Consider the following 228,102-nt stretch of genomic DNA (forward strand, 5'->3'; position numbering starts at 1 on the left):
TAGAGCAGCAGCAGGCTAGGAAGGGGCCAGTGAATAGGTGCAGGACTTGGGCACAGCAGATCTGCGCTAATTAGTCCCTGGTTGGCTAGGCATTCCAGTTCACGGCCTTGTCCAGGTACAGGAGAGGCTTGGGTCAGCCCAACACTTCTCAATGCTTGTGTCCTGGGGTTTGGGAGGTGGCTACTTCCTGGTATCATTCTTGGTTGGGTGGAGGGGGTGGAGCAACAGGTTTCAAAGATACTATAGTATGCCAGCTCCCTCTTGGGTTAACAAAGGGAAGCTGGGGGTTTTTGTGTGGCATCCAAGGATTCACACTGGATCACTGGGTAAGACTGAGCAGAGGCAAGCCTTAATGGATTGGTGAGCCCCGGGAGTACGTATCTGGAAGAAAGGAACACTTCCTCAGACTTGGCAGGGTCCCACTACCTCCACTGATTCCCATCTTCCCTGGAGCACCCGCAGAGCTGGGAGTGTTGGTCTGATCCCAGCGTATTTCTTACCTGTTTATTTAGAAACTGCATGTTTTATTTTGGTCAGCCTAATAACCCTGGCGAAACCAAAGTTTAAAGAGGTAATGAGACTATTTAAATCACAACAGGCAGTTTTCTCCCCCACTGCCTACCTTTAGTCAGAACAGGCCTTAGAGGATCTACGCCAGCTAAGAGGCAGGCTCCTCGGAGAGGTCATTTCGCTAGGTCACACTGCTCTCCTTTAAGGTAGGATCTTTAGGTTGGCAACCAAGGACAGCAACCTGACGGTTCCTCTTCTCATACGAGAAATTACGTTTTAAATTGTCTCCCAGGCGAGTGCCTGGGCTCAGTTAATGGGATGAGGGAGTAGAGTGGGAGAGAGCTGGGAGCTCCAGGGCTGCAAAGAGTAAACGGGATAGGACGGGGGCGGAGGAGTAGTCCTGTCCTTGGGCAAACATTTTTTGCGAGACTGAAACTCGTAATACCGAAGCGCAGCCTGGGAACTCGGTCCACTCTTGCCCCGCAGGATTGGGCAGTGTCGCCCTAGCCCCTGGAGGTCCAAAACCTTGGGACTCGGGGAGCTAAGTGGCAGCGTTCCCTGGCGTGGAACGACAGTGGCCACCGGCATATTGCGCCCGGGAGGCCCCTATGTCCCCCGCACGAGTGAAGAAACGGGCTCTGGAGAGGCTGGGTCATCCCGGCGGACAGCAAGCCCTGTTGGCATCCCGAACGCGTGCCACCTGGAAAGTGAAGCCAGGCCAGGAGGAATCCTTAGGACGTTGTATATACCTCTGTGAACCGAGGGCTTCTGCACTGACAGGCTGACCAGGACCGCACGACCCATCCGCAGCTCCACAATTCCTGCAGGAAATTCGGGGTTCCTTGCCATTGGGCCACTCGGCCTGTGCCCGCCCACTGCCTGTAGCACAGTTCTGCATTGGTCAGCCTAGCGACCCGCTCGGCTTCCGTGTGCCGATTGGCCGCGGATGCCCGACCCCCGGAGAGGGCTCTGAGTCGAAGAGCAGGATTGGTGGTCCCGCGGTCCCGGGTCGCGGCCGTGCGCTGCGTCCCCACTATGGCGGCGCCCGTGCCGCCCACCGCGTCCTGGGCGCCCGCGGGGATTCCCCGCGGCTGCCGCCGCGGCCGCCTACGCCGTCGCCTCAGTCTTCCCGCCCGCACCGGGCCGGGCGCTGCCTCTCCCCTGCTTTCCTCTCAGCTGCGGTAAGGGCCTGTCCTGCGCGTGTCGGGGCGCGGCAGACAGCGCGGCTAACGGTCACCGGCCGCCCCTCCCCTCCCCCGCCTCCTGTAGTCTCCGGGTCTGGGCCCGGCGCAGAGCCCGCGCGCGCTAGTGCTGGGGAAGGAAGGTCGGGGCATTGCCCGACCTTCTCGGAATAATGAAGTCTGGCTGGGACTGGGAGCTCGGCTGGGAGCCCGGCCCCTGGACGACCTCGCCTGGGTAGGGGCTGCCAGGCCTGAGGGGAGAAGACAGCTGGGTCCTGGCGGAACGGCCTGAGGTCATCTGCAGGCGAGACCCCGCTGCGCTGCGCACCTTGGCGCAGAGGAAGGACACAGGCGGCCTCAGCTATGGGGAGAGGAAGGAAGAGTCTAGGCACAGCGTGAGCGGGAACCAGCAGCGGACGAGAAGCGGTTGTCAGTGCCTACTGCTCTACTCGCAGCTAGATGTTTGGGAGACTAGGGTCAGCTTGATTGGCAAAACACGCCTCTCTTGCTTCCTTTCGTTCTGGCACTTCTTCCTATTGTTTACGCGGTGATCTGCTTACAAGAGGAAATAAATATATTAGTGATGAGAGCGGGTTTGGTTAGGATAGTGTCCCACCAATACTTTGTATTCCTTTTTACAACAATGCCATTTTTATAATTCCTTAATAAACCTCTTTTAAATTTTTTTTACTTGATTTTGCAGAGAGAGAGGAAGTGAGAAGGAAACATCGATTTGGTGTTTCACTTATTTATGTATTCACTGGTTGATTTTTTTTAAATTTATTGATTTTACAGAGAGGGGAGAGGAAGGAGAAGTTATCAACTCATAGTTACTTCACTTTAGTTCATTGTTGCTTGTCCTAATGTGCCTTGACTCTGCAAGCCCAGGGTTTGCAACTCCTGACCTCAGTGTTCTAGGTTGAAGCTCTCTCCACTGCGCCACCACAGGCCAGGCTTCACTGGTGGATTCTTGGCATGTGCCCTGTTGGGGGATTGAACCACAACCTTTGGGTATTGGGGCTACTGCTCTAACAAACCAGTTACCTGGCCTATCCCTCACTTCATTTCTATTTGTGTTTCCCTGACATGAGGAAGGAGTGAAAGTGAAGAATCATTGTAGTTAATTGAGAGGAGGACCAATAAGGGCAGCTGTTACTTTGTAAAAAAACAACAAAAACTTTTCTGTGGTTATACTTTGAATTGTCTATACCAACTACTTTCATCTGTATGCCACAAGAATTTTTAAAACATGTAATACCTGATTATTTAGTCAGGGGCACTGACCTCTTTTCCCTTAGGTTGTCAAATGAAAAAATGAAGACAGACCCTGGCCTGGTTTCTTAGTTGGTTAGACCAGTCTTCCCGACATGTGGAGGTTTCAGGTTCGATTCCTGGTCAGGGCACATACAAGAATTAGCCAATGATAGCATGAATAAGAAAAACAACAAATTGATGTTTTTCTCTCCCTTCCTCTCTCTCTAAAAATCAATTTTAACAAATGACAACAGCCAACATAACAATAGCCATCCCATGTGAATTGTACCTATTTTTTTTAGATTGGCAAAAATATAAGTTTTTTGGTGTGCTGCAGAATTTTAGTAATTAGTTTATGTGTGCCATGAGATGAAAAAGATTGAAAACCCTAGAGTTATGATCACAGAACTGGTACACCTTCAATGAAACGGATTAAAAGGAAGCTGGCACAAAAATTTATGACCAAATGGTATTTTCAAATAATCTCTTAAGGCAGTAGCAGCTCCTAAGATTAAAGATTCTTTTTTTTTTTTTTTTTCAGAGACAGAGTCAGAGAGAGGGATAGATAGGGACAGACAGACAGGAACGGAGAGAGATGAGAAGCATCAATCATTAGTTTTTCATTGGGACACCTTAGTTCATTGATTGCTTTCTCATATGTGCTTTGACCGTGGGCCTTCAATAGACCGAGAAACCCCTTGCTGGAGCCAGCGACCTTGGGTCCATGCTGGTGAGCTTTGCTCAAACCAGATGAGCCCACGCTCAAGCTGGCGACCTTGGGGTCTCGGACCTGGGTCCTCCGCATTCCAGTCCGACGCTCTATCCATTGTGCCACCACCTGGTCAGGCAAGATTAAAGATTCTTAACTCAAGAACATTTTGAAGTATTAAATGATGACTCTTCATTTCACATGTCACATGGGGAAGTAAGATGTGCAGAGTCTTAGAAACTAATTGACTTTGGATCATTCAAAATGTCTTACATATATTGTGTGCAAGGCAAGTACATCTGTGGGAAACTCAAGCCCTGTGAAGTATAAGACTTTTTCTAATGGGCCTATAAGTTAGTGGTGGAAATAAAGGGCACACTGGGAATTGGTAACTAATGATATGGTCTTTAGAATTCTGAGACAGTAGGTATTGTGAGACTGTAGGAAAAGGGGTTAAGTTGAACCCTGGCCTTGGTGGATGATGAGGAAGAAGTAAGGCAATGAGTGAGGATGGTACAAGTGGTAAGGGGGAACCCGAAATGTTCGTAGTGGTTCCAGAGAATTTTCTGTTGGAAAAAGAGGGGGATAAAGTTGTATAAAAAAGGTGGCATCCAATCAAGAAGTAACTTTATCCCTTGTGGAGTAAAGGATAAGCAAGTAGTAGTATTTACTTCAGATGAAGCTGGAGGCAGCCATTGGGAAAGATGTTCAGCAACACTTTATTTGCTTTATTACTTTTCTGATTAACCTCAGCAATGTGGAATTCAGCCACGCAGGATTCATACTTCAAGATTCATTCTTGCCTTTCTTTTTTCTCCCCTGGGTTTAGTTGGTTGCTAGGTGTTTTGATACTTCCTTTGTGATATTTCTGACATCCTCTTCTTTCCATTTCTACTGTCATCACACTGATTTAGACCCTTTGATATACCATTCCCTTGAATTATTTCAAAATATCCCTAACATTTCTTCTTTCCTTCTATCTATCTTGTATACTGCCATCACTTTCAGGTATCTCAGTTCTCTAGCCAAGACTTAATGGTTCCCTACTTTCTGTTGGATGAAGCACAGAGCAGCCTGGCATGGGCACTAGGGGTAAACTTTTTCCCCATATCCTTAGATTTTATTATATATATTTTCTAGATCAGTGGAACTGTTCTCTCTTTATGCTCTATATCTTTGCTCATGGTGCTTTTTCTATCTTAAATGACCCCTTTCAATCCAATCTCTAATTGTTGATTCTCACCCATGTTTCAGGGTCATTTGATATGGAATTTCCTTTGTGAAACTTTTCTGTACTTTTCCCCCATCTAGATGGGACTTGTCTCCAGCTTAAACCATTATAACACCAGAGTCTGCCTTTTTACCATAGTGTCCAGCTTAAGACTGACACTCTTTCAAGACATGGATTGTCTTCTTCATCATCTAGCACAGTGCTTTTTACATAGTAAGTGCTTGGCGAATGTATTTTATATTGAATATAGCTTTGAACCAGGATGAATTCTTTGTGCAAACAAAATATTGATCATAAAATCTGTAAAAAGGTTACTTATGTGAGAGAATTATTTACTGAGAGATCTAGTGTATTGGTTTGGATAGCCTGGGTTAGGCTGCATTAACAAAAACCCTTAAGACTTCAGAGGCTTAACAACAGAAGTTGACTTCTCATTCATTCTACATGTCCAGCGGGAATACACAGGGAACTCTGCTCTTCCCGGTCACTCTGGGCCCCAGACTGGTGGAAACTCCCATCTTAACATGCTGTCTCCATGACCATTTTGATTCAGTGAAAGATGATAGTGATGGAACACTGGCTTTTAAAGTTTCTGGCTCAAGTGTCGCTTTCATTCACATTTCATTGGCTAAGGTTAGTGACATAGCCATTCCTAAGTTTTAAAAAGCTCAGGGAGTGGCAGTCTGAGCCTAGAAAGCAAAGAGCCAGAAATAATTTGTGAGCAGCACAAATGACTTATTACATCTCTACGAGTATCACAACCCATAGAAGATTAGAGGTAGCAAAATCAGATAGGCTGCTAGAGACAAACATTTACAGTAGCAAGAAGTAGCTCTAGGCATGGGAATGGGAGTGAATTGGGAAGTCAGAACTCTGTTATAAGCACTGAAAATGCTCACTGGCCAAGGCTGTTGATATAAGGGAAATGTATTATACCCCAGCACATTTGTTCTTAACAGCACTCTTTTTACCGCACCCTCAGTAATGAAAACAGGAATGGTCCTGAGGCATCCAGAAAAGTTAAGTTACATTTAAGATATTCCATTTAAGAAGCTAGGGAGTGTGTAATAACTTGAGGTGGATTTTCACTTGAATGGTTAACATAAAAAGGAATCTTAGTTCAACCTTGCTGGCTTAATGGGATTAATTGAGGCTATTAAACTTTGGTAGTTGGGGAGAAGATTTTACTTTTGATAAAGAATAGAAGCATAGAGTGCTTTTTGGAGCTTTAGTTCAAAAGATAAGATCTGGGTTGAAATCTTGGCTCTGACACTAATTGTCTGATATTGAGCAAGTGTTTTATTCTCCAGCCTGAGTTTTCTTATCAGTGAAATGCATAGGGTGGTTATGAGGATTAAATAAGTTTGTTTATGTAAAGTGCTTCCTTCACACAGTACCTGATCCAGAGTTCATGATCATACTAGTCGTCATCATTATCATCAGCAGCAGCAGTAGCAGCAGCAGCATTTGAAGAAAGGGAGAAATCAAGTAAGGAAACCCGAGGGATGTAGGCAGAACAGTTTCCCCAGGGTTTCTTACCTTGTTTCCCTTTCTTGGATAGCGTTCTTGCCACACTTTTATTATTTTGACATCTATCATACTTTACTTAGTTGTACACATGTTTGTGTGTTCCATTAGACTGGTGCTCTTGTCATCCCACAAATATTTATTGAACATGAGCTCTGTGCCAGGCTGTGTGCTAGGTCTTGGCATTACGCATGATAAATATGAAAGGTATGTCCCTGGCCTCAAAGAGCCAGAAGCCAGTAAACCAGCATTAGACTACAATGTAACAAGGGCTGTGTTTGTGGGTCCTGTAGGATCTCCTATATTCACACTGGGAATATAAATAATGGTTTTTCAGAGAAGTTCATACCTAACCTAAGTCTTGAAGAGTCACTACTTACTTATTAGCTGGGTGGATGTGGGTTTAAAAGGCTTTTCACTCAGGAAACAATGTGCGCAATGACCTAGAAACACAAAAGAGTGTCTACATCCTGAAGATGCTTGAATGGCAGGAGAACAGGGTATGTTTGGGGAGTGTGTGGAGGCTGCAAAAGTCAGATTGTGAAGGCTTTGCGAATTCAGGAGTTACAGCTTTGTCTTGCTGGTGATTAGGAGCCACTTGAAGGATTCAAAGGTAGGAAATAACTTCATCAGCTTTACCTTTTAGGATGATCATTGCGTGTGGAGGAAGCAGAGTACTGAATATCCTATTTCCCTGACATGGGAAGTTCTGAAGTTTGCAACCATAGTTCAGTGCCTACTATATAAGAGTTATAAAATATTTATACATGAGGAGAGATTAGGATGAGGTGAGGCTGGCGGGAAGCATACCAGTAGGCTGTTGCAGTAACATGAGAACTGTCCTTGCCCTTTCTAAGGGTAAAAGAGAATACCATGTATGAGTCAAGAGACAGGATTTCAGTCATGGCTTCAACAGTTTCTATGGTATGACCTTGTGCAGGCTTCAGAACCTATTGTGTCTTCTTGGTTTTCAATTCAAAATTTTATTTATTTGCTTCCTTATTTATTTATTTATTTTTAGAGAGAAAGAAAGAAAGAAACACTGATTTGTTGTTCCAACTATTTATACATTCATTTGTTGATTCCTGTATGTGTCTTGACTGGGGATTGAACCTGCAACCTTGGTGTATCAAGATGGTGCTCTAACCAACTGAACTTACCTGGCCAGGGCTCAGATTCTTTAAATGGGAGTTAAAATTATTATCTTTCAAGGTTGTTTAAGGATTAAGCTATTAGATACATAAGGGACCTCTTATAATAAAAGTATTAGTTTTAAGATTTCTAATGTCTAGTATATTGTCTGTTTCATGGTAGGTGATCATTATCCTTAAATCCTACCACCTAGAGATAATCTCTACCAACATGGTTGTTTTATTTATACATTTTAAATGATTGATGATGCTGGTTTGGAATTGTTAGGCATGGGGGAATTATTGTGAGATTGAGAAGGAGGAAGAATTGATATGAATATCATACCAACTTAAACATTCTTTAAATGCCAGTAGAGTATATATGGCTATTCAGCTGTTCCCAGCCCTCAGAAGTCATCACTCTTGACACTGATATTATAATGTGCTCACTGCATGGGTTACTAAAGTATATGCACTTTTCCTTCAGCTTATCATTGTCGTTGTCATTGTTGTTTGCCTCCCCCTGAAATTTTGCTCCTCCTCAGTCTTCTGAATATGTTTTTAAAGATGATAATGAGGTTTTAATTTAGATTTGTTCTCCTCCCTGGTCATCCTGGCTGACAGGAGTTCTTCTTCTCTGAACTCCTGTACAAGTTAATTTATGTTTTTCCAATTGAATGCTGCCTTATTATTTGTCTATATGTTAGTAAATTTCCCTTTTCTTTGATGTCTGTTTTCCTTACAAAATAATGGAAATATGGCATATTAATGCATTTTCAACATAACTTGAAAACCCACTGGAACCTTGTATTTGGAATTGGTTAGAAAATTCAATTACTAAGTTTTTTAAGTGAGTATTAGTGATTCTCAGACTTCTTGGTCTCAGGACCCCTTTATGAACTTAAACTATTGAAGTATATATAAGTAAAAATTATTGAAGACCTTTCATTTTCATGGGTCTGTCTATTGATATTTTGTGTACTAAAAATTATGGAGAAAATTTTAAATTGCGAGAATATACAACCACACATCCCATTAGCCTCTGGAAAACTCTGCTGGACTCTTGGGATAGTAAACAAGGCAAATAATATCTGAGAATGATTATGAAAATGGTTTTAAATCTGTGAATTCACTGAAAGCATCTTGGGGACCCTCAAGGGTCCTTGGATCCCAGTTTGAAAACTCCTGGCGGCCCTGGCCGGTTGGCTCAGCGGTAGAGCGTCGGCCTGGCGTGCGGGGAACCCGGGTTCGATTCCCAGCCAGGGCACATAGGAGAAGCGCCCATTTGCTTCTCCACCCCCCACCCCCTCCTTCCTCTCTGTCTCTCTCTTCCCCTCTGCAGCCAAGGCTCCATTGGAGCAAAGATGGCCCGGGCGCTGGGGATGGCTCCTTGGCCTCTGCCCCAGGCGCTAGAGTGGCTCTGGTCGTGGCAGAGCGACGCCCCGGAGGGGCAGAGCATCGCCCCCTGGTGGGCAGAGCTTCGCCCCTGGTTGGCGTGCCGGGTGGATCCCGGTCGGGCGCATGCGGGAGTCTGTCTGACTGTCTCTCCCCGTTTCCAGCTTCAGAAAAAAAAAAAAAGAAAGAAAACTCCTGGCTTACAGATGTGAGAGTTTTTATAAATAACACTTTTACATCTTTCTGGCAACAAAAATATAAGGATAGAAAAACTGCCATACATGTTTTCAAAATGCACTTAGCATAATTTTTTAAAAAACAAACAATTTTCTAGCTTTTGTTAAGCCATCTCCTTTATCTTGCTTGGCCTGTGGTGGCACAGTGTATAGAGCGTTGACCTGGAATGCTGAGGTCACCAGTTCAAAATGTGGGCTGGCCTGGTCAAGGCACATACAACAAGCAACCAATGAAAACTAAAGTGAAGTTAACTATGAGTTGCTACTTCTCACTCTTCTCACCCTCTCCTCTCTCTGTAAAATCAGTAAATAAAATCTTAAAAAAAAAAAAAAGACATCTCCTATATCTTGAAAGGACAGATGGGTGTATTTTTGGAATATCTGTTAGGTACGTCCTTCTACTAGACATTTGCCATCCCAGATAATGTCAGCAAACTTGGATCATCAGCAATTTTTTTTTAAGATTTTATTTATTGATTTTAGAGAGAGGAGAGAAAGGCAAGGGGAGAGGAGTAGGAAGCATCAACTCATTGTTGCTTCTCATAGGTGCCTTGATCGGGCAAGCCCAAGTCCCGGAACTGGCAACCTCAGCATTCCAGGTCAACGCTTCATCTACTGCACTACCACAGGTCAGGCAGATCATCAGTGTTTTTGTAAGAGATAAATATACAACTGCTCTTTAAGTCCCAGAAATCTTTTTAATTTTTTGTGTGTGACAGAGACAGAGAGGGACAGATAGAGACAGACAGACAGGAAGGGAGAGAGATGAGAAGCATCAATTCTTTATGGCTCCTTAGTTGTTCAATTGCTTTCTCATATGTGCCTTGACCAGGGGGTTACAGCAGAGTGAGCAACCCCTTGTTCAAGCCAGCAACCTTGGGCTTCAAGCCAGTGAACTTTGGGCTCAAGCCAGCGACCCCACACTCAAGTTGATGAGCCGCTGCTCAAGCCGGATGAGCCTGCGCTCAAGCCAGCGACGTTGGGGCTTCAAACCTGGGTCCTCTGTGTCCCAGTCCATAGATGTATCCACTGTACCACCGCCTAGTCAGGCAAGTTCCAGAAATCTTATATGCACTTGGCCAGATAATAACCAGAGAACTTCTTTGAGGTACAAGAGTTTCATGATTATTCACCATCTCATTGTCATTTAATTATGATCATATTTAAAGATCCATTTTTTTCTGAAATTGACCACATCAATGTCATTTTGTAGCACATATCCTGTAGTGTATCACAAAATGAATAAATGATGACGCCAGTGCCCCCCAAGCTGTGGACCTTTCCCACTTCCTGAGGATGCTTCCTGAACCTCATGTGTTGCAAGACGTGATATAAAGATTCTGTGAGGAGGCCAGTGTTAGTGAAGTTTATAAACAAGAGTTCAGGCATTTTTTTTTTGATACCTTGGTGGATCATTTTGAGTACCCTTTGAGATATCAGTTGGCTTTCCCTGTCTGTGGGTTCCACATCTCTGGATTCAATCAACTGTGGGTCAGAAATATTTGGGGTGTGAGAAGTGTGATGTTGTTGTTCACATGTACTATGTAGTGATTCCTAGATGGTTAAGTTTGTACTGAACATGTACATTTTTTCTTTTTAATTTTTATTTATTGATTTTAGTGAGAGAAGAAAGGAGAGAGAGAGAGAGAGAGAGAGAGAGAGGGAGGAAGAGAGGAACATCGATCTATTCCTGTATGTGCTCTGACTGGGGATCAAACTGTCAACCGTGCTTCAGGATGATGCTCTAATCAACCGAGCTATTTGGCCAGCGCTACAGACATTTTTTAATTGTCATTATTCCCTAAACAATACAGTATAACAACTATTTATCTATATAATGTTTATAGTGTATTAGGAATTATAAGTAATTTGGGATGATTTAAAGTATATGGGGAGGAATGTGCATAGATTATATGCAAATACTACAAATACTAAGCCATTTTATATAAAGCAAATATAGTGCCGTTTTATATATATAAGGGACTTGAGCATCTATGGATTTTAGTATCTGCGGGGTCCTAAAACCAATCTCCCTTAGATAATGATGGAGAACTGGACATTCTCTCAGAACATGAGTGGCCTGAGTTAGTACAGTAGCATCTTCTTGCTTGAAGTTCATGTACCGAGCTCTGTTTAGCACCTGAGGCTGATGTGCTAGGACCAATGAACTATCCTCAGCGCTGGGGCCAGCGCTAGAACCAATTGAACCACTGGCTGTGGAAGGGGAAGAGGGAGAGAAGGAGGAGAGAGTAGGGGAGAAAAACAGATGGTCGCTTCTCCTGTGTGCCCTGACTGGGAATTGAACCTGGGACATCCATATGCCAGGTGACAATCTATCCACTGAGCTACTGGCCAGGGCTCCATTGTAATTATTCTACAATATTTTCTTTCCTTGATTTCCTTTTCTTTTTTTTTCTTTTATTTATTAATTTTAGAAAGGAGAAAGAGAGAGAGAGAGAGAGAGAGAGGAGAGAGAGAGAAGGGGGGGAGGAACAGGAAGCATCAACTCCATACGTGCCTTGACCAGGCAAGCCCAGGGTTTCGAACTGGCAACCTCAGCATTTCCAGGTCGACGCTTTATCCACTGCGCCACCACAGGTCAGGCTCCTTGATTTTCTTAAGATATGGGCAGATAAACAATATGGAACTAGAACATAAGCCTAAGACCTCTAAAGTCTCAGAGAATAATACCAATAAAAGGTAACATTTACCTCAAATTTTCTTATATTTTACACATACACAAACAGAACAATAGCTCTGGCCAGAGGCTCATTAGCATCGGCCCCAGACAAAGGTTGCAGGGTGGCTTTGGGTCTGGGCGCATGCAGAAGTCTGTCTCTCTATCTCCCCCTCCTCTCACTTAGAAAAGAGAAAAAAAACAAAAAGAGCAGAACAGTATAGCGATACCGATCATTAAATCTTAATATGCTTGCTGTTTCAGGTTTTTTTTAAAAATAGAATATTACGTTTCCAGTAAATACCTCCTATGTATTTTCCTCAGTTCCTCCTTCTTTCACCAGAGAATATTGAATTTAAGTTTTTAAATTCTCATACATTACTTATGTGTTTGCTACACGTTGTGGGTCCATGTACAGCACATAGCTGAGGTTGGACAGCAGGCCTGCAGATTCATGAACACCTGCGTGCCCATGTGTGTCAGTACTGTTATTGGCTGCTCTCGGGCTACAATTTTCTGCTTCCAGTTTCTGGACAGATTGCTATTTCCCAGCCACCTTCAACACAAGCCACCACTCTTTTATCTCCGTTGGCTTGGGCAAAGGAAAGTTACATTGCAGTTTAATTTTCTCAAGAACAAGTACATTCAGCATTTTAATCTTTCACATAGAAGTCACCTTTTTCCAATTAAATAAATAGTATGTCTAGAACCCTTATCCTCTGAACACCATTAAAAATATAAGCAAAAAACCAATAAAACCAAACCTTAACAGCTCCTATTTAGAAAGATTTCTTGTTTTTGATAAAATAATAATAATAATAATAATAATGATAATAAATGTTCCCTTGGATTTTTACCCCCCTCCCCTAGGCTTTTTCTTAGTTACTTCTAAAGGGAGTATCTGACCAGGGACAAAATATTTTTCAGCTTTTCTCTTTTGTCTTCTATTTTTAAAATCTTGGCAGGTAGCTGATTTCAGGAAAAGATACCTAATTTTTACAAAATCACTAACTCTCCATGTTACAGGAGTCTAGGTCCAATCAGGAGAAAGAAACCACATGCTACTCTGAGCAGGTAAAATTTAATTTAAGAATTATTAACTAGAACAGAATTGGAGTAACATGAGGTAAAGTAAGAAGTAAAGAATTAAGCACATGGAAAGATGCCCAACGTCATTAGCCATCAGGGGGATGGAGAGCAAAACCACAAAACCATAGTTATCCATTTTTGCATATCCTTTTGTTCCGGTTGCTTGGTTCTCTTTTTTCAGATACCAGTTTTTCTTATGCTGGATCTCCTATGACTACCATTGCTACATGTTCTCGTTTTGTTTTTTGGGTTTGTTTTGGTAATACTTTTAAACTATTTTATTTTTCATTTTATCTTGCTCACTTTTTATCTATCATGGCCTTCATGACTCTTACTGTACTTTCAGTATTGTCCACCTTGTTCTCTTCCATGAAAGCTTTTTTTGTGATGGCTTCATTTTTCTTTGTTCACTTATACTGAATGCTAATTTAATTATATATATAAGTGTACAGTGTGTCCGTAAAGTCATGGTGCACTTTTGACCGGTCACAGGAAAGCAACAAAAGACAATAGAAATGTGAAATCTGCACCAAATAAAAGGAAAATTCTCCCAGTTTCTGTAGGATGATGTGGCAGCATGTGCGCATGCGCAGATGATGACGTAACACCGTGTATACAGCAGAGCAGCCCACAGCCATGCCAGTCGAGATGTGGATGGTACAGAGGAAAGTTCAGTGTGTTCTGTGGCTCGCTAAATTCAAATCCGTGACCAAAGTGCAACGTGAATATCGGCGCGTTTATAACAAAGTGCCACCACATAGGAATAACATTACTTGGTGGGATAAGCAGTTGAAGGAAACCAGCAGTTTGGTGGAGAAACCCCGTTCTGGTAGGTCATCAGTCAGTGACGAGTCTGTAGAGGCTATATGGGATAGCTACCTAAGGAGCCCTAAAAAATCTGTGCATGAGCCCACATTGAACTGCACTGAATAGGTATAAAACTAGGAGAGTTTTTCTTTTATTTGGTGGAGATTTCGCATTTCTATCGTCTTTTGTTGCTTTCTTGTGACCGGTCAAAAGTGCACCATGACTTTACGGACACACTGTATATTTTAATTTAATTAAATACATACATATATATATATATATATATATATATATATATATATATATATATATATGTATGTTTTTGACAGAGACAGAAAGAGTCAGAGAAAGGGACAGATAGGGACAGCCAGACAGGAAGGGATAGAGATGAGAAGCATCAATTCTTCGTTGAAGCTCCTTAGTTCAGTGATTGCTTTCTCATATGTGCCTTGACCTGGGGGCTACAGTAGAACCAGTGACTCCTTGCTCAAGCCACTGACCTTGGGTTTCAAGCCAGCAACCTTTGGGTTCAATCCAGTGACCAGGGGTCATATCTATGATCCCACACTCAAGCCAGCAACCCCGCACCCAAGCTGGTGAGCCCATGCTCAAACCGGAGGAGCCGGTGGTCAAGCCAGCGACCTTAGGGTTTTGAACCTGGGTCCTCTGCATCCCAGTCCAATGCTCTATCCACTGCGCCACCACCTGGTCAGACAATTTAATTATATATATATATATATATATATATATATATATATATATATATTTTTTTTTTTTTTTTTTTTTTTTTTTTTTTTTTTTTTTTTTTTTGTATTTTTCTGAAGCTGGAAACGGGGAGAGACAGTCAGACAGACTCCCGCATGCGCCCGACTGGGATCTACCCGGCACGCCCACCAGGGGGCGACGCTCTGCCCATCCGGGGCGTCGCTCTGCCCCTCCGGGGCGTCGCTCTGCTGTGACCAGAGCCACTCTAGCGCCTGAGGCAGAGGCCAAGGAGCCATCCCCAGCGCCCGGGCCATCCTTGCTCCAATGGAGCCTCGCTGCGGGAGGGGAAGAAAGAGACAGAGAGGAAGGAGAGGGGGAGGGGTGGAGAAGCAGATGGGCGCCTCCCCTGTGTGCCCTGGCCGGGAATCGAACCCGGGACCCCTGCACGCCAGGCCGACGCTCTAGCACGGAGCCAACCGGCCAGGGCTAATTATATTTTTGAAGTGTTGTTTTACTGTGTTTTCCCTAAGCTCTCTCTTTACTTTCTGCTCTTAGTTTGCTCTCGTTTTATAGAGCCATTTGGGAATGGGCAGGCTGGGAGAATCTTTGTTAATGATCTTTATCTGTTCTGTGACAAAATTTTTTGTTGAATGGTCTTCATCTACCATGTTTCTTCTTCACTTTCCCCATTCCTTTTCCCCACTTTTAGATCCTGTACTGATTCCTTTTGATCATTATTCTGATATACTCTTGTTTCTTCAAATGAAAAATGTTATATAACTGAAGCCAAATTGTTTGGGTTTGAATCCTGGCTTTGCCACATATTAGCATGATGACCTTAGACAAAACAATTTGACCTTTCTGTGCCTCAGTTTTTCTCTATATAATGGGAATGATGACCTCATAGGATTGTTGAGAAGATTCATTTAGTTAAGCCATACAAAATATTAGAACTGCGGTTGATTCACAGTAAATGCTATATGAATATTAGCAATATTAATTCTGTTGTTCCTCACATTGACTTGCAATTAGAAAATGCACAATTTGGCCCTGGCCGGTTGGCTCAGTGGTAGAGCGTCGGCCTGGCGTGCGTAAGTCCTGGGTTCGATTCCCGGCCAGGGCACACAGGAGAAGCGCCCATCTGCTTTTCCACCCCGCCCCCTCTCCTTCCTCTTTGTCTCTCTCTTCCCCTCCCGCAGCTGAGGCTCCATTGGAGCAAAGATGGCCCGGGCGCTTGGGATGGCTCTTTGGCCTCTGCCCCAGGCGCTAGAGTGGTTCTGGTGGCGACAGAGCAACGCCCCAGAGAGGCAGAGCATCGCCCCCTGGTGGGCAGAGCGTTGCCCCCTGGTGGGCGTGCCGGGTGGATCTCGGTTGGGCGCATGTGGGAGTCTGTCTGACTGTCTCTCCCCGTTTCCAGCTTCAGAAAAATACAAAAAAAAAAAAAGAAAATGCACAATTCTTCTTCATAGAATAGTTTAATATATTGCATATTAATGAACTACTTAAATATGCTTAGTCATGTATAAAGTCTGAATAGGAGGTGTGCATTCAGCCAAAATGTTGCAAAAAATTGATGAGCTTTTCAGTAACATGTTTGGGAAGCTGGATAATAAATAGTATGTAAAAACCTCTAATTAGCTTGCCTCAAAAATATTCACAGGAGACATGCTTGGAAATACTTTGTGGTTTTTGCTCTGTGTAATTTTGTTATAATTGAGTTCATATCTATTATGGCTGATGTTTGAAGGTTGGCAAAATTCTGACACTTCAGACAAAAAATTATTGCCTAGTATGATTCTGGAAAAAGAACATATTGTGGGATGTTTTAGGACTGACAGGAGAGTTTGGTGCAGTTTGTTTCAGTAAGTTCAAATTCTATTCAATAAACTTTTTAAAAATTTTATTTGTTTGTTTATTTATGACACAGAGAGAGAGAGAGAGAGAGACAGAAAGAGACAAATAGACCAGAAGGGAGAGAGATGAGAAGCATCAATTCTTCATTGCGGCACCTTAATTGTTCACTGATTGCTTTCTCATATGTGCCTTGACCCCGGGGGCTCCAGCAGACCGAATGACCTCTTTGCTCAAACCAGATGAGCCCGCGCTCAAGCTGGCAACCTTAAGGTTTTGAACCTGGGTTGTTCACGTCCCAGTCCAGTGCTCTATCCACTGTGTCACTGCCTGGTCAGTCAGACTACTCATTTTAGAGAAGAGAGACAGAGAGAGACATAGAGAGAAGGGGGGAGGAGCAGAAAGCATCAACTCCCATATGTGCCTTGACCAGGCAAGCCCAGGGTTTCAAACCAGCAATCTCAGTGTTCCAGGTTGATGCTTTATCCACTACGCCACCACAGGTCATATTGATTGATTTGAGAGAGAGAGAGGAAGGGAGAGAGAAACATCAGTTTTTTGTTCCCCCTACTTATGCATTCATTGGTTGCCGTTTGTATTACCCTGACTGGGGATGGAACCTGCAACCTTGGCATATTGAGATGGTGCTGAGCTGTCTGGCTAGAGCCTAATTTCTTTTTATGGATAATTAAAATAACCTAGCTTTATGTACCTTATGTGCCCTTGAACCCTTTTTTTAATTTAAAGAATTAAAAATATTAATTTGAGAGAGAGAAACATTGAGCTATTATTCCACTTAGTTGTACATTCATTAGTTGCTTCTTGTATGGGCCCCAACTGGGCAACCCAAGTGCATCTGGGTGATGCTCCAGCCAACTGAGCTACCTGGCCAGGGCTGTACCATTTTTGGTGTATACTATTACTGACTGAATATTGGGTCACTAAACAGATAATTTTGAGTACCTACCAGGGATACAGTCATGAACAAAATATACGTGTTTTCTGCCTGGATTAGCCAGAATATAAATGTTTAACAAACACTCATAAGATTATAAGGCATTATGTAATAGGATGGGGATATACAGGTGCTATGAGACTTTATAATAGGGAAATCTAACCTATAGTGTGGGGACAAGTAAGGCTTCTCTGGGGAATTGACCTTTAAGCTGAGACTTAAAGAATGAGTGGGCGTTGGTTAGATGAAGTGCTGGCTGGGGTCAAGAAAGCTTTATTTAGCCTGATGGTGGGAGAGAGCATGGTGAGTTCAAAACTCTGGAAGACATTTAATGTTGCAGACTCATAGAAGTGAAGTAGTAAGAAATAGTAAGAGATGTGGAAGGAGAGATGGGCAGGGACCAGACCATGCAGAGCAGGGGTCCCCAAACTTTTTACACAGGGGGCCAGTTCACTGTCCCTCAGACCGTTGGAGGGCCGGACTATAAAAAAAACTATGAACAAATCCCTATGCACACTGCACATATCTTAAAGTAAAAAAACAAAACGGGAACAAATACGATATTTAAAATAAAGAACAAGTAAATTTAAATCAACAAAATGACCAGTGTTTCAATGGGAACTATGCTCCTGTCACTGACCACCAATGAAAGAGGTGCCCCTTCTGGAAGTGCGGCACGGGCTGGATAAATGGCCTCAGGGGGCCGCAGTTTGGGGACCCCTGATGCAGAGTCTTATAGGGATTTGGGTCTTTATTATACCATAAGGATAATGAGAAATTTACAAAGTGAAATAAATTCACGTTGGCTGGTATGTGGAGAATGAATTGGAGAGAATCAAGAATGGATAGGAGAGGCTTATTAGGAGGCTATAGTAGTAGTCAAAGCAAAAGGTTATATATATAGGGACTGGAAATAGGAATGTGGCAGGATGGATTCAAGAAGTATTCCAAGAGGTAGAAGTCATAGGACTTGATGATTGATTGTATTTGGAGGGTGAAAGGAGAGTGAGGAGGTTAGTGTCAAGGATAATTTCTATGACTGACAGAAATGTCTGTGAACGTGTTGCCTTTTATTGAGATAGTGAATGAACACTGGAGTAAGAGGAGATATTTTATAAGGAAGTCTGAGGTGTCTGTGAAACATCTAGATCAGCGGTTCTCAACCTGTGGGTCGCGACCCACAGGTTGAGAACCGCTGATCTAGATGGTCATTTAGAGTAGGAAATTAAATGGGCATGGAACTTAGGAGAGATATCTATATGGAATATATAAAGTTTGGGATAATGATCGTAAATGAAGTCACAGAATTGGAATGAGTTTGCCTTGAGGTTATCTGTAGAATGAGAATTATAAAAAGCCTCAGAAAGTATTTCAAACTTCTCTCTGCATTTAAAATTGCTATATGTGTATACACATATACAAGTGATACCTTTAGTATCTACTATTTTTTGGAATGTGTACAAACTAAATTATGTCTACAGGTGGGGCATATAAATAAAAATATATTTATTTAATTTTAAACAAACACTTTTTGAGTGTTGCTATGTATTAGATGTTATGCTATTACTATGCTTTTATTTTTATTTTTTAATTACAGTTGATATACAATATTATTAGTTTCAGGTGTACAATCCAGTGATTAGATATTATATAACTTACTAAGTGATCATCAGTGATCATCCTGGTAAGTCTCCCACCCATCTGGCACTATACATATTTATTAGAATATTATTGACTATATTCCATATACTGTATTTTACATCCCCATAATTATTCTGTAACAATCACTTTGTACTTCTTAATCCCTTCACCTTTTTCACCCATTCTCAAACCCCCTCCCATCTAGCAACTGTCAAATTGTTCTCTGTATCTATGAGTCCGTTTCTGTTCTGCTTGTTCACTTATTTTGTTTTTCACAAGTTTTTTTTTTATTATTATTATTTATTTATTTTATTTATTTTTTGTATTTTTCTGAAGCTGGAAACGGGAGGCAGTCAGACAGACTCCCGTATGCGCCCGACCGGGATCCACCTGGCACGCCCACCAGGGGGCGATGCTCTGCCCATCCGGGGCGTCGCTCTGTTGCGACCAGAGCCACTCTAGTGCCTGGGGCAGAGGCCACAGAACCATCCCCAGTGCCCGGGCCGTCTTTGCTCCAATGGAGCCTTGGCTGCAGGAGGGGAAGAGAGAGACAGAGAGGAAGGAGAGGGGGAGGGTGGAGAAGCAGATGGGCGCTTCTCCTGTGTGCCCTGGCGGGGAATCGAACCCGGGACTTCCACATGCCAAGCCGACGCTCTACCACTGAGCCAACTGGCCAGGGCTGTTTTTCACAAGTTTTTTTTTTGTTTGTTTGTTTTTTTGTATTTTTCTGAAGCTGGAAACGGGGAGGCAGTCAGACAGACTCCCGCATGCGCCCAACCGGGATCCACCCGGCAGTACCACCAGGGGCGATGCTCTGCCCATCCGGGGCGTCGCTCTGTTGCAACCAGAGCCACTCAGCGCCTGGGACAGAGGCCAAGGAGCCATCCCCAGCGCTCGGGCCATCTTTTGCTCCAGTGGAGCCTCACTGTGGGAGGGGAAGAGAGAGACAGAGAGGAAGGAGAGGGGGAGGGGTGGAGAAGCAGATGGGCGCCTCTCCTGTGTGCCCTGGCCGGGAATCGAACCTGGGACTTCCGCACGCCAGGTTGACGCTCTACCGCTGAGCCAACCGGCCAGGGCTTTCACAAGTTTTTTTGTTGTTGTTGTTTTAAATTTTTATTTATTGATTTTTGCAAGAAAGGAGGGTAAGAGCCTGACCTGCAGTGGCGCAGTGGATAAAGCGTGGACCTGGAATGCTGAGGTTGCTGGTTCGAGGCCCTGGGCTTGCCTGGTCAAGGCACAAACAGGAGTTGGTGCTTCCTGCTCTTCCCCCTCTTCTCTCTCTCTCTCTAAAAAAAATGAATAAATAAAATAAAATAAATTTTAAAAAAAGAAAAAAAAGAAAGGAAAGTAAGAAAGAGAGAGTGGAAAATCGATCTGTTCCTGTTTGTGCCCTGACCAGGGATTGAACCAGCAACCTCTGTGCTTCAGGACAAGGCTCTAACCAATCGAGCTATTGGGCCAGGCCTTATTTTGTTTTTTAGAGACAATTGTTGATAGATACGTATTTATTGCCATTTTATTGTTCATATTTTTAATTTTTTTTCTTCTTTGTCAAGAAGACCCTTCAACATTTCATGTAATACTGGTTTGATGGTAATGAACTCCTTTAGCTTTTTCTTGTCTGGAAAGCTCTTTATATGACCTTTGATTCTAAATAATGGCTTTGCTGGGTAGAGTAATCTTGGTTGGAGCTCCTTGCTTTTCATCACTTTGAATACTTCTTGCCAATCCCTTCTGGCCTGCAAAGTTTCTGTTGAGGAATCAGTTGACAGTCTTATGGGAGCTACCTTGTGGGTAACTCACTGCTTTTCTCTTGTTGCTTTTAAGATTCTCTTTGTCTTTAACTTTTTGCATTTTAATTATGATGTGTCTTAGTGTGGGCCTCTTCGGGTTTATCTTGTTTGGGACTCTCTGCTTCCTGGACTTGTAGGTCTATTTTCCTTACCAGGTTAGAGCAGTTTTCTGTCATTATCTTTACACATAGGTGTTCAATTTCTTGCTCTCTGTCTTCCCTTCCATCACCCCCATGATGAGAATGTTGGTATTCTTGAAGTTGTCCCAGAGGCTCCTTACACTATCTGCATTTCTTTGGAATTTTTTTCTTTTTGTTATTCAGATTGGGTGGGTTTTTTTGTTTTGTTTTGTTTTTAGAGAGAGATAGGCAGACAAACAGAAAGGGAGAGAGATGAGAAGCATCAACTCACAGTTGCACCACTTTAGCTGTTCACTGATTGCTTTCTCATACGTGCCTTGACCAGGGGTTTCTAGCTCAAGCCAGTGACCATGGGGTCATGTGTATGATCCCACGCTCAAGTTGGTGAGCCACGCTCAAGCCAGATGAGCCTAATGCTCAAGCTGGCAACCTCGGTGTTTTGAACCTGGGTCTTCAGCATCCTAGGTTGACACTCTATCCACTATACCACCACCTGGTCAGGCCTGATTGGGTGTTTTTTGCTTCCCTATATTCCAAATTGCTGATGTGATTCTTGGCTTTATCTATTCTGCTGTTGATTCCTGTTAAATTTTTTTTTTGAGAGAGAGAGGAAGGGAGAGAAAATGGGAGGAGAGAGATGAGAAACATCAGCTCCTAGTTGCTTCACTTTAGTTGTTTGTTGATTCCTTTTCCTATATGCCTTGACTGAGTGGCTCAAGATGAGCCAGTAACACCTTTCTCAAGTCATCAACCTTGGGCTCAAGCTAGTGACCTTTGGGTTCTAGCCAGCGACCTTGGGATCATATCAGTGATCCCATGCTCAAGCTGGCAGCCCCACACTCTAGCTGGTGACCTTGGGGTTTCGAACTGCAGCACTCAGTGTCCCTGGTCGACACTCAGTCCACTGTGCCACCACTGGTCAGGCTGCTACAAATTATTCTTCATTTCAGTTAGTGTATATTCATTTGTTGTTGTTTTTTTGTCTTTTTTTTTTTTTTTATGGTGTCTATGCCTTCATTAAGTTCCTTGAGCATCCTTATAACCATTGTTTTGACTTCTGTATTTGTTAGTTTGCCTGCGTTTCATTTAGTTCTTTTTCTGGAGATTTCTTCTGTTTTTTCATTTAGGACATGTTTCTTTGTCTCCACCTTTTGGCTACTTCCCTATGTTTGTGTCTATGTATAAGATAGAGCTGCTACATCTCCCAGACTTGGTAGAGTGGCCTTGTATAGTAGGCCTCCCCAGTGACCCGAGCTGGGTGCTTCAGGTGCGCCCCTGTGTGGGCTGTGTGCACTGTACTGTTGTTGTTGAGTCTTTATTGCTGTTGGTGTCACTAAGAGGTATTGACTCCCAGGCTGACTGGCTACAAGGACCAGCTGTGACTACAGTGGAGAAGCTGCTGTGCAGGAGTTGGCCCTATGAAGCAGGACTTGCTCCAGTGGGGCTTTGGTGCTCACCGATCCAACCCTTGAGTGTGTTCCTTGTGGAAGTAGTAGGGTTGTAAGCTGGTGTCGTCTGAAGCTAACTACTGGGTGTACTGGCTCTGGGGTTTCCTGGGAGGTACAAGGTTAACCACTGCCTGGGACTACCCAGCATGAGCTAGAGAGTGATGTGTGGATGGCTGCTACTTGTACTGGGCTTGGAGGTACTCAGGAGAAGCTAAACTGTGAACCAAGGCTGGTGGCTGCTAGTACTAGGCTTGGAGCCACTTAGCAAGAGGTACAGGGTATTCAGAGGCCAGATGCAGCTTGGGTGGGGCCCTCAAGTTGGGTGGGGTGGATGTCAGGGAATCACCTGGGTGGGATGAACAGTGTGAACTAGGCTGATGGAAATTCATATATGGTGCCTGCCTGCCAGCTCTGTGGGGGTGGGATCTCAGAAAAAGAACAGTGTCCTCTGCCAGCACTTATCTGGCAGAAAGCTGTCCCCTCCCACCCCACTGAGCCTTGTTGCTGGACAGTCCAGTTTCTTCCCATATGTCTCTGATTCCTTTCAAGCTGCTGCCCCAGTGTTGGAGCTCGGAGGGCATGAGTCTGAATAAGGCCATGTCTGAATCCAAGTAAGTCTATGCAGGGGCCCTTTAAAAGGAGCTGCGTGGGGCTCCCCACAGCTCTCCGTCTCACTCAGCCACAATCCCTGCTGCTTTTTACAGCCAGAAGTATGGGGACTTGTTTTCCTGACACTGGAACTATGGGCTGGATGCCTGGTGTGGGGCTGAGACCCCTCATTCTTCAGGGGAGACCTCTGCAGATACCCCTCCCGATTTTAAACTGCCACACATGGGTGTGGAACCAGCCTGTTCCATGTCTCCACCCCTCCTACCAGTCTCGATGTGGCTTCTTTAAATCCCTAGTTGTCGGACTTCCATTCAACTAGATTGCTGGTAGTTCTGAAAGGTGGTTGTTCTGTAGTTTAGATGTAATTTTGACGTTAAATGCCATCCTATTAAATGCAGATGATTCACAGACTTACGTTATGGATTCTGCTTTCAAATTATATGTTAATTCTTTGCAGAGACAGAAAAATAAGCAAGTTGTTTTATAAATGCTATGATAGAGGTAAGCATAGGGTGTTGTGGGAGCACAGCCATAGAGTAGGGCTATGATTAAGGAAAGCTTTTAAAGCAGGTAAGACTTGAACAGTCCTAAGAAATGAGTTGGCATTGCTAGGCAAAAAAGGCACAGAAAGGGCTCTTACCACCATGCTGTTTCTCCTCACAGTTTCAGATGTCAGTGGAAGCCAGATCAGATCCTGATGGGTGAAGAATTAACAGGAAGTGAGAAGTCAGACAACTTTAGGGCAATGTCTGAGTTTGATTTGTCTTAGTGTCCTCTGTGTCTTGCATAATCCCTGGCAGTTAGTGTTTGTTGCATTAGCTTTGGACAGAAGAGAAACCCCTCCTTCTCTGAGATAAGGGGCTGAGTCCAGATTGCTGTTCCCCCTACATGCTGAGGAGAGCTTACCGTGAGCAGCTGAAGCTCTTTACCTCTATGCCTTTTTTATGGCTGTTCAAGGAGGCCAGGTGCATCCCCACAGCCAGAAAATTCTCAGCATTGATCTGTTAGCTTTTATGTTTTATCCTAGTCTTTTTTTTTAGTTGAGTGTATGGTATTTGTATCTCAACTTTATGTGTGTGTGTGTGTGTATTTTTTTGTGTGTGACAGAGAGGGATAGATAGGGACAGACAGAAAGGGAGAGAGATGAGAAGCATCAATTCTTTGTTGCAGCACCTTAGTTTTTCATTGATTGCTTTCTCATATGTGCCTTGACTGGGAGGGGTGGGGGGTGCTACCGCAGACCGAGTGACCCTTTGCTCAAGCTAATGACCTTGGGCTCAAGCTGGTGACCCCTGCTCAGACCAGATGAGCCCGTGCTCAAGCTGGCGTTCTGGGGGTTTTGAACCTGGGTCCCAGTCTGATGCTCTACCCACTGCACCACCACCTAGTCAGGCTCAATATATATATTTAAAGATTTTATATATTGATTTTAGAGAGAGAGAGAAGGGGGGAGGAGCAGGAAGCATCAACTCCCATATGTGCCTTGACCTGGCAAGCCCAGGGTTTCCAACCAGCGATCTCAGTGTTCCAGGTCAATGCTTTATCCACTGTGCCACCACAGGTCAGGCAACATTTTTTTTTTCAATATTATATCATGTGTTTTCATATGAAATTATTAAAATATTTTTTTCATAAAGCACATCATAAGGAGCCACGTAATCTCTTATTTGGATGTCTATTTGAACAGCTTTTTGAGCATTTAATTTAAAATTCTTTTTCTTCTTTAACTTTTAGTTTTGAAATAATTTCAGACTTAAATGTTGCAAAGAAATTACAAAGAACTTCCATATATCCTTCAGCTAGTTATGGTAGTGTTTATCAGAGGTCTCCATTATAATGTTATTCTATCCCTCTCAGTAATTAATAAGTGTCTTGTGGGCAGATACTTTGAGACTATATACTATCCAGTTTCTCAAAACTTACCCATTAATTTTAGCATCCTTTTACTTTTTTAGCTGAATTATTGCTAAAATGGTTGCTAAATGGCAGTTTTTCTAATTACATTATTCCTTCAGCATTCATTAGTTGACATTCCACTCTAAAGGATAGTTCTCTCCTCATTTATTATATTCTTATTTAATGGGTGATAATGCTCCAGCTTTGGCAGTTAGAAGCCCCTTGAACTGGCTTCTTTTTCCTTTTGACATATTCTTTCTCTTGGAGCATTTTCCTACTTTCAGTCACAACAAACTGTTTTGATATCTGATGAAGCACATCTTCTTCTCATTTTTCACTTAAAAAATTCTTAGCCCTGGCCGGTTGGGTCAGTGATAGAGCATCGGCCTGGCATGTGGATGTCCTGGGTTCGATTCATAGTTAGGGCACACAGGAGAAGCACCCATCTGCTTCTTTACCCTTTCCCCTCTCCTTTCTCTCTCTCTCTCTTCCCCTCCTGCAGCCAAGTCTCCATTGGAGCAAAGTTGGCCTGGGCGCTGAGGATGGCTCCATGGCCTCTGCCTCAGGTGCTAGAATGGCTCCGGTTACAATGGAGCAACGGCCCCAGATGGGCAGAGCATTGCCCCCTAGTGGGCTTGCTCGGTGGATCCTGGTCAGGCACATGTGGGAGTCTGTCTCTCTGCCTCCCTGCTTCCAACTTCAGAAAAATACAAAAAAAAAAAATCTTGGCTCCTCTTGGGCATAAAATCTTTCGATTAACTTTTTTTTTAAAAAAAGATTCTATTTATTCATTTTAAAGGGTGGGAGGGAGAGAGAGGAACAGGAAGCATCAACTCTCATATGTGCCTTGACCAGGCAAGCCCAGGGTTTTGAACTGGTGACCTCAGCGTTCCATGTCAATGCTTTATCCACTGCGCTACCACAGGTCAGGCCAGACTAACTTTAGAATTTAAAAAATCATGATTAGATTTTTAAAAATCATGGATTTTGACTGGAGTTAGACTAAATTTATAGAAAACTGACATTTCAGGAGAAATGAGATATTTTCATTTATTGAATCTTTTCACTTAGGAACCTGTTATATCACTGTATATATTTGGATCTTTTATGTCTTTTGGTGAAAATTTTGCCCATTTCTTCCTAAATTTATTTTTAGGTAATCTCTAGGCTTTGTTGTCATCATGAATGGAATTTTTCCCCTTTCATTTTCTAATTGGTCATTGCTGGTATAGTTTTTAAGAAGCTTTTGATTTAATCTTATAATCACCTACTTTATTGAACTTTCTATCAGTTCTCATGTTTTTACAGTTGATTCTCTTGGATTTTCTAGGTGGACACATATATAAATTACAGATGATAACTTCATTTATAATATTTATACTTAATTTCTTTCTCCTGTGTTATCTGGTGGCTAAGACACCTGAATGGAGGTGGGGCGAGGTTATCCTGGATGTCTTCTTGGCCAATGTATCAAAGAATGTGCAACAGGTGAAATAGGGTGGAGAGTGCGTTCCAGACAAGCCTTGGGGAGAGAAACAGTAAGGCAGTGCTCAGTGAATAGAAATAATGGCTAGAGCATAGGACACAAACGGGGTTGGGAGAAGAAAGAGATGGGTTGGAGAGTGAATAGAAAGGCCCAGTCAGAAGTTGCTGGACTTTTTTTTTCTGAAGCTGGAAATGGGGAGGCAGTCAGACAGACTCCCGCATGCGCCCGACCAGGATCCACCCGGCACGCCCACCAGGGGGCGATGCTCTGCCCATCCAGGGCGTCGCTCTGTTGCGACCAGAGCCACTCTAGCACCTGAGGCAGAGGCCATGGAGCCATCCTCAGCACCCGGGCCAACTTTGCTCCAATGGAGCCTTGGCTGCAGGAGGGGAAGAGAGAGACAGAGAGGAAGGAGAGGGGGAGGGGTGGAGAAGCAGATGGGCACTTCTCCTGTGTGCCCTAGCCGGAATCGAACCCGGGACTTCCACACGCCAGGCTGACGCTCTACCACTGAGCCAACTGGCCAGGGCTGGACTTTTTTTTTTATTATTTAAATTTATTTTATTAAGTGAGAGGCGGAAGGCAGAGAGACAGACTCCCACATGCACCTCAACTGGCATCCAGCCAGCAAGCACCCTATTGGGCTATGCTCTGCCCATCTCGGGCTGTTGCCTCATTGCTTGGCAACTGAGCTGTTTTAGCGCCTGAGGCAAGGCCATGGAGCCATCCTCAGCACTGCAGCTAACTTACTCAAACCAATGGAGCCATGCTGCGGGAGGAGAAAAGAGAGAGAGAGGAGAGGGAGAGAAAAGGGAGGGTGGAAGAGAAGCAGATGATCACTTTTCCTGTGTGCCCTGATAGGGAATCAAACCTGGGACTTCCACATGCTGGGCTGATGCTCTACCACTGATCTAGGGCAGAAGCTGTTAGACCAGGGGTCAGGAACCTATGGCTCGCAAGACAGATGTGGCTCTTTTGATGGCTGCATCTGGCTCATAGACAAATCTTTAATAAAAAAAATAATAATGTTAAAAATAAAAATATTCTCATGTATTACAATCCACTCATTTCCTACCACTCATGTTCATGGTTGCGGGTGGCTGGAGCCAATCACAGCTGTCCTCCAGGACAACACCAAATTTTTATTGGGTAATGTGTAACATACATGGGTCGTTGTATGGCTCTCATGGAATTACATTTTAAAATATGTGGCGTTCATGGCTCTCTCAGCCAAAAAGGTTCCCGACCCCTGTGTTAGACTCGTAAGAGCAATTACTTTATTTTAAAGGAATTGAGAATTTAGTGAAAGATTTGTTAAGTAGAATGACCCCCCAAAGATGTTCATAGCTAATCCCTGGAATTTGTAAATATTATGTTACTTTACATGGAAAAGGGACTTTGCAGATGAAATTATGACTATAGAATTTAAAATCGGGAGAGATTATCCTGGATTAGTCAGGTAGGCCCAATATAATCACAGGAGTCTGAAAAGCAAAGAAGTTTCTCTGGTTGGAAGCCGAAGCAGGGTGTGGTAGGGGGAAGTTGGAGAGATTCACAGTGAGAGGGATTTAATGCACCATGGCTAAAGGGAACCACATGGCAAGCATGGGAAGGAATACAGGAACAAAGACAGCTGTCAAGGAAACTGGGAACCTCGGCTGCAAGGAACTGAATTTGACCAACAGCCTGATGAACCTGGAAGTAGAGTCATCTCCAATGTCTCCAGAAAGCCCTACTGACCACTTGGTTTTGCTGTGAGACTATGCAGAGTACCCTGCTGATCCATACTGTGTCTAGACTTTTGGCTTAAAAAACTCTGAGAAGATAAATTTGTGTCATTTTAAGCTGCTGTATTTGTGGTACTTTTTTTTTTTCTTTTTTTTGAGACAGAAAGAGAGATTGACAAAGAGGGACAGACAGGAAGGGAGAGAGATAAGAAGCATCAAGTCTTCGATGTGGCACCTTAGTTCATTGATTGCTTTCTCTTATGTGCCTTGATGGGGGGGGTGGCTACACCGGAGTGAATGACCCCTTGTTCAAGCTAGTAACCTTGGGCTTTAAGCCAGTGACCCCACACTTAAGCTGGTGAGCTTGCGTTCAAGCCGGTGACCTTGGGGCTTCAAACCTGGGTCCTCTGCATCCCAGTCCGATGCTCCATCCACTGCCCCACCGCCTGGTCAGGCTGTGGTACTTTTTTATCGCAGCAGTAGAATACCAGTACTGAGGGGTTTAGGCAGAGAAGTAATGTGAGAATTAGTGTTTTTTTTTTTTTTTTTAATTTATTTTTCTGAAGCTGGAAACCGGGAGAGACAGTCAGACAGACTCCCGCATGTGCCTGACCGGATCCACCCAGCACGCCCACCAGGGGGCGACGCTCTGCCTCTCCGGGGCGTCGCTCTGTTGCGACCAGAGCCACTCTAGTGCCTGGGGCAGAGGCCAAGGAGCCATCCCCAGCGCCCGGGCCATCTTTGCTCCAATGGAGCCTCGCTGCGGGAGGGGAAGAGAGAGACAGAGAGAGAGGAAGGAGAGGGGGAGGGGTGGAGAAGCAGATGGGCGCTTCTCTTGTGTTCCTTGGCCGGGAATCGAACCCGGGACTTCTGCACGCCAGGCCGACGCTCTACCACTGAGCCAACTGGCCAGGGCAGAATTTGTGTTTTTAACAGACTACTCCTGTGCTAGATGGAAAATGGGTTTGGGAGAATGCAAACTGGGAGGCAGGGAAACTTGTCTTTGGGAATCCTGTGGTGGTGTAGATGGAGGGTAGTGATGGTGGGGAGAGAACATGATTTGATACTTATTTGGGAGGTTGGAATTACGAGAATTTGGTCATTGATTGGGATATCAGGAATGAAGGGCAGGACACAGGATTACTGCTGAGCTCTGGCTTGGATGCTGAGTGGCTGGTGAAGCTGTTTCTTGACGCAGGGATGAGCAGATTGAAAGATGCCATGTTGTGAATTTAAAGATAATTCTAGGTTCTTCATTTGGAAATTCTCCTATAAATACTTATTTTAAGGTAGAGTATATTAAGAAGACTATTGCTTTATCTTTCAAGACCTAAATTGGTTTTATTTTGTGGCTTTGTTTTGTTTTTTTAGGTCATGTGGGAAATCGTAAATCATGTGAAGATGGGACTCTTAGTATTTGTGCGCAATCTGCTGCTAGCCCTCTGCCTTTTTCTGGTACTGGGATTTTTGTATTATTCTGCATGGAAGCTACATTTACTCCAGTGGGAGGACTCCAGTAAGTATGGTCACTCTTGCTTACCCCCAGGGAAAGCCTGCTGCAGATCAGTGATTGGCTTTTCGTGTGACTAATGCTCTCATATTCTTCAGAGGTGGGCAGTGAGAGTAAACTGACCATTTCTGGGATTTCTGCTTAGAAATTGACTACTTTTGTTGCTGTTGGTTAAGAACTTAACAAAACAAAACAAACAAAAAACAAAACTGCATGCCATGGCAAATCCTTTTATGAACCCAGTGAAAATGTGCTATTATTCTTCAATAAAAACTCAGACTGTATCAATACTTCTAGTCCTTGAATGTTGTTCTTTTTAATTACTATAGTGTATTGCCGTTCTCATTTACCATTTATTGCCTTAGTGCTTGGTAGTGAAGTTGGTTTTCTTTTGCCTTTAAAACATCATCTTTACATTTTTCTTGAATTTTCAACTTAATATTGTCTTTATTTTCCCTAAAGAAATTTTGTCGACTTAATATTTTTAGCTTTTGCTGGTACTGAATTTATACCTGAATAGATTAATGACCCCCTAATCAATAACTCCTATTCCCTTTCTTCCATTTGTGCCTCAGATCTCATGTGTTACCCCCATGTTCTACATAGCTGCTTGAACCCCTTGGACTTGGTTTCCGTTAGTTTTGCCTGTGTTGTGGTTTTAGTCTTGAAGTTGAAGGGCTTGTACTGAGCAACACCAGCTTTGCACATTCTTCTTTTGGCAGTAGCCTGAAGTATCACGTAATAACTACAAGTGGTTTTCCTTTTGGTTCTTCAGTCTGAAGGCTGTCTGAGCTTGTTGAAGGAAGTACCAGGTAGTCTGTTCTGATTCCTAGTGATTATATGTTCTCTAAAGTAGTTTTATTTTCACAAACATCTATCTGATACCAGTGTGGAATTCTCTTGAGAGTAGAGTTAGTCTTGATATAGGGTTAAAATGAGTTAGAATGAGTTGGAAGATGCAACTGGCAATCAGTCTCGTATTGAGACCTTATCATGGGAACTATTCCTATGAAGTAGCTCATTTATTTCTCATGTGGCCCAAACTACTGAAGCATTTTCAAGCTAACTTGAAATATGTAGTATTATATCTTTAATTTATTGTTGTATATGGAATATCTCTTAACTGCTTAGCTTAGAATTATCACTAATTACTTTGTGTTTCCAGTTTATTTAAATTTCAGTGTTCCAACTTATTTTTAAAATCAAGGAGACTACCCAAAATAAGGAGTGTTTATATCAGTGCAGTGCAGAATTCTGTAGTTAGTGGCATTCTATGTATCCATAATTGATAAATTAATGTTTCCATAAAATAAATAGAAATATGTGCAAGGGATGGGGTTCCCCTTTTCGCTAAAAGCTACTCACCTATAGAGACATAATCAAGGATTAAACAACATTTTTTTAGAGAAGTCAAGAAATAGATTAACTTTGTGGAAGACTCATTGTGTGTGAGGTTTTAGGCTAGACAATACATTTTTAATTTAATTTACTTCTTACCATAACCATATGAAGATGCTATTACTTACCATGTCAGAGAAGGGCCCTTTACTCAATAAAGTCCAGCTGAAGGGGCTTCCCAAAGCAGATGACTGCTGTGTAATGAAATGTAGTCTTTGCTTTAATAACTTTGATGATGATAACCAATAATAATGAAATTAAAATAACATTTTACTGAGTGTCTGCTATGTCTGTACTATGATAGAAATTTTATACTCATAATCTCATTTGATCTTCATAATTTCTATTGATTGTTATTATCCTCTTTTACAGATGTAGAGACAGGCTTCAAAGAGGCATAGTAATCAAGTTTGTATGTCTTTTGTCAGAGGAGCTTAGAGGGCACTTCCAAGTTTGAAAAGGAAATGTTTGTAGCATTATTTTTCCTTAGTTTTTATACTGTGTGTACAAGATAACCTGTTGGAATTCCTTCATGGTGGGTGGCAGAGAGGAATCTAGAGGGTTTTTTTATTATTAAATTATTCATTCAGTAAGCAGTACATTTGTTCCTATTATGGTTCATGTACTGCTCTGTGTAAGCTGGATATAAGATGAACATTCACCTTTACACTGTCAGCTGTAACATGAGAAATAAAACAACTATCATTTTATTCTTTCGTTAATCCCAAGGCATGTTGTCAAAGGATACACACTGCTTTGTTTTCAGCATCTGAGAGCTACATGTGTTCAAGGCTTAGTTAAATTGCCAGGATCTGGGTCAAATGCTTCACCTGAAAGGCTTCAAGAAGAAGACTAGTTTAGTTAACCAACATGTTTTTGAAAGTTCTGTGTAACTTATGATTTTTCAATTCTACATGTTAAGGAGCTTGGAAGTTGCTACTCTGTCCTAACAACAAGTAAAAAGCTGAACAGACTGAAAATATCAGTAATCTTCTTGGATCCATAAGAAAGGGGAAGACACAGGACAAAATGCTGTCCCCAAGGTTGGAGAAACAGGTGAATACAGAGTCTCATGTGGAAACTGTCACAGGAATGAGTGTCAGAGTAGGAAAACCTGAAATAGATACATAAAATGAATGACAGCAGTGATACAGGGATAAGAAGTAGCAATTAGGATTATTTTGTTATTACAAGGTACTCACCCTACCTGTGTAGTGGTATAGTGTTTGAAAGAGGACTTGAATTAGTTGTAAATATGTATTGCAAACTGTAGGGCAACTACTAAAAAAAGTATAAACAAATATAATCAATATGCTAAGAAAAGGGAGAAAGTGGAATCATAATATGATCAATTAAAAACACAAAAGGTGCCTGACCTGTGGTGGCACAGTGGGATAAAGCGTCGACCTGGAACACTGAGGTTGCTGGTTCACAACCTTGGGTTTGCCTGGTCAAGGCACATATGAGAGTTGATGCTTCCTGCTCCTCCCCCTTCTCTCTCTCTCTCTCTCTCTCTAAAAATCAATCAATAAAAAAAAACAAAAAACAGCCCTGGCCTGTTGGCTCAGTGGTAGAGCGTCGGCCTGGCGTGCAGAAGTCCCGGGTTCGATTCCCAGCCAGGGCACACAGGAGAAGTGCCCATCTGCTTCTCCACCCCTCCCCCTCTCCTTCCTTTCTGTCTCTCTCTTCCCCTTCCGCAGCCAAGGCTCCACTGGAGCAAAGTTAGCCCGGGCGCTGGGGATGGCTCCTCGGCCTCTGCCCCAGGCACTAGAGTGGCTGTGGTCGCAACAGAGCGACGCCCTGGAGGGGCAGAGCATCGCCCCCTGGTGGGCAGAGCGTCGCCCCCTGGTGGGCGTGCCAGGTGGATCCCGGTCGGGCACATGCGGGAGTCTGTCTGACTGTCTCTCCCCGTTTCCGGCTTCAGAAAAATACAGGAAAAAACCCCCAAAAAACCACAAAAGGTGTAAAACATGGAAGACAAAAATAGGAACAAAGAACAAGGGCAAGCCTGACCAGGCGGTGGCACAGTGGATAGAGCATTGGACTGGGATGTGGAGGACCCAGGTTCGAGACCCTGAGGTTGCCAGCTTGAGTGCGGGCTCATCTGGCTTGAGCAAAAAAAGCTCACCATTTGGACCCAAAGTCGCTGGCTTGAGCAAGGGGTTGCTCGGTCTGCTGAAGGCCCATGGTCAAGGCACATATGAGAAAGCAATCAATGAACAACTAAGGTGTCGCAATGAAAAAGTGATGATTGATGCTTCTCATCTCTCTCCGTTCCTGTCTGTCTGTCCCTATCTATCCCTCTCTCTGACTCTCTATCCCTGTAAAAAAATTAAAAAAAAAACAAAAAAGAACAAGGGCAACAAATGGAAAACAGTAGTGAATAGCGTATTACTCCAGCTGTATCAGTAATCACTCTGAACATCAGTAGTCTAAAAGCACCCAATAAAAGGCACAGATTGTCAGAGTGGATCAAAAAAATAAGACCCAGCTATCTGTAGTCTATTAGAAAGCCACTTTAAATATAAAGACATATATGTAGATTAAAAGTAAAGAAAGAAAAATATACTTTGCTAATACTAATTAAAAGAAGGCAGAAGGTAGCTTCCAGTTAAGTGGTGGTGTAGGTAAATGCAGCACTTTCATTGTCCCACAACCACATCAGAATTACAACTAAACTACACCACAACCATCATTCAGAATTTCCTGAAAACTAGCTGAACAGAAGTCTTACAACTAAGAATATAAAGAAGCCACATCAAGACTAGTAAGAGGGAGGAGATGAAAGGAAACTGAGCTCTTCAGGAAAATTCGCATCCAGATGAAAGCCCAGGACATGCTCCAGATGGCCTCCTCCCCCATCACCCTGTCCAGTCGCAGGGCTGACCCACGGCTTCGCACTGCCACCCGAACCCAGGAGGAAAAGCTTGCGTTTCTGCAGACTGACTTTGGATTCCAGCCTCAGGTGAACCCCACCGTCCGGGACTATGAGGGCCTTTACAAGGCCTTCCAGAGAAGAGCTGCCAAGAGAAAGGACACCCGAGAGGTAACTCGCAACAAGCCCTTCTTACTGAGAACCGCCAGCCTGTGTTGCACTCAGCGACCCTGTGATGCTGTCGCCACCACCGAAGGGAGGAAGGACTCCGCAGCTACCCACCACACCCCGGTCAAGGAGCCGTTCTCTGAGTGGCCTGGCTTCCCTCTCTGCCAACACCCTCCCTGTGCACATCACAGATGCCACCAGGAAGAGGGAGTCTGCAGTCAGGAATTCACTTGAAAAAAAGGACAAAGCAGATGAGAGTGCCAGTGGTTGGAGATGCATAAAAGGAAGTGTCAAGCAATGTCTAAATCTGTGACCTTGCGAGCAAAAGCCATGGATCCCCATAAAAGCCTGGAGGAGGTATTCAAAGCAAAGCTGAAATAAAACAGGAACAATGACCATAAAAGAGCAAAACAGTGTAAGAAGGAATTGGAGGAAATGAAAAAGAATACAAACAAGGCCCTACCTCTTCGAACAAGTTACCAAGGACTTTGCCAGGAAAGAAGCAGCACAACGGTATCAAGACACCCTGAAGCAGGCTGGACTGGATGAAGACTTTGTGAGGAACAAGGGTCAGGGCACCAGGGCTATGCAGCGGAAAGAGCAGTCAGAAGTCCATGATTACCCCAGCACCCATGATACAGCAAAACTCGGCATCAGAGAGCCATAGCAGGATTTAGAAGGATCTCCAGGACAGCCTACAAGCCCCATGAAAGAACAGGAGGAGCTGTTTTTTGGATTGCTAGATAATCTTCAATCACTTGCTTAATCAGTACACTTAAAATGACTGCTTTTCAATAAATATTAAGCAGCTAACATTGGGTTAAATCAAAGCAGGCAGAAACATGGTTTTAAATCATGGCTGTTCTTGGAGAATGGGGAAAAGTCGCAGATAACAGGGAATGGTTCAAGTAAAAGAAGTGGAGAAGCTCCGAGACGGGAACCTGAGCCAAGTGAGGGGCTCTTCGTGCCTCACACTTAAACATTAGGTACAGAAAAAAGGGCACAAACCCACTGCCTGCCGGGACTAGTCAGAAAACAAATGGGTCAAATGGGCGGGCTATAAGACAGCAGGAGAGACTGGAGTCTCTGTTAGAAGACAGCCCCAGATTGCCAGATCAGCTGCATTTTCACCAGACGCCAGAAACCTGCGTGGTGGCAACTGTTTAAAAAGTGCTTGCAAATATTGTATGGAAAAAATAAAACACCCGGGGGAGGGAGGTCAAGTTTGCAGCTTCTAGTACAAGGTTTCAACCTCAGCCCTATGGACATTTTGGGCCAGATGAGTCTTTGCTGGGTGTGGGGAGAGGGAGCTGTCCTTACACTGTAGGATGTGTAGCAGTATTCCTGGCCTCTACTCACCAGATGCCATGACCAACTCCCCAGTTGTGACAACCAAACATGTTTCTAGACATTGCCAAATGTCCCCAGAGGAGTGGGGTACAAAATGTCCCCAATGGAGAAGCACTGCTCTAGTATAAAAGTCAGCCTACAGGAAAATAAAAACTGACATTTCAAAAAAAAAAAAAAAAGACTAGTAAGAGGGTCAGAAATACAGAATGGGCTGGTCCCACATCCATGTGTGACAGATAAAAATTGGGAGAGGATATCTTGGCTGCAGAGGTGCCTGTTAGGAGTGAGGGGTTCCAGACCCACACCAGGACCCTCAAGCCCAGGGTTCTAGTGCTGGGAGTCATCATAACTTCTGGCTATAAAAACCAGCCAGAACTGTGGCCAAGTGAGATGGAGGGCTGCTAGAGCCCCAGGAAGTTCCTCTTAAGGGGCCTGTATACAGACTTACTCATACTCCCTCTGAGATCCAGTGCTGGGACAGTAGCATCAAAGGCACCAGAGACATGGGGAGGAACTGAATTGTCTGGCATCAGGATGTAAGTTAGAGAGACAGCTTCTCCCAGACAGAAGTGCTGGCAGCGGCCATTGTTCCTTTTCTGAGCTCCCCACACAGAGCCAGCAGGTGGGCACTGTATCTGAGTCTCCATCAATCTGGCCATCACTGTTTTCCCTTCTCTAGTGATTCCCTGAGTACCCTACCCCACCCACCTAACTGTTCCCAGTGACCCTGCCATACAGATGGTCTTGGCTCATGCTTCTGAGCCAAGACAATTATAATCTTTCAAACAAGCAGCATCTGGCCTGTTTGTCCTATACTTCTCACTAAGTGGCCCCATGATCTACACTAGTGGCAGCTGGCCTTGGTTTACAGCTTGGTGTGTCCTGGGCACTTCCAAGACCAGCACAAGTAGCAGCCATTTGCAGATTGGTTTGTAGCTCACGCCAGGAGAGGATGGGAGAGAGTGAGTGAGAGACAGAAACATTGATCTCTTTCTGTATGTTCCCTGACTGGGGATTGAACTGGCAATTTCTGTGCTTCAGGATGATGCTCTAACCAACCAAGTGGCCAGGGCAAAGAGAGAATCTTAAAAGCAGCAAGAGAAAAGCAGTGAGTTACCTACAAGGGAGCTCCCATAAGACTGTCAGCTGGTTTCTCAACAGAAACTTTGCGGGCCAGAAGGGATTGGCAAGAAGTATTCAAAGTGATGAAAAGTGAGGACGTACAACGAAGATTACTCTACCCAGCAGAGCCATTGTTTAGAATTAAAGGACATATAAAGAGTTTCCCAGCCTGGCCAGTTGGTGGCACAGTGATTAGAGCGTCGGACTGGAACGTGGAGGACCCAGGTTCAAAACCCTGAAGTCACTGGCTTGAGCATGGGCTCATCTGGTTTGAGCAAGGCTTACCAGCTTGAGCCCAAGATTGCTGGCTTGAGCAAAGGGTCACTAGATCTGTACCCCCCCCCAATCAAGGCACATATGAGAAAGCAATTAGTGAACAACTAAAGTGCTGCAATGAAAAATTGATGCTTCTCTCTCTCTCCCTTCCTGTCCCATTCTGTCCCTCTCTCTGTCACAGAAAAATAAAATAAAATAAAAATAAAGAACTTCCTAGACAAAAAGAGGTAAAGGTGCCGCGGACCAGCGCAGCTAGTAATTGTCCAGGTCCTGAGTGAGAATGGTGCAGAATGAAGAAATAAACTTGGAGAGGAAAAGGATGTGATCGGGAGGTCTCTTCACAGCTGATAGCTTGCAAGAGCAAGTTTCCACCCCCAAATCACTTTATTTATAGGGCAGAGCAAAGTCATTAGCAAATCAAAGAGATCTCTGATACAAAGTCACATTTCCAAGGCAACCCAAGAATTCTCCCAAGTGCAGAAAACCCTCCACTCTGCATAATATCTTAACTTCACAAAACAAAGGTTAAACATAGCTAACAGGTGTGGAGAAAGGCATGTAAATTGCCTCTAGCAACTTAAGCAAGCAAGTGAGGTGGGGGGATGGGACAAGTACAAATACTCAGCTTCATAGCCAATATGGAGGTGTGGGGAAGAGCTTAGCCTTTAGCTTAAGCCTTAAACTGCTAGGGCTTTGCCAGCTTGCAGTCTCCCACATAAAGGAATTAATCACCACCAAACAGTGTTACACAAAATGTTAAAGGATCATCTTTAAAAGAAGAAAAAAAAAAGATAAAAATGTGAACTATAAAATGACAATAAATACATATCTATCAATAATTGAATCTAAAAACCAAATGAACAAGCAGAACAGAAACAGACTCATAGATACAGAGAACATTTTGACAGTTCCCAGATGGGTTTGGAGGATGGGTAAAGAAGGTGATGGGATTAAGAAGTACAAATTGATTGTTATAGAATAGTCATGGGGATGTAAAGTACAGCATTGGGAATATAGTCAGTGATATTCTAATAACTATGTATGGTGTCAGATGGTACAAGATTTATCAGGATGATCACGTGGTAAGATGTATATTGTCTAATCACTGGGTTGTTCGCTTGAAACTAATATAATACTGTATATCAACTGTCATTGAAAAATGAAAAATAAACAAGAAAGTAATCAGTAATAAAGATGTTATTACATAATAAGATTCTTAAAAAAGGCAGAAAAATTCTTAATGTGAATACACCTAACAACAGATCCTCAGTCTATATGAAACAAAAACTAATAGAATTGCAAAAAGAAAAAGATTAAGCCACTATCATAGTTGGAGATCTCAGTACCACTCTATCAGAAATGGACAGATCCAAGCAGGCAGAAAATTATTAAGGATATAGTTTAATTCAACAATACCATTAATCAACTGTATATAATTGACATTTACAGACTACTTCATCTAACAATAGCAGAATACACATTATTATCAAACTCACATGGACATTCAACTGCATTCTGGGTCATAAAACACCCCTAACAAATTTAAAAGGATAGAAATCATACAATGTCTACTCTTGGACAACAGGAGACTTAAATTAGAAATCAGTAACAGAAAGATGACTGGAAAAATTCATAAATATATGTATTTAAACAGTACACTTCTGAATGACACTTTGATCAAAGAAGATATATCAAAAGAATTTTCTTTTTTAGCAAGAGAGACTGAGAGACAGAGAGAGGGACAGACAGGGACAGAAAGGCAGGAAGGGAGAGAGATGAGACGCATCATTTATTTCCTCATTGCAGCACCTTAGTTGTTTGGTTTCTCATATGTGCCTTAATCGGGGGGCTCCAGCAGAGTGAGTGACCCTTGCTCAAGCCAGCGACCTTGGGCTTCAAGCCAGTGACCATGGAGTCATGTCTATGATCCCATGCTCAAGCCAGCAACCCCACCCTCAAGCTGGTGAGCCCACGCTCAAGCCGGATGAGCCCGTGCTCAAGCTGGTGACCTCGGAGTTTCGAACCTGGGTTCTCTGTGTCCCAGGCCCACACTCTATCCATCGTGCCACTGCCTGGTCAGGCTCAAAATATTTTTGAAATATTTTTATCTCAATGAAGATTAAAACAACTTACCAAGCTTTGTGAGATACAGCAAAAGCAGAAATTTACAGCATTGGATACATATATTAAAAAGAAGAAAGATTTAAAATCAATCATCTAAGTTTCTACTTTAGGAAACTAGAAAAAGAGCAAATTAAACCCAAAGAATGCAGAAGAAAATAAATAATAAAAATCAGAGCTGAAATTAATTAAAATGAAACCAGGAATGCAAAAGAGAAAAATCAGTGAATTTAAAATTAGTTTTTGGTTTTTTTAAAAACATTGATAAAATCAATAAGCCACCAGCCAGGCTAACTAAATAAAAAAGGGAGAAGACACAAATTACAAATATCAGAAGTGAAAGAGGGATCATCACTACTGATCTCATGGATATTACAAGGATTATAAAGAAATACTATGAACAACTCTTTGTCCTAGATAATAACCTAAGTGAGATGGACCAATTTCTTAAAGGGTACAATTTGCCAAAACTCACACAAAAAGAAATTGACAATCTGAATAGGTCTGTATCTATTAAAGAAATTGAATCAATAATCAGTATCTTCCAGAACAGAAAGCACTGGGCACAGCTGGTTTCACTGATGAATCTACTAAACTTGAAAGAAATTAAGCCAACTTGCTACCATTTCTTTCAGAGGATAGAAGCAGAGAGAATACTTTCTAACTCATTCTGATAGGCCAGCATTAATCTAATATCAAAACTAAACAAAAACATTACAAGAAAAGAAAAATACAGACTACTATCTGTCATAAACATAGATGGAAACATTCTCATATATATATCATAAATTTGATAATTAGCAAATAAAATCTAACACTTTATATAAATATTTCATGCATGCTGTAGTCATGGGAATTAACACAAGTATGCAAAGCTGGTTCAACATTCATAAATCAGTGAAAATCAATGAAAGTAATCCATCACATCAGGCTGAAGGAGAAAGGTTACATTTTTTTTTTTTTTAATTTTTCTGAAGTGAGAAGTGGGGAGGCAGAGAGATAGACTCTCGCATGTGCACAGCCGGGATCCACTGGGCATGCCCACCAGGGGGCGATGCTCTGCCCATTTGGGCTGTTGCTCTGTTGCAGCTAGAGCCATTCTAGTGCCTGAGGCCATGGAGCCATCCTCAGCGCCAGGGCCAACTTTACTCCAAATGGAGCCTTGGCTGCAGGAGGGGAAGAGAGAGACAGAGAGGAGAGGAGGAAGGGTGGAGAAGCATATGGGCGCTTCTCCTGTGTGCCCTGGCTGAGAATCAAACCCAGGACTTCCACATGCTGGGCCAATACTCTACTGCTGAGCCAACTGGCCAGGGCCGAAAAATTACATTTTTATATCAGTGGATACAGAAAGGTATTTGACAAAAATCCAACACCTAGTCATGATAAGAAAACAAACAAAATGAGTAAATTAGGAGTAGAAGAAAATTTTATCAAGTTGATAAAGTATATCTATAAAAACCCTTCAGCTAATGTCATACTTGATGAGAAACTAGCAGCTTTCCCACTAAGATCAGGAAGAAGGTAAAGGTGTCCCCTTTTGGCCCTGGCCTGTTGGCTCAGCTGTAGTGTCGGCCCAATGTTTGGAAGTCCTGGGTTTGATTCCTGATCAGGACACACAAGAGAAATGACCATCTGCTTCCCTTCCATCTCTTTCTCTCTTTTTCTCTCTGTCTTTCTCTGCCCCTCCCACAGCCATAGCTCAAATGGTTCGAGCAGAGTTGGCCCAGGCACTGAGGATGGCTCCATGGCCTCAGCCTCAGGTGCTAAAATAACGGTTACTGATTAATGGGGCTGCAGCCCAGCCCGGCAGTGTATCCCCCAGTAAGGGATTGCCAGGTGGATCCCAGTCGGGGCACATGTGGGAGTCTTATCTCTTCCTTCTTGCCTCTCACTTAATAAAAAAAAAAAAGAAAGAAAGATGTTCCCTCTCACCTTTTCAACATTGTACTGGAAGTCCTAGTTAATGCAATAGAACAACAACAAAAAAGGAAAGAAAAGGTATGCAGATTGTGGAGAAATAAAACTGTTTTTGTTTACAGTTGACATGATTGTCTACGAGAAGAACCCAAAAGAGTTGGCAAAAAATTGGAACTAGTAAGTTAATTATAACAAGGTTACAGAATACAAGTGACAAAAGTCAGTCACTTTTCTACAAATCAGCAATAAACATGTGCAGTTTGAACTTAGAAATACAATACCACTTACAGTGAGTGGTACCCTTAAAAATTAAAGCCTTAGGTATAAATGTAACAAAATATGTACAAGATCTATATAAGAAAAACTACCAAACTGATGAACAAAATCAAAAGAACTAAAGAGATACAGAGATATTCCATGTTCATGGAGGGGGGACTCAATATTGTAAAGAGGTCAGTTCTTCCCAACTGGGTCTATAAATTCAAGGCAATCTCAATCAAAATTCCAGCAAGTTATTTTGTGGATACCAACAAACTTCTTTTAAAGGTTTATGGGGAGAGGCAAAAGACCCACAGTATCCAACACAGTGTTGTAGAAGAACAAAGTTAGAAGTCTGGCAGTACCTGACTTCAAGACTTACTATAGCCTGATCAGTGGTGGTGCAGTGAATAGAGCATGACCGGGAACGCTGAGGTTGCCGGTTCAAAACCCAAGGTCACTGGCTTGAGTGTGGGGTCACCAGCTTGAGCGTGTAGTCATCAGCTTGAAAATGGGGTTGCTGGCTTGAGTGTGAGGTCTCCAGCTTAAGCATGAGGTCACTGGTTTGAGCACAGGGTCATGGACATGATCACAAGGTTGCCAGCTTGAGCCAGAGGTCATTGGCATAAGCCAAGGGATTGCTGGCTTAACTTGAGCCCAAGGTTGCAGGTTCCATCCCTAGTCACAACAGGTACAAGAAACAATCAATGCCCAACTAAGTAGAGCAATGAATTGATACTTCTCTCTCTAAAAAAAAAAAAAAAAAAAAAAAGACTTACTATAAAGCTACAGTAATCAAGATAGTGTGGTATTGGTGAAAGAATAGACAACTAGATGAGAATCCAGAAAAAGACCCACAAAAATACAGTCATCTGATATTTGTCAAAGTATCAAAGGCAATGCAATAGAGGAAATGGTAGTCTTTTTAGCAAGTGATGCTGGGAAAACAGAACACCCCTGTCCAAATGATTGTAGACACAGACTTTACACTTTCCTTTTTTTTTTTTTTTTTTGTATTTTTCCGAAGCTGGAAACGGGGAGAGACAGTCAGACAGACTCCCGCATGTGCCCGACGGGGATCCACCCGGCATGCCCACCAGGGGCGACGCTCTGCCCCTCCAGGGCTTCGCTCTGTCGCGCAACCAGAGCCACTCTAGCGCCTGGGGCAGAGGCCAAGGAGCCATCCCCAGCACCCGGGCCATCTTTGCTCCAATGGAGCCTCCGCTGCGGGAGGGGAAGAGAGAGACAGGGAGGAAGGAGAGGGAGAGGGGTGGAGAAGCAGATGGGCGCTTCTCCTGTGTGCCCTGGCCGGGAATCGTACCCGGGACCCCTGCACGCCAGGCCGACGCTCTTACCACTGAGCCAACCGGCCAGGGCGACTTTACACTTTTCAAAAAAATTAAAATGGATCATAGACCTAAGTGGAAAACACAAAACTAATATTTTTCAGAGACAGAGGAGAAAATTTAGATGACCTTGTGTTTGGTGATGACTTTTTAGATGCAACACTAAAGGCACAATTATGGAAGAAAGAACTGATAAACTGCACTTTATTAAAATTAATAACTTTTGCTCTGTAAAGAGAATGAAAAGACAAGTCACGCATTGGGAGAAAACATTTGTAAAAGACATATCTGATAGAAGTTTATTATTCAAAATATGTAAAGAACTTTTAAAACTCAACAATACAAACAAAGACAACCCAATTAAAAAATGGGCCAAAGACCTCACCAAAGTAGGTGTACATATGGAAAGTAAACATGAAAAGATGCCCGACATCATATGTCATCAGAGAAATGTAAATTAAAACAACAGCGAGATACCATTACATACCTGTAAGAATGGCCAAAATATGGAACCCTGATAACACCAAGTGCTGATGAAGATATGGAGCATCAGGAATTCTCATTCATTGCTGGTGGGAGTGCAAAATGGTAAGGCTACTTTGGAAGGCAGTTTCTTATAAAGCTAAATATACTCTTAGTCTACAGAATCATATTTCTTGGTATTTACCCAGTGGAGTTGAAAACTTATGTCCACACAAAAACCTACACATGGATGTTTGTAGTAAGTAGCTTTATCCATAATTGCCAAGTATTGGAAGCAACCAAGATGTCCTTCAGTAGTTGAATAAGTGAATAAACTGGTACATCTAGACAATGGAATATTATTCTGTGCTAAAAAGAAATGAGCTATCAAGTCATGAAAAGACATGGAAGAAACTTAAATGCATATTGCTAAGTAAAAGAAGTAAATTTGAAAATGCTATGTGCTGTATGATTCCATATGACATTCTGGAAAAGGTAGAACTATGGAGACAGTAAAAAGATTAGTAGTTGCCAAGGGTAGTTGGGGTGGAGGTAGGGGAGTATAGGCAGGGCACGGAGAATTTAGGGCAAGCATATAAATACTGGATATACAAATTTAAGGTGATCAGGCAGTAAGTGAACTGCCTGTTAAAACACAAATGAACACTCTTCAGAGGAAGTTAACAGTATGGATAGTTTCTATATGTAATATCCACAGTGTCCAGTGTTTAATAAGTTACTAGACATAGAAAGAAACAGGAAAATGTGATTCATATTTAAGGGAAAACAAGACATGGTTTCTTCAGATGAGATGGCCCAGATATTGGACTTAATAAAGTAGCTGTTATGAAGAGTATAAAGAATTAGAGGAAGATATAGTGAACAATAAGTAGTCTTAGCAGAGAAATAGAAATTATAAAAAGGAACCAAAAGCAAATTCTAGAACTGAAAAATATAAGAATAGAAATAAAGATTTCACCTAACAATATATTAGATATCAACAAGTCAGTGAACTTGAAGAGAGAGCATTAGAAATTATCCATTGTGAACCACAGAAAGAAAATATATTTAAAAATAAGCAGCCTTGTGGACAATATAAAATTGTCTAATTATATGAGAATTAGGCAGAAAAAAAATTGAAGTGATGGCTGAAAACTTTCTAAATTTGGTGGAAAACAGTGACTTACAGATCTAAGAAGCTAGGCAAACTCAAAAAAGGATAATATTGAGGGAGAAATGTAGGACTCATGTTAAAACTTCTGAAATCTGAAAAAAAGGGGAGGGTAAAATCTTGAAAGCAAACAGAAAGGAGTAAGAAATTTTACTCACCTTTCACCATAAGCAATAGAAGTCAGAACACAATGAAAGATCTTTTAAAGTGTTGAAAGGAGAATACCATCCCAGAATTCTTTAATGAAACTATCCTTCAAAACAGCAATGAAACAAAGACATTTCCAATAAGCAAAAGTTGAGATTTTGTTACTGACAGAACTGCATTACATAAAGATGCTAACGGATTTCCTTCAGGCCAGTGGAAAGTAACACCAGATGGAAACTTGAATCTATAGGAAAAAATGGAAATCACTGGAAGTGGTAAATAATGGGCAAATATCAATATAATACACTTCCCCTCCCTTACTCATAATTTGTTTAAAAGACAATTGCTTACAGAAAAAACAGTAACCTTGTAAAGTATGGTTTAGAATATCTATAATAAGGATAATACAAGATGACTAAGGACTTCAAAGTTGTTCACCATTTAAATTCAATCAGTGTAATCATTAACAGGATAAAGAAGAAAAACCATATATATATGATATTTAAAGGGAATGATTAGTTTTTGGATCAACTGAAATGTCAACTCATATCACACAATATTGACAGTTTCACTGATTTAGAGCTGTCGTGTTAATTTTATCAACCTATTAAACTGGCATTTCAAGAGTAACTAAATTCTATGAAAAACCATATCTTAATAGTTTCAGGGGGAAAAAAAGCCATTTGACCAGGTATCAATCTCTATTGTAAAACTACAGTAGTTAAAGCTGTCACCAGTACAGGGAGACATTCGTGGATGAGTGAGTAAGACAATGCACACCTTAGTTAGTACAAATCAGTAGTGGCACCAAACTGTACTAGCAGAGTCATCTTTACTTTTCCTGATGAGACAAATTTAATTAAATCTTGACTTTTGAGTATGTATCATTTTACTAAAAGCAAATTTGAAAACGAAATGAGAAGTATGAATAAAGCACTACTACTGCAGACTGAAATTTGATTGTCTCAAGGAAAATTGCCGTGTAATCACTGTATAATGGATCTGCAAGCTTAACTATCTGCTCCTTTGGTGGAATACCATTTTTACTTGAAAAAATGACAGGCAAACTGTGGTTATTCAAATTCGGGTATTTGTCAGACCTTTTTCTCAAAAATGAATTAGGTAAGCCTGTCACTTCAAGGGAAACAACTATTTTTTTGCAATGATAAAACATGAGCTTTCAATTGAAAATTAGAATTTTGAAAAACTTATCTGTACCTTCTAAATATTTAAACACTATTCTGATGAGATTGATATTTATATTATCAAGTGTGATTTTTAAATATTTTATCATGAATGTGAAAACTAGGAGGTCTGCATAACCTAGTGAACCAGTAATGTTCAAATGACCCTTGTTCTGATGTTACACCAAATCATGCATGGTTAAAAGATTCATTCAAAGCATGAGATAAAACAGTGGATTTTAATGTAATTATAAAAATGTTTGTTGATATGGTTTCAGATTCAAATAGCCACTAACCTTTAAGAAACTACCGCTTTTTGAGTTTTGGTATAGTAAGTATCGAAGGAGAATATCCATGATTATCTGAAAGGTTATAATTCTCCTCCCTCTTTAAACTATATATCTGTGAAAGGCCAATTTTTGAAATCCTTTTCATTCATAACATTAAAAATACAGTTCAATTACAGCTGACATACTATTAATTTCAAAAGTACAACATAATGGTTAAAACATTTATATACCTTACGAAGTGTTGTTAACCCAAAGTAATACCCATCTCAGACCATACAGTTATTACAATATTATTGACTATGTATTTCCTGTGTTGTACTTTACATCCCTGTGACCATTTTTTTTTCCCTGTGACCATTTTTGTAACTAGCACTTTGTACTTCTTAATCTCTTTCATCTTTTTCACCCAGTCTTCCAGTCCTCCTCTTACCTGGTAATCATCAGTTTGTTTTCTGTATCTATGAGTCTGTTTCTGTTTTGTTAGTTTACTTTTTTTAGATTCCACATGTAAGTGAAATTATATGGTATTTGTCTTTCTCTGTCTGATTTATTTCACTGAGCATAAGACCCTCTAGGTCCATCCATGTTGTCACAGATGGCAACTTTTTTATGGTTAAATAATAGTTCATTGTATTTTTGTACCACTTCTTTATCCATTTATTTATCGAGGGACACCTAGGTTGCTTCCACATCTTGACTATTGTAAATAATGCTGCAGTGAACATAGGGGTACATATATCTTTTTGAATTAGTGCTTTTGAGTTTTTCAGATAAGTATCTAAACCTGGAATTGCTGGGTCATATGGTAGTTCTATTTTAAACTTTTTGAAGAACTTCCGTACTGATTACCATAGCGGCTGCACCAATTTACTATCCCACCAACAATGCACAAGGGTTTCCCCTGCTGATTAGTGATGTCAATTGAGCATCTTTTCATATGCCTGTAGGCCATCTGTTTGTCCTCTTTGGAGAAATGTCTATTCAGTTCCTCTGCCCATTTTAAAATAAGATTGTTTGGGGGGGTTAAGTTGTATGAGTTCCTTATATATTTTGGATATTAAACCCTTATTGGATGTATTATTGGTAAATATCTTCTCTCATTGAGTAGGTTGTCTTTTTATTTTATTTTTTTAATTTTATTTATTCATTTTTAGAGAGGAGAGAGAGAGACAGAGAGGGAGAGAGAAGACAGAGAGTCAGAGAGAGAGAAGGGGGGAGGAGCTGGAAGCATCAACTCCCATATGTGCCTTGACCAGGCAAGCCCAGGGTTTCAAACCGGCGACCTCTGCATTTCCAGGTCGACGCTTTATCCACTGCGCCACCACAGGTCAGGCCATGTCTTTTATTTTTGTTGATGGTTTCCTTTGCTGTGCAAAACCTTTTTATTTTTTATTTTTATTTTTATTTTTTGCATTTCTCCGAAGCCGGAAACGGGGAGAGACAGTCAGACAGACTCCCGCATGCGCCCGACCGGGATCCACCCGGCACGCCCACCAGGGGCGATGCTCTGTCCACCAGGCGGCGATGCGTCGCTCTGCCGTGACCAGAGCCACCCCAGCGCCCGGGGCAGAGGCCAAGGAACCATCCCCAGCGCCCCGGCCATCCCTGCTCCAATGGAGCCCTGGCTGCGGGAGGGGAAGAGAGAGACAGAGAGGAAGGAGGTGGGGGGTGGAGAAGCAAATGGGCGCCTCTCCTATGTGCCCTGGCCGGGAACCGAACCCGGGTCCCCCGCACGCCAGGCCGACGCTCCACCGCTGAGCCAACCGGCCAGGGCCCAAAACCTTTTTAATGTACTTTTGATGTACTTTTAACCTTTTGATGTACTTCCATTTATTTATTTTTATTTTGTTTCCTTTGCCTAAGTAGACATATATACATATATATACACATTGCTAAGAACAATGTCAAAGAACTTACTCCTTGTGTTTTCCTCTAGGAGTTTTATGGTTTCAGGCATTACATTTAAGTCAGATTCATTTTGAGTTTATTCTTGTATATGGTGTAAGTAAGTGGTCTAATTTCATTTTTTTTCATGTATCTTTCCAGTGTTTTCAATATTATTTTTTGAATAGACTGTCTCTACCCCATTGTATATTCTTGTCTCCTTTGTCATAGATTAATTGAGCATATAGGTGTGGGTTTATTTCTTTGCTCTCTTTTCTGTCCTATTGACCTATGTACCTTGTTTTTATGTCAGTAAAACATTCTGTTTTGATTATGATAGCTGTCTAGGATAGTTTGATATCAGATAGCATGACTCATTCAGCTTTGTTTATTTTTCTTGGTACTGCTTTTGGCTATTTGGGGATCTTTTGTGGTTTTATATACATTTTAAGATTATTCTAGTTCTGTGAAAATTGCCATTGGTATTTTGATAAGGATTGCATTGAAATGAATCTCTAGATTGCTTTGGGTAGTATGGACATTAAATGATTTTAATTCTTTCTCTCCATGAACACGGTGTTTTTTTCCATTTATTTGTTTCTTCTTCAGTGTCTTGTAGTTTTCCAAGTACAGATTTTTTACCTCCTGGGTTAAATTTATTCCTAGGTATTTTATTATTTTATTTGATGCAATTGTAAATGGGATTGTTTTCTTAATTTATTATTCTGATAGTTTGTTATTGATGTATACCAATGCAAGTGATTTCTGAATATTAATTTTGCATCCTGCTACTTGACTGAATTCATTTATCAGTTCTAATAATTTTTTGATAGAATCTTTAGAGTCCTCTATATAGATTATTATGCCATCTGTATAACATCTCCATGATAGTTTTTCTTCTTTCTTTCCAATTTGGATACCTTTTTTTTTTTCTCTCCTTGTATGATTGCTCTGGCTAGGACTTCCAATATTATATTGAATGCAAATGGTGAAAATGGACATCCTTGTCTTGTTTCTGATCTTAAAGAAAAACCCTTCAGCTTTTCACCATTAAGTATGATGTTGCCTGTGGTTTTCTCCAATATGGCTTTTATTATGTTGAGGTATATATTCTCTATCCCCACTTTGCTGAGAGCTTTTATCATAAATGGATGTTGGAATTTGTCAAGTGCTTTTTCTGCATCTATTGATATGACCATATGTTTTCATTCTTCAATTTGTTTATATTGTATATCACATTCATTGATTTGTGGATATTGAACCAATCTTGGATCCCAGGAATAAATCTCAATTGATTGTGGGATGTACTCTTTTTAATGTATTGCTGAACTCAGTTTCCTTATATTTTGTTGAGAGTTTTTCCATCTTATGTTTATCAGGAATATCATTTTCTTGTAGTGTGTCTTTGGTTTTATTATCAAGGTAATGCTGGCCTCATAAAATGACTTTGGTAGCATTTCCTCTTTAATTTTTTGAAATAGTTTGAGAAAGATAGGTATTAATTCTTTGAACATTTGGTAAAATTCACTTGTGAGATTATCTAGTCCAGGACTTTTGTTTGTTGGGAGTTTTGATTATAAATCAATATCAGATTTTGTAGTAGTTATCGGCCTGTTCAGATTTTCTATTTCTTCCGGATTCAGACTTGGAAGATTATATGGTCTAGAAATTTATCCATTTCTTCCACATTGTCCGATTTATTAGCATATAATACTTCATTGTATTTTTTTTTATAATCCTTTGTGTTTCTGTGCTGTTGATGGTCATTTCTCTTCTCTTCTATTTCCAATTTTACTTATTTGGGCCCTCTCTTTTTATCTTGAGTCTGGTGAAAGGTTTATATTCTCAGAAAACCAGTTCTTGGTTTCATTGATCTCTTCTATTGTTTTTTGGTGTGTTTTTTTTGTATTTTTCTGAAGCTAGAAATGGGGAGAGACAGTCAGACAGACTCCCGCATGCGCCCGACCGGGATCCACCCGGCACGCCCACCAGGGGGCGATGCTCTGCCCCTCCGGGGCGTCGCTCTGCCGCGACCAGAGCCACTCTAGCGCCTGGGGCAGAGGCCAAGGAGCCAACCCCAGCGCCCGGGCCATCTTTGCTCCAATGGAGCCTTGGCTGCAGGAGGGGAAGAGAGAGACAGAGAGGAAGGAGGGGGTGGGGGTGGAGAAGCAAATGGGCGCTTCTCCTATTTGCCCTGGCTGGGAATCAAACCCGGGTCCCCCGCACGCCAGACCGACTCTCTACCGCTGAGCCAACCGGCCAGGGCCTCTTCTATTGTTTTTTAAGTCTCTATATTTTTACTTCCACTATGATTTTTATTATTTCCTTATTTCTACTTGCTTTGGGTTTTGTTTGTTCTTTTCCTACTTTCTGTGTAAGTTAGATTTTTAAAAAAAGATTTTTCTTGTTTCTTGAGGTGATAGGCCTGTACTGCTATGAATTTCACTCTTAGGACTGCTTTGACAGTGTTTCATGGATTTTTGGGGTCATGTTTTCAGTTTCATTTGTCTCAAGCTATGTTTTGATTTCCTCCTTGATCTTATGGTTAACCCATTCATGTTTAGTAGCTTGTTATTTAGCCTCCATGTGTTTGTGTGTTTTTCACCTTTTTTCTTATAATTGATTTCTAGTTTCATATCATTGTGATCAGAGAAGATACTTGATTTTATTTCAGTCTTCTTAAATTTATTGAGACTTTTTTGTGGTCTAACATAAAGTCTGTTCTGGAAAATGTTTCTTGTGCACTTGAAAAAGAAGGTATATTCTACTGCTTTTGGGTGAAATGTTCTAAAAGTATATATTAAGCCCATTTGTTCAAATGTGTCATTTAAGGCCACTCTTTCCTTGATTTTCTCTCTAGATGACCTATCCATTATGTCACTGGTGTGTTAAATCCCCTAATATTAATGTATTACTGTCAATCTTTCCCTTTATGTCTGTCAATGTTTGCTTTATACATTTAACTGTTCCTACATTAGGTGAATCATCAAAATACGTTTCACAACCAATTGAATTAAAAACTGGTGAAAATCCAGAATTTTTTAATTTTTTAATTTTTTTACAGAGACAGAGAGAGAGTCAGAGAGAAGGATAGATAAGGACAGACAGACAGGAACGGAGAGATGAGAAGCATCAATCATTAGTTTTTCGTTGCGCATTGCAACACCTTAGTTGTTCATTGATTGCTTTCTCATATGTGCTTTGACCATGGGCCTCCAGCAGACCATATGTGTTGCTCAAGCCAGCGACCTTGGGTCCAAGCTGGTGAGCTTTTGCTCAAATCAGATGAGCCCGTGCTCAAGCTGGCGACCTCCGGGTCTTGAACCTGGGTCTCTGCATCCTAGTCCGATGCTCTATCCACTGCGCCACCGCCTGGTCAGGCGAAAAATCCAGAATTTTTAAATGAAGTTGTAGATGAAAGAGATTTGCAGAAATGTAAAACAACTCTTTTCCTACTAACCTTTCTGTTTCAGAAAATAGTTTTCTTAAAATTATATTGTTTATGGTACTATTTAGTGGATTTATTATTGTTAATTTTAAATGAACTTATACTTTTAAAATTCTTCGTTTTAATTTTCTTTTTTTCTTTTTTTAGCAAGAGGGACAGATAGGGATAGACAGGAAGGGAGAGAGATAAGAAGCACTAATTTTTTCATTGCAGTACTTTAGTTGTTCTTTGAGTGCTTTCTCATATGTGCTTTGACTGAGGGGCTACAACTGAGCTAGTGACCCCTTGCTCAAGCCAGTGACCCTTGGGCTCAAGCCAGTGACCTTGGGGTTTCAAACCTGGGTCCTGTGCATTCTAGGCTGATGCTCTATCCACTGTGCTACCACCTGGTCAGGCAGTTTTAAATTAATTATTAATAATATATATAAATATTAAAGTAATTATTAACCCACATACACAACACTCTTTGGAGTCTTCAGCAAACTTTAAGAAATAAAAGGGTCTGATACCAAAAGTTTAAGAACCATTATTTATTCTATAGTCTTCAAAAGAGTGAAGTCAGGGATTGATAGACATTTAGAAGAGTGTTTAGGGATTGGTTGACTTTTAACTGTGGATTCCCAATTACATGAATAAGGCTGTTGTTGAATTGGATGACTTTCAGAAGCAGGTCATTGAAGTGACACTGTTGGTGACTGTCTGGCTTTCAGAAGTTTGTATAATGGTGTGAAGCTGTCATTGATTGATTTGGATGGGTTTAAAACTAGTTATGGTGGTTACTTGCTGCTATAGAAAAAGAACAATCAGTACTCTATTAGATAGTTAGGAACCTTTTCTTAATGAAAAAGATGAGAAAGAATATAAGGTTAAAAGACCAAACCAGTTTTTAAAATGAGCAAAGGACCTGGATAGCCATTTTTTTCAGCCAGGATATACAAACAGTCAATAAGCGCATGAAAAGATGTCCAAAAGCATTAGTCACTAGGGAAATGCAAATCAAAATTACAATAAGATACCACTTAACACCCACTAGGATGGTTACAATCAAAATGAGAGATAATAACAAGTGTTGGTGAAGATGTAGAGGAATTGGAGCCCTCATACACTGATCATAGGAATGTAAAATGGTGTGGCCACTTTGGAAAACAGTCTGGCAGTTTCTTAAAAAATTAAACATAGTTACCCTTTGACCCAGCAGTTCTACTCCTAGGTACATGTATGAAAATATATGTCCATGTTAAAACTTGCACATGAGGCCCTGGCCAGTTGGCTCAGCGGTAGAGCGTCGGCCTGGCGTGCGGGGGACCCGGGTTCGATTTCCGGCCAGGGCACATGGGAGAAGCTCCCATTTGCTTCTCCAACCCCCCTCCCCCTCCTTCCTCGCTGTCTCTCTCTTCCCCTCCTGTAGCCAAGGCTCCATTGGAGCAAAGATGGCCCGGGCGCTGGGGGTGGCTCCTTGACCTCTGCCCCAGGCGCTGGAGTGGCTCTGGTCGCGGCAGAGCGACGCCCCGGAGGGGCACAGTATCGCCTCCTGGTGGGCAGAGCGGGTGCCCCTGGTGGGCGTGCCGGGTGGATCCCGGTCGGGCGCATGCGGGAGTCTGTCTGACTGTCTCTCCCCGTTTCCAGCTTCAGAAAAATAAAAAACAAAACAAAACAAAAAAAACTTTCATAGCAGCATTATTCATAATAGCCTAAAAGTCGAAACAACCCAAATGTCCATCAACTGATGACTGGATAAATAGAAGTGGTATGCTGATACAATGGGATATTATTCAGCAATAAAAAAGAATGAGATATTTATATGTCTGACAACATGAATGAACCTTGAAAACATTATGCTAAAAGAAAGAAGAAAATTACAAAGGACCATATATAGTATGAAATGTTCAAAATAAGCAAATCTGTAAGACAAAGTAGATTAGTGGTTGTTTAAGACTGATGGGATAGGAGGAAGACAGGCAAGGGTAAAGAATGGTTCTTCCTTAACTACTGTACGCCAACACCATGTCAGGGTGGTCTGTGGGAGGGATGCTCTTCCTGGGGCCTGTACAGCTTTAGCAGTTTATTTCTTGTTGGTGGGCTTTTTTTTTTGTATTTTTCTGAAGCTGGAAACGGGGAGAGACAGTCAGACAGACTCCCGCATGCGCCCGACCGGGATCCACCCGGCACGCCCACCAGGGGCGACGTTCTGCCCACCAGGGGGCGATGCTCTGCCCCTCCGGGGCGTCGCCCTGCCGCAACCAGAGCCACTCTAGCGCCTGGGGCAGAGGCCAAGGAGCCATCCCCAGCACCCGGGCCATCTTTGCTCCAATGGAGCCTTGGCTGCGGGAAGGGAAGAGAGAGACAGAGAGGAAGGAGGGGGTGGGGGGTGGAGAAGCAAATGGGCGCTTCTCCTATGTGCCCTGGCCGGGAATCGAACCCGGGTCCCCTGCACGCCAGGCTGACGCTCTACCGCTGAGCCAACCGGCCAGGGCTGTTGGTGGGCTTTTGAGACTGTGAATTCTTTTAAGATGTAATAGTCACCGGCTATTGCAGGCTGGGCTTAAAATCTGTTTGGTTATATAATCCCATTAAAACTGAAGAGGCTCACTGTGAAAAGATTTTTTTTGAGATAATTGTAAAATATCATATGAATGTAAACTGCGCATTTAATATTAAGAAATTACTAATTTCATTAGATGTGACAGTGATAGTGTGATTGTATGGCCAGTGGTTGTGGCCCTCGTGGCCATTCATGTGCAAGTTCTCACTGAATTCGGGCAGATAGTAAAGAAACAGTGGAGCCAAAAAATGGTGGGCCATTCCTTTATTAAAGTCTCGCACCAGCCAACGAGCAACACACAGGGAAAACACTTCCCTTTCACTCAGGGCTCCCAAAGCCACTGACACATTCTCTAGTTCTACAACCAGGAGAATCTTCTCCGGTTTCTCCTGGAATCAAAGGTCCCACCAGTCTGAGCAGAGCTCACAAAGCCCCTCAGCTCTGGTTCCCCGTCTGCATACCTTCTCCTCTGCACAAACTGGCTTCTTCTTCAGCACTCTGCATTCTCTCCTCTCTCACTCTGCAAACATGGCTTCTTCCTGCCTCTTCTCCTTCTGCTCTCTCTTTTCAAAACTTTCTGGCGTGAAAACCTCTCCTCCAGCAAACATTAGCAAAACAGTGGCCCTTCCCAAGCAGGAAGGTAATTTGCAATTTCACAGATCACATATACCTGGCACCGCCCAGCCCCCAATGCAAACTATAAGCGAGCAAACATGAAAATCATATTTTACAAACTTATATGACCAACAGTGGTCATGTAAGGAAATGTCTTTGTGTTTGATAATTATGGACAGAGAAACTATTTAGGCATGAAGCAGCATGATGTCAGGATCTTGTTTTAAAATTATGCGGCAAAAAAAGAGGAGAAAGAAAGAGGGGCAGGGGAAGGAAGGGGAGAGAGTCAAGGAACAAAACCAGGAAGCCAGTAGCAAAATGTTTAATTATTTAATCTGTGGGATGGGATTCATCATACCTTCTCTTTACTTTTGTGTAGTTAGAAAACTTTTATTTTAGAAAAATCAAACAAATTATCCTAGGTGACTGACCACAGCTGCAAGAGATCTTAGACTCTGATCTCTTATTTATTGATCTCTGTATCTTTCCCTCAGGCTCTTGAATTAATTTGTGGCTACTTTTTTTTTTTTTAATTTGAGAGAGAGAGATGGAGAGACAGAGAGGGAGGAGATTGAGAAGCATCAACTCATAGTTGCTTTACTTTTGTTGTTCATTGATTGCTTCTTGTGTGTGCCGTGACGGGCCGGGTGCTGGGGGTGGCCTCAAGCCAAGCCAGTGACCCCTTGCCAGCAACCTTAGGGTTTCTTACTGAGGACCTCAGCATTCCGGGTTGACATTCTATCCACTGTGCTACCACTGGTAAGGCAATTTGTGACTACTTTTTGAAACAGTAGGCCAGGTTAAGAGACAGTATTTTTAATGAGCTTCTATGGGTTCACTCCGATTGTCAGGCATGTAACTATCAGTTGAAAATGTTTTGGGCCACAATTCTATCTCCTGTGAAGGTTGCTGCTTGGAGGTATCCCCTTAAAAATGCTTCAATTTGGGGTGAAATCAAATCCTCGGGGAACTGCCAACTAAGGGGTGGTCACTTCTTACAAAGTTACCCTGAATAAACAGTGCTTCTTAAACTTTTAAGAATGCATAGGAAGAAGCCTGAGCAGCCAGAGAGATAAGATAGAATGGAAAGGCTTGTGAGTGCCCTTTGACCCAGTATTTCCACTTCTAAGAATTCATCCACAGGTACTTTTGCACACTTACAAAATGATCTGTGTACAAGATTACCCACTGCAGTATTTATTTATTTATTTATTTGCATCATTTTTTAAAATTGATGAGACAAGAAGGGGAGAGGAGAGAGAGAGAGAGAAACATCAATTTGTTGTCCCACTTACGTAGTTATGTATTCATTGGTTGATTCTTGTTTTTGCTCTGACCAGGGATCAAATGAGCTATCCGGTGAGGGTTTACAAGGTTGTTTTTAATAACAAAAGCTTGGAAGCAATTTAAGTGTTCACCAGTAGGGGCCAAGTGCAGCTATCAATGGGGTGCTCTGCACCTGAAGAATGAGGGCAGGCTCTGTAGAATCAGGAGTTTTGTTTGGGGCTTAGAATATTTTATTTTATTTTATTATTTTTTATTTTTTTACAGACACAGAGTCAGAGAGAGGGATAGATAGGGACAGACAGACAGGAACAGAGAGAGATGAGAAGCATCAATCATCAGTTTTTCGTTGTGGCACCTTAGTTGTTCATTGATTGCTTTCTCATATGTGCCTTGACCGTGGGCCTTCAGAAGACTGAGTAACCCCTTGCTCAAGCCAGCGACCTTGGGTCCAAGCTGGTGAGCTTTTGCTCAAGCCAGATGAGCCCACACTCAAGCTGGCGACCTCGGGGTCTCGAACTGGGTCTTCTGCATCCCAGTCTGACGCTCTATCCACTGCACCACCACCTGGTCAAGCACAGAATATTTAAAACTTTTATCATTGTTGTGGATGCATATAGCTGGTTATCATACTCCTTATCATTGCAAAATACTGATTTTTTTTTCTCTGAGCTCTAGTAATCTGTTATTCTTATTAGGAACTTTCTTATTACAAGAAATACTTAGCATGGAAGAGTGGGAAATTCAAATTTTTAGGTTATTGAATCTGCTCTATTTTGAACCAATCACAGTTACCTCTTGTTTGTTTTGTGTCTGACTGCCAAGTGCCTTTATATGGTAATTTAGTTCTTTAATAGAGCTTTGATATGTAGCAGTCTTCTTGAGCCACAAGGGGGCAGAAAAACCTTTTGATTGTCACAGGACAGGCCTGTGCTGGGTATCTTCTGGCAAAATCATATATGGGATTGTTCTTTATTCATTCATTAGACTGTGTGCACCTAGAAGGTGGAAGCAATACAGAGGTGACTGGAGAGAACATAGATTTTAGAATCACATATACTGCTTTTTACTCTCCCCCCTTGCAAATTACTTAGTGATCTAGTGATAGTACTTAAACTTTCTCAGAGCTTGAATATGCAAAACATATATGCAATTTGCAAGAATATACAAGATGTACTAGAGAGTCGAGGCTTTAGAATAAACCCTACCTGGCTTTGAGTTCTAGCTCTGTGACTTTGGGTAATTTATTTACTCTCCTGAGTTTTATCACCTACAGAACAGCTTAAGGATTTAATGAGGTAATACATGTAAAGCTGTTAGCACTGTGTTGTGGTGAGCATTGAATAAGTAACTGCTCTAATTATAATAAAACCTGATACTAGTACAGATGAATGATATAGATCCTCAATAATTTTTGTTACACGGCTCTTTGTTATGTACTTAATAATTTCTTTATTTGATTACAGCAAGGTGGTAATATTTTCTTTGGGACAATCTCAAAACTCCTTTTCTTAGAGGGGCTTTCAAAATGTTGTGGTCTTATTTATTTTCTTGCAAAGAATTAGTCTTTTTTCTTCTTCTTGAGAAGCAGGGAGGCAGAGAGACAGACCCCTGCATGCGCCCTGACGGAGATCCAGCTGGCATGCCCTCTATGGGGGATGTATGCTCTACCCATCTGGGGCCATTGCTCTGTTGCTCAGCAAGTGAACTATTTTAGCGTTTGAGGTGAGGCCATGGAGCCATCCTCAGCACATGGGGCCAACTTGCTCCAACCGAGCCATGGCTGTGGGAGGAGAAGAGAGAGAGAAGGATAGAGGATGGGGAGGAGTGGAGAAGAAAATGGTCACTTCTCCTGTGTGCCCTGACTGGGAATTGAACCCTTCACGTCTACACGCCAGTCTGACACTACCACTGAGCCAACTGGCCAGGGCCCAAATGACCATTTTAAGTGTAAAATAAACTGTATACTGAAAGGTAGTTTATTATTTCATGCATTTAATACTTAAATGAGAATAAAAGAGGTATACAAAACTAGATTATAAGAAAGTTTTAAAATATTAATGAAAAAATATTAAATAATACCTGACAAAAAACAATAAAACTGTTATTTAAGATATTTCCACATTGTTTCTTTTTTTCCCCTGAAGTTAGAAGCGAGGTGGCAGTCAGACCAACTCCTGCATGTACCCAACTGCGATCCACTCAGCATGCCCACCAGGGGGCGATGCTCTGCTCATCTGGGTGTTGCTCTGTTGCAACCAGAGCCATTCTAGCACCTGAGGCGGAGGCCATAGCGCCATCCTCAGCGCCCGGGCCAACTTTGCTCCAGTGGAGCCTTGGCTGCAGGAGGGGAAGAGATAGATAGAAAGGAAGGAGAGGGAGAAGGGTGGAGAAGCAGATAGGCGCTTCTCCTGTGTGCCCTGATCAGGAATCGATCCTGGGACTTCCACACACCTGGCCAACGCTCTACCACTGAGCCAACTGGCCAGGGTCTCCACATTGCTTCTTGATTGGTGTCCTCACTTGCAATTTTTTTCCCCTATGGACAGAATGAACATTACTATGGGCGCTTAGAATATGCTGTTGTGCAGATGAATGTTAAAAAAGAATAAGGAATGTAAATTTGTGATTTCCACATTGATTGGCTGCCCAGGTGCCCACCTTCGAAAGAACCCTGATTACAAGTGCCATTTTAACAGCCGGTTTGCTGAACTCAACAAAAAATTAGGTAGCGGTTCTGCCAAACCCATTTGGCTGAATCCCACCACTACATAAAACTCTCACTGCTACAGCATTATATTGCTCATACCCTGTGGTGGCTGGATTTCATCATTATTGGTGAATTTAAAGACACTTCAAAACTGTCTGCCTTCCAGAATTACATATTTATTTATTTGTTTGTTTGTTTTTCATTTTTATTTACTAATGTAAGAGGAAGGAAGAGAGAGAGAGAGAGAGAGACAGGAACATTGATCTGTTCCCATATGTGCCCCGACTGGGGATCAAACTGGCAACCTCTGTGCTTCAGGATGACTGTCTGACCGAGCTTTCTTGCCAGGGCTCCCAGAGTTACATATTTAAATTGCCACTGTGATAATATTATGGTTTTCTTCACCTGGGGGTATTTCATTTTATTTTGAGAGTGACAGAGTGAGAGAGAGACAGGAAGGGAGAGGGTGAGAGACGTCAGCTCATACTTGCTTTCACTTTAGTTGTACATTGACTGCTTCTCGTATGTGCCTTGACCTGGGCCGAGCTGGTGTCCCCTTGCTCAAGCCAGCAAACTTGGGTTTTTTACACCAGCAACTTTTGGGCTCAAGCTGACGAACTTTGGGATTGTGTGGATGATTCCCAACTCAAACCAGCAAGCCCACGCTGACTAGCCTGTGCTCAGAGCCAGAGACCGCAGGGCTTCAAACTCCAGTGTTCCGTGTCCACACCATCCACTGCACCACCACTGGTCAGGCTTCCTGGGGTTATTTTAAAAGGCTGAGGAAAGCAAAATTTTACCAGAGAGAGAGTGCAGAACAGAGTAATAAAGAACTGAAAATTTGCCTGACCTGTGGTGGCGCAGTGGATAAAGCGTCGACCTGGAAATGCTGAGGTCGCCGGTTCGAAACCCTGGGCTTGCCTGGTTAAGGCACATATGGGAGTTGATGCTTCCAGCTCCTTCCCCCTTCTCTCTCTCTGTCTCTCCTCTCTCTCTCTCTCTATCTCTCCCTCTCCTCTCTAAAATGAATAAATAAGTAAAATAGTAAAAAAAAAAAAAAGTTTTAAAAAAAAAACTAAAAATTTAAGGATTCTTTGCTTAGGAAAGGCAGAAAGAGGCAAAATAACTTCAGGTGTGTGGGGGGGGTTGTATTTATTTTTAGTGATACAGAAAAACATTGCAAAGCCTCTGATCCTGCCCTATAGCTATGAAAACTAGTTCTCTCTCTGCTACAGCAGGAATGTCTTCCTCATGGTAACCTACAGGTAGTTATAGATATAGGGTTACAGAAAAATATTCGTGTAAATAACACTGATAGCTTCTTGCGGGGATTCATGTGAATACCACCCAAGCAGCCCTTGAGTTGGAGGGAACGAAGTCAAGATAGAGATATCAATGACTTTTTCTATCTGTCAACAAGTATTACTGCTGAGTGACAGTTGGCTACATATTCAGCCTTGTTCTAAGCAGTGTGGGGCACATAGGAAGGGAGGTCGGGACCTGAGAAGTTTGTGTGCTGAACGCTGATACAGAAAGGAACCAAGATAAGATAGGGCTGGGTGAAGACAGATCAGAATGAAGTGAAATCCAGGAAGGCTTTGAGAAAGAGATGGGTTCTGAAGCAGGGACCCTGGCAGGTGCGGCAGGACATTTGAGGACCTGGGGAAAGTACTCTAGAGAAGCAGAACATTAGCAGTATTTCTGAAGCAAGTGTGATTGCAGAGAGTGACATGTGAAGAATGGGGGGTGTGGTGAGGGGTAGTGTGACAGAAGATTAGAGAGGCAGGGTAAAGTTAGGTACCAAAGGCCTTAATGTCAGGTATGCAGGTTTAGATCTGATGCAGCAGGGCCATAACCCTTTGAGTAGTGAGTTTTTTTCATGTTCCCTAATCCTTGGGAGCGACTTTCTTTTCAAAAAATGAAATTAGTTCCAGTTACAGTTTTATTAACTTAAAATCATGTTTGTTTGATACCCAATTTATGGAAACAAGAAGAACATACATTTGCCTTTCTTTGATGATGCCTTACATATCTTTAAAATAAAATTTTTTGTTATCTGCATGTCAAGAGGCACGAGGACGGATGTACATGAACGTTTGTACTACTCAAAGGATTAAAGTTCCTTACACCTAATAGAAATGCCTGGTGGAAGCCTGGTGTTTTGGACTTCTGTGGGAAGGAGGATTAACAGAACACAGAAGTTTCTTCTGGAATTTCTGGTTGAGAAATTTCTACCTAGAATTTAAAATTGTCTTCTATCTCCTCAGTGAAGTTCATTTCACAGCCATTCAGTTGTACTTATTAAGATAGTTACTGGTCTCGGCCCTGGCCGGTTGCTCAGCGGTAGAGCGTCGGCCTGGCGTGCGGGGGACCCGGGTTCCATTCCCAGCCAGGGCACATAGGAGAAGCGCCCATTTGCTTCTCCACCCCCCTTCCTCTCTGTCTCTCTCTTCCCCTCCCGCAGCCAAGGCTCCATTGGAGCAAAGATGGCCCGGGCGCTGGGGATGGCTCCTTGGCCTCTGCCCCAGGCGCTAAAGTGGCTCTGGTCGTGGCAGAGCGACACCCCGGAGGGGCAGAGCATCACCCCCTGGTGGGCGTGCCGGGTGGATCCCGGTCGGGCACATGCGGGAGTCTAACTGTCTCTCCCCGTTTCCAGCTTCAGGGAAAAAAAAAAAAAAAGATAGTTACTGGTCTCTAAAGATCAAAATTAGCCCTGGCTGTTTGGCTCAGTGGTAGATTGTCGGCCCTGCATGTGGATGTCCTGGGTTCAATTCCCGGTCAGAACACACAGGAGAAGCGCCCATCTGCTTTTCCACCCCTCCCTCTCTCACTTCTCTCTCTCTCTCACTTCTCTCTCTCTCTCTCTCTTCCTCTCCTGCTGCCATGAATCAAATGAAGCGAGTCAGCCCCAGGCGCTGAGGATGACTCCATGGCTTCTGCCTCAGGTGCTAAGAAGAGCTTGGTTGTTGAGCAACAAAGCAGTGCCCTAGATGGGCACAGCATCACCCCCTAATGGGTTTGCCAGGTGGATCCCTATTGGGTTGCAAGCAGGAGTCTGTCTCTGACTCCCCTCCTCTCACTGAATAATAATAATAAAAAAGATCAAATTAGCCTTGGCCCCTACTTTTGAGGAAATTATAGTCTGATTAGGTAGCATGTGTTTAAAAAACAAGTGCACTTGCTCTGGCTGGATGGCTTGGTTGGTTGGAGCATCAACCTGATACGCAAAGGCTTCTGGTTCGATCCCTAATCAGGGCACATACAGAAATAGATTAATGTTTCTTTCTCTCTCTTCCCCCTTTCCTCTGTCTCTAAAATCAATAAATAAAAATATTTTTAAAAATAAGTGTACGAGGTATTACATATACTAAGATAAAGGGATGTTTAGCTGTGCATGCGGTACTTTCCAGCCTTTTAAAAAGCCCACATTCCCCTGTGAAAACATTGAAATCTTACAGTCTTCCTTAATTGATATTTAAAAATAAGTAAATACCATAATTAAAAATTGAGGAAGCCCTGGCCTGGTAGCTCTGTGGGTTAGAGCATCAACCCAATACAACAAAGGTTGCAGGTTTGATCCCCAGTCAAGGCACATTCAAGAATCAACCAATGAGTGCATGAATAAGTAGAACAACAAATCAATTGTCTGTCTTGTCTATCTGTCTGTCTGTTTCTCTTTCTCTTTTTCTTTTGCTCTCTCTAAAGTCAATAAATAAATTTTTTAAATTAAGGGAATTCCCCCCCCCACTCCCCTTGATTGCCATTTTACAAGGAGGGGAAGGGAAGGAGAGAGGAAGGAGACCTTCTCCACCCTACTGTCCGGCCTGCAGTCCTCAGCTGTACATAAAGATTAACAACAGATTTTAAAAGTATTGACACAAGGGGGGAGGTGCAACTTCATGACTCGCTGAGGTAGAACTTGTGATAAAACCATAATGGAAGGGAATGTCCTGTTTAAAGACCACATATATTGGGGAAAAGAAGCTGCCTTGGAAGTGACAACAGGGGTGAAAGTTACTTGGGAAATTACCTTCTGGCTGTTAATACTAAAAACAAAGCATCTACAAAATCTTTTCTTGCTTCTCATGGCTTAGAAGAAAGAAGAAATTATTAAATTTAGCAAACATACCTAAATGCTAGATACTTTGCCCAGTGCTTGGGATATAAAGCAAATGAAGTTCAGTCTCGGAGCTGAAAGGATGCTCTAAGTTCTTGCTAGCAGGAAGTGTCCGAAACTTCCTTTCATGGTATACAAACCCTTCATGTTCTGACCTCCGACTGTCTTTGCAGCCCCATCTGTTGCATTGACAATGCTATCATAGCATTTCAGTGCTGTATTGCACCCTCGTCGGCCTTAATCAGATCTTCACTCTCCCAGGTATTTCCAGTTGTCAAGTCCAGTGGGATTCTGTTGCCCCTCATCAGTGGTCTCCCTCAGTTATCCCCCTCTCTCTGACATTTCTGTCCTCCACTTCTTCCTCTGGGCAGTAAACATATGCACTTACTTATATATACATAAAAATTGTGGATATATTTTATATACAAAATGAGTGCTTGAATATGTCTGCAATAGATAGACTGGTTTAAAACACATAAATTAGAGACCTCTTTTCCATGTATTATAAAATAAATTCTTGGAGATCATTTATATTTAAATAAGTGAAACTATTGGGTAGTGTCTTTTTGAAAACCACTTTGGACTCAATGACCTAAAAATAGACCAGAACTCAGAAATTATGGTTTTTAATAAAACTTTTTGTGTCTGAACAATTATAAAACAAGGCTCATTTTCGAATAAACACCTACAATTCAGAGGCAATCTGAGGTAATTTTCATTTTATTTACTCCTGAATTTCTTCCTATGTAGTGTTTTTCCTTGTATATAATTAATCACATTGGTATATAGGTATCATATTTTTAAAAGTTTTTAGTTGTGTAACTTAATGTTACAGTATTAGTAGTCTGAAATTTTAAGACACAAAGCCTTATGTAATTAAATTAGATGTGTTAAACATGAATCATGCTGATTTAAATAACTTCAATAAACAAGTACACAGAATAAAAAATAAAAGTTATACATCTCATTCTTACAAGTTTGGTATGTCTTTTTCTAGGCTACATTTTATGGCTGTGTATATTGTGTATATGTGTGTAGTATTCACCAGCCAGACTGTGGTGGGTATAATTATGATGATTATGCTTTTAATTTCAGGAAAATAAGTTTCTTAGACAAATGGACACTTTTTCTTTTTTATTAATTTTAACAGGGTGACATTGATAAATCAGGGTACATATGTTCAGAGAAAACATCTCCAGGTTATTTTGACATTTGATTATGTTGCATATCCATCACTTCTTGTTTTACAGATGATTGTCTTTTCAAAGATGTGCTCCTGGATTTGGGACATCATTTTTTTCTCCCCCAGGAACATGCAAGCTAAAAGAAAACACAAGAAAAGAGGGAGAACTAGAAGTCTGCTTCCTTGAAACAACGTATCCAGGAGAGGCAGCCCCGTTTTTTAATCCTCTGTGTGTATATGCTTTTTCTAATGATATACAGATTTCCTGAAATCCAGAGCACTTGTGACAGAACCAGCCTTCCTTTCTGAACTGACTGCTTAAAGTCTTATTCTTCTCTCTACATTCTCTGCGCCCTTTTCTATTCTACATGTTTGTGTGTGTGTGTGTGTGTGTGGGTTGACAGAGATGGAGAGAGAGTCAAAGAGAGGGACAGATAGAGACAGACAGGAAGGGAGAAAGATGAGAAGCATCAATTCTTCATTGCAGCACCTTAGTTCATTGATTGCTCTCTCATATGTGCCTTGACCAGGAGGGCTGCAGCAGAGCGAGTGACCCCTTGCTCAAGCCAGTGACCTTGGGCTTCAAGCCAGCAACCTTTTGGGCTCAAGCCAGCAACCCTGCACTCAAGCTGGTGAGCTCGTGCTCAAGCCAGATGAGCCCGCGCTTGAGCTGGAGACCTTGGGGTTTTGAATCTGGGTCCTTTGCGTCCCAATTCTATGCTCTATCCACTGCGCCACCGCCTGGTCAAGCTCTACATGTTTTGTTTGCTTTCATTTTTATTTTCATTTAGTATGGTTAGTCAAATTGAAAAAATGGAGAAATACCTTTTCTCTTTTGGCTATTATTGCCATTGTTTTTGAGACTTTTTTGAAAAATCACCATATTAATGTATTTCTTGTGTTTTTTTTTTACTTTGTTTTGTTTTTTATTAAGTCAGAGGTGGGGAGATAGAGACAGACTCCTGCTAGTGCCGGGATCAGGATCCACTTGCCATGCCCTCTATGGGGCAGTGTTCTGCCCATCTGGGGCTTGCTCCGTTGCTCAGCAACTGAGTTGCTTTAGCACTTGAGGTGAGGACATGGAGCCATCCTCAGTGCCTGGGGCCAACTTGCTTGAGCCATTTGAGCCATGGTTGCAGGAGAGGAAGAGGTGGGGGAGAAGTGGAGAAGCAGATGGTTGCTTCTCCTGTGTGCCCTGACTGGGAATTGAACCTGGGACTTCCACATGCCAGGCCAACACTCTACTGCTAAGCCAACCAGCCAGGGCCTTAATGTACAGTATTTGTGAATTAGGTTCTGAATGCTCTCGTAAGTAGGGAAATGGAAGTGAGAAAGGAAGAATGAAGGGGTTTGATCTAACTATAGGCCAATGCTTTCTCAGTTAGCTCAGTTTATAGATTCACATCTAATCTAACTCTGGTGGCTATATTTTTGGCTGCTGGTTGACATCCTACTTATGGTTATTTTACATTCTTTTCTCCAAAGAGTGGAGAGATTTGGGCTCAGCCTTGGCATCTCAGGGTTGTCTTACTAAGGTTACTACACTTTGTGATCTTAGGGCTTCAGTTGTGACCCATTGTTAATCCTTTTTATGTATTTGTTTCACCTCAAATTTTTACTTTGGAAAAATTCCAAACCAGTGGAAAAGTTGAAAGAACAGTACAGTAAAGTGAATGTCAGGGTCATTTCAATTAGATTCTCCAGTTAACATTTTAAGGTTTTACCACATTTGTTCTTTTTTTCTATGTATTTATCTATCTATCTATCTGTCATCTGGTCAGACAGGTAGACACACATTTTTTGTACTATATGAAAGTAAGTTGCAGAGTTTTTATTTTTGAAACTTTTTTAGAGCTTTTAGGTTAACAGCAAAATTGAAAGGAAAGTACAGAGATGTTCCATAAACCTTCTCCCCCACTATCAACATCCCGCCAGAGTGGTATGTTACATTTGATGAACCTACATCAGCCCATCATTTTCACCCAAAGTCTATAGTTTTATTAGAATTTACCCTTAGTTTTATACATGCTATGGCTTTGGATAAATGTATCTACCATTATAGGATCATACTACGGAATAATTTCACTGCCCTAAAAATCCTCTGTTCTCCATCTGTTCATCAATTCCTTCCCTCTAACCCCTGGAACCACTGATCTTTCTACTGTCTCTATAGTTTTACCTTTTCCAGAATGTCAGATATTGGAATCATTTATTATGTAGCATTTTCAGATTGTCTTCTTTCACTTAGCAATATACACTTAAGGTTCCTCTGTATCTTTTCATGACTTGATGGCTCATTTATTTTTAGTACTGAATAATATTCTTTTGTTTGGAGGTACCACAATCTATTTATTCATTCATATACTAAAGAATATCTTAGTTGCATTCAAATCTTAGCAATTATGAATAAAGCTGCTATAAACATCTGTGTTTGGGGTTTTGTGTAGATATCAGTTTTCAACTCTCTGGGATAAATACCAAGGAATGTGATTGCTGGATCATATGGTAAGAATATATTTAGTTTTGTAAGAAACTGCAAACCTCTTCCAAAGTGGCATTCCTACCAACAGTGAGTGAGAGTTCCTGTTGCTCCACATCCTCGGCATTTGGTGGTGTCAGTGCTTCAGATTTTGGCCATTTTAATAAGTGTATGGTACTATCTTGTTTTAATTTGCTCTTCCCTTTTGACGTGTGATATGGAGCATATTTTAATACACTTATTTGCTATCTGTATATCTTGGTTCATAAAGTTAAGTCTAGTGAGTCGCTTAACGTCTTTGGCCCATTATAAAATTTGGCCGTCTTTTTTTTTTTTTTTTTTAGCAACAGAGAGAGGAAGGGAGAGAGATGAGAAGCATCAACTCATAGTTGCAGCATTTTAGTTGTTCATTGACTGATTGATTGCTTCTCATACGTGCATTGATTAGGGAGCTCAAGCCTAGCCAGTGGCCTTGGGCTCAAGCCAGCGACTTTGGGCTTCAAGCCAGTGACCTTTGGGCTCAAGCCAGTGACCTTGGGGTTATGTAGATGATCCTGCACTCAAGCCGGTGACCCCATGGCCTCGAACTTGGGACCTACGTGTCCCAGGTCAATGCTCTATCCACTGTGCCAGCACTGGTCAGTTTTTTTCTTTCATTAAAAAAAAAACAGGCCCTGGCCGGTTGGCTCAGTGGTAGAGCGTCGGCCTGGTGTGCGGGGGACCCGGGTTCGATTCCCGGCCAGGGCACATAGGAGAAGCGCCCATTTGCTTCTCCACCCCCCCCCCCTTCCTCTCTGTCTCTCTCTTCCCCTCCCGCAGCCAAGGCTCCATTGGAGCAAAGATGGCCTGGGCACTGGGGATGGCTCCTTGGCCTCTGCCCCAGGCGCTAGAGTGGCTCTGGTCGCGGCAGAGCGACGCCCCGGAGGGGCAGAGCATCGCCCCCTGGTGGGCGTGCCAGGTGGATCCCGGTCGGGCGCATGCGGGAGTCTGTCTGACTGTCTCTCCCCGTTTCCAGCTTCAGAAAAAAAAACCAGTAAAGGTCCCTCTGCTTTCCATGGGGAAAAAAGAGATGTATCCATGGTCAGCCTGTATGATCATAGGGGGCCTTGTTTCTCTAGAGGTGTGAGGTGACCAGCCTTCTACTCTTTTTTTTAAGGTAACTATTTTTTTTTCCTATTTTTCTTTGTTTATTCCATTATTGTTGAGATAAAATTGACATATAACATTAATTTCAGTTATGCAATGTAATGACTTGCTATTTTTATATATTGCAAAATGATCACCACAATAAGTCTAGTTAACATTTGACACCACACATAATTATATAATTTTTTCTTGTGATGAGAATTTTTAGGACTTATTCTCTTAGCAGCTTTCAAATATGTAGTACAGTATTATTAACTAGTTGCTGTGCTGCATAATACATCCCCATGACTTATTTTATAACTGGAAGTTTGTACCTTTTGACTCCCTTCACTCACTCTGCACCCCCCTTCAGTCCCCACCTCTGGCAGCACCACCAGTCTGTTCTCTTTGTGTCTATGAGCTATTTTTTTAGTTTTAAAACAGATTTCACATATAAATGAGATCATACGGTATTTGTCTTTCTCATTTTATATAGCATAATGTCTTCAAGATGCATCCATGTTGTTGCAGTGGCAGGATTTAATTATTTTTATGGCCAAATAATATCTCATTATATATATGTAGGGGTAGGAAAAAGTAGGTTGTTGATTAAATTACCAGCCATTATTACCTAAAAGGTAAATCATAAGTAAGTATATGAAATAATAATAAGAAATAATACAAATAACTAATACAATAACTAATAGATAAATAATAATAGAAGAATAAACTGTTTTTGTGTACTAACAGCTATAACCCTATTTTTACCACCCCTGTGTGTACACCGCATTTGCTTAATCCGTTCACTCATCAGTGGGCCCTTAGTTTGTTTCCATATCTTGACTATTGGAAACAACAACAGTGAACATGGGGCACATATGTTTTCAAGTTAGTGTTTTCATTTTCTTCAGAAAAATACCTAGTGGAATTGCTGGGTAATGTGGTGGTTCCATTTTTATAATTGAATTTTATTGGGTGACATTGGTTGATAGTTTTAGTTTTAATTTTTTGAAGAACTTTCATACTGTTTTCTATAGTGGCTGCACCAATTTATATTCCCACTAACAGTGCATAAGGGTTTCCTTTTCTCCACTCATTATTCTTGTCTTTTCGTTAATAGCCATCCTAATGGGTGTAAGTTGCTATCTTATTGTGGTTTTGATTTGCATTTCACTAATGATTAGTGATGTTCAGCACCTATATATGTACCTGTTGACCATCTATATGTCTTTGTTAGAAAAATGTCTATTCAGATTCTCTGCCCATTTTCAAATTGATTGTTTGGCAGGGGGCAAGGAGTAGCTATTAAGGTTGTATGAGTTCTTTATATTTTTTGGATATTAACCCTGTATCAGCTATATGATTTGCAAGTATTTTGTCTCATTCAGTATATTGCCTTTTCATTTATGCTGTGCAGTTTTTAGTTTCGATGTAGTCCCACATTATTACTTTTGTTGCCTTTGTTTTTGGTGTCAAATTTAAAAAGTCATCACCAGGACTGATGTCAAGGAGCATACTGCCTATATTTTCTTCTGGAAGTTGTATGGTTTCAGGTCTTACATTTACATCTTTAATTCATTTTGAGTTAATTTTTGTGTATGGTGTGAGATAGGGCCATTTTTAGTCTTTTTTAGTTATGCTTTATTTTCCACCAACCACCCCTATGTTGCAATTACTAATCTTATTTCCTTTCACTATGGATTTGCCTACACTGGACATTTCATATAAATGGAATTATACATGTGGTCTTTTGTGACTAGTTTCTTTTATTTCACATAATGATTCAAGATTCATCCATGTTGAAATGTATCAATACTTTATTCCTTTTAATGGTGAAATAATATATATGTATGGATATATCACATGTTATTTATCCCTCATCAGTTGATGGACATTTAGGTTGCTTCCACTTTGTGAATATTATAAATAAACTGATACAAACATTTAAAGTACAAGTTTTTGTTTGGACATAAAATTTTTATTTCTCTTGGGTATGTACACTTAGCAGTAGACTTGCTGAGTCATTTGGCAACTTTATACTGTATTTAACTGACGAGGAACTCCCAGACTATTTTCCAAAGCTGCTTCACTATTTTACATTTCCACCAGGGATGTGTTCCATTCTCTCCATGCCTTCCATTCCTAATAAAGATGAATGGCAGTGATGACAACCAATTATAACTTGGCATTTCTCAGTATAGGTACTGAGAAAGTGTACATCCTTTAAAAATAGAAATATTACAAAGTAATAAGTATACAAAATTTCTTATGACAAAATATAAAAACTTTGTTGAGCAACTTTTTACTTTGTTCCATTAAGTTATCTTCTGAGAATGGAATGGTACTGTGTTCTTTTAATTATAGCCTATCAAGTACATCTTTTTCCCAGATGAAGGAAAGAATGTCATATGGCAAATGACTTAAGAGTCTCATCCTGCCCAAGGGTCTCTGGCACATGTGAATAATCCAGGCACTGCTCTCACAGAGATTCATATCTTTTTTTTATTGTTTGAATTTTTAAAATTAAATTATATTTTAAAGTAAATCCCAGACATGTCATTTTATAAAACTATAAATACTTCAGTATGCCTCTTTAACAGATAAGAACTTTTTTAAAATGTGACCATCATGTGATTATTTCACATTATAGTTCCTTAATGTATTCTTTTAGTACTTTTTTGACATTGTAATTTATTTTTTTAGATTGACTTAAGAAAATATAAATTTTATTCATCACAGCTATATTTATATGAGCACAAATTTGAAATTAAGTCTCAATTATGGGCAGTTAAATGATGGAGATATGTATAATTCTTTTAGAGGGTTAGTGTAGAGGCATTAACAATTATGATACAAAATTTTTTTTTTTTTTAGGTGAGAGGAGGAGAGAGAGTGAGGCAGACTCCTGCATGCACCCCAATCGGGATTCACCCGCAACCCCATCTGGGGCCCATGTTTGAGTACTAAGCTATTTTTAGTGCCTGTGGCGGATGCGTTCCAACGGAGCTATCCTCAGCACTTGGGGCCATGCTGGAACCAATGGAGGCACTGTCTGTGGGAGGGGAAGAGGGAGGAAAGGGGGAGAAGAGAGGGAGAAGCAGATGGTCGCTTCTCCTGTGTGCCCTGACCAGAAATTGAACCTAGGACGTCCATATGCTGGGCCGATGCTCTACCCATTGAACCACCAGCCAGGGCTGATATGAAATATATATATTTTAATGACCAAAGGAAAAGCTAATTCTAAAATGTTAAATGAAAAACACAGTACTCAAATATATATAAAGTATTAGTATAATAGATATTTCATGTATACACATGCATGTATTAAATAGATGTATATATGCATACATACATATATTAATATAACTGAAATGAAGACATCTGTGCTAAAATTTTGATAGCACCTAATTCTGCTGATTATTATTTCTTTAAATTAACTAAAATTCATACTTTTTTCAGATTTTAATAGTTTTTCCCTGATGTCCTTTTTCTGTTCCAGGATCCTATCCAGGATACTGTGTTAATATTTCCCTGCCATGTCTTCTTGGGCTCTTAGCTATGACAGTTTCTTAGACTTCCTTTGTTTTTGATGACCTTGACAGTTTTTTTAAAATTTGTCAATTACAGTTGACATTCAATATTATTTTATGTTAGTTTCAGGTGTACAGCATAGTAGTTAGACATTTATATAATTTATAAAGTGATCTGGTAAGTCTAGTACCCATCTGGTCCATACATAGTTATTACAATTAACTATTTTCTATGTCAGTGTTTTTCAACAGCTGGTCCACAAGAGAGTTAACCACCTTGATGTTATATAAAGATTATAGACCCAGTGATCTTGGTTGAATTTGCTTATGCTCAGGTTGACTTCTGCCTTAGTGGTCCCCAAAATAATAATTCTATTTTCACCAGTCCCCAAGTACAAAGAGTTTGAAAATCAGTGTGTTATACTTTCCTTCCTGGGACTGTTTTACAACTACCAACTTGTACTTTTTAATACCTTCATTTTTGTTTACCCAGCCCCCCAATCTCCCTCCCATCTGCCAACCATCAATTTGTTCTGTGTCTGTGAGTCTGTTCATTTATTTTGTTCTTTTGAGTCCACATGTAAGTGAAATCATATCTGTCTTTCTCTAACTTATTTCACTTAGCATAATACCCTCTAGGTCCACACATGTTGCAAATGATAAGATTTTATTTTTTTAATAATTTTTTTTTTTGCAAGAGAGAGCCATCAACTCATTGTTCTACTTGGCTGTGCCATCGATTGCTTCTCATATATGCCCTGACCAGGGCTTGAATTGGCAACACCCCCCCCCCATGGTTGAGCCGGTGCCCTCGGGATCCAGCCAGTGACCTCAGGCTTGAGCTGGTGACCTTGGGATCGAACCAGTGACTTTGGCTCTCTAGGACTATGCCCTATCCACTGTGCGAACAGCCGGGGCAAGATTTTGTGTTTTTATGGCCAAGTAATATTCCATTGTATATATGTGCCACATCATCTTTATCCAGTCATCTATTGATGGGCATTTAGATTACTTCCATATCTTGGCTATTGTAAATAATGCTGCAGTGAACATAGGGGTGCATATATCTTCAAATTAGTGTTTTGGATTCATCAAATAAATACCCAGAAGTGGAATTGCTGGGTCATAAGGTAGTTCTGTTTTTAACTTTTTGAGGCACCCTGGCCTGGCGGTTAGAACATTGTCTGGAAGATCAGAGGTTGCCGGTTGGATCCCCAGTGAGGACACATACACAAACAGATGGATGTTCCTCTCTCTCTCTCTCTCTCTCTCTTCCTTACTCTCTCTCTACAATCAATAAAATAAACATTAAAAAAATGTTTTAGAAAAAGAAGCATAATATTTTGAGGCACCTCCATACTGTTTTCCATAGTGGCTGCCCCAATTTGCAACCCCTCCAACAGTGCACAAAGGTTTCCTTCTCTCGTATCCTTGCCAACACTTCTTTGTTGATTCATTGATGATAGATATTGTGACAGGTGTGATTTTAATTTGCATTACTTTGACAGTGACACTGAGTATCTTTCGTGTCTATTGGAGAAATGTCTATTCAGCTTCCTTGTCCATTTTTTTTTTTTTTGTATTTTTCTGAAGCTAGAAACGGGGAGAGACAGTCAGACAGACTCCCGCATGCGCCCGACTGGGATTCACCCGGCACGCCCACCAGGGGTGACGCTCTGCCCACCAGGGGGCGATGCTCTGCCCCTCCGGGCTGTCGCTCCCCCGCGACCAGAGCCACTCTAGCGCCTGGGGCAGAGGCCAAGGAGCCATCCCCAGCGCCCGGGCCATCCCTGCTCCAATGGAGCCTTGGCTGCGGGAGGGGAAGAGAGAGACAAAGAGGAAGGAGAGGGGGAGGGGTGGAGAAGCAGATGGGCGCTTCTCCTGTGTGCCCTGGCCGGGAATCGAACCCGGGACCTCCGCACGCCAGGCCAACGCTCTACCGCTGAGCCAACCGGCCAGGGCCTCCTTGTCCATTTTTTAACTGGTTAGTTTTTAGTTTTTGGTGTTAATTAGTATGCGTTCTTTTTTTTTTCTCATTGATTTGAGGGGGGAGAGAGAGAAGAATCAATTTATTGTTCCACTTAGTTGTCTCATTTAGTTGTGCACTCATTGGTTGCTTCTTGTGTGTGCCCTAAGTGGGGATTAAACCAGCAACCTCAGTGTATCAAAACAATGCTCTATCCACTAAGACACCTGGCCAGGGCCAGTACATGTTCTTTATAAATTTTCTATATTAATCCCTTATCGATATATCATTGGCAAATGTCTTCTTCCAGTGGGTAGGCTATCTTTGTTGATGATTTCCTTTGTTGTGCAAAAACTTTTTAGTTTGATGTAGTCCCATTAGTTTATTTATTATTATTATTATTATTTTTGCTTTTCTTGTTTGAGGAGATATATCAGAAAAAAATATTAAGAACAATGCCCGAGAGTTTACTGCCTAAGTTTTCTTCTAGGAGTTTATGGTTTCAGGTCTTACATTTAAGTTTTTAATCTATTTTGAATCTATTCTTGTATATGGTATAAGAGGTGGTTAGTTTAATTTTTTTTGCATGTTATCTGTCCAGTTTTCCAAACATTATTTGTTGAATAAACTGTCTTTATTGTGTATCCTTGCCTCCTTTGTTGTATACTAATTGACTGGATAGGCATGGATTTATTTCTTGGCTCTCCATTCTGTTCCGTTGATCTAAGTGTGTTTTTAATGCCAGTACCATGCTGTTTTGGTTATTATAGCCTTGTATAGTTTGTTATCAGGTAGTGTGGTATCTCCAACTTGTTCTTCTTTCTCAACATTGCTGTGGCTATTCAGAGTCTTTTGTAGTTCCATATAAAATTTAGAATTATTCTATTTCTGTGTAAATGCCATTGGTATTTTGATAGGGATTGCATTAAATCTATAGATTACTTTGGGTAGTGTGGATATTTTAATTATGTTAATTCTTCCTTTCTGTGAATGCTGTATGTGCTTCCATTTATTTGTATCTTCTTCAGTTTCTTTCTTAAACATCTTAAAATTCTTTAAGTATGGGTCTGTTACCTCCTTGGTTAAGTTTACTACTCTGTATTTTTTTATACAGTTGTAATGGGGTTGTTTTCTTAATTTATCTGATAGTTATCAGTATATAAAAATGCAACTGGTTTCTGAATATTAATTTTGTATCCTGCTACTTTACTGAGTTTATCAGTTCTGATAGTTTTTTGGTGGAATCTTTAGGGTTCTCTAGATATAGTATCATGTCATCTGCAAATAATGACGTTTTTACTTCTTCCTTCTCAAGTCAGATGCCTTTAATTTCTTTTTCTTGTCTGATTATTGTGGCTAGGACTTCCCCTTAATATCTTCTAATATCTATTCCATATTCAAATGTCCCTAATTATCTTAAATAAGCCTTTTCACAGACCCAAACAAGTTGTATACATTTGGTTGTTTTGTATTTTAATTATCTTTTATTGTAGACTAATTATTTTTATAAATCTAGATCAACTAGATTTGAAGCCTCAGCCATACTACCACTGAAAGCTGTATAATCTTGTGTAAGTTAATTTAGTGTTTGTTCTTCTTAAAGTTATACATGTGCATAGTTTAAAGACCCAATTCTAAAAGGCTTTGTTAACCAATAGCACTCCCCCATTACCACCACTACTTGATTTTCTACTTCCAATAGTTGCCGTTTTCACCTCTTTTAACTTAATTTTTTTGGTATTTACCTCCAAGTCTCCGACATACATATGTTGCCAGTTCTTGATACTTTTGAGTATTATCTATTGAATTTATATAGTGGAAGATGAAGTTTAGTACTCTTAACAAACTCACTACTTTTCTACCATAGATGTGAAGTCATTTTTGTTTTTTATTTTTTTATTTTTCTAAAGTTAGAAGCGAGGAGGCAGTCAGACAGACTCCTGCATGTGCCCGACTGGGATCCACCTGGCATGCCTACCAGGGGGCAATGCTCGGCCCATCTGGGGCATTGCTCTGTTACAACTGGAGCATTCTAGCACCTGAGGTGGAGGCCATGGAGTCATCCTCAATGCCCGGCCAACTTTGCTTCAATGGAGCCTTGGCTGCGGGAGGGGAAGAGAGAGATAGAGAGGAAGGAAAGGAGAAAGGGGTGGAGAAGCAAATGAGCACTTCTCCTGTGTGCCCTGACTGGGAATCAAACCTAGGAATTTCACACACTGGGCCGATGCTCTACCACTGAGCCAACCAGCCAGGGCCCAGATGTGAAGTCTTTTAATTAGTACAGCATTCAGTCTGTTTACTATGGCCATGAAAATTCTATTTATAGATTCTATGACTCCAGATTTTTCACTGTACATTTTGTTTTTTCTGAAGTCAATAATGATTTTGTTTAGTTTTCTATGTATTTATCACTATGCTGCCCTAAACACTTCCCCAGTTATATAAATCTTTTCTCCATATGTTTAAACACATTAGTTTGTCAGATTCATTTTCTTGAAGAAGTCACTCTAGGAACCTTCTGACATGCAGTATGCTTGACTGTTTTCTATCCCTTCTACTCAGCTGTAGACTTTAAGTCTCCCTTTACCATCATCCTCGTTTCCTGGTTCTCATTGTGTTTTCATTTTCTTCATTTTGTGGAACACATTCTCTACTAATTTCCTGAAAAAGGATGAATGAGAAGTAAAATTTTGAGGCCTTGCCTGTATGAAAATATCTTTATTCTAATTGCATACTTAATTGACAGTCTGGCTGGGTATAAAATTTCTGGTTGGAAATTACTTTCCCTCAGTATTTTGAAGATATTGGCCCATGTATTCTAGCCTTTCAGTGTTCCTGTTGAGGGGTCTTATGCCATTCTGATATTTCATTATTTGTATAAAACCTGTTTGTTATTTTTCTCTCTGGAAATTCAAATGTTTTGAAATTTCATGATGATGTACCTTGGTGGCAGGCTATTTTTATATTGAGTCATACAGTCAAAGGGTCTTTTCAGTTTAAAAATCTCAAGTCCTTTAATTATGGAAAAATTTTATTGAATATTTTTTTCTTTTTTTGTACTGACCTGGTAAGATGTTTAGCATTTATTCCTTTTTTTAAAAAAATTATGATTTTAATTTGTGTTTACATAGATTCAAGTGTCCCACCAAATATATCTCCCCCCACCCCCTTATTCACCTCGGCCCCCCCCACCCCTCCCCCCTGAATTATTTCATTGAATATTTTCCCCATTCAATTTTTAACTTTCTCTTCCTGGAAGTCCCATATATAGATGTCATTTCTCCTAGACTGGTCCTCTAAGTTTTACAAAAAAGTTTCTCTTTTTACCTGACCTTAGTGGCACAGTAGATCGAGCTTTAACCCGGAATGCCGAGGTCGCTGGTTTGAAACCTGGGGTTTGCCCAGTCAAGGCACATAGGAGGAGCAACTAAAGTGAACAACTAAAGTGAAGCAACTATGAGTTGATGCTTATCTCTCCCTGCCTCCCTCCTTCCCTCTCTCTCTAAAATCAATAAATAAAATCTTAAATTTTTTCCTCTTTGCTCTACATTCTGAGAGATATCCCCTACTTATTTTTTAATCCTTTTCATTTCTGCTATGTTTTTAATTTCCAAGGTATTTTTTCTTTTTCATCATTAAATATACTGTTTTTAGAAAATGACATCTTTTACCTATTTCATGAATAAAATATCTTCTCTGATGATGTAAATAATTTTTTTCTAAGTTTTCACCTGTCTTTACATTAACTATTTTTCTCTAATGCCTTCTGATCTTGGCTGTCAGCCCATACTTAAGAGTGTGGTGTCTCGGTTTTAGCATCTTCTTCTCTCCCACCTCCTGGGGCACCTGTTGCAGCCAGTGATTGAGTCCTTTACAAAGTTCTGTAGTGTATTTTAAGTTGCTCTTCCCGCTACTAGTATAGGATTCAGCTTTGTTGGGTTTTGAATCAGTTCTACTTGTTTGCTTTCTAGCTTCCAGACTATTGTTGCTGTTGTCTCTTCTCCTGTCTTTGTTGTTGTGTACCTCGGCGCCACACAAACAATCTTACCTGTTTGAGAGGTTTGGAAGGGATCAGAGGTACGTGGGTAATCAAAATCAGGGTTCAGCAAACTGTGGTTCCTGTGCAAAATTCATCTCTTTTCTATCTCTAGGACACTGGTACTAAAACTTTTCCATGCCCCTGAAGTTCCTAGCCTCGTCCCATCATCTCACTCTCAGTTGCAGCACGTGCCTACTTCCATTTTTATTCCAGCTGTTTCTGTTGCACACACAAGTGTTTGTAAGCAGTGCCACCTTCCTGTGTTCCCCCACCTCCTAGAGGCAGTAGCTAGTAGAATTCCAGCTACTCTCAGACTTCCTGGTCTCCATGTGGGTGCTGATAACCCAAATGGTGGCCTGCCCCTGATCCTCAGCCAAGTGCCTTTTGTCTTGTGGATGACATAGCAGTTTCTTTCTCAATTTCATGGTGACTCACTTTTTAAAAATAGTCTTTGATCTGTCAAAGCCTTTTTTGAAAGTCTAAACAGATTGTATTGACTAGTTCCCTTTTAGTCACATGCATTTTTACCTTCTGAAAGAGGTGATGTATTAATTACGCATGATTTTGCCTTCCTGAAACCATTTTCATGCTTCAGTGGTTCTCCTTAGCTGTTCCCACCCTACCAGCACAGCCTGTCCTATAAGGTCATCTCATACCAGCTCACATACTATCCCTTGTATTCCCAGGTTTGCCCAGTGAAAATTCTCCCTCTTGCATCTGAAATCCTATAACAACTTCTCTAGAGGGTTATAATGTAGTTACTTGTATCTCTGTATTATCCTCCTACTAGTTCATCAACTCTTTCATGTCAGGGGCCATGCCTAATCTTGAGCTCAGTAAGAACTGTATATATATGTTTGGTAAGTTAAAATAATGAGATAAAGCTAAGGAAAAATTTCTTGAAGTAAGTCTACTATATCAACAGCCTCACAGCTGAGCCCACACAGTCTGATCATTGTACAGAAGTTGTTGCCACTAAAGTTACAAATGTCCTTCTAATGAATGACTCTGCAGTGTCTTTTCATCCATCGGCTTCTTTCACCTGTTTACCACACTTGGATATTCCTTTATAACCAGTTCTCACCTCTGGCTTCCTCTGTCCTGCTACTCCTATGTCTGATTATTTCACTGATTTTCTTCTTTATACCACATTCCCATAACTAATGCTTTTATTTTATTTTCTGTCCTTTTCTTTCTCTGAGTATCTTCAGGAATATCATTACTCAGGTTTTGTTTGTTTGGCATTAGGGTTAGAGAAGAAATTGAGAAACTAAAACAAGGGGTTATCTCCCCCCAGGATCTAAGCAGTGGAGATAGTAGAACAAGACCACAGGTACCCATATGACTACAAATAAACCCCTGAAATTGAGAGTTCTTTCATAAAGCTAGTTTGGAGAACACAGCCTAGACTCATGGTCCAACTAGGGCCTCCTAGTTCTCCCAAGATTCAGGCCCTGTGGGGTTAGTTGTGCTTGGAGCAGGTCCAGCTTGTTGTCATGTCTGCCTCTTCCACCCGGTTGTTAGGAAGGCAGAGAGCACTCCAGGGTATTAAAAAATGAGGACTGAAAAGTAGAGGAGGCGAGTGCACTCAGACAGTATAGACAGTTTCAAGATAACAGGAGACATGAAAAGGAGAATGTCAATTACAGGTCAAGCTAGCTGCACAGACACTGGCACTGGAAGAACACTCTGGATTTAATGTAGCTCTCTGTACAGTGTCTTGTCCTCAACTCCAGGGCTGCTGCTCTTCACTCTGATGCTCTGCCGTTGAGGTGGGTCCCACGACCCAGCATGAAGTTCAGCCTGTAGCCTCCGGGTCTCTACTCTTTGTCTGCTGTCTCCTGTCAATGGCCCCAACTCTCCGTATTTCCTAATTCAAGTCTCTAAAAGGTGGAATTTATCTGCCTCATAGATGGGTCATCAGTCTATGGGTTGCCTCCCCTTGGGTCAGGTACCCACCTGTGATCTGTCAGTGGCCAGAGGCAGGGTCATGTAGTTTAGATGAAAGCCACTCTCAATTAAGCAACAGTCAACACCTATGTATTTGCCCAAACCCAAGATGTAGAGATAATCCTCCTTGATTATCTCTCACTCGTGACTCTCAGGCACTAGTCCTGTAGATTTTCCCTTTTAAACATTTTTTGCATTCACTTGTTTTTCTCTATTCCTGTTACAACCGCCTTGGTTCAGGCTACCATCACTTCCCATCTGGTATATTGCGTTCCCTTCCTTGTCAATCTCCCTGCCTTTGGTCTCTCTCCCCTAATCTATCTGTTACTCTGTTGCCAGAATAGTCCATTTAGTTCCCACGCCGCAATTTAAATTTATATTTAAAAATATAAATCAGATAATTTTACTCCCCTGGGTTTAAGCAGAAGCTTTACACTGCTGTTGCAATACAATGCAGACATCTTTCTCTGGTCTCCTGGGTCTGGTTTCTGCTGTCCTCTCTGACCTGATTTCCATGCTCTGTGTTCTCACAACACTGGTCTTCTCTCTGTTCCAAACCGTGCTTTTCCTTCTGCATGGGACTCCTTTACCCTTGTTCTTTTCTTGTCTGGCTTCAGGTCTCAGCCAATATGTCACCTCTTCGGAGAATCCTTCCTGAAGCACCCTATCCAGTATTGCCTGTACTTCCATCCTTGGCCACTGTCACGTTGTTGAATATTCTTCATACCTCTTGTTACTATCAGAAATTAAGAAATTATTTTGTTCATTTGTTACTTTTTTATCTCCCTGACCAAAATATAAATTCCTTGAGAGTAGGAACAATCTTGTTTTTGCTTACCAGTGTATCCCTAAGTCTAGTGTGAAGTCATTCCTTAGTAAATATATTAAATCAGGGATCCCCAAACTACGGCCCCGCGGGCCCCCTGTGGCCCCCTGAGGGCATTTATCCGGCCCCGCCGCACTTCTGGAAGGGGCATCTCTTTCATTGGTGGTCAGTGAGAGGAGCACATTAACCATCTCATTAGCCAAAAGCAGGCCCATAGTTCCCATTGAAATACTGGTCAGTTTATTGATTTAAATTTACTTGTTCTTTATTTTAAATATTGTATTTGTTCCCGTTTTGTTTTTTTACTTTAAAATAAGATATGTGCAGTGTGCATAGGGATTTGTTCATAGTTTTTTTTTTTATAGTCTGGCCCTCCAATGGTCTGAGGGACAGTGAACTGGCCCCCTGTGTAAAAAGTTTGGGGACCCCTGTATTAAATTAATGAACAGTGAAATACCCTTTCATTACTGTCATCTCTATATATTCATTACTGTCATCCCTATATATTATACTTAGCTCCCACCCAGCTTTATTGTGATATAATTGACAAATAACATTGTGTAGGTTTAAGGTGTACAACATAATTTGCTATATTGTGAAATGATTCCCACAATGAGGTTAGCACATCCATCACCTTACATAGTACCTTTTCGTGTGGTGAGAACATTTGAGAGCTACTCTCTTAGCAAATTTTAAGTATGCAATACCGTATTGTTAACTACAGAATGCTTAGCTCTATGTGTGTTTTTATTTTACCTGCTAGCTAGGTCACTTGAGGGAACTTTTTAAACATTCTTGCATCTCTACGACTTACACATGATGGCGAGAGAATATATATGTTGAATGTATACCATGCCAGGTAGGATCTGAAAATGTAGCTTGTTCACTGCTTAATGTGAGCTTTGGAAGTCTCTCCAATGGCTGGAAAGACTGAGCCCCATTCTTTATACTTTCTTTATATTCCTTTTATCCGCTTCAGAAACCAGACACAGGAAACATCTGACTATAATAAAAGATTTCCGGAGAATTCTAGGTTTCCTTGTTGAACAAAGTCATGTGCAGCAATGCTCTGTTGTACTTTGGTCTGGAATTCTGTTCAGTCACTTGTATAGCACACCACATGGCTGCCTCTGGCCTGGGAGCCAGGAACTGCTGGAGCCTGGGCTGCTTGAAATAAAGATGACATATCTGTTAGCCTGAGAGGGAGAAGTCTGGCTATTTTTGCTCTGTTTCTTACAAAACAAACTTCTCAATTTGGTGAATACTGAATTTTCCCTTTTGCTGTCAAAGTAGTTTATAACTAAAATGATCTTACATTTTTTAGAATAATCACAAATAATGATTGGCCAAACTGATTCTCAAGTCTATGGCTTTAATGCTTAAAGAGACATCCATCAAAACTTTCACAAAACATGAATTTGTCATTAACTTCCTCCAGAAATTTCTACTCTCTGATTTTCATCTTCTGTAGTATAAGTACACATGCTCTTGGGAGCATCCCACTACCACTGGAAATAATATTTATAAAAACTCTGACTTTTCTTTTCTGGGAAGCTGTCATCTATTTGGTGCTTACCCCAGGCATACACTTATCACACTTTAAGTGATTATTAATTTGTCTGTCTTCCTCAGCTGGAAGGCAAAGTCCATCTCTTATTTGGCTCCATATCTCTAGTACAGGTCTTCCCTTGGAGATATTGCAGGTTTGATTCTAGACCACGGTAATAAAGCAAGTTGTCATCTTTTTGCTGGTGGAGGGTCTTGCCTTCCGTTTGTAAAAAAAATAAAATGCATCATCTGTGAAGCACAATAAAACAAGGTGTGCCTGTATCTGGTACGTAATAGGTACTTGACAGTATTTGTGGGAAGGAGGGAAGCATTTCTGAAAAGCGCGGTCTGTTTAGGAATTGATGTCGCTAAGGGATATTTAAGTAGTAATGCAACAAGGATGTCTCAGTAATTCAGGAGAAGAGCTGTAACAGTGAAGTCGGTTAAGAACCTTCCATTGAGTCAGAGGTTAAAACCCTAGAGCTGGATTAGAGAGTTCTTTTTTTTTAACTCTTTTTTCCTAATGATATAAGTAATACATGTTTACTGTTGAAATTTTTAAAAGATATAGAGAATAAACATCACCTATAAATCTTTCTCACAGAGATGACATCTGTTCAAACTTAGTCTTTTTTCTTTTAGTTTTAGTTAAGTTCTAGTCTTTTAGTTAACTTTTACCCTTTTTTATTTTTTTATTTTTTGTTTTGTTTTGTTTTTTTTGTATTTTTCTGAAGCTGGAAACGGGGAGAGACAGTCACACAGACTCCGCATGCGCCCGACCGGGATCCACCCGGCACGCCCACCAGGGGGCGATGCTCTGCCCCTACGGGGCATTGCTCTGTTGCGACCAGAGCCACGCTAGCGCCTGGGGCAGAGGCCAAGGAGCCATCCCTAGCGTCCGGGCCATCTTTGCTCCAGTGGAGCCTCGGCTGCCGGAGGGAAGAGAGAGACAGAGAGGAAGGAGAGGGGGAGGGGTGGAGAAGCAGATGGGCGCTTCTCCTGTGTGCCTGGCCGGGAATCAAACCCGGGACTTCTGCACTCCAGGCCGACGCTCTACCACTGAGCCAACCGGCCAGGGCCTACCCTTTTTTTATTTTATTTTGATTGCCAAGTTTAAGAAATTATGTTAGGACTGCTTGTGAGTACAAAGAAGATAAATTGCAATTGGAAAAATACTTGTCAACTGCAATAAAAATTTGAAATACTCTATTGTTGTTAACCTGGGCAGTGAGCTCCTCAGAAAGCCTTTCCCAGTCTTCTTCAGGGGAATGTGATCTGTCACCTAGAAAGCTCCTTGGGCACTTTCCTTAGTCACCCTGCACTGATAGGTGGGAATGTTTTTATCTTCCTAGGATGAGGCCAGGCTTGAACCTCTGAAGCTTCACAGTACAAGGACAGTTCAAAGTTGAATTGAATGAGACTCTATGTGCATAATGGAATTACCCCCAACATGTGAAATATCAGTTAACATCATCTTTGAATGAAAGCAAGGACATTTCCTAGTTTATTCCTTTGTTTAATAAGTATATTGACTACTTTCTGTGTATTAGTCACTGAGCTAGGCATCAAAGCCTCAAAATGGATTGACAAGCTCTGTCCTCAGGGAACTTGCAGTTTAATGAGAGAAAAAAGAGAAGTAAACAGGGATTATAAAGCAGTATAATAGTGCCGAATAACAGCACATTGATAGCCAAAAGAGGAGAATGGGCAGAATTGATCAGAGACGGCTTCAAGAAGAGGAATGGTTGAGTTAGATCTTAATGGAAAAGGGAGTTTTTTTCATGCAAACAGGCAGAGAAAACAGCATGTCTGATGTCTAAAAATATGAGGCACATATCTCTTTCAGGAAATGAAAGGAGTTTGGCATATCTGGAACATCAGCTATATTAGAGGCAAATGAGGCAAGATGGTGAAGACCTTGAATGTCAGGGCTTGGACTTTATTTTATAGGCTATGGGAAGCCAGTGAAGCCTTTCAATCAAGAGCAACGACACAGTCAGGTATACTTTTAAAAAAATAATGCAGCAGTATAAAGGGTGATGGAAGTGGGCTAAATTGAAGATACGTATGTAGTTAGGGAGCTATCAGAACAGTCTCAGCCAAAAAGAATAGGCAGATGTCCAGAAATGGCAAATCTATAGGGCAGAAAGGAAATTAGTGGTTGCCTGCAGTTAAAAATGAGTGAATTTTATACTATGTAAATTATACTCAATAAAACTGAGAGAATGGTGATGGAAGGAGACTTGATTTGGGGTGGTAAACATACAATACAATATACAGATAATGTATTATAGAACTGTACACCTAAAACATATAATTTTATTAACCAATGTCACCCCACTAAATTCGATTTAGGAAAACAGAAAGAGATAGAGAGGAACAGGGGTTTCTTTTTTGAAAGGGCAGTAAGCATTAGAGGTGACAGATGTGAGGAATGGTGATAAAAGTAGAGTTATTGTATCTCACACGATGTACAGCTAACTGTTCAGCTGTGTCCTAATTGTGCTTGTATATTTTTAAAAAGATTTTATTTATTGATTTTATGGGGGTTGGGGCAAGAAGTAGTTGCTTCACTTTAGTTGTTTTTTTTTATTATTTTTTTTTATTTTTCTGAAGTTGGAAACGGGGAGGCAGTCAGACAGACTCCCACATGCGCCCAGCCAGGATCCACTTGGCACGCCCACCAGGGGGCAATGCTCTGCCCATCTGAGGTGTCGCTCTGTTGCAACCAGAGCCACTCTAGCGCCTGAGGCAGAGGCCGCAGAGCCATCCTCAGCACCTGGGCCAACTTTGCTCCAATGCAGCCTTGGCTGCGGGAGGGGAAGAGAGAGACAGAGAGGAAGGAGGGGGTGAGGGGTGGAGAAGCAGATGGGTGCTTCTCCTTGTGCCCTGGCCGAGAATCGAACCCAGGATTCCTGCATGCCAGGCCGATGCTCTACCACTGAGCCAACCCGCCAGGGCCACTTTAGTTGTTTATTGGTTGCTTGTCGTTGATGCCTTGTCTGGGCAAGCCCAGGGTTTTGAACTGGCAACCTCAGCATTCTGGGTCGGCACTCTATCCACTGTACCACCACAGGCCAGGCTATGTTTGTACATTTTTGTAAAAAGATGTCAACCTTACCTTTTACTTGGTAGATTTCAAAACATATGGATATACCCTTAATTAGCTATACAGAATATCTGCCTTTGGATTCTTATATAAAAAAACAACAACACTGTATCCTCTAGTTTTCTGCCACCTAGTTCTTTGCAAACACTTGTTTATGAGAAAAAAATAGGTGTGAACAATTGCCTGAAGGATCTGTGGTCCATTCATTTCCCTAGGATTGTTATTCAGCAAGTAGTTATTGAATGTCAGATCTTATGCTGGTAATGTAGCAGTGAATAGAGAGCAGATACAGTATCTGCCTTTATGAGGCCTATAGTCAAGCAGTGGGGACAGATGTAACTTACACTTATGGTAACTATTGTGTCTGATTTCTACTTGTACTAAGAGAAAATGACCTACAAATTGAGATCTAAAGAATAACTCTGGGGTGTGGGTGTGGCTGTAAACACTGATTTTTTTTTTTTTTTTACATTCTTTTGTAGTGAGTAAGACTTTTGAATATGATCCCTTTTGAGTCTAGGATCTCTGTGGTTATCCTGGGCCTTAAATTATCTTGGTGTCCCTTATAACTGCTTTTATTGAACTGTACTCTGGCTTTATGCCATCATTTGTATTGATTCATGTGTAAGGAGCAGCCATACAAGATTCGCAATTACTTGTTATTATAGAAATGTTGTAGAAGATAGTCTTGAACATTGTGCTTCATCTCCATTTATTAAAACTGAGAAGAGAAATTTCTTCACTCACTGTAGAGTATTTGCTTTTATGTTGGGCGTTTTAGTTGCTCTGAAGCACCCCCATCACATCTTGCTCCAGTTCTCCACAAGAAATGTTCTCTTGGCCCAGAGTGCCCCATTCCACTCCTGTTAGGTTTAACCCTTACTTCTTCAGCTATTAGTGTGTTACTTCTAGGTAGAGAGAAGCCTTTCCTAACCAACACCCACTCCCCTTCTAAACTAGGCCTGGTTCTTAATAGAAACTTTCACAGTACTCATTTATTTTTTACTTACTTGTTTTTAGTTGAATAATTTGGTTTTTTGGTAACTTTTTTTCTCTCCTAAACTGATGGCAGGCAGATCCATGAGGGCAGAGACCATGCTTTTCTGTTTGCTGCTGTATCTCAAAGTATGGTATATTACACATAGTATATGCCCAGTAAATATTTACTGAACAGTTGAATGAATGAGTGAATGAGTGAATGCATGAATGAATGAATGAATGAATGAAGGCACTGAATCTTATAATTATTCTTTGGCTGTTTGGGAGCTCAGGCTCCTTGATTCTAGCTATAGCATTTGTATAAGTCCTCATGGCATGCTTTTTGTGTACTAGCATTTCCCGACCACATACATCTTCCATTTTTTATTCCAATGTGTACTATAAATTTCTATAGGCCATTTCAGCCTTTTGGAGGGAAGATAATAAACAATTGGCTATATGGGTAAGAAAAAAAAGGGAAATGTTAGTGTCTTTAACTAAATGCTGAAGGGAAGTTTTCTTTTGCCTTTTTTTAAAAAAAATTTATTGATTTTAAAGAGAGAGGAAAGGGAAGAGAGAAAGACAGACACTTCAATCTGTTTCTGTATGTGCCCTGATTGGGGGTTGAACCAGCAACCTCTGCATATCTGAATAATGCTCTAACTAACTGACCTATCCGGCCAGGGCTCTTTTGCTTTTTAAATTTTTGTTTTCACTATGAGAAGGAAAAAGAAGTAAGTTTGTCCCCTAATCTAGTAGGAAATGCCTCTGAGGAGCTCAAGTCCTGTGTCTGCCCTGAGTTGTTCCTCCTTGTGGCAGGCGGCTCAGGGCCGGGCTCGGCAGGGCCTCCTGGCCCAGTGGATGGGTGGGCATAGACCTGTGGAGGCTATCTGTGCAGCTGAATTCCATTTAGTTGACTTTCCTTTGGGGAGGGTTTGGGCAGAGCAAGTGGGAGCTTGTTTTTTGTTTGTTTGTTTTTTTACTATAAGAAGGAGAAAGAAATGAACTTGTCCTCTTGTGTTGCAGATTCAGTGGTTCTATCCTTTGACTCCGCTGGACAAACTCTAGGCTCAGGTACCAGTCCCTCCCCCTCTATCATTCTTTCGGCACTCAACACTGGCCACATTTGAAATGGAGCCTAATGAGGTGGGGGTGTCTGGGATGGGCAATGGAATATCTCAGGATTGTGGGAAAGTCTCAAGATGTCTTTCTAGGGACTCATGGTCTAGAAAGTAGCAGTGGGATACAACACCCAGAAGACTTAGCCAGTTGCTTTAAAAGTATGCACTCAAGAGTTTACAGGAAACGTTCCTTCCTCTTCAGAGTGGTCCAGGTTTATATAATAGGTATGTTTTATGTCACAAAAAGTAGGGCAGAGGGCAGTGAGAGACACCACGCTCTGGATTCGCTGGAATAGATAACCATTAGATCCTCCTGCAGAATGCCAGGCTGGTGAGAGCATCATGGCTTCCCGAGGGCATAGATCTCATCACAGACTTATACACATACCCCATACACTCAAATACACGCCTCCTCCAGGAGGTGTGCACCTTATCGTGCACTTTACTGTGCCCTTGTGCAGAACTCTTGCAGGCCGGCACGCTCCCACTCTTTGCTGTATCTACAGTGCAGGACACACAGGTGGACACACCTGCCCCTTTTACGAAAATCACCCAGGCTCGTTTGGGCTTGGCTTCCTCATGCCTGAGGCAGTCCACCTACTGCATACATTGTGCTGTTGGCAGTGAGCAGAAAGAGAGGTTACTTTGATTCACCTTGCTGCCATTGTATCTTTGTGGGAGCCCTGGAATGACATTACTTTGTAAGAAGAGCATCTCTGTGCATTAAACCTGTGTTTTTAGTTGAAGATGGTGACGGGCGCTGCTTGTGAATAACAGGGATTTTGCTGGCCTACTGAGGACAGTTAATCCTTGAATGTAAGAGAGAGATATTTCACAAAACAGCCATGAGGGTCAGGCAGTTGTGGCAGTGTGGACAAGAGAATGATGTTTAGAGAATATGGTCACCACTACCATTGTTTACTGAAGACCTACTATGTGCCAACACTTTGCTATGTGCTTTACACCAGTAGTCCCCAACCCTTTTTGGGCCACAGACCGGTTTAATGTCAGAAAATATTTTCACAGACCGGCCTTTAGGGTGGGACGGATAAATATATCACGTGACCGAGACAAGCGTCAAGAGTGAGTCTTAGAGGAATGTAACAGAGGGAATCTGGTTATTTTTTTAAAATAAAACATCGTTCAGACTTAAGTATAAATAAAACGGAAATAATCTAAGTTATTTATTCTTTCTCTGTGCACTGGTACCAAATGGCCTATAGACCGGTACTGGTCCATGGCCCGGGGGTTGGGGACCACTGCTCTACACAACCTCTCAAGGTAGACAATATATCTTATTTATAGTTAAAGAAACTAAGTAACACTCAAAAAGGTGAAGTAAGCTGTCCAGGGCCACTGATCTCTGTCCAGCCCTGAAGCCTATTCTCTCTCCTTTGTCATCTTCATGTCTCATACCTGCTATGCTTGAGGTGCCCCCACCAAAATGCTGAGACAGGAGAGGTCACTTTAAGACAGAGTGGACAGATGGAAAGAATTTTTAGGAAAAGGTTGATCAATTTTATTACTCTAAAGTTAAGAACTTCTGTTAATCGAAAAACATCATTAAGAGGGAAAAGGCAATCTACAATGAAAAGGGATATTTACAACACCAATAACCAAAAGAGAGCTTGTTTCCAGATCAAAGAACTGCAAAAACCAATAGGAATAAAGAAACAATCCAATATAGAAACAAGCAAAAGACCAAATAGGCACTTCACAAAAGAGGAAACCCAAATGGCCAATAAACCTATGAAAAGGTGTTTTATTGCATCAATATGTAGCAGAATGCCAATTAGAATTGCAGTGAAATATCACAGCACATCTACCAAAATAGCAGAACTTAATGATGTTCCAGTGTTGGTGAGGATGCAGTAGTGGAAACTCTGAGTTTCTACTGGTTAGAGGATTAATTATTACAGCCACTTTGGGAAAGACTGGCAAAATTTGACTATACTGCTTGACCTGGCATTTCCTCCCCTCAGTATGTTCCCTGCATAAATGGATGCTTATCTACATTCTAGGGTCTATGGACAGGGTACATCTTTAAGAATCCATCTCTGTCACTGACTGCAGCTGTTTGAGGACTCTGAAATAGAAATAGTAGCAGATAGACTGGGGGGAAAGACTGAAATTAAAAGCACTACCACAGTGGCAGTGAATTTTTCATTTTTCTTCTGTTATCCTATGTCATGGACTTGAGACAGCCCAAAACCTGGCAGTGGACACCAGGGCACAAAAAGAATTCCAGGAGACCTCTAGTTATGGCTCTGGGGCAGGAAGGGGCTCCAAGGCTCTAACAGAGGGGGAAGTCCCAAGGATTGTTCATCTCTCTGTCCTCTCCTACCCCAGTTCCCAGGCAGTCCTACGGTAGTGGGGGTGGTCGTTCAGGAAATGCGTGGCAGAATGTGGTAACTAAAACCCCAGCTTTCTGGCCAGAGGACCAAGAAGGGGAAGCCCAATGAACTGGAAAGTACAAGAGAACACAGAGGGGGAAGAGCCCAGGAAAGTGACTCCCTGAAGTTGCTTATGAACTTCTAGGTGAACCCCTGAGGTGTGCATAGTATCTGATTCTAACCGACATAACAAAGACTCTGAGAACTGAACTAAGGAATAGTCCATGGCCTGAGTCCTAGATTGGACATTGGGTGGCACACACAGAAGACACCCCAGTTTAGGTTTTGAAAATGGAACTGGCATTGAAACTACAACCTACAGATGCCTGGTCAGAATTTGCCACCTAACTTCAACCTCGCTGACTATCTGGTAAAACAAAAATATCAACGTTCTCCACTGGATTTAAAGAAGACCTAAGGTTTCATAATATAATGCTCAAAATATCCCAAATTAATCATTATGTAAAGAACCAGGAAAATCTCAACTTGCATGGGAAAGAAGTCAGTGCTGAAATGACACAGATGATGGAATAACCTGGCAAAGACTTTAAAGTAGTTAGTATAAAAATGCTCCCAAAAGTAAGGGCAGACACTGCTGAGATGAATGAAAAGATAGAAAGTGTTAGCTAAAAGAAAAAAAGATATAAAGAAGAACCGAACGGAGATATAAGAGAAAATACAATAACAGAAAATTTAAAAACTCAATTGAATGGGCTCAATAACAAAAAGGAAGTGACACAGGAAAGCATCAGCGAACTTGAAAATAAAACAATAGAAACTAACCAATCTGAACAACAACAAAAAAATAGATTTAAAAAGTGACTTGTGGGATAATACCAGGTTTACCATCTCTACCATTGGACTCCCAGAAGAAAAAGAGTGCAGTATAGAAGAAATATTTGATGAAATAATGGCTAATAACTTCCCAAATTTGCTGCCCAAGTGGGGTTTACAGGGAATGGAAGGTTCAACATTTAAAAAGCCAAATGTAATCTACTATATTAACTGTCCAAAGAAAAACTAATTGTCACATCAATTTATGAAGAAAAAGCATCTGACAAAATTCAACATTTGATATTTCATGATAAAAATAAAAAGTTCAGCAAACTTAGGAGGGAGCTTCTTCAATCTGATATAGGATATCTACAAAAAGCCTACAGCAAACATCATATCAATACTTTATAGTAAAAGACTGCCCCCCACCATAAGATCAGGAGCCACTGCTGAAAGACCTAAACCAGTGCAATAAGGCAAGAAAAAGAAATAAAAGTAGAGCATCAGCCTGGCGTGCAGAGGTCCTGGGTTCGATTCCCCCTCTCCTTCCTCTCTGTCTCTCTCTTCCCCTCCCGCAGCGAGGCTCCATTGGAACAGGGATGGCCCGGGCACTGGGGATGGCTCCTTGGCCTCTAGAGTGGCTCTGGTCACGGCAGAGCGACGCCCCCTGGTGGGCAGAGCGTCGCCCCCTGGTGGGCGTGCCGGGTGGATCCCGGTCGGGCGCATGCGGGAGTCTGTCTGACTGTCTCTCCCCGTTTCCAGCTTCAGAAAAATACAAAAAAAAAAAAAAAAAAAAAAAGATAAAAAAATACAGATGGAAGGGAAGAAATAAAACTAACTCTCCTCATAGATGACACAATTGCCAACATAGAAAATCCCAAGGAATCCACTAAAAACTCCTAGAACTAAGAAATGCATTTACCAAGATGACAGGATATAAGACTAAAACACACAAAAATTGTTTTTCCATATATTAGCAATGAACTGAAAAAAAAAATTACAGTATCCCTACAAACCAAAATACTTATATATGAATCTCATTAAATGTATAGGATCTGTATGTTGATACTTGTTCCTTTTCTATTTTTTTCTTCCCTATTACCCAACTGTTCAAGCCACAATGTAGGAATCCCCTTGATTGTTCCTCTTTCTCACCATTTCCCACTTTTTAAAAATCTTCACAGTGTGTCCTTGTCCAGCCACTTCTTTCTAGTACCACTAAGTTACCATCATCTCTTCCTTAGACAAGTAAACTTCTAGCTGGTCTCTCTGTGCTCATTTGTTGCCTCCCAGCAGTCCCTTCTCCACAAGGTAGTCAGAATGACCTTTTAAAAATATGAATCATATCAAATCTTGATCGCACTGAAGTTTCTCCTAACTCTGTGACATACAGGCCCTACCTGCTCCAATTTCTCTCTACTTAACACTTTAGTCCGCTGCCCCTCACTGACCTCAACCCACATTGGCATTCCTGTTATTCCATGAATATACCGGGTCTCTTCCTGCCTCAGGGCTTTGTACTCACTGTTTCTTTACCTACAATGCTCATACCTCCTGCTTTTCCTGTCTCAGGTTTCTGTTCAAATGTCACCTTTGCAGGAAGGCCTTCCCAGACCACTTTATCTAAAATCATCTACTCTCTTGACATCCTGTCCTTCTCAGAAGTTATGTCTTTATTCCTTCTTAGCATCGTTCTTCCTTCAAATTATCTGCTTACTCACTTGTATACTGTCAGTCTCCCTCCTGGGAATGTAGACTTCATGTGGCCAGGGACCTTGCCTATCTTGTTTATATACTAGCAATGAACAATTGAAGAACACAGTGTGTCCCTCGTACTTAGAACATTACTTGGCATGTAGTAGGTACTTAGTAAATATTTGTTGAATGGAGAGTAGAAAAACAGAAAAAATAATGTCCATTTAATGGATACTTAAGGATTACATAAATAATAACATATCCATCCAGTAGAACACTGTGAGGCCATTAAAAATGGTGATGTAATTTTTTTTAATGACACAGAGGATGTTAAGGATATTGTTTGCATGAACAAAACAAATAGCATGTATATTGAGGCCACATGTAAGTAAAATTATATATGCATATTCACACATGTATTTATGGAAAGAAATTTCTGGGAAGATATTCACCAAAATGTTGACAGCAATTAACTTTCAAATGCTTCTTACTTCATTCTGTATAAGTTTCTTACATTTCAATTTTTATAGTAGGCATGTCTAATTTCTACAACTGGGAAAAATAAAATTAATTTTGTTTGGGGAGGGGGGGAGAGAGAGAGAGACTGTCTTATGTAATAATTACTTGGTGGTTATTTATACTTATCTACTTACTAGTGGTAACCTCCATGAGTTTACAAACTACAGAGCCATTTTTTTCTATTTCCTGTCACAACTGCTCTTTTGACATGCTCTTCCTCATAATCCTCCTGCAGGATGCCCTGGCAAGGTGTGGACACACTTGATTTCACGAATAGAATTGAATTCACTGCATGCTCAGCTCTAGACATCTGCTGTTTTCCCAGGAAAGAGGGGAATTTGGTGTATGACTGCTTTGCCTTCACTGGGATGGGGCTTCTACCTACCACTGGAGGTTCCCCTCTCCACCAGCCCCCAGCAGTGTCACAGGGCGGAAGAGCCGTGCTGTGCTGTGCTGTGCTTGGGCAGAGACCTGTCTTGTCAGGAACTTCTCGCTAGGCCCCACCACTCCTCCATGCCAACATACATCCATTTGAGGCTGGATTTCAGTTTGTGAACCTCCAAGTTATTTTACTGGGTCAGTTAATTTAGTCTAGGTCAGTGAATTTTTCTGTGTTTATTTTATAAGACTGCTTTTCCTATTTTAGTTTGTCTTTGATTAATTGATCTCATGTTATGATTTATTTTCCTGTCTTGAGACGATGTGAGAGCTGTTTGCACTTTGGCCAGCCCCTCCCAGCCTCTGTGGACTCCCACAATTCATGAGTGGGCATGGCCAGGGTCTCTGACAGCCCCCGGGGTGGGAGATGGGAGAGATGTAGTAGGCAGTTGCTCTCCTGGCAGCTGCTCTTTTAATGTGAGGCCTCCTTTTTTTTCTCCCTCTGAGAGTCAGTGTGGCATTACATAAAGAAGCTTCAAGAGTCAGACCTAGGTTGGATCAACAGCATTCCGTTTTGTCCAGTTACTGGTTGGGAATATCGAACATGTTATTTTCCTTTCTCTAAGCCTCTGTTTCTTCATCTGTAAAATGGAGATAACACCTACCTCCTAGGGTTGTAAGGATTAAACCGAGAGTGTAGGTGAAAGTACTGAGAACAGCATGAATACACAGCAGATGCTCAGTAAATAGTGGATACGCTCAGTTTTCCCTTCGTCTGGTATCTCTGACAGTTCATTTGTAACTGTCACCAAACTTCTTCCACTACCCAAACCATGACCCATGTTTAATATAGCCTGTGCCTTTTATTGGAGACTGTGAAGTACCATTTCTTCAGAAATGTGGGACCTATTTTGGTTAAGATAGGTCCTCATTTAATTCACCCTTATGCCCTTTGCAGTTAGTAATTCATCATGGCCTGGAGATTGGAGCCAGAGACCCCTTTCAAGAAGGTCTGCCAGCAGAACTTCTCTTATGTGGTTGGAGTTTTCTTGCCTAAGGGCCCATCCTGCCTTTCGGGCTTTGTGTATTCTAACGTGAAGCACTGCAGTTTTTTTTTATTATTTTATTTATTTATTTATTTATTTTCTGAAGCTGGAAACGGGGAGAGACAGTCAGACAGACTCCCGCATGCGCCCGACCAGGATCCACCCGGCACGCCCACCAGGGGCAACGCTCTGCCCACCAGGGGGCGATGCTCTGCCCCTCTGGGGCGTCGCTCTGCCGCGAGCGACCAGAACCACTCTAGCGCCTGGGGCAGAGGCCAAGGAGCCATCCCCAGCGCCTGGGCCATCTTTGCTCCAGTGGAGCCTTGGCTGCGGGAGGGGAAGAGAGAGACAGAGAGGAAGGAGGGGGAGGGTGGAGAAGCAAATGGGCACTTCTCCTATGTGCCCTGGCCGGGAATCGAACCCGGGTCCCCCGCACGCCAGGCCAACGCTCTACCGCTGAGCCAACCGGCCAGGGCCCACTGCAGTTTTTTGATAGAATGAAGTCCATATTTTTATCCTATAAACTAAACTTCATATATCTCAGTAATGTTTCTCAAACTGGACTTCATAGAAAATATTCATTGTTGTCAACAGCACAGTAGTCATCTGCTTTGTGCAAAAGCACTGTGACTGCTGATGGAAATATGTGGTGATTCTTTAGATGAAAGAAGGAAGTGGATCTCTGGAGACCAAAAATGCCAGGAGCACAGTTGGCTCACGAGGTACACTGGTAGTCCCTGAAATTTAATTCTGGGGCTCAGTGGCATGAAGGTGAGCCTAGAGTAGGACAGTGGGCTCAAAGAACTTAGAAAGGTCTCCTTTCGTCCTAAATAGGATTTCTTTGTAGTATGGGTGCTCCCAGCTGTTTAGACAGAGGTAGAAAGTGATAACATTTGTACACCATGCTAAAATAAGGAGGGATCTCAGGGTTATCTAAATAGGGCATTATGGAAACATAATTTTCTTTACATTATAAAATTATCATGAGAAAAATGAAATACAGAGTTTTATGGAATATATTAAATGTTGAATAAAAATGAACTTATTTCACAAAAAAGGACAAAAAAATTATAGACATGGACAACAGGGTGGTGATTGCTGGGAGTGGAGGCGGTGGAGGAGGGTATAGGGGATAAATGGTGATGGACAAGGACTTGGCTTGGGGGGTGAACACAGAATATGGTGCACAGAGATGTGCTGTGGAATTGGGCACCTGAAACCTGTATAATTATGTTAACCAGTGTCACCCTAATTTACAAAAGAGCTTATTTCAATGTTTATAAATTTTTATATCACGTTTTATGCCTCAAAGGTGGTTGGTTTTTATAAATGTTTCATATATGCTTAAAAGAATGTACATTCTTTACTTGTTGGATATAAGGTACTCTGTATATTAGTTCAAATTTATTAATTTTTTTCTCAAACCGTCTGAATTCTTACTGATTTTGTGAACCTTATTTTTCAGTAGTGTATGTGTTTCCATTGTGATGACTGGAGACCCATTGTACATTTCTTCTTGTAATTCTGTTCATTTTGCCTTATATACAGAGAAGTTTTATAAGGTGTATACACACTTAGGTACATGGCCTGCTTTTGTTTATGTCCAGTTTCTGAACCTTCTAAGAGTTTATGAGTTAGAAGACCAGTTTATCCCTTTGAAGGGCAAAGGAAGAGTTAATGATTAATTTTAAAACTTCAGGTGTATGAAGAAGTGCTTTATGCATTCACAGGTCTGATTGGTGCAGGTGCAGCAGGAGAAGAGCAGAGATTTTCATCATTGATGCCACTTCCTACCTGGAGCCAGGCAAAGGGCACACATGGGCTTCTTGGTCAGGGGTTTTTAATGCTGGGCTTTCCAGCCTGACTGAGGCAGGAAGCCTAAACTACCAGACTAAACATCTCTCCTTCTCTGTGCAGCTGCAGGCTTGCTGCTTTGACACCTGGAGAGTACCCTGAGGAGAGTACCCTCAGGTGCTGGGAGAGCAGTATGTGCATGTCCGTGTGCATTGTGCCTGGCTGACTTGGGAGTCCCAGAGTCATCTCTTATTACATGTTTGGGATCAGTGGACTGCCACGGAGACCTGGGTTTGACTGCCAGCTTTGCCAGAGGTGAAGCGTACCTGAAAGTTGGTATAGTCAAAATAGCATTTCCACTATATAAGCTGAATTCACATACACCTTTAAGAAAACACTGTGTACGGTGAGAGGCTGTGGGAGCTTCAGCCTTGCCCAAACCCAGCAGTAAGAAGCACTACACATGGACTCGCAGAGCATTCTATCCATGACATCCTGACCACTTCCTATTCTAGTTTGCATTTCCTGAAGATTACACTTAAACTTTCTTGCTAGTTGGGGACTCTGAGAGGAACTGCACAGATTAAACAATCAGTAATGGCTTATGCCCATATGGCATTTTCAGTAACAGCTCATGGATACGAGAGTAGGGTACTTATGAGGTAAAGTCCCAGACTAGGGTGAAGATGGGGCAGTCTCTGGTTACTCAGGAAGTCTTAGTGGAGAAAGTTAAATTTTACGCTTTTATAAATGACAGGAGGAAATTACATTGGAAAATTTGGAGTCATCAGAAGTGAGCCCCAAAATAAAAGCCAGAAACTGAAATGGGGGAAGAATGCCTAAGAAGAGCCAGGTCAGGCTCTCCGTAGGCAGGTGACTGTGATGTAATCAGCTGGACAGGCTGGAAGGCAAGAACAGGCAGAGCAAGGGAAGCACAGGCATACAAGGTGGCCGGCTAGTGACTGGGCTGGGGAGACCGCTACTGCTGCCGCCGTTGGTGTCACTGCTAACGTTACCCCCGCTCCCACAGAAGGGATGGCAGAAGACTAAATCCAGGACTTAAGGCTACTTATTATTCTCCCTTGGTCATTTGTTTACTCTGTTTATTCTTTTATTTATTCAGCACATTTATGGAACACCAACTCTATGCCAAACCCTAATTAGGTGCTAGAGAAACAGCATGCATAGTTAGGATTGTTTAATTGTAAGCAACAGAAACTGACCCTGGCTAACTCAAAAGAAAAAGGCATTTACTGGAAGGACATGGGTACCCACAGAATCACATTAAAAGCCTATCAGCTGACCTTCAGAAAGGACCTGAAGGATAGTGCCAGGAATCTAGATGACATGACAGCAAATGGGCCATCTCTTCAGCACACTGTTTTTCTCCCTGGTGTCACTCAGCTTAAGAAAAAAAGAGTCCATGTTTTGGACAACAGGCAAAACCCTGGACAATCTCACCACTTACCAGCAATTATAGAAGGGTAGTTCTCTAAAAGAAATTTAAGGGGCTTATTTCTATAAAGAGGACAAAAGCAATAGATGTACACTACAGACTCATGAGCCACTAATGGCAGAAATGCATTAAGTTCTGTAGGTTTGGTGATGAGCACAGATGAGGGGCACTTAGGCTAACAGTTCAGGTCAGAGAAAGTGTTCATTCACCATTCTTTAACGTGGCAAGCACGGTGTTTCTGATGATGCCTTGGTAGAACTTCTCATCCTATGGAGGAGAAATGTTAGTCAAATAGTCTTATAAATGTATAATTCCAAACTGGAATTTAAAGGCTATGAGTACAAGAAAATACACTGTGTTAAAAGAACATGTAAGAGAGGGCACAATCTAGACAGGAGGGTCAAAGAATGCTCTTCAAATGCATTATGTTTTTAACTAGGGTCTAAAGGGTGAGCAGGAGTCAACTAAATAAAGAGATGAGGACACATTTCAGTCAGAAAAAACATTTATTTCTAAGAAAAAGTCCTATGTTGAGAGAGCTCATGGCTTATTCAAGGAACTGAAAGAAAGCCAGAATGGCCCATACAGAGAGCACAGGAGAGGCAGTAATGTCAAATAGAGATCGAAAGGTAGGCAAAGTCCAAATCATGAAGGTCCTTGTGGCACTACAAAACTACCTATTAGATTGAGCTTTGGTGACAGCTATATCTTGAGGATGAGTGGGTGTTTACCAAGTCAGCAAAGTGAGGGCTTTAAAGATGGCAGAACTGCTGTCTGCAATAGCTGTCAGGCATAATGACCGCCTAGAGATAAGTGGCAGAAGGTGAGGCTGGTACAGGTAGAGTAAGAGGTTGCATTATCTGAGTGACAGTGAAGACTCCAGCAGAAGCAGTGACTATGCTATAGGTAGGAGGATCTGTATTTAGAAATGAGAGAGATAGGGTACATCAAAAACTTCTTTCTTGGGGAGCTGAATGGTAATACTATTACCAAGCAAACAAAATAAAACAAAAAACAAGACTGGGGGCAGCAGGAGGATAAGTCTTATTTGCAGCATTTTGAGTGTTAAAGTAACTGTAGGTCGTTTAGGAGCAATGTATAGGAATTAACCAATGTGAAAAGGGGTTGGGAATAATGTTTTAAGTGAAGGGAAAATCATGTACAAAGGCCTGGAGGTGGTGAAGATACTTTGGAGGAGAAGAAAATAGTTCAGTCTGCGTGGAGCATAGAGTATGGCAGGGGCAGGGTGCAATGCAGGAGCTCAAAAAGTAAACTTGGAATGGTTGCTGTAGGCCATATCATGAAGGACCTTGTAAACCAAAAGACTGGGATTTATTCTGAGAATAACAGGCCATTCAAAGGCTTTAAGCAGAGTTATGACATAACCATCTTTATCCTGTAGAAAAATAGCTCTGATTACATCATGAAGAATCTCTTATGGAGACAAGACAGGAGGCAGGAAGATATGGTAGGAGGCTATTCCAGTGATCCAGGTGGGAGGTGAAGGCTAGGAGAAATGGAAGAAGGTAATAAGTGGACTTGAGATCCATTGAGAAGATGAAATTAAAAAGACATGGTAATTAAGAAAGACGCAGGAATCTAGGAATTTCCTCAGGTTTCAAGCTTGGACAGCTGCGTGCATAGCGGTACCATTTATAAGGTAGGGAATACTGGAGGAGAACCAGGTTCCCCATGTATGAAGGTGGTGAAAATGAATTCTGTGTGGGACAGCCTGAGTTTTAGATGTCTATAACATGGCAGTGTCCAGGAGACAGCTGGATATACAAGTCTGGAGCTCAGGAGACAGTTGGGCAGGAATGAGACGTGTGTTTGGGTGCAGTGGAAAGATAATTGCATCAAGCTAAACTGAATATTTGAGTAAGGTAAAGTCTAGATTAGATAAGGAAAAAAGTGAAGAAAGAAGGAGAAACAACTAAAAACAGACAAAATATAAGAAAAAAAGTTTTTTTCAGACATTGAACAACAGGTGGCACAGGACACTGATCTCTGAAAGAAAGGAAACAAATGAGGTCAGCCCTGTAATTACCCAAACTAACGTCCTGGACGGTTTCTAGACTACGTCACAGGGAAGGAGAGCCGAGACAGAACCCAAGAGTCTTAAAAGGAGACAAAAGTTGAAAACTTAAGGAGATAAAAGCAGCTGGAATTCACAAGCAGAGTGCCAGAGAGGAGAGAGCTGCACACAGAGAGAGCTCTGGAGATAGGTTGAAGGTCCCTTTGTACTCAACTGATCGGTGTATCTGTGTGAGGAAACTACTAGAAGCCAGAGAAAGAGCAGAATAATCCTCACAAGAGTTCACACAGGGCTGGGAGTAGTGGGAAAACGTCATAATGCATGGGACATCACATAGCATACTCAGAAGGGTATTGCCTTAGTAGTGGGCAAAATTAGTAATGGTGAAAAATTAGCACTAGACTGCAGTCCGCTTTTGCCTCTAACCCCAACCGCACAAAACTTAAAGTAAGCCTTGAACGGATAAAACTGTTTCCAAGTAATTTAATTGCACCTCATAAATACTTAAGGAATGCATAAATATCCTGCATGCAACAAGGTGAAATTCAGTGGCTAGCATCTAATCAAGGAAAACCAGGTAGCCTGACCAGTGTTGGTGCAGTGGATAGAGTGTCTACCTGGAATGCTGAGGTTGCCAGTTCAAAACCTGAGATTGCTGGCTTGAGCCCTGGGGTTGCTAGCTAAATCCAAGGTTGCCCGCTTGACCCCAAGTTCACCAGCCTGAGCCTGGGATTGCTGGCTTGATCCCAAGGTTACTGGTTTGAGCCCGGAGTTGCCAGCTCAATCATAAGGTCACCAGCTTGAGCCCAGGGTTGCTGGTTTGACCCTGAGGTTGCCAGTTTGATACCTGGTCAAGGCAAGTATGAGAAGCAATTAATGCACAGCTAAGTGGAGCAAGAAGTTGATGCTTCTCTTTCTCCCTTTCTCCCTTCTCTTTCTCTCTCAAAATAAATAAATAAATAAATAAATAACCAGGCAATTCAGAAAATCATGAAAATACAACTCATAATGAGAAAAGCCAGTCAGTAGAAACAAGTCTAGAGATAGATGATAAGATTAGTAGACAAAGACATTAAATCATATTTCATATCTTTAAGAAGATAGAAGAAAGTATGAGACTGTTAAGGAAAGATGTTAGATATAAAAAAGAATCCTAGAGATGAAAATATATGTGAGATAAAAAAATATACTGAATGGATAAACAGCAAATTACAATAGACACTGCAGAAGAAAAGAGTGGTGAACTGGATGATATATCAATAGAAAGTATCCAAAATGAAATTAGGTTGGACAGGTACCTGAAAAAAATGATCAGAGCATTGGTGAGTGTAATACACATGTAATAGGAGCCCCCAAAAGAAAGGTCAAGGCAGAAAGATTTTTGAAGAAATAATGGCCCCCAAAATTCAAATTTAGTTAAAACTGTAAACCCACAGATCCAAAAAACTCAGTGAACCCCAAACACAAGAAAAATAATGAAAACAGCACCACTGTACATCATAAGCACTCCCTGCTCACTACCCACAGGTACTTGGCAGTTGAAAGAAAAAGTAGCCTTCCCTGGAGAGCTGCAGGAAAAGCGAGAGCTTGCAGGGCAGAGCCAGGCTTCAGGTCTGCCAGGAGATGGAGGTAAGCCAGGTGTTGGAACAGGGGATCAGAAGGCATTATGAGAAAGATTTGAAACGGAGATTGGTCAGGGAAGAAACCTCCACAGTGGAATGAGGATGAGAGAAAAAACGAGGTCTGTGGACCAATTTAACAGTGGTTATTTATATCTATTATTCCTGGGCGGTTTAGCAAGCTCAAAGTTTTCAAGACTTCCTACTGTTCCTGAGAGGCCTTTCGCTCAGGGCAGCACAGTCCATCTTCTGGTAAATGCTCCAGATCATGTGTGTCATGTAGGAGTCATAATTTTTTTATAAACTCCATTTCCTTGATCACTGTGATGCTCAGGTGTGAGGAGCTAATGTAAGATAGATCACTCCTACCCCTTCCAGGGGAGTTTTGCCATTAGGAACTGGGAGATCGAAGTCTCATTTCCTTCTCAGGCAAAGTTGAAGACGTACACCTGAAAGTTGCTGGCTCCATGTTTCCTGACTTAGGAATGAAGCTAGTTGGGGGAGAGTAAAGCTGATGGAGAGAGGCCTGATGGCATCCCTTCTTGCAGTCATCCTGACGCCCTTTGTACCCCGGCCCTTCCTATACTTTGATTATGTGAACCATTAAATTGACTTATTTGCCTAAGTTAGTGCAACCACTATATTGAACATGGAAACATTGGGAAATAGGCACAGACATTTTGTCTCCCTCTGTCCCCTTAAAATGTTTTATTGTGGAAAGTCCAAAGAATTTTTGATGCCTTTGAGCATCAAAAAAATTTTTTAAATCCCATGGTCACATTGAGTCACCAATTCCAAAATTAGAGTATATCCAGCCTTATGTAATAGTCATACTTTTCAATTCATTCAAAGGTACAGTGACTTCACCTCCTCTAAGCAGTAGGCTTGGTACCGGTGAGTGCCTGATCCAGGGAAGGGGATATACCCTGCTTGTCTTCCTCCTTCCACTCCTGCCCCAGTTACTGGCTGCTGTTTCTGACCTCTTTGGAATTGGGGGGGAAGGAAGAGAGACTGAGCAGAAAAGACATAAGGTAGAGTTGGCACTCTCTGAACTGGCACTCTTGTGGGGTGCTCTTGTAGGCATTTTGGAGACTCCCTCCAACTCGGACCTCTCTGTGGTTCCCCTGGTAGGTAATGCACTCACCAAAGCCTTGTCACTCACTCCTGCAGCTCCTGGGACACCCAGAGTCTACCCCTGCTACTATCATGAAAACCTGTCAACCCGCTGGGCAAATCTTTTGCAAAGGACCTAAAACAACCCCAAGCTAGCTCATTCATGCATCTTTTTCTGCAACAAATTCTGGGAGTGCTGGGCAGTTTAAATATAGCTCACTCCTCTGCAACCAGCTTGTTTCATATCCTTTACACTTGTCAGGTAGAATTCAGGCACCTGGCAGTCCACTGTGTCTCCATTCTTTACTGGTTATGTTGTTTCCCTCACCAGGCTTGAATAAGAGATGAGTGTGTAACTACACATTCCCCCCCTTAAGGTAGATGGAATTCATAATACTGCTCTCTCCAAAGAAATTCTTCAAATCCTCTCTCTCAATCTTTCACCTCCAGCCACTTTAATATTGTAGCGAGTGCCTTTAGAATTATATAACAAGTGTCCAGCTATTTCCTTTGAAAATCTGCATCTTGGTATATCAACTCACTTTAGTGTGTGGAACTTATCCAACAGGCTTGGTTGAAACTTTCTTTTTAGCATTTGGATAGACTGATTTGATTTGGTTTTCTGAACATTGTAACCAGATCATCCTGATAACAACCAACAAGTATTTATTGACCATCTACTGTGTGCAGTCACAAAAGAGAAACACTTCCAGCCCTCATGAGCTGCTGGCCTAGGACAGAGTCTTCTAATTGTTAGCCCACCAGCTGCCCACAGATATATTATGTTTGAGCCTCATGCTCTTTAAATTTTCCTTGCATCAATTGCCAATATTTACAAACTGAGAGATTTTTACCTTAAAAGATCCTGATTCTTGGCTTTGAAAAAATCAGATGTGGCCATGCTGGCCCGCATCGCTTCCTGGCAGTGCTCGCTGTTAGCTGGAGCTGGTGGAGGCTGCCCCTTCCACAGGGCGTGCAGTCTCCAGATGGATATGTTCCCTCTTGGCTCCATGCCCTGGAGCCGTGTCAGTCGACATTTATCATCACTGAGCCAGACAGTTACCTTATCTTAAAACAAAGAATAAAGTGAAATATTTCTGGTACTCACATCTCTTAACAAAAGAGAACACAGTTCAAGAGAGCCATGGAAGGGACATCATTTCTTTAGAAATGCAAAGTGTCCTTACATATTTAATATGCAAGTAATGTGTGTGTATAGAACAGAAGATGCCTTTGGAAAATAAACCACCAATATAATTATGATTACAGGAAATGTGTAGTTAAAAAAAGATATTTCAATAATTTTTTTTTAATGCAACCAAAATAAATCATGTGAGCTGCTGTGGTAGGGTATTACATTCTCCCTCTTCCCTGATTTATCTTATGTTCTTCTTTGACCCCGGACATTTGAGTTTACAACTGGGCAAAAACATTCTCCGGCATTTCTAGAAGGAATCAGCCAAAGTGGGAATTCATCCTAACTCCAAGGGCTTGTAGCTTCGGTCTGAGGAGCAATAGCAGGATAGTTGCCCCACAGTTATTACTGCCTGGGGGAAAGGTGACAGCTGTTTGGCAAGTTAATGAAATTTTCTTTTTCATGAAATGATACAATAGGATTGTTGAAAGAGTGTTAAACTTTGAAACCTAACTTCTTGCCTAGCTTTCTGAAATACAGTTCTGTTCTATATCACTTTAATAGCCTCTTAGAAGTGCTTAGAAAACCTGGAGTCCAAAGATTCATTCTGCCACATTGATATTTTAGTAAATTAGGAACATTGACCTAGCTACAGTGCCTCTTAACAGGTTGCATATGGTAGCATTCCTGATTTGATTAAAGTTGCTACCATGTGCATTGACACCACATAATATTAGCTGGTTTGGGTGCGTGCATGTTTTTTACCCTGGAATAAGGTTTATGAACTCTCCTCATAGCTTTGCATTGCATCCAAAGGGGTGCTTTTGGGTTGGCTCACACCTGCAATACAGAGGGAAAACCATTTGGTTAAGCAGATGCTTCAGAAAGGATGGGAGAAATATGGCAGAGACCTCCTAGGGCCCTCCCATGCTGAATGTAATTCTTACATTTATCCCACAGCAATCTTGGGCTTTTCCATACATTGGCTTTGTTTGACCCTCTTATTTCCCGTGAAGGTTTGTAAATTCAACCATATTCTGTCAGTTCCAGTTCTGGTGAAATCTTGTATTCCTGGTTTATTATAACAAGAAATCATTCTCTCAAAAAAAAAAATTAAAACCTTTTTTTGTTTGTTTTTCTTATTGGTTTTAATAAGTTCCTGATGTTATTAAGCAAAACCTCTCATTCATTTATCTGAGTTAGGACAAAATCAGAATTATTTTGAGGAAAGGCTGTCACTTGCCCAAGCGTGTTCTCTTGAGAGGCAAGCCTTCTGTTGAATTTTTGGGTCCTAGTTTGTATCTCCGATTTTAAGAAGAGGAATTATTTTCTCACTGCAGCTTAGCTGCTTAGGAAAGCACACAGTCTGGCCTTAATTGGGCTTGCAGAATGACTCCTGTGAGGTACTTGTCAGTATGTGTAACTTCCCTCTCTTGGTCATTCATTGCTTCCTGAAGGCTGGGTTCCTCAAAAGCCTTGCTGCCTAGCCTTTTCCATTTAGTTGTTTGGTCTTAGTGTTCTGTTTTATCCTCAGATTAAGCCAGGCCAGTTTAGAACTATATTCGTAGACTACCTTATCGTGGTGAAGGCATTCTACACACACACACACACACACACACACACACGCATTCTACACACACACACACACACACAACACACACACGGCAATTTTTGAATAAAGTTATAAGAAACAATCCTGTGACACTTCCTGTCACTTTCCTTCTACAAGTATTTTTGAGGACAGAGGAAACTTTCCTCAAGTCGTAGTATCAGAAATAGCTGTGATTCTCCTGGTTTATTTATGGACATTGTAAGCCATTTATATCAGTGCTTTGCATTAGTTTTAGCTGTGAGAAATCTTGGAAATAGATCTTTAATCCTCTGCCAGCAAACACAGAGGTCCTGAGGACATCCACTTGAGAAATTCTTATCCTGTCTGCATTTTATTATTTTTCCTACACTTATTTACTTTTGGCCCAGATTTCTTCTTTTTAAAATCTTGTACTTGTTTTTTAACTGCTTCAACTTCATTTTAGAACAAACAAGATATAAAGAACTTAAAATATTAATGATTTACATTTGTTGCAAATACATTATCAATTCATTTTTAGATTTCATTTTAAATTTCCCCTTCCTTATGTAATCAGATCTATCCACTCTTTGTGACTGTCATGACCAGGATGCTTGCCATGGGTCTGAGCCCCGTGGCTGCCGCAGCTTCACCCCATAGTTAGTGTGGCTGATGGAGCAAACACTGTGCTTCGAGCTTCCAGGAATCAGAGCTTACTTTTGACCCTCTTAGTTTTCCAGGCGTCCAGTTTTGGGTTTATTAAGTTTTAATTTCAAGCACCATATTTAAACAGGAAGGCAATCGTAAACCAGCACAGGACTGAGTGGCCTAGACGGCCTGGGAAATAGGTGCCTGAACCTGGTCCTCCACAAAGCAGGTGTTCAGTAAGAGTTGTGTGACTTAAATTTAGTTGTAGCTTATTGACAGGAGTGCCTTGAGATACGAACAGACCAATATACAAATTTTTAAGATACAAGCTGCAACTCGGTCCGTATTTTTGTTTGAGATTCGAGCGAAATTCCGAGATACAAGTCATGATTTGGGAAGCTGCCGCTAGTTGGCTTGTTGGCACACGGGTCCAGTATCGGCAGTTTGATATAAGAGTTGACTGACTTAGGAGCTTGGTTACAGAATGAATTAAGTTTGTATCTCAAGGTACCACTGTATTTGGATCTGCTTTTTGAAACAATTGCCTTTCCCCATGGTCTAGGTCTGGGGAATGCAATCTGGTGGTGTCAGCAGGAACTTGCCTTCAGTGACCTTTTCTGCTTTCTGTTCTTTTTCAGAGTATGATCAGTTGGGCTTCGTCCTGAAGCTGGACTCTAAACTGTGAGTAGAATGAGAAATGCCTTGACTCTGTCTGTGGTGGGGAGGTCTGTGAGAGCTGGCTTCTAACTCTGAAGGGTCACCTCTTATCAGTCCTGTGCTTGCTGGCGGACTCCCTGGGGCCTCTGTCTTCAGTCCGTCAACAGAATCTTGGAGTGTGTTACCATCCACAGGGGCCTGGAGAGGATGGGGTTGCAGGTGCACACGTAGGGCCTTAGATTTGGCTGGCAGCACAGGCAGCTCATTAGAGAGGGAGCCTGCTAGGAATTTGTGGTACAAGGAGGCCCCTGGAAAGGCTTCTGCTCCAGAGTGGAGGATGGTTGAGTTCCAGCAGGAGGCAGCGGCCTCTCAGAGATGCTCTGCAGCCTGGCATGCAAGCCTTCTGTGATCAGGCCTGTCTTCCTCCTGTCATTCATTTGCCCACAGGTAAACCCTCCTTTTTCAATACCTTTGCATATGTTTGTTATGGGTGCCTGAAATTTTCTTTCCTTGCCTGTCTGCCAGGAAAACTCAAAGACCACGTCCTTTTCACATAAAATTATTTCTTCTTTGATGCTTCCTGTGAATTTTCTACCTCTGTCACCAGTTATCTCAATATACTGCATGGAGAGGCAAAGTAAGTTTACAGTTGTTCCTATGCAAAATAAATACAATAATAATAATACAAGAGTAAATTGTTTCACACACTCACAACTGTAAACCTACTTTTGCCACCTCCTGTATAATTAACTGTGTCATGATTATTAATTTATTATGAGCACAGGCTCAGAGCCAGGCAAAGCTTCATCCAAATCCTAGATTGCCATTTATATACTTGTGATTTTTGGACAAGCTACTAACTACTTTGAGTTTGTTTCCTATGTAAGAAGAGGATAGTAATATACCTACCTCACAGTGTTGTTATAAGGATTTAATTGAAACGATTAATTCATAGTAGCTTTCAAGTAAATGGTATCTAATCCTTCCAGAATCCTTGCCTGTTCTTGCCTTGTTGGTCTCCCTAGCACCTAGACTGTACTGGCATATGTTTGCTACGTGCTCCGTAAACACTGAACACTTTGCGGCAAGGATGGATGGATGGGTGATATAGCTGGGTGACTAGATCAGGAAACCTTGCGGTCAGGCTCTCTCCACTCTGCACAGGACCTCTCACATGGTTGATATGTGGTAAATGGTTGCAGAACTGGCTGTGGCTTTTTTCTATTGTTAGTCAGCTGTGTATGCCTACGCCCCTGTGCTATACGAGAGATATGAAAGACCAGATTGTGTCTCCTTTTCCTCTCCTGCGTGAGGCCTTGACCACAGCTGCTTCTGATAGTGATGGCTGCATTATATATATACATGACATCAAATCTGGGACTCTGGCTTTCCCACTGAGCTGTCTGGCATCTAGATCCTTTTCCTGGCATCAGCTTCTTGGCTCTGGTGCCTTGTACTGTGAGTTTAGGAGTTGTTCCTGCTTTTGTATATCGTGGAGATAGCCATGAGGGAAGAATGGTCTGCTCTTCATATCAAGCTAGTAGATATGAGCTACATGTTAACATCCTTGGGTGAGGGAGCTTGATTATGCTAGAAGACTATAGGCTTTACTTTTAGCAAATTCTTAATTTAGTGCTCTGGGCAAAAAACAAATCAAGGATAAGCTATGAGGAAGTTAAATGCCACCAGAATGGAAGATGTAGTAATTACCAAGCCAAATCACGTTGATGAACAAAAGACATGTTATGTAGGATATGTTAACTACAGTATTTAAACTGTCTTCAAGAGTATAAGGAGGGGAATTAGGAGGACATTCCTGCCCTGTTCTCTTGACAGTTGGATGGTGCAAAGTAGGCTGTTATGTACCTTTCTGTTATGTGTCAGGCTGGTCTTTGAGTTACCTTGGTCTTTAGCCCAGGAACTGGCTTGGCCTCGTTTGCTTTAATGCATAATTTAATGTACAAGATAGAACTTTACTTTCTTATTACAAAGGCTTTTCTAATCTAGTGCTGTCTGTAGAAGAAAGCACAGATATGTGGGAAAGGTTTTTATGTGCGTCCAGGGAGAAGTTTTCAGTTAAGGATTCTGTTTTTGAGGGGTAGTTCCTTAGCAACGTTCAGAGCTCCCCTTATAAAGTCTTTCTCTGCTGTGTTGTGCTCTATTTCTAAGTATAGGAAAGGAGCTGGACTTGGATAAGAAGAACTGGATTGAGTTCTTCCCCTGATGTGTAAAGTGAAAGGACCTTAAGTAATTCATTTTAGATTTCTGAATCCCATTTTTTCCTTATGAAAAATATTGATAACAATACCTACTTCTAAGGTTTTATGAAGAATAAAAGAAAGTGTTCTATAAGGTATGAGTAAGTATATAAATGTAAGAATTTGTTTTCATTTATTTTTTTTAATGTTTTTTTAACAATGTTTATTTTTATTGATTTTAGAGAGAGAAAGGGAGAGAATAGGAGAGAGACAGGAACATTTGTTCCTGTATGTGCGTTGACCAGGGATTGAACCAGCAACCTCTGCACTTAGGGACGAAGCTCTAACCAACTGAGCTATCTGGCAAGGGCTGTTTTCATTTATTTTTATTGAATTCATTTAGCTTCTTAAGTATAAGAATTCATATGTTCTGAAAATTTTTCAGCCTTTTCTCTTTAAATATTGCCCTTACCCCACTCTCTACTCTTCTTTAGAAACTCTGATGAAATGTTAGAACTTCTCATTCTAGCCTCAAGGTCTATTATATTTCAGATTTCCATCCTTTCAACATTAAATTGGAAGTCTAAGGGACTCAACATAAAAATAAACTAGAACTAAGCCTGCACACCCAAACCAATACTGCAGGAAAGATTGCCAGAGCTCTGAGTGGATCCAGGCAATAAGTTAATAGAACAGAAACACTTTTGACATTCACAGCCAGGGTTTTCATCACTCAGGGGATCAATCAACTCCACTTAAGTTACTCCAGACTGGCAGTGCCTCCAGATCCTGGCAAAAGCAAATGTAAACCCTTTCTGGAGCAAGACACAAATTCCTCACAAATAACTTTTCAAGAAAATGAGCAGCTCACAGTAAAAAAAAAAAAAAACTAGGCACACAAGGAAACAAGGCTCCATTAGTGAGAACCATGAAAGACAGCAGACCACAGAGGTGGACTCACACAGACTTTGGAAATTGGAATTACCAGACACAGTTTATAAAGCAATTATATATACTGTAGTTAAGGAAATAAAGACAAGATCAAACTATATACATGGAATAGGGAACTATAAAAAGTAAAATTTGGATTTGAAAAACAAAGACCTTCTAAGTTCAAAAAACTTCTAAAATTAAAAAGAAACATATACAGTGACCAGAATCAAACACTCAGTAGAATTTAGTAGCAGATTGGATACAACTGAAGACAGAATTACTGAACTGGAAGATAAGTCAGAAGAAATTATCTGTATCAGGGGTTGGCCATTTTTTTACTGTAAAAGGCCAAATGGTTAATATTTTAGGGTTTTAGGAGCCTTATTATCTCTGTTCCAACTTCTTAGCTCTGCTGCTGTAACATGAAAGCATCCATAGACAACATATAAACAAATGAGTATAGCTGTATTCAAATAAAACTTTATTTATGGACACTGAAATTTTAATTTCATATAATCTTAATATGTCATGAAATATTACTCTTCTGATTTTTCCCCCCAACCATTAAAGTGTCAGACTGTGACACATAGGACCCAGGTTCAAAACCCCGAGGTTGCTGGCTTGAGCACGGGCTCATCTGGCTTACCAGTTTGAGTGCAGGGTCACTGGCTTGAGCCCAAAGGTTTCTGGCTTGAAGCCCAAGGTTCCTGGCTTGAGCCCAAGGTCTCTGGCTTGAGCCCAAGATCTCTGGCTTGAGCAAGGAGTCACTTGCTCTGCTGTAGCCCCGGGTCAAGGCACATATGAGAAAGCAGTCAATGAACAACTAAGGTGCTGCAGTGAAGAATTGATGCTTCTCATCTCTCTCCCTTTCTGTATATCTGTCCCTATTTGTCCCTCTCTCTGTCTCTCTGTCACACACACAAAAACCCCATATATTTGAATATGCCTGTCCTGTAATTTTTTTCTTGTCTTTATTATCTCTAAGACTCTAAACACTATTTTTAAAAATCCATTTTATATTTTGTGGCCACCATCCCTTTCTTTACTTTTTTCTTCATGGTCTTTCAAAATCTGAATCAATTGAAGAATTTCCATTCTATTGGCTTATTTAAGTATCTCTCCTTATCTACAATTAAAATACATATTTGTGTAGAGACTTAATACCTGTCTTTCCTATGCTGTCAAAGTTCCTAGAGGTTTGAAGGTGAAACAGTAAAGTCTGGAGGAATGGGCAGACCGAATCATGCAGGGCTGCAGAGCAAATAGTAAGAAATGTAGGCTTCATCTTGAGGGCAGAAGATATGCCACTGAAGTGTTCTAAGCAGGTAAAAAACAACCTGTTTGGAGCTACATGAAAATGATATTAGCTGTAAATGGTAGGTAGAGTGGAGAACAGCAGAAGTAGAAAGGGAAGTAGTACTTGGGAGACCATCATAGAGGGAAAGAGCAGAAATCAGTAGAGAAAATCAACAAAAGCTGATATTTTGAAAATAATAATAAAATTGAAAAATGTCTAGCTGGGCTAACCTAGAAAAAAAGGAGAAGATACAAATTACTAATATGAGAAATGAAAAAGGGATCATCTCTACTGGTCCCCTGGATGTTAAAAGGATAGTGAAGGAATATTATGAATAATTTTATGCCTACAAATTTTATAATTTAGATGCATGGCCTGACCAGGCAGTGGTGCAGTGGATAGAGCATCAGACTGAGACGCAGAGGACCCAGGTTCAAAACCCCAAGGTTGCTAGCTTGAGCAAGGGGTCATTTGGTCTGCTGTAGCCCCCTAGTCAAGGCACATATGAGAAAGCAATCAATGAACAACTAACATGCCACAACAAAGAATTGATGCTTCTCATCTGTCTCCCTTCCTGTCTGTCTGTCCCTATCTGTCTCTCTTTGTCTCTGTCACAAAAATAAAAAATAATAGATGCATGGACCAATCCCTTGGAAAACACAAATTACTAAAACTCACACAGGAAGAAATAGATAATCTGAATAGGCATATGTAATGCCAGTGGCCAAGGCCAGGCAAGTCCACATTGGATTCAGGCAGACTGTAGAGAAACTGCAAAGCCGGAAAGCATTAGGCCATCACTGTTTAATGGATTCTCACAATGGCAGATTAGCAAACAGTCAGGGGAAAACCTCTTCTCAGGCAAAGAAACAGCATAAAAAGGCCCCTCACAGTGGCAGGCAGGCAATCCACAATTTGCCATCCATAATCCCCCTGAGTGCAAACACCCATAGCCTTAAATAGGTCATGGACACATAACTCTGCTGCGTGCTCATGCACTAATCAGGCAAAGTGCTTGCAGCCGGTACACCAGCAAGCAAGCCTAACACAGCCATTTTCCCAACATTTCACCCCTTTATCATTGCTCCCTTCACAATCTACATGACAGGAAACAAACAGAGACAACAGCAACAGCAAAAGTTAAACAGTAATTACAATAATTACAAAGGTGCCCTTTACAATATCTCCCTGAGCACTTTGCCCAGAGTGTCAACTGTAGGCCCACCTCTAACTCCCTACCCCATGGTAGATTGGAGGGCCTGTATTATCCAGGGCTAAGTCCATTGAAGAAAATGCTCTTGGTGCATCTCTGCAACTGGATGGGAGTAGCTTCCCAGTGCAGGAGGGCCTCCACAAGTGCCACACCTCTCCCAATCAAGGTCTCTCATAGTACTGTCCACAAGCAGCATGTCCAAGAGTCCATTACAGTGTGCAATGATCAGTCCACAATAGACAGCCCAGCTGTCTGTGCACATCACCAAGGTAAAGGTCCATTACAGGCAACTAGCCATATAGTCCGGCTCTTTATTAATGGATCTCGGCACCTTTCCATACATGCACTGTCCATTGCTGCAAGCCCCATCCAAACCCAAAACCCAAACACATTCAAGACCAGTGCCGTCTTGACAGTTCTCTTAGCTGTTGCTGCTGCTGCTGCAAAAAAGCACCTTTTACCTTCAAATGCCACCACCTGCTGTACATTAGAAGTGGACCAGAGGATTGTGAATTTCACACAGGCTCTCCAGCCCCTCACCCGTCCTTGTTGGATGGGTTCCTCGGCCTTCCCACTATTCAAACTGGGATAATGGGTCTTGGGGATCCTCCTCTTCTACAGCTGCCTCCAACAAGTAATCTTGCAACCGTGCAACCTGAATACCAGCTATTTTCCTGGCAGATGCCGGAGCCACCCACTTCCCCACTTTATCAGTGGCTGGAACCTCTGTTCTGACTCAAGCTGCCTCCAAAGCTCCAACAAGACTTTATTATTTATTAGGCTTGCCATCTAATTTCTCCCTACCTGCCCTGGCCGCAATCAAATCCTACCCACCTCTCTGTTTGGGTAACCTTTACAGGCCCATTTCTCTTGTTAGTCAGGGGGGCAGGACGGGCAGCAGTCCTCACAGCCTTACGGTCCATCTCTGTTCCAGAGAGCATGATGCCATCCACCCTCTATGCCCCACAACTGCAGCAACCAGGCTACCAGGGGCTCAGTGGGTTTCTGCCTGAATTGCACCCCCAACTCCATCAGCTCTGCCTGGGTGTAGGACCAGGTCACAGAGTGCTCCACTACCTGCAACAGGGGCTGTGCCTGCTCCTGGAGCTCTCTTGGCTGCTGGGTTTTTACCTTCTGGGCAACCACCAGTCTGCAGATGACAGTTTCAGCCTGAGCTTCCCACTCAGAAGAGGAGGATTTGGAAACACCTGCTCCCACCAACTCAGAGCTACTCTGCTGGCACAGATGCTGCTTCGGAGACTGTTTCAGCTCCTGTAGCTGCCAGCTCTTGGCCTGAAGCTGAAGCTCGAGCTCTTGTACCCACAGTTGTTTCTCCAACAGCTGCTGGTGCCAGCGTTTCACTTCCAGGGCAAATGAGCTCATAAACTCCTTCTCCAGAGATTGTTCCAGTTCCAGGCTCTGTTGGTGCTCAGCCTGTATCTCACACTGCAGCTCTTGAACCCAGTTGGCCTCCTTCTCCAGTGCTCGCTGTAGTTCACGCCATCATTGCTGCTCAGTCTCCAGCCCACCCTGGAGCTCTCAACCTTGTGCAGCCTCACACACAGAGCTCTTAGTTTCTTCTCACAGGATTGTAAAAAATGCTCAGCCCAAGGTTCCCAATAGGAGTGCCACCAGAAACAACCACTCCTCTATTCCACCCTTCAAGGGTGTCAGCAGCTCCATTCCTACCTGCTGTGAATCCTGCCCTCTACACCAGATGTAATGCCAGTGGCTGAGGCCAGGCCGGTTCAGTTCACATTGGATTTGGGCAGACGGTAGAGAAACTGAGGAGCTGGAAAGCGTTGGGCCATTACTGTTTAATATTCTTGCAACAGTGGACAAGCAAACGAGCAGGGGAAAACCTCTTCTCAGGCAAAGAAATAGCAAAAAATGGGCCCTCACAGTGGCGGGAAGGCAATCCATAATCCGCCATCCACAGTCCCCCTGAGTGCAAGCACCCATAGTCTTACATGGGCTATGCACATGTGCCTCTGCCATGTGCTCATAACACTCATCAAGCAAAGTGCTTGCAGCCGGTATACCAGCAAGCAAGCCTAACACAGCCGTTTTCCCAACAACATATATCTATTAAAGAAATTGAATCTGCCTGACTGGTGGTGGCACAGTGGATAGAACATTAACCTGGGACACTGAGGTCCCAGGTTTGAAACCATGAAGTCGCCAGCTTGAGCATGGGCTTACCAGCTTGAGCACTGGGTCCCCAGTTTGAGTGTGGGGTCATCGACATGATCTCAAGATCTCTAATTTGAACCCCTTTCTGTCTTTCTGTCTCTGTCTCTCCATCCATCTCTCTCTCTCGCTAAAAAAAAAAAAAGGACACCTACAAAAAATCTGCTGCTAACGTCACGCTTACTGATTAGAAACTAGATTCTTTTCCCCTAAGACTGGGAAAGTCAAGAATGTTCCCTTTCACCACTTTTATTCAACATTATATTTAAAGCTCTAACTAATTCAATAAGAAAAGGAAAGAAAAGGCAGAGATTGGGAAGGAAGAAATAAAAACTGTCTTTGTTCACCGATGATATACTTGTCTATGTAGGAAATCTTATAGAATTGGCAAAAACTCCTGGAACTAATTAGCAATTATAGCAAAGTTGCAGGATACAAGGTTAATATACAAATGTCAGTTGCTTTCCTATACACCAGCAAATGAACAATTAGAATTTGAAATAAAAACAATACTATAGAATTTATACTTGAAACCTATATAATTTTGTTAATCAGTCACCCCAATAAATTCAATAAAAAAAGAAAAACCCACAATATTATTTACATTAACACAAAAAAAATACTTAGGTGTAAATCTAACAAAACACACACACATATATGGAAAACTGCAAAACTGATGAAAGAAATCAAAGAAAGCTAGATAATGTATAAAAATAAAAAAGAAAACACTCTGGTATTGCTAAATAGTGATGTTTACATTCTTCCACTTACTATTACATTATTTTGCTTCCCAAAGCTCTTAAAGTTTCCTTCCTCTCCATATCCACTGTCACCCCTCAATCCAAGCCTCTCATTTTTCTCTAGGACTAGTGCATATCATTTGCTCTGCATAAAAACCCTTCAGTGACTCCTCATTGCCTACAACCGAAAGTCCAGACTTCTTGTCCTGGTAGCAAGACCATGATCTGGTGTCACATACTTTGTTCTGTCAGTGCTAAAGTATTTGCAGTTCCCCAATAGGCCTGGCCCTTGTTGGGCCTTTGCATGTCTCTTATCCTCTACTGAGAATGTCCTTCCACCCTCTTTTCTTGACATCACCTCATCAAGATGCCTGTCTAATCTCCCAGGCCACTTTAACTGCCTCATCTCTGTACTCTGATGCCCTGTGCTTAACTCTGGTTGTGCCTATACTATTTTTAAAATTAATTTTTGAGAAAAAGAAGATGGGGAGGTGCGAGAGAGATTTATGCGTTCACTGGTGGTTCTTTATTTTTATTTATTAATTTTAGAGCAAGGAAAGGAGAGAGAGAAACATGGATTTGTTGTTTCACTTATTTAGCATTCATTGATTGATTCTTGCATGTGCCTTGACCAGGGACCAAACCCACAACCTTGATGTATCAGGATGATGCTCTAACTAACTGAATTACCAGGCAGGGCTACTTATACTTTTATTTTCTTACCTATCTTGTTTACTAGAATACAAGCTCCTTGAGGGGAAGATCCCCTTCTGAAACTTACCCCTAGAGAAGAAGGAGTATACACTGCACACCAACCCACTACAGCATATATCTTTGTGTGTGTGTGTGACAGAGACAGAGAGAGGGACAGATAGGGACAGACAGACAAGAAGGGAGAGAGATGAGAAGCATCAGTTCTTCGTTGTGGCTCTGTAGTCTCCTTAGTTGTTAATTGATTACTTGGGATTTTGAACCTGGGTCCTCTGTGTCCCAGTCCAACGCTCTATCCACTGCGCTACCGCCGGATCAGGCAGCATATACCTTTAAAATTTTTTTAATTTTAGAAAGTGTTTTACATTCTGTTCCATAATACATGTGTGTTATTTTAATATTTATACATTCTTCCCCATCTCTTCAAGTAAATTTGATACTCCAGGAAGATGCTCTGTGTGCTGTATCTTTGAGTACTCTGCCTTTTTTATAACCCTGGACTGTGAGTCTATTTGAGAAGCTTGGACTTAGTGGAATTATGGAGAATGTTATCTGGAAATCATGGAAATGACGTGACCTTGCTCTCAGGGCCAGTAGATTTATTCACTGGGCTTAGATAGGTACTGGCATGCCAGTTGAAGATACGTCCCTGTTTATGTGATGTTGGCCTCATTTCACAGGCCCCTCTTTCTGTTCCTAGCTGTCAGGCAGAAGTTTGGAGGCAGCCAAGTGAATTGGGAGAATAATCCAAGTAAGAAAAATAAAAGGGAGTTTTTTTCCTCATTAAATTTGTGAAACGATGATAATTCAGATGATCTAGAGGCTATAAAAGCTGAAGTCAAATATTAAAAAACAGTAGGAACAGTAACTGACATTTGTACAACCTTTCAAAGAATGCTCTGACCTGTATTGTTGCAGGAAATCATTTGATCTTCCATTAGTCCTATAAAATGTGTATTATAATAGCTATTTAAAGAGTTAAAGAGGGCCCTGGCCAGCTGGCTCAGTGGTAGAGCGTCAGCCTGACATGTGGAAGTCCCGGATTTGATTCTCGGTCAGGGCACACAGGAGAAGCAACCATCTGCTTCTCCACCCCTGCCCCCATAGTCATGGCTCGAATGGTTCGAGCAAAGTTGGCCCCAGGCACTGAGGATGGCTCCCTGGCCTCACCTCAGGTGCAAAAATAGCTTGGTTGCCGAGCAATGGAGCAGCAGCCCTAGATGGGCAGAGCATCGCCCTAGTAGAGGTCTTACCAGGTGGATCCCCGTCAGGGCACATGTGGGAGTCTGTCTCTCTGCCTCCCCACCTCTCACTTAATTTAAAAAAATAAAGAATTAAGGAAACCAATTATCTTTTACTTGAGATTACACAATTAGTAAGAGGAAGAGTTAGTTACTTAAACTCCAGTCTTTTTACCTTTAAGCCCATTGCTCTTAATAACAAAAAAGCAAGGGCTTGTTTTAGAATCAATTTCTCTTGTCAAAAATGAGAATAAGCCTGTCCAGGTGGTGGCATAGTGGATAGAGCATTGACCTGGGATGCTGAGGACCCAGGTTCGAAACCTCCAGGTCATTGGTTTGAGTGCAGGCTCATCCAACTTGAGTGTGGGCTCACCAGCTTGAGTGCAGTGTCCCCCACTGAACATAGGATTACAGAAGTGACCCCATGGTGGCTGGCTTGAAGCCCAAGGTCACTGGCTTAAGCAAAGGGTCACTGGCTCAACTGGAACCCCCAGTCAAGGCTCGTATGAGAAAGCAATCAATGAACAACTAAAGTGCCACAACGTACTGGCTAAATACTTTTTGTAAGGCATAAAGTATAAAGAAGTTGATGGATCCATGTAAGATGTAATGATTTATTGATTAGGATTTATAACAATGAGGAAAGAAGAGATACTTATTTATTAGTTTATTATCCAATCAATGTACATGAAGGTTCTTCATAGTAATCTAGACACCATCTTTTTTGTTCACATTCAGGAACCATCTCTTTGTGGTTTTTATTTTCAAGTGCATCATTCCTGGCTAATTTCAGATCTTCTACCACAAAAAGACTTATTACTCACAGTCCCATGGTTCTCTGGGACCTGTTTTATAGAACCAATATAGATTGTACTGTCTCTTCAGTTCTTCAGTACCATTTATTTCATGCTGGTTATGTCATTACTCACAACACCACATTAGCCTTATCTTTCATGCTGCCCCTAAATACTGGCTCCCAGTAACATGCAGAGGTTGTGACTGTGTTTTATTTATGATGGCCACAAATGCAAGTCTTACCCAGAGTATGCAGAAAACATATAAATTTAATTAGTAATCAAAGACCTCCCAAAAAATAAAAGTCCAGGACCAGATGGCTTCACTGGTGAATTCTACCAAACATTTAAAGAAAAATTAATACTATACTTCTCAAACTTTTCCACAAAATAGAATAAGAGGGAACACTTTCAAACTCATTTTACAAGGCCAGCATTACCCTGACACCAAAACCAAAGACACTGCAAGAAAAGAAAATTACAGGCCAATATCCTTGATGAACACATGCAAGATTTTAGCAAACTGAATTCAACATTTTTAAAAGGATCATACACCATAATCAAGTGGGATTTATTCTAGGGATACAAGAGTTATTCAGTATTTGCAAATCAATCAGGGTGATACAGCACATTAACTAAATGAAGGATAAAAATTATATGATTATTTCAACAGATGGAGAAAAGTATTTGACAAAATTTAATTTCTAGTCATCGTAAAAATTCTTAACAAAGTCAGTATAGAGGAACCATACTTCGACATAAAAAAGCCCATATATGACAAGCCCATGGCTGACATCATACTCAGTGGTAAAAGCTGGAAGTTTTTCTTCTAAGATTAGGAATAAGACAAGGATGCCCACTCTAGGCACTTTTATCCATTGTAGTACTAGATGTCCTAGCCAAAACAATTGGGCAAGAAAAAGAAATAAAGGGCACACCAGTCCAAAAGAAAGGAAGTAAAACTATCTGTATTTGCAGATGACAGGATATAAAAAACCCTAAAGACTCCACCATAAAACTGTTAGAACTATGAAATTTAGTAAGGTTGCAGGATACAATATCAGTGCACAAAAATTAGTTGCATTTCTATACACTATCAGAATGAACTATCGGAAAGAGAAATTAAGAAAATAATTCCATTTACAGTTGCATCAAAGAGAATAAAATAACCTAGGAATAAATTTAAGGAGGCAAAAGAGCCATACACTGTAAGACCTTGCCCTGGCCAGAGAGCTGGATTGGTTAGAGCGTTGTCCTGATACACAAAGGTTGTGGGTTGATCCCCAGTCAGGGCACATGCAGGAACAGATCGATATTCCTGTCTCTCTCCCTCTCCCTTACTCCCTCTCTAAAATTAATAAATAAAAAATTTAAAAACTATAAGATAGTGAAGAAGACACAAATGCAAAGATATTTCATGCTCATGGATTAGAAGAATCAATACTGTTAAAATGTTCATACTAAAAAAGTTTTTTTCATACTAGTCAAAGCAGTCTACAGATTCAATGCAATCCCTATCAGAATTTATCACTTGAAATTTTATAGTTTAAACATAGAACAGCACATCTTCCAACTATGTCTTCTGGGTCTCTTTCAACCCTGTATGCCTGGGTCTAAGGGCTATCCTGTCATAAGGGATAATTGTAAAGCTAAATTAGGTTTTTAGGTCAACCCTCTGGCACATGGTTTATACTCAGTAAATCTTAGTTTCCTTGTTCTTTTCACTACCACCTAGAAAGAGGTTTTTTGTTGTAGTTTTAAGAAACAAAATTGAATTGGAGCAGTCACAACAGATCCCTGGTGGAGTCTGTGAGAACTGCCTATACAGCTCAGGCTCAAGTGTTTGCAAGAGCTTACTGAGAGCATCCTCCCAGTCAAAATAAAGTTAATCACAAGACTCTGGAGACAGTTAAACTGCAGTAATGTCAGCTCTGGAATCACTGATCAAACAGTAGAGTAGCCTTGTGTGTTGAAAACATATTGCTGTGCCCAGCACCAAGAGCTGAAAGGCAAGGCTTTCGGAGCCGAGAAATACCACAAATTCCAGATTGTTCACATCAAGCAGTTCCTTTTCTCTTAAAGTGATGAAAGGACATGAGAGGGTGCTGCCAAGTTTATCATAAATCACTGTAAGTGGGGCAAAAACTGTATAGAAGCCCAAGTCTGCTTTGGAGTTCACAAAGAGCAAAGGGTCAGTGATACTCAGGGTAGGATGGATCAACAACACCCCAAATGTGAGTGGAGAGACTCTTAATATTACAGGAAGAGCCTGCAGATCTGTAATAATGGGGTAATGGGGTTGGAGGAGAGAGGCAGAGAAGATAAAATTGTTCTCAAGAAGAAAAGTTTCCAGGCCCTGGTTGGTTTGCTCAGTGGTAGAGCGTCGCCCGGCCTGTGGAAGTCTTGGGTTTGATTCTTGGTCAGGGCACACAGGAGAAGCGCCCATCTGCTTCTCCACCCTACCCCCTCTCCTTTCTCTCTGTCTCTCTGTCTCTCTTTTCCCCTCCCGCAGCCAAGGCTCCACTGGAGCAAAGTTGGCCCCGAGCGCTGAGGATGGCTCCATGGCCTCCACCTCGGGCGCTAGAATGGCTCCAATTGCAGCAGAGCAACGCCCCAGATGGTCAGAGCATCGCCTCCTAGTGGGCATGCCTGGTGGATCCCAGTCGGGCGCATGCAGGAGTCTGACCTTCTGCCTCCCCCCTGCTTCTCACTTCGGAAAAATACAAAAAAAAAGGAAAGTTTCCATCTTGGAGCTTAAAAGAATCTGTGGCAATATTAAGTAATTTTTCTTACATAAAGGCTATTTCAGGTAAAAACTTAAAATAAAAATGCTTCATGACAGAATAGGATTATTGAACGTAACCTAAGCTGCAGCTTTCATTTCCCAAGGCATGTCATTGTTCCGGAAACAAACGTCTAGCAATTGGAGAAAAGCATGTTCGTTAGGAGGATGAGAGCGGATAGAACTGAAGAAGCAGTGGGGGGCGAGGGGGGGCTCTGTGCTCAGGCTTCTTATCTGTGTTCACGCAGGTCCTCACAGCACAGTAATATTGGCCACCTCTAAGTTGCTATATTTGCTTAAAAAGGAACTAATGTTTATTAACTATTATTTGCCCGGTATTGTGCTAGATATCTTACTTGGTCTTATTTCATTTTCACAATCAGTTCCTTGACCTCTACATAGTAAACTAGCACATGGAATGAGGGAGGGGGCATAGTAGGGGGCTGACCTGGGTCAGTCCAGTCCTCTTTGAGAGAGTCCTAGAAACTAGACAGTTGGTCACAAGATGCCCATCACTGATCTATAGAGTCCTCAGGAATAACTGTTAAAGTTCCCTGTCCTCACCCCCACCCCCAAAAAAAGTCCCTTCTCTATTTTCCCCAGCCATCACCACCTCTTCCTCATACTTCCTGTTAATTAACTTTCCAAGTCAAGGTAACCAATTGGATTCAGTCCGACAGACATTTTTTATACTTTGCTATGCATGGGTGCTTCATGCTATGCACTATGCTCAATTTTTATGGTTTAGAAAAAAAAAGGTATTTAAATGAACAGTTACTCTTCAGTGTAACAAATGGTAGGCCACAACTATGTCCTTAGTCATCACTGTATCCCTAATCCCAGGCCAACGTCTGGCACATAACAATGAGACTGTCACAGTAAACATGTTTTGGAAAAGAAACTATATATGAGGCATTGTACTAAGCACTTTATTATCAGCATAATCTTCACAACAATTTTATAAAGTAAGTACTAGTATAATCCCAGTTTTAATGATGTGGAAATTAAGGCCCAGAGCAATTAAATAAAATGCCCAAAGTCGCACAGCTGGTAAGAGATAGAGTCAGGATACAGATCCAAGCAGAGTACTCTGTTGTCTCTAAATATTTGTTGAGTGAATGGATGAATGAATGAATGAATGAAAGAATGAATGAGAGGAAGGAGAGGAAGGAGATGGAACAGAGACAGTGCAGGAACACATGAGCAAGCTACAGGTGAAAGTCAGCTCTAGGTGAAATGGGGTCCACAGGCAAATAGGTTGGTTCTACTCGGGAAGGGAAATAATCATGAAAAGCTTCATAAAGGAAGTGGTGCTTAAACTGAACGTTGCAAGATGAAGAGGTAGTCATGGCAGGGTAGGGTAAGCAGAGCCAAAGCCAACTCTCTTTGGTATTAGATCCTTTCCCCTCATCTACTCAGACATTTCTCCTACAGCTCTCCCAGCTCCACTGCATCGTGAGTTTTTCTCTTATTCTAAGCAGCTTATAAACATGCTAAAGTATTTTCTATTCTCAAACAACATATTTTCCTTGATTCTTTCTTCTAGCTATTGCCCCATTTCTCTGTCTCCCTTTATAGCAAAACTCCTAAAAATAATTTATATTCCATGACTCCAATTCTTTTTGTTTCCTCTTAACCCCAATGAAATCAGCATTTTGCACCACCTTCCAGTGAAACAGCTCTTCGCAAGGTTAGGAGTAACTCATGTTGCCAAATCCAGCTGTCAATCCTATGGCCACACCGGACCTACTGAAATGTTTTACACAATTAGTCTCTCTGTCCTTTGTGTGTGTGTGTGTGAGAGAGAGGGGGGGACAGACAGGAAAAGAGAGAGATGAGAAGCATCAACTCATAGTTGCGGCACTTTAGTTGTTCATTGATGGCTTTCTCATATGTGCCTTGTCTGGGAGGCTCCAGCTGAGCTGTGACCTTATGCTCAAGCCAGCGACCTTTGGGCTCAAGCCAATGACCGTGGGGTCGTGTCTATGATCCCACACTCAAGCCAGCGATCTGCACTCAAGCTGGTGAGTCTACACTCAAACCAGCAACCTTGGGGGTTCGAACCTGGGTCTTCAGCATCCACATTGACACTATCCACCATGCACCCACTTGGTCAGGCCCCTCTGTCCTTCTTGAGAGATTTCCTTCCCTTGGCAACTGAGGCATCACACTCTCTCTTGATTATTTTTTCTGCCACGTGGACTATCCCTTTCAGCCTCTTGCAGTACTACTCCTCACCTCCCAAATGTTGATTCTTAAAATGCATACGTTGATCAGTGCACTATGCCAGTGTGCACAATCATTCAGTGACTCTTTTCTGTGGCAGAATCTAAACATAAACCAAGTGTTCAAAGCTTCCATGGCTGCCTGCCTCTGCCACTCACTTTTCATGTTACATTTGTGGTGCTCTTGAGCAGTGGTTTTCAACTGCCTGTCTGTGGACCAGTGCCAGTCTGCCAAAAATTTTGTGCCGGTCCACAAAAGAGTTAACCACCCTGGTGTGGTATGAAGATTATAGACCCAGTGATCTTATTCAAATTAGTTTATGCTCAGGGTGATTTCTGCCTTAGTGGTCCCCGAAATAATTTTATTTTCACCTGTCTCCAGATGTAAAAAGGTTGAAAACTACTGCTCTAGAAGACAACCAGCCCCTGCAAATGGGCTTTCTCATCACATCCCCCCAGGATCCCTGGGAATTGAGTGGTCCCCATTTGTAGATGAGGAAGCTGAGGATCAGACTTTCCATCACTTGTCCACGGTCACACAGCTTTCCAGTGTCCTCTGAGAATGTTTCTGATTCCAGATCCTACACTCTTCCCATTTACAACCCATTGCTTGGCCTGATCCTTTAAACTCAGTGCTTCTAGTGAGGTAGAGGAATGGAAGTCTGGATCCTTCTTTTGGATTCCAGTGCGTCCATCTGGATTTCCTCTTGAGAGTGCAGTGGTTTACACTCTTCACCCCAGGGGCTTGGTAGTCACGTTTATAGGACAATGGATGCTCTTACTGGTTGAAATGCTAACTCTCCCAAAATGAAAGGCCAGCTGCAGAGTTTGAGAAGAACAAGGGCTGAATGATTTGATCAGACATCTGTGGGGGCCTCCTGGCATTTGGAGTGTGAGCGCCTTAGAGAAACTAACTATTCTGGCCGGAGGGTGTTGGCGACTGTTAATCTTAGTGGTTTTGACCGCTAACTGCCCCAGAGGTCCCAGCCTGCCGTATGACTCAGAGTCCTCAACACTCCCCCTATTCTTCTCCCACTGGGATAATCAGGAGGCCGTGTATAAGGCATTTTAATTTGGTAATAACTTGACTGGACCACTGTACCCAGGACTGTGTGTTTTTGAAGTTACTGTTGCTTTCTGAATGGGGGGGGGGGATGATTTAGAGCGGCTTATCCTTGATATGTGACTACCTTGCCATGCCATGGAAGAACCGTTCCTGCTGGGTGCTGGCTCCCCATGCTCCAGCGTGCCAGTGCTCCTTCTCCAGTATAGGTTACCTGAGTCGTTGGACCCTGACTGTCTCATAGCCCTTATTCTTGAAGCACCTTGCCAAACGTTGATGGTGTAAACTAGACAGGAAAGAGTGGGGCCAAAGGTTTGTCTCTTATTGTACGTGTATTTCTGCAATGCCCTGTATTAAAGAAGCAACTGCCTTCACCTTTCATCTTCTTTGTGAAACTTCCTGGATTCAGAGACTGTAGGAACGCACTGTATAAGGCAGGCAAGCAGGTGGGGGCGGGGGGATTGGGAAACAGGATAGAGGGACTCATGGAGCTTCACACTGCTCATATATATATTCTTAACCAGTGGTGGATTCAGCCAGTTCGCATGGGTTCAGCAGAACTGATACATAGTTTTTTGTTGAGTTTGGCGAACCAGTTGTTAAAATGGCACTTGTAATCAGGGTTCTCTCTAAGGTGGGCACCTGGACAGCGGAAATCACAAATTTACATTCCTTACTCCTTTTTAACGTTCATCTGCGCAACAGCATATTCTAAGCACTTGTAGTAATGTTCATTCCATCCATAGGTGAAAAAATTACAAGTGAGGATGCTAATCAAGAAGCAATGTGGAAATATCTTAAATGACAGTTTTATTGCTTTTTTTCAGGTATTAATATTTTTTCATTAATATTTTTAAACTCTTATAGCAATCTAGTTTTGTATACCTCTTTTATTATTCTTATTTAAATATCAAATGCATGAAATAATAAGCTACCTTTAAGTGTCTCATTTTTTTATATTTAAAAGGGTCATTAGTGCAGAAAACCAGGTTTTAAATTATTTGAATCCCACGCCTGTTCTTGACCCTCTGCTCTGCCCCATCCCCGGCTGCACTGAGCCCTGCTGGGCTCCCCGGCTCTGCTTCCCTCGCAGAGGGCAGTTACTGTGATCCGCGGTGGTGGCAGTGCCGTGCATTGGTGTTAGAAACAGGTTCAAATCCAGTATCTACCGCTTATGAGCTTTATGATCTTGGATAAGTCTCTTCACCTTTCTGAGCTTGTGTGGAAATTAATAATTAGTAGCTCCTACTCACTTGGCTATTGAGAGGAGTAACTGAAAAAAATCTGTTTTAATCACTGTGCCTAGTCCAAAAGCTTCTAGTAAGTTTGGTAATTGAACTAAAGTCGATATTTTGTTTCTGAAATAGTTGTTTACATAAGAAAATATTGTTGTGTAAATGTTCTTGTTAAGCCTTTGACTTTCTTTTGCCTACCAAATAAAGTCCCAGTTCTGGCTTGTCACTCGGCATTTGCTTTTGCATTTCAGGCTTTACATTTAATTGGTAGGGAAGGCTGAAAAAAATGTAGATTTCTAGAAGAAATTGCACATGGTTACAGATGAGTTTGTCTAAATTCACAGAGCAGTTAGTTTCTCTGTGTGAAGCCCTGGGCTAGGCCCTCAGAGGTACATGAGTGAATCACACGTGATACATGGTAGGCAGTGGCATCATGGTTTCCAGCCATCGGGTACAGGTGCCGGCCCCACCGACCCCCACACCACCTTATATGACCCTACCCAGTCCCTGGAGAAGGCAGCGCTGAGGGAAAACTTGCCAAAGGGCCCCAGCACAGTAGAGCAGCTGGACATCAGAGTGATCAGAGTTTCAGCAGCAGGACCAAGAGTAGAGGCAGGGAGGTCAGAACCTGGAACTGGCAACCAGCTAGGACTTCCTCAGGTGCTCCTGCGTGCAGGGCCTCCAGCCCCAGCAGTCACTGAATGTATCCTAGTCTTTTTTTTTTTTTTTTACAGAGATAGAGAGTCAGAAAGAGGGATATAGATAGGGACAGACAGACAAGAACGGAGAGAGATGAGAAGCATCAATCATTAGTTTTTCGTTGTGACACCTTAGTTGTTCAGTGATTGCTCTCTCATATGTACCTTGACTGTGGGGCTACAGCAGACCGAGTAACCCCTTGCTCAAGCTGGCGACCTCAGGGTCCAAGCTGGTGAGCATTGCTCAAACCAGATGAGCTCGCGCTCAAGCTGGCAACCTCGGGGTCTTGAACCTGGGTCCTCCGCATCCCAGTCCAACGCTCCATCCACTGTGCCACCGCCTGGTCAGGCAAATGTGTCCTATTCTTTCGTTATGGATTCTCTAGACTTCTCCAGCCACAAATTGAACACATAAGGTCATGAAGCCCAAAGATGTGAGGTGACTTGACTACAGTCACACAGCAGTAGAGCCAGGGCCGGAACACACAAGTCTTCTGGAAGATATTCAGCCATCTCTGACCTGTGGGTTCCCAAGATTGTCTTGGTTCCAGTCCAAGTACAGTGAGATTGTCAGGGTCACTTTGCTCCTTCATAAAAATTATAGGGTCTTCTGTTTGGCCCATCTCTGTGTGCAGTACTGGGGGTACAGGGTTAAATCAGACTCTGAGCTCAGGAAATTACAGAATAAAGAGGGAGACATACTGCCAACAATTGCAGCACAGTATAGCAAGTATGGATGGGGGCAGGCATGTAATGTGGGTGGCAGTGGGGCGGACTATAGGAGCATAGAGAAGGCACTTAGCCCAGTCTGGAGGTCAGGGAATTGACATCTGAGCTTAGTTTTGAAAAACCAGTAGGCATAGCCAAGTGAAGAAGGACAAGGAAGAACATTCTAGGCAGAAATAATAGAAGAGTATGAGAGCATTCTCAGCTAAACATCTAATAGTTATAGTAATAGCCCCAACATATATATATGTAGGATCTATATTCAGGGCACCGTGAGTGGTTCCCACTGGCTGGAGAGAATCCAGGCAGATGTGGCTGGATGTGTAGGAATATAGAAGGGCTGTTGAGAGGACGGTGCTGCTGACTTTCTCAAAGCCTGAGCTGCTCTCTCTTCAGATCTCCAGGCTCCACTCTCCCCGTGTGAGCCTGGATGGAGTTCCTGGTTTCCTTGGTATCAGCGGCACTGCAAAGAATTTAAAGCCAGTGAGTTCCTTTTACCAAATTCCACAGACAGGCCTTGCTTATTTTTCTACCTGTTCCTTTAGGGTTTTTTAATTTGGAGGGGTTTTGCCCCCCTGATGCTTTGGTGTGGAAGAGGAACTTAAGTGTTAATTGTAGGGAATGAAGCTTCATTCAGGGTTTAAACACCTACAGCCCTTCATAAACTAATAGCCCACTGACCGCTGAGTGCCTGGCAAGCTGTGACTTTCCTTCTCTTCCCATAGGCCTGCGGAGTTAGCCACAAAGTACGCAAACTTTTCAGAAGGAGCTTGCAAGCCTGGCTATGCTTCAGCCTTGATGACGGCCATCTTCCCCCGGTAAGTGCTTCTCTGTCTTCCCACCCCTAGATGCCTGCCGGATCCGGGGCGCCCAAGTCAGAAACACGTGATGTGCTCCAGAGAAAACAAGATTCTGTTATAACTTCCCCTCTGTGTCCTCGACCCTGTGGGCACCCGGAAAGGGCTTTGCTTTTAGTTAGTTCCCACCTCAGTCCTTGCTAAACCTTACCCCTTGCTCACCTACCAGCATAGCTTGTTTCTGTGGAGGAGGAGCAGGCCGGTAGAACCCATGTGGAAGCCAGGTGTCCAGAGGCAGCCCGACAAGGCTGTCCAGCACAGGAGCCCCAGACAGTATCGGTCGCCAAGCTTTCTGGAAGCTGGGAGAGGCGTATCCACATAAAGCAGGACCAAAGAGGAGTTGCTGAGGCTGGCCATGCTGTGCCTTCTCTCTCTGTCGTTTTGCATTCTGGACTCCTGGTTTTCCTTGCTGATAAAAGCTGGGCCAGACCCTGGTAGTTCCTTTACCAAATTCTGCTGAACTGCTTCGGTTACTATCTGCCTTCTACTTTTGGTTTTTTTTCCCTGAAGCTTTAGTGTGGAGAAAGGCCTGACATGCTGAGATCGGCTTGTCTGCAGCCTGGAGTGCAGTGAGACTGTCAGGGTCATTTTGTTCCTTCAGAAAGTTGTGGGAGTGTCTGACCTGGAGGAAGTCGAGAAAAGGCTGTGAGGATCCTCTGGGAGTCAGGATATAGCACTGGGACCACCGGAGGAGCCCTCAGGGTGGGCTCTGCTCATTGGGGAAAGGGTTTGCTCCCCGTCCCTGAGAAGGCTGAGGTGAGGGCACACGATGTACTCACACAGGAATGCTGAGATACCACTTGCCCAGACATAAATCCAGAATATTTGGGTTTTATGCTCCTTTCCTTTTTCTAACGGAGTGAGGCAAGATCAGCTCCTTATGGAAACAGGGGCTCTGCTGGCTGCATATCTGGTGTTCAGATAGAGTTCTCTTTGTCCAGGGTTTGCCTCTGAATTGATTCCAAGTATTTTGATTCCCCCATCTATTTACTGAGCACCTTTTAAGTATCTGGCACTATGTTCCATATTCTTACATGTGTTTTCTCAGGCCTCCGTGACTCAGTCCCCTGGGCCAAACACCTGTGAGTTTCCCTGACCTGTATGTAATCTCTTACTTTTTCTAACTGAAAGTAATATAAGCATGTGATTTAAAAAAATAAATAACTCAAACAGCACAGAGGCTGTGTATCTAGACCCCTTCCCCAGAGATAGTCTATATTATCATAAATGGGAACATACTGTATTTATTGTTCTGGTATCTTGCTTTTTACTCCTAACAGTATATGTTAGAGATTATCTATTAGTGATACATATGGGTCCATCTTATTTTTTGAATTATTTCATAATATATAATTATATGGATGTATCATACTTCTATTAAAAGTAAGATTTGCTGAACTTTCATTTACATGCAGTAAAATTTACTTTTTAGAGTAGTTGTATGAATTTTGATTAATGCATAACTTTATATAACCACAACAATCAATAGAACATTTCTGTCATCACCCTCAAAAGTTTCCTTTGCTCCTTTGCACTTAACCCTTCCCCCAAACCCCTCAGTGACAATCACTGATTAGTTTTCTGTCTCTAATATTTCCAGAATGTCATATAAATGGAATCATATAGTATGTAGTCTTTTGAGTTTGCCTCTTTCATTTTTAAAATGCATTTGAGCCTGACGAGTAGTGACACAGTGGATAGAACATTGACCTGGGACGCTGAGGTCCCAGGTTCAAAGCACCAAGGTTGCCAGTTTGAGCATGGGTTCATCCAGCTTGAGCACAGGCTCACCAGCTTGAGCACAGGCTCACCAGCTTAAGCGTGGGATCATCAAACGATCCCATGGTCATGGTCATTGGCTTGGAGCCCAAGGTCTTAGGCTTGGAGCCCAAGGTCTTTGGCTTGAACCCAAAGGTCACTGGCTTGAAGCCCAAGGTCGGTGGCTTGAGTCCAAGGCTGCTGGCTTGAGCAAAGGGTCATTGGCTCAACTTGAGCCCCTCCATCAAGGCACGTATGAGAAGCAATTGAACAACTAAAATGACGTAACTATGAGTTGGTGCCCTTCTTGTCTATCGGTCTGTCCCTCTCTCGCAAAAAAAAAAAAAAAAAGGTACATTTGAGGTTCATTTACATGTTCTACTAGTTGTTTCTTCCTTTTTATTGCTGAATAGTATTCCCTGGTATTGAACATAAGTCTGTTTCTCTATTCAGCAGTCAAATATATTTGGATTAATTCCAGTTTTTAGCTGTTAAAAATAGAGCCCCTATAAACATTTGTATACAGGATAACTGTTTCACTTTATAAGAAATTGCCAAACTTCCAAAGTAACTATGTAATTTTGCTTTCCCACCAGCAATGTATGAGAGTTTCAGTAGTTCTACCTCTGGTTTTAGCTGTTCTAGTAGATTTAGAGGGATAGTTCACTGTGATTTTAATTTGCATTTTACTAATGACTAATGATGTGAAGTGTCATTTTCATGTATGTTTTTGCCGTCTTTTATCTTTGGGGAACCATCCAAACTGTTGCCTTTTTTAATTGACTCTTTGTCATATTGAGTTGTAAGAAAACTTCTTTATGTATTCTAGATAGAAGCCCCTTGTCAGGTGATTAGCAAATACACACACACACACACACACACACACACACACACATACAACATACAGGGGGTCCTCAGGTTCCAACAGTCTCGACATGATGTTTCAAGTTTATGACACTCCCATAAAAACTTTAAAAAATTGAGACATGAGTGTTTTGGCTTAAGCCATTAGCATTGTACTTACAAACTATGTGTGTGAACTAGTTTGGTTGCATGGCATGGAAGAATACACAGAAAGACGGCATATGAATGAGGGAGGTGGCACCCCCCAGTACGCTTACCTACACCGTTTGGGACTGTTAAAAGTGCAAGTGTTTCGTTTATGTTAGGCTAGGATGTGTTTCGACTTATACCAAAATTTGGGTTATGTCACTGTTTTAGGAACTGAATTTTGTTGTAAACCGAGAACCCCCTACGTGTGTGTGTGTGTGTGTGTGTGTGTGTGTGTGTGTGTGTGTGTGTATTTTTTTTAAGTGAGAAGAGGGGAGATAGGGGGATAGGCTCCTGCATGTGCCCTGACTGGGATCCACCTGGCAAGCCCCATCTGGGGCTGTTGCTCAAATCAACCGAGCTATCCTTAGCACCCAGGGCCAACACTGCAAAAGGAGAAGAGAGTGAGAAGGGGAAGAGGGAAGAGAAGAGAAGCAGATGTTCACTTCTCATTTGTGCTCTGACCGGGGATCAAACTTGGGATGTCTGTCTGCTGGGCTGATGCTCTAGCCACTGAGCCAACTGGCCAGGGCCGCAAATATTATTTCAGTCCATAGCTTGTCTTTTTATTTTCTTAACAATGTCTTTCATAGAACAGAAGTTTTTCATCTTGATGAAACCCAATTTATCAATTTTCTTTTTTTCTTTTTTTTAGCAAGAGAGAGAAGGACCGACGGGAGAAACAGGAAGGGAGATAGATGAGAAGCATCAACTCGTAGTTGTGGCATTTTAGTTGCTCATTGATTGCTTTCTTAAATATGCCTTGACTGGAGCACTTCAGCCAAGCCAGTGACCCCTTGCTCAAGCCAGTGACCTTGGACTCAACCCAGAGACTTTTGGGTTCAAGCCAGCTACCTTAGGGCTCAAGCCAGTGACCAGGGGATCATGTCTGTGATCCCATGCTCAAGCTGGCGATCCTACAATCAAGCTGGTGAGCCCACGCTCAAATCGGCAACCTCAGGGTTTTGAACCTGGGTCCTTAGTATCCCAGGTCGATGCTCTCTCCACTGTGCCATTGCCTGGTCAGGCTATCAATTCTTTCTTTTATGGATTTTGCATTTGGTGTTTTATCTAAGAAGTCTTTCCGTAATCCAGGGTCAATAGGTTTTTTCTGTTTTCTCTTAGACTTTTTTTTTTTTTTTTTTGCTACAGAGCCAGAGAGAGACAGAGGGACAAATAGGGACAGACAGCCAGGAAGGGAGAGAGATGAGAAGCATCAATTCTTCGTTGCGGCCCCTTTAGTTGTTCATTGATTGCTTTCTCATATGTGCCTTGACTGGGGTGCTACAGCAGACCAAGTGACCCCTTGCTCAAGCCAGCGACTTTGGGGTTTCAACTTGGGTCCTCTGAGTCCCAGTCCAATGCTCTAGCCACTGCACCACCGCCTGGTCAGGCCTTTTAGAATTTTTATAGGTTTAGCTCTTTCATTTAGGTCTGACCCATTTCCAGTTAATTTTTATATATAGTAAAAGGTAAGGGTTGAGGTTCATTTTTTGCATGTAGATATTCAGTTTTTCCAGAATCATTTGTTGAAGACTGACTATCCTTTCTTCATTGTATTACCTTGGCATGTTTATTGAAAATCAGTTAAACATATGTGTATGGGTCTATTTCTGGATTCTTCATTCTAGTCTGTTGATCTATATGTTATCCTTGCACTGGTATCATATATATATAATCGTCTTCTTTTAATAAAGACAGCTTTATTTCTTCCTTTCCAATCTGGATGCCTCTTCTTTTTCTTGCCTCACTGCACTGGCCAGACTCTTCAGTGTGGTGTTGAATAGATGAGGGGAGAATAAACATAGGTACTTGCTTTGTTCCTAGTCTTAGCAGGAAAGCATTTAGTCTTTCACCATTATGGCATTAACTGTAGGTTTTGCATAGATACCCTTTCTTCAGGTAGAGGAAGTTCTCTTCTATTTCCAGCTTATTGAGAATTTTTATCATGAATAGATGTTGAACTTTATCAAAAGCTTTTTCTACATCTTTTGAGATGACCATATGGCTTTTCTTTTTTAATCTATTAAAATGATGAATCTCATTGATTACTTTTTTTTCATTGATTGATTTTTGAATGTTAAACTAACCTTTCATTTCTAAGATATATTTTATTTGGTATAATGTATTATTTTTTATATATACTGCTGAATTCAATTTACTGTTTTATTAAGGATTTTTTGTTTCCCTCATCATGAAAGATATTTATAATTTCTTTTCTTGTAATATCTTTATTTTTAGTATCAGGGTAAAGCTGACCTCACAGAAATAAGGAGGAAATTATTCCTTTATCTACAGTTTTCTGAAAGTTTTATATAGAATTGATAACATTTTCCCTTAAATTAAATGTTTTATGAAATTTATCACCAGAGTCATCTAGGCCTATAGGTTTCTATGTGGAAAGGTATTATTTTTTCTTTTTAATTAAGAATTGAATTTCTTTAATAGATCTAGGGCTTTTCTATCTTGATTCAGGTTTCTCTGTTTCTTCTTTGGTAGTTTGTGTCTTTCAAGGAGTTAGTACGTTTCATCTGAGTTGTTGAATTTATTGGCATAATATTGTTCATAATATTCTTTTATTGTTCCTTTAATGCCTGAGATCTCTAGAGAGATCCTCTCTTTCATGTCTGATATTGGTAATTTGTATGTTTTTCTTTTTTCCTCCTAAACTGCTTGGTTAGAGGTTTATCATTTTTATTGATCTCAATGAACTAGCTTTTGGTTCAATTGATTTTTCTCTTTTGTAAATTTTTTCACTGTGTTGTTGATTTCAATTCTTTAGTATTTCCTATCTTCCACTTATTTGGGTTTTAATTAGTTCTTTTTTGTCTTATTGTTTCTTAAGGTAGAAGGTTAGACCATTGATTTGATTCCTTTCAAATATAAGTACTTAATACTAGAAAATTTCCTCTAGGTTCTTATGAACTTTTTTGCTTAATTTCCAAATATTTGAGGATGTTCCAGATATCTTTATCTTATAGATTTCTGGTATATTTTTGTTGTGATCAAAGAACATGCTTTGTATTATTTTAATAGTTTTAAGTTAATAGAGATATAAATTATGGGATAAAATATGGTCTTTCTTTCTTTCTTTCTTTCTTTCTTTTTTTTTTTTTTTAGAGACAGAATCAGAGGGATAGGGACAGACAGGAAGGGAGAGAAATGAGAAGCATTAATTCTTTGTTGCAGCACCTTAGTTCACTGATTGCTTTCTCATATGTGCCTTGACCATGGGGCTACAGCAGACCGAGTGACCCCTTGCTCAAGCTAGTGACCTTGGGCCCAAGCTGGTGAGCTTTGCTCAAACCAGATGAACCCGCTCTCAAGCTGGTGACCTCGGGGTCTCGATCCTGGGTCCTCCGCATCCCAGTCCTACGCTCTAATCACTGCGCCACTGCCTGGCTAAAATATGGTCTTTCTTGGTGAATATTTGTGTGTACTTGAAAAAAAAAATATTTCTGCTCTCCTATATTCTTACTGATTTTCTGTCGGTTACAGACCAAGGGATGTTGAAGTGTCCATTTATCAGTCTTTGCTTCATGTATTTTGAAATTCTGCCATTTAGTACATATATATTTAGGATTGTTGTATCTCTTTGCAGAATAGATTTGTTCACTATTCTGAAATGTCTCTTTTTCCTGGTAGTAATCTTTGTTCTGAAATCTTACTTGTTCAATATTAATATAACCATTTCAGCCTTTTTAAAGCTTTTCTATTTTGTGACAGAGATAGAGAGAGACAGAGAGAGGGACAGTTAGGGACAGGCAGACAGGAAGGGAGAGAGATGAGAAGCATCAGTTTTTCTTTGCAGCACCTTAGTTGTTCATTGATTGATTTCTCATATGTGCCTTGACCGGGGGGCTATAGCAGACCAAGTGACCCCTTGCTCGAGCCAGGGACCTTGGGCTCAAGCTGGTGAGCCTTGCTCAAACCAGATGAACCCATGCTCAAGCTGGTGACCTCGGGGTCTGGAACTTGGGCCCTCCGCGTCCCAGTCCTACTCTCTATCCATTGCGCCACCACCTGGTCAGGCTGAAAGCTTCTTCATGGTATTATATTTTTTATTATTTTACATTTTTTAGTGAGAAAGGAGTATGTTTATGTTGACTCTTGAGCTCAGACAAATTGAGTCTCAGGGGTGCTTAGCAACAGTTCGTCATATCTGTGCCTTTATAATTAAAGCCGGTTTCTTGTAGATAGCACATAGCTGAGTCCTACTTCTTTATCCAGTCTGATAATGTCTGCCTTTTATTGGAACATTTATTCCATTTACATGTAATGTAATCATTAGTATAATTGAATTTAAATCTATCTTGCAAGTAGTTTTCGGCTTTTTTCTTTTTTTCTTTCTTTTCTTGCCTCCTTTTTGATTAATTGAATGTGTTTTGCAGTTTTATTTTATCTCCACTATTGATTTAATAGCTATATCGTTTTTATTTTGTTTTTCATGATTGTTCTAGAGTTTACAATATACATCTTTAATTTATAATATTTTTTCAAATAATATTCTGGGACTTCACTGAGAGCTTAAGAATATTACAAAATATGTTTCATTCCTCCCCTATTATTTGGGCCATTTTTTCTATATTTAACATCTATATATATTATAAACCCACACAACATTGTCTTTACTTATTTTAAACAGTTAATTATTTTACAATTTTTTTTTCTTAAGTCAGAATGGGGAGGCAGAGAGACAGATTTCCGCATGTGCCTTGACTGGGATCCACCCGGCAAGTCCCCTACTGGGCGATGCTCTGCCCATCTGGGGCCGTTGCTCCGTTGCTTAGCAACTGAGATACTTTAGCACCTGAGGCAAGGCCATGGAGCCATCCTCAGCACCCAGGGCCAACTTGCTCCAACTGAGCCATGACTGTGGAAGGGGAAGAGAGAGATAGAGAGAGAGTAGGGTGGAGAAGCAGATGGGTGCTTCTCCTGTGTTCCCTGACCAGGAATCAAACCTGGAACATCCACACACCAGGCCAATGCTCTACCCCTGAGCCAACTGGCTAGGGCCACAATTATTTTAAAATGAGGGGAAAAGGCAACCTGCAGAATGGGAGAAGATATTTGCAAATCATATAAAATCTTTTGTCTGATGTGGGGTTAATGTCTAGAATATTTAAAAACTACAACTCAACAATAACAAAAATAGGCAAAGGGTTTGAGTAGACATTTCATCAGGGGAGATGTACAAATGGCCAACAAGCATATGAAAAGATGTTCAACATCATTAGTCATTAGAGAAATGCAAATCAAAACCACACTGAGGTACCAACTATCCCATACCCATTAGGATGGCTGCTATTTTTAAAAAGCAGAAAATAACCAGTGTTGACTAGGATGTGAAAAAATTGAAACCCTTGTGCACTATTGGTGAGAATGTTAAACAGTACAGCCACTATGGAAAATAGTATGGCAGTTCCTCAAAAACATGAAAATAGAATTAGTATATGATCTAGCAATTCCATTTCTGGGTATATACCCAAAAGTAATGAAAGCAGGGTCTCAAAGAGGTATTTCCACACCCATGTTCATTGCAGCATTATTCACAATAGTTAAAACAACCCAAATGTCCCTCAACAGATGAAAGAATAAATAAAATGTGGTGTATATATACAACAGAATATTATTTACTTTCTTAAAAAGGAAGGAAATTCTGACATATGCTACAACATGATGAAAGTTGAGGATAGTATGCTAAGTACAATAAACCAGTCATAAAAAGGCAAATATAGTTTGATTCCACTTAATATGAGGTACCTAGAGTAGTCAAATTCATAGTGATAGAAAATAGAATGGTAGATGCTGGGGGCTGATGGCAGGGAGAAATGGGGAGTTGCTGTTTAATGGGTACAAAATTTCAGTTTTGTAAGATGAAAACAGTTCAGGAGATTGGCTGCTTAACAATGCAAATGTAGCCTGACCAGGCGGTGGCACAGTGGATAGAGCATTGAACTGGGATGCAGAGGTCAAAGATTCGAAATCCCGAGGTCACCAGCTTGAGCGCGAGGTTGCTGGCTTGAGCCCAAAGGTCGCTGGCTTGAGCAAGGGTCACTCACTCTGCTGGAGCCCCCTGGTTAAGGAACATATGAGAAAGCAATCAATGAACAATGAAGGTGTTGCAACGAAGAATTGATGCTTCTCATCTCCCTTCCTGTCTGTTTGTCCCTGTCTGTCCCTCTCTCTGTCTCTGTCTCTCTCACTAAAAAAAAAAAAATCCGAATGTACTTAACACTACTGAATTATACACCTAAAAACATTTAAGATGGTAAATTTTTATGTTGTGTATTTTACCACAATTGGATATTTTTAAAAAAATTTATTAAAGGGATAAAAGTCTTTTATAGTTACCCACAAACTTATTTTTACTGTTGGTCTTTCTTCCTTTGTGTAGATACAGATTTCTTTACAGTATCCTTTTTCTTCTGCCTGAAGAACTTAACATTTCTTACGAGGCATATATGGCAATGAAGTCTTTCTGTCTTTGGTTTGTCTGATAAAGTTTATTTTACCTTCAGTTTTTAAAGTTGTTTTTTGTTGGGGTTTTTTTGGCTAGGTATGATTTCAGGTTGACAATTTCACACATACAGAGTACTTTAAAGATATACAGTCATGCATCACTTAACAATGGGGATCGTTCTGAGAAATATATCGCTAGGAGGCGATGTCATTATGTGAACATCATAGAGTGTACTTACACAAACCTAGATGGTAGAGTATACTACATACCTAGGCTGTAGCATATAGTCTACTGCTCCTAGGCTATAAGCCTGTACAGCAGGGGGCCCCAAACTTTTTACACAGGGGGCCAGTTCACTGTCCCTCAGACCATTGGAAGGCCGGACTATAAAAAAAACTATGAACAAATTCCTATGCACACTGCACATATCTTATTTTAAAGTAAAAAAACAAAACGGGAACAAATACAATATTTAAAATAAAGAACAAGTAAATTTAAATCAACAAACTGACCAGTATTTCAATGGGAACTATGGGCCTGCTTTTGGCTAATGAGATGGTCAATGTCCGGTTCCATATTTGTCACTGCTAGCTGTAACAAGTGATATGACGCGCTTCCAGAGTTGTGACGCGTGTATCCCGCGTCACCGGAAGTAGTACTGTGAGCGGGCGACGCCACACTTTGTGGCGCTGCCACATACAGTACTCCAGGAGCACAGGATGCATCCTGTGCTCCTCTCACTGACCACCAATGAAAGAGGTGCCCCTTCCGGAAGTGCGGCAGGGCCAGATAAATGGCCTCAGGGGGCCACATGTGGCCTGTGGGCCGTAGTTTGGGGACCCCTGCTGTACAGCATGTTACTGTACAAAACAACACAATTAAACTAGGCACAATCAGGAGATGCAGCAAACTCTGTATGAGGCTCCTGCCGGTATAACATGCCATGCTGTTTTATAGCAAACTTTTATCTATATATAAATACAAAGACTACACTCTGAAATGACAATAAAAAGTATGGTAAATACATAAACCAGTAACATAGTCACTCATTATTATCATTGTACATTAATTATATGTGCTGTACTTCTATATGACTGGCAGCACATTAGGTTTGTTTACACTGGCATTGCCACAAATAGGTGAGTAATGTGTTGTACTACTGCATACCATGGTTACAATGTCACTAGACAATAACTTTTCAGCTCCATTCTAGTGTTGTAGGACCACTGTTGTTTATGTTGTCCTTCATTGACCAAAATGTCACTATACAGCACATGCCGATAGCTTTTTTTTTTAGCTTGCATAGTTTCTAAGAAAAGTTTTTTGTCATTATATTTTTTACTTTGTATGTAATGTTTCTCTTTTATATTGGCTGCTTTTTGAGATTTTCTTATCACTTTTTCAACCATTTGATTATGATGATCTTGTAGTTCTCTTTGTATTTATTGGGCTTGAGTTTATTTATAATCTTGGATCCATGGGTTCATAGTTTATTTTTTTAATCAAATTTAGATGGTTTTTGCCAACTAGTTGTGGCACAGTGAATAGAGCATTGACCTGGGACACTGAAGTCCCAGGTTTGAAACCCTGAGGTTGCTGGCTTGAGCGAGAGGTCACTGGTTTGGCTTGAGCACTCTGGTAAAGGCACGCATGAGAAGCAATGAACAACTGAAGTGATGCACCGAGTTGATGCTTCTCATTTCTCTCTTTCAAAAACAAACAAATGAACAAAAACAAACAAAAAACCCTGAGACAAATTTAGATGGCTTTTGTTCTTAGTTTTTCAAATATTTTTTTCTGCCCACCTCCTTTCCCAGGATTCCAATTACATGTCCAGTGGTCGGCAAACTCATTAGTTAACAGAGCCAAATATCAACAGTACAATCATTGAAGTTTCTTTTGAGAGCCAAATTTTTTAAACTTAAACTATATAGGTAGGTACATTCCTTATCGAGGTAGCGCTCGCACGTGGTATTTTGTGGAAGAGCCACACTCAAGGGCCAAAGAGCTGCATGTGGCTCACGAGCCGCAGTTTGCTGACCAGGGTTTTATACCCCATTAGTCCCACAGGTTACTGTTTTTGTTGTTGTTGGTTGTTTGTTTTTGCCAACCTTATTTCTCTCTGTGCTTCATTTTGAATAGTTGATATTGCTGTGTTTTCATGGCCACTGGTTTTTCTTTTGTAGTGTCTAACCAGCTGTTTATAGTGTATTTTTATTTCAGATATTGGGTTTTTTATTTTTGTAGTTTCATTTAGGTATTTTTATATCTTCCACTTCATTCCTTATTATGTTCCTGTGTTCTACCTTCTTGAACAGAAGGAACATATTTTTTTTTTTTTTTTTGCATTTTTCTGAAGCTGGAAACAGGGAGAGACAGTCAGACAGACTCCCGCATGCCCCCGACCGGGATCCACCCGGCACGCCCACCAGGGGCGCTGCTCTGTCCACCAGGGGGCGATGCTCTGCCCATCCTGGGCGTCGCCATGTTGCGACCCTCCTGGGCGTCGCCATGTTGCGACCAGAGCCACTCTAGCGCCTGGGGCAGAGGCCACAGAGCCATCCCCAGCGCCCGGGCCATCTTTGCTCCAATGGAGCCTCGGCTGCGGGAGGGGAAGAGAGAGACAGAGAGGAAGGCGCGGCGGAGGGGTGGAGAAGCAAATGGGCGCTTCTCCTATGTGCCCTGGCCGGGAATCGAACCCGGGTCCTCCGCACGCTAGGCCGATGCTCTACCGCTGAGCCAACCGGCCAGGGCCAGGAACATATTTTTAATAGCTGTGAATTTCATCATCTCTTATTTCTGGGATGGTGTCTACTGATTGATTTTACTATTGGCTTTGGCCTGTATTTTTCTGATTTTTTCATGGCTGCCAGGTAATTTTTTATTGGATTCCAGACAATGCAAATTTTACATTTCTCTGTGCTAGGTTTTGTTGTATTCCTTTAAAATGTGTGAGTTTTCCTTGGGGACTTAGTTAAATTACTTGGAATCAGTTGTATCCTTTTGAACCTACTTTTAATGTTAGCACATTTCTTAAGCAACCTGTTGTATATGGCAAATTTATCTCCATTACTAATGTGGTCATCTTCTGAGGACTCCCCAACGCTTCGTGCATTATGAGGTATTTCCATTCTGGCTTATTTATTTCCACTCTGGTTTGTGTGAGTCTGGCCAATTCCCAGCCCTTGTGAACACCAGGAATCATTTAATCTACTGTTTCCCGGTGGCCTTTCCTCAGACACAGTTTCCTCTCATGGATGCACAGGTTAGTACTTGGCCAGTGATCCGAGGGGACCCTTTTGAGGATCTCCACAGCTTTCTGTGCAGCTCTGTCTTCTGTGGGAGGCTTCTTCACAAATTCCAGCCTCCTTGGCTCGCTACACTTGGGTCTGCTTTCTCAACGCAGTCAGAGCACTGGGCTCTATTTGGGTTCCCCATCCTTTCATTGGTCTGAAAACAATTGTTTCATATATTTTGACTTGTTTGCTAGTTGTTTAAGGTAGAAGGGTATATTATCCCTGTTATTCCATCATGGAAACAGAAGTCCCTTGTTCTTTTTTACATAGCATGCCGTTGTAAAGATGCACTCACTATACTTTAGTTTATCAGGCCCCTCCCTGTCCATGGACATTTAGGCAATTGCCAATTTCTGTAACTAAAATATTAATTTTTAAAAACATTTTATTTATTGATTTTAGAGAGGAAAGAAGAGACAGACAGACAGAAACATTGGTGTGTTCCTGTATGGGCCCTGACTGGGTATTGAATCTATAACTGACCAAGCTATCTGTCCAGGGCCTAAAATATTAATTTAGTGAACAATCTGTTTTGTTTCCCACATATGTGAAATTATCTAGAATAAAACAATACTTCTGGATCAAAAGTAATTTTGAAAGTTATTGGCAAATTACCTGCTGTAGCAGTTTTTAAATTTATATCCACTTACAGTTGTTTGTAAAAGTGCCTTTCTGTTTTTTTTCCAGTATGTTTTTAGCTTTATTATTTATAATTGATTTAATAATCCATCTGGGATTTTTATTGTTTGTTTTGTTTTTGGTGTTAGGAGTGATCCCTGGTGTTTGGATTTAGGTTTATTTGTTTTTCCTGGTGGGTAGCTATTATTTCTTGAAATTTTGACCAAAAATTCCAAGTAAATTCAGAATGTTGATTTTACAGTAACAGTATTTTGACACAAACGGTCTTCATGTAACTCTTAATGTATTAGTTTTGACGTGATCTAATAAAAAAAACCATTAAGTCTTTCTCTTTTTTTAATTATCGAGTGCTGTGTGAAGCATGTTCTCACTCTGTTCCTAAGCCTGGCTCCTTGTGCTCACGCAGTCCCTGACTCCCGCGCCTGCGCACAGGCAGTGGATCGGGCACAGGCTGTGAAAGGGCTGCTGGTGTGCTCTCCTGTCCCGCTGCAGCACCCCACTTCTCCAAGAAGCCAGCTTTTTTTCTCTCACACATTTGTGCTGTCTGCTGGGAAATCCTCCTTTGCCTCCTTTTCTTGCTTTCCTTTTTTTTTTTTTTTTTTTAAGAGAAGAGGAAGGGAAGGAGATGAGAAGCATCAACTCATAGTTGCAGCACCTTAGTTGTTCACTGATTAATTTCTCATATCTGCCTTGACCGGGGGGCTCCAGCAGAGCCAGTGCCCCCTTGCTCAAGCCAGCATCCGTGGACTCAAGTCAGTGACCTTTGGGCTCAAGCCAGCAACCCCTCACTCAAGCTTGTGAGACCATGCTCAAGCCGATGAGCCCGCACTCGAGCCAGCGACCTTGAGGTTTCAAACCTGGGTCCTCAGCATCCCAGGTCAACACTCTATCCACTGTGCCACCTCCTGGACGGGCTCCTTCATTTTCTTGAAACTGGCCTGCCTGGATACATCATCCTCTAATGAGAGAGATGAGACATTAAGTTCCAAAGGGACTCAAATTTATTGAGCATCTGCTCTGCTCTAAACATTGAATTAGGGCCTTTCATCTGTTGGTCTCGTGGAATGGAACCATCTCCCCTGACCTGCACCCCTCTGCACACGCCGTGACTCTTTCCTCAGCCTGTACCACCACAGTGCCACACACATAGCTCTGTTACTGTGTTTGTAATTTGTTGATATTTCTTTTAGTATAGTGAGCTCTGCACTTGGCATAGAGATATGGTCTTGTTCATGGCTGCCAACACTTAGCAGAGCCTTGAGCACATAGTAGGCACTTACTGTTGGCTTTATGAATAGATATTAATATCTTCCCTCAGGAGATTGAAAGGCTGAGGGTGTGAAGAATGTTGATAAGACACTTTCAGTGGAGACAGTTTCTGAAGGAAAAGAATTATTTTGACACATACCAATACATGATAGATTGGAAAGACATGAGATTTGGAAACAGAAAGTTCTCATAGCTTTCTTACTTAATAGGCTGTGTGATCTTGGAAAAGTCTGAGCATTACTTAACTCATTAGTCAAGAGGATGAAATGAGATGCTATATCTTGGGGCTATAAATGTTAGATCATTCCAGCAAAATTGTTAGACACTTACTAAGTGAATTCTTATTTTCTCAATGACTTTTATTATAATCAGGTAAGTTTTTCAGAAATAAATAAAGATCCCAGAATAGATCATGGTAAACATACATCCCATTTTCCTGGCAATGATTTGTTACATGTATTTGAGTGGCTTTTTGTGCTTTGGTGAAAGAGTGAGTATCATGTCTTTTAGATGGTGGCCAGTGGAGCCAGTAAGCACTGGGAACAAGTGTGGCATCCACAGGTTAGTAAGCCTATGGCAAACATCTCCCGCAGAAAGCAGGACCCAAACCCAGGCCATGGCCATGCTGCAGAGCAGTAATAGCAGCAGTGGCCGTGATAGCTGACACTGACTGGTGTCAGTGTTAATGAAGCAGGTCCTGTGCTAAAACCTTTACCTAGGCCCTGGCCGGTTGGCTCAGTGGTAGAGCATCAGCCTGGCGTGCGGAGGTCCAGGGTTTGATTCCTGGCCAGGGCACACAGGAGAAGCGCCCATCTGCTTCTCCACCCCTCCCCCTCTCCTTCCTCTCTGTCTCTCTCTTCCCCTCCCACAGCCGAGGCTCCATTGGAGCAAAAGATGGCCCGGGCACTGGGGATGGCTCCTTGGCCTCTCCCCCAGGCGCTAGAGTGGCTCTGGTCGCGACAGAGCGACGCCCCGGATGTGCAGAGCATCGCCCCCTGGTGGGCGTGCCGGGTGGATCCTGGTCGGGCGCATGCGGGAGTCTGTCTGACTGCCTCCCTGTTTCCAGCTTCAGAAAAAGACAAAAAAAAAACCAAACCAAAAAAAAAATCTTTACCTAGAGTTTTCTGTTTTAATCCTCCCAACAATCATATGAGATAGGTATTATTATTAATCTGCTTTTAAATATTAGGAAGTAGAGGTGTAGAGAAGTCAAGCAGTTTGCCTGACGTCAAACAGATGAGAAGTGATGAAGCCAAGTTTGAACCCAAGCACTCTTAACCACAGATCCCACTTCTTAACTGCTGCATTCTACTTCTTCTCACAGCTGCTTTTTCATGAATGAGCTGGCTAGTGGCCAACGTAGAGGTCTGTGAGATGCCTGGTGGTGGCTAATGAGGTATTGGTGTAGAAATTGCCCCCTTCCCCTCTACAAAGGAAAACCTCACTTCTCCTGAGACACACTTTGCTCTAGGAAGGCCAGGATGCATGCTGCTTATCTGTGATTGTGTGCTCTTGTGACGTTCATACCACTAAGGAATCATTTCCACGGTCCAAGCCTGATGAATTCCCAAGGATCCCACAAGGACAGTTTTTGAAACCTTGCTGAGCTCTGAGGCAGCAAGTCTGCAGTACTGACAGAGCCCAGCTGCCTGTTTCAGGACCCTTGCGTGAGAAAGTACAGGAGGCCCATTGCACTGCCCTGGGGGTTTTAAGAGCTTGTGGGCTCCTGGCCAGGGTAGCTGGGTATCTGGTATCCCCACATTCCAAAGCCCCTCCCTCTCTGCCCTTCCAGAGAAGGATCCTGGGACTTTTATCACTTACTACCAGGGAGGGGTGGTAAGATTGAGAGGAATCCTTGCTAAGTTTTGTCCCATATCATAAATTACATCAGGGAATAGAGCACCATGCCCTTCTACAAAATCACTGTCCTTCCATACTGGGAGCAAAATTGAGTCCCCCACCCCACCCCATTAATGTGCAGAGGGCTTGTTATAATTATTTTCTCCACTGCCTCACATCCTTCCAGCTCTTAATCTCTGTGATCTAGCTTCCTCTCCCACCCTTTCTCTCCCTTAACACTTTAGTCCAAGTCACCAGATTGCCTAAAAAGACTAACTGACAAATTCAAGGGGTAGACCTTCTCTTTTTTTGACATTCCTGAAGCATTTGGCAGTAATGATCTCTTCCTCCATTTTGAACATTTGAAACTCTCCTCATAAATTCTTTGTCCAGGGTCGCTTTCAGTTCCCCTACTTCTCTGATTGTTCCCTCTCAGTCTCTTTTGCAAGCAATCTCTTTTTCCTGTGCCCACGCTTAACAGTTGATGTCTGCCAGGGTTTCCTTATGGCCCTCTTCCCACTCCACTGCTTCAGCTAACGCATATGCTGATGACTACTTCCAACTCTGTTTGGAGCTCAAATCTCTCCAGGTCTCTAGACCCAAATACCCAACTTCCTGCTGGACAGCTCCACTTGGATGACTCAAGCATCTCAAAATTAGTGGATCCAACTTACTGAATTTGCAGTAAATCTAATCAGTCCACGTTGCGTTTTTCAGTGAATGACACCATATCCACTCTGTTACCCGAGCCAAATCTGGAAGTCATTCTTTCTCCTTCCTTTCTCAAGCAGATAATCAATTAGTCACGGAGTCCTGTCATTTCTGTCCCCTATGATATCTCTTCTCTGAGGTCAGTCCCTACCCTGTATCCTGATTCCCTAACCTCTCCTGAATCTTGGACCTGAAGATTCAGGAACCTAGATCGTCATTTTCTTTACTAACTCCTTCATCTCACTATTTAATCATACTCTAGTTTCTCCTATCCCTTAAGTTGCCACATTGACTGTACTCTCCTATAAACCTAATGATAACAGCTATCCTATAAACCTAATGATAATAGCTACCATGTCATTCATTCAACATACCTTTATTGAGCACCTATTATATATGTTCCAGACAGTTTTTTAGGGCTAGATGCTCAAGCATGGTATAAGATACATAAAATCTCTCCCCTCAAAGAGCCTACATTTCATTGGGAGACACAGTGTATATAAAAATGTAGAGCACGTACTTACTATGTGCCAGCCACTGTGCTGTATATTCATTATCTGTATATATATATCAAACACTGTATATTCATTATCTCATTTAGTCTTTACATAACAACCCTGTGGAGTAAGTGCTGTTGTGCCCATTTTACAGATGAAAAAGCTGGAACTTACCCAAGGTCACAGTAGCACAGAGCCCGGAATGAAGCCCATCAATCCTACCTTATGTTCTGAGTCATGGCTCTGAACCATAAGCCTGTAGGGGGATGAAGATTCCTTTTGCTTGGAGAATATTTTAAATATCTTCAGTAGATACCACCTTCACTGAGATCTCTGGGTGCTGGGCCTTTCTGGGAAGAGCAGAGAGCTCCTCTCAACACAATGTTCAAGGGTTGACAACCCTGTATCAGCTTGACTGACTAAATGCCTGTCCTTGACCTGGACTTCAGCCTGAAACTGAAGGAATTGCCATCTGTGTCCTCTTGATTTCTCTGCCATCGATTTTGTTTCATGTGTTCCTCAGGGTTAGTTGTTCTGACCTCCTCTGGGAACTGCTTTTAAATTAATTTCATTTCTTGTCTCCCCCGCCATTCAAGGAACTCAGCCCCACAGTAACTGATGTTTCATACCCCATCTTCTTCCTTTTTCACTGTGTTCCAACCCTTAAAGATGGGTCTGCAGGAGATGGCCAGCAGTTGTGTTTTCTTTAGGAAAATGTCCTCTCCTAGATGACCAGGGATCCACGCTCTTTTGCACAGGTGGGTATTGCCAACCCACCTGTTGGGTTTGCCGTGGTTTTAAATTCATTTGCTGCAGGTGAAGTGCTAGGCCTCAGTCTGCTAACTTACTCCTGATGGTATCGGAGTGTGTCTTTTCTCTTGCTCCAGTTCAGGACCTGGGGGCTATGTCTCATCCTCTAATTTCTCCTGAAGGTGAGAGCCAGGCACAGTCCTTGGTAAAATGCCCCTGCAGGGCATCTGCCAGTTGGGAGCCTATCGTGTGCAATGGAATCAGAAGTGGTGTGAGCTGGTCTGCAACAAAATTTTTGAGAAAAAAGTTTTAGAAATGTCTATAGCAGTTAGAGTTAATGTCAGTTGGCCCTAATAATTAAAAAATGGAGCTTTATGTGTTTTAATTTTTCTATGACTCATTTTTATTATACTTTATGAAAGTATCACTGTGACAGAATTGCAATTTAAAAAGCAAAACGTCACAGATGGTTTGATAAGCATTGGACTCTAGCGATAAGAGCACAGGCTGTGGGGTGGCTTAACCTCTCCAAACCTCCCTTTCCTCATCTGCTCCTACTGAACTGGGGGTTAAGGGAGGCAGTGCATGGACACAAACACATCTCTGCTCTGGAAGAGGTGAGGACAGAGGAAAGGCCTTAAGCAGGAAGGGATGATAACAGAGTCATTGGGGGACTTCTAGTGCAGGTGATGCCTGAGCTGTGCGGGGAAGGACGGACTCCAGGAGCAGGGTCAGTCATCTGGTGGGGAGCAGCTTCTGCCCTTGCAGACTGAGCTCTGGGCTCTGTGGGGAGTAGGAACCCTAGGTGTGCTTAGAGCTCAGCCTCTGGTGAGAGCAGGCAGGCAGGCTGCATTCCTGCGGTAGTGAAGATTGATCCTGTCAGATTAGCAGCTTTGCTTTTCTTGGTTCAGGTACAAGATCCCCACGTGGAGGGCTCCGCTGCCGGGGAACCACTAGAACTGAGGAAAGCAGGGAACGGGATCCTGGTCCTTCTCCCAATCTGTGCGAGGCTCCAGGCCAGGAACCTCCCTGCACGGGCCCCTCAGTGGGGAGGGCCCGCGTCTGAGCTCTACTCACACAGTCGCAGGGTGAGGCAGAGCTCTGCCGAGAGGAGGATGCTGGGACGTGGTCCGCTCTCCCTACTCTGTCTGACCCCAGGGAGTGGGATGGGGGACCACAACTGCACGCAGAGTGCCTCTCCACGCGAATAGCCAGAGCTAGGGGGGAGGCAGGGCTGCAGCCAGACCTCTCTCCGGTGCAGGCAGGACCCCAGTCCACGTCCACCTTCATCCTCTGAGCTTTCTACTCTCTGCTCCCAGTCAATCATGGATTGCTCCTAGGCAAATGAAGGAGCCAGAGGGAAGCCATGACTCCGCCCAGGGAACCTGAGTTCAGTAAATCTCTCAGGAGAGAGGTCTGGGCTAAAGGGGGAAAAAATGGGAAGAATTCATATGGAAACCTCAGAAAATAGATGAGCTTGTTCAGGGTGATGTGGAGAGTAATGGGCAATATGGCCCCTGCTCTTGGGAGACCCTGATGGGGAAAATGCAAGTCTGACCGCCGGCAGATCACAAAGGCAGGCCTGTCGACAGCTGGCTGGTGACATCTCTATGCCTCTTGTGTTGGGATCAACCCATTTTTTCCTTTCTGTGTTCCACACACTTAGTATGGGGAAGTTTCTTGTACCAGGACTACTTGAGAACACACAGTTTGAAAATATGGTTGGAAAAAACAAAGGACACCTTGCATTCTGTTGCTCAGCTCCTGAAGAAAGAGTGTCGAGGCCATAGACCAGCTACAGAATTTGCCCCCAAAAGCATGCCCTCCTATGAAGCAAGACCCCCAAATAAGCCAAGGCACGTGCATGGGCCCTGGGCTTAGAAATAGCAATGAGGGTCACAATTACAGATGTTTCTGTGACTGCTGTCCCCTTGGCTTTGCTCCCACACGTCCATGGGTGGCTGTGATCAGCGAGATTCTAGTCGATAAAGGGCTGTCCCCACCTCATTCCCCATTGCCTCCATCCACTCTCCTGCACACCCTCAGGACAAGCAAGAGGGATTAAGGGCAGTACTTTGTTCAGCTCTATGTTTACCCTTTGGACCTTTTATACCCTCCCTGAGCCACTGCCTACACACCTGTGCCTTTCTCTTTCTGCTCAGAGGCTGTTGTGTGCACAGGTGCCCCTGATATCCAGGTCCCTTCCCTCATAATGGGCTTGTCTCCACGTCTCCCCTGCACCTGAGGGAGAATGCAGTGAGAATGACCACTGCTTTAAGCCCATGTGGTTCTCCTGGTGAAAGCGTCCTTCCTCAGAGGCAATGGCCTTTTTCAAATACCGTCAGCAGCTACCTCCTGCATAGCTGGTTCTGCTCCAGCCTAGTATTCCTGAGGTAGGATAAGAGCAGTACAAAAGGCAGCAGGGCAGTGCACAAGCCATGCCCTGGTGCCAGCGACCACGGGGAAAGACTGCTGATCCAGGAGACTTGGGCCCTGGACCCACCGTGTCTGCAGCGGGCTCCTACAAAGTCACTGACCCTCCGGGGATGCTTTCCTTTGCCGCCACTCAGATTATTAGGAGGAAACAAAGGGTCCAGGGGCTACAGTCTTGCCAAGGAGAGCTGTCAGCACAGACACAGCTGCATATAGGGTGCAGATTCAGGAGTGAGCTGGCTCCCTCTGTCTCTGTTCCAGTGCTCGCTCAGGGACTCCACGGAGAAGTATTTGATGAAGGCAGAAAGAAAAGAGCAGCTATTCTTGCCCCTGCATCTGGACCTCCAGGGCTGGCCTCTGTGAGCAGCAGGTCTCATCATTATCGAGCCCTGAACCCCTTTCAGGCAGGACTTGGGGGATGGATGCAGAGGGGGTTGGGCCTGGACCCAAGTTACAAGGCTATAGCCACTGTGTTCCCTCCAGCGGGAGGCTATTCATTTCTTTCCAGGCCATGAGTGGGCCTGCTTACTAGCTACGTGTCAGCCCGTTTCTGAGGGCTGACCTGGATTGCAGGAAGCAGAGAGCTTTGTAGCTGGAGCAGAAGTGGTCCAACCACACTCAGACCATCATCGCCTGGTGCTGGTGTGAAGTGAAGGGGAAGTGGGCTGGGGCGTCTCTGCCACCTGGCTTCACCACTGGCTCAGTGATCCTCGAGGTCAGGGCCTTGCCAGCACCTCCGCCGGGCTCCCAGGGTCTCATTCATGCTGTCTCAGCAACGACTGAGTGGGGCTGGGGACTCCCCTTCCTCAGTCTGGGCAGAGGGAGAGAGCTTGGACTTTGGAGTCGAGCAAACCTGGGTTTGAATCCCAGCTCTGCCACTTAGCTAGCCGAATGACCTTGGACAGGTAGGTTCCTGAGTCGTGGCCAGCTTCAGCCTCCTCATCTGCAAAGGGGGAGTGACAGTCCCTACTGGGTGGGGAGGTGTGAGGCTTCCACAGGCTGACGTCCAGAGGCCTGGGGCTGACCTGCGTGAGTGCTGTCAGTGGCGGTGATTGTTGTTGCTGTTCAGTCTCCTCACGCCCTGACGGCCTCAGCTCTTATCGAGAACTTCTGGTATGCGTCTTGGTGGGAGCCGTCAGGACTTGTATAGACTGTGCGTACAAACCCGGTGACTGGCATTTGTTGACAGGAATACCTCCGCAGATCGGGAAGTGTGGCTTTTGAAAAATCCAGCCACACAGGATGCAACTGATAACTTGCGATTTAGTTTAAAAAGGCTTCTGGCCTGACCTGTGGTGGCGCAGAGGATAAGGCGTCAACCTGAAATGCTGAGGTCCTGGTTCAAGACCATGGGCTAACCCAGTCAAGGCACATTCGAGAAGTAACTGCTAGTTTATGCTTCCTGCTTCTCTCTCCCCCGCCTTTCTCTCTCTCTCTCTCTCCCTCTCTCTCTCTCTCATTCCTCTCCTCTCTAAAATCAATAAGTAAAATATTTAAAAAAAATGTTGCCCTGGCCAGATAGCTCAGCTGGTTATAGCATCATCTCGAAGCATAGAGAGTGCCAGTTTGATACCCAGTCAGGTAGACACAGGAACAAATTGATGTTCCTGTCTCCCTCCCTCTCTCTCTCTCTCTCTCTCTCTCTCTCTCTCTCTCTCCTTGCTTCTCTCGCTAAAATAAATTTTTAAAAAGTTAAAAACAAAAAAAAGCTTTTGACCACCTGACAGAGTTGTCAGAGTGCCAGGGAACCGATGTGTCCTGGTGCCTAGCCCTCGGGGGCCTTGCCCTACAGACTTAGTCGTACACCTCTGTGCTGAGCATGTGTTGTTCCCGCGCCCGGAACGCTCTTCTCCCAGCTCTCTGCCTTTAGAACCACCTTACTCTGCCAAGCCGCTCAGTGTCACCTGGCGCAAGCATGGCGCTCTGATTGAGAGCTGCTGCCCGGTTCTTCCTCAGAAGGGGCCTGGACGAGATGTGCACTCGGCTCTGGGGACGCCACATGCACGTGCTACCTGGAGTGTTCTCACAGTCTTCACTCTTTACCTTCACACTCAGAAGCCTTCACACTCAGAAGCCTCCTCAGTGAGGCTTCTCCCTGGTCCCAGGCAGAGTCAGACTGGGGGGCTCCCACTGCTCCTGCTGCATCTCTGTCTGTAACACTTCACACGTGGCCTGGTGGTTCCCTCCTGGGGCCTCCAGTAATCCTTGTCTAATTTTCACCTTTAATTTACCCTTTGTCACTTACTGAGAATGAATTGGGGACAGCTCCCATTTCTCTCCTTTGTCCTCCTGCCAGCACAGGTGTCACAGGCGACTTTGGCTCGGAGAGGGGATGAAAGTGGGTCATCCTGCCGACCGTGTCTGTGCCGCCTCAGGCCCCCGAGCTGCCCGGCCCGGCAGCCGTGGCGCCAGCACCCACAGTGGGAAGAGTCTGAAGTGATTCTAAGGAGATAGTAAATTCTAGATCATTCTCCTCTCAGCACATTTAGTTTAATAGGCTCCTTCAATTAGCGAAAATAATTGGGAATTGCTTGTTTGCTCACTTGCTTAATGCATTTTTATTGACTGCCTGTGTTGGACACGGGGAAGTGATTTTAGAAAATGTCGGCATGGTGCCAGGTCACCATCTGGGGGACATAAGTTGAAGTTGTACCTTAGGGTCCCAGTGACATTCAGGCCAGGCTGAAAAGTGAGAGGCTGGTTGAGAGTGCTTGCACTTGACCGAGGCGCAGCAGAAGCACTTTCCATGGCTGAGTGAGTGTCCCGTAAGTAGCTCTGTGGGCTGTGGCAGGGCTGGAGGATGACAGCTTCAGGGCCTCAGAAAAACTGTCTTGTGAGTAGCTTTCATAGAGCAGGGTTATAGAGAGACAAATGACATCTGAAAAGACTCTGAGCAAGACTTCTTGGCATGTTCCCCCAAAGTCCAGGCCAAACAAAAGGCTGTTGATGGCATTTCTTCCGCACAAGTCACGAAAAGCTTCAGATGAAGGGTGAACAATTTCTGCTTCTGCAATTCAGAGGTCATAAAGAATGAAGAATGGCTTGGGGAAATCATGGCTTCATCAGTCAGCCGGCATCTGCCTCCTAGAATTGAGCGCTCTGCGCAGCATGTGATGTTAATCCCTGTGCCCCCTGCAGAGGCTCCAGTGTGGCAGAGTGCCCTCCAGGCATGGGAGAAAGCCTCCCGCCCTCCACCTCTGTGGAGCCAGAACCAGGCCGCAGATCCCCATTTAGTCCCCATTTAGTCCTTGCTTGCTCCACACCTGACCTCAAGGGACCCAAGTTAGATTCTGCCCCTCCTCTGCTCCCTAAACACCGCACTCTGCCAAGCCTGTGCAGAGCTTTGAGGGGACCACCAGAAGTAACAGTTGCTGCCCCCCAGGGGGGCTGAGTGGATGAGAAAAACAAACGGAACAGTGTGGTGACTATAGTAACAGCGAACCAAGGAGTGGTGAACACCCAGGTTAGGGGCCCTAACCAAACTGAGCGACAGGAAAAGGTTCCTAGAGGAGGTGCCACCTGTGCCAACTGCTGGAGGACAGTTAGAAACTAGCCAAGCAGAGACTCTAGGAGAGGCAGTCACACTGAGGGAAGGGAACACACTGGCAAGTCATGTGGACTGTCCAGAGTGCAGGCCCTGGGGTGGGGAGGGGCCTGGAGGCCACGTGGAGGAGTTTGCTATTGTCTTTTATTTTGTTTTCAATTGCAGTTGGCACTCAATATTATTTTATATTAGCTCCAGGTGTATAACACAGTGGTTAGACATTTATATAATTTAGGAAGTGATCCTCCCGTTACATTTTAGTACTCACCGGGCACGGTACATAGTTATTACAGTATTGTTACTATATTGCCTATGCTGTACTTGACATTCATGACTATTTATTATCATAAAAACTCTTTATTATGAGGTCAGAGTTTTCGAGGCAGTGAGAGAAAGACAGCATGGGGTTTGTGCTTTAGTTTCTTTTTTTTGTTTGTTTTTTTACAGAGACCGAGAGTCAGAGAGAGGGATAGATAGGGACAGACAGACAGCAACGGAAAGAGATGAGAAGCATCAATCATCAGTTTTTCGTTGCGACACCTTAGTTGTTCATTGATTGCTTTCTCATATGTGCCTTGACCACGGGCCTTCAGCAGACCGAGTAACCCCTTGCTTGAGCCAGCGACCTTGGGTTCTAGCTGGTGAGCTTTGCTCAAACCAAATGAGCCTGCACTCAAGCTGGCAACCTCAGGGTCTCGAACCTGCATCCTCCGTATCTCAGTTCGACGCCCTATCCACTGCGCCACCACCTGGTCAGGCTGTGCTTTAGAAATTTTAAAGGTTATTACCTGAAGTGGAGAGGAAAGGATTAGAGGTAACACTGGGGAGGGAGATGCTGGGAGGTAGTGGTAAGACAAGGAGGGGTTGGTGAGATGTTCAGGAAGTAGAAATAACATTCGCTGGCTGGTGCAGGGGTGAAGGAGAGGGAGGAGTAAAAACAGATCCCAGATTCTGTCTCGGGCAGCCCGGGAGATGACAACAGGAAATCCTAACCTAGAGAACACAGAGGTAGGGCAAGTTTGGGGGCGGCTGTTGAGTTCGTTTGGGAAATGCTGACCTTGATGTTCCCTGTGGAGAATCTAGTAGATAGTGAGCACCATTGTCCTTTTAGGTTTTTTTTTTCTTTTTGTCCAATTTCTTTCTGTTATAAACAACATTGCTATGAATAATGGACATATAAATAAGTCATTATGCAGTTTCTTGACAATTTCCTCATGTCTCTGACACAGTGAAAGAATTTTTTTTTCTTAATGTTGCCTGGTTTGTTGCATTTATCCATCTTTATCACCAGAGTCCTCAACTTGAGATCTGTTTACCTAAACTTCCTTCCCACTCCTTCCCCCATTATTTATCTTAGAAATAAATAAGTATACTGGGTACCGTAATAATCACTATGGATACAGAGTGATACATAATTTCTACCCTAGAACTCAAGTCTAGAGCTTTATGTCAGACATAAAAACAAAATTATGACACAGAGTGTTGATGTTACGGAGGCTGAAAGAATAGGAGGCCGTGGGTACACAGAAAGGAGACACCAAATTAAACCGAGGGGGTCGGAGCAGGCATGTTTTCCTAAGGAGGATTTTTGGGCTCCCTCCTCTGCTGCCATTATTATTGACAGTACCTCTTGGTCTTCACTGTAATTGTTTGCTTCTAGCATTTAAAAGCCAGAAATTATTCTCTCATTGGTTCATTAATAAGTGGTATCTCACCATCATTCAGTTGAAAACTTTTCTTTCTGTTTTTGTTTTGTATTTAGAAGGCGTAGGTGCTACAAGTGTCAATAGTTGGGATAGATCATGTCAGTGGCACCTCAAAATATGTGGTCTGTGGACCTGAAATGTTCATGAGTTCCTTAAGGCCATGCCCAACCAGAGCCAAAGAGCTGTCCCTCTTCCTGGTCTCCTGGCGTCCTCTGGAATCGTTACTGTCTGTGCCATGCCTCCATATTCTCTCAACACTGCCTGTTCTCAAAGACATCCAGATACGGATATTGTCATGGTCCCCTTCAGCAGCACTGGGAGTGTGTGTAACAGAGAACACCTGGAGAAGCCATCTTTTTTGGGTGAAGTAGTTAGAGAAGGATTTTTGAAGGAAGTGATATTTTATCCAAGTCTTAAATATTGTATAGGAATTAGGCAGTTGAAAACAATAGGTGTTTCAGCCCTGGCCGATTGGCTCAGTAGATAGAGTATTGTCCTGACATGTGAACGTCCCTGGTTTGATCCCCAGTCAGGGCACACATGAGAGGCGGCCATCTGCTCCTCTTCCCCTTCCTTTCCCCCTTCTCACTCTCTTCCTCTCTCCTCAGCCAGTGGCTTAGTTGATTTGAGCATCAGCCTCAGATGGGGGTTGCTGGGTAGATGTCAGTCAAGGTTCATGCAGGAGTCTGTCTCTCTATCTCTGCTCCTCTCATTTCAAAAAGAAAGAGGGTGGGGCGGGGGGAGAGAGAGAGAGAGAAAAGAAAAGAAAAGAAAGAAAAGAAAAGGGCAAAGGAGGAAAGAAAAGAAAAGGAAAATGATAGGTGTTCCAGACAGAGAGAATGTATAAACTAAGAGCATGAGAATCACAGGATGTTCAGAGAACTGCAAATGGTTTTGGTGTTTGGGGAATAGTGTTACGTCCTAGAATGCTGAAAGACAAGGCTGGAGAAGTCATCCAGGGCCTGGGAGACCTTACAAATAATTCTAAAAGGATTTTTATTGTAACCTAAAGGAAATGAGGAAGTTTTGACATGTTTTAGACAAGAGACAAAAGAGTGATGTGATGGGATTTGCTATTTAGAGAGATTATTCTAACCCAATATGGAGGATGAGTTGGAGGGAACTTGGAAACATGAAGATCAGTTAGGAGACTGTTGCAATAACTGCTGAAAGCAATCCCATAGGGATAGAAAATAGAGACTTAGTAACACTTAGGAATTATAATCAAAGTGCCCCTTCTCTCCTCTCTATCTTGTTTGGCATTTCTCCCACCACGGCCACCATACCTGTTCATGGCATTGTTATGTCTCCCTTTCCAGAACAGGAGCATATCACTCCTCTTTGTGGCCAGCCCTAGCACCTGTTATGCCTCCTGAATTGATGTGATGATTACCTGGGTATGGAAGGCTGGGGAGAGGGACGAATCTGGATGACTCATAGGTTTCCAGCTTCAAAGATAGAAAAAATATCTAGGGCTGCCTTTCACTGAGATAGGGAATCCAAAAAAGAAGGGCAGTTGTTTCTGGCTTTGGTCAGGAGGAGAGGAAAGGGCAGCGATCATGAATTTGGTGGTGAATATAATGAGTTTGAGGTACTATAAACACTGAGGCACACGCATGTGTGAGTCTGGGGTCCAGGAGGAGAAGTCAGAGCTGGGGATGAGGCAGTGGGAGCTATCAGCATATACATGAAGTTTTGGCAGCGGATAAGGTAATATAGGGAACGTGTGCAGACTGGGTCCCAAACTGGCAGTTTATAAGCTAAATCTACTTGTAAAAATGCTTTGTGTGGCCTGACCAGGCGGTGACGCAGTGGATAGAGCATTGGACTGGGAGGCAGAGGCCCCAGGTTCGAGACCTTGAGGTCGCCAGCTTGAGAGCGGGCTCATCTGGTTTGAGCAAAAGCTCACCAGCTTGGACCCAAGGTCGCTGGCTCGAGTAAGGGGTTACTCGGTCTGCTGAAGGCCCGCGGTTAAGGCACATATGAGAAAGCAATCAATGAACAACTAAGGTGTTGCAACAAAAAACTGATGATTGATGCTTCTCATCTCTTTCCGTTGCTGTCTGTCTGTCCCTGTCTATCCCTCTCTCTGACTCTCCTCTGTCTCTGTAAAAAAAGAAAAATGCTTTGTGTGGCTGGCACAATGTTTTCAAATAATGTGAGTGCTTTTAGGTGTTGTGTCCACTCTAGCCTGCAATAACCCTGCCACTTCTTGTTGTCTTATATCTGGCCCAATTAACATATTTATAATATCTTGTTGGCTCCTGTAGGCGTTTGAGGTTATAATTTTTGAAGGGAGAAGAAAACCAAAAGATGTAACTCTGAGAACACCAACTCATAGAGAATTCATAGGAGGAAAAAACAATGGGGAATGGGTAAGACTGTCCAGGGGGATTGGAGGAAATCATGAGAACAGTATTTTGTTCTCTTTCAAATTATGTGAGGCAATGTCGGCAATAAGTAATAAAGTATTAAAAAAAGTGGATTCTATTTGATTCAACAATCCCTCTTCTAAATATTTTACATAAGGAAATAATTGTATCTGTGCATGCAACTTATTGTAATATGGTGCTTGTTGCAGCATGTTTATAATAGCAAAAAATTGGAAACAACATAAATGTCTCTTAGAATGATTAAGTAAATATTGCATGTTCATATAATGAAAATATGTAGTCATAAAAAATGATGATGTCACCCTGACCTGTGGTGGCGCAGTGGATAAAGTGTTGGCCTGGAATGTTAAGGTTGCCTGTTCGAAACCCCAGGCTTGCCCAGTCAAGGCACATACGAGAAGCGGCTACAGAGGGGTTGATGCTTCCCGCTCCTTCCCCCCACCTTTTTCTTTATCTCTCTTCTCTCTCTGAGATCAACAGATGGAATCTTAAAAAAAAAAAGATGATGTCAGACTATATTTACTGACATGTCCACACAATTCATTGTTAAATTTTCAAGAGCAAATTATAGAATAGTACATATAAGATCAGTCCATTTATGTTAAATGTCTAGTTATAGAAGGAACTGTCTCGAAGCCTTCACACACAAATCACAAGACCCTCCCTATAGCTACATCTAGTAGAACTTTCTCTGGCATCTGTGTTTTTGACCTTTCTGTTGGCTTTGACATTGTTAACCTTTTTTGGCTTCTGCTCCTTGTCTTTCCCTAACCTTTGTCCTATAGGCTGGCAATCAGGACTGAAAAATAGCAGACTCAATCCTGGGAGAAACTGGTGGCTTATTTGTATCCTAGGCACACCCAAAACAGGGCACTTACTAGGCAGTTCTCTAGAAAGAAGTGGTTATGGACAAACAGTTCCCTTGTCCTGAGTCCCTTTGAGTCTACATAACTATTCTGGAATAAAACCCTTCCCAAGGCCTCTGGGTACAGGTTTCCTCTCCTTACCCACCTCTCCCACCCTCTAGCAAAATGGCCTAGCGATCCCCTCTCCCACGCCTTCTGTTCAATCAAGGGGTTATTTTTAACAGTGTTGTATATACCATGCTTAGATCCTGGCAAAACACCAGAGCTTTGGAATAGACACCCACGATAGAAATAGTCTCCCACAGCCTCCTCCCTTTCTGAAGATTTTCCTTTTAAAGAGAGAAAACAAGTTATCTAAACTGTAGACAGCCCTACCAAGAAAGTCCCTAGACAATAACACTAAGAGACTGAACTAGCCGCCTCCGCCACAGACATTGGGGTGGAGGCTGGACCGCTACCACTTCAGGACGTAACTTCAGCCCAGCGGGGTCCAGGGCAAATGCTTCCTGCCACATTTCTGGGCTGGTGGGTCCAGAATCCCTGTGTTGGAATCACAGAGAAGACCTAGTCCATCCCGCACTCCAATAGCCAGAGGCTCTTACCCTCCGGAAGCAGCCCATCCATGTCAAGATAACTCAGTAACTGGAGAGTTTTAAATTAAGAAAAGCCAAAATCTGCCTTTCTGTAACTTCCACCTGTGGGCCTACTTCCGCCTGCCTGAGCCACACAGAACAAGTATAATCCCTCTTCTCTGCCAGATGTTGAGAGATTTGAAGCTGGGGACCCTGTGCCCTCAAGTCCACTCGAGCCAGACATCTTTGTCTGAAGGCCCCTCCCTGTCATGGCAGTTCTCTTCTTTGGGTCAGTTCCTGTAGCAGTCACCAGAGTGGAGCTCATGCTTGCCCAGAGGTGGCCTGCCAGGCAGGAGGGACAGCAGTGTATGCTATCCTCCCCATTTGTGATGCTCCTCATGGTGACTGACACCCAAGAGACACTGCTTTAGTGGTCATGTCACATTGACCTGAGCCTGTTCTTGACGTGCTGCTGCCAAGTCCACATCCCCTTCCTGCTCAGGACGGTTACAGTCTGTGGGCCCAAACCGGGCGGGCCGTGTAGCTGCCTCCTCGGAGCTTTGGGGATCCTCCTTGGGTTTCTAACAAGCTGTTGTTTTTTTCCTTTCTGTTTGTCTTCCACAGTTGTAATGACTAAGCCATTCTACTCTTATCCAAATAGTATATGTAAAAACAGTGACCGTGATCAGCCTAAAGCAGAATCTTGCCACTGACCTGGTAGGTGCTAGCAAAACTGTTCACCGGCCCCCAAACTGTCACACTGTCCTGCCATTAGCCCACTTTGCTACCCATCCCGCACACCTCGCTGTGTCCAGGTGTTTTCTACCCGCTCTTCTACAACCTACATGTAGTATCTGGGACCTCCACGCGTGACTCATCCTTTAAATGAGCACTACAGAGTCTAGAAGGAGCGCCGACTGTGAAATCAGAAATCTCTGGTTTCCTTGGCACCTTCTCACTCTTTGAACCTCAGCTACTTCATCTGTAAATTAGGGGAAATGCCCATCCTGATGACTTCACACGGCTTTGTGAAGATGAAAGGATTATAGTAAAATGAAAAACAGTAAGAGTAAGGTGATGGTAATTACTTCATAAACATTTATTGGAAACCTCCTAATATGTAAACACTGTGAGTGCTTACAAATAGGAGTCACACATGCCCTGTTGAATTTTTTCCATCGGGAGGTTTGATGTGCCGAGCCCATAGCAATCACAGCCCACGGCAGGAGCCAGGGGAGCCAGAGCCGGGGGTGGGGAAGTCCGCGCTCAGGGACCTGGGACAGAGCAGACTAAGAGCTTTCAGGAGGGTCTGAAAGCCAGGTGAGAACGGTAGGCCTTTGCTAGTCTGGTCCGGTGTCAGGACACTTGTTGAGAATAAGAGGCTTGAAACCTGCAGGAGCGAGGCAGGAATGGGACCTCAGGGGCTGGAGCTAGAGATGGAGAGTTGTGGGTCAAATAAGTTTGCATATATGATGTATATGTTTGCTCACTTATAGTTTGCATTGGGTGTGGGGGACAGGCTGTAAGCAGGCAAAGTCATTATAGCCTAAGGCTTAGTTTTAAGACTAAGCTTTTCCCCACACCCTTGATTGTTGCATGATAGGGGGTGGTGTACTCTCATGAGGAATCCCATTATGCCTCAGATAAGTGACTTTGTATCAGAGACTTCCTTGTTTGTATATATATTGAATTAAAGGTTTTGATTTCTACACTATAAAATGGGGCAGAGGAACCCATGCTGTAGGAGAGCAGAGAAAGGCCACGTGGAGGAGAGAAGCAGCCAAGATGGCAGAGTGCTAAAGGAAAAGCCAGTTTGTGCAGAGTTTGTGCAGAGAGGAGATAGGGAACAGAGGTGAATAAGGCTGGTGAGCTAGAAACCTTTGATTCTAGGAAACTTGGATAAGTCAGTGGCTTTGGGCGCCCTGAATGGAAAGGGAAATGTTTTCCCACTGTGTGTATTTCTTGTTCACCGGGTGCAAGCTAGGATTAAAGCTAATGGCCCACCAGTTCTTGGCTCTGTTATTTCATTAACGTCTGTCTGAATCAAATGCGAACCTGCGCGGGCCAGGCAGCTGTGATGGTGGCCGTGGCTACTGGCTTTACAAGAGTCCTTGGTGAGAGCTGTGTCTTTGTAGTGGTGGGGGTGGGAGCCCGCTGACATCAAGCTGAATCATGAGGGGAGGAGCTGTGGTCAGTGCGTGTGGACTGTTCCCAGAGGAGCATGCCTGTGAAGGGAGAAGAAAGACCGGCTTGAAGCTGGGGCCAGTGTGGCTGTGAGGGTGAGGCAGGGGTCTGGACCACCAATGGGAAGGGTCCTGGACACAGACCGGAAAAGTGGAGTACACAGAAAAATGATGGTGTAAATGATATAACAGGTCCTTAAGGACAATGAGGGGAGGGACTAGCTTTTAATCTCAAGAAGGCTAGTTCTTCATTTGACAGCAGGGTGCTAAAAGAGAAGTTTGAAAAGAGTGGGCATGTTTGTAAGACCACTACGGAGAATGGAAGAGACTGCTTACTCGGGCAACCCGAGGACTGCCAGACAGCAGGGCAGGCCAAGCTGGGGGCCGTGATTCCACAGTGGCTCCTGCTGTGTGCTCGTGTGAGTGTTCTCCAGCAGGCTTAGTTGTCCAGGTATAGGATTCAGGAAGAAGTAACTCCACACTAGAAATTATGTCCCATATTGACTGTGCTTTCTAGGGGATTCAACTGTAGGAAACAGCTTCTGTTCCTCAAGTTAGGAGAAAGGTGTCAGGAGTTAGGGTAGAGACAGGACTCAGGCCACTGCAGAGGGAGGGTAGGACTCCCCAGCATGTGGAGACAGCAGTAGTCTGTGGTGGGTAGAGCACTCTGGCTTTCATGGGATGAGGTGGCCACAGTCCTTGGCAGGTTGTACACTGAACACGGAGGGGCCCAGAATCCTGGTAGAGGACTCGGGATAAGGGGGCTAGGGAAGCAGTCAGGCAGTATTGCAGCATAAAGCTGTCAGGCTAAGATGATATATTGCCCATGAGTGAGGGCTGTTGGAACTGTGTTGATGGAGTGTGTGCAAGAGGCTGGGGTATGAGGTGCAACGGTCCCTGCGCCCTTGATACAAAGATCTGTTCTAAGGATAGGACTTCCAAATGCCTCAGTCACGCTGGAGCCTTCACCTTCCCAAGTTAAGGCAGGGTGCCTCCCAGCTAGCAGAGAAACCCATGTCCTGGAGCAGGACCGAGCCTCGCCCAGGGCTGAGGGCGTTCTGGTGGGGCTGTTGGTAGTTATTGATAAGACAGCTACTACCATCAACCCTACCTCTGACCTGGTACTCCCTGCTGGAGAAAGAGGCCATGGCCGATACCAAAACTGGGAGGGGAGGGGAGGAGGAAAGGAACTGACAGTGATTGAGCAACACAGTGTGCCACGAACTTTGCATGCTTTATCTTATTTCATCTGTGAGGTAGAGGTATTAATAGCCCTGTTTTTTATTCATTCATTCATTTGACAAATATTTATTGAGTGCTTGCTAAATGTCAGGTGCTGCTCCATGTGCCCGAGATATAGTTGTGAGCAAACCAGACAAACATCCCTGCCTCTGTGGAGCTCACCTTCTACAGGGGAAGCAACAAACCCAGGTGCAGAAGTAAATGTATAGTATGTTAGATTGTAGGAAGTGCTAGAGGGGGAAAAAAGCAGGAATGGGGAATAGAAAGTTAGGGAGTGTGACAGGGAAAGGTGATATTTAAGTAAAAGCCTGAAGGAGATTCGGGTGGGGGCATGCTAATATCTGGGGGAAGAGCCTTCCAGGCAGAAGAAATAGCCAGTGCAAAAGCTCCAAGGCAGGACCCAAAAATAGAAAGTACAGCTGTGTTACTGAGAAATGATAAGAGATGAGTTCAGAAAGTTAAAAGAAGTCTAAAGCATAGGGACATTGTAGGCTGTTATCAGGATGGAGGATTTTGAGCAGAGAAGTTAACAGGTTTTAAAGGTTCATTCTGGCTGCCTTGATGAGAATAGACTGTTGTGAGGCAGGGAATCCAACAGGAGGCTGTAGTAATAACCTATGACAGAGATGACGATGGCTCAGACCACAGTGGAAGTAGTGGAGGTGGTGAGAAGTTTTCATGTCCAGGATATATTCTGTAGGTAGAGCTGACAGATTTGCTGACAGCTCAGAAATGGGTCGGAAGAAAGAGAAGAATGTAGGCTGAGTTCAGCTGGTTAGCCTGAGCGACTGGAAGAATGAAGGTGCCATTTACCAAGAGGGAGAAGTGACTGCAAGAAGAGCAGAGTTTAGAAGGAGTATTAGGAACTCAAGTTTAACGTGCAGAGTTGTCTGACCATGCAGTAGCACAATGGATAGAGCAGGGGTCCCCAAACTTTTTACACAGGGGGCCAGTTCACTGTCCCTCAGACCGTTGGAGGGCCAGACTATAAAAAAAACTATGAACAAATCCCTATGCACACTGCACATATCTTATTTTAAAGTAAAAAAACAAAACGGGAACAAATACAATATTTAAAATAAAGAACAAGTAAATTTAAATCAACAAACTGACCAATATTTCAATGAGAACTATGCTCCTCTTGCTGACCACCAATGAAAGAGGTGCCCCTTCCGGAAGTGTGGTGGGGGCCGGATAAATGGCCTCAGGGGGCTGCAGTTTAGGGACCCCTGGGATAGATAGAGCATTGGACTGGGATGCAGAGGACGCAAGTTTGAAACCCCAAGGTGGCCAACGTGAGCGCGGGCTCATCCAGCTTGAGCGCGAGGTCACCAGCTTGAGCATGGAATAATAGACATGACCCCAAGGTCGTTGGCTTGAACAATGGGTCACTGGCTCAGCTGCAGCCCCCTGGTCAAGGCACATATGAGAAAACAATCAATGGGCAATTAAGATGCCACAACTATGAGTTGATGCTTCTCATCTCTCTCCCTTACTGTCTGACCCTCTATTTCACTCTCTTAAAGAAAAAAGGAGAAAAAAAGGAAAAATAAATAAATAAACGTGCAGAGTTTGAGATGCCTCTTGGACATCCAAATGGAGATACTGAAAAGGCAGGAGAATATAGGAGTCTGGTATTCAGGAGAGAGGTTCAGGCTATGAAAATGAGTGAATGTAGACAGAGAAGAGTAGCAAGGACTGAGCCCCAGGGCATGCCAACAGTTAGTAGTACAGGAGGTGAGGAGGACACTGCAAAAGAGAATGAAAAGGAAGAATGCCCAGTGTGATAGTAGGAAAATGTAGTATTCTGGAAACCAAATTGAGAAAGTATTTCTTTTCTTTTTTTTCAGTGAGAGAGAGAAGGACACACAGCAGGCAGACAGGAAGGGAGATGAGAAGCATCAGTTTGTAGTTACGGCACTTTAGTTGTTCATTGATTGCTTCTCATACGTTGACCAGGGGCTCCAGCCAGTGACCTCTTGCTCAAGCCAGTGACCTTTGGGCTCAAGCCAGCAACCATGAGGTCATGTCTATGATCCCATGCTGAAGCTGATGACCCTGCGCTGAAGCTGGTGAGCCCACACTCAAGCTGGATGAGACTGCGTTCAGGCTGGCGATTTTGGGGTTTTGAATCTGGGTCCTCAGCATTCACTTGATTCACTGTGCCACCTCCTGGTCAGGGAAGAAAGTATTTTAAGAGGAGTAATTAACTGTGTAATATGCTGCTGGTAGGTAGAGTGATCATAAAAGTTATTGTCCAACCTTGGATACTTTTGAGAGTGAAAGTGGACATTATTAATAATTACTTCAGGATAAGACACATAAATCAAGATTGTCCCAGGCAAATCAAAATGTTGTATGGTCACTCTACTAATAGGTTAATAAGACTTGGCCATTGGAGAATGTTACTCAGCCATAAAAAAGAATGAAATCTTACCATTTGCAATGGCATGGATGGACCTAGAAGTATTATACTAAATGAAGTACTCAGTCAGAGAAAGACAAATACCACATGATTTCATTTATATGTGAAATCTGAAGAATAATAATAATGAACAAACAAAATAGAAGCAGACTCATAGATACAGAGAACAGACTGATGGTTGTCAGAAGGGAGGGGGGCTGGGGGTCTGAGTGAACAAGAATTCATTGAGAAGTACAGGTTGTTAGTTACAAAACAGTCACAGGAATGTAAAGTACAGCATAGAGAATATAGTCAATAATATTGTAATAATTATGGTGTCAGGTGCATATTGGAAATATCAGGGAAACACTTTGTGAAGTATGTATATGAATGTGTAACCACTATGCTATACACCTGAACCTAATACAAAATTATATTGTATGTAAACTGTAATTTTAAAAAATTCTTTTTTTTGTTTTTCAGATAATCCAATTACAGACAGTTAAAGAGAAGGGTCTATGCCAGTGGTAGTGAACCTGGTCCCTAAGGCCAACTAGTGGGTGTTCCAGCTTTCATAGTGGGCAGTAGCGGAGCAACCAAAGTATAAATAAAAAGATATATTTAACTATAGTAAGTTGTTTTATAAAGATTTATTCTGCCAAACTTAGCGAAAATCTGACATAAAGTACTTGGCAAGTAATTATTATTATATGCTTTAACTTGCTGTAACTCTGCTTTATAAATTTTATAAAGTAAAGTTACTTCCCTACTTTATAAATCACCATGACTGTGGAACCAGTGGGCAGTTAGAATTTTACTACTAACAGATACAACAGTGGGCGGTAGGTATAAAAAGGTTGACTACCCCTGGTCTATGCTATAGCCTTCCCAAACCAGCAACATGTTATAGGTGGGAAAATATTTTTGTGAGTAACACCATAGTAAATTTTTCTAACAGCTAATACACAATGCAGTGGGGAAAGCGAGACAATGAATATGAAAGGAGCTAAAGATAGCCCACGGGTACCGTCACTTTTCGGAGATGCCCAAGTGTCTGACAAAGCATGCCATGATGAATTGGCGCTTCTTTCCCAAGCACATAACTGCACCATTGGATGCTTTTGATTTCTGTTGCTGTTGTGCTTTCCTTCATTTCTACGTTCCCTTCTGTTGATTACAATAAGTTATTGTAGTAGACATGAGTTTGGTTTCAAAGCTTTCTCTGGCATGTTCATAGAAGGTATGTGTAGGGTACCATGAGACACTGCTAACTGTGTCTGATCAGGACTCTTTCTCCCATGATATTTGCCGTTATATACAGGGCATTTATTAATTTGATAATGTTTAAAATATATTTTAAGGAAATAAGTTTTATTTCAGAATGAGGATGGATGGGTCCAACTGGACCATTCTTACTCTAGGGTTTGAATAACAGAGAATATTTCATTTAAAAAAAAAAAAAGAATTGACCATTGGATTTAGCAACATGAATGTCATTGATGATCTTGAATGATTGCTTTAGGATTCATTAGAATGGATTCAAGAGAAATGGGAGGAGAAGGATCAGAAATGGCAAGTGTAGATAACTCTTTCAAGGTGTACTTCAGTAAAGAGAAAAATAAATGTGTAGTAACTCAATCAAAGTGGTCATTGTACCATTCTTTCAACTTTTCTGTGTGTTTGAATTTTTTTCATAATATAGAGTAGGAAAAGTGAAAAATTTAAAGCTTAAAAAAAGGAAGAGAGCCCTGGCCGGTTGGCTCAGCGGTAGAGCGTCGGCCTAGCGTGCGGAGGACCCGGGTTCGATTCCCGGCCAGGGCACACAGGAGAAGCGCCCATTTGCTTCTCCACCCCTCCGCCGCACTTTCCTCTCTGTCTCTCTCTTCCCTTCCCGCAGCCAAGGCTCCATTGGAGCAAAGATGGCCCGGGCGCTGGGGATGGCTCTGTGGCCTCTGCCCCAGGCGCTAGAGTGGCTCTGGTCGCAATATGGCGACGCCCAGGATGGGCAGAGCATCGCCCCCTGGTGGGCAGAGCGTCGCCCCATGGTGGGCGTGCCGGGTGGATCCCGGTCGGGCGCATGCGGGAGTCTGTCTGACTGTCTCTCCCCGTTTCCAGCTTCAGAAAAATGGAAAAAAAACAAAAAAACAAAAAAACAAAAAAAAAAAAAAGGAAGAGAGCCTGACCAGGTGGTGGCGCAGTGGATAGAGCGTCTGACTAGGATGCAGAAGACCCAAGTTCAAGACCCCAAGGTCGCCAAGGGGCTCATCTGGCTTGAGCAAGGAGTTACTCGGTCTGCTGAAGGCCCACGGTCAAGGCACATATGAGAAAGCAATCAATGAACAACTAAGGTGTTGCAATGCGCAATGAAAAACTAATGATTGATGCTTCTCATCTCTCTGTTCCTGTCTGTCCCTATCTATCCCTCTCTCTGACTCTCTTTCTCTGTAAAAAAAAAAAAGAAGAGAGTGCTTGATGTGAGAAAAAATAACATATTTGCATGCTAATAGGAAGAGATAAGGTCTGGGGAACAAAAGTTGGCCTTTATTACAAGTATGGGCAGTTTAAGTTGGAAGTAGAGAATGGGCACAGTTGCAGGCAAGTGGTGGCTCTTGGGAGTTCTGTTCGATCTGTTTCAGTCATGTCAGCGTGCTGGAAAGCAAGGTCATCTGTTAAGATAAGAATGAGGGAGAGGCCCTGGCCGGTTGGCTCAGCGGTAGAGCGTCGGCCTGGCGTGCGGGAGACCCAGGTTCGATTCCCGGCCGGGGCACATAGGAGAAGCGCCCATTTGCTTCTCCATGCCCCCCTCCTTCCTCTCTGTCTCTCTCTTCCCCTCCCGCAGCCAAGGCTCCATTGGAGCAAAGATGGCCCGGGCACTGGGGATGGCTCCTTGGCCTCTGCCCCAGGCGCTAGAGTGGCTCTGGTCTCAGCAGAGCGAGGCCCCGGAGGGGCAGAGCATCGCCCCCTGGTGGGCAGAGCGTCACCCCTGGTGGGCGTGCCGGGTGGATCCTGGTCCGGCGCATGCTCTCTGACTGTCTCTCCCCGTTTCCGGCTTCAGAAAAATACAAAAAAAAAAAAAAAAAGAATGAGGGAGAAAGGCCTGACCAGACAGTGGTGCAGTGGATAGAGTGTTGACCTAGGTTCGAAATCCTGAGGTAGCCAGCTTATACCGGCTCATCAACTTTAGCCCAGGATCACACGCTTGAATATGGGATCATAAACATGACCCCATGGTCACTGGCTTGAGGCCAAGGGTTGCTGGCTTGAGCAAGGGTCACTGGCTCAGCTGGAGCGCCCTGGTCAAGGCACATATGAGAAAGCAATCACTGAACAACTAAGGTGCTGCAACTTTAAGTTGATGCTTCTCATCTCCTTCCTTCTTGTCCGTCTGTCCCTGTCTGTTCCCTGCCCTCTAGCACCCCCCCCAAAAAAAGAATGAGGGAGGAGGTGTTGGAAATATGAAGAAAAAGGAGAAAGTATGAATAGTTATCTAGGTCCTGGGAGCGTAACTGGGCTAGTAGCATAGGGTACGTTTGCCAGGCAACATAAGGGCCTCACTCACTTGAATTTTTTAAAGAAATTTTTTTCCAGCTATATTGCAATTTTTAAAATTAAGGTATAATTGACATATAAAATTATATTAATTTTATGTGTACAGCACAATGATTCAATATTTATATACATTGTGAAATGATCACAGTGAGTCCAGTTAACATCCATTGCCATAAAGTTACAGGATTTTTTCTTATGACAAGAACTAGAAGTTGGTACCTTTTGACTTCTTTCACCCATTTTGCCCACGCTCACTCCCACCTCTGGCAAGCGCCAGGTCTGTTCTGTGTATCTGTGAGCTTGGGGTTTTGTTTGCTTGGTTTTAAGATTTCTTATATAAGTGAGATCATATGGTATTTGTCTTTCTCTTTGACTTATTTCATTTGGCATATTGCCCTCCTGGTCCTTCCATCTTGTCACAAATTACAAGATTTAGTTCTTTTTCTTTTTTTAAAAAAATTATTTTTATTTATTCATTTTAGAGAAGAGAAAGAGAGAGAGAGATAGAGAAGAGGGGGAGGAGCAGGAAGCATCAACTCCCATATGTGCCTTGACCAGGCAAGCCCAGGGTTTTGAACCGGCGACTTCAGCATTCCAGGTCGATGCTTAATCCACTGCGCCACCACAGGTCAGGCTAATTCTTTTTCATGGCTGAATAATATTCCAGTGAGTGTTAATTTTCTTTATCCATTCATCCATCAATGGACACTTAGGTTGATTTCATATCTTTCACATGAATCAAAGGTGAGATGAACCAGCATGTGTTTTTCTTTAGCCAGTTACATTCATTTGTGATATATGCCCAGAGTAGGTGGGAAGTTGCATTTAACCAGAGGTGTGTTTTAACTGAGTGAGAGAAGTTGAGGATGAATGCAAGGACATGATTATAATGATTGATTTGGAACTTAAGGTGGGTAATTACGTTTTGCAGTAAGAACATAAGGAGGTGGCCTTGGCCAGATGGCTTAGTGGTAGAGTGTTGGCCTAGCATGTGAAAGTGCTGGGTTTGATTCTCAGTCAGGACACACAGGAGAAGTGACCATCTGCTTCTCCACTCCTCCCTTCTCTCTCTCTCTCTCTCTCCTTTCTCTCCTCTCTCTCTTTCTTCTCCTCCCTCAGCCATAGCTCAAATGGTTTGAGCAAGTTGGCCCCAGGCACTAAGGATGGCTCCATGGCCTGGCCTCAGGCACTGAAATGGCTCAGTTGTTGAGCAAGGGAGCAGCAGCCCCAGATGGGCAGAGCATCACCGGGGAGGGGGTTTGCTGGGTATATCCTGGTCAGGGTGCATGCAGGATTCTGTCTCTGCTTCCCCTCTCTCACTTTATTAAAAAAAAAGAAGAAGAACATAAAGAGGTGAAAGACAATGAATAGAGCATAGAATCAATGTCTTAAAGCCCCAGTGTGTTGAAGGGCTATTAAAGTTTAGCTGTAAAATCTGGTGAGAGCTGTTGCTGTCTAGACAGGTGAAGGCAAATCTGAGTGGGAGATTGAGATTAGAGAAATTTGGGGTTATTAGTAATGACCCAGTCTAGAATATAATTTAGAAGAAATAACTGAGGTGTAGGGTAGAAAATAAGATCACTGGAGAGAGCGATGTCAGGGCTGATCTGCCTTGAAGTTTAGCACTTTCTAGGTATAGAAGGAAGCTCATATCTCCTATTTCCTGCTTTTTGAGGAAGGAATACACTAAAAATAATGAGATTGATAATTGCTTTCAAGTTTCTTTTGTTCACTTTATTTTTTGCTAAGCCTGCAGTTTGGGGGAGAGAGACCTACTAGGGAAGGTGGTGCTAGACTTCATCAAACACTGGGCTCTATATCCATCGTGAAGGCCAGCAGAGTACAGAAAGGCAGCTAAGCTCGTAGAGCAGAGCCTGGGGACGAGAGTCAGTCAAGCATCAGAACTGAGCATCTTGGTTCTCAGGTGTAAGTAAGTCATAGAAGCCCTCATAAGGTGCTGAGGGTGGGAAAGGCTATGCATTTGAGCCTAAATCAATAATATTAATAATATGGATCTTCTGAAGAGCTCCCAAGGAAGACACAAGATGGGCTGGGGCTTGCCTGTCCCCAGGAGCCTTCACTACAGGTGTCGGCAGTGCCATGTCTTGGTAAGGTGCCTAGAATGACCTATAGAAGTCTTGGTCCTCTTCCTGAAGGTTAACTGGATGGCCGTGGGATGTTGAGTATGGCGGGAGCAGGGGAGCTCAGAGTGGATGGGTGTGAAAGAGGAAATTGAATGCCACAGTTTAGTGGTTTAAGGGTATGGCAGGCCCCTGCTCCATGTACAGGGCCCATTGTTGTGGTTGTTTATTCATTTGTTCATTAATTATCTACAATATACTAAGTGCAATTCTAAGTATTACAGGTGTGATAGTAAAGATAGGACACGGTGATAAGACAGCCTGTCACTCAGAGTGCCTCTTAGCTTGTCATGAGTTCAGATATATGACCCTTTGGGTTTGCAGGGGCCAGGAAATCTGTGTAGAAATGAGGAACAGTAATAGTGGTGAGAGTAGCAGCAGAAATTCTTATTGTAGGACAATTCTCCCTCTGTATCTCAACAATAATATTATGACAAGTAGGGTTCCCGTGTATCACTAGTTTGACTCATTCTATTTGGCAATTGACCTGGTGTTTGGGGAGACAGAATTCTGCCCCTGCAGCCTCACCCAAAATTTCCAAAATCAAGAGAAATCTGGAGACCCTGGACTAAAGAATGTAGCTAGAGTATTTCCTACAGGAACAGGTGCCCAGCTAGGGCCAAGACAGACCTGCCTGGGAAGTTCCAAGAGCAGTCTCACTAATGCCTTGCTCACCCAGGGCCAGTGAAAAGATGTGTGATGCAATCCACCTACCTGGTCCAGGGGCTTCAGACTTCCCTGGTCAGCCAATAGGCACAGCCTTCACACCTCTCCACAGAGAGAAGCAGTTAGGCCACACTCAGACCCCAGAGACAGTGAACAGCCAGAGAGTTTGTCCCCTAGTCCTCTGGTCAGCAAACTGCGGCTCATGAGCCACATGCGGCTCTTTGGCTCCTTGAGTGTGGCTCGTCCACAAAATACCACATGCAGGCGCTACCTCGATAAGGAATGTACCTACCTATATAGTTTAAGTTTAAAAAATTTGGCTCTCAAAAGAAATTTCAATTGTTGTACTGTTGATATTTGGTTCTGTTGACTAATGAGTTTGCCAACCACTACCCTAGTCTATGACTTGGGTACTCTTTGCAAGAATGGGGGGTAAAAGAGGAAAAATAGATTTAGGGAAAGAGAATGGACTCCTTCTTAAAAATATGTTGAGCCTAAAAAAAAAATATGTTGAGCCTAGGTGCCAGTAGGACGCTAGGGGCAAGATAGTCCAGATGCAATTGTATGTAAAATTCCTTTTTTTTGACAGAGTTAGATAGGGACAGACAGGAAGGGAGAGAGATGAGAAGCATCAATTCTTTGTTGTGGCACCTTAGTTGTTCAATGATTGCTTTCTCATATGTGCCGTGACTGGGGGGCTACAGCAGAGCGAGCGACCCCTTGCTCAAGCCAGCAACCTTGGGCTTCAAGCTAATGACCTTTGGGCTCAAGCCAGTGACCATGGAGCCATGTCTATGAACCCACACTCAAGCCAGCAACCTCAGGGTTTTGAACCTGGGTCCTCCACATTCCAGTCCGACAATCTATCCACTGCTCCACTGCCTTGTCAGGCTGTATGTATAATTCTTAAACTCAGAACATAGGCCTGCGTTTGATAAGATTTAGGAGCCACTAGTTGGTCATAGGCATCTGAATGTTTAGAACTTGAACCCTCCTTAAACAGTCATATTTTTCAGTCTTTTTTTGTTTGTTTGTTTGTTTGTTTGTTTCAGTCCTTCCTGGGGCTATAAACAGTGGTGGGATACAGAGCAAATGGTCATCAGCCACAACTGCCCTTGTGCTCGTAACCTGGGCTGCCTTCCTCAACACCCTCCTCTGAAGGCAGGCGGCCTATGACAGGTCAGCTTCTGCTCATTCACTGTCATGTTGTCTCTTTTTTTTTTTTTTTTATTTACAGAGACAGAGAGAGAGTCAGAGAGAGGGATAGATAGGGATAGACAGACAGGACCGGAGAGAGATGAAAAGCATCAATCATCAGTTTTTCATTGCGACACCTTCGTTCAGGGGTCCCCAAACCACGGCCCGCAGGCCTCATGCGGTCCCCTGAGGCTATTTACCTGGCTCCCACTGCAGTTTCAGAAGGGGCACCTCTTTCATTGGTGGTCACTGGAGTACTGTATGTGGCGGTGCCGCAAAGCGCAGCTTAGCTCAAGTACAGTACTACTTCCGGTGACGCTGGACGCACACATCAGGGCTCCGGAAGTGCGTCATATCACTTGTTACGGCTAGCAGTGAGAAATATGGAACCGGATATTGACCATCTCATTAGCCAAAAGCAGGCCCATAGTTCCCATTGAAATACTGGTCAGTTTGTTGATTTAAATTTACTTGTTCTTTATTTTAAATATTGTATTTGTTCCCGTTTTGTTTTTTTTACTTTAAAATAAGATATGTGCAGTGTGCATAGGGATTTGTTCATAGTTTTTTTTATAGTCCGGCCCTCCAACGGTCTGAGGGACAGTGAACTGGCCCCCTGTGTAAAAAGTTGGGGACCCCTGCCTTAGTTGTTCATTGACTGCTTTCTCATATGTGCCTTGACCGTGGTCCTTCAGCAGACCGAGTAACCCCTTGCTCGAGCCAGCGACCTTGAGTCCAAGCTGGTGAACTTTTGCTCAAATCAGATGAGCCCATGCTCAAGCTGGCAACCTCGGGGTCTCGAACCTGGGTCCTCCGCATCCCAGTACGATACTCTATCCACTGTGCCACCACCTGGTCAGGCTCATTCTTAAGCAGCAGAGAGAAGAAATGGCTGACCCCTTCTTCTGGGAATTCTGTTTATCTGTGGGGCTCGAAAAACAATATGCCTGCATTTGTTTCCTGTAGCTGCTATAATGAATTATTCCTTCACAGTTCTAGAAGCCAGAAGTCCAAAATCAGCATCCCCAGGCTAAATCAAAGGTCAGCAGGGCCACGCCCGCTCTGGATGGTTCCTTGCCTCTTCCAGCTTCTGGTGGCTGCTGGCATTTCTTAGCTTGTGGCTGCATCACTTTAGTCTCTGCTCCTGTGGTTACATTTCCTTTTCTTCTGCATGTGGTCAAATCTCCCTCTCAAGGGACACTTGTGAACTCATTTAGTCTTCACTTGGATTATCCAGGGTAACCTTCTCATCTCAAGATCCTACCTTTATGAATCTTATATTCTAACAGGGAAACACAGACAATAAACAACTAGTAAGTAAATTTTAGTAAATTAGAGCAAGGTAATATTTGGGAAAAAGAAAAGAGAATGGTAAGGTGATTGGAGCAGGTTTCAGTGTTATACAGGCTGGCTAGAGTTTACCTCATGGGAAAGGTGAAATCTGAATAAAGACTAGAAAGAGGTGAGTGAGTAAGCAAATGAATATTTGGAGAAAGAATGTTCTAGACAGAAGAAACAGCTTCAGTAAAGACCCTAAGGCAGGAAGGAGTATGACTATGATACACTGAGCAGGGGGAAAGCAGAAGGAGATAAAATTAAAGACGAAATGGTACAGGGGGTGTTAGGTTCATGGATGGCTTTGTAGGCCGTTGTAAGGACTTCATGCTTTACTCTGATTGAGACAGAAAGGCATTGCAGATGTGGGAAGATTCATCTTTGATAGAAGAATGAACACTTTCTCAGTTTTATCAAGAGTGAAAGAGGAGGAAGTGGAGTAGATGCAGGTAGTTTAAAGACTTGGTGGGAGGCAGATCTCTGATCTCACTTAGAAAATATTTATTCAGCACAATTCTAGGTTCTGAAGGATGTGGCAGTGAACAAATTAGGCAGGTGCCTATTCACAGAGCCTACATTCTATGTATTATATATAATAAACCAGTACATGTGAGAGAGAATAAGTGAATGATGAGATTATTTTCTTTTACTGAAGTTAGGAGGACAGACAAGAACAGAAAGGGAGAGAGATGAGAAGCATCAACTCATAGTTGCAGCATTTTAGTTGTTCATTGATTGCTTTCTCATATGTGCCTTAACTGGGGTCTCTAGCTGAGCCAGTGACCCCTTACTCAAGCCAGCAACCTTGGGCTTCAAGCCAGCAACTTTTGGGCTCAAGCCAGTGACCATGGGGTCATGTCTATGATCCCATGCTCAAGCCAGTGACCCCATGCTCAAGCTAGTAAGCCCGTGCTCAAGCTGGCAACCTTGGGGTTTTGAACCTGAGTCCTCAGCATCCCAGGGCTGACACTCTATCCACTGCACCACCACCTCGTCAGGCTGAACAAAATCATTTTATTTTATTTTTTAAATTTATTGATTTTAGAGAGAGTAGAAAGAAAGAGAAGTGGGTGTGGAGCAAGAAGCATCAACTCATAGTTGTTGCTTCTCGTTTGTGCCATGACTGGGCTAGCTCAGGGTTTCAAACTGGCAACCTCAGCATACCAGGTCGATGCTTTATCCACTGCACCACCATAAGTCAGGCGTTTTTAAATAGTGCTAAGTGTTTATAAGAAAATAAGATGAGTGATGGTGACAAGAGGCGGAACCCACTTTAGACACAGGAGTCAGAGAAGACCTCTCTGAGTAGGTAACATTTGAATAGAGGTCTGAATGAAAACACAAAGCCAGCCTTGGAAAGATCTGGAGGTGTCCAGAAAGGTCCAGATGCAGAAAAAAAAATGTGTTGTATTCAAGGACTGGCCAGAAGTCCAATATACTGTAGCACAGTGAGTAAGGGGAGGACCTGAAATGAGGTGGGAGGTGAGGAGTAGGCTGTGCAACCTGTTGTTTGCTTTTAGTTAGATGGCAGTGGGAAGGCTTTAAGCAGAGGAATGTCACGATGTGGTTGACGATTTAGGAGTATCATCCTGGCCTGTCTACAGAATGGACTGAGGGGCGGGAGCAGAAGCTGACCATCGCAGTCTTCAGTGTGTCATGATCTGGACCTGGGTGGTGGCAGTGGAAATAGAGACAAGTGGATGGATTTAGAATATATTTAGAGGTTAACAGGATTTGCTGATGAATTGTATGAGAGGCAGCCAAGAAAAAGAGATGAGTCAAGAATGACTCCAGTTGGTGTATTTATGAACTAGGTGTTCCTCTTTGAAGAATGTGATGATCCCAGGCAAACAGGACTAAAGAAAAGAATAACTCCTAGGTTTTGCTCGGTCACTACATTAGTCTGGCCTTGCCTTTCTTGCCATCAAAGCCAGAACCCCCACCCCCACACCGTGGTCCTGTGCATCATTAGTATTCTTAACAATTTCTCAGAGTTTCCATCATACTCTTGTCCTTCCACCAAATCTCATACAGCAGTGCCCAAATGGTGAAATCTATCCAGCCACCTTTTCTGCTTCTGGGCTGCTGAACTGTTAACAGGGACATACGGACAGGCATTGGCCCCACTGTGGCTTCCTGGTCTCCACTTCGGCTGAGTGCGCAGGACTGCTCAGCAGTCTTTGTCCCTGGTTGACTTAACATGGTGGCTGTTCTAAATGTTTCCCATTCGAAAGTCCACATTTTCGCACCCACAATCTCTAAACCTAGAGATTTCTCAGGGAAAAGAGTCAATCTGGTGAGCATTCTCTCAGGTTCCTCCTATCTAAACACTCCTATCAGAGGAGCTGTCTCACATCCTTTATTTCCAGGGAAAAGGTATCCTACTTCCTGTGTCCCTTGCCTTATCCGTTGGCTCCTGTCACCTACCACTCCTCGGGGCCTCACTCTGCTGTTACATCTGTCTCTTGCACCCACTACCTCCTCTGCTTGTTTCTGTCCCACCAGAGTACAAACATGCTCACTTCTTCCCCTCCCGCTCCCTTCTCCGCTACCATTCCATCTCATTCCTTCCTTCACTACCAACTTTCTTTAGAAATTGTCTGCTCTCTCTCGCCTGACCAGGTGGTGGCGCAGTGGATAGAGCGTCGGACTGGGATGCGGAGGACACAGGTTCGAGACCCCGAGGTCACCAACTTGAGCACGGGCTCATCTGGTTTGAGCAAAGCTCAACAGCTTGGACCCAAGGTCACTAGCTTGAGCAAGGGGTTACTCGGTCTGCTGAAGGACCACGGTCAAGGCACATATGAGAAAGCAATCAATGAACAACTAAGGTGTCACAATGAAAAACTAATGATTGATGCTTCCCATCTCTCTCCATTCCTGTCTGTCTGTCCCTATCTCTCTCTCTGACTCTCTCTCTCTGTAAAAAAAAAAAAAAGAAAGAAAGAAATTGTCTGCTCTCTCTTGAACACTTTTCTCAATATTCTTTCTCCTCAACCCCCTGCAATCTGGTCTATCCTCTCCCCAACCCTGACAGTACACTTCCCGAAAGGTCCAGTGACTCACGTATTCCCAAAAACAATACGATAAATATAAATATGGATGTAAATTGTGTCAATCCATGAGAATATTGTGAGGATGAAATAAGATAAGGTGCATAAAGCTCTTACAACAGTTTATAGAACATAGTAAAAACTTAATAACTATAAATTACTGTTATTACTATTGTTATTATTATGGGGTACATCGTACATTTCATGATTGCCTGTGTCTGTATTTGGCTGTCTTGCCCATCATCTGTAAAGTCAAGAACTCTGAGCTGTTTATTGTCATATTTCCAAGACGAGCACAGTGCCTGGGATAAGCTGGGGCTTACCACATATTGGAGAGATGGACAGTGGGTACTGGGGACAGACGGGACAGTGTCCCTGGGCTTTGGGCTATGCGGCCTTTGTAGACAGTCCAGCTGTCATCCAGGCACTCATTGGGTTGGGGCACTTGCCTCTCTTAGCAGCTTCTCAGCTCACAGTCCTCTCCTCCACCCCCCACGCCTCCCTCCCCTTACTAGGATTTTTGGGCCCCTCTCCTCCTACTTGGTTCACACTAGGAGCAGGCTGTCAGCTGTCAGTGGAAGCGCTGTCAGCAGGAGCCCGGGCACTGCCCCTGAGGGCCTCTGTCTCAGCCTCTCCACTCCTCCTTCAGCACAGGCTTCCTTGCCTGTCATACATGTCAGGCATGAGGCTCCAGCCAGTCTCAACACAGATGTGGCCACAGTCCCTAAGCAGACAGCAGGGCAGTAGCTGACCATATTTCTGACCTGGAAGGGGTTTGCTATAAGACAGTAGAGACATCACTGGAAGCCTGGCTCTTTGGAACAGGGAAATCAAAGTGTTATGAAGAGCCACACTAAGGCAGCCCCCAGACCTCCACAGGTGATCGGAAATTTGGCCACACTGTGTAGCCTGTCTCCCTGAGCTGCTCCTTCCTCTTCCAGCCAACTGGCATTTACTGAGCACCTGCTGTGTGCTTGGCCATGTGCTGGCGGTGGAAAGAGACGGTTATATCAGTATGTGGTAAGTACTGTAAGGACAGAGTGCGTGAAAAAGAGTGAAGACCTGAGGAGGTCTCAGTCAGCTCTGCTGACTCGAGAGACTCCTACCTGTGGAGGCAGAGACGTTGGAGTCCTTTGAAGAGTGGGCAGAAACTCAGCATGTGAATGAGAAGGGGAAGAGAATTCCAGGCAAAGGGAATAGTGAGTGTAAGGGCATGGAGGTGTTAAGGAGCCTGGCAGAATCTAGAGCTATGGTGGTCGGATATGGCTGAGCTTAGAGAAAGGGAGAAGAAGAGAGAGGGTATCTGAGCAGAGAGATGCCAGGTCACGGGGCCTTTGTGAACCAGACCAAGAGCTGAAACATTATCCTCTCGTAGCAGTTGCAGTTGATAGAACCCCCATTGAACTAATTCAAGCAAAAATAAAATGTATTGGTTTATAAAACTGTTAAGTTTGGGGTTAAACTCTCTTTAGGCCCACCTGAATCTAGGACTCAAACAGCGTCTTTCTCCCCATATCCTGGTTCTTCTTTTCTCCGGTTTGACTGTCCTATAGACAGTTTCTCTGTGCACCCTCAGAAGATGGCTCCAGCAGCTCTAGGCCCAGGCTTGGCAAATATTTTTCTTTTTTTAAATTATTTTATTTATTCATTTTTAGAGAGGAGAGAGAGAGGGACAGAGAGAGACAGAGAGGAGAGAGAGACAGAGAGAGAAAGGGGGAGGAGCTGGAAGCATCAACTCCCATATGTGCCTTGACCAGGCAAGCCCAGGGTTTTGAACCGGCGACCTCAGCATTTCCAGGTCGATGCTTTATCCACTGTGCCACCATAGATCAGGCCACAAATATTTTTCTTAAAGGTCCAGATAGTAGATCTTTTCAGCTTTGCAGCCGTATATTCTCTGTCACAGCTACTCCCCTCTGCTGTGATAGCATTAAAGCAGCCATAGACATTAGGTAAATGAGTGAGTGCGGCTGGGCTTTAAGAAAACTTTCTTTATGAAAACAAGCAGCTGACCTAAAGACTGTAGTTTGCACAAGCCCTGTTCTAGGCTTGGATGGTCTTTACGGCTCACTACCTCAGAAAAAAAGAGAGTCCCACACCCATTATTGCCCAAATATTTAATCTCAGAGAAGAATTTGATTTGTCCCACTTGGGTCAGGTGCCCATTGTTGAGCCAATTACCATTGTTCCGAGAGCTGAAGTATCTTGGCCAGCATGGGACATACATGCATCCCAGTAGTAGTGGTGGGGTCAGCGCCACTGGGAACAGATGGAATGAAAAGTAGGATGTGCTTACAAGAGAAGGGCAAGAAATGCAGATATCCCCTGCAGTGTATCCGCAAGAAAGAGCATGCTGGGTGCCCCAAGTTACAATGATGATCCAGCTTGAAATTGGTCCTGACACAGCCTCAGGGCACCAGGCCAACCCTGGCACGCATGCCCTGCCCTGGCCTTTTCCCTCTGTGCAGAGTTTGCATCTTAGCTGCTTGATTTACACCCAGTCAGAATGAACTTGCCATTCCCATTCCTCCTCACACATTGCCCCACCTGCCTGGAGTGGAGAGGGGACTCGCTGGGAGGGGTTCCAGGCTGACGCTGCTCAGTCCTAGGCGGCGCTGCCTCACTCTGTCCAGCCTCAGCAGCCTCTCCGCTTGTCTTGATGGGAAGGTTCTCTTCTCTCCTGGCCCTCACCTACACTGCCCTTGTCCTTGAGTACTCTTCCCAGCGTATCTAACAGGCTCACATTTACTTTCTTTCAAGGCTTAGCTCTGTCTTATCAACTCCTTCAAGTTTTCCTATACCCCCAAGTTTGTCTAAGACCTTTGTATCCCTGCCTATTCCAAAACACAGGAAGTGCAGACATATTGTTTTATGATTGTTTACCTGTGTCTACCATTAACTCTTTAAGGAAAGGACTAAGGCCAGTTTACCTCCAGGTCCCAGCCGGCACTCAGCACAGGACCTGGCGGCACTGGGTAGGCAAGCAGTTGCAGGACATGACAGGAGCTCTGTGCTGGGGCTTGGAACAGTACTTTTGGGTGGCACCTGCTATTTGTCTTCCTTACCTCTGGGCTCCTCCCCTGGACATATGCCCCCTACCCTTCAGATTTACTGTCCTCCCTCTCCAGACTCTGCTCTCCCATGCAGTTCATTTAGGTGGTTGGCAGGGGGGTGGCAGCAAGGCGTAAGCTTGACAGAGCATTTAGAAAGTGCTCACTTTGCTTGCTTGCTTGCTTGGACACGTACCAGTCTTCCTGTGCAGGGCCACTTATGGTGGGGCTGCCGCAGCAAGATCCCAGACAAGACCAGAGAGGCTGGAAACCTGTGTCCCTCTACTTTGTCCACCCCACCCCTTCCAGGAGCATGGTCTGTGGGGTTTGACTTTCACCCCATTAGATGACAGTCTCACTTTTAGGGGGCCAGAGCTCATGACTGAATCTAACAGGCTACTGTGCTGTGACCCCTAGACTCAGGACCCACTTCTGGGCTCTGCCTTCCATTTGTCCCTCGGGCTGCTCAGGCTGCTCACATTATTGGGAACAGTGACTGGAGGGCTGGCCACCCAACCCACACGGATGGAGAGCTGAAGCGTATGTTGCCCTAATACAACAAACCCTCATCTCCACATCCATGGGCACTTTTTTCAGTTGGGTTGGTGGGGACTAGGATGAAGACCTCACTCAGCCTGCTGCTCCCCACACACAGCGCTTCCCCACCCTCTAAAGACCCAGTTAGTTTTCCTGCTGCTCTCTGGGTACAGGCTGATGCCCTGGGTCTTAGGAAATGGTTTAGGTGGATGAACCAGAGTTGGGGCATCACCTTCTACACTGCACCTCAGCCATACCAGTGGGCATTAAATGAGCAGAAAGATTTTTTCGGAGGGTCCCGGCTTACCCTTCCTGACTGGTCAGGGTCTGTAGTTCTATGGGTAGGTCAGTCTCTTGGGTCCTGGGGTTAGACCCACCCTCAGCATGTGCCTTCCTAGAGCTCCAAGTCCCCAAACTGGTATGCTCTAGGATCTAAGGGGAGAAACGGGGCAGGCCCCAGTGAAGCTTCCGTCTCCTTCCCACATTCCTTCTCACGCACTCACACACACCCTGCTGAAACCTGATCCTGAGGCTGCCTCGCGTGCTGGGGCTCTCCGCAGGGCTGGCGGGCTGGGGCCTGTCTGTTGGAGCCTGCCCCACCCTGCCCTGCTACCCCTAGGCCAGGGCAAGCAGGTCAGGTGTCCCACACCCCCACTAGTCTGACCAGTCATTCTGTGCTTCAGGGGCCACCTCCACCCTGGCCAGGCCCCCAAACTGGTACCCTAGTCTGGACAGAAGCTCCTGGATTCTATTCCAGGTGCAGCATGAAGCTCTGCCTAGGCCACCTGCAGAATTAACACAAACACACATGCATACACCACCTCTACCATCACCCCACCCTATTTCCTGTTGTTTATGGCCCCCGGCTCAGCTTCCAACGCTCTGCAGGCGCTGAGCCACCTCTTGGGGCTGAACAGAAAATAGTGGAAACACTAGTGGAGAGTACGGGCCTGCTGGGGAGTTAGGCAAGACTGTCCAGAGGAAGTAGCCTTTGGACTTAAAGAAGGGATATTCCGGGTAAATAGAGAGGGAAGGGGGTTGAGTATCCTTGTGCATTTGATTTGGAGGGGGGGGGGTTGATTTGTGTCAGATTACCAGCAGTTTATTGTTATTTGACCTACTATGAATTAGGAGAAAACTGTGTCCATTTGCATAGCAATGTTTTTATGATATTAGTGAAAAAATATTCTACAGAGCTATCTAAAAATAATATGGGAAAAAGAAATCAGCACAGATGTATACCAAAAGGTTAATTGTCACTGTGTTGTAGGATTATGGGTATTTTTTATTGATTTTGTGTGTGCACACACCAATCTGTATAGTTCTCCAAAATTAACATACAAGTGGCATAAAAAATAGGGTTTTTACCACAACACCTGTCAGAATGGCTACCATCAGTAAGTCAACAAACAACAAGTATAGGCGAGGGTGTGGAGAAAAGAGAACCCTTGTGCACTGTTGGTGGGAATGCAGGCTTGTGCAGCCACTGTGGAAAGCAGTCCGGGGTTATCTCAAGAAATTTAAAATGGAACTGCCTTTCGACCCAGCAATTCCACTTCTGTGAATTTATCCTACAAATCCCAAAACACTAATTCAAAAGAATATATACACCCCTATGTTCATTGCACCGTTATTTACAATAGCCAAGATCTGGAAACAGCCCAAGTTCCCATCAATAGATGAGTGGATTAAAAGCTGTGGTACAGCCTGGCCTATGGTGGCGCAGTGGATAAAATGTTGACCTGTAACGCTGAGGTCGCCGGTTCAAAACCCTGGGCTTGTCTGGTCAAGGCACATATGGGAGTTGATGCTTCCTGCTCCTCCCCCTTTCTCTCTCTCTTTCTCTCTCCTCTCTACAATGAATAAAGAAAATCTTTAAAAAACAAAAAACAAAAAAGCTATGGTACATTTACACAATGGAATACTATGCGGCTATAGAAAAAGAAGGAAATCTTACCTTTTGCAACAATATGGATGCACCTGAAGATTATTTTACTAAGTGAAATAAGCCAGTCAGAGAAAGACAAGTATGGTAGATTTCACTCATGTGTGGAATCTATAAACAAAATGAACTAACAAGCAAAACAGAAACAGACTCATACATAGAGAGCAGGCAGACAGCTGTCAGGCAGTGGTGTTGAGGGAGGGAGGTGGAGGGATAGAGCAAAAAAGGACCAAAAAAACCTCATGGACACCGACAACAGTGAGGATATTGCAGGGGAGGGGTGGGAGGGGAAAGGTGAAGGAGGGTAAGGGGGGACAGATGGTGATGGACGAAGACTTGACTTGAGGGGGTCAACACACAACACAGTGTACAGAAATGTGTTGTAGAATTGGGCGTCTGAAACCTGTAAAATTATATTAACAAGTGTCACCCCAATAAAATTCAATTTAAAAAAAACGGGTTCCTTTTTAAAGTAAAAATTAATACAGTGAACTTTCTAATCAGCTGAAGAAAAGGGGGAAGGGAGAGAAAAAGGAAAAAATAGTTAAGACTGTTTGGCTAGATCTTAGGAGATTTCATTAGCACATGACATACAGTACATATTAGAAGCAGATAAAATCCTGTCCAAGCCTGACTGAGAAACTCTGTAAAACTTTTATAAGCACAGCCCCAACACAGGAGAGGTTCTTGCTGCAGGCTTTTCCAGGGACCACTTTTCCTTTGCTATTACGCATGGACTATGGCCAGAATCCTCAGTGCCTCTAGTGTAGCATAAAATGTATTCACTCACTGAGCTTTTATACACTAGGTATGAGAAACATGCATGGCCCTTATACACAGGAGGGAAGTGTGTTAACTCGGAAGTCCAAAGGAAAGCTGCTGTGCAGGGGTGGACTCGCCTTGCTATCAAGCGTGACCTCTCCCTAGCAGTGAGCAATGGCGAGGAAGCAGGAGGGAAAGTTTTCTGCCTCTTTCAAGTTCACTTAAAAAATCTTATAATAATATTAAACCTCCAAGTGATTACTGATACGATTTTTCCTGGGTATGGAGATTATCATGGTGTTAGTGATGATGGGAATGAGAAATGCAGACTCGAGTACGTGGCGGGGTGAGTTTTAGCTGCTGGGCTTAGAACACTTTTCCTCCAGCCTTCAGTTTTTCAAAGGCTGATTCAGTTAAATTAGAAATAAAACGACAGAGCCACCAAGGCTGAGGCCGTGACACAGTCATTCTTGGACAGGGAGGTCCTAAGCAGGCCCCACGGCAAGACTGAGCACGTAGACGCCTGGTGCTGGCCACCTTCCAGGCTGCCAGGTGCCCTGACAAGGGTCCCGCAGTCCTGTGGGCTGCGTTCCACAGGCAGCCACGCTGTGCAGGCATCTCTGAAGAGCTCGGTCCCTCCTGTTCCTTCTCACTTTCCCCTCACGCCCCTCCGCGTCCTTGGTGACTGTCCTGTCCTCCGGGGCCTGCACCCTGCCCTGCCCACTCTTCAGCTTCCCCAAGAAAAGTGAAACTCACCTTTTCCCTTTTCCTCAACTCAACCCCACTTTATTCTTCCTCCTCTTCTCTTTTCACTCCCTCTTTCCTGCAGGCCGAAATTACCCTTCTCCCTCAGCCCCAGCCCCTGGCCTCCCGAGGAGCACTGCGCTTCCTCTGTCCTTCTCTCCGCCAGCACATGTGCTCAGGCTCCTGCTTGTCTGAAGCCTCCACTCAGCCCTGCCTCCCGGCCTCCAGACTCTGCAGCTTTTCTCTTCCCTTCCAAACCTCTGTCTTCTGTGGCTTTCACCTGCTTGGCCCTCTCATCATGAATTCTCCTTGCTCCTCACCGTGGGTGGGCCACCTCTCAGGATTCTCTCCATAGTCCTGTCTCCCTGCACTGGCCGTTTTGGGTTATTTTTCTGCTCCTCTGGACAGTGTCTCCTGTCTGTGTTCCCACATTGCAGGAACAGTGTGACTATTTGATGGATGCAAGCCTGGATAACCAGCCAGAGAGATTCCATCCAGCTTAGAAGTAGTCATCCCGACGAGCGGGTCTTTTCTCTCCCCTCCTATAGCTGTCCACGTGCGGACTGGCCGGACCTACGCCTGTAAACTCGGACTCTGCTAACAAAATCTATCAGACCCCACACAGCAGCTGCTCAGTGGACGGGCTGGGGTATGAAGGGTGTGCTGGAATGTGGACGGTGGCTTCCAGCAGGGCCATAGTCAAGACAGGTATACAGAAGAGCCAACCAGGACTCCAGCTGATTACATTTGGGGGTCCTCAACAGGCCTGTTGTATTGCAGGTTCTCCAAGCCAGCACCCATGTTCCTGGATGACTCTTTCCGCAAGTGGGCTAGGATCCGCGAATATTTTCCGCCTTTTGGGATCAAAGGTCAAGGTATGTTGGGAACCCTGACCCACACTCTACATTAACATCTCATCTCCCAGGCTATCTCCCTACACTTCAGGATAGGGCTGTATCCTCAGGTGGGGATCCAACCCTCCCCCACGCTCAACAATGCCTTATATTGTCTTCCTCTTTCCCTTCCTGTCTTTCTTACCTCTTTGATGGAATGTTTTCTCCGAGCCCACCACTTTGTCAGGGCTAGGTATACAACAGTGGAGTGGACAGATACGGTCCCTGTCCTCAGAAAGCTGAGTCTAGTGGAGGGTGGGATGGTGAGGCAGGGACCTGGTGAGCGTGGTGCTGTGAAGTCACAGAGAAGTGCTGCCAGAGGTACTGGCCAGGGGGACTGAGTGTGAGGTGGAAAGGCCCAGAGGAAATAGAGGCCGGCCCCCACGCATGCCCCAGGCTCCTCCAGCATTTTCTCCTGGTGGTTTTCACCTTAACCTGGCACCCCCTCCTCCTTTCCTGTCCTGTCCAAAGCCGGCCTTTCCCCCTATGTTCTCAGAACTGTGCGCTCCCATTGCCTTAGGGACCTCACTTGTGTGGTCTCTTCTAAACTGAAAACTCTCACCTCCCTCACAGTGAATCGCTCCTTGTCGGGTTCCTGCACTGGGTCATGGCATGGCCGTGTTTGAGCTTCGGGACATAGAAGGCTCAGATCCCAGGACTCCCTTTCCACCAGCTGTGACCTTGGACAGGGTACTTAGCCTGTCTGTGCTTTAGTTTCTTCATCTGTTAAGTGGGGAGAATAATAACATTGTATTAGGTTGTGGTCAGAATTAAACAAGATAACCATTAAAGGGGTGCTGTCATGTGGCCAGGGGACCCAAGAATACCTGAACCCTCTGCTCAGCTAGCCCACCCTTCCTTCAAAGGAAGACAGTGGCCAGCAAAAGAACAAACGTTTTTACTTTAAACCTCCAAGGACAGATCTAATAGGTTGGGTTGAACCATGTGAAGAACTTTTTCCTGGGTGCAGATAGCCAAGCAGTCTGCTCTTTCTTTCTAAATCCTCACTTGACACTCGGATTCTAAGCTATAACGGCCAGGAAAGGCCAGTACACTGCCCATGAGCCGGCAAGAGGAAAACACCCAAAAGTTTGTGCCCTTTCTGCTAAGGTTCCCACCTAGAAAACAACCCAAGCCATATCCTTGCCTTAGCCGATTAGTGGCAATGTGCTTTTCCTCAGAGGTGCAATTGGAAGTGGAAAGAAGGAGGGGATCTACTGCCTTCCCTGAAGCTCACCATAAAGGATAGCTGAAGGCACTTAGTATAGAACATTCTTAAAGATTTGTTTCCTACCTAACCAGGCAGTAGCACAGTGGATAGAGTGTCGGACTGGAACATGGAGGACCCAGGTTCGAAACCCCGAGGTTGCCAGCTAGAGTGTGGGCTCACCAGCTTGAGTGTGGGGTCGCTGGCTTGAATGTGTGATCATAGACATGACCCCATGGTTGCTGGCTTGCACTCAAAGGTCACTGGCTTGAGCCCAAGGGTCGTTGACTTGAGCCCAAGGTCATTGGCTTGAGCAAGGGGTCACTATAGCCACCCCCCTCTAGTCAAGGTATATGAGAAAGCAACTGATGAGCAACTAAGGTGCCACAATAAAGAATTGATGCTTCTCATCTCTCTCCCTTCCTGTCTGTCTGTCCCTCTCTCTGTCTGTCTCTCTGTCTCACACACATACAAAAAGATTTGTTTTCTTACCCCATTCTCATCCAACTTATGGAAAGATTAGCTGTGTCTACTGTCTCCTTTTTCTCACCATTTACTACTGACAAATGTCTTCCCCCCACCAACACCATTCCAGTGAAATGGCAGTGCCCCCTGTGAGATACAAAGAATATTTTTCAGTCCTTAACTTGACCTTTCAGCTGCATCTGACAGTGTTATCCATCCCATCTGTTAAGAAATTATGAGGTTATGCCTGACCTGTGGTGGCACAGTGGATAAAATGTCGACCTGGAACGCTGAGGTTGCTGGTACAAAATCCTGGGCTTACCTGGTCAAGGCACATATAGGAAATAACTATGAGTTGATGTTTCCCAATCTTCCCCCCCACCCCCTTTCTCTCTCCCTTTCTCCTCTCTCTCAAAATGAATAAAATCTTTTTTAAAATTATGAGGTTCTCTATTTTTAATTATGGAGACATCCTTTCTGTACATGAAATATTTTAGGCATATAAAAAAGAATGAAGCCTGACCAGTGGTGGCAAGTGGATAGAGTGTTGATGCAGAATGCTGAGGTCCCCAGTATGAAACCCCCAAGGTCACTGACTTGAGCACAGGCTCACCAGCTTGAGCACAGGGTCATTGGCTTGAGTGCAGGATCACTGACATGATCTCAAGGTTGCTGGCTTGAGCACAAAGGTCACTTGTGCTAAGCCCATGGTCACTAGCTTGAGCCTAAGGTCACTGGCTTGGCTTGAGGCCCCTGATCAAGGCATGTATGAGAGAAGCAATAGAGGAACAACTGAAGTGAAGCAACTACTAGTTGATGCTTCTCATTTCTCTCTTCCCTCTCTCTCTCTCCCTTCTTTCTCTCTCCCTTCTTCTCTCTCTCTCTCAATATAAAAAAAAAATAAAACATAAAAACTAATATAATGAGCATCTATGTACTTTCTTCTCAGCTTAAGAAATAAAACATGAAATACAATTAAAGCTCTGTATGGCCCTTCCCACTCCATGCCCCTCCTTCCCCAGGAGACCATTATTCTGGCTTGGTGTTATCATTCCAATGCCTGTTTATGTATTTCTATTTCTCCTTCTTCTTTTTCCTATTGAAAGGAGGGGAGATAGAAAAACAGACTCCTGCATGTGCCCTGACCGCAATCCACCTAGCAACCCTTGTCTGGGGCTGATGCTCTGGCCACACAGGGCCATGCTCACAACCAAGCTATTTTTAGTGCCTGAGGCCAGAAGCTTTATGGAGCCATCATCAGTGCCCCAGAGGGTCGATGCACTTGAACCAGTTGAGTCATGGCTGCAGGAGGGAAGAGAGAGAAAGGGGGGGCGAGGTGGAGAAGCAGATGGTTGCTTCTCCTGTGTGTTCCAGAATCAAACCCAGGATATCCACATGCCGGGCTGATGCTCTACCACTGAGCAAATCTGCCAGGGCCTATATATTTCTCATATATAATATATATATGTCCATTAAATATATGGCATTTTTTGCTTATTTTTAAACTTTTCCAGTGGTGTGTGTGTGTGTGTGTGTGTTTCAAATGGCTTATTTTGTTTATGCTTTTCAAATTTATCTGTACTGGTACACATAGCTAGGTCATTGTTGTTGTTTTTATTACTGTGTAGTAGTCTACATACCACATTTAATCTGTTTTCTTTCAGTGGACATTTGCATTGCCTCCAATGTTTTGCTCTTACAAGCAGTTCTGCAGTGCACATTCTTGTTCAGGTCTCCTTACACAGATATGTGAGTGTTTTGATGCTGCATTTAGGGATAGGGTTGCAGGGTCTCGGTCAATGCACATCTGTATCTTTACAGATATTATTGAGATGCTCTCCACTGTGGTTGTACTGATTTACTTACTTTATCTGTACATCTTTATACACAGTATCTTTTTATCTCTCTTAACAACTCTGCAGAGTAAGAATTACCATCTTCATTTGAAAGATGAGGAAACTTGCCTGACCAGGCGGTAGCGCAGTGGATAGAGCGTAGGACTGGGACACGGAGGACCCAGATTTGAAACCCTGAGGTCACCGGCTTGAGCGCGGGCTCATCTGGTTTGAGCAAGGCCCAAGGTTACTGGCTTGAGCAAGGGGTCACTCGGTCTGCTGTAGCCCCCTGATCAAGGCACATATAAGAAAGCAATCAATGAACAACTAAAGTGCTGCAACAAAGAACTGATGCTTCTCATCTGTCTCCCTTCCTGTCTGTCCCTATCTGTCCCTCTCTCTGTCTCTCTCTGTCTCTGTCACACACACACACACACACACACACACACACACACACACAAAAGATGAGGAAACTTAAAGCATAAAATAAGTGATTGATCTAAGGCTTTAAGTAACAGAGCCAAGATTTAACCCCAAACCGATATTATTATACATTATATTGTGATTCTATCATTATAGCAGAATTTGAAAGGGGAGCAGTTATAATTGCAGAAGCCAGAGAGAGGCCAAGAAGAATGAGGTCTGACTAGTGAGCACAGGATCTGAGAGCACAGAGGGCATGGGGCCCTTGCCAGGGGCAGCCCGAGTGAAGTGCAGGTGGGCAGAGGCCAGGCTGCAGGGTTTGAAGAGGGAAGGAGGTAGACACAGCCTGACAAAACAGGATTAGAGATCGGCAGCGTTCAAGGGAGGGAGGAAGGGGAAGACAGAATCAGAAGTGAGGCCGACAGAATCAGAAGTGAGGCCGAGTGGTCTGGCTGGGGCAGCTGGTTGGGACCACTCAGTTCTTCATCACTGGTTGTCTCCTCATTGGCTCTCTGGTGTCTGCTTGGTGGGGGCACAGAGATGAGCCTATGTGGTCTCTGTCTCTGAGCAGGTTACTCAAGGCAAGTCCCAAGCCTGACTGCAGAGTCCCCCAAAGCCAAACGAGACCGCCGAGGAAGGGCTGGGGAAGAAACCGCATGCTGGTGCTGAGGGCTGGCCCCGCGGAGCCGAGGGTGCCTGCCGGTTCTGCCCTAGCTCCTTTCTCAGGGAGAAAGTTAAGCCATCAGCCTGGCCAGCCTTGTGCCAGAGCTCCCTCTCCCCACCTCCACCTCTACCCGAGCTCCACCGCAGGAGTGTATGCCTTCAGACGGGCGCATTGGACACTCTTTCATGAGAACTTCACTGACCTCTAACAGGAACCTCCCTCCTCTATCCACAGACAATCTGATCAAAGCCATCTTGTCAGCCACCAAAGAGTACCGCCTGACCCCTGCCTTGGACAGGTGAGCTATTCACTGCCCAGCCTCCTGCCCCACAGCTGCCTGGCATGTGCAGAGGTGTGGAGGCCCAGCTGGCTGTTCCTGGACATGAGCCGGCTCTCCAGCATATCCACATGTGCACACACAGTGCACACACTGGGGTGGGTGAGCCAAGGAGTGGGCCCGTCTGGCTGGGATATAAACGCTTGGCAAGACACCGCAGCCCTCAGACAGCAAAGATCTGAGGGTAAGAACTGAAGACACTGGGCTGAGACATGCCCGTGAGGAGCGAGGTAGTCAGGCCAGCTGAAGGGACTATGGCTTACATCCAGGAGGCAGTGATACTTCTGAAGCCAACAGACCCTAGATAGAAGAAACCCCAGGATCAAGGCCGGAGAGAAAAATGAGCAGACTTACCTGGTGGCTATTGGGAGCATGGGCTTTTGAGTTGAGTGTAAGCCCTGCCCTGAGTCCTGGAGCTTCCAGTCCCATTTCTCTGTTCTTGCTTTTCCAGCATAGCCCCCCAGGCTCAGCCCACTTTTCCCTCTCTCCTGTAAGCAGCCTAACCCCACTAACTCTTGGGGAATCTTGAACGCAGAGTGCCATCTTACCAGAGTCCCCTTCCTCACTTCCATGGGCTAGTGTGCGAGCCCTTTCCACACCCGTGTTTTCCTAGAGAAGTGTTAGGGGCTAGGGATATCTGAGAGTTCAAGTGGCCCAGCTACCCACATATGGTTGTGGCCTCTTCTCAGAATGGTGCCAGAAGCCCATTGGCCTTCTTCCTCTCTCCCAGCCTGTGCCTGGTCAAGGGTATAGGGCCAAGGGCCAGAGGGGTAGAGGAGAAGGAGACCTGCTGGATGGCCCTCCAGAGTCTCCGCCTCTCTCCCTTCAGCCTCAGCTGCCGCCGCTGCATCATCGTGGGCAACGGAGGTGTCCTTGCCAACAAGTCTCTGGGGTCACGAATTGATGACTATGACATTGTGGTCAGGTGAGCTCCCCAAAGCAGTGCCTCAGGCATCTGCATGTCTGGGCCCAAACCCTGGTCCCTGAGCCCATTGAGAACTGTCTGGCCATCTATCTGGTCAGATGGGCTGGAGGTCAGCAGAAGCTTCAAGAAGAACGCTGGGTTGGTGGGTTTTGTAATGGAAAGCTAAATGGCTCCTGGTGACCGGGGCTCCCCATTCTCTGTACCTGGGTGTTCCGGGTCAGAGTGTTTCTCCAAACATAGACCCGCAGATGACATTCAGTGAGCCCAAGGCAGGCTCTGACTGGGCCTGCTCTCTGTAGACTGAACTCAGCACCAGTGAAAGGCTTCGAGAAGGACGTGGGCAGCAAAACTACACTGCGCATCACCTACCCTGAGGGCGCCATGCAGCGGCCTGAGCAATACGAACGTGATTCTCTCTTTGTCCTCGCTGGCTTCAAGTGGCAGGACTTCAAGTGGTTGAAGTACATCGTCTACAAGGAGAGAATGGTGAGCTTCCTGTGCACCAGCTCCTTCCGTCTTGCTCTGGCCTTGCCCAGCCCCGGGCAGCCCCTTCCTCTGAACCCAGCAAAGAACAAAGGGGAACCTTTCAAAAGAAGCATTAGTGACCCAAAGTTGAAAGACCCAAACTCAACCGAAGGTCAGAGAGACCGGACCTTGCCAAGGGTGACTGGCCCAGCAGGTTCTTTCCAACCTTCTCTAGCCACACCCCAGCCCAGGCCCAAGTGTCTTTCCACCGGCCGCTGTGGGCCCTCCGATAGCCCTAGATCCACCCCACCCCCTCCCGTAAGGAAAGCTGTTATGCGGCTAGCCCTAGCATTACCCCTAATTCTCGTATGCTCCTGCCCTGGCCATTCAGTTGCCTCCCCAAGTCCCTCGTACCCTCTGTGAGGTCTCTCTGACTCTGGTCATATGGGTCTACCCTCATTCCCAGCCAAAGGAGGAAGGCCTTATTTGGACCCTGGGGCCATTCTGCAGGGACAGCAGACCCCTCAACTTGAGGGTGCCAGTTCCCAAACTCGTTTAAGTTCTGGTCGGGTCTCTATGTTGTACTTTTACCACTGACCTGCATTTGGCTCACCAACTTGCCATTGAGTCTGGTTCCACTCTGGGAATGAGCAGATTCTGTGCTCATTGTTCTAGGCAGGCAAGGGTCAGGGCCTGTTTCTTCAGGGAGCTTATGTGACTGAGTAGGCTCAAACTGCTCCTTAGTGGACCACACACTGAGTCTCCTTCTGAGTCCACTATATCTCAGCTTTGGGCCTGTAGGGACATCTGCCAACTTGTCTGAGTCCATTCCCCCTTCCCCCTCAACCATCTGTCACCAGCCTCCCCAGGGGAGGGGCACTGCAGGTTTTAGGCCATTCATCTTCCAGTACCCAAGCCTCCTACCAAAGGAGAATGGTGACAGACGGCCCTCCGCCTACAGTGAGAAGCTAGTTCTTTCTTGACATTTAGAAGAGAATTGAGGGGCGGGAACAGCTTAACCTGCCTATGGAGGTCTCAGTGCAATTTGGTTTAACTCCACAGCCCTTTCCCAAGAAAGGCCAAGTGCAGGCAATGGCAAGTAGGTAGCAAACAAGAGAGAAGACAAAAGTCAGGTCCAGAAATTCAGGTAGGTGGGACAGTGGGGACGGGAAGCCCACCTCAGAGCCAGGCTGAATGAGGCAGCCAGGTTCATCTGGGTCCAGCCTGACTCACCAAAAGGGAGGAGAGGGTTTGGCTTCAGCCAACCACCAGCCACGCAAACCAGACAGAGTGGGGGTCCAGGGAGCACTTCTCTGTTTTTAGAACACAAGAGCCTGAGACACTAGTATCCCCAGAGCCCTTCGCTTTGCCTGAAAGGCAGTAGAATTGGGATCATAGGCAGGCCCTTTTAAGGGAGACATGGGGACAACTCAGGTCTGCTCTGGAGAGCCCCAGGAGCCTGGAGGCTACTCTCTCACCCTGGGCTTCTGCCTGTCTGCCCACCCGCCCTGGCACATCCTCTCCTGTGCCCAGGGACATCTGTCAGGGAAGCTCCCAGAGGGCACTGGCCTGGTTCCACTGGCCTCCCCCCCCCCCATTGATTTGAGAGAGGGAGGATAAGGGGGGTGAGAGAGGAAGAGAGAGGCATCAACTCGTTTTTCCACTTAGTTCCATTTAGTTGTGTACTCATTGATTGCTTCTCCTATATGCCCTGACCAGGGATTGAACCCATGGCCTTGGCATGCCGGAACCCTCTATCCACTGAGCCACCCTGCCAGGGCCCCACTGGCCTTTTCACCCCTCAGTGCCCAGGTATTCTAAATGATCTGTAATTGACTCAAACCCCAGGTCCTGCTTCTTGCTGGGATAAGACTGGCAGCCCAAATGAGGAGGCCAGTGGGGGGGCCAGGGCCAGCCAGGTGGATGTTGTCACATATTCCTTCCAAGAACATCAAGGTCAGTTAATTCAAGGCTCTTACAGTTCATTTAAGGGAGTAAGGAAAAAAAGAAAGAAGAAAAGGAAGGAAGCCAACTAGCATCAGAAAACTCACTGTACTCGACCACTCAGACAAAACTCTGAGGAGCTTGCCGCCAGCCTGGCCTTGGTGGCAGACTGATCGAAGGTACTGGAGCAGTTGTGATGAGGAGGTGCTGATGTCTGTGTCCCCTTCTTTCGGGGCCATGACCAGGGATCTAGGCATGAGTTGGTGAGAACTCCTTTACAGGGTTGGTGGGGTGTGTGGGAAGAAGAAAGAGAAGATAGGAAGGAGTCCTCTGAAGTCCCATGAGCCTTCCCTGGCTCTAAAGTCAAAGATAACTTGAGAATGAGATACCAGGCCTGATCCGTGGTGGTGCAGTGGATAAAAGCGTCGACCTGGAACGCTGAGGTTGCCAGTTTGAAACCCTGGGCTTGCCTGGTCAAGGCACTATGGGAGTTGATGCTTCCTGCTCCAACCCACCTTCTCTCTCTTACTCTTTCTCTCCCCCTTCTCATAAAAAAATGAATAATAATGCCCATGGCTTCACCAATCCCAGCACCAGGGCAGGCTTGCCCAGGCCCTCCTGGCTACCCAGGAAGCTTCTTCTTAGTACACTTCTCCACCCAAAGCCTAGGACTAATGCCTTCAAAGAACCTCTCTGCTCTGCCTCACTTCTCTGGGCTCTCTGGGCTCTGAGACCCAGGTAAATATGGAAGAGGCTGCTTCTCCGAGCCCCTCCCGTCTGGTGCCCAGCCACAGGCTGTCCTGCTCCTGCAGTGATGTTTCTAACCATGCAGCCACTGGAGAGCTCTCTGCACCTGTCTGGAGCCTCACCTGTGGAATTCTGGCAGGAGACTGCTTTACGTTCAGGAGCCAGGGCCTGACTGGGCAGGACTGGAACAGGTGTTAGGCCTCAGTCATGGCTGCTGGCTTGCTATGCAAGCAGTTGCTCATTGTGTGTAACTTTCTGGTACCCAGGAGTCCTGATGGGATATGCAAAGATGTGAGAAAGGAAGACTAAACCCAGAAAACAGCCGGTTAGAACTGGCATAGTTTCTTCATCCATAAGGGATCTTTTCTCATCACCATTTGTGGCTATTTGGTTCCCCAATTCATTGGACAGTAGCACTGATAACTCCAAATAAGTTACCAAAAGTCATTGTATCTCCCAGCTCCCAGGCGCCCTGACCAAGCCAGCAAGCAGGTGGAGGAGTTCCCAGCAGGTCACGTGTGCTCGGGCAGGTCAGCAGAGCACCAGGGGACTGGAGAGTGGCGAAGCTGAGGGGCAGGGGAGGGTGAAGCCATGTCATGAGGGACATGAAGGTGTGGGTGTATGAAAGCCCATGGGGAGAGGGGCAGCCTCCAGCTCTTGTGCAGGCCTCAGAGGCACCTGGCTCCATCCTTCCATGCACTCGCTCATACGCCAGGCACCACTGAGCTGTTTTCTCCGGCACTGTGCTGCTCCCTAGGAATACAAAGATGAATTAAACACCGTCTTTGACCCATAGTTGCCCACAGTCTAATGGGAGAAAAAGTCCTGAAGCTAGAGTTGTATCACAGTGTGGTAGGTGCCGAGGCCTGAGCGTCCTCCTGGTGTTTGGTGAAGGCTAGAGGCTCCCCACCCATTGTCCTGAGACCTGGAGAGGCCGGGACCTGTGAGAGGCAGAGTTTGCCGTGCTCTCACTCAGGCCCCGTTCCTCCTACCTCTGCCAGCCTCCCCTGTCTCCCCCCCCCAGGATGCCTGGTAACCCAGGGCTTCAGAGACCCCGGGAGCGGCCTTCCCAGTCCCCTTGGCTACCTCCTTCTCCTCCTACCCCTCCTCATCCTCACTCCTGAAACCGCAAAGCTGGTCTCAGAGCTGAGGGGCCTCTGACTGGTGAACAGTTCAGGGAAGCTTGCAGGCCTGGGCTGGGTTGATATGGGAGTGGCTCCAGCCCAGCAGGGGAGGGGAGGGGATAAAGGTTGGGGTTGGCCTCTTAACAGTCTTGACACTGGCCTGACCTTCCAGCTGTGGTTCAGTCCTTGGGGAAGGAGGGAGGGATGTAGGAAGCTGGCAGGGCCCCACATTCATGCATGTGGGACCAAGCCCCCGAATTTGGGAGAGAGAACGTGGTTAAGAGGGAAAGGCAGTTACAGAGTTATGTAGACTTAGGTTGAAATTTGGATGCTGTCTGTTAGCTGGGTTACCCTAGGCAAATTACCTAGGTCCCTTAGATTTCATCTCATCTGTGAAATAGAAGTGGTACTACCCATCTTTTGGAGTTTTAAATATTAAGCCAGATGAAATATAGAAGTATCTAACATAATGCTTGACACCCACCCTAGTGCTATATCAAATATTAATGTTATTTATTATTATTGGTGGTATTGCTCATAGAAAAGTTTAGTTACAGTAGGAAGTGAAACATTTGTCCGTCTAGGCTGCAGGGCCTGACCTAGCAGGTGACTTAAACGCAGAGGTCGGAGGCCAGGCCTAAGAGGAGGGAGAAACTCAGAACCCCCTGGGAGAGGCAGGAGGGGTGGGCTAGGAGTCTGGGAAACCCACCGGATAAGCTGGACCTCCAGGTGCCCGTGTAGGAGGCCTTACTGAATCAGGCCCAATATGGGGACCGAATGTCCATCTTTACCTCTATGTATCTTCTATCTGGAGCCTGAGAGGAATGCAGAGCCTGGGGATAGGGTCTGCCTGGAGGAGCTCGGTGCTCACACGGCCTCACCTTAGGGGAGACTCAGTGCCGGGCACCTAAGAAGGTGGGGAGGCTGGGACACACCGTGGCCGCTGCTGCTGATGAGGTTTCTGCTGAGCCAGCACCCATGGTCCCCACCCCACCACCGTCACCTTTCCAAGCCTCTGAGATGAGCTCTCCTGGCATACCATTTCCTTTGCAGCGGATACCTACCGCTCTTGCATGCGTACCTCTCTCCCCATGCTCATTCCCATCACCACGTCCTGACCACTGTCCCTCCACCCTCATATAAAAGTGCTCAGGAACCGCGGCTCACGTCATCACCACCCTCTGCTCCTCTTCCTCACTCTCATCTGCGACCTCTTGGTTACTCTGTCATAATCATTATCAGTCGTCTCCTCTTCCTCCCTTCTCCTTTTCCTCTTCCTGCCTCTCTCCTTCCTCCTCCTTCACCCTCCTTGTTCTCTTCCTCTTTCCCCGTCCATTGTCCTCGTCTCATCGCTGTCATTCATTAAGCTCTTTCAGTTTACTAGCCTTTGAATTCCTTCATCCAGTTCTCATTGTGACCCTACTAGATGGGTACTCTAATTAACCCCGTTTGGGGAGATTAGGAAACTGAGGCACAGAGTGGATGTTACATGCTCAAGAACACAAAACAAGTTCAGTGATAGAACGCAGTTCAAACTCAGCTCTGACGGTCCCAAAGATCTTTCTAAGAAATAAATCTGACCACATCACCCTTGTGTTTAGAATCCTCCGTTGATTGGCTCCTACCTGCCATGGCCTATGAGAATGGGAAGAGCTGCCATTTCCTGAGCCCTTCGACATGCCAGGCCTGGGGCTCCCTGACATGCACTAGCAGCTAGCCATCCCAGCGACCCTGTGAGGCCAGTACTGTGAGTAAGTAGTAGAGCAGCATTTTGGACCAAAGGTGTCCCACTTGGACCATCACACTATAACTCCTCTCCTTTATTCATTGATTAATTCACTTCGCAAATCCAAGTCAATCACCAAAAACACATGGAGCCCCATGCTTCAAACACTGTTTCTCACCCAACAACTTCCTCCTCCCATGACTTCTTCAAGTCCAGCCATTGCAGTACCAGGGAGTCACCCGTGGAGAGAGAAGCTCCAGCTGAGATGGCAGCATGCAGCAGTGTTACCCCTCACTAGCATCTTACTGCCGCTTGCCACTCCTGTGCTCTGTCCTGTTCTCAGAACCTGCTCTCACTGTCTTCAGTTCTGCTATACCTCCATCCCTATTTAAGCAGACATCTCATATCCAGCTCTGCAGAGGAAATAAAGGGCATTACCAGTCGAGAACTCTCAACTTCCCGGCCTCCAATCTACAAACTTACCCCCTCTACCCCTCCACCCTTTCACCCCCCTCCCCTCCTCCACCATCCTTTCTCTGCCTCTCCTAGTGGAGATCCGGTTTTTCCTGTGCTCTGGATGCCACCCCTGCCCACCTTCTCAGGAACTGCCTTATTTTGTTTATCTCTTTTGTTATCTTTATCTGCATCCTCCTATCACCTCTGTAAATTTGTTCAGGTCTCTCTCACCTTAAAAATAAAAGCACTCTCTTTTAGCTTATGTTCACCCTTTCTCCTTCCCTTCTCATTCATTCGTTCATTTTTTTTTTTTAATTTTTTTTATTTTGAGAGAGGGGGGGAGGGAGACAAGAAGGGAGAGAGATGAGAAGCATTAACTCATAGTTGTGGCATGTTCATTATTTATTGATTACTTCTTTTTTTTTTTACAGAGACAGAGAGTCAGAGAGAGGGCTAGATAGGGAGATAGGGACAGAGAGAGATGAGAAGCATCAATCATCAGTTTTTTGTTGTGACACCTTAGTTGTTCATTGATTGCTTCCTCATATGTGCCTTGACCATGGGCCATCAGCAGACCGAGTAACCCCTTGCTTGAGCCAGCGACCTTGGGTCCAAGCTGGTGAGCTTTGCTCAAACAGACGAGCCCGCACTCAAGCTGGCAACCTCAGAGTCTCGAACTTGGGTCCTCCACTTCCCAGTTCGACTCTCCACTGCACCACCGCCTGGTCAGGCCATTGATTACTTCTTATATGTGCCTTGACTAGGGGCCTCCAGCCAAGCCAGTGACCCCTTGCTCAAGCCAGTGACCATAGGATCATGTTGACTCCACATTCAAGCCAGCAACCCTGTGCTCAAAGCACATGCTCAAGCCAGATGAGCCCACACTCAAGCCAGTGACCTCAGGTTTTCAAACCTGGGACCTCAGCATCCCAGGTTAATGCTCTATCCACTGCACCACCACCAGCCAGGCCCCTTCTCTTTCAAGTTTCTAGGAAGAGGCATCACCTGTCCATGATGCATTTCCATGTTTTTTCCTTCCATTTTTTAACTCTATCCAGCCTAGCTTCCAACCCTCTCTACTAACAGTGACCTTCTGATTCTAAACCCAGTGACTCAACCTCTGCCTTCCTTTAAAGGAACAACTTGCAAACAGGTATTCAGTGAGCATTTACTGTGTGCCTTGCATAGTGCTACATTCTAGGGACAGTACTTGATTCTTACAAGCTCATGGCCAAAGTCCTGGGAAGTGTGCTCAGTTCTTCTGATTCCTCCCTAACAGGTATTAGTTTGTCATACCTGAGGATTCACTTATCTGTTAACTTTTATAAGCCGCTGCAGGCCAGGCACTGTCCTGTTTATCTGTGTAAGTCCATCACTTCCAGCAGTATTTCAAACTTAGTTGGCATATATAAATTAATCAATGTGGAAACCGAGTCCCAGAGTAAGGCATTAACTTCTGGCAAAGTGAGAATTGCAACCCAAACCTTCTGCCTCTCAGTGAGGTCTCTTTTCTCTTCAGTTTTTCTGGGTCTGGGAGATCGCTCTTTTAGATTCAGACCCTTGTGTCCTTTGGTCTCCGCTGGCCTCTCTCAGGCATCCCTATCCTCTTAGCCATGTTTGATCTTCTTTCTGCAGTCCCAAGACCACTGCCCTTGCTGAGGAAATGAAGACTGACCGCCCCTGGCGCTCTGCCTCTTTCACTTGTCTGTCAGCATCACAAAACCAGCCCCATGCTGACTCCTTTTATTCATCGTGTTTCCCAAGTACAGCTTTCAAGGTTTTTGACCCCCTCCTCGTAGCATCCATCAAAATCAATTTCAAGTGGACTAAAAAGTAAAACATAAAAATACAGCCAAAGGAAATTTTGAAGAAAGGAGAATAGAAATGGAATCCCTGGGGGAAAAATAACTTGTAAAGGGCAGAAGTGCTAGGAGAAAAACGATGTGATAATATATGAAAATTTAAACTAAATTAACAACAGCAAAAAGACTGACTACCAGAAGACACTTAAACATATATTTAGGAACTGTGACAGACAAATGGTTATTATCAGGAAAGTTGACAAGGAACCCATTAGGACTCCAGCAGATAACAGGCAGGAGACTGAACATTTCACACAGAAGGAAATAAAACTACAATAGTAAAAGCAGAAATATCTTCAACTTTCCTAGCAGCCAGAGAAATCCATGCGAAGGCAACAGGACGCCGTCTGTCACCCACCATATCTTTAAAGAATGTGTTTAAATTGTAATACATGATTTTGGCACAAGTGCAGTGACAGGTGCTCTCAAAGGCTACTGCTCAGTGTAAATGGGGACAAGCTTTTTGGAAAGGAAATGATACTTGGCACCAAGAACTATCAGCCAAAGGAAGGAAAAATCTGCACACAAGTATTTTTATTATAGGGTTACTTATAATAACCTAAGGAGTTTATTACATAAATTATGGTTTAATTAGGCTATAAAGTGGCACTCCGGCAACCCTGCAGAGGGGTGGGCACTCGGACCAGCCCTCACAGCCACCCGCCCTTGCTCCTTTGCGGCGGGCGATGTAGGTGAAGCAGCACTGGACTCAGTACTGGGAACAAACCAGTCTCTTCCTCTGCCTCAGCCACATCTCCGAAGCTTCCTTTTCTCCTTCTGTACAAGGGGGAGAGTGAAAGCCTCCCTGCGTGGCTCCTCATTATACCACTGTAAGGAGTGAGTGAGACAGTGCGTTTGACAGTGCTCGTCTGCAGATGGCAATCACTTTCTGAGAAGTAAGTTTCGGCAAGGCAAGCGTTGCCTGCCTACCGGGCAGAATGCCCAACCACAGTTCCCAGGAATGAGCGTGTAAATGAGATCAACAAGGCCTGGCACACAGCAACACCTGCCACCCTGCTCAAAAGGTGCAGCCACTTATATAAGCCCTGAACCCTAGCAAGCTGCTTGCCCGACCTTCCTATAGTTGTTGGCCAGATGATGATGAAGTTTCAGACACTTTTAACAGCATTGGCTATACATGTGGTCTATTTAATGAATTAAAATTAATTGAGTATACTGGTGTGTGGCATGTCTGCAGTATTTGCCTGGGCACGAGGGGTGCCTGGCTCCTTTGCAGCCACACCTTTGCCATGGAGTGAAGAGGAATATTCAGGGTCAAAAGGGAAAAGTTGGAGGAATCATGTTACTTGATATCAAACAAAATGCAAAGCCATAGTAATCAAAACAGCATGGCACTGGCATAAAAACAGATATAAAGATTAATGGTACTGGGATAAAAACAGACATACAGATCAATGGAACAGAATAGACAGCCCAGAAATAAACCCACACCTCTGTAGTCAATTAATATTTGACAAAGGAGGCAAAAAGCATACAATGGGGTAAAGATAGTTTATTCAATAAATGGTGTTGGGACAATTGGACAGATACATGTAAAAATAAAAACTAGACAACCTTCTTATACCTTACACAAGAATAAACTCAAAATGAATTAAAGACTTAAATGTTAAAAATACTAGAAGAAAATATAGGCAATAAAATCTTGACTATTTCTTGGAGCAATATTTTTTCTGATATATTGTCTCAGGCAAGGGAAACATAAGAAAAAATAAAGGAGACAACATCAAACTAAAAGTTATTGCAGAGCAAAGGAAACCAACAAAATGAAAAGATAACCCACTGAATGGGAGAACATATTCTCTGATACATCTGATAAGGAGTTAATATCCAAAATTTATTAAAAACTTATAAAAGTATCAACCCCAACAAAACAATCAAATTTAAAAATGGGCAAAGGACCTGAATAGGCACTTCACCAAACAGGATATACAGATGGCCAATAGACATGAAAATATGCTCAATGTCACTAATAGAGAAATTTAAATGAAAAACAATGAGATATCATATCACACCTGTCAGAATGTCATCAATAAATTAACAAACAAGTGCTGGCAAGGGTGTGGAGAAAAGGGAACCCTCATGCACTGTTGGTGGGAATGTAGACTGGTGCAGCCACTGTGGAAAGCAGTATGGAGTTAACTCAAAAAATTAAAAATGGAACTGCATTATGACTTAGCAATTCCACTTCTAAGAATTTATCCTATGAATCCCAAAACACTAATTCAAAAGAATATATGCACCCCTATGTTTATTGCACCATTATTTGCAACAGTCAAGATCTAGAAACATCCCAAGTGTCCCTTCAGTGGGTGAGTGGACAAAAAAGCTGTGGTACATTTACACAATGGAATACTACTCAGCTGTAAAAAAAAAAAAAAAAAAGAAGGAAAACTTACCTTTGCAACAGCATGGTTAGACCTGGATAGCATTATGCTAAGTAAAAGACAAGTACCATCTGATTTCACTCATATGTGGAATCTAATGAACAAAACTAACAAGCAAAATAGAGACAAATTCATAGATAGAGAGCAGGTTGACAGCTGTCAGGAGGGGTGGTGGCAGGACTGAGCAAAAAAGAAAAAAGTCAAGGACACAGACAATAGTGTGGTGATTGCGGGGGAGGTGGAGGAGAAATTAGAGGGGATTTTAAAAAGTAAACAGCCTGACCAGGCGGTGGCGCAGTGGATAGAGCGTTGGACTGGGATGCCGAGGACCCAGGTTCGAGACCCTGAGGTTGCCAGTTTGAGCACGGGCTCATCTGGCTTGAGCAAATTAAAAACACACTCACCAGCTTAGACCTAAGGTCACAGGCTCAAACAAGGGGTTACTCGGTCTGCTGAAGGCCCGCGGTCAAGGCACATATGAGAAAGCAATCAATGAACAACTAAGGTGTCGCAACGAAAAACTGATGATTGATGCTTCTCATCTCTCTCCGTTCCTGTCTGTCTGTCCCTATCTATCCCTCTCTCTGACTCTCTCTCTCTCTCTGTCCCTGTAAAGAAAAATAAATAAATAAATAAAAATTAAAATAAAAAAAATAATAAAAAAAAAAATAAAAAGTAAATAAATATAATAAAAATAATTGAGTATAACTGGTGGGTGTCATGGCTGTAGTACTGCCCTTAGACCTTGGCAAGAGGGGCACCTGGCTGTCCTCCAGCCACACCCTTTGCCATGGAGTGAAGAGGAATATGCAGGGTCAGGGAAATGCCCACCCCAGGCCTATCCTCCCTTGCTAGACCCTCCCCCCCCCCCAGGTACTAGAGGCCACAGAATTTCTTGCCCTCGCAGTCAGTGCCAAATTCACTTCCAGCCTCCTGAGGGCAGGGTACACCTTTCTGTGCATATCCCTAAACCTGAGGAAGGCTGTTTGCATAGGCAGTGAGCAGAACTTGGCTGTGCGGGCTGGGAATCCACACACACATGCCCAGTAGTCATCATGGTGTGGGATGGACCAAGAGTGGGAAGAGAAGGGAGGCAGGCTGGGCCTCACTCTCCCTACACCACCATGGGCTAGCATGGGCCTCTAGGAGTCAGAATTCTAATTCAAACCTGGCCTTCTGGGTAATTTTTCAAGGGAAGATAGAATATATTTTATTTAACAGGTTGATACCTTGATTTATAACTTTTAAATATTTAGAACCTAAATTTTAAACCTTTTTTTTTATTTTCCAAGTGAGAGGAAGGGAGGTAGAAAGACAGACTCCTGCATGCACCCAGACCGGGATCCTCCCAGACGGGGTTCCACCCAGCAACCCCTTTCTGGGGCCAATGCTCTGCCCACCTGGGCCCATGCTTGCAACTGAGCTATTTTTAGCGCCTGAGGTGGAGGCTCCATGGAACCATCCTCAGCATCTGGGGCCAATGTTCTTGAACCAATCAAGCCATGACTACAGGAGAGGAAGGGGGGGCGAGGTTGGAGAAGCAGATGGTCGCCTCTCCTGTGTTCCCTTACTGGGAATCAAACCTGGGACATCCACGTGCTGGGCCGACACTCTACCACTGAGCCAACTGGCCAGGGTCTAGAATCTAAAATTTAAACCTGTGGTACATGTGCTTTCATTTGTAATTTTGTCGGTGGCTGCACAAATGTTAGGGATGAGCCTACATCAGTGGTCCCCAACCCCTGGGCCATGGACCAGTAATGGTCCGTGGGCCATTTGGTACCGGTCCACAGAGAAAGAATAAATAACTTACATTATTTTCGTTTTACTTATATTTAAGTCTGACTGATGTTTTATTTTTAAAAAATGACCAGATTCCCTCTGTTACATCCGTCTAAGACTCACTCTTGACGCTTGTCTCAGCCACGTGATACATTTATTTGTCCCACTCTAAAGGCCGGTCCATGAAAATATTTTCTGACAGTAAACTAGTCCGTGGCCCAAAAAAGGTTGGCGACCACTGGCCTACATGATGTGGGGGCGGGGGCTGGACATGAAGCTGGGTACGCAGGGGACAGATGGGGAAGGGTCTTATAGGCCAAAGTCACATCAAGGAGCTTGGACTTTATCCTGAAAACTAATAATATCATAGCAGAAGCTAACAAGCTGACTTTATGCCAAACGTATTATATGCATGACTTTTAACTGTCATAGCACACACACACTGTGAGGTACAAATTAGTCTTATTTCTCGGATTTTATAGGTGAAGATAAGGAGACTTAGAAAGGGTAAAGAACTTGCCTACGGACATGGAGTTGGTAGTTAGGGTCTCAGGGGTCAAAAACAGAATTACTGGACAGTCCACTCTGCACGCAGGGGTGGTGGGAAGAGTACAGTGGTGGGCTGGGTCTATGCAGAAGCGACAGATGAGGTACTTGCTTGGTTCCTGGGGATGAGGGAGAGGAAAAGGTCAAAGGAGAATGAGGATTCCAGTATGAGTTGTTATGAAAAATGGTGGCTAGATCCCTCCTGGGAAATAGATAACAAACCTATTGGGCCTTGATTTCTTTAGGAGAAGACTAGACAAAATATTCTCTTAAAGGTCTCTTTTTGTATGATTGTAATCTATTGTCCAAAGTTTAGAATGTATTTGTACAAAAAGTAAATGGCTTATCTAGAGCAGGCATGCATGTGTTTTTTGATTGGTTGGTCCAGGTTGATCCTTAACTCTGAAACATTTACATCTGTAAGTAACTGCCTTCTTTTTGAGCTCTTCTTCATTTTGTTCTCCCAGTTTATATGCTATGCATGTGAACATTTTTGATATCTTATATGTATATATTTTAAATAAGTAGAACAGATATTTTAAGCCCCTCTTTGTTTCTCTCTTCATAATAATCATACCATGTACTATTTGTACACAGTGCTGTCTTTTCCACTGGATTTCAATATTCTTTGGGGTAAGGAAAACAAAAACCAGACCTATGCTCTAAATCATCCTGACAAGCTGTCTCAGTGGGCAGTGGAAAGCCAGGGAAGATTTTAGCCCTGAGAATGTCAAGATCAGATTTGTGTAGAGAAGTGAAGGAATTGAAGGAAGGCAAGATGGAGGCAGGGAGACCTGGTGGTTGCTAGAGTGACCCCAGTGAGAGTTAGTGACCTGTCCTAAGGCAGGAGCAGCAGGGAAGAAGGAGCAAACACATCTGCCCTCCGCCTGGCTGCAGGAAGCCAGCCCATGGTTAGTCTCTCTACTCCGGGACCTCTCGTCTTGGCCTGCAGACTGCTTCTCTCCCAACAGCGCAGGGGGAAGAGGCTGCAGAGGGACCCCGCAGGGCCTGGGGAAACTGCTGAGCCTGGCGGGGCAGGCACTTTCCTCCCAGATGCTTTCTTCCCGATGCCCCTGGCTGTCCTGACTAGAGCGGAACAAGTTGCACCAGCAGGAGACTGGCGGCTACACACAAATGAGCTGGGTCCAGACTTGACTGAGGCAAGGACATTCCTGGAGGAGGAGGGATTCAACAAAGAATGCAGCCCATGGCTGCCCTTGAGGACAGGTTTGACCGTTCCAGGGCCAGCGTCACTGGTGGCTTTCTAGGCCTCTGAGTTGTATCCTGTAGGTCAGGACAATGAGATATGAGAGGGCTTGGGCCAAACTTGATTAGGCCTTCTGGGACAGGGCTGTGTTCTGGTGGCAGGCTTGGCAGTGTCAGCAGCAGGAAGGCCTCAGGTGCCCACTGCGCTGCGAGAACCCAGAGGGAAAAACCTGACTCCCCATTGGAATGTGTGTTTGGGTGCTGGCCTCCCACTGGTATCTGCATCGCCGACCACACCCTCTGCTTCCTCTCTTGGCTTCTGTGACACTCATAATCATAACAGGTAAGATTTATTGAGCTCTTATTATGTGCCAAACGTGGTGTATAATCTCCACAACTGTCTGGGAAGTAGGTCTTGTCATTCCTGTTATGCATGAGGAACTTGAGGCCTAAAGTGATTATAGGACATGCCCAGGTCACACGTATATGGGATCCAGACGTGACCCAGGCTTTTCAGTCTCCAGGGCCCACGATCTACCACACACTCCCTGGTGCATCTAACCTCCCCTCACTGTTTGTTCTCTGTCCCCTCTATGGCCCCGCTGTTTCCACCTACCCCTTAAATGGTGGTGTTTACAGGATTCTATTCAAGGTTCCCATCTCTTCTTCCCCCATACCAAAGATTCTTAACCTGAAGTCAGCACATCCCCTTGACTTCCGGGATTCTGTGACTTTCTGCAGTGGTATTCAAAATGTGATGTGCATGTGCCTATTTGTGTTCCTAAGAAGAGAGAGGTCATGGCGTTTCTTTTAGGAGACAGGCTGGGGTTATGTTAGCACTTGATATTTTTTTTATGTCTGAGGAAATAAGGAAATGCCCAGTCATATCCTGGTCTTCTTGTTTCTTCTTTCCCTGAAATTCCTGAAGGGGCTCTGCATCAGGACAATGACAGATAGGGCCCTGGAATGTCATTGTACCTGTTCCCAGAGCTCTAATGCAGAGCTGTCTGGGGCTTGAGACCCAAGCACAGGCCTTCTGTGCCCTGAGTGCCAGCGTTACTCACACCACGCTGGTGGCCGGCCCGAAGGCTGCCCCCCTGAGCTCCCAGCACACAGGAGTGAGGCGGAGACCAGGGTGCTGCACCAGAGAGGCAGGCTCTGCCTCCATGCACTCCCTGCTGTATGAGAACAAGGAGTTAAAAAGAGCTGTGTGTGTGTGTGTTAGAGAGAGAAACTTTTCACCTCATACCAGTGAATGTGACACTCAATACTCAGATCTAAGCAGTCAGATCATTCATTTCTCCTCCCAGGGAGAGTGAAGTGGGGAAAGAGGCAGAAGGTTTACCCTCGCCACCGAAGCTTTTGTTAGATTCTCAAAGAGTGTGACTTCCTGCAGTTTCACATAGTGGTTGCCTATGGGACATTTAGCACACAGAAGAAGCCAAGAGGCATGGTGTCAGAGAGGGCTTCTCATGTCACGAAAATACCCAGGTTCTGGAGTTGGATCCAGCTCAGATTCTCCCAGCCATGTGCACATCTTGGGCAAGTTCCCTCGCCAATCATAACCTTGGTCCCCTCTGTGAAACAGGATGGGACCCTTACTCACCCTAGAGCTCCTGGAGGGCAGAAAGGAGCTCTCACTCATTCGACCCCAGGTTTTCTGAGGTGGGAACAGCAGCAATGATAATAAAATGATGTGGCAGAAAGAACACCCATCTTGGAATCATGACACTTGTGCTTGAATCTTGGCGCAGTCACTTGCATGACCTTGAACATGTTGCTTCATCTTGGATTCATACCTGTGAAGTCGGTGAAGGTTGATGAGATGTAAATAATGTCTATGAAAGCCAGCCTGGAGCCGGGCACACACCCCCGGCTGTGCCCATTCCCGGCTCTCCCTACCGCTCCCAAGCAGCCCCTGTGCTTTTTCCTCTTTAGGTGTGTGTGGGGCACGCATAGGCAGGAACCCCAGGTGGGGAACTGTTGGGGCCTGCCAGGCTCTGGAGAAGGGACAGGGGCTGTGCCTCACCTGGCACAGGCTGGCACCTGTCATTCCCTTCGGTCCACATCTGGCCCTTCCAGGAGGGGCTTCTCCCCAGTTTTATATAAGATCTTGGCTGTTTCTCTGCCCCTCTCTTTCTACTGGGCCCTGTTATCCCTACATATGCCTTTCTGCACTCACACCTCTCCTGGACACAGAGGGAGACACAGGAGCAAGGTAAACTGGGGTCTGCTCTCCTCTCACTGGTGCGGAGACACAGAGAAGTTGGCCTCAAGGGCCTATCCTTTCAGCTGACCCTTGGGGGACAGATAAAATTTACCAGAGAAAGATTTTGCCACAAAGGTGGGAAGACACAGGAAGACGTGGCTGGAGCAGACGGCCCACTGGGGCCGTGGAGGACAGGCCTGAAGAGGCGCTGATCAATGAGGCGCTTTGTCGCTGCTGAGGGCGGCAGAGGGGCCTTGGATGGACCTCGTGTCTCCTCTGACACTCGCTGCCAGGTGCTGTGCTGGTTCAGAAGTAAGTCAGGTGCGAGCCTCGGCCCTGCATGGCTCGGGGTTGCAGCACACCACTCATGATGACGGTGACACAGCCAACCAGGTGACTGGGAGCTGGCACTCAGCCTGAATTATCTAATTCTCACAACGGCCCGTAAGAGAGATACTGTTTGTATCCGGGTTTACCCATAAGGAAATGGTGACCTTGCCCAGCTTCTCCACACAGTGAGTGACCAGAGCGGGAGTGAATCCCACCCAGTCAGGCTGCTATAACAAAACACCACAGATTGGATGGCTTATAAACAACAGAAATATATATCTTGCCATTCTAGAGGCTGGGAAATCCAGGATCTTGGCGCTGGCAGAGTTGGTGTTTGGTGAGGGTGTCCTGGTTTATAGACTGCCTTCTTTTTGGTATATCCTCACTTGGTGAAAGGGGCAAGTGAGGCTCTCTCTGGGGCCTCTTTTATAAAGGCAATCCCACTGATGAGGGTTCCACTCATGAACTAATCACTTCCCAAAGGCTCCACCTCCTAATACCAACATTGGGCATTAGGTGTTCAACATGACTTTGGGGTTCTGGGGCCATGGATGGGGATACACTTAAACCATAGCAAATTGATATTCTATCACCTCCCAAAAGTTAGAAGTCATTTATGCCTTGGAAGGAATGGGGTCAGGAAAGACATGAGGAAGAAAGATATGCTGAGTCTTAATAAATGAGTAGATTGGACCAGATGGATGTGGATGTGGGGAGGCTATTAGAGATAGAAGGAGCAGCATCAGCAAAAGCATGGAGCCATGAATCAGCAGGTGGGGACTTAAGATGGGCTGGAATGGAAACTGGAGTGGCAGGCAGGGCTTACAGGCTGAAAAGCTCAGATCTTTGGGCAGCAGTGATGTGATCTGCTTTGTATATAGAAAGATCATTCTGACAGAGAGTAGAAAGTGGTTTGGGCCCTGGTCTGGTAGCTTAGTTGATTAGAGCATCATCCTGATATGCCAAGGTTGCAGGTTTGATCCCTGGTCAGGGCACATAAGATAATCATTAACAGAATGCATAAATAAGTGAAATAACAAATTAGTGTTTCTTTCTCTCTGTCTCTCTCCCCCTGAAAATCCAAAATAAAAAATATATTTTAAGTGGTTTGGGAGGCAGAGATGGCCCGTTCTAGGCATTCATTACATGTTTGTTGACTAAATGATGGAATTTAACAAGTATTTATTGTGTGTTCTGGGCTCTGAGCAGTCCAGACAGATGCTGTAAGTGGCCCATCATTAGGATATCCAACTGATAGATGATGAAAATTGGCCTTCCATGATAGCAGTGGGTTTGGGAGGAAGGGGTGGGTGGGTCTGTGGGATTCTAAAAAGATAGAATCAGGAGAGCTAGATGACAAGTAGGACTGGAGGGCCTCAGCAGATAGGGCACAGGAGCAGGAGAGCTAGATGACAAGTAGGACTGGAGGGCCTTAGCAGATAGGGCACAGGAGCAGGAGAGCTAGATGACAAGTAGGACTGGAGGGCCTTAGCAGATAGGGCACAGGAGCAGGAGAGCTAGATGACAAGTAGGACTGGAGGGCCTTAGCAGATAGGGCACAGGAGGAGCAGGAGAGCTAGATGACAAGTAGGACTGGAGGGCCTTAGCAGATAGGGCACAGGAGGAGCAGGAGAGGGTCAGCGGGAGCTGGGAACAACTGAGATGCCCAACAAGAGAGAGTTGGTTAAATCTGTACCTCCTGGTGACAAAATTCTTAAAAAACAGAATTTTGATGTCTATAACACTTATTTACAGAGACGTGTCGTTTAACCAAATCTTACATAAACTTGGATTTTTTTTCCAGGTTTTCATTTTTATAAATAACACTGTAAGAAACAGCTTTTTTGCAAAGGTCTTCACCATTCTGATTACATTTAGGAGAGAAATTTGCAGTCATCGGGTATAAACAGCCTTGAGGCTTTTGATTCATATTCAAATTGCTTTCTAGAAAGGCCGCACCAGTTTCACTCCCAGAGCAGTGTGGGAGAGCCACCTGAGCGCGCGCCACAGGCACGGAGTGCACACACGCATGCGCACGCGCACGTATTGTAGAGCACTTGGTTATTTTAATTTGCATTTTTGTCACTTGAATTTTTCATGCTTACTAACCTTATTTATGTTCTTTTCCCATTTTTATGGGGTCTCATTGATGTTTCATAAATTTTTAAAATATGTATTATTATTTGTGACAAAATTTTTCCCAGTTTTTTTGTTTCCTTCCTAATTTTGCTCATCAAAGCACTAACAAGTTTACAAAGTCAAAATTTGTTTACATTTTTCTTTATTTCTAACATTGCATTAGCTCAATGATAAAGTATACATCTAAATTTTCTTTTAGTTTTACTTTTATAGCAGGAGAGGCAGTAAGTAGATCTCTTTTTTTTTTTCTTTCTAAGTAACAAATTTTCAAATATCACTTGCTGAGAAAATTGTCATGTTCCCACTGACGGTGAAGCTTCCTCCAGCCTAGAGCGCGAGCACGGTGCACTCAGAGATCGAGCTGCTTCTGGGCTACACTGTGCCATTGATCTTTGTGTTGATTCTCATATATCTATCAATGTTTTAATAACTGCAAACTTATAGTATGCTCTAATATCTCATTATTAAAATCGGGGGGGGGGGGCTATTTTTACCTGTTAAATATTTAGACGGGTTTTTAGAATCCTTTTGGTAAATTCCAAAAAACAAATCCTGTTGTTGTTTTTCTTAGAATTATGTTAAACCTACATTAATCTGGGAGGAAGTGGCATTGTATCAATAGTCAGCCTTCTCATCCAGAATACAGCTTGTCTCCCATTTTTCCAAGTCATTTTCTAGATCTCTCAAAAAAGGATTATAGCTTTTTTTTTTTTTTTTTGGTATTTTTCTGAAGCTGGAAATGGGGAGAGACAGTCAGACAGACTCCCGCATGCGCCCAACCGGGATCCACCCGGCATGTCCACCAGGGGGCGACGCTCTGCCCACCAGGGGGCGATGCTCTGCCCAGACCAGAGCCACTCTAGCGCCTGGGGCAGAGGCCAAGGAGCCATCCCCAGCGCCCGGGCCATCTTTGCTCCAATGGAGCCTTGGCTGCGGGAGGGGAAGAGAGAGACAGAGAGGAAGGAGGGGGGGGTGGAGAAGCAAATGGGCGCTTCTCCTATGTGCCCTGGCCGGGAATCGAACCCGGGTCCCCCGCACGCCAGGCCGATGCTCTACCGCTGAGCCAACCGGCCAGGGCAAGGATTATAGCTTTTTTAAAGCTTATCGATCCGTATTTGATTATTTTTTGTTAGGATTGCAAATGGGATCTCTTTTGTGTTATTTCTGGTGACTTTCCTATTGCGGAGTACAGAGCCTATTACTAAATTACTGGTATTTTATTCATTAAGCTTAGTTGATTCTTTTAGGTTTTCCAGGCGAATAACAAACTCCCCTGGAAATAACAGGCTGGAGCCCATGGCTTGACAATGCCTCTGGTCTGTGGGGCTGGCTTGTGAGTTTCTGCAGCAATACTCAGGAGCCCAGTTGTAAGGGTGGCCAAGAGTGGATGAATGAGTTATGCCAAGGTCAGGGGTTCCCTGGGCTGGGGCCATAAAAGGGCCAGGGGCAGGGAGTTGAAGCTCATGAGAGAGTAGCTGAAGTGATATACTTCAGGGTCCTGAACAGAAAGGCGGGGCTGAGGACTGGAGGACGGGAGAGTGAGGAGAGGAAGCTGTGGCCCTGGAATGTGCCCTGGGATGTCATGTTTCAGAGCAGATGCCTTTCCAACATGGCGCTGAAGTCTCTGGGGGAAGAATGACCCCATTTTGCAGTTAAGGAAACTGAAGCTCGGGGAGCTTGTCACTTGACCAAAGTCACCCAGCTTAGTCAGTGGGAGAACTGGGATCTGAGTGTGGTTCTGGGTTTCCATTCTAGCTCACAATCTGCCTTTATTTCTCAGGTTCACTTTAGAACAGTTGACTGAGAGCCAGGAGAGACAACAGAGGGAAGGAGGCAAGCCCAGCAGAGCAGACAGGCGTGTGTGTGTGTGGGGGGGGGGGGGCTGGTTCCTCCTGGGCCTTTAGTAACTGCGAAGGGGTGGGGGATAGCTAGGCCATTGCTGGGTTTACCCAAGAACCCCCACAGGCCAGAGCACCACACCCTCTCTGCCCCCACCATGCAGCTCACTCTGGACCCTGCATTACACATTGTGAACCCGCCACATACCCTTCTCTCTGTCATACATTCCGCGTCCCCAGCACCCAGCAAGTCCTCCTTCTACCATCTGTGTGTATCCCACATGCCCCAGACTCTTCAGTATCACTTCACACCCCCACCTTGTTTCTCATTTGCCTGTAAACACTCCGGGCCCCTGCCACGCACACAGTCCTATCACAGACTGTGTGCCCAGCTCACGCCCGCCTCTGCTGTGTCCACAGAGTGCACTGGATGGCTTCTGGAAATCTGTGGCCACTCGAGTGCCTAAGGAGCCCCCTGAGATTCGTATCCTCAACCCGTATTTCATCCAGGAAGCTGCCTTCACCCTCATCGGACTGCCCTTCAACAACGGCCTCATGGGCCGTGGGGTGAGAGCTGGGCCCCAGGAGAGGGAGGAGGGGAACTGGGTCGGAGGGCCTCAGGAAAGAAGGACAGGGTAGTAGGGTGGGGACAGAGGGCTCAGTCCTCGGGAATGGAACACAGCTCTGGGGAGCTTAGCTGAGGCTCTCAGCCTCACTCAGCCCAGCAGCTGATCTCTGTGCCTCCTCTCTCCCTCCTCCAGAACATCCCGACCCTTGGCAGTGTGGCAGTGACCATGGCACTACATGGCTGTGATGAGGTAGCAGTCGCAGGCTTTGGCTATGACATGAGCACGCCCAATGCACCGCTGCACTACTATGAGACCGTGCGCATGGCAGCCATCAAAGAGGTGTGGGGCTGGTGGGGGGCAGGCCAAGGGAGGGGGGCTCCCAGCCCAAAGGATGGGCTCTGTGTTCACAGTGAAGGGTGAAACGATGAGCCAGCCACGGCTCTGGCTGCCCAGAGCTCCCAGGAAGGTGCTACCCCCTGTGGCTAAGTTGGGACATGGAGCTCCATCCTGCCTGTGGGCATCTGGCCGTGAAGCAGCCTCTGTGCCCCTCTCCCCAGCCTCCCCACGTACCCAGAACCCCCTGCGCCAGTTTTTTTCCCGAACTTGTCCTCTCTGGCCCTCTCCCTGCCCTGCTGCTGCCCCTGCCTCCTCCCTGCTGCTCCCCGGCCGGCATAGGCTAATCTTGTCACCAGCTCAGAGCCATCCTTTCTACCTCAAGTCCTGCCTTCCCCCCCTCCCCCTTAAACAACCCACAGACAGTGCCTCTCGGTCTCAGGACCCCCCATCCCTCTGCCACCTTGCCCCAAGCATTTTTTTTTTTTGTATTTTTCTGAAGCTGGAAACGGGGAGAGACAGTCAGACAGACTCCCACATGCGTCCAACCAGGATCCACCCGGCATGCCCACCAGGGGCGATGCTCTGCCCACCAGGGGGCGTCGCTCTGCCGCGACCAGAGCCACTCTAGCGCCTGGGGCAGAGGCGAAGGAGCCATCCCCAGCGCCAGGGCCATCCCCGCTCCAATAGAGCCTTGGCTGCAGGAGGGGAAGAGAGAGACAGAGAGGAAGGAGGGGGTCGGGGGTGGAGAAGCAAATGGGCGTTTCTCCTATGTGCCCTGGCCGGGAATCGAACCCGGGTCCCCCGCACGCCAGGCCGACGCTCTACCGCTGAGCCAACCAGCCAGGGCCTGCCCCAAGCATTGAAGCTACTTATCACCCAGAATTATGTCCCCGATGATCCATGTGTCCAGGCACCTTCAAGTCTAAGCAGCATTCCAGTTCTGCCAGCCTGCTGGTCAGCCACCTGCACCTCTCCCCTCACAGCGAGGGCCCATGTGGACTCCTGGGCCCCTTACAATTCCCTTCACTTCTACTAGCCTTCCCTGGATCCCGGCCTGCAGCCTGGACATCTTGGGCCGGCACATGGAGGAGTCCCTCTGCTCCTGCATCTGTGTGGGGGGGTTGTTGGAGGAAACGGCTCATTGGTGCAGATGATAGTTCTATAAATGTAGGGGTTCTCCTCCCAGCTGGCACTCATTCCTGCTCACCAGCCTTCACATGCCCTGCCCCAGTCCCCACCACAGAACCTCACACTCCCGAGAGCTCCCACCGCTGTCCCCGTCTCCAGTGAGAACACTGAGGCTGCAGTGGGGACAGTCGGCCCTGCTGGGCTGTCTGCTTTGCATTCCTCACTCCTGCTCAGACCTTCGCCTCTCGCAGCCTGGCTGCCCCTTCACCTGGCACGACTCCCACCAAGGTGACCAGTGACTTACCTCAAGGCTGCCAAGTCCTATGGACACATATAAGTCTCACCTTTCTAGACCTCTCAGAAACACTTCTTGTTGACCACTCCTCCCTTTCTGAAACTGTCTCGTGCTCCGACTTCTGAATCAGTCATTTCTAGTGTTCCTCTGAGTTCACACGCCGGCCTCTCATTCTCATTGCTAGTGTCCCTGATTGCAGTCTGCAGTGGCCAGGGCTCCTCCCCCTGGACAGTCTCTCCTCACTCCATGTGGTCCAGGAGACTGACATCCCTGTCGTGGCTTCAGTTACCATCTTGAGGCTTTTTTGGTTCATTCAGGCTTCCTTGCATAATGAGAAGCTGTTTCAAGGGTGTAAGAAAGACTTGGGAATTTCATGGGAAACCAGAAACAGCTTCCAGCTGGGCTCCGTCCCCAGCGTGGGGGTCAGGAGTGGAAGCCCCTCCCGGTGCAGGACAGTTCCAGCACCTTCTTGTGCTCCAGCAGCGGCTCCTGCCCGCCTCCTCCACCGTGGCCCTTGTAGCTTTCCATTCCTGTCTCTTTTGATGTATCTTCCTGCATCTCTGTCCCCTGTCAGCACCCACTCCAGGCCGCTCACAGCTTTTCCTGCCTCCTGGCTTCTGTTTACTCACGTATCTGCTCTCTTGCATCTCCTTTTTACATAAACTTGGGAGACCACAGACATAGCAGTCGCTAGACCAGGAAGGACTTTCCCTGCCGTGGTGAATTTGGACTTTGCTCTGCAGGCTGGAGGGAGCTGCAGGAGCAGGAGCATTTTTAGCTGAGGATCAGCGTGTAGTAGGGTGACTGGCTGCTGCATGAGTGGAGGGTGCAGGGCAGGGACAGAGACTAGTTAGGAGTCTGCCCCAGCTGTCGAGGCAAGAGATGAAGACTCCTGAACCGGAACACAGCACAGAAGTCCAGGCTGGAAATGTAGGTTTGTGAGCTATCAACACAACTGCGTGTTCAGATACAGGGCGGGCGTGGATGAGATTTCCCAGGGAGATGACGAAGAAAAAGTGCAGATATTCAGGGCAGCACCCTGGGAACACCAGTATTTAATGACTGGGTGAGGGAACAGGAGTCAGAGGTGAAGACAGAAAAAGCTGTAGAAGGAAGGTTCTGACGTCTGTATGCAGAATCAGCGGTTCTAGGGAGGCTGGGTGCCCGGGACTGGAACCCCCAGCCCATAGACTGGTGAGTGCCTGCGCTGTCTGCATGGAAGGAGGAAGTGAGAAGAGGGAGCCTGGACAGGTGACATTGCCCAGGCTGAGAGAGCTACACCCCAGGCCGCCTCTCTCCCTATGAACACTCATACACATTCACAAATACAGAGAACAATGTGAGGGACCCCCTGTAGCTGTCACCTGACTCCCCCAGTCATCTGTTTCTTCCTCTCAGACTTTTCCTCCCCACTGATTATTTGGAAACAGTCTCAGATACCATGTCATTTCAGCCATAAATAATTCAATAAGTTCCTCAAAAAGATAAAGACTATTTTCTAATATCATAATACTGCTATCACACCTAGAAAAATTAACAGTAATTCCTTAACATCAAATACCCAGCCCTCTGCTGACCTCACACCCCTCAGTGACTGCCAGTGGGCGCCCTTGAAGCTGACCCTTCAGGCCGGTTGCCTCTTTCTGGGGAGGGATGATGGGATGGAGTGAGTGAGGAGCTCTGAGCTGCTCCATTTGCGTGGATCCTGGCCCTGCCATTCCTCCGAGCCTCCGTGTTCTTACCTAGAAAGTCTAATTTCATTCAGCACATATTTATTGAGCACCCACTTTGTGCCACATTGTCCCTGCTTTCAAAGAGAGTAAGACAGATGCTTGAATCTTCAAGGAATGAGGGCAAATCACCCGGGGGTCTGCAACAAGGAGGGCAACTCGCAGACAGCAGCGTATAATGACAGGTTGGAGAGAGCTGACTGCATCAGAGAAGGAAGGACTAGGCAGATCTGTAAGTTCTCAGCATGCTATATAGTGGCTCTTAGTGTCACTACGGTGAGCAGTGCTGACAGATGCAACAGAGTGGTCAGTTGGATACAAACTATGTATTTGACTATGTAACGAATACAAGGCTATTGGTATTTATTTATTTTTCATTCATTCATTCATTCATTCAATCTTTTTTTCATCTTTGAGAGTCTTAGTCATCAGCGCTTCCTGGTGAGCACTAGGGAGAGGAAAGAACCTGAGCCTGGGTGCAGCCTGTCTGAGGAAAAGGCAGCATCTTCCCTGTAATCTCCACACAAACAGGGAGATGAGCCTGTTGCCCTCTGGCCTCCTGGCTCCTCTCATCTGAGAGGCAGAATTTCATCAGCTGCCCCCAGGCCTGGAGAAATGGATTGCATCAGGCCAGAGAATGACTAAGCCACCCCACACGTCTCTGCTTTCAGCAGGGCCCAAGCCTGGGCCAGACCTTAGTGACTCACATTGCCTGTCCTCACGGTGCCTAGGACCTAGGTGCCCCGGAGGTGCTGCTGGACAGGAGGGGTTGAAGTCTTTGGGAACAAGGTTGGAAAGCCTGTATCTCCTAAGATTACAAGAAATTAGGTGGCGTAGTTCTGGGATGGAAAAAGGGGTTAGAAGATTATGTTCTCCAAGTGCTGGGAAGGGAGGAGGTTGAGCTGCAGGACAGAGCATTGAGGGCAGCGGTCAGCGGAGGGCACGGAGCCCTGACAGGTACGTTGTAGCGGAGCTGTGTCCCAGCAGCCATCTGGGATACAGGTGCCAACTGACCCCTTCTCCTTCTCTTTCCTTCCAGTCCTGGACACATAATATTCAGCGAGAGAAAGAGTTTCTGCGGAAGCTGGTGAAAGCACATGTCATCACAGACCTAACCAGTGGCATCTGAGATAGGCCCAGCACATGGCCACGGAGGTCCTGGCCCACCAAGAGCAAGCAGCAGCCATCGCTGACTGCCCACTTCATTGGCCGTGGTCTGGCTCTGCCTGAGAGGCACAAGAGTCTTCAGACGCAGAGAAGGACAGTGCCAAGTGGCCCCAGGGGTGGGAAGGCCTTGGCAGGGCAGCCCGAGCTGTGTCTGCTCGGAGTCCAGCCTCAGAGACCGGCACTCGGCCTCACCCTCGGCCTGGATCCTTGAAGCCAGAGGGCCAGGAGGCCACTGGCCGTGCCCAGCAGGCCCAGCATGCAGGAGGTGGACATTAGGCAGCAAGGCAGTTGCCGGAATTATTTCTCCAATCAGTGTTTGGTGTATTATCATTTTGTGAATTTAGGTCAGGGCGGGTAGGGATAATTTATTTTTAAATAATGTCAAGTTTGGCCACTTGCCGTGCAGAAAGAGGCCCAGTAGAGGGCCCATCAGGCAGTGGTGCCAACGGGCTCCCTGTGGAGGGGCAGTGCCATGCCTAGCCTGTACTCTGCTCCGGAGCTGCAGGGGGGTAGGCAGTGTCTCATGCCGGCCCTTCCAGCTCATGACACAATTTGGCCTTTCTTAGGGAGGAGGTGGGGTATTCCCAAATACCAGCCCCCCAAGCTGTCCCACAGGGGAACCCTGAGCCATCCTTTAAGCCAACAAGACAGCCCCTGGGCCAGAGCAGAGAGGACTTCAGAGCTCAGGAGGCAAGGCCTGGCCCGATAGGAATGGTCCCTCCCCAGCTGCTACTGCTCCATAGGGCAGTGCCCAGGCCTGGACTGACCAATGGGGCAGCTGTTCTGGGTTTCAGCAGTGAGACTGCTGGGGCCTTGGGTTCTGCCTTTAGCCTGGACCAGAGGGAAGTGAGGCTTAAGGACCTTACCCAAGCTGTGGCAGCCATCATGGAAGCAATAAAGCTCTTCCCTGAACCTGGCCTCCTCTTGCTTTCTCTTACTTTCCTGGAAGAATTAGGAACCTAGGGCCTCATCAACTACGCTAAACCCAAGGGCCATCTCCAGCTCCCAGATGCCTGGGTTCCTTTCACTTCCTGTGTCAACTGCAGGACCTGGGTAGCCACCTAGAGGCCTGGAGCCTCTCTCATCCCACACAGCTCTACACCGTCTTTGCCTTAAGAGAGTTAGACCAGGTACCAGGACCTGCCCCAGAGACTGCCCTGGTGCCTCCTAAAGGAGCCAGAGGGAAGGGATTGAAGCCCTCAGTCCTAGCATAGTGCTTCTGGGCCACCACAGTCCCAGTGCTGCAGGAAAGATACCCTGCTGAGCCCCAACACAGAGAGGCCCACAGACCCAACCCACTCCTGGCACCTATGGAGAGTACACGCTCCTGCCCCCACCCTGAGCACCCTCTCCTTTCTGCCCTCCTCACTTAGAACAGGAAGGCACAGCCAGCTCTAGGCACACTCTGGTGAATATTAGAAAGGATGTCTCTTCCCATCTTGCCCCCTGAGAGCTGTGGAATCCAGTCCCCCTTCTGCAGCACCCCCAGGCAGGCCTGAGGATGGGCCGGACACAGGCCAGCACCTGAGGCCATGGAGTGAGCTTCCAGCCAGAGCTGCCATCTTGGCAGTAAGTGGGGGGTGTCTGGCCCCTCACCTCTCACCTGCCATCCCCATTCAAGAGTCCTGGCCATCCCAAAGACCACTGGTTTCCTACGTGTCCCTGTACTGCTATGGTTTGTCCTCAGGGAGAAGCCTCCTCAGCTGAGGGGTAAGCAGGGCCTTCCCTGAGAGACAGGCAAACCCAGAAACTCCCTTCAGATTCTGCTGGGCCGCTGTGATGCACAGTTTCTGTGCACATCATAGTCTGCATGAATGGCGCCCCCTGGAGTTGTACCGGTCCTAGGATACATGCCTGCAAGCCATAGCCATGGCTGCCCACCCCAACTGGGCAGCCAGTCATGGGAGGCAGCCGTTGGAGCTGCTCACCACCTGGCCTCCTGCCCCACATGGGTCCTCAAGCCTGTAGGCCTCCCCCACACACACACCACCAGCAGTTCTCCACAGTCTGGCTTGTGGTCCCCTCCTGTGCACAGAAACTGCTCTCACAAAACCAGTGGTTCTCAGCCCTGCCGTCCACCAGAATCAGCTGTGCAGATTTGGAAAACAGCACGTGCCCACATGGAGATTCTGATTCAAGTCTGGGGCGGGGCTCGGATGTGGGTAGTTTTCAAAGGTCCACAGGTGGTTCTATTGCATAGCCAGGACACATAGCCAGTCCACACACGTTCCCCGAGCACTTTCATTTCCACCCACAGTTTCCAATTGTCAGTGGGTTGACAGTTCCCAAATGGCTATCTCCAACCCAGCTCTCTCCACTTCACTCCAGGCTTCACATTCAGCTGCATCCTGAATATTTCCAGTAGGATAATCTACAGGTCCTCTTTACTCAACATGTCCATCACTGAACTCCTGCCCCTCCTCCAGGGAGCTCTCCCTGCCAGAATGCATCCCCTCCACCTGGTCACCCAGTCCAGAGACATGCCATCACCTGCCCTGCCTCCTCACCCCACCCAGTCAGCACCTGCTGAGTTCTCAGAGAGTTGTGGTCCCCTACACTCCCCCTACTCTGCCCCCACTCTGCTGCCCCAGCAGCCTCCTGACATCTCTGTCTCTCATCGCTGAACCATCCCCTCACCGTGGCCAGCCAGTCAGAGGAATGCACATCTGATACACCATTTCTCCTGCCTGAAACACTTCGGTGGTCCCCAGTGTCACTAGGATAAAGTCTAGACTCCCTGGTATGACACAGCATCTGGCCCATCCTTACCTCTACCCATATTACTCACCCAACCTCCACCCCACCTGCCAAACTGCCATAATTAGGCTTCTGAAATACTACCTTCCAGCTCCTACTCATGCATGACCACAACATCCCTCTTCCGTGACCCCCTTTCTTCAGCCCTGGGCACCCACTCCTACAAGCAGTTCTCGCTGTGCGCTGTGTTGTGTGCACCATGCAGGTGAGCACCAGTGTTCACAGGTGTGTCTCTGCTCCAAGCCCCAGGCGGTGTGGGGGAGGGGCACTGCCGCCGCTAGAGCAGGGTCAGACCTTGAAAGCCCCAGCGCAGCGCCTGGCCCACCCAATGAGTTCTGTGGGTCTGTTGAAAGAAGAAACTAGCCAACCAGCCGTATTAGACCAGAGAGCAGAGAGCAGTCACTGCAAGGAGACCAGCCAGGATCGCAGAGACGGCACAAACCAGAGGGAGAGGGCTGGTGGCCCAAAGCAGGGACCGTCCTATTCCCTCCCTCTCCCGCCCTCAGCCCGGCCTCCCAACTCCCTACTTCGCGTGTCTACAAACTGAACGCCCACTCTCTTCGCCTCTCCACTGCCCAGGTTCACCACGCTGTGTCCTGGGTTCTCCAGTTCCCAGCGTCCTCCCCTTCACCTGGGGGGACTTAGCCGAGCCAGGGGGGGACAGGATCCCAGCGGGTGGAGCGACCAGGTGAGCTCTGAAAGGTGGGGCGGGGCGGGGGCGCTTGGGGCCCCACCCCGGGATCCGGTGACGCCGGGGCTGGAATTTGACACCGGACGGTGGCAGGCATGAGGCTGCTGAGGGATGGAGTTGGGCCCGGCCCCCAGACACGGCCCACGGGCTCCGCCAGCAGCAGGTCCCTGGGGCCCAAGCCCTTGCTGCGTCCTGGACCCAGAGCCCTGCACCCGAGGTAAGCCAGTCTGATGGCCCACCCCTCATCTCAGCCCTGGGGCTAGGGAAAGCGGGCAGGAGAGTCCCCCACCACTTTCTCACATCCTCCCTCTCCTGGGCCCACTACGCAGCTCTTCGCCCCTCCCAGCCCCTCAGTTCCTCTGGTTGCTGGTCAGACTGTGCTAGCCCTGCCGGCCCACTGTAATGTGAGGCTCCCACTGCTGCTATAGGGTGCAGACTGGCTGCCAAGGCCACGCTTTTGGCTAAAAGAGTCACTGCCAGGTGCACAGCCCCTGGGCATGAGCCTTTGAGCTGCGGAATAAAGTCCAGCACTGGTCCCAAGGAAAGTGCCTAGAAGAACACCGTGCAGGACCCCATGGTGAGTATGCAGCTGGTAGATGGGTAGATGGGGAGGCAAGGGCTGGAGGACCAAATGGCCCCAGACCACCAGGAGGGCGACAGGGCCTACCTGCCCTCAAGAGACCTGCTCATGGGGTCCCCCTAGCACAGAGGATCCTGAAGGCTGCCTTGCCGGGCTTTCCCTCCATCAGAGAGAACAGTCATTGGCCTGGCCCCGCAGTCCTCCAGTTCAGTTAGTTGAGCACGCCTAGACCTGAGATGGAGGGAGGCCTGCAGAGATCTGGCTCACAAGAATGCACACATTCTGTGTGCTAGGGGTTACGAGTGCAAGTGACGGGTAGGACCCAAAAGCATGCCAGCTAGTGAGGGCTCATGAGGGCTCTGAAGCCCCAAGGGGTTTTTGGGAGTGCCAGCCAGTGTGGACTCATGGAACCTGGTGGGGTTCAGGAAGAAGAGCTCATGGGGGAAGCTTCTAGGAGCGGGGCCAGGCTGTCGGATCCACAGGAAGGTAGAGGGACCAGACGTCGACCAGCTCTCAGGGTGACTCAGCTCTCGGACCAGGCTTGAGAGGGGGTTTGACTGGCTGGGAGTCGCTCAGGCCTCAGTCTGGCTGAGGGGAGGGAGAAGCCCACCCCCCTTTGAGTCTGTATGCTTGGCAGACGCTGCCCCCTGGTGGCCATAGGGAGCCATGGCCCAGGCCCCATTTTTTAGAGGGCCCATCAGGTCCCACCATCTGCTGGTTCTTGGGACACTGGGGTCAGAAGGTGTGTCTAGGTCTGAAGATCACAGAGAAGCAAGATTCAGCAGCACTGGGTGGGCGACACAGGCTGAGACCTGGACCTCACTATTATCACATAGCTTGGGTCAACCAGCAAGCACCCTCTTCTTCAGGCCACAGCTTCCTCCTGTATGGCATGGAGAGAAAGTTGTCTGTGGTACCAAGGAGGCCCAGCTACTCCCCTCTTCAGCTCCAGCCCTGCATCACAGCGCAGAAAGGTTTTGGGGGTAGGGAGACCACTTCCAAACAACTCCTTCCCCTCAGCTGTGTGAGTTTAGCCTTGCGACCTTAGACAATCATTGAGCTTCTCTGAGCCTTGTTTGCTCATTTGAAAAATGGGAATTATACTGTTTACCTTGTGAAGTTGTTAAGGACAGACAGAGAACAGATGCAAAGCACCAACACGTAGTTAAGTTCCCAAAGCAGCTGCTTCTCCTGGGTTGCGTCCACCTATTCAAGCCCCTTGTTTCTCGAGAAGCTGAAGTGGAGGGAATGACCTTCTCAAAGAATAACTCATCTCTCAATGTTCAAGCTGCCTCAAGAAGAGGGTGGGGGAACAGGTCAACTAGGCTGATGGGAGATCCTGGTATTGACAGAGATGGAGCCTGGACATGGAGGGCCTTCTGTGCTGCCCTGCTGGGCCCCGCCTAGGCGGCAGGTGAGTGCTTCTCCCAATGACTCCCACCTGGTATTGAGGGAAGGTGGCTTGACTGGGGAGGGAGAGCAGGGTTTGCCCTGGGCAGGTGTCAGAAGTGAAAAGGTCAGGGAGTGACCAGAAATATAAAGGAAGGTTAATGCCTTCAGGTGATTTCTATTCTAGGTTCACTTAGGCAGCAGACCCATATCCAACAACCTAAGCCCTTCCTGAGCTCCCCCCACCCCACCCAAATCTAGCCCATCCTCCATCCTCTCCTATCTCTGCTGTCCCAGCCTCTCCTTGGGCTCCCTCCTCCTTGAAACCAGCAGGATGCCCTCTTCCTCCCTGAGGCTCCACTTTGTCTCTCTGTGCAGCCTGCTCTATGGCTAACCCTGGCCGCTCTGGTCCTGCTAAGCAGTGTCGCTGAGGCGTCCCTGGGCCTCCTGCGCGGCAGCCCCGCGACCCGTGAAAGCCCCGTGCCCGCCCCAGCGCCCCCCGCCGGTCACCTGCCAGGTAGGTGAGAGGGCAAAAGGGTGGGGGTGGCGGCGGGGCTGGCCCAGGACCCCAATCATGACTCTGTCTCATTCTAGGTGGCCGCACGTCCAGTTCCTGCAGCGCAAGAGCCCGGCGGCCGCTCCTCCGGCCCGCGTCCCCGCCGCCCGCGCTCTTGCCCTGGCCCGCTCCTTCCCGTGGGAGCCGCGCAGCGCGTGTGGGGGGGCGAGGTGGCCAATCGAGCCGGAGGAGCCCCGCTGGGACCGCTCGGGGCTGCCACCTGCACTCGCAAGTAGTGCCGGTGCGTGCACTAGGCCTGGGCCTCGACTCTGATGAGCTGGTGAATTTCAGCTTCTGCAGCGGCTCCTGCCGCCGCGCTCGCTCCCAGCACGACCTCAGCCTGGCCAAGCTGCTGAGCGCTGGGGCCCTGGAGCTGACCCCGGGTTCCCGGCCAATCACCCAGCCCTGCTGCCGACCCACGGGCTACGAGAACATCGTCTTCATGGATGTCGACAACTCGTTGACGACCGTAAACCAGGTTTCAGCCACGGCCTGCGATTGCCTAAGCTGAGAACTCTCTCCAAGGATTTTCAGATGGCACCTTTACCCCTGGGGATCTTCCTTCCTGGAGGGGACCAGGGGCTTCAACCAAAGTTGGACATCACAGGCCTCAGCTGGGCGAGTGGTGAGCATCAACCTTGACAGATGGAGGGAGAACTGACCACACAGTCCTCATCCTGTGAGTCCCAGCCCTACAGACACCAGAGACCTCAGCTATGGAGACCTTAGGACCCTCGCAGACTCTGGCACTGACCAGGCCACAGACCCAAGACTCCTCCCTCTGGAAAACCCAGCCCAGGCCCTGTGGGGACAGAATCGGAGGAGACCCATTGCAATCACATTGCCGAAATGCCTGGGCTAGAGCGGGCCTGACCCTCACTCCTGGGAGCTGGATCCCTATTTATTATTTCTAAGTTATTTATTTACATGTGTGGTTTGTCAGATCCTTTCCTGGGCAGTGGGGTCTGCATGGGTAGAAGCAACTGGCTGGAGATCATGCTCTGACCATCCCACTCACAGCTGTAGGCTGACTCAGCAGCCACAGGCCTGGCCTGGGTCTCCATCTGCTTCCTCCACTGCAGCTCTGGGACATGGGGGACATGGAACACAGGGTGGGAGGCAAAGGTTCATTCACCAGTGCTGGCAGGCCAGCTTACAAACCCCTGTACAGTCCCCAGCACTTGGGGCTTCGGGTTACTGGTAGAGAAAGCCTTACCCTAGTGACCTCAGGCATGCTCGGGGCCTTGTTTAATGGGTAAAGACACAGAATACCACACTTTGCCCCACCCCAGTCATTGATCAGTGTTCTACCCTTAGGGCACCCTGACAGGTGTATTCACTGCCTCCGCTAGCAGCTTCAGGATGGAGAGCTCACTGCCCACATTGCATGAAGCAGTAGAGGACAGAGACCAATGGAAGTGCAGCTTGGAGGATAAAGCACAAAGCATCAAAGGGCTAAGAATGCAGGAAAAGACTGAGGGGTCCAAGAGGGACCTGCCTCTTGAGTGATGAACAAGAATATCTATTTATTCAACAGATATCTATTAAGTACTTCTTATATGTCAGAAACTGAGTAGACATCAGGGATACAGAAGTGAAAGGAACATGATCTCTACCCTTAAGGTGAAACTAGGAGAGATAGACATTAAAGAATCACATAAATAATTATTTAATTTCAATTTGGCAAATTGTATGAAAAAGAACAAGAAGCTAAGAGTTACACACCAGCACCTGGAAGGAAGAAGAGGTTAGCACTGACCCTGGCTTTCCATACTGTCCCTGTCTTCTCCAAAGAGTCAGTGCAATCAAGCTAAGCTCTTCTGCATGTCCCATAAAACCTTGTTTCCTGGCTCCTATGACTTTGTCCTATATGATTTTCTTCTTTGGAAATAAGAGGGACATGTGCTTGGAAAGGATGCTGAGTCGAGGAACCAGAGGACATCCAGAAGGGCTGTCAGAAGGCCGTGGGATCTGATGGTCTGGAGCCAAGGAGGGAGGTTTGGACTGGAGGTCGAATTGGCAGCTGTGAGCACAGAGGCAGTAGCTGCAGCCAGGGTTCAGGAAGCACCATGAGAGTGAGGTGGGGTGAGGGCATGGTCCCTCAGGCATTTGACACTGGTGACCAAAATTCCTTCCAAACTGAAGTGCCTGCCAGCTTTGGCACAGGTGCTGCTTTTGCCCAGTCCAGAGTGAAGAGCTGGCAAGAGCGGAGAGCTGTGCTCATTCTGGGCCAAGGAGGGGGAACTAGCCTATGCTTCCACTTGTCTGTGTTCACTGCCCCAGGACTAGGTGCTCCTAATACTTGGGTGCTCTCCTGCTACCTTCAAACAACCCCCTGACCTCTCTCTCTTCCAACTGATTCAAGATCCTCAGTTTCCAAACAGCCCCCAACCCCCCTGCAAAGAAAAAGGTGCCAGTGCCACACAGCTTGTACACATCTCATTAAGAGCTGGGCCCTGGCTCTAGCTGAGGGTAAAGGGGGTCATCCTGCTAATTCTAGGGTCATTGGGGCCAGGGAACCCCTGCTGGAAAGACTTGAAAGGTTGGCATAGTTCTCATACCCTCCAACCCCCAACCTTCAGTAGACATTTCTTCTCTCAGAGCCACACTTAAGGAGATAGATGGAAGCCATCTCTGACAACATTCACAGCAAGAGAGGCAGGTTGGAACCCGAGACAAGTTTTGGCTCTCAATACTCCCTAATTGCCAGTCCTTGAGGGAGTAAGGTTCCCCCAACTCAAGGATGCATTCTGGGCCCCAGGGAGTTCGTGCCCAACATCTCACAAAGTCCCAGATGAAATGGCAATTTCTCCAAGAGGAACATTCCCACAAGAACTAGTCTCAGTTTGCAGCTCACAACAACCCAAATCCCTCAATATACACACAAAAGCTACTTTCCCCAAAGGAAACAAGAATTGCACTTCTCTGTCTATAACTTAGCAGAGGTCACCTGGCACATGACCAGGCAGACCACTTTCACCCCTGGGGGCCACAGATGGCCCTAGTACCTGCATTTTCAACTGTAGTCTTTGTTTCACATTTACAGACTGTGGTCTTCTCAGAACAATGGTATGGTCTCCTCCAAAGGGATATCAAGTCATCACCCGCTGGAAGACAGAAAACTTCTGGCAGCTTTGAAACGACCATTTTTCTGCCTTAGGATGCACCCAAAAGTTTCCTCTAGGTTTGTTTCATTTAAGAATCAGGATTTAGGGTTCCATGTGCTCCCCCTTCCCTTGCCAATTGCTTTCCTCCTCACTTGCCCAAGGATTGCCATATTTCCCCTGGCTGGAGACCCCTGTGATAAAGTGTCTGTGGACTGGCTAATTGAGGTCTCATCTTGAAAAGGACAAGATGGGTAGAAAGCTAAGACCAGAAAACAGATCTAGGAGAACTGAGTCATATGAGATCACCTTTCTGTTCACAGGAGTGCTTCTTAACCTGTTTTTGGAGTTGTAGAGTCCTTAGAGAATATGATGAAAGCCCTGGATCCTCCCCCACTGCCCCCCGAAAAGAGATGCTTGAAAACCACCAATACGTAAATCTGATAAACAGTTTTAGGGGGTTTCCAGACACTGATGCTCATTCAGATTCCCTAGAGGTCCATGGCTCTCTATGTATCATGTCTTGTTCTAGATACTATTAGTAAATGTCCAACTGTAGCTAGATGAACTCCTCCATCTATACTCAGGACTCTCAGTCTCAATTATTTACAAGCTTCTCATTCTTCAAACTTATTTTTTAATTGAATATCCCCTTTCCCTCTGCATTTAAACTTCCTCAAATATATCATGCATTAAACAAAATTGACATTGTGATTACAAATATACATACATATATAGAAGGTGGGGCAAAAGGAGGTTTACAGTTGTTCATATAATACAATAATTAATAAGTAATAAACAAGAATAAACTCTTGTTTTGTGTACTCACAACTGTAAGCCTACTTTTGCCCCAGCCTGTACATATGCATATATTTGTTTCCATGTCTCCTCAGCTCTTGCTGAGGTCACCAGTGACCTCATCATTACTAAACCCAGGGGCCACTGCTTAGCCTTGTTCTTTGAACTCTCAGAAGCTGTCAAATTTGTCATCACTCCTAGAAAACCTATCTTCCATCGACTGTCTTGAACCCATACTCTCTTGCTTTTCTCCCACCCCTCCAGCTGCTCATTCACAGGCTGTTCTTGGGCTTCTTTTCCTTTCTCCACCTCTCAGGTGTTCCTCAGGACTTTAATACAGTCCTTCTTCTCCCGTTCTACCTTCTCCCTGTGTGACATCATCTACGCCCATGGTTTTAGGCACCGCTTCCATGCCGATGACGGTCACACTGTTCTCTCCAGCCTGGACCTTTCTCCTGAGTTCCAAGTCTGTATTTCTAATACTTCTGTCTGAATATCCTCTGAAACCTCAAACTTACCATGTTCTGTTCGCTCCTTCAGATCCAGTCACCGTGCTTCTCTATCCTGCTCTGAGCTTCCAAGCCTCACGTCAACGCTCTCCCCTGCCCTCCAGCTTCCCAACCTCTGCCAATGATCCTCCTGTGTGAACGGCACCAACCTCCATCCAGTGACACAAGCCAGACACTGAGCAACATCTTAGACTCCTTGAGCTTGGTCACTACCCTTACCCTTTGGTCTTTAGTTCTTTAGATCTTGGCGGTCCATCCCCTATTCTGTTGAAGCTTTTGAGAATGGTTTATGGCTCGTCCTCCTAACTGATCTCTTTGTCCCCAGTGTCAACTCCTTCATGTCATTGTCAACCCTACTGCCAGAGAAGTCACTATTCTCTTAACATTGACTACTAACTGTAATGCATTGGGCTAGTTATAAGAATTTAGAGGTCAGCCAGAAACATGCTCTGCCATTAAGGAGACCATAGCTGGAAGTGGAGGTGGGGGAAGGGTGTCAGGTTTAGCAAATAAAAATAGAGAACATTGTCTGGCCTGTGGTGGCACAGTGGATAAAGCATTGACCTGGAACGCTGAGGTCACCAGTTTGAAACCCCGAGCTTGCCTGGTCAAGGCACCTGTGGGAATTGACTCTTCCTTCTCCTTCCCTCTTCTCCCTCTCCCTCTTTCACTCCTCTCTAAAATAAATAAATTTTAAAAAATACAGAACATCCAGTTAAACTTGAATTTCAGATAAACAATAAATAATTTTTTTAGTAAGTGTGCCTCATGCAATAATGAGGTGATATTCAAATGTAACTAGGTGTCCTGTATTTTTTCTGGCAACCCTAGGGGGAGGTAAACAAGTAAGCAGAACAATGCAATCAATCATCCTAAGTCCCCCAGTGGGAGAGAGAGTGGGACCAGCATCGTTATGTATGTCAGAGTAGACGCGGGTCCTACACACAGAGGGAGAGGAGTCAGCGCTTCCTGAATGGAAGGGGAAGAAGAGCCACCGTCTTCATAGAGCAGGTGGCACGTGAACCAAGCCTTGAAAACGGAAATATCTGCACAAGGTGGGTAAGGGGCCCTGGGCCTGTACTGTTATCCTTCCCAGCCTTCACTGCCTCTTAGCTCTAAATTCCCCCCTTTCACTGACCATGTCCTGTCTACTAAGCCTGGGTCTCAGCCTTGGGCTGGGGTAGGAGTGAGGGCCTCTCTATCTCAACCTTAGGACTCTGCTATTCTTAAATTCTTTAGAGTTCTCTTCACTGCTCACTAGCCAACCCCTCTTTACTTCAGTCTCCTGTTATAATTCAAAATTCTTATATTAAACTGTCCTGGTGTGCTCACTGTGTGGTTTCTCCTGATCAGCCACAGCCCGATGCAGAGCCTTCTCAGTAGAGGCAGTAGCATGAACAAGGGCAGGGAAGTGTGTGTGCCGGGCTAGCCCAGCGATCCCATGCAGAATTGGGGCAGGGCCCTCATGGAGACAAAGGGCTAAAGAGATTATGAAGGTCTTTGTGAGACCAAGAAGCTCAGACTTTGTCCTGAGGGGAGCCACTGAAAGGTTTGAAGTGGGATCTGCCAGAGGTGTGTTTCAGCTGGAACACTGGCTGCCGTGTCTAATGGGGACTAGAAGGGGCAAGGCAGTGACAGCAGTTAGAGCTGCTGCAATTAAAACTGTTGAGGCAACAATGCTGGTCTTGATCTAGAGCCAAAGCAGCGTGGACGGACAGGAGAGAGGTAAGACACAGTGAACAGACTCCCTGATGCACTGGTTGCGAGGGCTTGATGAAAGGGAGCGTTTCCAATGCTCTAGCTTGGGTGATTGGTAAGAAACATAGGGGCTATAGTATTTTTAGCTTGTGATAGGAGTAAGGTGTGGGGGAGGGCGCGAGTTCGGTTTTATACATTTCAAATTTGAGGTTCCTATGACACCTTCAGAAGGCAAAGAACCTGGTGGCAGCTGGATACAAGGGTCAGGAACTCAGAAAAGTCTGAGCAAGAAAGACCTGGGCGTCACAGCGAAGAGCCGAAGGAGTGGTGAGATACTGAGGAATAAGCAGAGGATAAGTAAGGCCTGGAGAACCAACATTTAAGGAACAGGGAGAAAGAAGAGGGGCAAGCATGCAAAGGAGACCAAAGAGAGTGGTCTAGAAAGAAACAAAGCAGAACAGGGGGAGGGAGTGGTCAACAGGGCCAAATGCAGCAGAAAAATCAAGTCACATAAGGACTGAAACTGCCCATTGGGTTTTCTTGCAACATGGTAGCCTAGGGACTAAGCTAACCTTGCTGAAAACAACTAAAAATACCAGACAGCCTGGCCTGTGGTGGCGCAGTGAATAAATAGCACATCAACCTGGAATGCTGAGGTAGCCAGTATGAAACCCTGGGCTTGCTCAGTCAAGGCACATACGAGAAGCAACTACTATGAGTTGATGTTTCCCTCTCTCCCCCCCCCTTTCTCTCTCTCTCTCTCCTCTCTCTAAAATCAATAAATAAAATTTTCAACAAAAATAAAAATACCAGACAAAATAGCCTGACCTGTGGTGGCACAGTGGATGAAGCGTCGACCTGGAAATGCTGAGGTCGCCAGTTCGAAACCCTGGGCTTGCCTGGTCAAGGCACATATGGGAGTTGATGCTTCCAGCTCCTCCTCCCTTCTCTCTGTCTCTCTTTCCTCTCTCTCTTCCTCTCTGTCTCTCTCTCCTCTCTAAAAATGAATAAATAAAATTTAAAAAAATTAAAAAAAAATACCAGACAAAATAGATAGTTTTAAAAATTAAATGCATCCATAAACTAGCAAACAGAACTATTCAGGCCAATAAATAAATGAATAAGTGAAAGCAGGAAGCTACAAAGGTAAGCTTAGTAGTTGGCTTTCATCTTGAGGGCGTTTTCCTTACCTGTTGAGTCTGAGCATTGGTTTGTTAGGGCTCCTGGGCCTTTGGTGGAAAGTCTTCTCAGAAAGTTCTCTTTTCAGGCCAGGTCCCCAGAGGCTAGGCCTACACTCAAGGATGAACTAGAAATAAACCTGCCCCCTCCTCTACCTGACCTCTCTTCCTCAAATCAGGGGAGGACAGAAAAAATTGCCCACATTTCACCGTGGTGCTAAATGGAAGGGGGAAGCTCCCTGAGAATGCTTCACTACAAGCAGCTGTTATATGGTTTTGCAAGCCAAATTCACGCTATTTTGCAAGGTTGAAAAACTTCAAAGAGAACTTAATTTGTTATGGATATAGGTTGCTAGTGATTCCAGGTGACCAACCTGAAGCTCCCTCTGCTCCTCTCCTGAGCTTTGGAATGGCTTCTCCTGAATCTGGGGACTCATGCCAGAGTTGTCTGGTTGGGGCCCCTGTATATTCTACTCTTGTCCCTCAGAGGAGCTAAGAACCCACATGTAACTAGTTCCCAAGGATTCATTCCCCACTTGGCTCTAAATTATCCTGGATTGCTATCCACATCTCAGATGTTCTTTTGGTCTGGCACCCAAAAATGTCCCCAACCTCCTCAGGTCTATTTCAATCTGTCTGTCCTAAGTGGTGTTTGTGAATCATGTTCAGGAGCCACTGTTGGTGAGACTTGGCTTCTTTCTCCATCAGGAGAACCCCCAGAGGTTAAAAGAAACCCCTGGATTAGCAGCAAGAAGAAAACTCACATTTACCAAGTTGCAGCCTCTGGGCCCAGCCCTATTTATATATCATTTCAGCTTGTCCTTCACTGGAGGAATTAGTACTCTCAATTTTTTAAAAGTGAGTTTTAGAAGACTAGAAAGAGAGAAAGACAGGTTTTGAATAAGGGCCCACATCTCCTAATCATCCCCTTCTTCCCCCACCTTCCACAGTAAAACCTGTAGTCAGCATCAGAGCCAGGGCATTTCACCACCCTAGGCACAGCCCTGCTATCAGTCACTTTATCGTGGCTTCCTGTTTCCTCCTTCCAAAATCCCCCTGCCTCTTCCCTTTCCTCCTTCCATGTATTCTACATATTATAAGTAGACTTCTCTAAAATGCAAATCCAGTTATCAGTGCTCACTTGAAACCCCATCATGGTTTCCTATTTCTCTTAGGATAAAAATCTTCTTTTTAAAAAAAAAAAGATTTTATTTATTCATTTTAGAGAGAGGAGGTGGGGAGGAGCAGGAAACATCAATTCCCATTTGTGTTTTACCCCGCAAGCCCAGTTTCAAACAAGCAACCTTAGTTAGCGTTCTAGGTCGAGGCTTTATCCACTGCACCACCACAGGTCAGGCTTAGGATAAAATCCAAACTCCTTCAAGAGTCTCCAGCTCCTGGCTGACTTTCTTGATGAAGACTTGTTGAGTGCCTGCATTCCCACTGGACTTATCAGCTCATTGAGCACTCTTACCCGCCCCCGCCCCGCCCCTAGTCTCTCCATTCTTCCAATTGTTCCTCGTCAGGGAAGCCTTCATCTGTCTTCTCAGGCCTACACGACTACTGCCAATGCCAGTTTCCTCCACTGAACTATAGGGTACACCACCACACCCCGCAGGAGTAGCTGAGCACATTGTGGCTGATTTCTGTTACTCTAAGCTGCCTGTCTGGAACAAGATAAGCTCAACTTTCCCCAACCTGTTTCATCATCTGA

The 228,102-nt window shown here is 44.4% G+C and overlaps 2 protein-coding genes and 1 pseudogene across 8 annotated transcripts; all 3 read left to right on the top strand.

Annotated features, from left to right (window-relative positions):
- The first annotated feature begins 1,455 nt into the window (after nucleotides 1–1,455).
- On the top strand, nucleotides 1,456–214,044 carry ST3GAL3 (ST3 beta-galactoside alpha-2,3-sialyltransferase 3). 6 transcript variants are annotated; one of them, XM_066376093.1, is made up of 13 exons: nucleotides 1,456–1,691; nucleotides 29,369–29,513; nucleotides 85,952–85,999; nucleotides 99,664–99,765; nucleotides 104,860–104,902; nucleotides 125,650–125,742; nucleotides 181,156–181,250; nucleotides 186,097–186,160; nucleotides 186,930–187,124; nucleotides 187,424–187,610; nucleotides 208,324–208,470; nucleotides 208,665–208,811; nucleotides 213,001–214,044. In XM_066376093.1, exons 2-13 carry the CDS (start codon nucleotides 29,372–29,374, stop codon nucleotides 213,088–213,090), a joined length of 1,353 nt encoding a protein of 450 aa, XP_066232190.1. In that variant the 5' UTR covers nucleotides 1,456–1,691; nucleotides 29,369–29,371; the 3' UTR covers nucleotides 213,091–214,044. The 6 variants fall into 6 exon arrangements, with proteins under 6 accessions (XP_066232190.1, XP_066232191.1, XP_066232192.1 ...); XM_066376094.1 differs by having other exon boundaries at nucleotides 187,029–187,124; XM_066376095.1 differs by lacking the exon at nucleotides 99,664–99,765.
- On the top strand, nucleotides 31,035–34,836 carry LOC136397263 (protein FAM161B-like; annotated as a pseudogene).
- A 2,622-nt stretch (nucleotides 214,045–216,666) lies between the features above and the next one.
- ARTN (artemin) lies at nucleotides 216,667–219,781 on the top strand. Of its 2 annotated transcripts, XM_066372149.1 has the most exons (5): nucleotides 216,667–216,793; nucleotides 217,005–217,153; nucleotides 218,445–218,570; nucleotides 218,924–219,062; nucleotides 219,140–219,781. In XM_066372149.1, the coding sequence occupies exons 3-5, from the start codon at nucleotides 218,511–218,513 to the stop codon at nucleotides 219,610–219,612; spliced, it is 672 nt and encodes a 223-aa protein (XP_066228246.1). In that variant the 5' UTR covers nucleotides 216,667–216,793; nucleotides 217,005–217,153; nucleotides 218,445–218,510; the 3' UTR covers nucleotides 219,613–219,781. The 2 variants fall into 2 exon arrangements, with proteins under 2 accessions (XP_066228246.1, XP_066228247.1); XM_066372150.1 differs by lacking the exon at nucleotides 216,667–216,793 and having other exon boundaries at nucleotides 217,128–217,153; nucleotides 218,391–218,570.
- Nucleotides 219,782–228,102: the final 8,321 nt, after the last annotated feature.

The sequence above is a fragment of the Saccopteryx leptura genome, chromosome 3, assembly GCF_036850995.1.
Source record: "Saccopteryx leptura isolate mSacLep1 chromosome 3, mSacLep1_pri_phased_curated, whole genome shotgun sequence".
Classification (NCBI taxonomy): Eukaryota; Metazoa; Chordata; class Mammalia; order Chiroptera; family Emballonuridae; genus Saccopteryx; species Saccopteryx leptura.

Coding starts and splice junctions, on each gene's coding strand:
- ARTN (XM_066372149.1), top strand. CDS start 218,511: ATGGAGCCTGGACATGGAGGGCCTTCTGTGCTGCCCTGCTGGGCCCCG. Junction 218,571..218,923: donor GGGCCCCGCCTAGGCGGCAG/GTGAGTGCTTCT, acceptor CTCTCTGTGCAG/CCTGCTCTATGGCTAACCCT. Junction 219,063..219,139: donor CCCCGCCGGTCACCTGCCAG/GTAGGTGAGAGG, acceptor GTCTCATTCTAG/GTGGCCGCACGTCCAGTTCC.
- ST3GAL3 (XM_066376093.1), top strand. CDS start 29,372: ATGTGGGAAATCGTAAATCATGTGAAGATGGGACTCTTAGTATTTGTG. Junction 86,000..99,663: donor TGGACAAACTCTAGGCTCAG/GTACCAGTCCCT, acceptor CACTACCCACAG/GTACTTGGCAGTTGAAAGAA. Junction 187,125..187,423: donor GACTATGACATTGTGGTCAG/GTGAGCTCCCCA, acceptor TGCTCTCTGTAG/ACTGAACTCAGCACCAGTGA.